Source organism: Rhinolophus ferrumequinum, chromosome 13 (assembly GCF_004115265.2).
Source record: "Rhinolophus ferrumequinum isolate MPI-CBG mRhiFer1 chromosome 13, mRhiFer1_v1.p, whole genome shotgun sequence".
Classification (NCBI taxonomy): domain Eukaryota; kingdom Metazoa; phylum Chordata; class Mammalia; order Chiroptera; family Rhinolophidae; genus Rhinolophus; species Rhinolophus ferrumequinum.
Genome location: NC_046296.1, coordinates 32,270,792 through 32,489,527, shown reverse-complemented (window position 1 = coordinate 32,489,527; position 218,736 = coordinate 32,270,792). Strand labels below are relative to the sequence as shown.

Genomic DNA, 218,736 nt, shown 5'->3' with positions numbered 1-218,736 from the left:
AGGTGAGAATGTGGTCAGTTCAAAATGTCGTCCTTGGACAAGGCTCATTTGCCTTGACGCTGATATTAAAAGTCGAGGTGCTGTCCCTTTGGGCAGGATAGTTCACCACTTAATGTAGTATACCCCGACTCTGTCGCTCTTGCATAGGAACTGTTGAATCCCTTATTATAACACATCTACCCCTAACTAGAACCTAGTACAGTATTATATAAATAGCAGGTTTTCCATTGGGAGGAAGGAAGAAAAGGAAAGAAGGAAGAAAGATGACAAGTGAATTGTCAGCCCACTCCCCTCCGCCAGTTCAGAAGGCCAAAACGAGCCCAGGTAAACTGCCGTTGTGACACCCACCCACTCACACACCCACTTGTCATAATTACCACATCTTTTATGCTTTGGGGAGTGCTTTAATCTCTCTGGTAGGTCTTGAGTTCCTCAAGCACAAGGACTTTATCTGCTTTTTTTCATTTTTGTATCTACCACTGAGGAACAGGCACTGACTGGTTCTAGCCTCCAAGGTGGGCATGGAGGTTGTCGTAGGGGGCTCTGGCGAAGACTCTGCTTCCAGGTAAGCAAGAGTGGCTGGGACACCACTGTGGGTTCAGCCATTCCACAGTTATGCTTTCTCCACTCCCACCCAAAACACACAAAGCACCCATGCCAAGAGGGGAGCAAAGTCCCCTCAAAATTTCTTCCCCTGGCCTCTGCCTACAGTGGAGGGGGACAACTGTGCCCTCATGATTCTTCCCATAGCCGTCTGCAGAAGGATGGGGCCTAACATAGGTCCACGTTGATGGCCCTTTTCGGGTCTTGCCCAACTCACCACATTCAAGTGCACCACGCATGGGCATGGTATGAGCACAGCTTGGACTTGGGACTGGGTCTGTCCTGTCTCCCTCCTGACTCATTTTCAAGGCAGAATCACACCCAGGAAAGTTACTATCGTACTGTTGCTCTTACAATGGCCTCTCTGTCTAATCACATGCAAAGTTGGAAAGCTAAGTAAGTACGTCAGGGGAATTCTGAGCAGTCAAAACAAAGCCCACACTCCTCATAAACAAAAGAATGGGAAATTCTGCTCTATTAGGTGAAATCTCATTTCAGATCAACTGAGTGCAGAAGGATAAAAAAGCCCATGTGACAGGTGAATCGAAGTAGCCAAGCAAAATCCAAACAGCAAAATGGAGGTGGTACATGGCTATTTTTATAATCAATGTGAAAGAGAGGCAAAGCTGACCCAGCCATGGTGGCAGAGAAGCAGCTCTGCATAGGCTCAAAGGCCAGGGCTCACCTTTCCTATCCCAGGCTCTGCTGTTATCTCCGATCAAACAAATGCTTGTCTCTTATCAGCTGGAATGAACTGACAGTGGTAACCCAGTGCTTAATGCACACAAAGCCCCCAAACCCCCACCTAGACCACAACCCTACAGCAAGGCAGGACAGGGGCTGTTACATCCATTATACAGATGAGAAAACCAAGTCCCAGAAAGACTTGTTCCAGGTCTTCTAATTACAAAAAGAAAATCACCAGAACTTGAATTTGGTGCTCTAATGCCAAGCTTAGAGCTTCCTGCACTGTCGCACAGGACCTTGGGCTTCTGCAGGAAGGGAAGGAACTCAGCTGGGTAGTCAGTAAGGTCCCATGGGCTTCTTTCATGCCTTTTAAACAGGAAGTGAGAGCAGACTCCTGTCCAACCACCAAACTGCCCTACTACTCCTGTTAACCCCCAGGGCTCAACAGACTTGATTGATGGCTGTGAACTGGCCCTGGAACCAAAGGTGATCACTCAGCCACACTCTTTTACGCCAAAGCTTCTTTTGGTAAACCGAATCTAGAAAGAGAGATTTCTATTAAGGAGGCCCCACCCAGCTCAGCCAAAGGGAGATAATGGGTGGGTGACACGCTTCCTGTTTTAGGAAATCTGTCAGTTCTCTATCAGTAGAGGCTGGGCCTCTGGGCAAAAAGTCCCTGGAGAGAGGAGGAGTGAGGAGTTGGGGCAGCAGTGGAGAACTCGTGTCCCCACCCCAGAGGCTCAAGGGCTCCAGGAGGGGGTGACTCAGCCCTCTGAGCTCACTCTAGAGCAAGGTCACAGTGGCCTGGCTCCCCTTCCGCCTCTGTCAGAAGAGACCCATCTTCCCACAGCTTGGCCCTGAGCCCACGGTAGAGGGGGCAAAGTTGAAGTGTACGCTGCGCAGCCCTCAACAAAGAGTTCCCAGGAGAACAAGCCCAAATCCCTCCTCGACTCCCATTTCCTTCTCCGAAAGAAGTGGCCCCCTGCAGTAGCTGCGTGACCCTTGGGCCATCTCTTCATCTGTAAAATGTGACAGCAACACGTACTTCATAGAATACTGTGGGGACTAAGTGAGAGAATGTATGTGAGGCACCTAACATAGTGGGCACACAAGTAAAAGGCGTCTAACACGCAGTGGGCTCTCAGCTAAAAGGCATTCGGTCCCTCGTGCCCAGCAGCAGCTCAGAATTCTCCTGCAGCCTCGGCCCCCCATTGCTCTTGTTCTGTGTCATCCGTTGCAACTTTCCCTAAACCCCAAACACATTTCTCTCTACCCCAGCAGCAGATTCCTATCTGTAGCTCCTTCGGTCCCGTTTCTGGCCCTCAGTTGTGCCGTATAGTTTATTTATTTAGCGCTTATATAGCATTTACTACATACCCAGCCTCTTCTAAGATCCTTACAAATCCAAGTTTCTCAAGCGTGCCTACACACCAGGGGGAGTACAATTGGGAAGATTCACACAGCATTTTGGGTCAGTGTGTGTGGTGGGGGGCAAGGCAGCTCCCAGGTGCCTCCCCTTTCACTTAATCACCACAGCTTGCGTCCAAGGCTCCCAACAGCAGGCAGGAGGAACAAATTTTACAAAGACAAATTTGGCTACTAACCCTTATTTCTATTTTCAAATAGAGTATATTTCTTCGTACAGGGTGTTTTCAAAGTCTAACCCTGCAGATTTCTGATATTAATGTGTTATCTTTCATTAAGAACTTCCCTTGGCGCGGCCCCTCCCACCGTACGTTCCAAGACTGAAGCAACCTCACCAGCTGAATGAAGCCAAACTGCTGTGCCTGCCAATTGCAAATTATGAGTGTGGATACCCTCTCTTCTCAGATCTTTTCCAACTCAATGGTAAGAAGGATGTCAGCGACAAGCAGGGGTCGGGGGGCACAAACCTGGTAGGGGCAGCCAAAGGAGGCAGTGTCAGCAGCTTCCAGAGAATGAACCAAGACATTTCCAGTTAAAATCTCCGCCCAGGCCCCAGGCCAGTGCAGCATAGTGTGGTGCGATTGCAGGGAGCAATCTGAAAAATCAATATTGAACCAATGCAGAACCTATGAAAATAGCCAGCCCCTGGGCCCTCTCCTCTGAGAATCTGGCAGCCACCACCCGCTGCAGCACACACAAACTTTCTAAACCAAAATAGTATCTGAGGGTCTGAGAGACAAAGAAAGCCGAATCACCAGAGCTCGGGGAAGGGATTTTATAAAGTCCTAAAACACCTCTGCAAAGAGGAGCTAAAATAAGATAAATCTCCTGAAGGGCTGTTAACCGTCATCACAGCCCCTATTAACTAGTGATAGTGACGAAGAGGAGGAGTCTCTTGTGCCCTCATCATCACTTTCATCAGCCAACAATGGTCCACCTACACTGGACACAGCTCCTACTCAGCCTCTGGGCCTGCCTGCATGTGAATGAGGCAAATAAGGAGCCTAGATTTGTGTAAGGATGTTGGTTTGGGGATGACAGGGAAAGGAGAGAGATGCAGAAGCCCAGATTCCTAGCAGACAGGGCCTCCTACCAAGTATGTGAGTCTCCACGGATTCCACCGGAAACGGGAGGTGGTGGGTGGCCCTCCGCAGGGGCTTTGCTTGCGCCTGCTCCCCTACCAGCACGCCCTTCCCTGGTATCCTTGCATTGGGGCATATTTGGAAAGTACCAAGGGACGCCAGTACCCAAGACCCTGCCCCACACCTTTTCCTATTTCAGCAAGGGCACTACTTTGTGCTTTTTTGGGTGATACTTTGCAAACAATTTTCTTCGGACCGGGGCTGTTGTGCACCAACACGTCCCACTAGGAAATGAATGCTGTAGGAGGGCTGACTTATTAACTAAAGAAAGGAACAAGAAAAGATTACACACCCGGAGGCGATGGATCCAGGACATGGGAGGGCAGCGTGTGGTTTATCTTGGACCAGCTCAGGAGGGGTCCCCTTTGACACAGGCAGGGGATCCTGAACTGCCCACCGTGTGGGAGCCCCTCTACTCCTGTGCTTCTTGCTCTGAGGCTAATATCCTAAGAGGACGTTCCAGTTGATAACTCAAGGCACCATCTATGCCTTTCTCCATGCTCGGGCTCATTCTCCCCAGTCCCCAGCAAGCAGAGTTTCCACTGAAAGTGAGAAGTCCCCTCGGATGCAGGCAGCCCTGCCGATTGTGCCCTGCCTGAGCTGCACCCACCACACCTGCCTCTCTTCCCCTTTTCTCCAGCTCACAGAATGGGAAAGGGTTGCTTTTCTGCTGAGCCCACAGCTGAGGAGTTTTAAAGCGCAACCTGAGATGAACTCCCTGGTGTGGTTGCCATGGCACCCTGCAGGGCCACTCAGCTCCCTACTGGTCACAGCCCACAGCTCTTTAGGAAAAAAGACAGAACATCATTAAGCCTAGAGGTAATGAGCAGGGGCGCTGAAATCTCCTTTCAACCCATATATTTCTCATCAACCCCAACAAGCATTTGACTTCCTGCTGTCGTGCGGGCTATCAGACGGGGTCTCAGCTCCCGCTCCCCACATAAGAACGCAGGATGTGGTGAGGCCAAAGAGGAACACCCACGGAGCCATAGGTAGGGGAGTCATACCACTAGAGTCTCACTGGAGGCTGGATTCACACAACGTGCGACCTGCTGTCCACTTTTCTGCCTGCGGACCGACCCCTTGCTAGCTGCAATCCGCTCTTGCTAGCTCAGACTCCATCTTCTTCCTAGCCCCCATTTTTCTTGCTAGCCCCATTTGCTGCTAGCATAGCCACGGCAGTTATATTAGTGGCCAATGGCTCACTGGTTACAGCTGATGGCCATCCAATCACAGTTGATGGCCATTTACTACCTGAGCCAGCACCTTTCCACGTGAGGCCGAGAGCCTGGAAACTACACTCCTGGCTCTGTCCCCACAGTTACACTCGCTGTCAACCCTAGAGAGCAAAGATTAAAATAAAACCTCTAACAGGCAGAACTGGTGAGTGGAGAATATACAGAGAACACTGCCAATCCATAAGACAGAAAATAAGCCCCCAGCACATGGCAGGTGTTCAATATTCTGTTAAATTAATAAACGAATGAATAAAAGCAGCTCAAGTATGGTTTAGGCCTCTTCAGGGACATTTTCTGAAAAAAACATAGTTGGTATTAGTAATTGGTACAGTTGGTTTATCATTTTCTGCCTTCCAAAATGCTTTCATGTGTTATTGAATTTGATCTTTGCAGCAAGAAAGGGTACTAGAGCTGAGCTGGGAACTCACCTCCATTTTGCAGCTGAGAACACTAAGCTGCAGAGATATGATCTAGCTGACTGACTCAGCACGTCAGTGGAGGTCCTGTGAGAGGTACCCCTCTCCTACATCCTCTAATGGCTCAGCCACAGGCCCTCGCCGTCCCCTTCCCTGGGCACTGGCCCCCTGAGAGGGAGCAGGGGACTTAGGCGTGCACTGAAGCCTTGTCCATGCCTTGGCTCCTTGGGGCCTCGAATGATAAAATATTTATTTGGTGATAAGACCTTGCTCTTCAGATCAAATTGCTGCCCTTGCCTGGATTACCTTACAACAAAGTAGACCCAATGTCAGTGTCTGCTGCCTGCTGCCCCAGGTGACTGGAGGGTCACTCACTCCAACCTGCACAGGAGCCAGAATTGCTCTCCACCTACCCCCAAGACAGGGAAGCTGAAGAACCAGGAGGAGAGTCATACCTCTGAGGAGGTAGAGACACAGAGGACCGGCCACGCGGCCTTCATCCCCAGCCGTCCCCGCTGCTCAGGCCTGTCTTGCTGCTGGCCTCCTGCTTCCCTTCCTCCCCCAGTGACGGCACCAGAGAAGCGGCCTGCATAACACTTTCCCGGCCCTGCAGCATCCCACAGGACTCTCTCCCCGCAGGACTGCCTGTGGGCCAGGAGGCAACCACACAACTTTCCTACTCTTGGGCAATATGGAGGATAAAAAGCACAAACGTGGGGAAACTGCAAAGGCTGAAGAAAATGGACAAAGTGCTACAGTCACTGTCCCAGGGACTTCCCTTCTAGTTGGTGGTTAGAGCCCCTCTGGCCTCTAGCTCGTGATGGCTGGTTTTAGCACACTTCCCCTCTTCTCAGCTCATTAGTCTGAACACGCCGTCTGCTGTGCCCACCAGCCTCTGGTATTCTGAAGGGTCCCAGCTCAGCCTGCTTTAGAGTAATTTCGAATATTAAATGAGGTAGCATATAAGAGCTATATGAAATGTTTTAAGATATATATGGCATATGGTTATCAATCAGGTTAGTTGTCAGGGTGCTGCTTATTCTCCATTTGACTCACCTCCTTACGTTCTCACCCCCAGGCAGCGAGCCCTGAGGAAGGCATCCTCCTGGGCACCCACGCCCACTGGCTTCGGGAGGCATCCAGCAGGAAAGTCAGAGGATTTCTCCCCTTCCCTCCTTGCTTTGGTGCAGTGGGGACAGAGCCAGGAGTGCAGTTTCCAGGCTCTTGGCCTCACATGGAAAGGTGCTGGCTCAGGTAGTAAATGGCCATCAACTGTGATTGGATGGCCATCAGCAGTAACCAGTGAGCCACTGGCCACTAATATAACTGCCGTGGCTATGCTAGCAGAAAATGGGGGCTAGCAAGAAGATGGTGGCTGGCAAGCGCGGATTGCAGTTAGCAAGGCAGAGTGCAGTTAACAAGGGGTTGGTTGGGTGGCACAGAAGCGGACGGCAGGTTGCGGATTGTGTGGCTCCTGCTTCCTGTGTCTCCAACCCAGCCGCCAGCAAGACTATAGTGGTATGATTCCCCTATCCATGGCTCCATGGGTGTTCCTTTTTGGCCTCACCATATCCTGCGTTCTTATGTGGGGAGCGGGACCAGAGACCCCGCAGGCTGCCCCGCATGACAAATGGGGCAGCGAGCAGTGTCTCCCGCATGACAGGTGCCTTGTCTCCGTAGGCCCTTCTGCCACAGCTGCGGTGCTCACTGGTTCAGGCACCATGATTTCCTTCTTCCCTCTGCCCTTTAGCCCTAGAGAGGTAATGGCTCCCCGCTGATGTACGTCTTTGGGCACCTCAATATTCCGTGTTTGTTCCCTTAACCCTGCCTGCATCTCTGGGAATCCCTTTATTAGTATTTTTACTTAACCCATCTGGGATAAATTCTGTTTTCTTCTTAGTCCCGACTGACAAAATGCACACACACACACATCTGTCTCTAATCAGTTGCAAGGGCCAGCCTGTCATTCATCACTAGGAGCAGAGAAACGATGCTGGCTAATGCTGGCTAACTTTTCTTCAGCATAGAACTTCCAAATTCCAAGCAAGGCAAGCTTGACCTTCCTTTCTCCCTCATCTTCTTGGAGGCAGCGGCCTAGCTGCACATTCTTACAAGGCAGCTCAGTGTGGGCTGCCAGCAATCTGACATCAGGGTGGAAGAATACAGAGGACTCAGAGGTTCTGCATTTTCTGGAATCTAATGATTCTGCTGATCCTTTGGTGTTTGGCAATAGCTATTTCAATCTCAAGATGCTTAAATCACCTCTTTGTTCTTTCTGCTGTGTAACTAGGGCACCACTAAAAGTCTGGAGGAATTGCTGTTTGGGGTAAACGGGGTTTTTTTTGTTTTGTTTTTTTTGTGGGTTTTTTTTTTTGGTGGGGGGAGGTTGTTTGGGTTTTGTTTTGTTTTGTTTTCCTTCTTCTGGAGGATCACCATGCATTTGGAAGAAGGTCAAGTATGTTTGGGATTTTCTCCTGCAGTAGGTCCACAGCTGACCCCTCTTCAAATGATACTCCCTTTATCCCTCGGCCTCTAACGTTATTTCCTCCTTTGCTTCAGGGTAGGTGTCTAGTTGGGGAGATCCAAGTCCTCTCCTCCTCATTTGTATTTACCTCCCTCCAACTTCCAGGTAGCTGCAAGCTTCACTGCCAAGTGCCATTCATTACACATTTATTTATTCAAGGCCTGCCATGTGCCCGGTGAGATGCTGGTCACGGGGGAAAATGGTGACAAAACACTACCCCTGCCCTCCAGGACCTGACATTGCAGCGAGAAGGGAAGCAGCTCAGGGAATTAACAGGAGCGCCTGGGGTGGGGGAGTCCCCACTGGGCCCGCCTCCTGACCAGGAGCATTCTAGGGCAGGGATCAGGTTCACAGCTAGCCTATTTTCCACACCTCAGAGGAAATGTGCTTCATGAAAAAGTAACCACACCTGTGTTACTATGCAAATAAGCTCAGCTCTGTGCTCTGAACAGCCCGGTTCACTTTTCCACTAGTCTCTTCTCTCCTGCTTCCACTGTTGGTGCTTTATATATACTCCATGCAAGTCATTTATCATAGTCTGTCATTACCTAATGAGACAACCAGCCTGGGAAAGAAAGGACAATTGGGAGGGTCTTCACCAGGTCTCCCAGAGCCTGAGTTCCTTTCAAGAGCCAGCATTTACCCTGGCCAAGTCTCCTGCAAAAAAACAAACAGAAGACAACTGCTATAGTGATAGCGAAATCCCTTCAGGTTAAGAAATGAGGGAGGCCAGCAGAATGAAACCAGCAGGAAACCTCTCTCGCTGCACTGGACTCCCCTGAGTATTTCAAATGCAGCTCAACCCAGGTACTGAGTCATCTTCATTTATCTCTCGGGGAGCCTCCCAGACAGAGGCTAAATCAGCTGCAAGGTGGGTCGCGAGGAACTTCTTTACTTCAGTTCAGACTGGTTTCCACAATGTTGTGGGGATTCTAAACCTTCACTCCCCCAAACACATCAGACTGTGCCATAACTAATCCCACATCTTGCATTTATTTGGGAAAGGAGGCTCAAATATTCTACGAGGGTGAGGTGGAAAGCAAAGACTAAGTAGGGAGCCTGGCATCCTTTTTTGTTCCCATTTCCTTTTGTGGAACTCCTTCAAATCAAAAAGTCATTGAATGTTGGGGTTAGAAAAGATGTTGGGGATCACTCATTCCAGTGGCCTCTCTTCATTTTAGGGAGCTAATCGAGAAGACAGGCGGTGATCAAAGTCCCACAAGCTAGTGGCTGAGCTAACCCAGCTCCACTCCAGTGTTCTGTCGGCTGCACTGCTGCCCTGGGAATTCATGCATAAGCTATTGGCTGAGGGCAGAGGGCAGATTGGTGGCTACTAAGGGCATGGAAAAACCCCAAAGAGGAAGAAATCAACTGACATTTAGCTTGCCACCTAGGCTGGTTGTCACACAGCTCAAATTGGAAGCAGGTGAATCTGTCTGATGAAAGTCAAAGGAGGGAAGTGAGGAAGAAAGAGAAGGAGGGAGGGAGGAAAGAATACATTTCCGAACAAATAGAACCTGTGACTCTGCTTTTACTCTGTGTACTGGGGTGGCAAGGGCTAGACGGGAATGAGGGCACAGGAAATATATTCCTGAAGGAAGGAAAATGCTTCTTGTATAAAGATGGTAAGTAAAGGGTAAAGGCAAGTCTCAGATGTGAGTAGAAGACAGGGAAAGCAGCTTGTGGTGAATGCAGTGATGTGCCCTCCAGGACCCCTTTCCTGAATGAAGGGTTTATTCCCCCATGTGGTGGGAGTGCTGCTGGAAGAAGACCCTCAGTTGTCAGCCCTCTTTGGGGAGTGCCTGGGCTAAGGGAAGCTGCCCTGCCCAAGGTCATGTCTTCTTCAGGTGGCAGTCTCCATTCAGTTACTCATCCACAGGCATGTAAAGGCCTGGCCCTCCTTCCCCTCTGGGCACCCTTCAGAGGGACCATTCCAGCTTCAGAGCTTTCCATGCGGTCAGTTGAGTTCTTTATTGGGATTGCTTCAGAGTTTAACTTCTCCCTCTGTCCAATCCTGCTCTCTTCCCCTCCTGTCTACAGTGTTGACACCAAGAGCACTCCCCAGTGAACAACCTCCACATAAATCTTCATCTCAGAGTCATTTGGGGGAACCCAAATATTAATACCACGTTTCCCTGAAAATAAGACGTAGCCGGACCATCAGCTCTAACGTGTCTTTTGGAGCAAAAATTAATATAAGACCCGGTCTTATATTGTATTATATTATATTATATAAGACCGGGTCTTATATTAATTTTTGTTCCAAAAGACACTTAGAGATGATGGTCTGGCTAGGTCTTATCTTTGGGGAAACATGGTAGTAACACTGCTTATCTAAGTAAATATACAGAGCCCCACTGAAGGGTGGAGAAAACCTCCATCTGTTGAATCTGGTCAAGTAACTTATACCTATGAAAGAACATTGCTCAAATCCTGATTTAAAGAAAGAAGTTAAACTCTGTTTAGGTGACAGGTTATGACCTCATTGCCAACTACAGAGTGTGTAGTGAACCATCCAAGTACCAGAGTAGTGAGACTGAAAAGGCTATACCTTCTCTTGAAGGGCCACACCCTACCTGAGTCAGCCAGCCAGAAATAAGTTCAGGCAATTCTTAAAGACCTTTAAAGAAGATTCTAACCACTCTTGGTACTGGCAGCCCTTGTAAAGTTGGTATCAGAAATGTTTCCCTGCAATAAATTTAAATTCCTCACACCCTGTATTAATTTCTTTTTGTTATCTTAGGTAGAGGTGAAAAAAACAAAAAAACAATGACAAAAAAACATGTATAAACTTCTCTGTTTAGGAACCATTTACGATTCATCTTCAATCTTTCTTCAAGGTGAGTGATCTCCTAGTTTTTCTGCAAAGGGTCATGCTTTTAATGCTATCATCACCTCTGTGGCTTTCTGTAAAGGCCACAAAAGAACGCCTTTCAAATCTTGGTTTAACTGTTGGTCAATTTAATGGCTATGCCAATTTCTCACATTCTAGAGCCAACTTTATCATCCCGTGTGGCAAATGGCACTCCAGCACAATAATAAGTCAGCATCTACAAGACAGCAAGGGCACTTGCGTTGATTTCCACTCTTCAAAGCAAGTATTCCCACAGCCTGGAGATACTACCAGGGCTTCTAATTGAAGAGGTAAAGAGGGATCCAGAGGTGAGAAGAAGAAAGCTTAAACCTAAGGCTGCATGGTTCCTAGGAACAGAGTAGCCACTGTGCCCTCAGAGAACAGGGGGGAAAGGAAGATTCTGCAGAACGTGCCAGAGGCGGGCAGCTGCTTATGGGGCAAATCCGAGCACATTAGTTACTTCTTTCTTGCCAAGAATCTTGAGATATTTAGATTTCTCAGTTATGAATTGAAAGTAAGATAAGCCATATTTTATTGGTTTGTTTTCCTGCACTTACCTCAGGACGCTTTCTAAATCTGCATGGAAAATAATTTATGTAGGAGAAAGAAATAAAGGAGGTACATTCACTTATTTTGCTATCTTTGATACTCTTTGCAGAAGAACCTCCCAGTAATTATAATGTTTAACTGTGGATTGGTAGTTTTTATACTCATTAGAAAAACTTACACCAGTGGTTTTCAACCATTTGTTTTGGCAAGGCCTGGAGACATTTCTGCTGGTCTTGCCTGGTTGGAGGTGGGAGGACAGAGAGCGCTACCGACATCTAGTGGATAGAGGCCAGAATGCCACTCAACATCGTACAGTGCAAAGGGCAACCTCAAACAACAAAGTATTTATCTGGTCCAAAATGTTTATAGTGCTGAGATTGAGAAACTCTGACTTACAAATAGTTCCATATCCTCCTAAATGTATTCACCTCTTCAGGAGACTCGGGCATTGTTTCTCCTCTCCACCCTCAACGGGCCTGGAGAAATGATAAGCTGCTTGACCAACAAGCTCACTGTCTTGCTTTTGATGGAAGCAAGGAACAAAGACAAGTGAAACCCCAACTGTAAGGTGAAAGCAAGCTTGACCGTGGCTCATGGGCTCCCTTCAAAAGCCAAGCATTATGTGGGAATATGTGAGTAGGTATGCTGAGTCATAAAATAACAAGGAATTCTCAGAATTACTTCCTAGGTATGGGTCTTGTTCAGAGGTACAAAAAAGATGTCTCTTGCTTTCAACTCTGTGATAATTTCATCTCCCCACCTAAATCAAAGATTGAAAACTGTGTAAGCAGAAGAACCGGGATATCATGCTCAATTGGTTTTGAACCCATCAACGATTTTGAGAAAGCAGACTCCACACAATCTGGCAGTAAATTGATCAGCCTGAGATATTTTCATGTATATATTTCATACTTTTCTGGAGAATAGACTGAGCAAACCAACATTTCTCAGAGCTAAAATTATGGCATCAGCAACAACTTTGCAGCTAGATTGTGCTCCAACCTAGAATAGCACAAACAGAAAGGTGAGCCAAGCCAGAAGGGCCAGCTCAAACATGTAACAGTGTGGGACTGCTGCATAACGGGCAAGATCCTACTACAATGCGGTCTTTGAAATGTCTTGAAAAGAAACCTATGTCTACAAAACAAAGCCCTCATCCTCAGGCCCCAACTCACCCTACCCTCATCCCTGCTTCAACTGAAAAACTCAAAAAGGCTGGAATTTTAAAACATTTGAATGTAGAGTAACTATATTTCTTTAAAGTGCCATGTTTCTAAGATTACAAATATAGACTACAAGACTACAAATACAAGACTACAAGAATAGTCCTTTATGAGGATTCTGGGAATATGGAGTAGGAAGCTCCAGGAATCTATCTTCCCACCTAGAAAACAATTGCACTGGCAGAATCTGTCTGAAATAACTATTTTGGAATTCTGAAGTCTACTGAAGGCTTGCAACTTCCAGGGGAAGGCTAAGACAGTAAAATGCGGTTAATTTCAGCTCTTACTAAGGTACAGTTACCCATCCCACACTCCCAGCTCCATGGCAGGCTAGCTATACACCTATTCCTGGAGCAGCTTGCACGCAGCTTGCAGGAGCCAGGGTGGGCAAAAAGGACCCTGTATTTCAAATATAGAGCAATCAGTGCTCTGATCACGAATTGCTGCTCCTGAACTCAGAGATGCCAACAAAGAGGCAGTTGGCCATTGCTGTCGCACCTCCCTCCATTTTTACAAGCCCCTCCCCTTCCAGCTGAAGTGACTTCCAGGGGATTTAAAGGACCAGTACTATTTTTTTCCCTCCATTTTTCTCTTTTTCCCTTTTTGGGAGCCAGAAATGAAAGAGTAGGGCATTCAAAAACAACTCGACATACAAGGGAAATTAGAAAGTTATTGTGCACGCCCAGGGAAAGATGCAGGCTCAAAAAAATAACTCGAGAAGATCTTGTTTACACCACAGGCAGATTGCCAGCACAGAGACAGCTGACAACAATCAAAAACACTAAACAATACAAAAAACAGCAAGCCCTGGGGAAGGGGAAGAATCTGATTTCCAGAGTTTCTTCATTATTAGATTCAAATGTCCAGTTTTCAACAAAAAAAAATCACAAGGCATATAAAGAAACAGGAAAGTATGGTTTACTCAAAGGAAAAAAACAAATAAACAGAAACTGTCCCTGAAAAAGAACTGATAGCAGACCTATTAGTTCTTTTGTGGGCTCAGATGGCATTTCAGCCAAAGACCAAGAAAAGGAAGGAGATTCCACTGTGTTGTCCCCACCACGATCAGCCAGTCATGAAAAGAGAAATACTGCATGTCCATTTCCATGAGATATTTAGTCAAAATCATAAGACAGAAAGTAGAACGGTGGTTGCCAGGGGTTGGAGAGAGGAGAGAGTGAGGAGTTATTTTTAATGGGTATAGAGTTTCATTTTTACAAGACAAAAACGAGTTATGGAGATGGATGATGGTGAGGGCAGCACACTATGAATGTATTTAATATCACTAAACTTTACACTTAAAATGGCTGATGATAAATTTAATGTCTATTTTGCCACAAATTTAAGAATTAGAGAAAAAAAGAATGGTCTTCAAATGACCCAAGCTTGCCAACAGAATGCTGTATTTTAAAATACGACTAGCAACAATAGGAGCAGCCCCACTCCCCCATAAAAACCATTCCATTCACTGCGGCGGAGGCGGTCTTGCCAGTATCTCTACTGCCATCTACTGAATGAAATTATACCATATGCTAATAAATCCTAACCAAAGAAAGGTCCTTACACTGTATATGCTTCCGTTTTAACTCTAACCACTGGAGTCTGTCAATCATTTTCCCACCCTCATTATTGATCCTAGTCATTAGGACAAATCTGTTTCTGGATGTTGTGTTCAGGAACTTAGCAATGTAAGTGCTCACCCCAGACAAGCTGGAAAACCAGCATGCAAACTTGACACTCAGACGGTTCGCCCTTTGGATTGGTCAAGGCCTGCAATGCAACACCCGTGATTGCTCACCCATAAATTCCTAGATCTTTAAGCAATTTGGCAGGGATCTTTGATATGGCATTGGTGGGGGCTGCTTCCAAAATGTACATTCTCACATCGATTCTGCTTTTTCAAAGTGTGTGAGCATGTGTGTAGTGAGGAAAAAGAAAAGAGTTTCAAGAGGAAACGAATGGGGGTTTGTGATTAGACATCTCGATCGGTGTCCAATCAAAGAATCCGGGGTGACATGTACTTCATGTTGAGCATGTAGCCAACCAAAGCTGGCCCTACTTATCGTAGTGTTGCATAAAGAGAGCAAACGGTTTTAAAGTGCTCTCTAGGTGTCAGACGCTGTGCTAGCTGTTTGAATGTACATTCCTATTAAATTCTCACCACAATTTTGTGAAATATATTATCCCCGTTTTTATAGGTGAAGAAAAAGGAATTCACAGGGCAAAGTAATATGATCCAAAGACCCAAGAAAACAAGATTACAGAATATAACAGAATCCTCCTCAGTGGCCTTAACCATCAACATACATGGAGCTTGAAGGCAGAGTTTGCACTCAACGGAAGACTGAAAACATTTAGAACTGATTATTCTTGCAGGCAGTTTGATAATACAACATGATAATGGAGGCCCCCAGGACCACAGTGGGATTTCCACTAAATTGCAAAACGAATTGGAACAAGGATCTATTTAGGAAAATCTTCATAATGTATATTAGTAGCCTCTTTTTAAAAAGTGTAATACTGTTTCTTTACCATCCTTATGGCAATACAGTTGTGGAAGTATATGGATAAATTCTCTAGTGTGAGAAATAAAGGTATCAAAATTACTTAAGGAGCATTTATCTTTTCCTCTTCCTACACACAAATTACATCTGTGCTACTTTCCAAGTTCCTCTGCATTAGCTATCGTGGCCTCTATTCTGGACTGGCAAAACTTATAACAGCTCTATCCTTTAGGTTAAAGAATCCTGCCTTTTATTATTAGGGCATCAGCTTTTCTGCAGCAGCTTTTTCTGAATGAGAAAATACAGTAGCTCTTTACTTCCTTTATCCACTGAAAAGCTTCAATTAAAGTTAATGGAAACAAAAAATTAAATCTAGCCTCCTGAGTTTAGGAAAGAGGTTTTAAATTGATGGCCTATAGGTTAAGTTTGGTCTGTAAATGTGTTTTGTTTGGCTTTACACGGTACTCTGAAAATCAGGACTGCTCACATCAAATTTATATTTCCAGCTTCTGATAGGGTGATTCTTAGTCTATAATCCTACATGACAAAAATTGGCTGGAACTTTCAAAAAGTCCCCCTATGCTTGACTGTGAAACATCTCAACTCAGCTACAGTAGTATCAGGCCTCTATAGATAATTCAGGATGACCTTTTGTTTGGAGTCGAAGATAAGAACATTAAGGAGAGAGTGACACAGATTCCCAAGATATGGAGCGTTCTTGATAATGAGAAAGGAAATAGCTATATAAATGATAGTATCTTGATTATGTATTTAATTTTTTTTATTCAAGAACACAAGTTAAAACTACGAGCAAGCTGACAACTTCGTATGTTCAATAGTGCTACACTGGTTTAACTTTGTTAAAATGCTATTTTTTTCCCAAGAAGGACTGGAAGAAATTTATGATCTTTCCATGAAATGGAGAAAGTTAAAAAATGAATAAAGAACCAGTGAGACCTATACTTTAATTTTTAACTTATGTTTTAGCAATCTAACAGAATTAAAGGCAACTAAAAAGCAACATTTTCATCTGACAAGATTAAAAAGTGATAGAATATAATGGTTATTTCATAAGTAATCCTGGATTTAGAAAAAGTCCTAAATGTTAAGAAAAGTTTTCATTGGTTTAAATTTCTGTTTCACAAAATCTCCAAATCTTTCCAAACGAATGAAATTTAATAGAAATTTATTTTGATAAATGGTTGACTACAATAAGTAAACAAAAATGTAACTAGTACAATTAAACATTTCAGACTCTGGAAGAAACATTTACCTCTCTTCCATTAGTATGATGGAAAGAACACCTAATTTGAAGTCAGAAAAACTTAGTTCATCATGGTCCTTGCAATGTGATCTTCAGCATGTTACTTTGCCTTCTTAATTCTCTTTTCTTAACCTATAAAAATGGGGATAATACCTATTTCACAAAATTGTTGTGAGGATTTAATAGGAATATGTATTAAAACAGCTAGCACGGTGTCTGGTATATAGACAGCACTTTAAAAATATTTGTTCTCTTCATACATGGGAGGCAAAGAGGTGCCTCATATAAAAATGAGACAAGCTATGGAGGGTGAATAGGTGGAGCTCAGAGGATTTTTAGGACTGCGAAACTATTGTGTCTGATGCTGTAATGACAGATACGTGTCGTCATAAATTTGTCCAAACCCAAGAATGCACACCACCACAAGTGAACCTTAATGTTAACTATGGAATTTGAGTGATAAGTAAGAGTCACTGTAGGTTCATCCACTGTAACAAATGTACTACTCTAGTAGGGAATGTTGATAATGGGGGAGGCTGTGCATACGTGAGGGCAGTAGGTACTATATAGGAAATCTCCATAACTCAGTATTTCTGTGAACCTAAAACTGCTCCCCAAAATCTATTTTTTGTTAAAAACCATGGGTTTAGAAAAATATGACTAATGGCTATTTCTAACCCAAAGCAGAATTTCTATTATGCTATTTCATCATAGCTGTCAGTGGAGAAAAACATTATAAATGAAACAGTAATGCAATGCTGACCCTAAAAATTATAGTATGACCTAATGCACACCAATCAATATACAACGTTAAAAAAAAGCAGGAGCCCAACAGAAATGCACACATATGTTCATGTATAAGACATGTACAAGAATGTTCATGGAAGCACTGTGTGTATTAGCCCCACCCTGGAAACAAACGTCTATGTACTGTAGAACTGTGGTATACCTAAACAGGAATAATAAATGGTGATGAGAATGAGCAAGTACACATAACATGGAAGAGTCTTACAAAAACAGTTAAGAGGAAAAGAACCAAATACACACAAATAAATATATCATAATTTCATTCATATAAAATTCAAAATTGGGCAAAACTCATCTATGGTATGAGAAATCAGGACAGTGGCTGTCTTTGGGAGGGGAATAATAGTGGCTGGAAGTGGGATTCCAGGATTCCAGGGGTGTTGTTTCTTCACCTGGCAGTTGGTTACACAAATGTATTCATTTCGTGAAAAATTATTGAGCTCTACAGTTATAATTTATGCATTTTTCAGACTGTATTATTGTGTATATGTATGTTTACATACCAATAAAATCTACCAAAAAGAAAAGCAAGAGTAAAGTTCATTCACAAGATTGGCATTAAATATGAAAGATACCAGGTCCAACCTACATATTTATTCATTTGAATACTTATTGAAATTTACTTTGTACCCAGTACTGTGTTTGATGTTGATAAGATAATGGAAACTGTTATGGGTTGAGTTGTGTCCTCCCAAAATCCATATGTGCAGTCCTAACCCCCAGTACCTCAAAATGTGACCTTATTTGGAGATAGGGTCTTTACAGAGGTAATCAAGTTAAAATGAGGTGATTAGGGCGGGCCCTAATTCAATATGACCGGTACTTAGAAGAGGTAACTTGGACACTGACATGCATGGAAGGAAGATGACATAAGAGACATAGAGAAAATAGCCACCTATAGGCCAAGGAGGGAGGCAGAGACCCGGAACAGATTCTTCCCTTACAGTCCTCTGAAGTAAGCAACCCTGCCAACACCTTGATCTCAGACTGCTAGCCTCAAAAACTGTGAGACATATATAATAAATTTCTGTTGGTTACGCCACTCAGTTTCTGGTACTTAGTTCAGCAGCCCAAGAAAACTAAAACAGTAACCCTCCCCCCATTCCCCACACGCTCAAAAGGTATTCTCCTTGCCCTCAATAAAAAGTATTGTCCCTGACTACAGCCGTGACAATGGCAATAAAAGGCAGCCTATAAAAGGGAAAACTGGCATAATTAAGGAAGTCATGAAAGGCTTCCGTGAGGAAGTTTTCAGTAAGCTAAAATCTGAAGTAAAAGAAATTATTAACTAGTAAAAAGAGACGAACCTTCCAGGTAGAAGAAATAATGTATTTTAAAGCCCTTTATAACAGGGACAGACAGAAAGCAAGAGTCTGGCTCAAAGAAAGTGAGGAGGATGGTAGGAAAAAAGGCTGGAGAGGCAGCGGAATGCTGATCATGCAGGGTGTTTTAGGTCATGTCAAGGATTTGGGGCTTTAGCTCAAAAAGCAATGAGATGAGGTAACTGAACATTCAGTGAATCAGAATATGATGAAATGTGAAGTACTCAGTATCCCTTATGATGTATCTTGACAAAATAGTTGAACCTAAATTTAGTCAAGTCTTTAGATCTAACTTTCATTTATAGGAAATACGGGAAATAGAAGAACAAGTTAAATGACACCATAGGGAAGCAATGAGACAAATCTAGGATATGGAACATTTCCAGTAACAACAAAGCCAGTCCAGTAAGGAGGGAAAAAAGAGGAGAGGAGCCACACTCTAGATCCAGAGATACAACCAAATAGAACACACAGACCTTGCTTAGATCTTAATCAGAATAACTCAACTGTAAAAAGGCATTTTTAAGCAATTGGTGAAATTTGAATATAGACTGGACATTATTGTTAATGCTCATTTTGAATCTTGGTATTTAAAATTTAGGCAGAAGGTCAAAAAGCACTGAAAAACCAGAGGTACTTTTGAGGAATTACTGAAGTTTTGAATCGTAAATGACAAGAGTAATTATCCAGTCAAAATAAACTCCTGAGGCGCAGGACACAAAGCAGGATGGTGACAGAGCTGGTCTAGAACGCAGGCTCTAATGCCGTGAACTCACGTAGTACCTCTCAGTGCAGCTTACCGGGAGGTTCTTATGCTCCCAAGGCCTGTGTAGCTCACTTTCATCTCAACTTTCTCCTTCCTCCACTTGACTTTATATTCTTGCTCTTCCTCCCAACCCACCTCCAGGCATTTTAATTTATAGTCACTTCACAAGCTTCACTTTCCTTGGGAAAACTGCCAAAGGTAATGCTAACAGAGAAGGAAGAATGAGTGAAAGAAAAACATTTTAAAACCAAAGCAAAACTAACAGTAACAACAACAGCTACTATTTCAAGCTTTTTCCAGATTTATGTATGTACTTCATCCTACTGGGTTTTATGGACACTTTTTTTTCTAAGTTCTGTCAATAGGCATATGATAGAGTTCTATCAATCATACTAGTTTCAAAGGGAAAAAAAAAAGGTTTTAAGCCATTGGCACATAAAGAATCAATGCTGCTGAAATATCCTCTTTTTCCCATTCTTCATCTTTTCTCAAAAATCACAGCGAATCGGAAGGCCAGACATCAAAATATTATTGTTATAAGCCTTGTAGTAATATATTGCTTTTGAAACTGTACACATGTAGTACTTTAAAAAATGTTATGTTTTAGAAAACTGAATTATAATTATCCACTACTGTGTTTAGCAATATATGGAAAAATTAAGAATTCAGCGAGTACTCTTCTGGATTTATAAGATAAGCCAAGCACCCCTAATATTAGTGTAGAGAGAGAGCTTAATACAGGCAATAAGGTATGTTCTATCAAATAACAAATTGATAGATGAGCGGGATTTAGTAAGAATAAACCAAGTAAGGAATATGTGTTCCTGGGAGCTAGTACATAAAAATGACATTATCTTCCACTAAGTTCCTCCATTATGCTACATACTGATATTACACACACGTCACTCTCTTTACAACAAAACTTTGGGGGAGGTATTACTGCCCATATTATACAAAGAGTAAAATGTGGGACTAGAACCTGTACAGGGCTCTCTGATTACAAGTTCATGTTCTTTCCACTATAAAACGTATACATTCAATTTAAATTTAGGAGAGGAAAAGTTATGCTGTTTACTGTTTATCTAATAGCAGCTCATTTTTACCATGTTTCATGATCGAGGCTGATATTAAGTTGGTGTGGCATCAGGGCTGAAAGCTGTTCTGACTAGTTGGGTATCTGCTCTGTTGATCGGTGCTCATGCCATACTTACCATTAAACTCTTGCGTTTTTAATTAAATACTTTTTCAGATGACAAAACTTCTTCCTATGATATGTTTCCTGAGCATGTAGGTATCCCAGGTCTACTTCTATGCAAAATTTGGCTGGTCTTCTCTCTAGGTAAGAACATGCTAAGATTCCAAACTGTTATAGTAAAAGCCTAACATTTGTCATTTATATATATATATATATCAAAATATGGGCACATCTTTAAATTAGTAGTACAAAATTACTACACTTTAGGTTCTCACTAGTGAGTCCAACCTTGACATGACATCCTCCTATTCTTGTTAAAAGTCAGGTTTGTAGCATTTGATATTTGGGAAATCAGACTAAAAGACAGGATACCACTCATAGCTCTCTCAGTTCTTGCTATCAAATTAGATTACCAGAAAGGGGCATATCTAGACATTAGATAGAAATGCCTAAACTGAGTTTCATACAGCTATATTTTGGGATTTTATCAAGATTCAATACAAGAAATGACAACATGGGGAACAAAAGAAGCAATGGTATAAATGCTTCAAAAACAAATCTAAATGTCATCATAATAAAAGAAGCATGATTTATTTTTGAGAGCTTCATACTCTAGATTTATTTATAAGTTAGTTATTCCAAAATCAGTTTGCCCAACCAACATATATAAAACGTTGTACAAGCTCCCTCAACTGGCTAAGACACAGAACTACCAAAACACATGTTGCATTAAGTTGACTGTATCATCCTCTTCAGGAATTTCTGTAACTCCAGCCTGAGATCGAAGAATGGACATGATGTCATTAGATAACCTGCCAAAGCCATTCTGTAAACATACATTTGCCACTTCTTGCCACTTTTCTAGGGAGCAAAATGGATCATTTATCATAAGATGTTCGATTGCATCTAAAAAAAAAAAATACAGTATCATATAGTATGGCACTTATTCTTCCTTGATAACCTACACTTAGCAATTTTTTAAAAATATAAAGAAAAAATATATAAAAGGATATCATTTCAACTCAATCTGAGTCGCATAAGGTTGAGTCCTATATGTTCAATGTACAGTGCTTAGTCCGGCTCATGATAATTCCTTCTCCTTTTTCATTAACCTTTTCAGTCCTCAACTCAATCCTCTACCATTTCTCGCGTACACCTCTTCTCCCCTCATCTCCTTCTTGATAAGGTTAGCATATGTTGAAGGCTACAAGAAAGGGAGCTCAGAAGGTGAAGAACATGGGTTCAGCCTTTTTCAGAGTCTACATGGTACCACTAGAAACTATAAAATAACTGAGAGCTTATATGTCTACTTTTCATGACCTTTAAAACACTTTTGTAAATGCCCTGGTAGTGCTGACCCAAAGGTTTAAAAAACTCTTTGGCAAACTCTCCATCTTATCTCTAGACAGAGACGTCTTAATGATGGGGTTTCTATAACAAATATTTTTCCAAAGGAAATAAAAGAAGCATTTTGTTTATTCAAGAAAATGAATGGTATTATTTACTTTTGAAAATCAATTCTAGTGACCCTCTTTGGGAGATATCTATTTATGAAACTCATCTCTTACCTACTACTTGCATGACTTATGATACTTAATTAAAGAGGATATCATTTTAGAATACTGTCATCACTATTATTTTATTTCTCCCATGATCATTATTTTTCTATCAAGTAAAATATTTTAGTTGATATCTATAATAATAATTTCAAAATGTTTTCCCAAATGTTTTCATGTAATTTACTATTTTTTCTTTGACCCCCATATAATAATTTAAAATCAAGTTGTCTGCTCAATTTCCTATATTAGAGTAAGAAAAGAAAAAAGTGAGATCTAGTTAGTTATTTTTCATCCCACTACAGAGTAGGTTTGGAGTAAATATCATGTGTAAATGATATTTACATATATAATTTAAAAATAAAAAATATAAAGTTTATGTCTATACACATTTAAAATATATATAAAAATTACTAAATATATACATACATTAATATAAAGTTTTTATAGTGTTAGCTATTATAATTATTATGATGTTCTCCTCAAGCTTTATAAAGAATCTCTCTTCATCCTAATTCCTTCAAGAAATATATACTATTGCCAACAGACTACAATTGACATTGTAATTTTTACATTTATAAACTTCTAAAGTTAATAATTCTTGCCAAGCAAGAACTCTTAGAAGACTGAATTAACTCCAACATAGTAATCTTGAAGCTTTCCCTAAATAATCCACTACTATTTCTTCTACAACATTTTACTCTACTTACCTTTATTTATTTCTTGAAGTAGCTTAATGCCAACTTTTTTCATATCTACAGAGAACAGATGAAGTATAACAAGACCAAAAGATAAAAATGGTGGTTTCCCATCCCTTTCTCTAGTGAGATACTGAATTAATTCAATGTGGGGAAATAACTTTATTAGCTGCATCAGGTCATCTGAAAGCAAAAATGAAAACTATGTGTCAACATCCTAATATGATACTAGAAACTGAAGCCAGCTAATCAATGCTTCTTTTTCCAATCCTTCCAAAGCTCCCAATGAACTCAACAGAACTATCCTTAATCAAAAAAAAAAAAAAAATCATGTTCAACAAAGCAAAAAGAGAATACAAAAAACAAAGAAAAACTACCTATAACAAAGAGTACCAAAAAAGAAATTTATCAAATAACTGTCATGAAAAGTAATGTGGTATAATAAAAAGGATTAGCTTGCCAACCAGGGAACCTGCATTCTAATCAGAGCTCCCTCAGTCACTTAATTTCTTGGAGCTCAGTGTTTGCATGTTAAAAGTGCTCTAGAATTGGTTACCTCCAATTTCTAAGGTTACATCTAACACTATGTTACATTGTCTATATCTCGTTAGGGCCAACATCTAGTGAGTAAAATGTTTTTTTTTTTTTCTGTGCTTTGCGCAGAAAAGACGCCTCAGCAATTTTTTTTTCCTAAAAATATTAAATATTTAGAAACTCACAAATGAAAAATTGAACAAGCCATTAGCTAGTTCGAGTAGCTAGAGGTTGAGCCATATGAAGTTACCTACATTTGACCATTTTTGACTCCAAAAAAAGCAATTTCATGTGGTTTAATCTACTAGTTAACCACTTAGGTGATCTAAGCTACAATCATGATTTATATTGTTCAAATTATGAACTTTGTATTAACTTCCTAAATTTTTTAAAGTCAATATATTCTTCTTGGGCCACAACACAGGTCATTTTCAGAATAATTTCTGAGAGCTTTTCAAGAATTACCATACACATAATTTGCGCTCTGAAAGGCAATACAAAGTAATCGAGTGTTTATTAAATACATATTTACTGTACGGGGAACTTACACATATTAAGTCACTGCATTTAATATTCAGTATAAGTGAGATATTCTTATTCTCACATTACAAATGAGGAAACAGGCTTAGAGAAGTTAATTTTCCCAGAATTATACACGTGGCATAAAGTAGAACAATTCATATGATCCCCAGAGTCCATGACCTTCAAATCTATAGTACTGCTCCTCCAAAACAATAAATACCTGTGTGTGTACATTGTATGTGTATGTATATATACACATGCAATGCACATACACATACATACAGAGAGAGAGAAAGACAGATAAAGAGATGGTAAAAGAGGACACAGGGTATAGCAGAGTGTAATTCTATTATATATCAATAAAGTCAAACAATTAAAAATAATTTCCCTAGGGACGAGATAGAAGTTTGTGATTTGGGTCACTCAAACTAACCTCTACTAAGGTGAAGCTATTTATATAGCACCCCCTCCCTCCCCCAGGCTCCAACATTTCATAACTCACTTATCTCTCTCTGTTTCATTCAATCAGATATTCAAATCCCCTTCTCCATGAATTGATTAATTAACCAATATTTACTCAATTATGTGCAAGATGGTCTCTGATTAATCAGAAAGGACACAAATTCAAATCCTATGACCTCCCCCCACTGCTTATGACACTTCAGAATCCACTTCCTTCTTCCTTGGTTTAACATGTTATTAATCAGAATTTATCTCAAGTATGTTCTGTTTTAATATTATAAGGGCCTACATACCAAGAATGGTGTTTGTTTAACTCACAAATACTTAGAACAGTGGTTCTCAAAATGTAGTCTAAGGTCTATAAAGTCAAAACTACTTTCACGAAAATACTAACTTGTTACTTGCCTTTTTAATTCTTTTTCTCAGAGGTATACAGTGGTGTTTTCCAGAGCCTATGTGACATGTGATATTACAGGAGACTGAATATGGCAGCAAATATGGGAAGCCAGCTATCTTTTATTAAGCCAGATATTACAGAGATTTGTAAAAATATAAAACAATGCCACTCTTTTCATGAAATTGTTTGATTTTGGAAAGTTGTTTTTCATAAAAAAAATTTCATTTATGATAACATGGAAAAGGTTTATTGTTTTTTTAAAATAAATATTTAAAATTTTTCTGTTTTAATTTCTAATAGGATAAATATCAATAGATATAATCAGTATAAATAAAAGCTCTTTGGGATCTTCAATGGTTTTAAAAATGTACAGGAGACTTGAGACCAGAAAGTTTGAGAGCCTCAGATCTACAATAACCTCAGTTTCCATATAGGCACATTTACTTTTTAATGATAAAGGAGAAGGTGAACAAACAAATCATTTCAGACTTTATTCTGGAAATTATTAGGAGAAAAAAATGAAAAGAATCTTTACTTCTAAAACAGATGCTCTATTAGTCAGATTTATACTTTTGGAACAAAAGACTTTTTTAGGACTTTTCTGTTTCTGTTTTGTTTTGATTTATTTTTTTTAATCTGTCAATATAAAGCTGATCATCTAAATCTGAGCGAGAATATTTTTTTCTGAAACCAGACAGTTATTAGCAAACTTTATCTGTCTCCTGAGGCCAAAGATGATACCTTGGAAAGCTGTGGCTGTTTCTCATTAAAAAGTAAAATAAGCAAAGTAATTTTTCATTGTTTCTCTTTTAAGCTTAATTTTTCTCCGGTTATTATTATTTTCATCTTATGATGTTATGCTAAATAAATTCTGCAGACAAATATCAAGGTTCTAATTATATAGGAGCTTTATTGCTTCTTAATTATTACATATATGTTCAATCATTTTGGAGTGTAATGCACTACTAAAGGAACACAGAATAATATGATAATGAGTCAATCATGTTCCAAGAATAATTAAAACCTATACTCCATGTGTAAACCCTGACTAACTAAAATAATTCTTACCTATGGAAAAGCAATAATACAGAAACTGAATCTGTATACTTTGATAATAACAATAAAATATATAAGTTAATTCAACAAATATTTAGTACTTACTATGCCAGATTCTGTTCTGTTGTTGTGTGCATATAGGCAAATTACCTACCTCTCTGTGCCTTAGCCTTTCTGTGGAAACATATATTTCATCTATAAAATAAGGATAATAACAAAACCTACTTCACAGAGTTAATGTAAGGATAAAGTGAGACAATGCACATAAAAGCCAAATTATTAGCTATCATACAGTGATAGCATCAGGCATGCTGTTATATAATGCATGAAGAAATCAGTAATTTAGAAAAAAAGATTCTAAGTAAAAGTCAATTTATTGTTTGAAAGTGATCATATTCAACAGTTATAAAGATTCTTTTTCCTGGAAAAACGTCACTTAAAAGTGCTATGTTTTGTTTCATTTTGCAACTTCTTAGAATTGGGGTACATATCCTGCAAATCAGGATTGACACAGGTCTGAGACATGAGAGCTGTCAAGACTGCCTGTACACTGACGTTGCTGCTGAACTATGTTAACAATAACAGATTGGCTCATTCAACTAGGGTCACCCTAGAAGGTCCACAATTCTCTCAGATCACTGCCCAGTTGCAACCTAGGTGTTTCAAAATTTTGAAATGAACTTTAGTTCACTAATTCTTCATTTCTACGGCTTAAATCATAGTTTAGAACATGATATCTGACAAAAAAAGTTATTTTGTTAAAAATCCTTTAAGTAGCATGGTCCAACATATTTGAAAAATTTATCTTTAAAATTGTGTATTTCAGGACCATCCAGTTTATTGTTTATGTATTGAGGAAACACATAATGTATTCGAATATCAAGCATGTAAATCAATCAGCTTCAGCGTAACTGCTTTACTGAAAATTACAAAAGAAACCTACTTATCAATATACGTAAAACAAACTTTATAACGTAAAACCAAAATACTGCCGACTATCATGGGTGATCTCACAATTAAAGTCCAGGATTCAAATGTATATAAATAAGTAGTCTTTTGTACTTACTGGCAGGAAAGGCAGTAAACTGTTGTATGTATTCCATGGCCGCATGAATCTGACCCTGTTTACACAGGCAAAGAAGAGCTTTGTTGTGCAGGCCACATTCACTGTAGATAGTTTGAGCTAAAGCCAGGCACTTGGCCTTGTAATAAGTCTTCTTCTCCCCATAATCACAAATCACATCCCCAGCCTCCTCAGAAAATGTGAGCCTAGAGCAAGCAGATCAATAAGGCACACATTAGAGAGTTCTTGACGAGAATGAAATATTTGAAAATTCGGTACAGTAAAACTGGATCTTCTGTGATCTGTAAGAATTCCAAGTTAATAGGAAATTGACGGAGAAGAAATTAAACACATCTGAAATTTAATAAGAACCAAAACAATCAGCACATATTCTCTTGGGGGAAGACCTTTTGGCAACACTGAACTCAAGTTGTTAAAAAAATCTACGAAGAGTTTAAAATTCTTCTGAAAAGACTGGTAGGATTTCAAATTACAAGATAAAAAAAAATTGTCTGTACCTGAGGGTCTCAATGATCTCAGCAGTTATCTAGATTCTAAACCCTGCAGAATAAAAGAACTTATGAAGTGTTGGTTAAAGATAATGAAAACAAATTTTAGCTCAAAATTAGTGACAGATCTTGCAAGCATGTGTGCTAAAAGGGACAGAGAAAGTGTAACACCAATGGTATTTTTAAAATTGTTATAGATTTATAAGAAACAACAGGGAAAAAAGACATAACTGTGTCTATTAGGAGACTGAAGAAGTTCTTTTGAGATGGCTCAATTAAATAGATTTCACTTATATTTTAATGCACCATCTTCATACACAATTACAGTGAACCATCTATGCTATCAAAGTAACTTCACCTAGAAACTATCAACATAAGCAAAAAAAAAAAAGACATTTGAGTATAATTAAAGATATCACTTCTAATTACTGGTTATATGAAAATTGTGCTTTAGTCATATTTTAATTAATAGCTACAGAATAACAGTAATCACATAATATTGGTATCTGTATATATGTAACAAAATGCCAATAATATTAAAATGAAATCCTGGAAACCCTACAAATATCTCTTTACTGAAAATTCAGGAAATAAAGCCCTGTGTTTGTTGGGGTGGGCAGCAGAGAGGTAGGTCCAAAATCAAAAAACAGCTTCAGAGTACAAAATCACTTAGCAAGCAGTTCTCTGACTTCCACATTTTAATACTAAAATTGCAGGTTTGGGGAGCTACAGCCACATTTCCTGAGGCTGAACAAGTAATTATTTTGGTCTTTCTAGGGACTGCATTACTGGACCAACATGATAATGCCAGTATTATAGTATTTATTTCTCTTCTTAATACCATTATTATTTTCTTTTTAAAGTGGTCACCATCGTGATACTGTTCCACTTGAAAGAAAGCCAGCGTTAAGAACTGAGGTTGCTCTGTCTTGGCTTGTCACTTTCCAAAAGGATAATCAGGAAAGAAGAGTATGATTAAAGAGAAAAATTAACCAAAGGAAGAAGGAGACTCAAGCCCTAAAAGAATGGAATTGACCCTGAAGGAAAAAGGAGAAAGAAATACAGGCTGGGAAACGAGCCTGCGAATGTCCTTGCCCTTTTTCCTGCCTCAATCACCTCATCACACCTTCTGTTTTCCTAAAGCGCTCTTCTTGGCTCTCACCACCTTTACTTCCAGCTCTAAGACTCTTTCAGGGACTTCTGAAAATGGATCTGAGACCAGACTGGCTCGGGAGAATACAGATGACTAATAAATAAAAGAAAATTTGTTCAACTCCACTAGTAAACTTAGGCATGTTTCATTATAAACTAGATTACTGATTTTTAAAAGTCAAAGTAAAGGTAAGGTATAATCACTAAATCTATGCATGATATTCATTTAGTTATTTAATAGGATTGGATTTATACAATTACTGTTCCAGAGGATATTTTTCCTCTTCCATGAGCAATGTCTGCAATTTTGAGAGCTAACACTAGTAAAGCATCATTTCTTTTTTTTTTTCTTTTTTTTTTTTTTCAGAGTATTTCTTTTTTTATTCTAATTGTTTTCCATGAGTACCTTGGTAACAAGTTATTTCTCTTTTTATACAGTGTGCTTCATGAATTTAAAATATACCCCAATTTTATGAAATTTGAGATTGAGCTCTTAGTGAAGTATATTCTGGTTTCAGATGCTTTCTCTATGTCTTACAATAGCTATTCATTTGTAATACGTATATTGTTTTAAGATAGATACTGACAACATTGTGTCTGTGTGATATTTAATTTAACCTCTTCTCATGTTTTCTCCCTAGATGTACAACGCTGACTCATCAAAAATGTGCGGCTGCTATTCGACAAACCAGTTTTAGCAGGGATAGCAGCATTCTTATAGCTGTTTGTGATGAAAGCATCATTTCTTAAATTTAGTGTTTTTAGGTGAAGTGATTAGATTTCTCTTAGGTAAAAAATGACTAGAAGAGCCAAGATCAGCCTATAATCCAGGCTGCTTTAGGGCTGCCTCTGTGCTAAGCTTCAGGAAAAGAACTGGTTAACAGTTTTAGGTAGCCATGTGGTAAAGGCCAGAGTATCAGAGTCAAAGACCAAGGAGGGACAGAGGCTAAGAAGAAAGAATGTGAATTGCCTTGAGTATTCTATTATGTCATCTCAGGATCCTTAAAAGTATTAGTATTGTTCCAATGTATGCAGTAAAGGACCTGCATAAGAACTTAAGTTCTTACAACTAAGAGGTAGAGTTGGCCAAGAACCATCGGGATATGTAAGGAAATTAAACTTATCTGAAGTCTTTCTGCACGAGGTAACAGCTGTTGATAATGAGCATGAACTTTCTCATGATACCCTCACATGTGCGCCATTTCCAGTGACCCCTGACAAGTACTTTTAATGGAGGGTACAGGCAGAGAAAGCAAGGAGGTAAAGAGTGAAAAGAAGTTTATACGTATGAAGAAGTTTCCTAAATTCTAATTCTGTTTTATTAACTATTATGTGAACAGTAAGTGAAGGCTATATAGCAAGAGGTGATGGGAGAAAGTTATATACTTCACCCTGGTAAACAATAGTGCCACCGGTCCCCAACAGCTTTGATTCTCCAGAGTCGTCCAGGGGAAATGGGGAGTTTGGAATGGATGGCAGTAGGTACCGTGTTTCCCCCAAAATAAGACCTAACAGGAAAATAAGCCCTGGCATGATTTTTCAGAATGACATCCCCTGAACATAAGCCCTAATGCGTCTTTTGGAGCAAAAATTAATATAAGACTGGGTCTTATTTTCGGGGAAACACGGTAGTAGTATGCAAACTTGCATTTTTATGTTTGAGACATTTCTAAGTCATGGATTTGTTATTTAGGGAGTGCTTACATTAGTCCGTCTATCTTCCTTACGGTACACTTCTTAAAGATAAGAAACATAACTACTCTCTATGTATTCTATGTCCCTATGCATTCAGAGCCAAGGAAGCATAGCCCTTAGGCTACAAAATAAGCAGGGCCATGGCTACTCTGCCTTCCAATACTCACAGCCCAACCCATGTCCACACAGACCCAGCAAAAGCTGGTATCTAGCTCCATGTCGATCTTTGTAAGCTGCCTCACCCAGGACCCCTGTACTGGACCAGTGCCCCTTCTCCAGCTGACTACTAACAGCTCACAGCTGCCTCCATCTCCAAAGACCTGTCCTCAGCCGACTGGAGCCATCTCACCCAGAAGATTATGCCTATCTTTCAACTTCCCAGGAGTCAAGGGCTGACGACTAATAAGAGATACAAAAGGCCAGTCCCACAACCAAGAGGAAATAACTCGGTGGTATGGTTTATGCTGTATATCCCTCTTCCTGTAATACTGGCCAATACTAGACTTCACCTGAGTTCACATCCTTGCTTGGTTCTTTCCCCTTCCCTATCCTATCTACTCCTTCCCTTAAAACACTTCCCAAGGAGTAGTCTATCAGTAAATGACATACACTTAAATCCAAGTATCAGGCTCTCTTCAAGGGAATAGGGAATCTGAATGCCGAACATATTCCTCTCTGCCCTGTGATGTAGCAGCAGTCCTACCTTCTCATGATAATCAAAGTCAGTCAGGCCCTCCAGACTCAGAGCCTAAATTTGTAGGCATGGGAAGCACAAACTCCCCGTGATGGTTAATTTTGTGTGTCAACTTGACTGGGCTGTGGAGTGTGCCCAGATATTTGGTCAAATATATTTTGGGTGTCTGCAATGGTGTATTTGGATGAGAGTAACATCTGAATCAACATACCAAGTAAAGCAGAGTGCTTTCCTGAATGTGGGTAGCAATCAGCTGCAAGCCTGAAGAGCACAAAAAGGCTGACCTTCCCTCAAGTAAGGGGGACTCCTCCTGACTACTTTAGCTGGAACATCAGTCTTTTCCTGCCTTTGGACTCAGACAGAAGCATCTCGGCCCTTCCTGGGTCCTGTGCCTGCTGGCTTTGGAGCTGGAACTTACACCACCAGCTCTCTTAGGTCTTCAGCTTGCTGACTACAGATCTTGGGACTTCTTGGCCTCCATAATTACAATTCCTTACAATACATATACAGAAGACCTGTACATACTCGTATATCTCCTATTGATTCTGTTTAGTTGGAGAACCCTAATACTCTCCCTAAGTGGGCTACTGGCAGTCATAGTTAAGCAGAGACTCTTTATTTCCCAGACCCAAGTATTCTACCTGTTGGGGATACAGCATCATATAATTGTCATTGGTTTAAGGAGTACACTTCATCCTGAAGTTACTCCATTTTCAAAGGATGGAGTGACAAACTGGCATCACTTAGCCGCCTGAACCATCCATGAACCAAGTTTTGGTTTTTTCTTCCTCTGTCTGCTGGTCTTAGGTGACCCCACCGCCGCACGAGGCCTTGGGTGAGAGCTGTGGAAGTAGTATCAGTCAGTCAGTGGTAGCTGACATGGGTTCTGGGCCACCTATTCATGCAGTTTCCTTGTGTGCTCTGGACCTGCTTGAACATGATCTTGGGTGTACCTGATTTGGGATGGGCTTTTCTGAGCCCACCTGACCTTATGACTTGATGAATCTGTCAGAATCCAGTTCATGATGAGCAGTTCTAGCTGCACAGTCACTGATGTTCCATGGATAAATGCTCCTACTTTAGCGAGATCCAGAAATTGTTTTCCGAATGGTGTATAATTGTCTGTTACAGAGAGCAGATGATCTACTGGGATATCTCTGAGTAGTCCTACACCAGCTGAAAACTGTTAGTGGGTAAATCAGTAAAAATGGTTTGATAAAGGCATGGTAACTACAGTCATCCTACCAGACAAACCATCAAAATCAACAGAAATGTAAGAGTGAGAAGAATCTAAGATGGGTAATAGACGAGAAAAATGATGAATATTAACTAATATGGATGAATCTCAAAATAATTATAAGTGAAAGAAGCCAGACCAAGAAGAAAAAGTATGTAACATATGATTTCATTTATATAATATTCTAGAAAATGCAAACTAATAATCTATAGTGACAGAAAGCAGATCAGTGCTTACCTAGAGAGGGAGGTGGAATGAGCAGGTGGAAGATAGAAGGAGGCATTATAAAAGGACATAAAGAAACCTTTGAAGGCCATGGATATGTTTATTATCTTGATTGTGGTGATTTCATGGGTTTATACATATGCAAAACTTGTCAAATTGTATACTTTAAATTCATGCAGTTTATTATGTCAATTGTATCTCCATAATGCTCTTTTTTAAAAAACTCATCAAATTGTATGCTTTAAATATGTATAGGTTATCATATGTAAATTTTATTTCAATAACGTTGTAAAAAACAAACTATAGCCCTAGGACCAACTGTAATGACAAGGGCTATAGTTCATTCCACTAACCCTCCTCTTACAAGTTTCCCCTGGAAGTATGACCACAGAATCCTGGAGAAGTTGTGCCTGATTGGAGTGAACTTAATGTGAGAAGCAAATAGATCTATATTGTACCAACGGATGACTAAGACTGATGCTGCTTTGCTGTCCTGCCCAAATCCTGCTTAATGGGCCAGTACACCCTGCTCTGTATATCGGTTGTCAGTGTCTCACAGGCCTCTCCCTTCTATAGTGAATTGCCCTTGGTTGGGAGCCACCATACCCAGGAAGTTATATACTCTCAATACCCAAGAAGTTATGTATTCTCACCCTATCCACAGCCCTAGAGTGACTGACAGAGAGGTATAAAAGTCCGGCCCCATGCCTCAAAGGGAAACAGCTTTGTGGTGTGGTTTATGTTCCAGAGCCATCCCTCTAGAAATAAGGCCAACGTTAGAACTTGCCTGAGGTCTCATCCTTGCTGGGCTCTTTCCCCTTCCCTGTTCTGCTTCATTCACTCCCTTATAGGTTTTTCTTCAGAAAGCATCCCTCTATCACTCATATGCACCCAAACTCCCGTCCCAGGCATAGGTACTAGGGAAGCCAACCAAAGTGAGGACTGGTACAAATATACCAATCTGTGCTGAGATTCAACTCCAAGAAGCCACCTCATGCCCGTCCTTTCTGGTTTGTATGTTCTCCTAAATGCTACCTTGGCTCATGTTCCTCCTGCTTATAAGTTTTCTCCTGGATGTATCCTTTACATGTACCCACAGCCTGTCTGGAACCAGATTCCTGCCTTATCCCTCTGAGTAGCGTGATACTAATCAAACCTTTTCTATCGTCAATGATCAATTTCCATCCACCATTAAGTGATTATGAATCATCTTGTGAACTGCTATGAGTCAACTCCTGATCAATTGTGACTAGGCCTGTTACTACATGAATGCTTAGTACATAGTTTCTGACACATTAATTGCAATAGCGACCTGAAATAAATGCTCAAATAAAGTATTGATAAGAAAATATTAAAATTTTGAGAACAAACAACTTCATTAACCAAATATCAAAATTAAAAGTTTAATTTTGCTTACCTTTCCTGGGTGATCCAATTGATAACTAAATCTAAACGTTTTTCAGATAATCCACATTTGATTCCTTCCAGGGTTAGTTCTGCATTAATAGGACGTTTATGAGCACGACTTGTGCTAAAGATAGCCTCAAAAAATAAGAGTAATGGAGAAGGCTTTCCTCTAATTTTTCCAACAGCTACAGAGAGAAGAAAAGTTTTTAAGTCAAATACTGTAAGTAGTAGTTTTTTTAAATTCTTCATATTATTTTCATCTCTGCATTTTCTAAAAAATTTTAATCTAAAATCACATATTTGTAATTTTTAACTAATGCACATGGATTAAACTTTATATTTTGGATGACTAAATATTACACGCTATGTGAAAACTGAGATTAGAGTGATGTGTCTATAAGCCAAAGAATGCCAAAAATTGCTGACAGCCACATAGAAGCTAAGAGAGAAGCATGGAATCTCCCTCAGAACTTCCGAAAAGAACTTTAAAAAGCTAAAAGAATGTACCACCAGCAGACTGCACTATAAGAAATGTTAAATGTAGTCTTTCAAGCAGAAAGAAAATGATAACAGATAGAAATATAAATCTACACAAGAAATGAAGACGAGGAATGGTATATGCTATCAATAAAGGAATTCAGAAGTATACTGTTTTTATATAAAGCATCAAGTGGTATATCACCTGAGGGTAAAATATGACAACTTCAAGATATAAGCTATAAACCCTAAAGCAACAACCAAAATAAATGAACAAAGAGTTATAGCTCATAAATCAACAAAGGAGAAAAATGGAATCATAAAAAATTAAATTAAAAGAAAATTAAATCCAAAAGAAGGCAGAAAAAGAGAAAAAAGGTAACAAAGAAAAGTTGAGGAAAATAGAACAAATAAAACTCAACCATGTCAACAATCAAATTAAATATAAATGATCTAAACACCCCAATAAAAAGGCAAAGATTGTCAGATTATATTGAAAAGTAGGATCCAAGTATATGTTATCTAGAAGACACTGACTTTAAACAAAGACACAAATAGAGTAAAAATATGAAAAAAATATACCATGCTAATATTAATCAAAAGAAAGATAGATTCACACTTCCAATCTCAAAACTTACTAGAAAGCTATAGCAATCAAGATAGTATGATACTGGCATAGGATGAACATCTAGAGCAATAGAATAGAATAAAAAATTCAGAAATAAATCTTGGTCAATTAATTTCTGACAAAGGGGCCAAAAAATTCAACGGGTAAAGTCAAGTCTTTTCAACAAATGGTGCTAGGAAAACTGGATACCCACATGCAAAAGAATGAATTTGGATCTCTACATCTCACACCATACACAAAAATTAACTCAAAATAGCTCATAGACCTAAATATATAAAACTTTCAGAAGAAAACAGGGATTTCCAGTCAAGATGGCAGAGTAGATAAATACTGCGCTTACCTCCTCTCACAAACACATCAGAATTACATCTATAAGGGCAACCATCATTGGGAATCACCTGAAGTCTAGCTGAACCGAAGCCCTACAACTAAGGACATACAGAAGAAGCCCCTCAAGACTGTTAGGAGGGGGCAGAGATGAGGAATGGGCTGGTCCCACACCCATGTGTGACCTGGCTCCCTAGCCCAGGGTTCCAGTGCCAGAGAGAGAAGTCCCCATAACTTCTGGATGTGAAAAGCGGAGGAGATTGTGGTTGAGTGAGATAAAGGCAGCTGGATTCCCAGGCATTCCTCTTAAAGCGCCCATGCACAAACTTACTTGCTGATGGACTCACTCACTCTGAGCTCCTGTGCTGGGGCAGCAGATTGAAAGGCACCAGTGACATACTGGGGGAAGAAAATGAATTGTCTAGCTTCAGTGTGAGGCCTGGAGAGGCAGTTTTCTCCTGGATGGAGGAGCCAGCAGTGGAAGCCATTGTTCCTTTGTTGAGCCCTACACCCTCCTAGCATGCAAACACAGGTGGCCACTTTATCTGAGTTTCCTAGCTAACACCGTTGTTCACCTTGCCCTAGTGATTCACTGAAACCACACCCCACCCAACTTTCAGGTACACCCAAGCCACTTCCAGTAGTTTTTCTGTACAAACAGCCTGTCTTCGTTCATGCTGCAGACTTTCCTAAAATCTTTCAAAGGTTCACAAAACCCAAACAAGCAACATCTAGCTTTGGCATGTCCTGTACCTCGGGCTGAGCAGCTCTAAGCCCAGCATTAGTGAGAGCCAGCCTTAGTTTATGGCTTGGTCTCTCAAGGCACCTCCAGGCCCAGTGCAGGTGGCGGCCATCTGTGGATTGCTTTGTGGCTCATGCCAGGTGGCCTGGGAATGGCACAGACTGTGGCTAAACTTGGCCTGCAGCAGGTCCCTTCCCAAGAGACCCCAGAGTGGCATGCCTAGTGGCCAACTTCGGACCTAGCCAGAGTATTACCCAGCCACCTCCAAGGACAACACATCAAAGGGCAGACTGGTCAGGCACCTACGAAAGTGAATCCTATTCTGTAGGGTCAGCCCCTGCACCACAGCTCCTCCACAGTAACCATGGCCAGTTCTCACAAACAATTAGCCTGAGTGTCAATCCTACCATTGATGGGCAAACAGCAACCAAGGCTCATCTACAATAGGAGGGCACACACAACCCACACAAGGGACACATCTGGAGTACACAGCTCTGGTGACCAGGAAGACTAAACCTCTGTGCCCCACAGGACACCTACTACATAAGACCACTCTACGAAGACCGAGAGATACAGCAGCCCTACCCAACACATAGAAACCAACACAGGGAGGCACCCAAATGGAGAGATAAATAAACATATCCCAATAAAAGAGCAGAACAAAGCTCCAGAAAAAGAACTAAACAAAACAGAGACACAAGCAATCTACCAGATGCAGAGTTCAAAACACTGGTTATAAGGCTGCTCAATCATTTCAGGAAGAACTTCAACAAAGAGATAAAAAAAAAAAAAATGGAGATAGATAACATAAAAAAGACTAGTCAGAAATAAAGAATACAATAACTGAAATGAAAAATACATCAGAGAGAATCAAAAATAGATTAGATGAAGCAGAGGATTGAATCAGTGATTTAGAAGACAAGGTAGCGTAAAACACCAATCAAAAAGGCAATAAGAAAAAAGAATCCAAAAAAAAATGAGGATGGTTTAAGGGGCCTCTGGGACATCACCAAGCATAACATTTCAGGCATCATCAAGCATAACAAGCATCATAGGGGTACCAGAAGGAGAAGAGAGAGAACAAGGAACTGAAAACCTATTTGGAGAAATAATGTCAGAAAACTTCCCTAACCTGATGAAGGAAATAGATATATAATCCAGGAAGCACAGAGAGTCCCAAACAAAATGAACCCAAAGATGCCCACACCAAGACACGTTATTATTAAAACACCAAAGGTTAAAGACAAAGAGAGACTCTTAAGAACAGCAAGAGAAAAGCAGTTACCTTCAAGGGAACTTCCATAAGACTATCAGCTTTCTCAACAGAAACTTTGCAGATCAGAAGGGATTAGCAGGAAAAATTCAGTGATGGAAAGAAAGGACCTACAACCAAGATTATTCTACCCAGCAAGGCTATCATTTAGAATCAAAGGACAGATAAAGAGCTTCCCAGACAAGAAAAAGCTACAGGAGTTCATCACCATCAAACCAGTATCACAAAGAATCTTAGAGGGACTTCTTTAAGATGAAAAAAAAAGATAAAAAACATGAATAACAAAATGGCAATAACTATATACCTATCAGCAATTACTTTAAATGTAAATGGATTAAATGCTCCAATCAAAAGATAGGGCAGCTGAATGGATAAGAAACAAGATCCTTACATATGTTGCATACAAAAGACTCACTTTAGATTGAAAGACACAGACTGAAAGTAAAGGGATGGGAAAAATGTATTTCATGAAAAAGAAGAAAAAAAACAAAACTGCAGTAGCAATACTTATAGCAGATAAAATAGTCTTTAAAACAAAGCCTGTAACAAGAGACAAAGAAGAACCCAGTAATCCCACTTTTGGGTATTTAGCCAAAGAAATGAGATTATTATGCTAAGCGAACTAAGTCAGACAGAAAGAGTCGAGAACCATATGATTCACTGATATGTAGGATATAAAACTGAAGACAACAAAGGAACAAGACAAACAAATGAAGAAACAAAAACTCATAGACATACACAATAGTTTAGTGGTTACCAGAAGGGGAGGAGAGAGGGGAGTGGTAGATGAGGGTAAAAGGGATCAAATGTATGGTGATAGAAGGAGAACTGACTCTGGGTGGTGAACACACAATGTGATATATAGACGATGTATTACAGAATTGTAGTCCTGAAACCTATGTAACTTTACTAACATTTGTCACTCCAATAAACTTTAATGAAAAAAAAAAAAAGAAACCCAAAACACTCCCTCGAAGGAATATGTGCATCCATATGTTCATTGCAGCGTTGTTTACAGCGGCCAAGATGTGGAGGCAGCCTGAGTGTCTGTCAATAGATGAATGGATAAAAAGTAGGTGGTACACACAGAGGGTACCAAAAAAATGTACACACATTTTAAGAAAGGAAAAACTATTAAAATTGTAATACTCAATATAAACTGGTAACAAAACATGAATACAAGTCACATTTGACTTCTGCAATTACAAGAGGTGCTCAAAGTGGTTACCATCAGCATCCAGACACTTCCGATTACAGCGAACTACTGCTTGAGCAACGTTGACCAAAGTGTTCACTTGTATACATTTTTTTGGCACCCCCCTTCTCCCCCGTATATACAGTGGAATATTGCTTGGCCAGGGAAGGGACTGGGTTCTTGCCATCTGTGGCGGCATGGATGGACCTGGAGAGTAATGTGCTGAGTCGAGTATGTCATATGCAAATTGATTTTGCTTATATGTGGAATCTAAAGAAAAAATAAACAAACAGACAAAACCATAGATAGAACATTTTGATGATTGTCAGATGGGAGGGGGTTTGGGGGTGGGTGAAAAAGGGGAAGGAATTAACAAGTACCAATTGGTTGTTACACAGTAGTCATGGGGATGTAAAGTAAAGCATAGGCAATAGAGTCAATAATATGGTAATTACTATGTATAGTGCCAGGCAGGTACTAGATTAGTCAGGGAGAGATCACTTCTTAAATTATATAAATGTCTAACCATTATGCTGTACACCTGAAATTAATGTAAAATAAAACTGACTGTCAACTGTAATTGAAAAATTAAAAAAGGGGAATAAGAGGTTCAAATTTTCAGGTATAAAACAAATGAGTCAAGGGGATGTAATGTACAGCATGGGGAATATAGTCAATAGTATTGTGATAGTGTGGCACAATGTCAGATGGTTGCTGGACTTATCATGGTGATCACTTCTTTAGGTATATAAATGCTGAATAACTATGGTCTACACCTGAAACTAATATTGTATGCTAGCTATATGTTAATAAAAATCTTTTTAAAAAAGAAGAAAACATAGGATCTTAAGTTAGGCAAAGATTTCTTAGATACAATAACAAAAGCACAGCCATAAAAGAAAAGACTGGTAAACTGAACTTCATCAAAATGAAAAACTTTTGTGCAACAAAAAACAACATCCAGAAAGTGAAAGAATAATCCCCAGATTGGAAGAAAATATTTGCACATCATTTATCTGATAAGGGATTTTTATCCAGAATATAGAAAGAACTTTTGCAACTCATTAATAAAAGCACAAATAATATAATTTTTAAATGGGCAAAGTATAGACATTTCTCCAAAAAAGACATACAGATGTAGACACATGAAAAGATGTTCAACTTTGTTAGTCATTAGGGACATGCAAATCAAAACCACAAGAGATCAAATATTAACATACTGTTACCATATAACCTAGCAACTCCATTCCCAAGTATTTAACCAAGAGAAATGAAAACATGTTCACTCAAAAATTTGTGCACATATGTTCATAGCTGCATTATTCATAACAGCCAAGAAGTGGGAACATTCCAAATGACCATTAACTGATGAATGGATAAACTTTGACATATACCTTGCACCATATATAAAAATTAACTCAAAGTGGCTCACAGAGCTAAATGTAAACCTAAAACTATAAAATCCTTAGGAAAAAAATTAGGAGAAAAATCTCTGCAGATTAGGCACAGATTTCTCAGGTACGATACTAACAAACGTCAAGATCCATAACAGAAAAAAAATCTCAAATTGGACTTCAACAAAATTAAAAAAAACGTATACCCTTAGAAAGATATGGTTAAGAGAATTAAAAGACAAGCCACAGACTATGAGAAAATATTTGCAAGTCATTTATCTGATAAAGGACTTGTATTCGTACAATGGAATACTATTCATAAGTAAAAAGAATGAATTATAAATACAACAACATGGATGAATTTCAAAATAATTATGCTGAGTGGAAGAAGTCAGTCAAAAAAGAATACCTACTATAGAATCTATTTACATAAAATTTTAGAAAATGCAAAGCAGTCTGAAAGCAAACTAGTGATTGCCTAAGGACTGTTTGGTGGGGGTGAGAGGGGGGGGGGAACTGTGGGAGGGAGAGAGAAAGGTGAGGGGAGGAGTAGAGACAGAGCGACCATTAAGGGGAATGAGGGAACTTTTGGATGATACACATGTCAAAACTTATCAAATTGTGTACTTCAAATATGTATGATTTGTTGTATGTATGTCAACTTACAACAACAAAGCTATTTTTAGAAGGGAGTAGAAAAAATTGACAAAATATTAACATTTATTAAATCTTGATAGAAAATGGCTGTTACATGTTTCTCTATACTTTTCTATATACTTGAAATATTTCATAATTTAATTTAGAAAACCTAATCAAACTCTTTAAAGTTACAGCTTAGGAAACTGAGCAAATAGTACAGATATGGCTGGAGCCTAGATCTTTAGTCTCCCAGTTCAATACTTTTTCCATTCTATCAGGGGTGAAAATATAATTTGCATACATATATAAGGGTCAGACAGAAATGCTTACCCTTAAATTTATTCATTGTCCCAATGTTTTGAAGAATTCTTCTAGGACTGTTCGCTGCAAAACAAGCTGCCTTTTCATATTCACCAAGTGAGATTAATTCATTGAACCTACAACCATTGCACATTTCATTATACAAAATAAATAGTACACAAAAAAAGAAAACTAATTAGAAATGTCTAATACAGACTAAACACAGTGGCACAATAATATAGAAAAGCAATTCTAATAAACTACAACAAGATTTATTAACGCTGTAGGATGTTCTTTCACTTCTTTCCCTCATATTCTGTCATTTTTATAGCCTCAGAATAAAACTCTTACCTGCCAGCTGACTTTGAACCTGATCCTGTAATACTTACAGCAAGCCACAGAAAATGGAAAAAACTTGAAGTGGCTTTACAATGAGCTCAGATTTTTTTCTCTCTCATATCATCTCCAGATTAGGATGTCAGGGGAAAGAAGGGCAATCTGCTTAGAGGCTCAGCCTAGGGGAAATGTTAATTGAACACAAAGGCTGCCAAGTTGAAGATCAAGAAGTGTCCTTGGTATTCAGAAGCCTATGTTGCTCTGCCAGGCATTAGAGTCCCAATTAAATATGAGACTAACACAAGAAAAAAAGATAATAGTTCAAATAACTTAAGCCTCTATTGCTCTTTCTAGGGTAGGATGTCTTCAAATCAGCCCTTACTTCACAATTAATAAAACTATGGCAAACTGCATTTACACAGCATTGCAAATGAATGTGGAACCCCGGAGGAAAAAACACACTAAAGTGATATTAAGCAAAATACATAAAACTTTTAACCTCGACAAAGGGTTTTTCTCTCATATCTAAAGCTGGCAGACTTAGAGAAGCATACAGTGTAAGAAAATAACACAAGGTTTGGTGACTCCCAAAATGATCTTTACTCCTTCTTTGTACCATATCAAAAAGCAAATCAACAGTTGAAAATTGTTTAACATGTAAGACTAAGAATATTACATGTGTTCATTACATATTGGCCTTATAGGCTATGAATTAACCTCTTAAAGAATAAATTCTTAAGTCTCTTTAAACCTCTATTGTACACCATATGTAATAACTTAATAAGAATTAGGCAGACAAATACCTTCTTAATATGTCACAGGATGGAAATAATAAGAAAAAAAGTCTGAATTGGCTAGGATAATCTGACTCAAGAAAACATTGTCAAAAACATTTTGTAACATCAGGCTGATGGTTGGGGAATACAAAAAAAATATAAATAAAACTTAACACTACAATCCACCTATATCCTCTGAAATATTTCCTACACTATCAATCTAATACTTTTTTCACTGGAGTCTTTTATTTTAAATTCTAGCTTATTTTCTAATTTGTCTACTAGAATAGAATTTTAAAGATACAAAAGCTAGAAATTACAACTCATCAACATGCTAAATAAATGCTAAACATTTAATAAATATTAAATATGTATTTAATAACTATTTAAATACATATTAAATAAATACAATATTCTGTTAACAAGAAAAATCAAATCTTTCCAAATATTTGCCTTTCAATGTAGTGAAGAAAAATTTCAGCTTCTTTTGCCTTGCCTGGATCATCTTCATATAGTTCTTCAACAATGCCTTGGTCACCTGTCAATACTGAAAGACCCACTGGATGATACTGAAGGTTATAAATCAATAGAAAATAATAAATGTATAGATGTTTAATACCAACAACTTAATGCTATGGTTTCGAACAGCACCAAAACCTCTTCTAAACTGAGTGGCCTCCCTTTCCCTTTCTTCCTTATTTTCAAGTACATTTTCAAGTATTGTCTCTTTGGGGCACCAAGTCTACTCTTTACCAATATCTGTCAGTTGTTGAAGGAAGAAGCCCATAGGGTAACAGAGACCTGATAGAAATAAGTATATTTTTGCTTTCTTTTAAATTCAGCCTAGGAAAATCCTCACTGTTTAGCTTTTTTGGGGAAAAAAAAAAGTAGTGTTTTCCATTATTTGTGTTAATCAAATATATAGATAAACTACCGTGTAAATCTTTAGTTTTCTCAATTTGCTTCACGAAGTCTTGAAATGAGCAGCTCCTATCAGATTTTACCCATGAAGTAAGTGCATACAAAATAATCTGCAGTCTTTGAAAACTATAAAGATAAAAAACATCAGCAATATACTCAACCTAAAATCAAATAATGAAATGTTAGAATAAATACAAACATAAGCTTTAGACTTTAAAAAACATAATCAACTTGCATACCGAAACTGTAATTCTTTGTTCAGAGTTTCAGCTACATCTCGCCGTTTTAATATCACAACCATTTCCTCATCTAAATCAGCCTTCCTCTGAGCTGGTACATATTTTTCTGACATAACTTGTTTAATTTCAGCATATTTATCTTCGAGATGTTTCAGGTATTTCGTGAGATCATCTAAATTGACGGATTCTTGGAGAGTCATGCCTATGAGGAAAAGGAACAAATTAAACAAGCCAAGCCGTGTGTGGGACTCTTGCACTCAAACAGCAAGTCTTAGCAAAATAGATCAGGGAGTTGGGAAATAATTAAGAAATGGTAGCATGAACTTGTAGTTTACTAAACATGAAGAGAATTAACATACAATTTTAAATGGCTAGCAGCTTTAAACACATCATCAATGAAGAAAGATTCAAGGGAAGAATCTTGATTGTCCAAACCTTAGCATCGTAAAGAAAATTTTAATAACCTCATAACTACATCTTGCAAACCCCTAAATATCACTGTTAATGACACCAAGACCTTCTGCCTAACAATTCAGGATTTCTGCCCAGTGATTCCTAAGCAAATCTTCCTTTAATCTACTATAGCTAACCCCAGGATAATCTGTTCATTCTCTCCAATGCAAAGCTTATAAATGCCAACCATATCTTTACTTCTCTCTCCCTAATTGTCCCTGCTATTCATTATTCATCACACAAACACACACTTCAAACGATTTCCCTTCTCATTCAGGCTAATTGTTGCCTTTAAAGGCAGACCTCAACATTCTCTTCCAGGAACTCCCCTGGATTAATCCTACTCGATTTTAATCATTCCCTTACCCTGAATCCTCTCAGCATTTAATCAATTTGTCAGTTATTTTGTACTTACTCATATGTTTCTTATTTATAGTTTGCAAGTCATTATTTTATATTTGAAAGAGAATCTAGTCCCTGTTTCCACCAGACAGGCTGATCTTTCCCCCTCAGTTGAAATCCTCTGGTATGGAAGTAGCTCATTATTTCAAGACATAGCTTCTTCCACTGAAACCGAATCTGACTTCATAAAATGTCCACCTATTGATTCTGCCTCTGGATAAATGCTAGTTGAATTTCATAAAAGTTTTGAATACAGTTACCTATTCTCAAAGACTTTCTTTTCTCCAGGAGGAATATTTGTAATTCCTCTATCTATTCGTTATACAAACCTTTCAACATCCTTGGATGTATTTCAAATACATTCCAGTTTCTTCAAATGTGTGTAGCTCAGCTAAACATGAGGAACCAGTGAATGCTGCCATCACTATGAATGAACATATTCACCAGAACTTAATACACTACAGTTTTTTCGTATATTATACCATGGGTTCTCAAACTTGAGAGTACATCAGAATAACCTGGAGAACTTGTTAAAACACTGCCTGTTGGGTTCCACGCCCACCCTCACCCCACTCCCATCTCTGGAGTTTCTGACACAGTAAGTCTGCAGTGGGGCCAAAGAATTTGCGTTTCTGTTTCCCAATTAATGTTGACACAGGAATCACACTTTAAGAACCACTGATTATACTTTATATAATCTAGTCAGACTGTAACTCTTCTAATCTTATAAGGTTAAATTTTCTCATCCCCTTGTTTCTACCTAGAGTCCTGGCTAGTTGTAAAGTTTGGCTTAAATCCTGGTACACTTGGCACATATATATTAATTTGTATAATACGCAATAACTGGGAACAGTTAGAATTTCTTTCAAATATTTGAAACAAAATAGAGTACCTGGAATAGGTTTCGAAGGATCTTTGGAGAAAGTACAATATTTTACTTCTTTCGTGTCATACTCTGCCCTAAGTTGTTTCATTTTCTCTATTTGCAGTTGAATTTTTGAAGAATCATTTTCAAAAACCCTTATTCTGAAAAACATAAAGGCTTTCTTATGTTTCTTTCAATTAACTTAATTATTTAATTATCATATTTAAAGAGGTTAAATCATTACTTTATTTTGGCTAATTATCATTTTGAACCATTATGGACACAGGTGGAAGTTTATAATAAACAGTGCCCCCAAAAGTTTACTAGCTTCACAAGTGAGGACCAATTTTCTTTCAGAGCATCAATAAAATCTTATACTATGATTCGTAACCTTACTGGAAATTTATAAGCATTGAGCATAAAAATCTTTTGGCCACAAGTACTGTATCTATTCCCTTTACTTAAAAATTACATTTGCAATTTAAAAATTATTTTCGTAAGTAATTGTATTAGTTTCCTATGGCTACATAACAAATTACCACCAACTTGGTGGCTTAAAATAACAGAAATTTATTCTCTCACAGTTCTGGAGACCAGACGTCCAAAATCAGTATCACTGGGCCAAAATCAAAGTGCTATCAGGGCTGTGCTTCCTCTAGAAACTGTGGGGAGAATCTGTTCCTTGCTGTCTCTTCTGTGGCCGCATCACTTCAATCTCTGCTTCTGTGGTCCCATTGCCTTCCCTCTTGGTGCCTGTGTCAAGGCTTCCTCTGCCTCTCTAAGGACACTTGTGACTGAGGTTAGTAAACTTGTGACACTTGTGACAGCCCACATGGATAATCCAGGATAATCTCCCTATCTGAAGATCTTTAATGTAATCACTTCTGCAAAAATCCTTTTTTCCAAATAAGGTAGCATTTCTGGGTTCCCAGGATTAGGCCCTGGTACCTTTGGAGCTATTAAGCAGCCACTATAGTAATTTTGATCCTAGAGCTAGAGGAATGATAGCACTTCTTGGAGATAAAAGTGAGTTCATCTAGAAATAGGGATCTTAAAGACCAAGAAGTAGATAATAAACTTTTAAGCATTATTTGAAGTTTACTTCTTAGCTTATCAGTGATATGTTGGCCCAGGGAAAAAAATAACAAATTAAAATAAATTGGATACATAAATGTCACAGGGTTTTTGGCACATTAAAAACAAGTTTGACAGTGGATAATTGCTGTCTGCATCTGATTACTATATAGAGTTCTTGGTAATTACAGATGGCTCAGAACAAGAGTTTACAGTATTAATGAAAGAAGGACTCTGGAAATAAAATACCTTTTGGCTTTCATCCAAATAAACTTATGCTTGTGGAAGGAAGCCATTAAAAATAAACAGACTTTCCAAAGAATTGAAAGCAGGGACTCACATAGACATTTGTACATGACTGTTGATAGTGGCATTATTCACAACAGCCAATGGTGGAAACAACCCAACTATTTATCAATGGATAAGTAAACAAAATATGGCATATACATACAATGGATTATTATTCAGCCAAAAAAAGGAATGAAGTCCCAATATGTGCTACAACATGGTTGAGAAGGTATCTAATTGTTGCCCTTTCCAGAAGCTTTTATGGTCTCTTTGACAATTTCACTAAAATAAATCTAGTTATTAATATTCTTTGGGCCTCTTAAATCTGTGACTTGCTATCTTTCACCAGTTCTAGAAATTCTCAGCCATTACCCTGTCAAATATTGTCCCTGTCCCATAGCCTCTTCCCTTTCTGAGTTGTCATTAAACATGACCTTTTCACTCTATCCTCTTTTTTTTTAATAATAGCTTTACTGATATAGTCCATATACCTTCAATTTCACCGTTGTGAAGTATACAATTCAGTGAAATTTGGTATATTCAGAATTGTGCAACCACTATCATTTCTAGTCCCAGAATATTTCATCATCTCAAAAATAAGCCATTACCTGTTAGCAGTCTGAGCAGGAGGTAATTTTCTATGCAGTCTCCAAGTTTACCCTTGGTTCACTCTACAAGGGTATAGCCCTTTATCATTCCAGCTTTATATGGGGAGGATTCCCCAGTAGACTACAGCCCTTGGGCAGATACTGGGTTCTGTCTTTTGTCCCTCTATGCCACAGTGAAAACTGAAACTTATGGGCACTAATTTTAATAAATGCTCAGGCCCAAAGAAGCTTTAATGTTCCTCTGATCTTTTGTCTTCTGTTGTGACTTTGCCCTGATACTCTCTCACTATCTTGTCAACTTCCTGTTGTTTTTGGATTTTTAAAACATGTTTTATGTGGCATTTTTCCTCAATAGAAAGATCCAACATTTAGCCAGCCATATAACGAAAAATGAAGGTCAAACTTTGCATAATTTTTCAAGTTGATTTGAAATTATCTATAAAAATAACGTGTCCATCACTTACCGAATGAAACACTACTGGAAATATGAGACTACTCAACAAGAGTGAGCACTTTCTCCTCTCCTAATAGGTTACTTACTTTTTTGTATCACAGGATTAAGTGTTCTAATTCAGGCGGTAATCATGAAATTGTACTATCAAATCTTTCATGCAAGAAATTACCTGGAGCGATTACCCGCATCCTCATTTTATGATACTATAATGTGTCTCCGATTATCCTAAGAGATATAAAACTCTCAAAGAGAATTTTACATGTAAAATATAGTAATTTCAAGTTGTAGGAAGGGTAACATGGAAACATGGCTTTAAAAGAAAATTGAAATTCAAAAAGACTGAGAACGATTGGCTATAGTTACATTAGCTAGTTAATACAACCAAGTAACAATTATCCCTTTTTTTGTGCAACTTACTAATATACTTACTTTGCTTCAAGTTGGGAGATTCTTTTCCTGTGATATACCAACGCTGTGGGCTCTGCTGCCAAAACTTTAAGTTTTCCATGAAGATGAAATGCTGTTCTTTGGCTTTTCTTTATTGTCTCAATAAAGGCATCATATTCTTTTTTGATTGAAGTAAGAATGGATTTGTATGCAGTGACATATTCTATTACCTGAAATATGATTTTTCTGCCTATGGTACTGAATTTTTTTCTAGCAGACTATGGATCAAAAGCCTTGCAAATAGCATTATAGATTATTTTTTAAATGAAACATGACGCACAATTAGAAGACTAAAATTTGAGCTTGCACTTAGCAATCTCAACTATGACTGAGTATTAAAGACAATTACTATTTACTGAACATGTGCTTTGTAAATTATAATACTGGGAGCTTAAATGTGAGAAAAAGATCACATTTTTGCTCTACTTGGTATGAACACACATATTGTATGATGTCAGCGAAAAACAATACAAGGTCTAATTATGCCAATTCTGGATCTTTTAAATATAATTACATATCGTCCCTTATGACCTTCGAATCTAGTCTCTGACTTCACTCAGACCTTAAACTCCTGGATTCCCTTCATCTCCCTGTTTTTCTAACCCATCAGCTCCTACTGGCTGATCAATACTCTCAATTCTCAAACTGTATTTCTATTCCCAAGATATCAAGTAAAACTCTAGAAAATCCTTCATCACTATACATTGATGGTTTACAATGTTGTTTAAGTACAGAATATCGCTGGAAGGATGATGCAAGAAAATAGAAAGAGTGAATGCCTGTAAAGGAGGAAAGGGGGAGCAGGGTCTGACGTGAGAACCTGACTTTTAATTGTATACTGTTCTTTATTGGTTCTTTTTCTTTTCTTTTTTTTCCAGTTAATCTTGTGTATGCATTACCCATGTAAAAATAAATAAGAAACATTTTAAATAAGTAAAAAAACCCAAAAAATATAAATAATTTATGGTTTTCAAATTCTGCTCACAAGGATTTTAGAAGGGATTGATGTACAAAGGGAATAGATGTAATCAATTCATAATGTTTCTGAAGCTACAATTATGCTTTTTACCTCTGCTACATCACTAGTCCCTGGTATCCCCCACTGGTTTTCTGTTCGCTAGACAATATCTGGAAAAAACTATCCAGGAAGACATCTGGTCTATCAAGAAATGGTATAAGGAAATTATTGATCAATGGCAAGTATCAGGAGAGGATATTTGGGTGGGAGACACTTGTTGCCTTTTCGACATGACCATACTATTAGGTTGGTGCAAAAGTAATTGCGGTTTAAAAGGTTAAAAGTAATTGCAAAAACCGCAATTACTTTATTTTTAATAAAGATTTTATTGGGGAAAATGAACAGGACTATATTGGGGAACAGTGTGTACTTCCAGGCCTTTTTTCCAATTCAAGTTGTTGTCCTTTCAGTCTTAGTTGTGGAGGGTGCAGCTCAGCTCCAGGTCCAGTTGCCATTTCTAGTTGCAACTCCTTGTGGGAGTCGAACTGGCAACCTTGTGGTTGAGAGGATGCGCTCCGACCAACTGAGCCATCTGGGAGGCAGCTCAGCTCAAGGTGCTGTGTTCAACCTTAGCTGCAGGAGGCGGAGCCCACCATCCCTTGCAGGACTCAAGGAGATGAACCGGCAACCTTATGGTTGAGAGCCCACTGGTCCATGTGGGAATCGAACTGGCAGCCTTCGGAGTTAGGAGCATGGAGCTCTAACCGCCTGAGCCACCGGGCCGGCCCCCGCAATTACTTTTGCACCAACTTAATACCTATTTACCCAAATCAGGAGGACTGCCACCCAGGAAACTTAAATAAAATAGAAGCCATAAATCTGTGGTCTTTGAAATTAAGCACTGCACTGTTCCTAGCCATCCTCCACTCCACATACCTCTGAGATGCGCTACAACAATCCAAGACAACTCATTAATGGATAGAAAAGAGACTTGTAGTGATATAATGATCAGCTCCCATATCTGTATATCTGTCTGCTAGAAGAAATAGATTTCAGAACCTTTGAGAATGCACAGATAACGCATTAAAATAAAGGAGACCGACTGGGCTGCCACAGGTAGAATACAGTTTTGCTTGACACACAAAATATTTTAAAATTTAGGAAATTTCACCTGAAAAACCATTATTTCCAGCTTTTCTTGAAAAACTATGAAATACCTACCACCACTGAACTAACCACTATTCCTTAATGACAATAACCAGCTGGAGCTTTAGATAGAATTGGTTCTTCATACTCCCAGTCATCCATGATTCGTTCTTCTCTTATAGCAACCCCACTTAATTCTTATATATGACTGACTTGGCCTCTGCAGGCATTCAAGTTTGAGGCTCCTGTATTAAGGCTTCCATTAAATGCCAGAAAACCAGAGTTATACTTACCAGGTACAGGGGTCTGGGGGAGCATTGGAATGGTTTCATTCCACCTCAGCTCCTATATATGGATCTAGACTATTTGTACAACAGGCCACCGGAAACACAAAAGGCCAGCCACATTCAAGAGTCTAGTTGACTCAATAATTCATCCACTGCCACAGAAGCTCACTCTTCAAGTTTTGGTTTTCTTTGCTTACTAAGTTCTCATCTCTTTCTACAAACTACAGTCAACTCTGGTTATGATTCTCATGCAGTCCTCGCTTTCATTCCGGTATGATTCTCCAGTTAAAACAGAATTTGGCATTTGTTCTCTGGTTTCAAGTACTCAGAGATGCAAGTTGGTATTTTCATCTTCTGACCAACTAGATCCTTCCAAGAGGGAAGGAAGATTAGAGAAGGCAGTCATTAACAGTTTATCAACAATGAAATGTGCTGGAACAATGTGAAAATGGAAAGACAAATTATCTTATTGAGAAGCTAGAAGAAAAGCTTCTGTAAGTATCCAATGATTTCTATTTCAGATCCCCTCTCAGCCCTGAAGAACAGGATTCTTCACAATATACAATTTATAATTATATAATGTACAAATAGTCCAAACGGAAAGACTGGGGGGTAGGGAGAAAAGGACTATAGATGCAGACATTATCTTTTATTTAATCCAATGTCTTTTCTCTAAGAATTAGGTTTACTGACACGACCTCCAAAATGACTTCACTATAACCATACTAATTTAAAGCAGACAGCTCTTAATGTAAGAAAACTGACAAATGTAAGCATTTGGACATGCAAAGATAAGCATGTCACAGTACCGATTTCACAGAAGTAGAATCTTAGCATGATTCTTGATATTTATTAAACATATTCAAAATACATTTAGACATTTATCTAATATATTCCTTAATGACTAAAACACCAAAAGCAATATCTTTGATCATAACAACATATAAAATAGAGCTAATATGCCAATGTACCATTCTAAAGGATTTTTCTAGATGACTTAAAAGGAAGAAAAGATTGTTTCTCTATTTTATACTCTTACGGATATGCATCAATTTTCTTAATTCCACTGGTATTAATCACTACTTTCTACTCACTTTTCCTTATAGCGAGGCACTATATTTTTATTTAGAGAACAAAGAAGACTCAGTGTGTAATGTTCAAGAATTAAACAAAAGACTGAGTTCCTATTTTGCCTGTGGCTGTTTTGCTCAGAGACCAATAGTTTATAAGTAATTATTTCTTCTAGGTAAGGAGGAAAGGATGCTGATTTCAGTTATTTTACTGACAGGGTATCTTCCAAGGATGGGGGGCGGGCGGTAAAAGAAAAGCAATGTAAAAAAATTAGGATTGGTGGACAAACTGCAATTGTTCATAAGGAAAAAGAGGTATTTCTAAAACCTTGAAAAGCAAAATCAAAGGTTATATAAAGCCATAGCATTTTTCCGATCTGATCTCCATATTTCCAATGTATAGTCTAGTCAAATCCCTTGTTTACCATGCCTATCTAGACTTCTAATCTACAAGGGGGTCTCAGTTTAATATGCTAGATCACATCTAAACCAAGACTTTAATGATACCACAGACAAATCCTAAACAACAAGGAACTACCACTTTCAGATGGAAGGTCAAAATAATGTTACAGGGCACAGGTAGGCGCTGCTCAAAAACTGAGAGCCGGCCCTTAAGCTAAAGTAGTTAAAACTACTCATTAACTGTCTAGTAATAAATGCAGCGTTGCATTTTCCCCAGGCATCCCTTCCTGACAAATTGGATGAACTTCTCAAAATTGACAAATGTAGTCAAACAAGCAGTGGTGTTACTAAGACGGGAATATTAGTTGTCAAGATAGACCATTTCTTCCCCAGGAAAACTCCATTGTCGTAAAAGCATGAAGATACCTTATCAAAAACGTTTCGGTATATGATGTAATATTCATCGGCAGGTCCTTTCTCATTACAGCCCACTCTTTCAGTTTCTGTCATGATGTATCTTTGCATACTTTCCAAAAATTCCTTGTCACTTCTACTAATGATAGGAGGGAGAACTGCATGTTTATTTATTTCTTGGACCGACATATGTCACAATCTGCATACTTGTTTACCAGAGAAAAGTTAAGTCTTGACTTGCTTTTGCAACAAAGCCAAAACTTTGATGAGCCTGAAAGAAAAAAAGATCATCAATTTATCTAAAGCTTAAAATAAAGTCAACCAATGATATAAAATAAATGTATATTTGCTCCAGAAAAAGAATGTCCCGTGGACCTGAGATAAATATTTCAACCTATGAATTAAACGGTCTAATCTATTCTACTGTCATGTGCTATCCCTTTGGTATACCAATATACCAAACACCAGTCCATAAAGAGCTCTTTTTTTACTAATCAAGCATATACATCATATGATTAATGGCTTCTCAATACTCAACACTTCCTCACAAAAGGTTTAGCATTTTATTTGGTTCATGTGGGTAAACCGGTTTGGAAACTTGACACAAATAAGGTTAAATACTTCTCTACTTGCATGTTTCCCTGGCCATAGCACAATCATCCAGTGCACAATAGCTCTAAATAGTTCATACATTTATTTTTAGAATACACTATTATAATTCTTATCTGTAATATGAATGTACTAACTAAAAAGAAATCAGGACTTCTTTTAAAATCCATCCATCAATGATGTCAAAGATAACAATACTTTTCTGAGTAGTTTTCAAACAGTTACATTCCGCTGCTCTCTTAGTAAAGAATCATTACTAGAGTTGAATATTGAAGTGGGCACTGAGACTGATTCATATTAACATCAAACAGAACCCGTGGCTTCTTTAAAAATGTCTAGCAAGGAAAAACTTTTTAACTTTTCCCCTCCCCCTCTGATTATAGAAATATATCATCATGGTATACATTTTGGAAAATATAAACCAAAGAAAATGAATGAAAAACCAAAAATCATCCAGAATCCCAACACGCAAAGATAATGATTATTCAATATTTTGGTGTATTTTCTCTGAAATTTTATCAGGATCACTCTACATTCAGTTTTGTATCCTAATTGTTTTCACTTAATATTAAAAATACTTTTCCATGTTGTTAGTTTTCAAAAACCTAACTTATAATGATTGCATAGTATTTCACGGTATGATACACTACAACCATTTGTTTAACCATTCCCCCACTATGGGACATTTTCACTATAAATAATGCTGTGATGACTAAATGTCTACATCAATTTTACCATGTTTTGGCAATCTAATTGATATCTGGTTATCTGAAATAACATTTATGGCCTATAAATACTGCCGATAGGCCGTACATAGGAGGAGGGAGATAAAATAATTTCAAAGTTTAAAAGACCTAATTTATCTTTATTTCAATGAACTGGATAATAAAAAATCAATTTATAAATGAACATAAAGTAGTTCCAACAAGGTAATAACCCGTAAATTGATCAACGGTTTTCCCACACGAGACATAAATTTCTTGATTCATTCATTCAACCAGTATTTATTGAGTGTCTACTAAGTACCAGGCATTGTTTTATAGCTAGAGATTGAGCAATAAATAAGATAAAGTCCCTGGCTCCTTGGAGCTTACAGTCTAATAGGGGAGACAGACTATAAATAAATAAACAATGTCATTTCATGTAGTAAAATGTAAAGTGAAAGGACGAAGAAATAGGTGTGATCATTTGGGAGTGGATGGTCACATCTGAACACCAGTGGCTTCCTCTTACTTTTAGGATAAAATCTAAGTTCCTTTCCTTAGCCTAAGAAATGCTCTGACCAAACTTAGTCCTTTTGTGGCGCTGTCGTCCTCATACCCCACCCCCCTCCCACGAACTTGCTTTCTTACCGAGGGTCTTGCACAATTCTCTCCCATGCCTGCTTTCCCTCTCTCATCCTCACTGCTCCCCTCCCCTCCCCTGTCAAGGTACACAAGTACTACCACTCTCATTCACTTGATTTTTACTGGTTTTTCAGATCTCCGCCCTTACACTTGGTCAAGTGCCGCTGCTGTTACCCCAGGGTGCTGTGCACTTCCTCTATCACAGTATTATCACTGGGGCCACACCGTGTTACAGACTTCCTGTTTATATTCTGTCTCTCCCAAAAGGCTCCAAGGTGGACAAGATTAAGAACCAAAATGTTATTCCCCATCATCCTTCCCCACACATATGCATTCCAGGGCATGATACAGTTTCTATCAGAGTACAAACTGAAAAACTATTTGCTTAATAATCAATAACTACTGAGCAATTATCTGATCTGCTCAGAAGACATGATTGGCAGTGCCCCCAAACCAGAACACAGCTGAAGCGATTGCTCTCAGCATCTACAAAATGCCACTGCGTTATTTAAACCAACTCAAGATGACTTTTCACTCATTCATTCATATTAGACACTTCGGGATACAGAGAAAACAAGTCACAAGGGTTCCCAGTCAAGTCTACTGGCCGGACTTAAAAGAGCCATTGCTACAGAGCAGAAAAGACAGTGTGACAGAGGTGGGCACATGGGCCACAAAGGCCCAGAGGGGCATCTCACTACTGTGTGTAAGACGGCAGGGAAACATCAGGGAAACACCTAAAAGAACGACATCTAGAGCAGTGTTTAAATTGTGCTGTATTTATTTATTCAATAAATATTTTGGGGGCACCTTCTATGTGTCTGCCACTATCTGAGACGCTAGAGATGTAGCACTGAGCAAAAAAAAGTCCTTAACCTCCCAGAGGTTACATTCAAGTAAAGAGACAAACACACAGTAAAAATATAGTATGTCAGATAGGGGAAAATAAAATAAAACAGGAATGAGCACTAGAGAGTAAGGAAGGGGGAAGGGTGCTATTTTCTACAAGGCATTGAGTCAGCAGTGGAAAGCCCTCGCTGATAAAGTGACATTTCAGAAAACTGAAAAAAGTGAAGTCATTGTAGATGCCGGGGAGAAGAGTGGTTGAGACAGAAAGAGCAGCAAGTCCGAAGGCCTCAAGGCAGCGACAGTATATCACAAGAACAGCAAGAAGGCCACTGGGGGTAGAAGAGAATGAGAAAGGAAGAGAAGAAAGAGACGAGGTCAGAGGCCACGGAGGACACAGGGCCTTGAAGGCAAGACCACTACTAGCCCATGGGGCACCTTTATGCGGTCAGAAAAAGGTGCCCTTTCTCTGGGCAGACTTGACAGAAGGAGCAATGGATCATGGCCTCCAGTCACTACAGTGCTAGAATGACGGCCTCACTCAGGAATTTAGGCTTAACTCAGAGTGAGATGGGAAGACACTGGAGGGCTGTGGGCAGAAGAGTGAAAGCTGACTTCCATTTTCAAAGAATTGCTCATGTTGCTCTGTGAAGACAAGGGTCTCTGAAGAACTGTTAGGAGGCTACTGCAATGATCTGAGTGACAGATAATGGTGGCCTGAATCAGGGTGGTAACAGCAGAGGTGGTGAGAAGTGTTCTGCATATATTTGAAAACAAAGCCAAGATTTGCTGAGGGATTAGATGTGGGTATGAGAGAACAGTCAAAGATGACCATACGCTTTTGGTCTTAAAGATTACAAAGATGTGAATTGACATTTATGGACATAGGAAGAGAAATGTCATGAGATCAGGAGTTTTGGGCTTGCCTATTAGAGATGTTGAGTAGGCAGCAGGATATGTGAAGCGGCAGTTCAGATGAGTGGTCTCAGTGAGAGATAAATTTGTAAGTCATCTGCATATAAATGGTATTTAAAAGTTATGAGAGAGAATGAAAATGACCCGGGAAATATAAACAAAGCAGAGGTCCAAGGACTGGGCCTTGGGAAGTACTCCAAAGTCAAGAGGAAGCACTGAACGAGCCAGTAAGTATGTCCAGGGAGGTAGAAAGAGAAGTGAGGGAGGTATCCTGAAAGTGAGGTGAAGAAGTGTTTCCAAGAGGGAGGGAGTGATCAACTGTTTCAACTGCTGCTGACAGACAGATCAAATATGATTAAATGAGCATTAAATTTAGCAACATGGAGGTGATTCGTGACCACAAGAGAAATTCCACTCGACTGGTGGGGACAAAAGCTTGACAGGAGTGGGTTCCGTCGATGGAGAGGGTACAATGGGAGACAATGAGTATGGACATCTCTTTCAAGTTTTGTTTGAAAGGTGCAGACTCAGCAGGATAAGGGAAAAATAATGTTCCAGGAAGAAGAAACGGATTCTTCAGAAGTGCCAAAGCAGGAGAGAGTTTAAGTCAGTAACTTCAATGAGTTCAATGTGATAATATAAAGCGAAAAACAGCTTTGGCAGATTAGGCTGTAAGGGAGGCAGAGACCGCATATCACACTAAGGAATCTGGATTTTATACTGAAGGAGAAGTAGAATAATGACAGCATCACTTTTACTTTTTAGAATATTTTGGAGGGAAGGTGAGGGTGGGTTAGAAAAGGAGAAAGACTAGAGACAGGTTAGAAGTTAGATACTGAACTCTTCCAGGAGAAAATCAAGGAAGGCCTGAATCTGGGGCTGGAGATGCTGCAGGGAAGGCACAGAGATCAAAAGAGAAGACATTAGTAGGATACATTAGAAAGGATTCCGTGGTTTGTGCAGCAGAGAAAAGCCAAGGTAAGGATGTAACTCGCTTCTAATTGGCCCGCCCTTGCCAGGAGAGAACCTTACACATACGCCAAAATCTTTCTCTTAGGATTCGCCACCACTCCCAACGTCCAAATTTGGAAATTCTACAACTAAATAAACTTTCCGCAGGTTTCTTTCCTGTATGGCTTCATTTTAAAATTTGAGAACTCCTAAGATTTCTCCAACATATTAAACCATTTCACACCAAAGGGTGACACACCAAGCCCAGAACCTTCCTTAGACTACTTAGACTAGCAGAGACTTGGGGATTGAAGGCGGGGAGGGGCTATAGAGCGAGAAAAGGATGAACCCGAGCTTTTGAAGATATCACTTATTTCTCAGGCGGCCTGGAGCTGGCCGCAGGAATTCCCTTTCCTTGCAGGCCGAGGGAGCGGCTGCTGGTACATGGCTGATGCTCCGCACCTAAGCGCCTCCGTAAGTGGGTGAACGATGCTTTCGTTTCACTATCCTTCCCCAGCCTCTTACCCTCTGCTCTTAGTCACTTCCGACCCGTTTCCACCTTCCCCAGCACCATTACTCCGCTTCACCCTTCCTCCCTCCTCACCTTAATCCCTTCCTGCAAACCCCAACTCCAGTGCTTGGAGACAGTAACTAGGGAACTCGGGAGTGTGGAACTGCATCTTGGAACAAGTAGTCCGAGCCAAAAGAAAGCAGTGGAAAACTACAATTCCCAAAAGACACTTCCATTTCTTCCTTTTTATCGATGAGGACCCCCTCAACTCCACCCCCTTTTAAAGACCCTCTTAACCATGTCCACTGTGTGGGAAAAGCCTTTTAAAGATATTTTTAAGGTGTGTGAATCTACTATCTCCAGGTCATTCTGAAGGTTTAAGTGAGAGAGAAGCCCAGGCAAGAGAAAGAAGAAATGAGGTTCACGCGCTAGTCCGGCGTGTGGTTAGACAGCCGCTGTGACAGCAGTCAGGCATTTGGTGTGGCCGCCTAAGGGGTGGGGCCTCCGCCGGGGGCGCCGGGAAACCTTGTGGGCCGGCGCGGAGCTCTTCCTTTCCGATCCGCCATCTGCGGTGAGTGTGTGCTGCTCCGGGTCTCTTCTGCTAGCGGCCTACCCGTCACCCTGTCCTCTGTCCCCAGGTCTAACCCGTCTCTTCTTTTACCTCCACCTCAGGTGGAATCGCCGTCAAGATGCAGATTTTCGTGAAAACCCTTACTGGGAAGACCATCACCCTCGAGGTACGGGCCAAGTGGTGTAAGAAAGCCAAGGCCTGAATAAGGACTGAGGTGGATTTCGGGACCGGCGCTGCTTTCTGTCTTAGAACATGTTTGTTTCTGAGTCTGGGGTCTGAAACCGGGCCCTGAATTGAGGGTTGTTTGCCGAGCAGGGATCTGGGGCTGGTTTTCGATGCCTCAAGTTTGGGCCGATCACCTCCCTAGTGGTGCCGGCCTGCTGGCCAAAGCGGGGTTCGGCGGTGGGGAGGGAGGCGCGAGCACGTGTGGGCCGAGCGTCACCCGCCGGACCTGGCTGGTCTGAGGAAGTGTACTGGCGGGTGGCAGCCCTGGGAGGTAGCCTGCCCGCCGGGTGAGTGATCAGCTCTAGGGGGAGGCTTCCGCCCCTCGCCCGGCACGGGTCTGCGATCTTCGAATTGAGCTGAGCGTGTATTGTAGTTTATTACTGTGTTACCAATACATTTGCATTTTTAAACTCATAGGTTGAACCCTCGGATACAATAGAAAATGTAAAGGCCAAGATCCAGGATAAGGAAGGCAAGTAATATTTTCTAGTTCAGGAATATTAACCTCCATGAGGCTCCTACCTGTAGGCGCTAAACATACCTGCTCTTTGTGGGGTGGGAAGAGGTGTGATTGTTAATAAAGTGAAATGCTTTTGGAATAACACTGTAAAACGTTTGTGAGCATGGAGTCAAGCTGCAGTGTATTTCACAGGTGTCAATCTAGACGAGCTGTTTAATTCTCTACAGTTTCCTCATCTGCAAAGTGAAGATTATATTGACATGTATTAAGTATTGTTATGATTACGTGAGGTTGAATTTATAAACAGTTAAAACCATGCCTAACCTGTAGTAAGAACTCGGTGGCAGTTATTAGTACCATTTATTTGATTCAGGATTATTACTTTGTAAAACTGTAGCAGATGTGCTTGTTTTGTTGTGACTTAATTTGTTGGTTTTTTGGTTTTGTTTTGGTGTTTTTTTGCATTAGGAATTCCTCCTGATCAGCAAAGACTGATCTTTGCTGGCAAGCAACTGGAAGATGGGCGCACTTTGTCTGACTACAACATTCAAAAGGTCTGTTTGGAGGAAAGAGCAGTCGTGTAAAATTGTCACCAATACTTAAAAGTGGGGAGATGAGCAATAGATTCCTAGGTGACTCCCACACTAACATTTGAGAAGCACTGCTGTAGTTTCTCATGTTCTGGATTTTGAAGATTGTATCCCATGATGTAATTTAATCTCCTTATAAGCTAGTTAAGAATCAGAGACCTTTTCCCGGACTCCCTCATCTATGGTATTGTGTACTTCCTACCACATCCAGTTGGAAGATGCATGATGCTAGTTGAATAGGGCATTAATATAATCATTTTTAAAGACTGTTTCATTAACAGGAGTCCACTCTTCATCTTGTGTTGAGACTTCGTGGTGGTGCTAAGAAAAGGAAGAAGAAGTCTTACACCACTCCTAAGAAGAATAAGCATAAGAGAAAGAAGGTTAAGCTGGCTGTCCTGAAATACTATAAGGTGGGCCAGTTTGTAAAAAATAAGTTTTTACCTATAGATTAATAAATTTTGTTGGCATCTCTGGTTTCAGACTAATATAAAAGTTTGGTTTTTTTCCTGGTTGGTATTTGAATGAGCTTTTTATAATGGGGTTCACCTTTAGTTGCTTCTTCCAAATCTGGGTTAGGGTCTTAGCTCTGTCCACTCTGGCAAAGCTGGACTTTAATGAACTCCGAACTTTGTTGTAGTAATTACTGGTGAAAATTTGGTGTGTTTGTAAGTACTGAAAATTACCATTACTGTGTGATTCAAAGGTTAAAAATTTTAAGTCACTTAGACTTTGGAATATGTTGTAAAATTATGTTAACAGCAGCTTTGTACTTTTTAGGTGGATGAGAATGGCAAAATCAGTCGCCTTCGTCGGGAGTGCCCTTCAGATGAATGTGGTGCTGGAGTTTTTATGGCCAGCCACTTTGACAGACATTATTGTGGCAAATGTTGTCTGACCTATTGCTTCAACAAACCAGAAGACAAGTAATTGTATATGGGTTAATAAAAGACATGAACTAACATTAAATTGTTGAGTTTTATTCCAGGGAAGCATCAAATCATACCATTTTCTTTGATAAACTACCTGTACTTTGGCAGAAGAGTTCTGTTGTATTTAATTTCAGCTGTCTAGATAGAAGCCAGTTTGTGGGTTTTTTTTTTTTTTTTTTTTAACTTGAGCACTACTGACATTTTAGTCCAGATAATTCTTTGTTATGGGGTTGTCTTGTGCATCACAGGATGAACAGCATCCCTGGTCTCTACGCACTTGATGCCAGTAGCACCCCACCCCCACTACCATGACCAAAAGTATATGCAGACATTCTTAGAAATTTAGATTCATGTTTGCTCACTAGTACTGTTGACACTGAAAAATACGGTTTCAAGCAGTTACTTGGTACCATATTTTGTCCATGGAGCTCAATTCAGGGAGAAGTACTTCTCTTTAATCTTAAAACATTTAATTGAAGTTTAACTCTGACCATTAAATTCAATGATACGCCAATAACTAATTTACCATTTTTTTCTTAATACCAGGATTTCTAGTTGGAGGCATCCTTAAATATTTAAGTTTCCCTATTTCTGTAGCATTTTAACTGTTAATGCAAGTTAACGTTTAGAACTACTTGGGTACATTTTGAATTTTTCAATAAAGCAGAACTAGTTCTGTAATAAAGCAAGAAAGACATTTAATCTTTTACATTTTTAATTTTAAAATCCTGGATCCCAGGAGGTCTTGGCTAGAATTTCCTTTTCTTCATAACAAACAATTTCATCTCCAACTATAAATTCTATCTTTTCGTCATCCAAACTGAGACCACAATCCATTCCAGTTTTGATGATTGAAATGTCATCTTTATGGTGTTTCAGTGAGGTTAATGAGCCTTAAAAAAAAAACAACTTAAGGTTTATATATTGAACAAATAATAAGCACCTACTAAGTGCTATGTAGTCTGGCGTTAAGAGGAAAATTACACTGAAACTTAAAAATTTTATACTCCTGTCATGTTAAATGATAGGACTAAATACCAGAGAGAAATGAAGTTGGAAAAATTTGATTTGTAGTGAAAGATACTAAATCTTCCATTTTAAAGACGGACTAACTGCAGAGGATGGGATTTGTACTCTGGACTTGAATGAGATAAGCGAGGATAAAAGACATTGCAGGCAAAAGGTCAAGAAAGGATGGAAGTAAGCAAGTAGATGAAGTGTAGGAGACATGGTTGGAAAGGTAGTTTGGGGCCAATTTTTAGAAGCTGAGAAAATCAGATTAGGGGACTAACCGGTGGAGTCATAAGAATTAGTAAGGGAGGGAATCCGTCAAGATTGTGAGTTAGCAAAAAGGAATGGCCTGAACTAGGATTATGAGTGAAAGATGAACAGATTTCACGTGGTTACACAGAATCACCAGGTTTTGGTGACTGGATGATACAATAGAAACATTTTGATGTTGCTTACCTTTCCAAATAACATGTCCATTACGGATTAATTTAAATTTTCTTGGTTTTTCTAACTGTCCCTTTTGGACTCTGCAGCCAGCCACAGGAACTTTTTTCTTCCCTTCTGTTACAGAGAAGGTAGCTAGTATAGAAGCCTCACCTTTAGGAAGAAGAGAATATTAAATACAGTAAACAAAAGGTTCTGAGAAATACATAATTTCTGACATACAAGGCAGAATTAAAAGTGTGAGAAAAATACAAACTCATTCATAGAAAGAAGTCCTAGTTTTCTGACTCCCAACTTTATTTTCCTGACCAGTATTAGAAATAACAGGAAAATCCTTGGATATCCTTGGAAAAGAAAACCATAAAAATACATGTGCTTACCAAAAGAATGAATGAAGGAAAAATGGAACTCTGGCTGAATAAAGTGTACTAGATGATAATAGTACAATTCCTGTCTGCTCTATGGAAGTTTTCAACAGTGCCTCAATATATTTTCTTGAATAGATCATCTGTTATTACCTGATTGAATTTTACCACTGGCAACTTAAATCCATTTAAGATTACTTATTTTGTGACTCAGCTTAATTTTTTCAGACTAAAAGTTAAACTCCAATAATGACATGGTATCACACATTGCAATGTGCCAACTCTCTAGGGTTAGTGTCATTTGTATGCTTGCTCCTCGAAACATATCACTCATAGTTTTCCACATTGCTCTTAGCATAAGAACACAAACTTCTGTATGAACATGTTAAGTAGATCAGAAAATCTTAAATGTTTTGTAAACCAAAAACGCAAATACTGAATCTTATGAGGAAACAGCAGATAAATCCAAATTCAAGTATGTTCTACAAAGTCATTGGACTATACACTTCAAAAAATCAAGGTCAAAAAAACCTGAAGAATTAAATGTAATCCATGATCCTGGGCTGGGGTAAAACACATACTTACAAAGTCCATTATTGGAACAATGGACAAAATTTGAATATGGACTGTGGCTTAGATAATAGTACTAACATTAAATTTCCTGAGTTTGATATCGGTTCTGTGGTTTTATAAGAGAACATCCTTGTGCTTAGGAAATGCAAGTATTTATTGGCAAATAGACATAGTATCTCAAATTTACTCTCAAATGGTACAGAAAAAATATCCTCTGTGTGTACGGTGGGGGAATAAAGCAAATGGGGCAAAATGTAAACGATTGGTAAAGTGGGTAAAGGGCACATGGGAGGGAGTTCCTTATACTTTTCTTGTAATTGTTCTGGAAATTTAAACCTATCATCAAAATGAAAAGTTAATATATATATATATATATATATATATGAAAAAATTCAGTCATCTTAAGTAAATTTAGCCTTTAATTTGGCCAATGGATATGCTTGAAAGAACATTTTTAAATACTTAAAAGTAAAATAAATTTTCTTCTCGTGGCGGATTTCTCCGCCAGCTCCATGACAAAATCAATGGCTCCTTCCACAACACATTGATAATCTATGCCTCCCACCCTAGTCTAATTTATATTACAATTGTTCATATCTAAACTTGAGGACGAGTTCTTACTGCCTTACTTGCCTTGTATCCTCAGGGCCTAAGCACAACGTGTTGCAGAGAGCAGTGTTCATAATACAGATGAAGTTACACTGAATGTTTATATAGTAATTTTTTTCTAGAACACAGGATATGTATTGGAAGAGTAAATTTATTTCAACAGTGAAATACATTTCCCCTAAACTTCGCTTTCAGTTGTTATTTACAGCACCTAAGATATGAATGTTTAAAAGTTACATGCAGTTAACACTCACCTATTACGTGCTCTTCCACAGTGCAGGGCAATCTGCTGCTCAATTCTCCCTGCAAATCTTCAATAAGACGGTAAATGATTTTGTGAAGTTTAATTTTTACTCCTTTTTTTGCAGCCGATTGCTGGATAACATTGCCTGCATTCACATTGAAGCCATATATAACACCTGGCAAGCAAAAATACAATCAGTGAAGTAGCACAAATACTGCATTAAACAATTTGTCTTTCAAGCAGAAACTCAAATCTACATTGTTTTATTTCCTCTACATAAATTAAAAGCAAGCAGGGGAGAAGAGAAATTCTGTAATTTTTTCTCATGGAAACTAGTAAATTTTCAAATTAATAAAAGGATTTTATAAATTTTATTGTGGCTGGTTTAATAAGAAAAATTTCTATGATTTTTAAATCCACTCATTTAAGAAATATTAAGAGCCCATAAATGTGCATGACAGTATGCTAAACAAAGCTTTGATTTTTATACCAGAGAAACAAGAAAACAAATGACTAGGACTGAAATACTACATTATTATTTTACTAATAATTCTATTAAATTATAATCTTATTATCTACAACTTTTGTGATTTACTCCTACGTATTCAGCTGCCCAAAAGGTGCTCAAAAATAGTTACTTAATTGGTAAAGTTCAAGAGTCATTTAAGAAATTATAGAAGTTCCATGAAGCTATTTTACCAAAGAACAAATAATGTATTTAAATGCAAATACCTTGGGGAGAAAAAGCAAAATACTCTTGGCTTAAACAAGTGAAAAAAATTAATGCAATCAGCTTAATCAAGAGAAAAACAACCATCTTGAAAGTCTTATCATTAAGAAATCATTCAATACACTATCTATATTACACAGAACAGTGCTAGGCCAGTTAGTTCCTATAACATACTTTGAATTAACCAGCAATACCAAAAATCCCTTTTCAGTAGTAAAGGTAACATTTAATTCTAATCAACTCAGATCATGAAGTACCTCCTTCCTAAATGATTAATCACTCAACAGTTTTGATACTTTACTAGGTGTCAGACCTAGTTAAAGAGACAGTCAAGAATCCCCTTTTTGTGTATCATAAATCCGACTAGTAAACAATCCCTCCTTGCCTTCTAGGCATTTAAAGCTAAAAGGAGCTTTAAGAAAGAGATGATTTGTAAAATTATCAATAAACAAAACAGGTAGCCAAAAGAAAAAGATGAAGAAAAGTGCTGAACAGGCTGATTAGAATGTTAGGAGCATTCAAAAATCTAAATGAAAGATACAGACAACCAACCTTGGGTTGAGTGGGGAACTGGGAGGAGCACAGAGAGGAGGAAGTGATGGCACCTTTAAAAAAATAATAATCTAGAAACACTACTGGGGCTTGAAATAGTTCCCCAAGGATGTCGTACAAGTGGAGCTATGGCTGAAATACTGCACATCCCATTCACCCTCAGTCAGTAGCTGGGACTTGACTGCAACGGCAAGGGTGATGCTGATGGGGTAAATGTTGGGTGTAACTAGGCAAGGATCAAAAGACAGAAGCAAATCATTCACAGTATTTACTAGGGAACACAGTTAAACAAACAGGAAATGGAATCCTTACCATGAAAGGTTTCAGCGAGATTAACATCATTTTCACTAATATCACCCACACCGAAATGTACTAATTCTAGTTCACACTCATGTGAAGCATCATAGGTATCCATAATGTTCAAAATGGCTTCAACGGAACCATCAACATCACCTAAATGCAGCAAAAGTTTCAAATTATTGGTGTTAAGTTAGCATTAAGACAAAATGACAATAATCTATTTACAACTATAGTAGGAATGGCATTTACCACTAAATCCACTTTTACTTAGGTTTAGCATTGTAAATGTCTACTTAATTTAATAAAGTATAATGGATCAAATGTATATTAACAACAAAATCAGCAAGAAAAATGTTTACTAAGAAAATCTCCCCCAGTGGGAAGTGGATGAAAAAGGTGAAGGGGGACAAAAGATAAAAACTTCTAGTTATAAAATAAATATGTCACAGAGATGTAATGTATAGCATGGTAACTATAGTTAATAATATTGTATTGTATATTTGAAAGTTGCTAAGAGAGTAGATCTTAAAAGTTCTCATCACAAGAAAATATTTTCTAGCTATTTATGGAGATGGATGTTCACTACTTATTGTAGTGACCATTTTACAATACATGCAAATATCAAAATATGTTATATACCTGAAACTAATAAAATGTTATATGTCACTTACACCTCAATAAAAAAAAAGTATCCCCCAAAATACTGAAATAATTTTGGCTTAAAATTTAATGGCACTAATTGTAAGAATTAAGAAATACATATATTCCAAAAGTGAGTTATAAAGTAAAATCTTTTAAAAGTCACCTTTAATAATTATAGGAAGTACATTTGAATCTCTTTCAGCTTTCTCTTTTGGCTTTAAGAGTTTTTGTTTTTTCTTTTCTTTGTACTTCATAAATGATCTCTCCTTCCAGTGCAAAGTGCCATACTTCTCACGGGCTTTCCGATGTGCTTCTTGGTGTTCCTTTCGCTTTTCTTCTATCATTTTCAGATCCTCCTTATTTTTCTCCTGTTCTTGCTCATACTTCCTCCAGTCAACAACTTCACGTGCCCTTGGCTTTGCAGGTTAAAAAAATAGGCATTATTTAACTAAACAGAAACCAGTAACTGCTGGGTTAAAAGCTTTGTGTTTTTCCTCCACTATGAAATTAGCTTAACTCATATATAAAACCGCTAATTTTATAACTTTCAAGAAACTTATAAAACTTTAATTTGGGGTGTTTGTGTATAATTGAAATTATCTAATTAAAAAATCCTATCTCAAATGTTTAAGAAATCTATAGCCAAATTCTAAAATGGCACCCCTAGCCCTCTCATAGCCCCTTATAGTCTAGAATTATTTGTTAACATTAACATACTTACTTTGTATGACACCAGAGACTAATATTTAAAATTGTTATATCATATCTAATGTATGGGAATTAAGCTTAATATACCTCAGATTCTACTTCAAGAATTTCATCTCCTGCAGAAGGGAGGTCTCTCCAGCCTATAATTCCCACTGGCATGCTGGGACAGGCCTCATTAATTGTTTTTCCATTTTCATCAAACATTAAGCGTACTTTTGCCCAACTTTTTCCAGCAACCAGAATTGAGCCTTTTCTCAGAGTTCCTCTTTGAATTATTGCTGTAGTAACAGGACTAAAATAAAAATAAAAGGATGTATTCTTAATGCCAAAACCAGGATGTAACAGCATTTTCTTAAGCAAAGCAAATATATCTTTATGAGAATTAAATATATATATAGCAAGTAACCACAGGGTTAATTCCACCACTTCTCAACTTCTCAAGCAGTTTTTCGTACTATAAAAACATTGCACAAGTGTTAAAAGGTGGAAGCAACCCAAATGTCCATCAACAGAAGAATGGATAAAGAAAATGCAATATATACATACAATGGAATATTATGTACCCCTCAAAAAGGAAATTTTGTCACATGCTACAACATGGATGAACCTCAAGGTCATTATTCTAGGTGAAATAAGCCAGTCAAAAAGGACAACGACTGTATGTTTCCACTCATATGAAGTATCTAAAGTAGTCAAAATCATAGAAACTGAAAATGGAAAGGTAGCTACCAAAGGTAGCTACAAAGGGCTGCAGGGTAGAGAGGGAAATTTAATTAGTGTTTCACAGGTATAGAGTTTGCTTTGCAACATAAAAAAATTCTCTAGCAATCTGTTACATAGCAATGTGAATATACTTAATACTACTGAATTGTACACTTAAGGATGGTTAAGATGGTAAATTTAATGTAATGCATCTTTACTACAATAAAAAAAAATTTTTAAAGACAAAACACAAAAAGCATTTCTTACAAGGTTATGGTACTAATGGATGCAGATAGCTGAGTGTTTGGACAGAATCCTAATCCCTTCTCTGTAATTAATTTGTTAAGCAGTGAGAAGACCTCTTCTGTTGCTACAGAGGGAAATTAACGAAGAGAACACCATTCGAAAGACTTTCCTATATGTTAACGGGTAAAGACATAAAGAATTTAGAAACCCTAAAATAATAATTACTATTTCATTCCAATTTATGTTAGTCCATGAGGCTTTACCAATTCAGTTAAGTCAGTGGGGGGAAAAAATTGAACTACTTAAGTCACCTAAGTATGACTACTAGATGTATAAAGATAGTTGCTGTGGTCTACTAATAACTACATTTTTGTGTTCTGTGTGCTAGTGCAATAAAATAGTTTTCAAAACTATTGAAAATGTTGTTCATGGACTAACAGTAACAGGCAATAAAAATACATTGTTACATAATCAAGTCACAAGACAATGGAATGAAATTATTAAAAAGCAGGCATTTTAACAGTCTTACCCTCTTCCTTTGTCTGTGAAAGATTCTATTACTGTTCCTTCCACTAGACCAGTGGGGTCTGCTTTCAATTCTAACATTTCTGCAAGAGTAATTGTTGCCTCTGCCAAAGCCATCAGATTATCACCCTTTAACAACAACAAAAAAAATGTAATATACATTAATAAATATTATCTATAAATGTACGTACCAGGGTCAGAAAGCCAAATAATCTTCACAATTATATTGTACTTTTCTCTTTAAGCATGAAAAGCATGAATTACCCAAGTAGAGGGAAGGAAGAAAGGGAGGGAAGCAGGGAAGGATAAGCAAAAAAATCTGATCCAGGGACAGGTCTTGCAAGCAACACTGGATATGTTTATTTAAAAAAAATGTGGTCACCAGAGGTGCTTGTTAATATCCTTTGAAAACACATGCTTCATTCATTCTCTCTCTCCTCCATCTATCTCTATAATTTGCTTCCTCTCACTTTCTTTACAATGCTACTTTACATTGAAGTTCTATCCAATTGAACAAGCTTTCACATCTATTTTCTCATCTGATCCATTTGAACAACCCAAATGTGCAACCCTGAAAAATCACTTCATCTCCCTGGATCTCCTTTCCTTAATTATAAAATAAAGGACTAGATTAGATGATTCTTTCACCTTTAATGATCTGTTTACTATGCTTTCTAGGGCTCCAAGATCATGCAGTTGATTAACTGGTGATGGAAGTGGAAATGATGGGCAAGGGATTTTTCCATGCTCTCTGTCAGCTAAGAGATTGCTCGCATTTGTTACAGTGTAAAAGCGACAACTGCAAACAAAACTGAATGACTACTTTGCTTACCTACCTACTCAGTCCTAGTATTTATTCCAATTTACAAAATGCTGCTCTGAAAAGCAGAACTGGGGTTGTTTCTCTGCATGACCTAGTCTTCTGTATCTACTTTGGAAAAGTAGGCCTTATCTTACTTCCCTGCCCCTCTCTCCCAACTCCCTCCATTCCCCAGGAATCATCTCCGCCACGCCTACAAATTTGCCTAAGCAGCTTACATGTACCTACTCATCTGATGGTATCCAGGCAAAAAAGGTAGCCATGCCTTCAAATGTTTTAACCTTGCCTTCAGAGTGCAATTGCAGGTATATTAGAAAGAGAACAAAGGTGGCATTTGATGAGTTTCAGAGAAAAAGAGGCATGGTTTTACGATTAATGGAGGCATAATTTCTAAACATTTTGGAGTTAACAAATTTATGAAAAATAAAGATAAAATGAAACTGAACTGGAGGAAGGTGGCAAAATATAGTACCATCCTCCAGTGAATGATCAGGGGAAGAAAGTCTGGAATATGCGTAAACCAGGGAATATGATAAGAGTGGACAAAAAAGGAAAGTGTTACTCAGCAGCAACCTGTATACAATAAGAGAATTGGAAACTGCTGTCACAAAGCAGGTACTGAGCTTTCTTGATGTTTTTCAACCAGAAAAAAAAAAATTGGTAAAGGGAAATTTAAATAACATTACAAAACTTATAATTTAATTCATTGAAACATTCAGTCAATCGTTACAAAGTGAACCCAAATGTTTCATGCTTGTATTAGTGCAATTTTCATTTCTTTAAATCTCTCTTAAATGCCCTACGACCATTCCATGGTTTTTGCTATAAAAATAAGCATTTTATTACCAACTGGATTTCATTTCTGCTTAAAACAGTCTTTAGCTTACTATTACCCCATCCTCACATCATTTACCATTTATTCTTCTAAGTATCTCATAATAAGAAAAGCATTAATTTTAGACCCGATTTTAGACTGATCAGCTATGTAACCATGGATTGGTGACTGACTTTTCTGAGCTGAATTTCTAATCTCCCAAACCAGGATAATGATACCAGTTTTACCTACAGAACTTTTAAACAACAGAAATTACGTATGTCGAAATGTTCTTTAGGTACAATGTACTATGTACATTCGCATGTGAACACGTCGTCTATGAGGTGCCTGCGTTTACCGTAAGTGCAGAGACATGCACTGCTTGGACGTCGCCTCCGTAATCCTCACACACCACATCATAAGCCAGCAGTTCTTTCTTCACTTTTTCAGGATCAGCCTCAGCTTTGTCACATTTGTTTATGGCAAGGACAATGGGCACTGAAAGAGACAGAGTTAAGAAGAGGGCAAATGATGATACCTTCAATTCCAGGTATTCACAATGAAAACACCAACCTTTTCTGGCTTTCTCTTACCTAGTGAATGCATCATACTTATCTAATACAAGACCTAAAAAGATCCACATACTTACGATGTACTTATATTCTACTTGTCATTACTAAACATTCCCTCTCATTACAGAAATGACACAAAGTTCCAGGAGATAATGCTTGGAGATAGTTGGGTTTCACCAACTCTGCAATTTTTTCAGGTATCAAAGGAACAGAAATTGAAAACAGACACAAAGAAAGCTATGCAACCCACAATCTACAATTATTAAAAAGTACATTTCATATCGATGAGGTGGAACTTAACAGGGACCAAGAGAACAGGTATAGAAAGCATGATGCAAAGAATTTATCCTACCTCAACCAACTAACTGCTTTGTTATGGAATCCCTGGCAAATTTATCATTCTCTTCTTTTTGTTATATTCCCTAGAATCATTAAAAGCACAGTCTATTCCACAAAGGCAATTTTGAGGAATTAAAAAGGAAAGAGAGTAACACTGAAAGCTAGAAGATCAGATTCCAAATGTGGATATGTTGCATATTAACTGCAATGAGGGGAGTTCCTGCCACTCTCTGGGTCTTAATTTTCATGTCGTGAGATGAAAGAATTTGACTAGATCAGTGATTCTCAACCTTTTCTTTTCTCCTTGCCAACAAATCGAGGGGAATATGATACTCTCCATCAGGTACAATTTCTCAAGGCAACAGTATTTTCTCAGGGGGTACAGGGTCATATCAGAATAAGAATAAATGTGCAGAACATGTGTGTGTATTATAATTTTTAAATAGAGACAAATAAGGAAGAAAATAGCCAAGTAATTTTCCAAAAGTTTCAACTTTATACATTTGACCAAATAAGTATTTAAAGCAGATGAGGGGGAAGTTTCTCTTTAGAGAAGTCCAGATGATGAATGAACAAGGAATAACAAAATTAGAATATCACCACTTTGCAACTTCTAATGAAGTTAGGTGATGGGGACATAGAAGTTCATTATTCTATTCTTACTGTTATATCTGTTTAAAATTTCCATGATAAAAAGGTTTAGAAAAAGTTATTTGTGACTGCTATATTCTCATACTATACCAAGTAAGTAAACAGTAGAAGAAGGACTATATTTGTGATCACAAGTCCCAAACTGAATCCTGTCTACACTCTTCTTAGTAGTTATGTCTGTGGGAAAACAAGTCAGCTGTCTTGGAGCCATCATCTGAGGTATAATAATCCTCAGATCGCCATGAAGATTAAATGAGCTCCATGCACATGGCCCCAGAACAGTGACTCTCGTCAGCCCGCCACAGCCACACAGTACCTTGAGCATCCTTGGCATGCTGAATAGATTCTACAGTTTGTTTCATTACTCCATCATCTGCAGCTACAACCAATATGACAATGTCAGTGACCTGAGCACCTCTGGCTCTCATTGCTGAGAAAGCAGCATGTCCTGGAGTATCAAGAAAGGTTATCTTTTCCCCAGAAGGCAGAGAGACTGTGGAAACAGAAATCCAAAAAGACTGAAAACTCAAATATGCACTTCCCTAATATGTAGGAATACATGTGACATTATCAAACACAATAATTCTTTAAAATAATTTTATTCCTTCCATTAATCTTAATCAGAACTATACAGATCACATTTCATAACAAAAAGTGCTAACACACCAGTGAGACCTGTAGTTTTCTTTTCATGTAAAAATTCAAACAAAAATACTTCGTTTTTACAGAATGTAGCCACTTGCCTAAGGGTACCAACTGATATATATACTGGAGAGAGAATACACTGATAACTACATAGGCAGCCACTCCTACATTAGCAAACATTGGCTGCACAACTGCCTTGAACAACAAAGACAATTTAGTATATGTTTAGTAGCCCAGGATGTGAGTCTGAATGTAGCAATATTAATACCTACCTCATGATGCTGCTTGGAAGATAGAAAATAAAGCGTATGAGGGGCTCAGAATAGTGCTGGCTGCACAGTGTATGGTAGCTATTAATTATTATTAGCAACATTATCACAACCAAGCATTGAAGAATTTAAGTTCACTAAACCAAACTAAGAATGGGCTAGTATAAAAAGGTAATACAATTTTCTTCTTGTAGAATGTATAAAATAACCTTTGTTAACCACCTGCTCTACATTTCATTAAACCAATGGCTTTAGCCTTTAGCAGTCCCTTTTACTTTGGATATGTATATTTCATACAATGACACCTGGTTTACAAAAACAATATTGGGGTTCCCAAGCACATTGTAAGGTAATTTGCATTCATACCAAGAAAGGCACCAATGTGCTGAGTGATGCCTCCAGCTTCCATTGCTGCCACTTGAGTTTTTCGCAGTTTGTCAAGTAACGTCGTTTTCCCATGATCAACATGGCCCATTATAGTAACAACTGGGGACCTTGGGGTTAATAAAGCTGGATCTGCCTGGGGCCTACAATTAACAGCAAAGGAGTTTCATTTCTTAAACATCAGAAACATGTTATAGCTGGTGAATTGGTTTGCAGTTATCTCTCTGAACTACCATTAACCATAAAACCCAACATTCAGCTTTGATTAGTATAACTATTTTCCTCTTCTATACATACAATGACTATGACAAAAATATATGACTGCCAACCTACAGTTGGCATCTTCGTAACAATGAGCAGAACTGGGTAACTGTTTAAAATTCAGTATCAATATACATACTTGGAAAACTAAGAAAAATGACTCTTAGAGTTTTATAACCTGACTATACATCCTGATGCTTTAAGCATTTTGAAGAAAAGTTTAACCTATACTCACATATCATTTTAATTGCAAAATAAATTTTCAGAAAAATCTTTCCATTAAAAAGTGTAAATAAAACGATGTGGTCTCCTTCCCACAATATATATGGTGATGTTTTACCTTCTCACAGCGTCTTTATTTTCTCTGACTTTGTCCTGTTTTAATTTGCTCCATTTTAACTTCATCCCTGCCTTCTTTATCACTTCTTTGATCCAGACTTCGTCTAAGTGTGAGTCAGCTTCTAGTGAATCTATGTTGATAGTAGTATTCATTAAAGCTTCATACACATAATCTGGGTGGAATAAGATAAAACCTTTTAGGGTCATAAAATTAAATGTTTAAGAAAGCGACTTCTATTACTAAATATCAATATAAACAGTACACTCAGTGAAAGGAACAACATATCAAATCACAAAGAAGCTAAGAAGAAAATGATCTTTAAAATACGACGCATATATACGAACTGGAATTTCTGCATATTCATAAATGTTTGGAACCCTGACATACCTTATGAACCATCTGAGCCATCAATAAAACATTAAATTGCATGTTGTATACATTTAATATTGAGTAGTTTATCACAGTCTAGTTCTAGTTAGATTATGTCATGCACATACAAACGTGTGTGTATACAGTCAATTCTTGTTATTCCCCGTACTCATGCTCTATAAAACCATCATGAATACTGAATTTGCAAATACTGAACGGTTGTTCTGAGGTGAAATACAGGGTTAGGTTCCTTTAGCCTCTGGTCACATTTTCATCAGCTGATCAATACGTACCTTGTTTTATGTGTTTCTGTTTAAAGACACCGTATTTACTATACTGTTGATTCATTAACAATGAACTCACAGCCAGTAGCACTAAGTAATGCCCAAACAAAGCTTATCGAACACATGTATTCGATAAGTATTCTGTAAGGCACATTATAGCTTCAGCACTATGCTGAGGGGACATTTTAAACAGTGAAATCACCAACAAAAAGCACCAAAATGCAAAACGCGTGGCATTAAATAAACCACAAAAGTGACACTTGTTTACAGTATGAGAGTTGAAACAAAATTGCAGTGTTGCCTCCTTGAACCTCAGCTAGAAATGTGAGATTGGGCAACTCAAATTTTTCACCATTCTGCATATGTCTGGGAGTGAATGCATAGATAGCACTGGGAGTATTGATTTGGGGGCTACAAATACACTTTAGAGAATTCACCAATACAGAATCCCCAAACCAACTATATGAACACACATACGGTATCTAACTAAGTAAATAAGCTTCAAATAGATAACTTTTATTTAAATCATTGCAAAACAATTTCGGATTTAGAGCACTGATCTGTGCAATTAAATTTATATTTTAATTATTCTATTTATTTGATGATACAAAGGAATTATTATGATTATTATGATTATGGGTGTGTGTGTGGTAATGTTTAAAAAAGAATCCTCACCTTTTAGCAATAGATACAGAAGTATTTAGGATTAAATGATTTATTAATAATTGTAGTCACTGGCTTATGTATATATTATGCTTATTCTATCATTTCTGGTTTCATACATGTATGAAAATTGCCAAAAATAAAGTTTTAAAATCAAGCCTACTATCAATATTATTTATAATCATATCAATACAGTTTTCCTTGTAAAAATTCTGAATGACTATATCCATTTGTTCTCTTAAAGTTTTCTGGTTATAAAATAACTACATAATACAACTGCAAAGTTATAAAAATAAGACAATGTCCTAATTTTCTGTTCTTTGTAAGGATGTATATGCACAAAGAGCAGTAACACTTTTGGGCAGGAAATATGAAAATTCTAACTCTGATATAATTTACAAAATAGTAATTCTTGATAAATAATTTGGTCTGTAGATAAGAGCATGCGCTCTGGAGCCATACTCCCTGGGTTTAAATGCTGGCTGTATCACATATTAGCTGTGTAATCCTGGGCAATTATTTATCCTCTCTATGTCTCAGTTTCTCAACCTATAAATGGGGATAATAATCATACCTACTTCTCCTGCATTGTGAGAATTACAGAGTTAATAAATATAAAGTACTACTACATAGTAACAGCTCAATAATTATGAGTGATTATTAATTCTTTCTTTTCCCCAAGGGTCTGCTTTACTTGTTACTTAGTTTGCTACAATTGTAGGTTATTCCTTGTTTACTGAGTTTTAATGTCAGTTTATGATGAAAACTCAAATTTTGTTCCAATAATCCTAAACTGGTAATAAATATACATCAGTGGTGTAATGAAAGAATAAAAATATGATGCTATACATTTATAAATAAAAATAATATTATTAAAAGTTATAGTTATTACTATAACTTTTTCTGCTGGCACTACAGATATTGTCAAAATTAGTGAAAAAAGGAAATCAGAAAATTATAGAAAAACAAAGGGAAAGTAAATGAATATAAATATGGTCCCTCAGTCCAAAAAACATTCTTTGCACTTAGTCTAATAGCCCACAGAATTTCTGAGAAAGAAAAGTTAATTCAGATAAGAAAATCATTTCCACTTTTATTAGAAGCAAAATCTTAGAAAACTATATTTGGCAAAAAGCCAAGAAATGAATTAAGAGTGTGTGACCTAAAGTGAAAAACATTGGAATGACTTAACATCTTTTTAAACCACCAGTCTAATTTTTATCTTTGAATGGCTTCGTCTTACAGCAAATAAAATACCAAGTAATCCATGTTTCCTTATTTTGCCTTATAAAATTATCTGGCTCACCTATATCTTTTTCCATTGCGCTAGCCAGTTCCTCAACAGTCATTCCAATCCATACCTCCACTTCCTTTTTAGATTTTGTTGAAGATAACTGAGATTTCCGTGATCTTTCTTCCTATGAAAAATTCAGAATGTATGAAGAAGAAAAAACTTCTAAGTGACAATTTATTCTGGAATATCTACCATAATCACAGATCCTATTTCTACCAATTAACATTCCCATAAGTAGTTAAACCTCAAACTAAATTTAAAATCTTACATCCTTAAGTCACTACTATATACCAATTTCCAAATAATCAACTTAATTAGCATTATTGAACAACCAGAACTTCCCTTCTTCACAAAAATTTATTGCCTGGAGTATAGCATTACAGAATAAAGATTCTGTAAATGACAAAATACTCAAAATGGATTTCTACTCATGGCTCTAGGCACTTTCATCTCAGACCAAATTAATACAGTAACTGATAGAAATCTGTAACTACCTTTTTTGTTACTAGAAGCCTATATTGAGATAAAGCAGCCCCAAAGAGTGCATCTGTTTGCCAGGGCCGGGTATAAGGCTGAGCCGTCCACATGGGGCAAGCAGATGAAAACACATGTCTCCACTGTGATAATGTTTTTCTTTGACCCAGGCTGTGCAGCTGCCGACAAATAGTGTGAAATCGTAGCAAGTTCTCCACTTTCAGTATCTTCTGGTTCATGTTTCTCCTAGAAAAAAGTATTAAAATAATATTTTGGTTAATATTGAAATCAAGTTAGCAAATATTAGTTAGTTATGTACTACATGCAAAGCAGTGTGCTAGTTAAAACAATGAATAAAACTGGGTTCTGCCCTGAAAGAGCTCACAATCTAGTCAGAGACTTGGGATTTCATACTAACTGCTCTCTAGATATTAAGTTTTATTATTGTTAATGGCCCTACTATGTTAGAACTGAAATACAAGAACAAACTTATAAAGGGTTCTTTTTTTCACTCTTGAAATATCAACTGACCAAATCACAATAGAGTAATTTTTCTAAAATGCAAATTTGAACTCATTAACTCTCCCTAAACACCCACCAGTGGCCCCCCATTAATCACCCGTTTAATGTACAACTTCAAAACATGATATATAAGGACTCATGATCTGACCTCTGTTAACTTCTCACTTCTCTTACACTCTTATAGTCCCCTCACTTCTACCTCCCAAGCTTTTATTTTGACGCACCTGTAATTTCCAATGGTTTGTCATCTAATTTTTAAAACTGTATAAGCTCCCTCTACGTGGAATTGTCTTTCCACCTTCAACATTTTCCCAACTTCTCATCACCGCCACCCCATAAAAAAAGATGCTTTAGAGCGGGAAAAAGGCACCCAATAAATAACTATTAAATATGCCTTTTGAATACCTTTCTTGGAATGAAAGAAGAGTTTATTGAGCCAATACTGAGAAAGAACTCAACAGTGTTGTTTAGAACTCAGTAGTATAGTTCTTTTCCTCCTGAATCTTCTATTTCACTGTGCTCTCAAGACTGCATTGCTACAACTTTGTTTTTTCAGTTTTTAAGGGAAGGAGCAACAAAAATAATGTAAGAAATACATGTTTTCTTTTCAGCAAGCTTTTCCTGAGCACCAGCTTTCAGGTAGTGCGTGTGAGGTGGTTGATGCAAAGTTTAATAAGCCCAAGTCCTTTCCTTCAGAGGTCACTGTCTTTTAAAGTGTTCCAATATGATTCTCAGGCACAATAAATACCTCAAAAATGGCACATTTTAAAAAATCTTGTTTAGGTACATGTCCCTGGACTAAGAAGTAGAGTATTCACAAAGCACAGGGTTCCTTAGGAATTTTTTTTTTATGAGTCAAACTAGAATTGACAAGGTCAAAGATTAATGGAGAGGGAAGAAAGGCCCCACACAGAGATTAACCAAAGCACAGATATGTAATTGAGGCAGGAATTAGAAAAACACATTGGGGGCAATGATCCAAATGTCAAAACTTTAAGGAACCTTACTTGCTACTTATTCCAAGCCCCTCATTTTATAGAAAAGGAAAATGCGAGTCCAGAGGTCTAAAAAAAAAACAAAAAAAACTTCTCCAATGTCAAACCTCTAGTGAATGACAGTTAGGACTAGTACCAAGGCTCTGTGACTCCCAAATCGGTGTTCTTTCGCCACTAGGATACTCATGCAATCTGAAAACGGATGTTGGAAATACGTAGTTGCCTTGGTGTCTGAATGTAAGAGTTGGAAGCCTTGGAAATTATCTGAAAGGTAAGAAGACATTGTAGAACAAGTACGATCCGGGCTGGCTTCGCCTCGAACCCCAGCCCAAAAAGCCTTGGGCACAGGTGAGGCTGGAACGTGGGGGCCGCACCTGCCGCGGCGCCGGGAGAGCAAGCCAGCCCGCTGCGTCTGGTTGCATACCGCTTTCATATGCCTAAAAATGGTACACGCAAGGAATACATGCATTATGGAAAAGCTTCCGAAAGCGCAATATTTATGGTTTGTGCCACTGACACTTTAGGCCAAACAATATACGCCACCCAGGACGACCCGGCTAAGGGACCCCACTCACTTAGCTCCTACATAACGCCCGGAGCGTCTGGAGTCTGAAACCGAGAGATCACCTCTACGCCCGGGAGAACCGACTGTCGGTCAGTCCGGCTCCGAAACGATCCCCACCGGGCTTCCGGTGCCGCCGGAAGCAGTTCTTCCCGGAAGTTGGAAGTCCGAATTCGTTCTAGTCGCTGCGGCCGCCAGGATTAGGGCTGTGTGAGGTCCTTCTGGTGGGCACCTAGCCGGGGTGGGGGTGGAGGGCTAGTTCAATCTGTAGCCTCTCCCTGGGGGCAGCCGCGCGTCGGGCTATCGCATCTGCAGGTCCCTTACTTTTCTAGAAGTAAATTACTGCTATTCTGGGGCTGTAAGTGGCTTCGGGTGTCTACCCTCGAGGGAAAGTTAAACAGGGAAATGTGGGAACATGATAGGACCCTACAAGACACATACCTAACGAGAAGGGAAAAACACAAGGCAACGTGGCGGTAGAACCAGTTAGTGTTGGGTAAGGAGCGCTTTCTCTTTCAAAAGTCGCCTCGTGTAAGTAGCATTTGAAGTAGTAAAGCCAGAGTGCGTTCCAATCCCAACTCATTCCCAGTTGTGTATACTTCGGGACGTTATGTAAACCCTCTGTGCCTCAGTTCTGCAATATGGTAATGATAGTGGCTACTTCATAGACTAGGTTTGGAAGAGCACCTGGTTCGTACTGAGTTTGATGTGACTATTACAGCCTCCTCCCAGAGCATTTCTGCACCTTGACTGGACATGTCTTTTGGCTCATCCCCTTAACCACAACCACCTCCACTTCTCGAGAGTGTAACTATTGTTTGTATCTGTTCTCAAGGACTCACACTACCCAAGGCTAATGACATGGTTATAAGTTTCTTACCCAAAAGCATACTTAAGTGTTACCTCCCTCCCATAATCTGACCTCCTAACTCGTGCTGCCTCCTCTTTATTGTCTCCCCAGTGCCCACCACAAAGGTGTGCGATCAGTATTCCTGAATGATCAAATAGAATCCTCTGTCCTGGAAATCTTTTTTATGAATCTAACACCCACACACTTGAAAACTATTGAAGTTCATTCCAATAGTGTAGTTTTATTTAATCACAAACACCCACTGAAGTACAATTTCTGCAAGAATTTGTTCTTTGCTCTCTTATTTACCTTGCCAAGCAGTTGAGAAACAAGCAGAAAATTGGTTGGTTACAACATCCAAGTAGTGGTCCCATCTTTCCGCAATATTAAAGTGAAAATAACTGATACTTTTCTAATCATGAAGATAATGCAGGCTAATACAGAAAATTGAAGCAATACAGAAAGAATGGGCTAAAAAAAAAAAAAAGGATAAGGGCAATTAAAGGAACAGAGGAGCAAACTTGAAAGAGCTCCGAATGGCCAAAGATGGAAATATTTGAGTAACAAAATAACATAGTATTGGATTATAACCCAAAGTGTCAAATAAGTATACATGTGTACATACTAATATAAATGATTGAATAAATAAAGTGGGAGAAGAGAAAAATCCTTCTTATAGAAGAATTCCATATAATATATGAATGTACCTTCTAGGAGATAATGCTTAATTCCCCTCTCCTTGAGTGTGGGCTGGGCTTAGTGACTTGCTTCCAAAGAATAGAGCTTGGAAAGGGGAAAATAGTAACTTCACAGCAGAGAATGCACCAACTAATCAAGGTGAATATCACCAGTGAAGTCATGTTGATATCATGTACCTCCTGAAATGCTGTTATGAGGAACAGTCCATCTCTAACCAGAAGAGATCCTTCCCAGAAGCCTATAACCCTGCTATATGGGAAAACAGCAGACAGCCCAGATTGAAGAGCATTCTACAAAATACCTGAGCAGGACTCCTTAAAACTGTCAAGGTCATGAAAAGCAATAAAAGACTGTGAAACTATCACAGATCAGAAGAGACTAAGGAGGCACGATAACCAAATACAATGTGGTAGCATGGATAGAATCCTGGAACAGAAAACACATTAGTGGAAAAACTGGTGAAATGTGAATGAAATCTGTAGTTTAGTTAATTGTAATCCCACAACATAACATGTTTACAGAGGAAACTGGGTGAAGGACATTTGGGAACTCCACTATCTTTGCAACTTTTCTGTAATCTAAATTTATTCCAAAATTAAAAGTTTATTTTTTAAAAGAGAAAGTGAATCAAACTCTAAATCCCACTTCTCTTGAGATAACTACTTTTATTATTTTAGTGAATATCATTCCATTTATCTCTATGTATAAATACATGTACATGTACAATTTTATATAAATGAAATTCATACTATAAATGCTGCTTTTTATCTTTACTACTTAACCACAATATTATATCACACTGCCATCTTCTTGGTGAGACCCATTTCTCAGAACTATGAAATGATAGGTCATCACACACTCAATGAGCAAACTTGAATCCAAACAACAGTCTGAATGAATGAATGAATGAATGAATGAATGAAAAGAGAGAAGCAGCTGTATTACAGCTTCCCTAGCAAATGGCTTGAACTTTTGTTAATTCTGCCTTTCAACTTACCCCCTTTACCAACTTTTTCTTGCCTTTCAAGTTCTTGAATGAGTGCTCCCTGAAGGAGCTAGGTCACTTTAATATCTAGACCAACTATAGTTCTTGGTGATAATTAGGGGTAAAATGCCTTCTTCAAGAAGAGCAAGGGATGAATTTCTGCCCTGTGCACTTTGGCACAACAATATTAGAAGGAGCTATCGTCACCTCACTGGGCTTGTTCTAGGAAGAGGATATCACAATGAACACAAGAACTAAGTATCTTCCAAAGAAAAGCCGATCAAGGCTGTAATAAGGCAGTTCAATATTACAGGATTAAAATCTGTTTTGTTTTGTCTCAACTGCCATATGTTGGCTCCACAAAATAAAGCAAGAAACCCTGCAATATATTATAAATTGCTAGAGAAATAGTGCCAGGATTTTTAAAACTAGAAAATATTTGAGAACCTGAATCATGGCAATCTAAAATTATCAGTAATGGTAATAATCATAACTATCTTTTTTTTAACTGCCAATTATGTACTAGTCACATAAATATTTTACTGTACTTAATATTTTATACAGCAGTTGTTCTTGGCACATTAGCAGGTTTGAGGCCCACTGATGATTCAGTTTTCCTTGATGTTGATTTGACAAACACTCCCATATCACATTTTGGTAAGGTCAATTATTTTAAATGTGTGGCTTTGAGGAAAATGACTAAACCTTAATAATAACATAAATGATAGCTATCATTCATTTGATGTACTAAGAATGAAGCATTGTGCTTAATGCTTTATAGTCATCGTCAGATTGAATACTGTAAAACAATGTCTTATTTTTGTACATCAGTTTTAACAAACCAAAGGGATTGCTTATCATTGGGAAAGATGAGTAACTTGCCCAGGTCATATCCTTAGTGATGGGTGAGAACGACCTAAATTCATGTCTTTTTTATTCTGAGGCTGTTTCTTAACCACTTCCATATTTGAAGAAGTGGAATGAAAGACCTTTAGGGTCTCAACCAGCTTTGAGATTTTACCTTTTGGACATAGGAATATTAGCATTTTTTAGCTTAAATTTGATATCAACCTATACTCCATGAAATATGGTAAATCTTTGTGTTTCCATTAGTATTGCAGCTTCCATTAAAGTAACAATTATCTTTATGTAAAACAATAAGAGTAACAACTTTGTATAGTACTTATGGAAAGCATTACATTAATCTCAAGGAACCTCTAATATAAGCCATACTAATACTCATTAAAGATATCTGAATTGGATTTTGATCAGCAATGAGATAGTTGTGTCTTTACCACTGATATCCAAATAATACAAAGTTTTTTTTGTGTGGTTCCTCTTTAGTCTTATCAAGTTATATTTCACTGATTTCTTACACAATTACATCTCTTAAAAAATGTTTTTTATTATAAAATGTTTGGTTTCATTTTTCCAGCTTTATTGAGGTGTAATTGACAAAATTATAAGATATTTAAAATGTACAATCTGATTTGATATACCTATACATTTGTGAAAAGATTCCCCCTGAGTTAACATATCCATCACCTCACATACTTACCTTTCTTTTTTTTGGTGAGAACATTTAAGTTCTACTTTCTTAGCAGATTTCAATTACACGATACAGTTTTATCAACTATAGTCACCATGTTATACATTAGACCTTCAGACCTCATTAATCTTAAAACTGAAAGTTTGTACTCTTACCAACCTACATTCCTTATTCCTACATTCTTGTCCCATCTCCTCCACTAACTAGTATTAAGACTTTGCATAAGACACTTAACCTTTCTGGTTAATATCTTTATTAAAAAATTAAGGTTAAATTCAGAGTATTATTTTTGAAAAGTTAAAAAATATGACTATTAAATAAATATTAAATGAGCATATGTCTAAAGATGTATTTAATTCATTGACGAGGGAACCAGCAGGATGGTAAGACTCATTCAATGAGAACTAGGAAGTGCCAAGTATTTAGAGTGGCTAAAATAATGAATGCTTGCTAATAAATATACAAAATTTTATAAGACTTAATAAGCAATTTAATAAGATTGCTAATAAATATACAAAATTTGTTAATATCCTGCAGCACAATAAAGCTATAAGTGTTGGGGTTATCTTTTCTATGAGACAAAAATCAGGATAATCCCTTTGCCTATTTCCAAACTTTTGGATAGTTTTTCTTAACAGAACTAAGAGTCCCTTGAGATTTAATTTTCTCTTTTAGGAACCAGAACCAAAAATGTAATGCAATGAAGAATTCCAACCCCAGTACACCACACATTCATTGATTAAGTTTATTCTAATTAGGATTATCAATTGCCATTTTAAACCACCCAGACTAATTGAAAGGCTAACTATAGTTTTCTGATATTTATTGTTTTAAGGAAAGCTTTATAAAGGATGTATCTCATCTTACATCAAAATTAAGTAGTTAATTCAATAATAAATATGTTTTAAGAACCCATAATGTACCAATCACAGAGAAATAAAATAGATGAAGACTCTCATCCTCATGGAGATTATATTCTTTTGGTGGGAAATTTCATATTAAATATTTAAATGATAAAAATTAGAAGATAATGTAAATGATATCATTTCTAAACTTAGGTGGGGAAAACCTTTCTACTCATAATTCCAAAAACAGACAATATAGGGAAAAACTGTTAGATTAGCCCAGTGCTTCCCAAATTTAAGTTGGCATCAGAATCCCCTGGAGGGCTGGTTAAAGCACAGACACTGGCCCACTGCCCAGAGTTTCTGATTCCATAGGGGTGAGAAAGGGCTTTGAGAATTTGTTTCTAACAAAGTGATGACAATGATGTTGGTTTGGGGACAACACTTTGAGAACCTGGACTAGACTACATAAATATTGTAAGTGTCTGTACTGTCAAGATGTTAAAAACAAAATTAAAAGAAAAGTTACAACTAGGAAAGCATTCATAATATATGATCAATTAGGGGTGTAAATTGGGAACATTTCCTCCCTACTGCTTTTCTGTGAAAGGCGCTCATTTCATGCAATTTTGAGCCTTTCTTCTGCCCCGTTACTTATTCAGATTCTGAGGACATGGATTTGGTTACTAAATTTGAGACTAATTGAGCATACCTCAACTCAACTTTCTTTCCCTCAGGAACAGAGCAAACAAAAATCACTGCATTCCCCTGCACTTTTCCTTACATGCTGGTGGAGAAGCTGGTATTTAAGCTTTAAGGTATTAAGTTAGTATTTAACGTGTATAGATATATCATCCTCCATCAGTAAACTTAAGTGATACTGGTATTTTTTCATAAATCTTAAAAACAATGCAAAAGCACGTTAGCTTATTTAATAGCCTTGACTCTGGTAATCATATAATTGCTAATTAAGATGTGGAAAAGACAATGTTCTCATACTGTAAATTGATGAAACCATTCTGGAGGGCAATTGGCAATAGCTATCAATTTAAACGTATAAACTGTGTAACTTTGCAGACTGGAAATTTATTCTAAGCAATAAATGAAATAATTATGCAAAGATATACAGATATAGAAAAGTAGATATTTATCATAGCTTTATGTACAATATGAAAAAATTGGAAATTATTTACATGTGAGACTTTTTACTTAAGTCTTACCCTGTTTGTAAAATAACTTGGTAACCTGCATTTATCACTCCTCTCCTAGAATCATGAGATTTCATATTCAAGTTCTGTGACCAAATATCTAGTTCGTCAAGTTCATACTGATAATTTGAACTTAATCTGTTTCATTGTTGTTTCCAATGTAAATCTGATATTGTGTTTACTTTGAGGACAAAGCCAGGATAGCATTTCTTTTGTATCTAATACAATGTTGACATATATGTGTGATAAATAAATATTGCATTGAACCTGGGTTACGGTAGTTTTCTTTAACAGTAACATGAGGTTCTTCTTACCATAGACAGATTTAGATGTATTTTATGATAAAAATCTTTGGAAGGCTAGCTTGGAGCAGAATACTTGGTCATTCAACTACACGTAGACTAAAAATTAAGAGAATATTTGTCTAGACCAGGGGGAAAAACAATAGTAGTTTGGGCTGGGGTGATGGAGGTGGTGAGAAGAGAAAGGATTTGAGAAACTGAACTGTTATGGATTAGCTATGGGGTAGCAGGGTGGTAGTGGGGAGTAAGGGGGTCATGTGGTGGGGCAGATTCATGTCTTATATAACTGATGGATGACAGTTCAATTCCAAAGGGAGTTCTAGGTCAGAACACCCCATTGCCTAGATAATGTGCTGGATGCCACTGCCGATTTTTCCTCTTTTTGTAGCTGTTATGGAGATCCCACACTTCGTTAATGTTTTCCTACTTTTGGACATAATTTGCATTTCTTAGTTACAATCAGATTCCAATTCTTCTTTCCCCAGTTTACTCTCAGGTCACCATGACTAGATTTGGATATTCAAATATTTGAATATTTGAAAGTCTTCCAGTATTTAAGGATGATAATTTGGGATACGCCTTATCTTCAAATGGGTGATCTTTGCTATTCTATTGCTTTCTAATTTCATATGCTAGAGATACCTAATGAAAAAAGTGAATGACGCCACACTTTACATGCCAAAGTAAAATTTAAATTAATTGAGTGTTCTTAAGACAATACAAAAGAAAATATTGAATATTTATCTATTGCCAGATGTTAGCTTTCTAAACTTAGATCAGTATAATTTAAAACAAAAGAATGACATTTATTTACACAAAAATTAGTAACTTCTGTTGATAAAACCAGACTTTAAAAAAAAATCTCTCCTTAAATGGGAAAAGTGAAAAATATTTGGCTATATGACAAAAGGCACATAACTTGATTATATAAAGACCTCATGTAAATAAATGTGAAATCCATTAACATTCATTCCGCAGTTCAATGAGCCAAGACATGAACAAAGCTAATTCCCCAATGGGGAATAATAAACATGGAAAAAATGTTCCGAGTGATCCTTTCCCCCTTGTCTATGTTTTCTAAACACTCTGCAATGTGGTATGTTTGCTTTTGTTGTTGACCTAAAGTTAGGTGGCCATGTGTAGTACCTGTTGTTGGTTCTATAATCAGAAATCAAAGAATTGGATGGAGTGTTTGAAGGGAAATATAGCTTAACAGTTTTAAGAGGTGGGTTAAGCTGAGAAATTTTATAATTGTTCTATGGCCTTGGATAGAAATTGTTCTATGGCTGGGTGAAATTGTCAAGTTGGCCCTGATTTCCTCCTCTTTCAGAACTTCCTCCAAGGATGTTGTCATGCCGGTAAAGACGACTCAGATACTTTGCTGTGTCTTCCTTCTTTCATTCATAAATGAAACCCAAACGTGAAATTTCGGGCCTCATTCAAGAAGTGAAGGTTTTGCAAGATAGCAAAAAACAATGAATAATAACAAAAACTAACTTTCAGAAAAGGTAAAATGTAAAATTATAATTTATAAATTTAAAGTTGAGAAGGCCTAAAATTATGGGATTTTGACCCCCGCCCCCGCCCACTCCCCTCTTCCCCGTTGGTTCACAACCTCTGGGAGTGTGTAGCGCGCCCCTGGAAGCTGTTAGAATGAGTTTGTGTGAGCAAAAGTGACTCCATATTGAATGAGCAAGAGTAACTCCATTTTGGACATGCACAGAGAAGTTAGCAGACAACCTCCAGGGAGCTGTCCGGTTGCCCTGGTAATTGGGTGTAACCAGCTATACTTCCAAGGTCTGCTATTGAAGATAAGAGGATGTCAGGGTCGCTGGCTGGCTGCCCTGATAAGGTGATGTCAGGAAGGCACACAAAACTGCGTAAGAACTGAGTACTTTTGTAGCTCAGAGAGCTCGTCTCCACTGAGAGGTGAGCATGCTGCCACTCTACTCCGAAAACCCTCCACCCCGCTCTGCTCCACTCGGGACGAACCTCTGCTGGACCGACCTGCCAGACCAGCCACCCTTCCTAGCCCCACCAGTACTCTGATTGACTTTGGGACTGGTTCATTACTCTATTTTACCCAATTACTGTATTACTCTGTGCGCTTTACTGTTTGGTGTATTGATGACTGGTGCTTCACTGTTTCGTGTATTGATGATTGATGTTTGAGTAGAGAGCATATTGAAAGGCATTTAAGATCTTACATGCTCTGTTCTTCCTGTGTGTCACGGCTACGGCAGAAACCTCAGTCAGTGCCAGGTAGATCCTGGGGGTCTGAGAGTCTCTCGGGGGGTTCAGTCCCCCTGACTTGCAGGAAGAGACTGCAGCACGGACTGTGAGCCTAGCAGTCGCTCGTGACATTGAGTTTCCCTGATGAAATCCAAAACTAGTTCCCCTACACAGAGGAAAAGCAGAAACCCGAAGAGGCAGGTCATTCCAGATTGGTAGGTGACAGGTTTAATTAGCAAGGGAACTTACCCAGGCGGATGCAAGATGAGATCTCCATCCAGATTCTTGAAGACTATACTATATAGAGGCCTTAACAATGTTCTGTCACCTATACTGTCCAGATGGTCTCAGCAACACATTACTCTGTCAAGGATGCTTCCTCCAGGTGGCTCCCAGTACCGAAACAGTGCGAGAAATGTAGTTCCAAGTACAGGGAAAGGGTTGAGGAGCCTGATTGCCTTCTTCAGCTCACGGGTCTCCCGGAGGTCAGGTACTCTGCATGACCTCTTTCAACATTCCCTAAATTGAACGATGCTGACAGCTCTGATTCTACTTTAATGGCAGACATGCTGGACCCAGGAACCAGAGACGGGGTTAGGGAAGGCTATGAGAATGAAGGCGGCGCCCTCGTGTGGGACACCCGGTAAGGAACCCCGCAGGTCCTGCAAAGTTGTCTCCGCGGACGACTTTCAGAGACGCGCAAGGAGAGGCGCGCGAAAACAGCGCCGCCACCTGCGGAAGGTACCGGCACTGAACTTCCGGCGGCGGTCTAGTCCCTCCAGGCACTTCCGTCTCAGGAAGCCAGGCACTTCCTTCTCGTCTCTCCCGTGGCCACGACAGCGGTATGGCGGGCTCCAAATTGCGCGCGGAGCTTGAGCAGCGGCTCGGCGCACTCGCCATCCGCACCGAGGTCGTGGAGCACCCGGAGGTGAGGCGCTCCCACCGGGACAGCCCGGCCGAAAGGGGTGGGCTCCGCTGCAGCGTCTGTTGGGCGAGACTGCTAAAACCATGTGTCCCAGGGGTAATGGGCCGCAGAAACGTCCGTTCTAGGGCATTCCCCCGGGATCCAGAGTACGAAAGGGACCCGAGAGGCATATCGAAGGGTTCTCCATTTGGAATTATGTTATTGTGAGGAAACTTACGTTTTCCTCTTGGAGTGGTTTTAACACATTTCACGTTGAGAACTACTGCAACTTACTCAGAAGTTGTGCATCTTAAACTGATGTCGGATGTTCATTAGTGTGTCCACTTTATGTGTAGATAAGTTACCAAGCAGTAAACCGCCTCTCCAGTGGCTACGATGTATCAGGTATCACATGCATACAGCAGGATACCAAGGTTAGAGCGTTTGGAGTTTTTAACATGATTTAATGTATTGATGTGAAAATTTATTTGCAATTATTCCACAGAACCAATGTGTAACTTGCGTGTTGCAGGGACACAAAGTTTTTATCCAAGACTTGAGTAACAGCTAATGATAATAGTGAAATGTGGCGATTTTCAAAGGGTAGAGAAATACATTAAAAGTCTTACTCGACTTTACAAATTTAACATCAAAACTATCATTTTTCTCTGACTTCCTTCCCTCCCATAGAGTCTACACACACTTCCCCCTTGTGCATATTTGCCAGCTTTTCTGATGTTCTCTTCGTCCATGGTCTCATGCCCTGCCCTCTTAACCTCATTGTGGCTATATATTTGTAGATTGGAGGTTGTCACCTGATCTGGATGTAACGGAATGCTAAGGAATAGGAGTCTGGGCTGCTATAAAGTTTTAGTACTAAAAGTTTAAAGAAAAAAAAAGCATTTTAGGAATGTGAGGGCTTGGCCCGCCACTGGAATAGAGACCTGATCTAAGAAACTGAGGTCCCGATATGAGGAAGTGAGATGGCTTATAATTATTTGGTAATGGGTGGGTCTCTGCCAGTGAAACCCAGCGCATTACTTCTTAACCTTGCTGTTTTCACCTAGCAAGCAAAATACGTATAACTGTGTGCAGTGTGTGTATATGTGCATATTAGTTTTAAATTTATCATGTGATGTTTTACAGGTGTTTACAGTTGAAGAAATGATGCCTCATATCCAACATTTGAAAGGAGCACATAGTAAGAACTTATTTCTTAAAGACAAGAAGAAAAAAGGCTATTGGTTGGTGACAGTTCTTCATGATAGACAAATTAATTTAAATGAGCTTGCCAAGCAGTTAGGTGTTGGCAGTGGAAATCTGCGGTTTGCTGATGAAACAGCCATGCTAGAAAAACTAAAAGTTGGCCAAGGCTGTGCCACACCTTTGGCACTCTTCTGTGATGATGGAGATGTGAAATTTGTTCTGGATTCTGCTTTTTTGCAAGGTGGACATGAAAAGGTGTACTTTCATCCAATGACCAATACTGCAACTATGGGATTGAGCCCTGAAGACTTCCTTACATTTGTGAAGAAGACAGGACATGACCCCATAATACTAAACTTTGATAAAAACAACTAATTGGGATATTTAGAATACATTTATTTCTGAAAGCTGTTTTTCTTACTTGTAATTTGTAAAAAGCATTTAAAATAAGAATATTTAGCACCTTGATTTGGTGATTACCTGAATCATTTTAGGAGGAATATTTCATCTTAAGCTGTTTTTAAAAAGATGTATTAAGGTAGCATTAGCTCAGATCCTACCTTCCATGACTCATTACAGGAATGCTTTCAGAAATTAAGAATAAGTTAACATCAAAACTAAGTTTAGTCAGGGGCTGCCAGATGGCTCAGTGGGTTAAGCGCAAAGTCTTAACAAGGTTGCCAGTTCAATTCCCATATGGGATGGTTGGCTGCGCCCCCTGTAACTAAGATGGAAAATGGCGCCTGGACTTGGAGCTGAGCTGCGCCCTCCACAATTAGATTGAAGGACGACTTGGAGCTGACGGGCCCTGGAGAAACATCCTGTTCCCCAATATTCCCCAATAAAAGCAAAACAAAACAAAAACTAAGGTTAGTTTACCAAGATTAACTATCTTACATCTTCATTAGGGTGTTATTGTACTTGAAAAAAACAAGTGGCAAAACAGCATATATATAATCATGCATTTGACAGTGTACATATAGGGAAAAAATCAAAAGGAACATATTAAATTGTTGATAGTAGTTATCTTTGGGAAATGAGGATTAGATGAATAACTCCCCAGCAAGAAAATTAAATATTGGGCAAGGGCTAAAACTTTACATTTCTGGGTGTTTGTTTTTAAGCTGTTGATTTTTTTTCCAGTGAAAATATAAGCTAATTAACTTTTTATAAAGTTTTATTCTTAGATAATTTTAATTTAGAAAAACTCAAAGTAGGGATGGAAAATGTAATCATTATACTAATGAAATTACATTTTAAAACTCAGTAATACACAGGCCATTAAGGATTGGTTTAGAAATGTGAACATGAATAAGTTATGTATTAAATTTTACTCATCCCCTTTCATTTATGGCACATGAGAAATATAAGATCCCAAGATTATGTATTGTCAGTTGTCACATAGAAGCTAGTTCAAAAATAGAGAAAAATGGACATTTTTTTCACTTCACTTAAATTCAAACAAAACCCTTCATCAGTTGAGGGCCTGGTGCAGACAAGACTACAAAAATAGCCTATAGGTCTTGTCATGAAAATTGTCATGTTTTCCTCTAGTATAATCAAATGGGAGTCATAAGATAACCATATTTTCCTAAGTTTGATCAGTCAAAAACTAATTCCCATCTAGTAGAGATACTGTACTTAATTTATACCAATTTATGTTACTATGGCAAAATCAAAGTAAAAACTTGTCATTTCTTGATATATATATGTTTAGAATCTACAAGTCTACCCATGGCAGAATTTTTATAAAACACAGAACGGATTTAAGTGGAGTTAACTAAAACATTCTATAAATGATAACCTTATTCTGAGTTGCCATGTTAGTTTTTAACCCACGCTGCACTATATCTCTAAATTTTAGGTTGCTTTGTATATAAAATGAAGGTTTAATGAATAGAATCAAAGACATTGAGGACCTTAGATAACTGGTCTAACGGCGCTTCCCCCCTTTTGGCGGAAATAGACCCAGAAAGATTGACCTACCCAAGGACACAAGGCTGGTTGCCATTCTGTCTCTAAAGGCTAAAGGTGACAAAGAGATACTGATTCGTTCAATCTATTAATGTATTTAAACCTATTTCGGAATTGACAGAACTGATAGACTCTCCTGAAACCTCCAATACACATCTCAAAATGATTAGGACAATCATCAAACAAGGTTATGTGTTATGTCTGAAAGTAGGTTTTCCTAGGCAAAGGAAAAGGAAAGAATAATACTTGGCTAAATTTTATAATTTTTAAATGATTACTAACCACTTGTTATAAAAATCACCTGTTTTATTTTTATATCAGTTTGATAAGTGAATGTTAAACCAACCTGATTAAAAAAGTGAAAAATAATGAATGCTTTTAAAAAGATAAACCAAACAATGGTGTCTTTTGTTATAAATTGGATTTCTGTGGCTGTACTAGGTATTGCCAAGTAATAAACATTTTGCTATTCAACTCCAAATCTGTCAGTAGCATTACTTTTAAAGGAAATGTTACAGCTTTTATATTATTTGATTTGGTATTTAATAACAGTTTTAAGTACAATAGCAAACATTGAAAGAGAACCCTTAGTAGAAAAGAAAAAGACAATTTAAAATCAGGTTTTGTTAAAGGGTGTTGTAAGTGCAACTTCATCCATAAGCATTCCTTTTAAGGCATTTTCATTGTCCAAATATTTCAACATGTACATCAAGGTTTATATTATAAAATGGGTTCCTTTTGTATTCAATCAAGGCTTAAAGAAAAAAATACATCTCAGGACTAAGTGTAGCAGAAAAGAAAAACAAATCACCACTTTTCTCATAAGTAACTTAAAATACAAAAGTCTTTTAGCATACATTACTCCTCACTGTAATTACAGATTTGGTACAATATCCTTTTCACTTTCTGACATAAACTGTTAAGAAAATACAGGCTGTAGTATTTCATTTGTGAGGTGGCTGCAATTCTGTAATATGCACAGTGATTTTTAAAATAGGCTGTTACTATGCATTGCATGAAAGGTGCTACATATAAACCTGTTTCATGAACTCTTCGGTAACCACCAGTTCAAAAACTTGGACCAAACATTTCCACATGGCCAGATCTGAAGCACTTACTGGAGCTCTGGACCGAAGCTCTTACCCTGTATATTGAATTCTTCAGTTTTCTAGGGGGGTCGGGTGTAGATTCACAATAGAAACAAATAATGAATAGCATGTCAGGCCCCAGTCAGAAAAGTGGTCCCGGTTACTTTCTAGTTGGCCATACTGTTTTGTTTGGCAGAAGTAGTTTAAGGGAAAAGTGACTTCCTACTAAGTTTGCTTCTGATGGTACCTTTTGGAGAAAGTAAAATATTCATGTGGTTATTATCTAGTCCTTTACTTGCAATGGTATGAAAAAGGTGATGAATATATTCCCACTTTTGCAGTTTCAGGTGTTCCCTTGGTTGTTTCTAACTGGGCTTTCTCAGGGTAAGCCTACTCAGATTTAGTACTTTATAGGCTGCTCTTAAGCATTTTCTACTTGAAGCAATAATGCGCTGCTTAAGTTAGCAGATTCCTTGTTTTAGAATATTAGTGTCCTGGAGAGGCCAAGCTGTGATAATTCACCTTCAATGGGCCACCTCCTACTCATTAAATGTCAGCTTTCAGAAACTGTCCTGGGATGTGTCCTAGTTGTGCAAATTAGAAGCTACTTAATACAAATGTAAGTTACCCACTTTTAGCTAAAACATAATTTCTATATTTACTTTCCACTTACCACCTAAAAATGAATTTACATTTTTTTACATGTAAATGTCGCTACACTGCCACAATGCCCATTATCAATTTGATATTTGAATCTAGGGAGTCATGATGGAGAAAGATTTTTCCAAGTCTAGAGAACAGATTTTAAATATGTCTGTTGTGCAATATTTGTATTTTAGTAAGAATCCTTTGTATTTACATTACATAGCACCTTTGATCCAAGAGTTTAAAAGTGGTTTAACTTTACAGCATTATTTGGTGGCAAAATCTAGTTAATGGTGGCATTAAGTTGGTAAGTCCAAGTTCGTTAACTTCCACTTGAATTTCTGGTAAACTATACGTTCTGCTTTTAATGTTTTTTTTTTGAAAGTAGACCATGAACACAACACTGCTACTGGCCTACCAAAAAAGTGTGTGTGTGTGTGTTGTGTGTGTGTGTGTGAGAGAGAGAGAGAGAGAAAGAGAGAGAGAGAGAGAGAGAGAGAGAGAGAGCAGAAGAGACACACTTCTCATAGGAGCTAGGTTAGTGATGAAACACATAGTTCATAAGCCACACACTGTGGAATATGGAATTATTCCAAAAAGATTTTTACGGGTGGTAATGAGAGCCTAAGAAGTACACTGTTAAAATAAAAAAGTCAGTATCTTTCTCATTTCAAACTTCAAGATTATTTTGATATTTATGTTAAATAATGAATTTGCATTCAGAGGTATCAATGCATTTTTGGATTTCATAAGAAAATAAAACTGTGATATAAAATTGGAACTACAAAAAAATTGATGTTTCCCTGGGTTAACTAAATCTACTTTTTGTGCTTCTTTTAAATGTTAAAGATAACAAATGCATACAAATGTTTCAAAAGTACCAATAATAGTTACCAACTTTAATGTAATATTATAAAGGACAAAAACAGAAAAATTCTTATTAATAAGTGATAACCTTAATAATAAGTGAGTTCCTGGCAAAATGTAGATCACAGTAAATTATTTACATTATTTTTTGCCATAAGAAAACTTCTTAAGCAACAGTTAGCTCTCAAGTTAAAAAAAACAAACACAAGTATATAACCTAATACTAAAGAAGGGAAATGAGTCAAAATACAACAGCTTTTTCTTGGGAATGCCAGTTGCTGGAAAATCACCTTATTAAAAAAAAGTTTCAGAAAACCTCTTAACTTGGATCCACATGTGAATGCTTAAGTGTTGCTTAATGGGGAATATGGAAAGATTAATATTACTGAAAATTTTTTGTAACTCCTATCATGGATTTTTCAGATTTATCTAATAAACTGAATTTCTTTTGCAGTGCATCAAAACAATTGGCTTAAAAAAAAAAAAAAAAAAGAATACCAACACATGCAGTCTGCTAACCAAATAAGGCTCTGGCATGCCAAAACAACGTTCTCTGTATCTTGATATATAATACATTCCACAACATACTACAGCATTTAATTTAGATTTATACAACTAAATATAAATGTCTAGATTTTGGCTAATACTTAGCAGAAGCATTAAGCAAACATGGATAAATTCATAAACAAATGATAGAAGAAGATTTTTCTTGGAGTACTCCTTGAAACTTTAAAACACTTGGTCCTTAGTGGGAGAAGATCCTTTATTCAGTAGATCTTAACAGTACAATGTATAGAGTAAGTCCTAAAACCTAAAAATTTTGGCAGTTGACTCCAGTAGTGCTCCTTGATTCAAGGAAGGAATGAAGGTTTGTATTTCTTGCCTGCTTTAGTCACACAGGATTGTATAAAGTCTCCTTAAAGATTTTTTAAAATGATTTCTATAGTTGGGTGTCTTGTTACTTCAGAAATAAAGGCTTCATACTGAGAAACTGAAGGACACTTTTCTCTCTGTATTTAGTTAAAAGGTAGAAAGAAGAAAGAAAATATAAGAAAAGCTTGAAGATGCGAGACATAAAATACAGAACAGCTACTGTTAAGAACAGCATGCACCGGATATTTCTATAGGAATGAGGGTGACAGGAAGAGACACGTCTTCGAGTGGCCTTTCATAAGAAAGGCATTTAGTTTATCTTCCTCAATTATCAAGAACATTGTGGAAAAGTCATATTCCTACCAACAAAAAAAAGAAAGACTTCAAACAAAAAAAGTTCCTAAAACATTATTCAATACTAAAATCAAATTTAAATTGAGGGGAAAAAAAGGAAAATAATTTTTAAAGGTTTGTTTCCTGTCTGACAGGCAAAAACTTATGGCAATCAAATAATCTTGCTTCACTAGTAAGTAGGACAGAAGTCATGAATTAAGCAAGCAATATTTACATCTGTTAATGCAATATGCACTTGTTCTTAATGCGGTTAGTTTGTATAAATGAGACTAATCTCATTTACATTTTAAGCAAGAAACTCACCACTTGGCCCACATGTCATGTAGTGGGTAATAGAATTAGGGGCTTTGTTGCTCCCTAGACCTGCTTTTTGAATTTCTGTTTTCTTGTACTTTGTCCACATCTGCAGGAAAAAAGCATTTCATGTTATTTAATCAAAGGTTAAACATAATACAATTCATGAAGATAAGAAACTAAAGAGCTCTCATTGAGTAGGGCAAGGGGAAGGGATCTAACCTAATACACCTCTCGTTACTTAAAGACTGATTTGTTTATATTTTAAAAGCTGTAAATAGCGGTGGCCAGTTAGTTCTGTGGTTAGAGCATGGTGCTAATAACACCATGGTTGCCGGTTTGTTCCTGGCCTGGGCAATTGTGAGCAGCACCCTCCTTAAAAAAACAACAACAACAAAACAAAAGAAACAAACTTACAAAAGCTATAAATATGCCTTCTTAGAGTCAGATAGGCTTACTTATTATGTTTATTATGTGACCATTTAGTAAATAAACATAATAGTTGGTAAAGTAAAAAATAATCTTGCATGCAGTGGCAGAAACATCCACAATGAAATACTTGTATTATTTACTTAGAAAACCTGGGCTTGAGGCATATTTCATAGGCAAATAATATACCTACTTATATGGTCACAGCTAAAATTGCTTTGGTCAAAGGGGACCCAAGGCTTAACAGTGTAAGTTTACAATGTCACACAAATAATAAGGGTGTAATTTCTAGAAACCTAGGCCAGGAATATGAAAACTATTCAGTTTCATCTAAAATTAGGGTACTGAATCTCCATATAGTTTTTCAAGTAATCCTTTGTTAAGCCATAGGGTATTTATGGAGATGTCTTAGAGGGAAAAAGTACAGCTGTTCAATTGAGTCAGAGTTGCTTCACTTTTATCTTAATTTTTTTTTTTTTAATTGGGGGCATCTTTGTAAGATTTCATTTATAGAAACTATTATGTTGATACTTTAAAGTTTGGGAAACACTGTCTCAATATGATTTCCAAGATTCTTACCACTACTAAAAATTTGATTTTAAGTACTATGAAGAAACATATGTAAGAAACTAGTGTTTTGGGGGAGTTTTATGACTCCACAGCTGGTGACAGTTTCTAGAGTAAGTCTAGTTTGTATTCTCAGACAATTATCAAGACTCATGGACATGGTATGTATCTTAAATGCACAGTGTGTATGTTCTTTTTTGAAAACATGCTGTATATATAATTATAGCCATTTGGGTTGCAAATAGTTTCCTGTCAGTGTAATTTTATAAAATAATCAAACAGTTTTTAATATAATAGCACATGATTTCCCAATGTATTTTGCATAAATACAGTATTTTAAATTTAAAGTGTATGGTTAGATTTTGAAATTTAAAAAGCTGTAATAGTTGTGAAATTAAACTTGACTCAAGGTGTAAAAGAAATAACAATAATTATTACATTTGCATGATATACTCGTATGGCCTCATCTAATCTCACCCATATTTACCATTAAGTTTTATTACTAGGTTATGAAACAAAAAGGGACACCAAAAATATTGAAATGTTAGGACTGACTGTGAAGCAAATGACAAAAAATAGATTGATGTATTCACATAACAAATATATTAGCTGGTACTAAAAAATATGAAAATTTTCTGATTGTGTTCATTTGACTATCTGCTCTAGCACTATTTTTCATAATAGCTAGTTATGACAAAAGACGTATGGTCAAGATATAAATGGAAGGGACCTAGCCCCTGAATGATCTTGTGTAAGTACAAGAGGATGGCTTAATTTACAAAGGATACAAATTTCACTAAGTAAGGATTTTCCATAGATTGTTTTCTTTGGCCCAATTAACAACAATAATTAATATAACAACATGTAGTTCATAATAATTTCCTCCCCCTATAGAAAATTACATTCCAAAGCATTTCTTCTAGATGCCAGGCTGTTACTATCAGTAATATTTAGGCTGAATCAAAATGGCAAAAACATTCCAGAGACAAAGATACACTCCTCCAGGAGTAAGTGAATCAGGGTTATAAGTTTTTTGTTTTATTTTATTCTGGGAGATAGAGATTCAAGTTTAGCTGATTATGTTTTAAAAGTGCTATGACCACAGAAAGATACTTTTAAAGTTTATGACACTGGAGTCAAAGTTAGAAATATTTCTCTGTCTTATATGGTTATTTTTTAGCTAAGAGTTTGTATTTATTCTTTGTTCTAAAATTTGTTCTACTAAAAACATACCTGTTTGCTTAAATGGTTACAAATCCTAATATTATTTTAGCACAATGTACTCATTTTAGAAAATTCTGTTTTAAGGTCAGACATACATAATTTAATAAGTATAGAATTACAGAAATAACCATCTTCCCCACTTTGTAAACTTGCTACCCTTTTGAACAAAAGTCAGAATGCAAATTTCCAACACATTGAGTATGCTTGGTTTATTTCTCTTTGACTCTATATAAAAAAAATAACTGGAAAAACTACTGTTAACTGATTCCAAGTAAAAAAGTAAACTTGAAAGAAGTTGAAGAAAAGTGCAAAGAAAAAAACAATTAATACAAATGCTCCTAGTCAGTGCATAAGTCATATTTAAACTTGATGAGGTTTTTTGAAAATTACACTAAATTTGTGAGTATTAACAATGTTTTAAATCTGAACAATTTTATAAATATGGGCAGTAGTTAATATTTACTACATAGAATATTGAGTTGTTAACTATTTCTTTGAAAATAAAATAGGACGGAAGGCACAATTAAATGGCAAAAGAAAATGACACCTTTTTACATTATTTTCCTATTCATGTGCAATATGAAATGCACATTCTGGGGAAAAAAAAGAAAGGAGTGAGAAGAGAGGAAGGAGGAAAGGGACGGGAAGCGCAAGGGAGGAACAGAAAAAGTGAGCATTCTCTTTTGGAAGCAACAAAGTAAATATGACTTGGAAATGCTTTCTTGGTAATTAAAGCATGCAACTATTTTAACACGCTTCTAAATAATCTCTTAACAGGCGACAGGGAATGTGAAAGAGGAACATGTATTGTTAAGGTTTTTGAAGTCATGCAGAAAATGTACAATGCAATTAATATTTCATGCAGACTTTGGTGTGGTTACACATTCACATTTATATACAAGCCATCATGTACAGCCAAACACTAAGCCACAATTTAAAAAATAAAAATATGAACCTAGACAAATGATACTTTTTCAATAGCGGCTCTTGAAATCAGATTAGAGAAGCATAGGGCATATCAAATGACATCAATATTATACTGCGTGGTTTTGATCATACACAACCATATTCATACCAAACAGTTTGATTATCCTCAGAAACCAACAATGCAGCTTCTGTGTCATCAGGATAGAGGCATGCAGGCGTGATCAGATTATTGCTATCTACAGAAGACTGTGGGTTACTGTTGCTAGGGTTCTGATTATCAGAAAACTGCTCATTATCTTTCTGTGCAGCTTTGTCCAAAGAGGCAGAAGCCTGGTCAGTTACTCTGGTGACTGGCCTGGGAGGTAACCCACTTATGTTACTAACTAACTCTGTGTTCAGGGATAAAAATGGCTGAGATGGATGAGCCACAGTAAATGACTCGATGCTATCTTTAGCTGATATTCCAAATGCATCATTAGGCATACTAATAGTGGCCAAAGTCTGGTTTAGAAAATGTGACCTTTCTATTGTTGAGTTTCTAGCCTGGGCATATAGAGACTCAGGCTTATCTGTAGCTAACTCATTTTGTGCACAAGCACCTATAGCATGTATTGGGCTGTGAAATGTATGAGAGGACCACTGGTGTAAACAGTACTCACTAGATGCTGCAGTGATGTCGCTATCAGCAGTAGCTGGTGACGAATCAACTGACATAGGTAGTCTACTGTCCTTGGTCAAAAAATCATGGATGCTTGTCCTTCGAGTAGTTCCTTCGGCAGTAGAGATTACACTGCTTGCACGAGGTAAAGTGGCATAAGGATTACTATCTTTTGATTGTCGTGATAAAGAAGTTTCTTTTACTAATTTTATCTTTCCTTGAGTGCTTGGTACAGGTTTTCCTGGAGAACTAATGAAGTAGGTATCTTCAGTCTTTCGAGGACCAGGTCTCACAAATTGTTCAGGCTTAGTTGTCCGTCTGTCATAGTAGTCTCCTGGCGCTTTTCCACTTACTGATCTGGCCAGACCACAGCTAATTGGTTGATTTTTTCCCAAAAAGTCAGAAGACACAGACAAACTTTTCATTACTTCATCTAAAAGATTCTCTTGACTTGAGGACTTTATCTGTTAAGAAAAAAAAAATCAAAGCAGATTAGTAAGTAGCAGCCATGCTTTTTACTTTGATACATTAGACCGTGTGACACAAAATTGCTAGTATCTCTAAATACTCCTTAAACAAAAAAAAAGCTCTAAAGTTCAATCATAGAAATTTAATTTGTAATGTCCATCTAAATTAAGGTCACCTGTAAAACTAACCTGTATTGAGGTAAGCTTGTTGCTTTCTTCCAAAAACTGCTGTAAAGTAACAACTTCACTTCCAGGGGAACTAGTTTTGATCTTGTGATGTGCTCGACTCTCTAGTGTTTCAGGCATTTTGTGCTGGAGCACTGGACTTGATCTGGTTTGTCTTCTCAAGTATTGGATTGGACTGCTACCACTGCTGGACCAAGCCTCATGGTCATGGAGCAGGCTAAATTCTCCACTGCTATGGCTTTGTGGCCTGCTTTGGATATTAACTGCACCTGCTTTTGGGGTAAATGGGGCGTTCAAAGTTCAATAATAGAAATGAGATTAAAACTATGCAAGTGATAACATTTGTTGACTGGATTCTTATGAAGAGCCAAACTGACTTTCAAGCTTTATTTAGAAATGCTCAGTAAACTATGTTAAACTTTCATAGGTCTAACAATTGCCTGCTTATTTTGTCCACCACAGACTTCCTTATCAGTCTACCATAGCCTGTTTCCTTAGTTAGTCAATTTGACAATTAGTATAAGCTGCACAAGGGCAAAGACTTGCTTTCATCACCATACCCAGAGCCTAAACATACAAAGCAGGCATTTAATACATTTGATCAGTAAATGAATGAATAAATAAGTGAATAATACACTTTTAAAGATTCAGGTTCAAATACAAGTTGACCCTTGAACAACATGAGAGTTAGGGGAGCTGACCTCTCACTCCCTCTGCATATGTTCAAGGGTCAACTGTAATTGAAAACACCTCACAATTTAGAACAAAACATGAACTGTAAATTATTACAGAATATTAAAACCAAAAACTGTTCTAAACGCTAAAAATTCTAATTCTTTGCCTTTCTATGAAGTCTTTACTCCTTTCTTGAAGGCTTCACTGTTCATCCTCAATGAATAATAAAGAAACAATTTTTTAATTTAAATAGCAGGCATACAAGGAAAGTGAAAAGGAGACATGATGTAATTACTTATCAAATATATAGTATTTTATTCTTCATTTAATGTTTGAATCATCTGATTGCTCCTGCTTTCCGCTGTTGGTATGGTGGCTACATAACCTTAAGCTTCTGTTGAGGTTAAGCAACTATATAGAATTACTAGTTCTGGAAAAAAGCTTCCTAAAGTTTATGCTATTTCTTAAGAGTGCAGATTCATTTTCATCAATAGCGAATTGTATATAGTACCGAGATAGAAAATGCAACTTTCCTTGGTTTACTAATCACAGAGAGTAAAGGAGGCCATGAAAGAATTTGGCTCAAGTTATGTAACAATTTTATAGGAGTAAAATTTTCCTAAATTTTCAAATCAGAAAAGAAATACCACATTTTCAGACTACATTTTTTTACTAGATATACAAACATGATTACAAAAATGAAAATATAACCCCTCCTTGAAATCAGATTTTTCAGATCATAGCATTAATGATAAAATAAACCTAAAACTGAGACAAAAGGATTGTATAATACAAAAAGCAACAGAACAATTGCATTCATTATAACTTGAGAATTCTGGATTGTAGAGAATAATTATTTTAACCAACTTTTATAATCTATTAAACAATTCCAGATCTGCATAGGCAGTATACGAAGTATCTTTAAGGAAAAAAGTATTAGTCAAGGCTTCCAGACATTACATAAAAACCTCACTTTAGAACGCGTATTAAAAAATTAAGGGAAAAAATCTTGAAATAATTCTTTACATGAGTTATATGCATCCACTTAGCTCTTGTTACACACATACACACACACAACTGCCTTCTCAAATTAAAAAAAATATTTCCCCTTATTTCATGGATAAATTAAGTACTTCCAAAATACTTTCTGTAATGAGAATTCAATGTACATTCATTATGAGAAAATTAAGGGCCATTTTGAAGACAAAGACTAAACATAACTAAAATAAGGACCTACAGATATTTTTGAAGAATTAAGATTACAATAAAGTATTTTATCTGTGAAGATGAAAAATGGAAATAAGAATGCTCCTGTTTTTACATTTGTATACATTGAAATACATTTGTATTACAATGTGAAAAATATAAAATGTTCAAAGGAACTATGCTCCAAACATAGATGATTTGAATTTCATACTTTACTCCAGAAACTTCACCAATCTCCCATTTAAATTTGGAAACAGATGGAACATATTAATAAATTTACATACAGCATACCTTTGACTTCATGGAGTGAAGCATTATTATTGCTATTGCTAGTGGATGTTCTGCCACTATCAAGGCTTGCTGGTCTTGAAGCTAAATGAAAAAATCAGGAGACAGTGTGATAAAACTTCCAACTGGTGACACTGAACTTTACATTCTGATCACAGAATGCTTTGAGGAAGCAATCATGCATACTCTCACAGGCTGAACATGCCCACAGACAGTTGCATTTTATAGATTAGAGAGCAAAGGAATTTCCACATAGTTCAGTAAGGCACTTAAGAACAGAGGAAACGTCTGAAACAACAGTTGAGATCCAAAGATAAGAAGACAAAGTGTATATTTAGATTTGAATATGATTTGTAGATGGATACTAGGAGTGTATTAGTTGAATAGAGTGAAATTCCAAAAAAAAAAAAAAAGTGCTGGTGATTTGGTCACTTACAACAGATCAGACAAGGAACCCTGCACATTGCGGAGATGCCACGAACAGGAGGCATATGAGCACCTGCACAGTTCATGTCTGGTGTTCCTATCCGTGCAAGGGAAACAACTGCATAGTGAACACGGACCCATTCTACTTCTTAAAGTTCTGCTTATAGATGAAATTCCTTTAGCATGTTATCCATTTATTGTTAATAATTTAGTTTGGTAAGACATGATTTTCCAGGTAGAAATTTAAAAATCTGAAATGTTCAACATTGCTGAAAATGTGGTTTCTTAGAGGTTCATCCTTCACCAAAGTAAACATTTTTTAAACCAATGATAAAAAGTAACTCTTATAACTTTAAACTTATACCAAAATGGCTACAAAATTAGCATTAAGCATTGTGCAGGCATACTTTATAAATGACCTTGACTAAAACAGAGACTATTTAGATGAAGCAGTAACCTTAAGGGGGGCAAAAGGGCATATTAGGCTTGAAAAAAATGACAGAGGTAGCTATGAGATGCAAGTTAGATAAAACATGCTTGCTGGCAATGCCACATTCATGTGTTCAGTGCAAAGAGCCTTAGCATTCCCATTCTGCAGTAATATGTACTCTCCAAATAAAGTTCGTAGCTTACCATGAACTCTTGATCCCGTACTAGAATCATCACTAATACCTTGTGGACTTATGTCTTCAAACGATGTAGCATCTACATAAAATAGCAAAATGGATATAGAAATAATTTTTAGCCAAAAAAAACCCATTATAACATTTTATTTACGCAGAATATGGAAAGTCTTTTTCAATCATGTATAATACATCTTGATTTAACATATTTCATAGACTCAATCAGAAACTGAAACTAGGAGTAAAAAACAGAACAGTGCTGATGAGAGTTGGCTCGTTTAGGGAAAACACCAGAAGCAATGAAACAATCTCCCCTGTGACCCTGCAAAGCAAAGCAAGAGCCTGGGTTGTTCTACATGGTTTTTTCTCTGTTTGAAGTCGTAATGTTTTTAGTTTTTTAAAAAAAGTTTCTATCACTCTCTCCTTTTCTCATACTTTACTTGGTTAACTTTTCCTTTTCTTGTTAGTTCATTAGCTGTTTATTATGAAAGGCGTAGGAAAGATTTTACTTATTTGTATGTTTTAAAAATTTTTGAAATGATTTGAAAATTCTCTCAAATCAAAGCCAGACTGTTTTGATAATTATTTCAGGTTGTTGCTGTCAAAAAAGTACACATGGGAAAGTCACATTAAAATTCCTGTTGCCAACAGTTACACAACAGTGCAAATAGCAGACGGCCTATACCTTTATTATTAACCAACTGCTTGGATCTGAAGCCTGTAGAAGAGTTGACAGTTGAAAAGTTGATGGCTGTAGTAGAGAAGGCCATAGCTCCCAATTCTTTTCTCCTTTTACCCGTTGAAATATCATCAGGAACCTCCAAATTCTCAGTACTACCTGTCCACTGTCCTCCTGCTAGGACCATGGACTGCACCAGGTCATTCATGGCTGGGATGCAAATGAAAGCAAATGAATCAGCATGGTTAATGTATGTGCTTTTATTCCTGTTTTGTATTATACATGATCTGGTTTTTGTCTATGGATTAATGCAAGTGGAAATCAAAAACTATAACCACAAGGTCATTCGAATTATGACATGCATTCAGCTGAATGAAATGAGTAGGCCAAAGGCTGACACATTTCAGTAAATATTTTTATCCCACATCCACCCTTTTTAAAGATACCAAAAGGAATTTTACTCTGTATAACTGCCATGCTTTTGTGGAGTGATATGCATAATAATTAGAAGCCTTCATAATGTGGTTTTGTGGTGATAAAAATGGAATGAACAAAATAAGATGTACAGCAGTTCTTATACAGCATTATTATTGAAAATGATAGAGTCCTTGGTCAGAGCAGGTTACTGAAGAAAATATTCACTTTATGAATCAAATAAGTATACCATTCAATAAAAACCTGAAAGAGATGATAGCCAAAGCAACAGACACTTAATGTGATTACATAATTACTCATTCCACTTAAAAAAAGGAAAACCAGAGTATTATTATATAAAGAATGACAAACATTTTAAAGGGTTACAGGCCATTTTATTTATTTATTTAATCTAGTTCATTAAGGAAATAAATTCCTAATGCTAAAGGTTTTGTTATATTTTCTTTAAATTTCTTCGGGAAAAAATCTCTATGGCATATAAAATTAAAGGGTTTTTTTTTTTCTGCCAACTTTAGAAAGCACTGGAAATTTACGAATATATTATTACATGTATGACTAAACATATGCATGTATATGTATCAGTGAACATACATATAATGCAATTTCAGTGCCACTTTTGGAAAAAAAAAAAATTCTTCCAGCTCCTTGTATTAGAGGAAGACTGTACTTTGCCAAATAAGAAAATTGGCACAGTCCAGAGAAAGGTTAGTGAAAAAATTAGTAATGGAAGCCAGTGTAGTCATTTGAAAGAAGCTGAACTGTCATAAAGTCTTACACATGGAACGACGGTAGCAGGCCTTCATTTTGTCTTTATCCTTCGGTCTGTTCCTCAAAAAGGGCAGTCTTTTCAGTGCAACCACTTTAATGTCAGAGCATGAGGAAAAACAGAAACAGAAAAATGAAAGAAAAAAGGGAGAAGAACAGATGGGAGTTAAATGTTGAAATTAAGGACAGAAATGAATGTCTGAGTTTCAGCTTATGTATGCTATATTAAGGCTATTATTTTCGTGCTGCTGAGTGATAATGAAATATGGAATACGCACTTTGATATTTTAAAATACTTGGAAAAGCACTGAAGACAATGATGAGGAACACATACTTCGAAAGCTTGGATTGGCTAAAGTCCTATAAATACAGGAACTGGTTAGAATTACTAATGGAAGGAACAATTTTTCTAGTTAAGTTGTAAATGTATACCTTTAAAATTAGGGCTACTGGTGGGCCAGAGTATACATGATGAAAATGTACAAGGCTTTTCAATCCTTTATTTTCCGTAACTTTTTAAATTATAAGGCTTTATGGAAAAAATAATTTAGGAAAATGCTAATTCTGTAGGAGTATTTTAGTAATATATATCAACAACAACTATGGTGCCCAGGGGATGTTTATAAGAATCTAAAGAAACTTTAAAATCTTTAGTTATTTTCTTAAGCTTTAATAAAGAAATAGGAATTACTTCTTGGTTTAAACTGAATTCTAGTGCATTATTTAGTAGCACCAATTTAGTAGCACACAATTAGAATGGAAATACGCATTTTTTTGAACGAAGTCAAAAGATAACGAGCAATTATATGACTTTCATTTTACAAAAGATTGGGGAAAAGAGAAAAAAAGTATTTTGACAGTAGTAATAAGTACTAGCACTAAGTTCTGATAAGGCTAAAAGTTAACGAGCAAAATAGACAAGCAAAATAGACAAAAAAATATATATGTATGTGTATCACATTTGTACATATTTGGAAGGGCTTTTTAGGTGAGGCCATTAAAAAGTCAAAGATAGCACTGTAAAAAAAAAATTGTGAATGAAAATTAGGGATATAACTACAGTAGGAGTCATTAGCACAAAAATGAAAATGTTCACTAGAGTCATTAACATTATTAAGCTGCATTTTAATAAGATTTGAAAACAAAAAATTGTTGTATCTTTTTGGAACTGCAATTGAGGGGTTAGGGACCCCAACTTGCCTAATGACTTACAAACATATTGGACACAGCCTTAATAACTATGCTCTTTCTCGGGGTTTGCCATTCTCTTGTAAATAATCAAAGCTCTTTTGACAAACTAACAAGTATCGTTCATTAAGGAGAATGCAATGGACATGCAGCTTTTTAACATATGTGATTGTTATTAGGAATAGTCATGATTCATTTAAGCTTTTGACTTATCATTTCTTTTCTAGCTTGGGAAAACAATGCTATTTTCAATGATTAAAAAAGAAATGAACTGAAAGCAATGTAAAAATGGACACTTAGCTAAAACAAAGCTGAGTGGTTGCAGCATGCACATGTTGTCTAGTTCAGATACTTCCTCTTTCTGTTTTCAACTGTTTCCCAAAGACTGCTTTACTGTCAGACAGATACTCTTCCAAAAGAGACAGGGTAAAAGGAGTTTTAAATTTGCCAGTGGTGGAATGTGACCTTTTTACGGCAATTAGTTTTCAGACAGACAATGTTCTTTTTCCAAACTACACTGAAATTAAGGGGACATTAGCATTGCTGGGTTTTGTGTTTATTTTAAAAATTCTAAATTTGAACAAATTGAAGTAAAGGAAAATATTACTTCCTTTTGATTCTTATTCTGGATGTTTCAGCAAACAGTATGAAGGAATACAGGTTTATATTTAAAACAAACAAGGTGACCTCAAAAAAGACTGTCATGACTTTATGTATACTCTCATATCTGAATTGAAATATCTTCCTTTAATGAAAAAAATTAAGTAGACCCATTACCATTTTTGATTTAATAAAATGTCAGATATTTTAAATCTAAAGATAGTAAATAAAATTAACTCATCTGGCACTCTTTTAAGGAAAATTTGATGATCTCTCTCTACAACAATACTCAGAGGTTTCATGTAGATTTGGCTCACAAGACTAGATAGCAAAAGACACATGTAACAATAATCTTATGTGGGAATATACTATTAAACACCTTTTTTGAGCTTAATATATATACACACACACATATGTATATGTACATATGAAAATATATGTGTATGATTTTTTTGTTTGCGTACTTATGGATTCTAGTTGTTAGGGTGTTAAAGTTGCATTCTGAAATACACTCTATAGTTAATGTCTAATATTCTACACCCAAAACTACTGCCTTTTCAGAGATAATTGCCCTAATGCCAAAACACTATCTATAGTTTTTTGAGTGTTTTGAGAATTATCCATCAAATGACTAGTCTACCCCTGAGTGAAGCAGTAACTGTTTTTGCCTGCTATTTACTTCAAAAGAACACTAGTGAAATTTATATACACGTACATGTATATATGTATAATATGAACATGTAAATTATTCGTATATATAAGATATTTATACATATAAGTCCATTTTTTAAATTTGATGACTCTGGTGACAGAGTGAGTGGATTCAAAATATCCTGTTTACATATTTTATAAGAACATTGATAGTCATCAACTTGACATCTTCAAAGGGCCTATCACTGCTCTCTTTTCTCTTTCTCTTAAAATATATTTCTTTATGCTTTTACTTTGCTCTTGCTGTTTAGCTAAGCACACAAGTAATGAAATAAAAAGATTATAAACTGTATAGGGCACATTATGATGTGATACTTCTATATTAGTAATTTAAAAAATTAGATCACAGGTTTATACAAATTTACATCTCCCCATCTATTTTAACCGATCCTTTATCAAGCAATCTCTCAGTAATGTTCCTAACCTTCAATTATTTCTAAATCTAACATTCTCTTCAAATTCATACCTATTTTTCTTTGCTTCTCCTCAATGTAACTTTACTCCAGTTTGATATCATTAAAGTATATGAGTAAAACCTCATTATAAAATGCCTTATTATTCTATTTTGTTATGATTATGAAAATAAGCTCTGTAAATACTTCTCACTTGCCCCTCATAATCACTCTGTTAGGTATGATGCAAAGATAAAACGCTTGCCCATGTTACTAGAATCAGCAAGTGATGGGTATTCTGGCTCTTATTCCAATGTTCTTTCTACGCCCTTTTACCTCCCTGGTCAAATGATGGTATCTCTGTGTATGGGATATCTCTAAACACACAATAAAGAAACCATGTGTTTATGCATTATTGCAGGATGCAATGACTTTTATCATTCTATGGAGTTAAAAAGAAATGAATTCATTAGACTACCCACAGGGCTGTTGAGATTATTTTAAAGAAATCTTTAGAAAGGATTCTAAACCAATACTAGAGATCACAAGTATTTCAAGAGTTTAAGCACTCACTGCTGCTTTTCTTGGTTCCCAAAGTTTGGCCATCTTCTAAAGAGTTTGAACCTACTGAAGAACTATCTTGACTATCTTGATGGGGTAGTTGAAGAAATCCTTCACTGGAGTCTGAGCGGGTAGGTGTTAAAGTTAGAGATTTCTGACGTTCCCGATTAATATCTTTCTTAGACTTTATCAATTTCCTCATTTTTAGAGTAATCCAGTTGCCTCTCCTGATAGAATAATTTTTAAAAAATTCTTGTCAGTCTAAAATTCAACATATAAGTCCTTCACAAAATTAGATATTTAAAATACGTTTTTTTCCCAGAATAAAAATGAATAAAATTAGGCTAATAGTACCTTCTAGGAGGAGATGGCTCATAAAATTTGTATTGATCCATAATTTTCTCTTCTAATTTCTCCTTTTGTCGTCTTAATTCATTTAACTTATCACTATAAAAATAAAAATTACATTTTAGGACATGCACATTTTGTACAGTTATGAATGATATTAAGTTATTCCGAGAAATGATCTAACTTCTCAAAACATAAAATACAGATACCATAGTTGACAACTGAAAATTTATTAGGTGGTAACAATGGGATTTTTTCCAAGTTTCTTCTTTTCTTTAAATTTACAACTTACTTAAATAAAAGGATATAGGATTTAAAGTTTCAATTCTTCAGTAGGATTTGTTTGAAGATAATGTTCCATATTACAATTTCACCATGACAAAAGAATTCTTTTAACATCTTTTTTACAGCTATTAACATAATATCAACACTGACTTTTCCCCTATTCTCGGATCTTTAGTATCTCATCATTGGAATGAAGGATGATTTAGTATAATTTACACAGGCAAAAAATTAAAATGGATAGTTTGCTTATAATTACAAATATAGTAAATAATCTGGCAACTGCATCTCTATGCAAACGTATTTTTTTCCTTTATGGCAGAATTATTTAGGCTAATTTACTTGCAGAGAATTATTTCCTGCCTTCAGCAAGCATGAGTATACTACACTTTCGCCATCTCTGTTTCATTTTTATGTTCTTATTGGATATATTATATAGAGAAAAATCACAGATCACAGTCCAAAGTAAAATGAACTCTTTAAAAAGAAATGCGATGCCAAAGAATACTATTTGCTCAACATTTAGTGATCATTTATAATGAGGAAGGCATGAGGTGTATATAAAGATGAATAATAAGTAGCCCCGCTCTGATTATAATATAGGAGACAAAAGATATATACATAAATGACTATTAATCCAAGGCAGTAGCAGTGCCCAAACAAAGTACGGTGGAAGTACAATAGGAACTTATAAAAGGGAGAATATTTTTATCTTGGATGACCAAAGAAAAAGGCCACATTAGATAGACTGAAAAAGAAAGGCAAGGATGCTAAATTAATCATTCTTGAGGGGAAGTAGTGATGGAGTTTTGGGTTAAGATTTTGCTCAACAGAAAATCAGAAATATAGAAAGTTTCATTACAAAGTGACATGAAATCTTTGTTTTAGGAACCTTAAACTGAACAATAGAATGGATATATCAGAAAGGATGGAGGTAAAGAATGCATTCAGGAAGCTAATGGGATAGTCTAGTTGAGAGGTAAGGTTGAATTAAAGTAGTGGGGACCACAAGGAACTAAGTTGAGAGATTCTATGGAAGGAGATGCTTTGTGAGCACAAGTTGCCAACAGTTATACCACAGTGCAAACAGCAGATAGCCTAAACCTCCCAATTCTTTTCTCCTTTTTCCTATTGAAATATATCAGGAACCTCCAAATTTTCAGTACTACCTGTTCACTGTCCCTCCTACTAGGACCATGTGACAGAGGCATTCACATAGAAATGCCTGACATGTAAATGCCTGATATTTTAAATTTAAATTTAAAAAGGCAGAATAGATACTAATACTTATAAGTCAATATATAGATACAATCACTGAAACCTTGGAAATGATTAGTCACCAAGGGTCAGAATATTAAGAAGATAAAGCATTGGATAATGCCTCTGCTTAAGGGACTGGAAACTCAAATGCCAAGAGCTTCAGACACACTCACTGCCTCTTAAGCTAAAATACCTCTTATGGCAGAGAGTAAAGGCATACATACCCCTGAAAGGACTGAAGGTGTAGTCCAAAGTGGGCAGCTAAAAATGTGAAATTTCTTTGAAGTTCAGCATTTATCTTAAAAGTTCATGCAAAACTCTAGCTTTTGCTCCATGATATATCTGTGTAGTAATATAAAAATAATGTTCCCTACCCCAAATTTCATAATAAAATTGATGCTTAAAAAAAATGTATAAGGTATCCTGGTTTCCTATGTGCCCTGGCTCACCATCATGTACATTATGTCTGAAAGGCACAGACATATTATGACATTTACTCCTGAGGATAATTCTGGAAGTAGGTGTTATACCTCTATTTTGGAGAAAAAGAAACCAATGATCAAAGAAATGAAGTAACTAGCCTATAATCACAGAGCTTGTGATTAGAAGAATTGGGTTTGGACTTTAGAGGTTTGATTTTAACATCTGGAATTTCTATTACACTATGGTGCTTCTCATTTAGGGACAAGGGAAAGAGAAGACTTTGGTAAAGGTGCATCATGGTGTAATACACAGACTACCCACTGAGCTGCCCAGGCACGAATCCCTGATTTTACCAGATTCCTCTCTTCTCAACGGAAACACAATTTACCAACAATTAAACCCAGTCAATTCTACCTCTTGTATTTGATCTCAAATACCACTGCTTGTGAATTATTTTTCACTAGATTATTACAACAGCCTTCTTAAAACTTACTTCTTGTCTCTATTCTCAGAACCTCCAATCCATACTCTAAAATGTCATCAATGTTTTCAAAATATGCAAATCTGATCATATTACTCCCTTGCTCAAAATTTTCAGCAACTTCTTTGTGTGGCATAGAAAAACCTTTGCGAAGTGACTCCTGAGTATTTATTCACAACTCTGCTGCTCCTACTTCCCAAATTTTGCTCCAGCAAGAATAATTAATTTTTAGATTCTGTACTATATCATAATACACTTTCATCACACCACAGTGTTTTTTCATTTGCTGCTGTCTTGGCCAGTTATGCTCCTCAGGTGAACTCCTATTCAACCTTTAAGTCATAGCTCAAGCAATCATCTTTGGAAAGTTCGCCCTGCCTCTCCCAGACTAAGGTTGCTATATTTCTGTGGTCTCCTACACATACCTCCATTATGGCAATTATTTGTATTTCTTGCTTTATATTACAAGGTCCTCAAGAGCAGGACCCATGTTGTCATGTTAGTATTTTTGATTATTAGCATTGAGCCAGAAACATAAGCATTCAAAAATATATGTTGAAATAATAATGTTGAAAATCAAAAAATATTATTTAGCATTGAGTTTTCTTTGCTATCTGATATAGCAATGATAAAATGATGAGCAATATTTTGGAGTGCAGAATTATTTGGTACCTACATGTACTGTCGTTGTTCAACATGAAAAAGATCCTTGCTTTCCATATTCTGTTCCAACAGTGTTCTGTTCTGTAGCATTAATGTCTGAATTTGATCCAGTAGATGTCGATTTTCTTCTTCTAAATTTCCTTTAAGTTGGCTTAGCAACTGTTTGAACATAAACATTCAATTTTTAAAATACCAACATTTACATTTAACATAAATCACCCAAAACATCTGAAAAACATAAACAAAATTTAACTGTACATAAAACTTCAGACTTAAGTCTCCTGCTATTTGAACAATTAAGTGGTTGCACTTTGATCTGAAGATGAGTGATTAGTAATAAGGACAGCTAAAGCACTGGCTTATGTGCTGTACAGATATATTTTCATAATTCTCATGAACACTGGGTTTAACATGTAATAAATTATCTAGTTCCAAAACCACTGCTTTCTTCAAAACTGTTTAACTTTTAGTCTGAAAGCTAGATTCAAATCCCTGGCCGTCTATTTCAGTAGCTATGAAACACTGGACAAGTTAGTTAATTCTCTGAGCTTCAATGACCTCATCTATAAAGTAAGAATAATAATTCCCATCCCCCAAGACTTTTGCAAAGATTAAATAATATATATAAAGTACCTGGTGTCGTGCCTACGGCATGCAGTAGGTACTTAAGATACTTCATTCTTCCCCCAAACACTGTGTTCAAGGAACCTTAAAAGTCTGTATATAGTTTTTGTGGCTTGAACAAAGGAGTTAGACAATCTTGCCAATGGTTGATATTACTATTAATAGCTCATATTACTGATAGTTGGGTTACTAGCAACATTGAGCTGCTTTTCCTCCGTAGTTAATAGAAACTGGAAATATGCTTAGGTAGGCCAGGGATTCCAACAGAAGTCTCAGAAAACCCAAACTAGTGATTCTCAAAATTTTGCATCACTTTTAAGTATATTTTTAAAAAAATGTACATTTCTGGGTGTTAGCATTCAAATTCAGCGGTCTGGAGTAGAGCCAGAGATCTATATTAAAAAAAAAATTACCAAAAATAACCCTTACTTAAAAAAAAAAAAATCTAAACAAACATTTAAAAAAGCCTCAAAAAGTACAGAAAAGCTGTTTATGAATATCCATAAACAGCCATCTAGAGATAACTGTCAATATTGTGCTGTTTGTTTTATCTATATATCACTAAATTGAAACATAACATGTGGCAGATTCATTGCAAAATTGAATCCAGTTCTCCTCCCTGTACCTAATCCTCTTACAATGTGACTCTCACTCTTCCCATCAAGTAGTGAAATCTATTTTCTCTCTTCTTGAATTTGGAATGCCTTTGGCCAAGAGGAGATGGAAGTGATGGTGTGACAGTTCCAAGCCTAGGCCTCAAGAGGCCTTACGTGCCTTCACTCAGTCTCTTGGACTCCTGCTGGAGGATGAGAGACCACGTAAACAGTGAAGAGTTGTGCTAGCTGGGGCCACTCTAGACCAGCCAGCCCTCAGCGTACATGCCAGCTAACTGCAGGAGGAAGACCTACTAAGTAAGATCAACTATCTTGGTCCACACATTAGATTAGCATAACTGCCTAATTGACCAACAGGCTCATAAGCAAAAATAAATGTTCACTGTCCATTATGGTTGTTATATAGAATTATCATGTCAACAGACAGTGATAAGACATTGATAAAAATTTGTTCCTTTTTCTGTATATAAGAAAAAGGAACAAATTTTAAGTGTATGTACAGCTCAATGAATCATCCCAAAGTGAACACACGTGTGAAACCAGCACCCAAATCAAGAAACAGTACATTAATTATATTCCAGAAGTACTCATTGTGGTCTCTTCCAATCACCATCCCTTCCCACAAAGATATAGATTAATATTTTCACTCCTTCCAAACTATGTTATATGACTTAGACCGTAGCCAAGAGTTAACATTTGACTCAAGTTGGGACAATCAGCCAGTTAAGTAGGTACTAGGGCCCTTTCTGATCTCTCCTGAGCAGCTTTCCAGTCCACTAGTGACCTGTGGGACCTTATCAAGACCTGCTATGACTGGCTGCCTCATTGCTTGGATCTCCCAGTTAAATTTCTGATAGGTTTGTTGATCTGTTGCTTGTCCCAACCAATATTCCAACCTCAGGCTATCTGATAATTGGCCTTTGACAACTCTCCAGGACACAGGGGGAGGGAATGGGAAAGGGAGAAGTCACAACACCTCAGACAACCATAGTTCCTACCCAAAGTTGATTAGTTTTTAATAAATGCTTCTCAATTTGTTATATGCTTTTGCTTGAGTTCCAGAGTCCTAAAATGATTGTTTTTGACAGTTTTGTCCAATTTTATTGTTCCTTGGGGAGTTGATTCTTCATGTTCCTCACTTTACCATTTTGTAGGTTCATTAACCCAATTATATTTTTTCAAGACTTTTGTAAATCACAGGCAGAATCAATGTCTTATGCTTTCTGAGCCTTGTTTAATAATTATATGTATATGCTTTCAAACTCATTTTTCTTTTTATTGGTTTATAATTTCAGACAAAAAGTTATAAGGTATTACTTTTCTTATATAATCTATTCTAATTCTGTTTAAGGGTTTGTTTCAGTGTTGGTTCCCTAAAAGTTCCATGAATTCAGGTGTTAAGCTATATTCAAACTCTAATTATTTAGATACCAATCATAAAATTTAAAGATTACGTAAGGCTTTCAATATCCTTTTTATATTTCAAAACATTTATCACTTTATCAAACCTTTGTAGGAAGAGGCATGTAATTATGTTAAGAATGGAACTGTGTACAGAAGGCATATCATTTCTATAGAAAACCCTCCAATGGCTCCCTATTTTACCCAGAATAAAAGTCAAAGTTTTTTTACAATGGCTTATAAGGTAACATGCCCGACCCAGGCACATCTCTGATCTCATCTCCTACTGCTCTCCCCTTTGCTCATTCCATTCCCACCACACTGGCCTCCTTGAGTGTTCCTGAAACACACCAGGATCCCCCGGCCTTAGGGTCAACGCATTGGCTGTTTGCCTGGAATATTCTTTCCCCAGATATCCACACAATACCCCAATGTCCTTCAAATTTTTGTTCAACGATGCCTAGTTAAAATTTCAATCTACACTACTCCCCCATCCACCCTGGAAATCCCCTTTACCCTACTCTATTTTCACTTGCACATAACTTATCCTGTAACATACCATATGTTGCAGACTAATTTTCAAAATAGTTACAGCAGTATTGCCTGTCCATGTAAGCTTCCAGAATCTTGCCATTCTCCATTAAGAGGCTGAGTCTATTTCTCTTCCCCTTGAACCTGGATGGGACTTTGACTGCCCCAATGAACACAATGCAGGGGGAATGATGCTGCATGACTTCTGAGGCTTGATCATTAAAGCAGAGATGGTTTTTTCTGGTTCTGAAAAACCAGTCCAAACCAGTCCATGGGGAGAGACCACAGGGAGAGGAAATTGATACCTCCAGCTGATAGCCAGCATCAACCACCAAACATGCATCAGCCTCTCAATCTTCCAGCTGAGGGCCTAGCTGCAAGTGGAGCAGAGACAAACTGGCCCCTCTGTTCCTGTCCAAATTCCAACTCACATAATCTGTGCATAATAAATTGTTGTTTTGTACCACTAAGCTTTGGGGTAATTTGCTACATAGCCATATGTAACGAAGCACTAAACACTACGTATTTCACCTATTTATTATATTTATTGTCTGTTTCCTTCAACCAAAATGTAAACTCTACAAGGGGAGAGATTTTTACCTTTTTGGTTTATTACTATGTGCCAGGTGGTCAACAAGGACATGATTATACAATTTTCAAAGTATCTGAAAATGTAAGTTTAATAATAAAAAAAAATTGAAATTAATGATTTAGGAGGTCTTACTGAATTACTTCTGAATTTCAATTATCCCTTACCAACTCTTTTAGAAATACCCTACTAAATATATAGTGCCATTGTCATAACATTATTTAGTTTTTAGTTGTGTCTTGATGCTTAAAGGAAGGAACCAGTGATTACACATGTTAGAGCTCACCTCACACTGGTTATTTAGCTTGGTGGACGTGATGTCCAACTGTTGATATTGTTCCTTTAGCTTTGAAAATTCAGCTTCTAATCTTGTTTGTTCCAGTTTGGAATTATTTAGAAGACTTTTCAAATTTTTATGGTCGGTTTGTAAAACTTCAGTCTCTTTTAAAAGCTGATTATATGTATGATTCAACCTACAATTAGAAATCATGATAGAAATAGAATTAGATTCTCTTAAAATAATTTTCACATTTCACATTTACACAATGTGAAAATGCTGTAAATCACATTTAGACATATTTAGGAAATATAAAGAATCCTTTTGCCAGTTACTAAACTGATCAAGAATCAGTTTCTAGTCTGTAAAAACTAGATTTTTTAAAAAATGAGTTCTTTTTTCCCTTGAAAAGAAATATTTCAGCATTTAAATATGTTGAAAATGTAAAGATATGCAAAATTTTACCATATAAAATTTAAAGTATTAATAGGAAAAAAGACAAAAGAGAACATGACCAATCCAGATTTGATTTCATGGAAAATTCAAACATTCTAAAATTCAACATGGAAATTCAAGAAAGATCAGACCAAGAGAATTAATCCAGTATGGGACGTGATAGTCTATCACTTCGTTGCCAGATCACTGAGAAGTACAGGCTTAAACCAAAATTTCAGTTACTGAGATTGCTCAGTAACTGAATTTCAGTTGTGGCAAATTATTTATATTTATGCAGTCACCAATAATTAGGAGTAAATTTTAGATTATTTGTAAAAATCAAACTATAGCCTTTTTGGTTTCTTACCACTATTCTACTTTCAGAACAAGGTCCACTGATCTCTAAGAGCAATGATCAAAAAACTTTTTCTGTAAAGGACTAGAGAGTAAATAGCTCTTATGGGCCACATGTAGTCTATTGCATGCTCTTCTTTTCTGTTTTCCCCACAGCCTTTTAAAATGTAAAAATTGTTTAGTTTGGGGGCTGTACTCAAACAGTCTGCATGCTGGATATGGCCTACTACTTGGCTGTAGTTTACCGACTTTATCTTATGGAATTAAGATCAGGAAGCCACAAGAGGAGGAGGTAGCCAAAAAAAAAAAAACTTTTGCTTGGGATGGTACTTCTTCAGAACATCTAATAATTTACTTCAACTCATTCCCCAAAGAATTTGAGTCAGCTTACAAGAATTACAAATAAAAATAATAAATTTAAAAAATCAAGACTGGGTAAAAAAATAAAACGGCAAGACCAGAAACATAGAAACAAGTATATGCTCCACATATAGGATGAATCCATGAATGAATGCATGTCATGAGTATAACACCTGGTCAAACCTAACTGAGACATACGGACAGTTACATAGTATATCAGTAGCTACGGAAATCAAAGATTTTCCTACTGATACTTCATGGAGGTGGGGGTAGGATATGAAGAGATATACAGTGTCCTCAATCTCATCTATGGCAAATGCTAAAATGAGCTCTTCAAGAGAGTTTATTACTTGTCCCTCAAAGCTGAGAACATTGACACCAAAATGCAATTCAGTGAGCACAATTCTAAAGAGGCCAAGACAACCTAGTCCACGTAAGAAACTTTCTTGGTTTGGCATTAAGATTAAAATTTAGGCTACTTAGAGGAATGGATAAATTATTGCTCTTCAGACAAACCTTCATAAATATTGTTTTGGTGAAACAGCTCTTTCAGGTTTTATTTAAAGCCTTTTCTTCCTTTTGAACACAGACATGAGTGCATAAAAGCTGGGCAAGAACAGATTTGAGAGACAGAAATTGCTCACTTGTAGCAAGTTCAACAGACAAAAATTGGTATAGCAGACTAGCAAAAAAAAAAGGAAGACATAAAGAATCAGGTTTCATTCCATCTGTCTCAATAAAGAATCAGGTTTCATTACATCTGTCTCAATAAACGCTGTCAAGGTACAAAAATGTCATTATATAATGTGGCTTAAAAACGTAATTAGTTGACTAAATCAAGAGAGAAACAATGAAAGAAAACAGGAGATGTAAGTTTTTGTCTATGCCATTCTATAGCTAGCTGCATGATTTTGTTGGGTAATTTACTTATTGACCTGGGGTCTTTTTTCAAAATTGTAAGTTATAGAGGGTACTGCAAAGGTACAGTATACACTTTGGATGTAATGAATAATATGAAAACTAAAATACATAAATATTTATTACCTATCATTTTCACCACAAAGTTTCTTGTATTCTGCAGCTATAGTCTCATGGTTTTTGTTTTCAAGCAGCATTTTTTCCTGTTCTACTTTCAGTGTTTTTTCCAAATCTTCCAACTGTCCTTTCTGTTTTAGTAACTGATTGTAACTGGAAAAAAAGTTAGGTATTTGGGTTATAATATTTTTTTAGGAAAAAAGAAATTTTAGAATGAACAAAACAAAAACAAAACAAGTAACTTATTAGTATCACATAAAACACATGTAAATTTATATAAATTTCCTATATACATTAGACCTGTTTAACACGTACCATTATATTACCCAAAGAAAATTGGTTTTAAATTAAAAACACAAAAAATATAATAAATTACCGGTCTTCGAGGTCTTTATGTTCCACCTCAAGATTTTTGTGGGCAGACTTTAGAGTTCCATGTTTAGCAATGAGAGATTCATACTCTGAAGCCTGCCGTTCATGAAGAAGTTCTAGCTTCTCATGATCTCTGATCAGAGAATCATAGAGAGATTTCAGATCTTCTCGCTCTTTGATTACAGATTCATTTTCATTTTCTAAGGAAGACTGCTGGATTAGGAGTTGTGCATTCTGGTTCATAAGTGAGGTACTTTGGGAATTAAGTGTGGAATTTTCAACCTGTAAAAATGCATATTGTTATCAAATATAAGAAAAATAGCTTATGTTTTTCTTTTTTTTTAAATAAAGGATTACATCAACTTTAGGAAGCTCTAAATAAATCAAAGCAGATATATGCACATTATACTGATAAAATTTGGATTTTAATGTCCCTAAGAACAAGGCTACCATTTAATTTTGATTTTTACTAGTTGGTATACTCCATATATTATGAGATCTATATGAGCTATATATCATATATATGTTTTGGGTTGAATTATTTTAAATGAAGGTGATTAGCAACAAATTGTATTCCACTCATGAAAAAGTACAGAATTTGAAATGCTAGTTTATCATTTGCTAAAAGTTGAGAGTTCATAGAACCGAAAAATTTCTTGTGATAATTCAATTGGAATTTTTCTTGAGTCTAAATTATATTAGCATCTACTTTACCATTTGGAAAAGAGTTACAGAAAGACTAACTTTAATGTTCAGAGTGAGAACTTCTTTTTCTTCTGCTATTTAAGAGATTTTAGAGAGTTGTACCTCTCCCACCTGATTGCTCTATTTGAAAAAGACACTGGTAATGTTAAGTGTAAGATGGATCCTTTGAATTAAGGACTTATCTGAAGACAAAATCCTCATGCTGTGTTCTTTTCCAATAACTTAACCAATAAGAAAGCTGTAAAAATCAAACAAGGAATCGTATACTGCAACCATACTCTAAAGTAAAGGTTTCTACCTGATTAATTATAATCAAATTGTTTATGATGAAATTATTTTCATTTTATTTATATTTCTTGAGTGAATTCATTAATAAATATTTAGAGGCTCTGACATTTAAAAATGCTGATGTCTGAAAGCTTGGAGTAGCAGTAATAGAAATATTTTAATTTATCTTCAATTAACTGTTGAATTCATTCACTAAGAAACAATGTTACTATGTCTGGTCACTCTTATTTTAGTAGCATAATTCAAGACTTTGGTTGCATATACCCCAAATATTACATTACAACCTGAAGCTTGGCATTCTGTGTTTGAAGAGTAGTATTCTGCTCCTGTAATGACACTGTCTGCCTCTGAAGTGCAAGAATCTGAGCCTGCAAATTATTGTTCTGTGTCTCAAGCTGTTTCAGTTGAGTTTTCAATGCTTGCTTCTCTGCTTGCAGTGTAGCATTCTTAATAAAGAAAACATACATATTAAAAGCAACATCAAACATATTTCTCTTTAACACATACTGGAATTTTGTATGAATATTTAGTACCATTATAATCCAAAAAAATCCTAACAATCTTAAAATTTTCCCTCTATCCTAAATTGTAAACATATTTAATCTAAGAAAAAGAAAGCGATAATCATAAAACCCTAATATACTATCATGTCTGTTATCTGTATGCTTCATAATGTCTGAAAAATAAAATACTCCATTTTAAATATATTGACTAATATAAGAAACTAGAATGGGATTGTCAGTTAAATGGTTTTTACACTGCTCAAAAGTGCCCAGAGTGTCCAGAATGAGTGGGACTGTGTCTAATCTCATTAGTGGAGTTCTCCTTTTCTAACTGCCCGAAGGGCAATATTTATATATATGGTGGTCCCAGAGAGAGCAGCAAAAACTAAGTATTTTATAAACACAAATATTTGGAAGAGAAGCAAAAACAATCTTAACCATCTGTTTAAAAAATTTAGTGCATAATAGACTTAACAGATGTTACATATTTTCTTTAGTGATTTTTTTTTTCATGGTATAAAACATTCACTAATACTCTATTTCATCCAGAGGACTTCTGGAGCAAATTCAAACACAACATACCATTTTCAATTTTTCCAGTACATGAGGCCATATTTCAATTTTATTGTTAAATGGTTGAATTACTGTACAAATCATAGGTCTTTACATTTAATGTGCTAGATATTAAAATACTTGTCATGAATGTTATATTTTTCAGGATTATTTCTAAATAACATTTCATAAAAAAGTTCGCATCAGAAAGTAGAAACAAAGAACCCTTTAGAAAACTGAAATAATACTTTACTACACAAAAAGGCCAAAATTTGTATGTAACTGCGATATGCATAAAAAGTTACAACTGAATCCCAACAAATCATTTTTATCATATCTACATTAAGGGGCAAATATAACAATTCACTTTATAGGGTTTCATGTTATGTATACTACATGTCACCGTATAACAAGGAAGTCATGATTTAATCCACGTATTACACCATCAAATCAAAGCTGAGGAAGCAAAATGCTTCAAGATGGCTTTTGATATTGTACATCTTTTGTTCATTTAATCAAATAAAAAGGATGAAAAAAATTTATACTGAAATAATAATATAGAATACTGATATATTTATATACCATCTTGACACACCAAAGAGATAAACCATTTTTCACCTACATATGTTAAGTGCTATTGTAGTTCAGCTCTTTGGAAACCACAATGTAAAAGTCTACTGATCACTAGGAATAAGGAAAATGCCTGTAGTCTGTAATGAATAGAAGAAATAGCTGAAAGTAGAAAGGATATATCAGAACAGGAAAAATTTACAACGGGAAAATAAGAGGTTAGCAAATATACTGGTAAATACACAAAAAATTACCAGTCTAATAATATAGGGCTAGCCATCTTTATAAAACCATTACCTAAATTGGCTAAAATATGACGACCGATTAATTTTTTTTTCCAATGGAAATTTATAAAGTAAATGGGAAAAGAGATTTAGCTTGTAGGACTTTACATGCCAGCCAAATTGTCTGAAATGTAATTGTTAATTCAAATGACTGATATACAGAGGGTGCCAAAAAAAGGGAAACATTTTAAGAAAGAAAAAACTGTATTAAAATTACGCTGATGGTCACTTTTAATACCTCTTATAATTGCAGAAGTCAAATGTGATTTGTATTCATCTTTTGTTATTGGTATATATTGAGTATTACAATTTTAATAGTATTTTTCCTTTCTCAAAATGTATATACATATTTTTGGCACCCTCTGTGTATTTGTGTGTGTGTGTGCGTATCACTGAATAATTAAAAATAGGCACTCATACGGGTCCTATAAATACATGAAAAGTTATGAAATAGTTTGTTAATAATGTAAAACATGCAAATTAAAATATCTCCTATCACTTTAACAAAAATTAAAAGGCTGGTAATACCCAATGTTAATCGAGAAAAATAGGTACTCTTAGTGAGATTTAAAATTGATGTGACTTTGAAAGGCTAATACAATGATATTAAAATTAACCATTAAAATTAAACATATACACAAACACACACTCTGATATGTATATATACCCTTGGGCCTACAAACTGCACTGTCAGGAATTTACCACCTTATGAACATGTTTAAACATGTATTTCCATTGCAGCAAAATCTGAAAATAACCTAAATGTCCATCAATGTGGTATTTATTTTAATAAATTATGCTAACATCCACACTATGGAATAACATGTACTCATTAAACATGACAGATCTATATCTGCTAAAATAGAAAGATCTCCAAGATAAATGCGAATAAAAATATTGTACAGTATGACCCACAGGTATAAATTTGTAAAGGCGATATACTTCTATGCATAGATAAATTACAAACATTTTTCTGGGAAGATAGACTGTTTATAGTGATTATTTCTTGGATGAGAAAGTAGGAATAAATGGTATGAGACATTAATTTTTGGCTTTATGGCTTAAAATTTTTAAAGTTAAATTAAAAAACAGTAACAACCACAATTATTTTATTTGTTAGCATGTAAGTTCCTAAAGCTCATTCATCTTTGAAGGATAAATGGTTGTTTAAATTGTTTAATTAATATTTATTGTTAAATATTTACTGGACTTGTTGGCAAATATTTATCAGATATCTGCTATCTACCAGGCATTATTCTATACACTGAAGGCACAGTGGTGGGAAGAAAAAGACAAGCTACCTGCTTACAAGGAGCTTTCTTTTACAGTAGTTAAACCACATATAAGTTAATAAAAAATTTAATTTCACAAGTGAAAGATGCTATGAAAAAGCTAAGTACAGCAGTGGTGTGATGGTGACTGGTTTAGGTGGGGGATACCTACTGTATTAGGAAAAGGGGTGAGGGGAGACCTCTTGCAGGAGGTATGTGACATGAGACCTGAATGCTGTGGGAAGCCAGCCATGTGTTCCCAGTAGAGGAAGCAAACAGAAAGGATTGCGGTAGGAAAAGCAGAAAATGCCAATATGACTAGAACTAATTTACTTATTATGTGACAGGCACTGTTTTGTGTTTCCCAGATATTAACAGATAATATTATCCCCAGATTGATAAACAGAGTGGGTAGAAAAGTGTATGGTACAAGGTCAGTCATATAGGCAGGGCTACGTCAGGAAGGATCTTATAGGACACAGTAAAGAATATGGATTTTATTCTTATTGAATAGAAAGCCATTGAAGATTTTAAGTAGGAAAGTGACATGATTTGGATTATGCTTTAAAAAAATAACTTTGGCTACTGCATTGAGAATGGGTTAGATTGGGCTAGGAGTGGAAGGGGGAAGGTGAGTGAGGAGGATATTCTAATAGACAGGATGAGAGATGAGAGATGATGGTACCTTGACTAGAGTGGTAGTAGCAGAGAAGGAAGGAAGCAAATATTTTCAAGATAGAGTTGACAAAGTTTGTTGATGAACTTACGCGAGGGTGACAGAGAAGAGCATATTAAGAGTTCTGCAGTCTTTTTTAATATTATAAAATAAATCAGCCAAGAAAGTATAAAATGAACAAATCTATAAAACCAGATTACATAAATTTTCTGAGTTATATATTCTTTATTTCTAAAAAACCTATTCCTACAAAAAATTTAAAAATACTTACATTTCTTTCTACTTCAATTAATCTGTCTTTAACTTTCAGAAGCTCTCTGGTCGTTTCTTGACTTTCTCTCTCCCATTTATCTTCACCAGAAGTTAAAGGAGAACTCTGTACCATCCTTTCCTCATCTTGTCTCTGTTTAAGAGCTTCATAATTCTTTTTCACCTAAAATTTTATTTAAAATATTTTAATGGGGGGAAAAATCACCAAAGTTCTAATTTTTACAATTAATTTGACTCTGTACTGGTCTGGTAAATGTGAGAGACACTTTATTTTAAAAATGTGATAAATAGTATGTACAATCATTATTATCATAATCACAATTTATGCTTTGTAAAATACAAATCCTTTCCTCTCAGAACTACTAAATATACTCTGCTTATGTGTCATACTCCTACAATATATTCGGTAATCTCATATCCTCATATCCTATTGTTTATGCTGAAAATGTTGCTGAAGAATACTTGGACCTAAACATGTTGCTATATAGTACCAGTTTTTTTTAGAGTTACATCTATAGCTGATTTTGAGATTTCAGAGATCCCTATGTGAAGAACAAATAAAGACTTGACACAGGTGACGATTCCTCTTAAAAAGATTTCTAAATTAAAATTGAGGAAGTATCTATATATGTTTGTTCTTTTATGAAGGATATGTTGCCAGAATGAGACGGTTAATAAATAAGTTAATGGCTTCTTTATTCAGATCTTGATCCACATATAATTACTGTAATTTATTTTATAAAGAGTAAGCAATAGAAGAATATATCTTATCCAAGGTTTTCTGGTGTGATCACAGCCAAACATTAAGAGAGCCAACTCAAAATTAATAATTTAGTCATCTTACATTACCAAAATTACTGAACCACTTAAATAGCTCTCTTCAGTTTGAAATGAATTGTTATACTTATGTTGAATCACTAGTTTATCATAGAAGATATTTATCAGAAATTTCTAAATTAATCCAAACTTTATATTAAGGCAAGGATAAACATTTAAAATAATTCAATGTTTAATGCAAACCTTAAGAAAGCTTGTGACTCAGTAATAAACTTTGTTACTATTGAATTAGAAAATAATGATGTGAGACTAAAGGAAAAAGATGCCAAGATAGAATGCAATTTAAAGCTCAGCAAGTGATCTAATAGGTGTTCTGGGATCATAATTTTTTCAGTTTTTTTTTTCCTTTTTCACTTTTAATACCCTAATAACATAGTTGGGTGACATCATTTCAAGTATCCTATTTTACATTAATTTCCCACAGGATCTTTTTTTCTAGGCTTAGGAAGATTATAGACGTAGGTCATTATTACTAAGGAGAACTGAGAATAAAACTCAAAGCTTCTCATTTTTAGGCCATTATTCCTTACAACTAAGTTTCAAAAATGGTTCCTTTACCTTACATATCATTAATCAGAATCTCCAATCTATGTTCACACAGAAAATAACATGGTTTCCCATCAATGTTTCTTAGAGGCAGCATATAGGAAGGTCTTGCCTTTTTATCTAATCCATTAATCTCTGCTTTTTAACTGGGTTTTAGATTTTTTACATTTAATGTGATTATTGATATGATTTGGTTTAAAACTGCCATCTTGCTATTTGTTTTCTATTTGCCTAATCTGTACTTGATCCCTCTTTTTTTAATTTTTGTTCCTTCTTTTTATTTTTTTATGATTCTATCTTATCTTTTTTGCTGGCATATTAGCCATACCTCTTTGTCATGCTATTTTAGTAGTTACTTTAGGCCTTATACTGTTCATATTTAACTTTCATAGTCTATCTTCAAGTGATATACATCTTCATGTACAGTACTAAAAGTCAGAACAGTATAACTCCAGTTGAATACATGTTTATGGCAGGAAGCTAGTCCAACACTAGTTATGCCAAAATGGCTGGACGTGAAAGACAATGAAATTTTAATCTCCACTTTTTAGGCTAGAAATACAGAGTATATACCAACCACATCCAAACCTACTTATTTTCTAGATGAGTAGCTTCATGAGTTGACTTTACTTGCAACTTAGTTACAATGCTTAACAGGGTAAAAAATTCAGGAAATACAGATTAATGAAATCCAGCACCAAATTTTACTTTATTTTTTAGATAATCCTTTATGTTAACTAATAAAAGTTCTAGAATTTCTTTTGTAACGATATATGTTCTACGGTAATGTCTGGGACAAATACCAGCAATGATGGTAAAGGAAAACGGTGAACAAAACCTTTTTCTTTCCTGCACGAGAAACTTACCTTCAGGCAACCTTTTCCTCTGGAAACCTGATAAAGTTGGAATGTTCCGTGTTACCAGGCAGGACTGTTTATGGGAAATATGACCCTGATTGGTAACTTGTATTTGGACTGGGAAAACTATAAATACCTAACAGGAAGCCATATCTTTGAACTTCTCTGAGTGCAGCAGCTCTTAAAACTGGTAATAACTATTGCGGAGACCTTAAGTCTATGCCTTTGGAGTTGTTGCAAGAGATGATGATGCTGTAGAGCATAAAGTCTTAAAGTGAGGGCAGCTTCCACACAAACCCAATGTGAATCTCATCTTTTTGCACCTGAACTGTCATATGCAAGACATGGCAGTGGAAAGATGACTCTCAGACAACTATGTGAAGAAGGACACGTGACAGTACCCTGCTTGCTATATACTTGTATCTTCCATAGAGTTCTGAATCAAATGGTTCTAAATGTGGCCCACAGTATAATCTTGTAAATTTGAATATTTAATTGACTGCAAAAACAATTCCGGGAGCCCTGCAGAGATGATAAAAAGGAGAATAAACTAGAACATGATTTTCACAATCTACTATTAAATTAACACGATGGAATGGGCAAGCCCCTTCAATTTCAATTTATTCATGTAGGGAAAACATGAATAAATGTCCTTGCCTTGTTTACTTAAATGAGTAATTCCAAATATCACAAGAAAACAGGACTAGGAAAAAACCTCAAATTTATGAGATCAGATGCTTTCTTATACCACACATATGATTTCCCTTGATTTGGTATTCTCATATCCATATCTTTACTTATCAAACTTTTACCTAGATTTTCCATAGGAAGATAGTGTCAGAGTCGTGTCACACTATCGCACTGAGACCTTTCCTCAATGAAATAAGCCTGCCTTTTGCCCGTCCCTCTCTCACTGTTCTGACATGTTCCTAATTGCATGGGGACATACGCACATGAAATAGGATTGAATAAATTATAGTGTATAGACAAAATACAGTTTATCATAAACTATATGACAAACATCTGTTTAAGAATACTCTCAAATTTAAGAAAAAACTAAATAAAATGCTGTTACATTTTTATTTTCTACTTTACAATTTTGTCTCCAAATATTTGACAATTAAAACTCTTTCCAAGGAAATCACTTACTGTTTTAAGTTCTTGGCGCAATTGCTGGTTATAATTTGTGGATTCTTCTAATCGAGCTTCTAAAGCAGCAATTTTTTCCTCTTTTATTTCAAGAGATTTCTTTAGCGTAGATTCTAATTTAGATTCCAAAAGTTTGTACCTACTATCCAAGTATAAAAATAATAAAAGTTCATCAGTGGAAGTCGGAAAATTATTTTTAAAGATAATTTATGACCACAGATATTGATGCCATAAACAGGTTTTATAATACAGCATTTTAAAAAAATGTCAAATCATCCTCCTCTTACTGCCCTATTCTCCCTTTTAAACTATTCCTGGTCATGAAGAAACAAAAATCACTGAGTAAATAGAGCTCCTGATTACACCTTAGGTTGTCAAAAGCAAAAATTAATGCCCAAAAGAGGCATCCGAAAGATCTATCTCAAAATATACCTTTTAGCTTTATAAGAATAGAATCTATAGAAAGAAATGAATGCATTTATTATATTGTCAAGTATTTGTCTATAATATTAAGTGTAAAGTATTTATACAAGACCATATGAATAGTTACGACTTAAAACTCACTGAAGACTTTGTCTTCAGGTTATAGAGTACTTGCAGAATATTTTATAAAGGGAATGATATACTAAAGACACAGGATACTGGTGCCAGAGTCAGATAGATGTGAATGTCAATATTTTACAGAATGTCAATATTTTAGTTATCTTTTTGAATGCTGGGTTCATGAATAATTATATTATTCTTAATTAAGATTTTTTTTACAAAAGGGACAGTGCATGATCAGTTTGAGAGTGAATCATAAACTAGGGATTCTGACTAATCTATTTCTTACAACTGAGAATCCTGATAATTAAACAAAATATAAACCTAAAGTATGTAATGAGAAATTTTATATTCTGCCTGTACTATAATTAATTTGTTTGTATATATTTTCTACTCAACCAGATTTTAAGTTCATTGAGACTAGAGAACAAATCTGACTCATTATGGTATCGGCTTGATACCAAAAATCAATAAACATTTTTAAAGCATTTAATGAGTGTGTCTTTGGATATGCTGAATTTGTGATGCCTGAGTTGCTTCTGGACTGTCCAGATAGAGATGTCCAGTAAACAGAGAATAATATGGACATCAGGTAAAATGATGACTGGGAATACTCAGCATATAGAATGAATGAATAAGAGGCCTGAGAATATAACCCTAGGAAATTATACTAAAAGACACAAGAAAAGATTTGTTAAAAGAGAAAGACAAGAGTGAGCACACAGCACTCTTGAGTTTACAACTCTACCACTAAATTTACTTTGTTGCCTTTTAGTTAATCTATTTATACAGTCAGTTCCACAACTAGACTATTCCTTTATGACAAGAATAACTATCTTAATAATAATTATATCTTCAAAGGAGATCAGATGGAATGATATCAAATGGAAAGATAAAAAGGTTAACTAACAAAAGAAGTAGGGACAACATCTGAAATAAAAGGTAGAGACAGATGCAGATATAAATAAATTCCAAGATGGAGTGGATGAATGTCAAAGGAATTTATGGCTGTGAGCCTCTACTTTCTTTGTGACGGTAAAGCTACCTTACTGACTGAGAAAGAAGCTGGTTTAGTGGCTTAAAGACACTTATTTTCCTGATCTCCCAGGTTCTACCGTGGTTATTAACTGCTCTCAATTCCATTTCCTAAAAATTTTAGTTCAATATATGCTTTTATCTCCATGTCTAATATGTTTTCATTATATAAATAAATATGTGTGGATTAATAAATACATCACATCTTGCCTAGACTATTACAATAGCTTTCTAACTGGTCTCTGTGCTTCCAAATTGCCTCTTTTCTAACCCATCTTTCATATCACACTAAGAATTGCTCAACACATCTTTGTGCTTTATTTGCATGGAATACCCTTCCCCACAGTTGCCACTTTGCAAATTTCTATCATTCTTCACGGTTCAGCTGAAACATTATCATTTTTTTTGACGCTTGATAAACAGCAGGTAATGAGAGCTCAATCAACATTACCTAATTGTATGAATTAAGGTTTGACAAAAGGTACAGGTACCAAACAGTATGAATGACCCATCTAGAGGTGGGTTCATAAATTTATAACACAGGGTCCATCAGGGCAACTACAGTTTACCCTAGCTTTTTTTTTTTTGGGGGGGGGGCAATTTTTCAAATGTCTTACATGCAGGTAACACATCTGTTCAAATAAAGTGATGCATATTCAGTATCTATTAGGTTGGTACAAAAGTAATTTCAGTTAAAAGGTTAAAAGGTTAAAAATAACTGCAAAAACCACAATTACTTTTGCACCAACCTAATATATTAAAAGATAGTGAATTAAGTTGTCCTTAATTATCTGTTTAACTCAAAAATATTTTTTCTCATGAAATATCTGTATAATTAATTCAATTGATTGCTTGAATTGATTGCTAGAATAAATGCCTCACATTATTTCTGTTTGTTATTACAGAATTAACCTTTAAAAGTATCAATCTGTTCTATAAACTTTAAATTTCTCAAGATTACATAAACAAATCCCATATAATCATTAGCATTATTTTTTCCTATATATATTTACTTGATGTAAATACTTACTAGAATAAAGGATAGATGATAAAATATAAATGTCTAATTATAAAAGTTCCAATGAATTAAAATCTAGCCTACATAAAACAATATTCTTAACAATACACATTTCTATTCTAGCTGGAATCACGTGGCTGACTAGGTGGTAAATAGTAGACTACTTGAAAATCTGAGTAACTGTTTGATAGATTATAATTATAGGAGAATAGAAATTTTCTTTAAACCTGTGCTGATAATTCACAAAATTAAATGGTATATAAGTTAATTTTTTCTTCTGTTTGTCAAACCTTAGTTTTCCACATTATTTTTACATCTTATTTGCTTCTCAAAATATTTCCCTTTGTTTCATACTTTTCTTCCATTTCTCTTTAAGTCCACATTTGGCACACAAAATAAATGAAAGAATTGAGGCATTTAAGCACATGATTCAAATAAAAAATAACTTGCTTAAATTGACTGCATGTTTCACCAGAGAGGGGTTTGTTGTTAATGTCTCATTCTACTTTCACAAAAAATTATATTCTCTGATCTTATGCTACCCAGGTGGCATCTTATTTTCTTATTATGTAACTGAATTTATATAATAACTTTTTGGATTTTTTTCTTATTCCAATATTAGGTGGTCTTTATCTGATTTTTTTTTACTTTTTTTTGTTATAGAACTTTTTCTAAAGGAAGAAGGAACCAGAAATGGTGACATACATAAATGTATTCTGTAGCTATAGCACAGGCAAGAACCAATGTTTGAACAACAAAATAATAATAATAATAATGATTTGAACTGTTTGCCAAATAGACTTAATACTCACCTGTCATCAGTACTTTGTTCATCATGTAAGAGTCGCTCTTTATTTAATCCTATCTTCTCAAGCTCATGAGTTAATTTTTCAAGATCATTATTCATTTGCTGAGTCTTCAATTTTTCACTCACCAAATCCTTATTTTAAAAGTAATGCAAAATTCATGTAAGTGTCAAGAACATAAACATCTAAGAAATTCACCATCCAGAAATACATATAATTTGAAGAAAGAAAGACTGAAGTGTGGCTGAACTTTTCCTACATCATTAAAAAGTGTTAAGCAATATAATGTAGTCCAAACAGAATTGTTTTGGCTTTTTTTGGCTAATATTCCCTTTTAACTTTATTATATATATATAATATATATATATATATATAATATATATATATAATATATATATATTATATATGTATACACATATATAAATAAAATACATATATATATAATATTCCCTTTTAACTTTATATATATATATATATATATTTTTTTTACATATATATATATATATTCCATTGGGGAACAGTATGTTTTTCCAGGACCCATCAGCTCCAAGTCAAGTCGTTATTTTCAATCTAGTTGTGGAGGCCACAGCTCTCTGGCCCATGTGGGAATCGAACCGGCAACCTTGGTGTTATGAGCACTGCACTCCAACCAACTGAGCCAACTGGACTTCCTCCCTTAACTTTTTAGTGTTAAAAACTAAATGGAGAAACTATTCATTCTTTACTTGTGACTACTCATCTTACATTTGAGAACTGTGGGGGGAAAACACATACCCAGTAATTTTAAAATAACGAGCTAGAACTTTAGTGCATGTTTCTAGTGCATGTTTAGTACATGTCTCTTTCTATAAATATACAGTGGATGCTTCTCCCACTACCATCCCTCTCCTGGTAGAAGAGGATATGGATCTGAAGAACTAGGGGGCATTCTTACAAGTTCAGGCACAAGGAACCCATTGTTCCTGTTGGTAAGACTGCAGAGCAACAGAAAGGAAAAAATGAAAGGCTCATACTGGACCCTTTCAATGCCTTTTTAGCAGAACTGCAGACTTCCAAGTGTGACTTTCTACCAGAAAGCTAAATAAGATACTTTTAAATTGAACTTCAAGGGTTATCATATATAGTACAACAAAGGGATAGCAAAAAAGAGTCAAACTCTCTTTTGGTGCAAGCATGCTATCTGCTGATTTGCACCAACCACGTTTCACAGGACCTGCTGCCAATACACTATAAATTTTACAATTCTTGTCAACACATAGATCCAAGCAACTACCAATTGTTCAGTGTTGACCTTTAAGTTCAACCTGATTTGAATTGTCCAGCTTAGAGGTAAAAAATGGGGCTTTAGAGTCTGAAAAGATCTGGATTTGAATCCAGCAAACCATTTATTAACTGTGTCATCCTAATTAAGTTACATAATGTCTCTGAACCTCAGTTTTCTAATCTAATGGAAAAAATACCTATAAAGAATTGGTCATACAAATTATATAAATAATATATTTCATATATATAAATTATATATAAACACAACTTATGAGGTCCTTAACCCAGTACCTGGCACATAGTTGGCATTCAATAAATAGTAGCTATTATGCTTTCTATTATACTTAGCATTCAGTAAGACTCTTGATCAAATATTTCCACATTATTTTGAAATAAAATTATAATGTAACAAGTCAGATACTACTTGGAAAACTTAGTATTACAATTTCTTTAAAAACTCCAATGTTTAACAAAAGTAGGAAACTTGGAAACTGTTTCTAGTTCTAATTCTAAATTTCTACTTTAGAATCGTAAGAAGTGATGCAAATTACTGATGGGTTCCAATAAATCTTTAAAAAAACTTGGGAGTTAAAAATATGAAAAACATTTGCCTTAAATTAGGTAACTATATTTACCTCACGTAACGTAACCAAAGTTTTTACATCAATAGTTGCTCTTTTCACAAGCTCCTTATTTTCTTTCTCTAATTCTTTCAAACGAATGCAGGATTCTTTATAAATACCAATCTCTTTGAATAGAGTTTTGTTTTCTTTTTCCAAATTTCCAATTTTCACATTATTTTCTTCTAATGTGGTATCTTTTATTTCTGCTTGTTGTCGGAGTCTCTTATTTTCTTTCTCCAGTTGTTTCTTATCCTTTTCCAGTTGAGAAGTCTCTTGCTCTAATGATTTATTTTCTTTTTCTAACTGTTCTAGTCTTTTGCTAGATATTTTTAACTCTTCTAGGTTTTTTTGCAATGTTTGGTTTTCCATCTCTAAGTCTTGTAGTTCACTCTCCAATTGTTGAATTTTTTTATTGCTGTTTTCAAGAGCCTTCTGTAGCCTTTGATTTTCTGTATCTAAACCCTGGTAGCTAACTTCTAAGCGTTCTGTTTTCTTGAAAGATGCTTTCATGAGCTCCAAACCTTTCTTAAGTTGCTCTTTTTCACTTTCTAGTTCTTTATTTTCTAGTTGTAGCTGAGCCATTTTCATGCTTGCACACTTTAAAGATTCCACATTCCTTCGCAATTCTAAGTTTTCCTCATCAAGTTGGGAATTTTCTTTCTCTAGGGATTCTAACTGAAAACTAAGGTTTTTAAAGCTATCCAATCTTTTTTTTAATTTCCTATTTTCTCTTTCTAACTCTGAATTTTCTTGTTCAAGGGCCTCAATTTTTTCACAAGTAATCTTTAAATTGGTTATCTTTTTCTGTAACAATTCATTTTCTTTTTCAAGATGATGCAACTCATTTTCAAGTTCTTCTGCTCGCTCTCCTTTCTCTTTATAATGTTCCAGTTCTTTTCTAATTTGTCGTTTTTCAAATTCAATCTTGCTTAGCTTGCTACTTGTTTCTTTGATAGATTCATGAAGAATTTTATTTTCTTTTTCAATGTCCTTCACCCTTGCTTCAGCACTTATCTGGGAACGCTGCCTTAAGGATAACACGGTTTGATTCAGATGTTCATTTTCCTGTTCCAATATTTTAACCTAATTTAAAAAGAGAAAGGAGAAAATTATAAACTTAAGCAAGAACTAAACATGTTAAATTACACAGTTACTCCTGTCCAAAAACTAACAGGGAAATTAGAACATAAAAGGGTGTTAGCATGTCTATCTTACTTTTAATTCTGCCAAATATTTACTGAGATCACTGTGTTTATTTCTTTAGGGAGCTCATAATGTAAAGGAATGGTTCAGAGAGATGTGTTTAATATCAATCAAAATGATCTTCAGATTATTTATAATTGCATGTTTCAAATTCAAATATGAATACAGGTGAAACGTATACACATATCTATCTTCTCAGTATATAAGCTTTTAGTTTCATAAATACATTTTGCAATACCTAACACAGAGGGTCCTCAGTAAATATCTGCTCTACAAAATGTGTGTATATATATTACATATGGCTGTATATTCATTCCCCAAAAGAATTCTCACTTGTAAACAAAACATAACAAAATCCCCGGTACATCCATCCAGTTTATGGCATGGTATAATAGTTCAAGATTTAGTGTGTTAAACAATCCCCTGAGAATCTTGTAAAAGTACAGATTCATGCTTAGCTCTAGAATTTTTATTCTGTAGCTCTATAGAAATTTGTTTTATAGGTAGTTTGAAGACTACACCTAGATAATATAAAACAAATAATTTTACATCTAAGAAACAAATAGGACATTTAAAATAGCAAGTCATTCAATCTATCCTGTTTCCTCAAGCATAAAATAAAAATGATCGATTAGAACTTGAAAATATATCTGAAAGTATCCAAGATGGTTGCTGCCACAACTTCTCCCTTTTTTTAAGGGTCAGAGTACAGCTGCATTACTCCCCAACTCCACTCCCATTTCTCCCCAACTCCACTCCACAGTCATTTTCCAAAGACACTTGAAAGCACAGGTACTGCAGAATTGTGTATGAGATAATTATTAATCATACTGGCAATTAAAAAATGTCTAAGCTTTCTCTTTAACTTTACTAAAATAGAAAGTGAAGTAAAATCATAGTTATTTTAAAATCTAAAAAATTTTAAAGTATTTATGAACACTTAATGCTATATGAACACTTTATTTGCATAAAGTCTAAAATAACTTGTTAATAAATTTTAAAATACAACACTTAATAGGAAATTTATGAACCTGTCTCTCTGAATTTTCTCTAAGTGTTTCAATTGTTTTTTCAAGCTGAGCTTTCTCCTTCATTAGATCTTTGCTTAAATTCTGACAATTCTGAAGACTTTGCTTTTCTTGAATAATCTCATTCTCAAGAATTTCAACCTGGAAAAATGAAACCACAAAACAATACATCATTAAGTATTTTACCACAGTGGAAACATGTCAAAACAAAAGATAATCACTGAATTAAAAATAAAATACAGTTTTAATACCCAAATGGTGAAATTTAAGAATTTAGTAGAGCAAGTCAAATAATAATCCATGCTAGTATTAGCAGTTATATAAAATAAGCAGACGTGATTATTTTTCTTATCTTCTGAGTCTCTGAGGGCAAATTTCTACTTGTAAACACAAAGACAAATCCAAGTGAATATATTATAATTACGTGTTATATAAAGATTGTACAAGTCTTACTGAAAGGTTCTCTTGGCTTGAGTGGATTTGTAGAGTAAAATTTTAATTATAGTCTAGGAATTTCTTTGTACAAGAAGGAAGAGGAGAATATAAAAAGTGTGAAGGAAAAGATGAGAACTGGTGGTATAAATTTTAAAAATGTGAGGAAACAAAAAGGGATTTGGTTTAAAATAAAAAGGAGAAAAGAGAATACTGGAGAAAAACAGGCTGAACAAAACTCCAGCAAACATTTACATTCTAGGTTTAAAATTTTCAATTATACACTTTAAAGATATAATAAAGTATGCGGTTAATAAGTATGAAAAAGCAAAATTAAGTTTAAAATATGCTAGATCACTGACTTTCCCATTATATAACATATTCAAATCAGGTAATTAAAAAAAATAAAAGATTTAGCTATATAAAGTATTCCACTCCAAGTTTAAATATGACTTAAATCTATATTGATAGTAAAGAATTCTAAGGATTTTAATAGTCTTATAAAAAGCAAGTTGAATTTTTCTGTTTTAATATCAATGAAAGATAACTGCACATGGAAAACAATCTTCCAGTAATATCTCAAAAGCATCAAGTCACAAATCTAATCCAGTAACTCAATTCAACATTAATTTACATGCTTAGAAAGCTCTTAATTATTAATAACTAATTCATTTGGTTCTCCATTATAGATTAAAATATATGGATAATAGTTATTTAAATTTGTTGTTTTACATCATTGGAATTTAAATGAAGCGTTTGGTTTACAAAAGACATCTTTTATACAATGAATTTATCAAAAATTGCTAGAATCACTAAGAATTTACTAATTGTACTTCAAAGCTAATTTCAAAATCAAGTAATAATTTACAGATCCAATTACAATGACAACCAAAATAAAACTGTTCTAAATGGCCACTCCTACTTTAACACTGTATCGATTGTCAAATGCTTACTAAGATTATTTGGTTAATGGTCTATAGTTGATACCAAAATGTTTTAAAAGAGAAAAAAATCTTGCAAGAGAAATCAAGGAATCTAGTTGCATTATCTAAGGCAGTGGTCCTCAAAGCATGGTTCTAAAACAGCAGGATGAACATCACCAAGGAACTTCTTGGAAATGATAATTCTTAGTCCCCACCCCAAAACTACCAAAAATCAGAAACTGTAAGCATGGGGCTCAGCAATCTATGTTTTAACAAGCCCTACAGGTGATTCTGATGCTTATTTTATTTCAAAGATTACTGGTCTAAAGGTTAGGGAGATTTTTATTACTGAGTCTATTAATAGATACCTAGAACCTATCAAAGGAAAAACTAGACATGGCTAGGAGCCTAGAACATCCTGTCATGGCAGAAAGCAAGGAAGCTTTCAAGGAGTGGTAAGGTTGTGTCATAAGGATTCAGAAAGCAGCTTCATTGGGATAGTAAGAAAAATAAATGCAGGGGGGCCAGATAGCTCAGTTGGTTAGAGCGTGAGCTCTGAACAAGAGAGTTGTCGGTTGGATTCTAACATGGGCCAGTGAGCTGCACCCTCCACAACTAGACTGAAGACAGCGAGCTACCACTGAGCCACTGGAGGGGCGGCCGGATGGCTCAGTTGCTTAGAGCATGGGCTCTCAACAACAGGTTGCCGGTTCAATTCCCCGCATGGGATGGTTGGCTGTGCCCCCTGCAACTAAAGATTGAAAATGGTGACTGGACTTGGAGCCGAGTTGCACCCTCCACAACTAGACTGAAGGACGACTTGGAGCTGATGGGCCCTAGAGTAACACACTGTTCCCCAATATACCCAATTAAAAAAAAAAAAAAGAAGAAAAAGAAATGCAGTGGATGAAAACACTTCAAATATTTTTAAAACTATGAGTTCATAATGACACTAAAACAAACAACAAAGTCACTCAATTATCTCAGGAGGATATGAGAGAATGAATTCATTATTAGGAAAATGGTAAATAAAGGGACAAAATCAAACATTCATCCTGCTTTTCCCAAAGATCTGTTCCTCACCACTGTTTCTTTCACCACTGTTCCTGTGGTGTTTGTTTTCTTTAAACCAGTAGTTTTTAAAAGAAAGCTTTTCTTTGTGGAACTCTACCAAATTAAGAAGGGATGATATAATTAGAATATCAGAATTTTGCAATCTGATTAATTAAGGAATCCAAGCAAATGATTTTCTATGACAACTAATATCACACACACACACACACAAAAGACAACCAAACACGTGCCTCCTAATTGAAATATACACACTATTTATGAACATTCATACTAAAAACTCAATTTGAACCTGATTAAGCCTATAGATAAAGCAGTCAATATAGGGGACAAAAGAACTTGCTAAGTGACAAAAAGAATGAAATCAGCAAAATCTAGATTTTGGGAAAACTCTTTTAGACAAATAACCTGGTTTCTTCAACAGAAAAACTGCTAGGGAAAAAAGAATAAACTTGTAGACTAAAAAAGACTTAAGGGACACATCAACTGTTTGAACGTATTAATCTCATATGGGTTCAAATTTGAACAAAATGTAAAAAAATAGAATTGGAGAAATTGAAATGGTAACAAAAATTATTAAACTTTGAAGTGTGATTTTTCTCACTGTCCTTTTATAAAAATTTGCCTTACTTTTTAGAGATAAATACTGAGGTATTTGTTGGTGAAATGATACTCTTTCTAGGATTCATTTCAAAATCATCTAGTAGTTGTGGGGACAATAGGCAGGGGTAGAAAGACTGGCTGTAAGTTAATAATGGTTGAAGATGAATAATGAATAAGGGAGTTCATTTACTTCACATTTATGGATGTTTGAAAATTTCCATAAGTTAAAATATTGAGGGCACATTAAAAACTGGAAAATGTTTTATTACAGTGCTATTTATACTTTTACATACTTTTTGTATTAGTTTCAGGTGTACAAAGAAATGTAATAGTTAGACATTTAAACCCCTCATAAAATGATAACCCTCCCCCATTTTATACACATTTTTTAACATTACATTAAACATTAATTTTCATTTACCTTTTTACTTAGTCTTTGATTTTCTTTTTCAATTTTCAGGATTTTGGAAGTGTTACCTTCTGCAGAATCCATAGTACTCCGAAGCTCTTCTACGGTTTTTGTCAAACTCTGGTTTTCCATCTCCAACTTCAATAACCTACTTGATGTCAACTCATTCACCTCATGGCCCAAGGATTTTTGTGGTGCTATAATATTGAAAAATATAAAATCGGTAAAATTAGGTTTACTCTTTACTATTTAAAATATTGAGTGCAAATTCACTAAATCACTTGGTCCTTAACTACATAAAAAAAATTTATAAAGGTATACAAAATAGACACAATGAGGAAAAAAAAAAAAACCCAGACAGATAAAAGACAGATAAATCTTGAATTTTTAATATATCCATAGCATTCCAGTGGGGGAAAAAGTACAAAATTTAGACTGAAGAGACTAGAATTCCAGTTTTAGTTCCATGAGAAATTAACTACTTGACAATACCCAAGTTACTTTAACCTCAATGAGCCTTGGTTACTTGTACATGGGCAAAATATAGTTATTGGTCCATGTATCTCATAGAGTCACTGTGTGACTCAAATAAGAAGTATAAAGCACGTCCTATGACACACTTTCAAAAATTAAAGGAAGACAGTTTGAAGGAAGAAAATCCTAATCCGATTCTGAAAAAGACAAGACCAGTATACACTGGTCACCCTGAAAAAGCCTTTCTCTAAATGAAGAATCCCTGCTCTACTAAGTGTAAGGAGCAACACTAACTCCATTTTGTCAAGGGAAATCATCTTTCTAAGTAGGTTACAGCATTACATTTTTAAACATAAGAATACTCAGTTTCTACCATGTTTCCCCGAAAATAAGACCCAGCCGGACAATCAGCTCTAATGCGTCGTTTGGACCAAAAATTAATATAAGACAAGGTCTTATGTTGTATTATATAAGATCCGGTCTTATAGTAAAATTTTGGGGGAAACATGGTAGTTCTGTAAATGATGCTCTCCAGTAAGCCAAAAATAATTGTTTTTAAAACCCTATAGCAAACTCACTGAATATTTTAATGATATAAAAATACTAGGGTTTATAAATGACATATGATGCCTAGAATTTATTTTGAAATCCTAGATTTCAGGAAGGGAAACAAATAGAAGCGTGGAAGGGGAACATTTCTAGGTTTGTCTACTTTTGTGTATGTTTAAAATTCACTATCACAAAAAGCAAAGAAATACACACACACACCAGATCCCACAAGCATATAATTTTTATAAAATTAGGTATGGTAAAATATCCCCCAAATTTTAAGTAAAGAAAGCCTCAATTCTTATTTCCAGCTTTTGTTCTAGTAAGCATGTTACTAATGTTTTATTAGAAACTGGTATACTAGATTGTCACTGACTTTAAAAATTCCATTAGTTGTCCAAGTGTTCTTTAGTAAAATTCATGATTTATACTCGTGTATTTTATACTCTAATTCATGATTTATACTCGTATATTTCAAATTAACAAGATTAGGCTAAATACATGACATACCTTAATAATACTTTCAACACTATGACTGTGCTTCAAAGAAGCTTCAAGTCAAACTATGAAAAATTAAAAAGGATGCTTATAACACATTTTTATCAACATGAAAGAATGCCTATATTGTAATCTTATGTGATAAAAGGAACCTGAATTGTATATACACATTGATCTGATAAAGTCTAAAATACCTATGAATGGTGTAGAAAAATTCTAGAAGCAAATTTTTTGAAATGTAAAATTAATTTGAGAAATTATTAGTGACTTTAATTTCCTTTTATATTTTTCCACATTTTGCAAACTTTCTAGAAAGTCCCTTATATAATTTTAAAAACTGACACATTAAAATGAATATTCAAGTCTATGACAACAGCGAATAAAAACTACCAAACTGTGATATGATAATGATGATGATAACAATTATTATTATTCTTAACATTCAAATGCTTACTATTTACCAGGCACTGTTCTAGGGGCTTCGTAAGTATTAAGAAATTCATTCCTAACAAACCTACAAGGTAATTACTATTATTGTCCTTACTTAATACATGATTAAACTTTTAAAAAAAATTTTTTTTAATTGGGCAATATATTGAGCGACAGTGTGTTTCTCCAGGGCCCATCAGCTCCAAGTTGTTGTCCTCCAATCTAGTTGTGGAGGGTGCAGCTCAGGTCCAAGTCCAGTCACCGTTTTCAATCTTTAGTTGCAGGGGACACATCCCACCATCCCATGCGGGAATTGAACCAGCAACCTTGTTGTTGAGAGATCACGCTCTAACAAACTGAGCCATCCGGTCACCCTTCTGGAAGCTCAGCAGCAGCTCGCTGTCTTCAGTCTAGGTGTGGAGGGTGCAGCTCATTGGTCCATGTGGGAATCGAACCGGCAACCCTGTTGTTCAGAGCTCGAGCTCTAACTACCCGAACCATCTAGCTGCCCCGATGATGAAACTTTTAACAGTGTGATTTTAACTACTTTAGAAGTAGACAGCATTTAAGTCTGAATTGCTTTCTTTATAACTCATTTCATAAGGAATACAATAAAAAAACGTTCCACAAATATTTTAAGTAACACATCTCAGCAACTTCAATGGCTGAATATCATCATTTATATATAGTGAATTTACATGGGGTCCTAGAATTTGGAATTAGGTTCTCAAGTGTAAAACTAGAAGAAGCCTAATGGTAATAAACATGAATCATCTGTAAAAATAATTATTCTGCAGGAACCAGACTATAAGCTCTCAGACTTTATGTCTACCACACCACTATAACCTCAGGGCCTGGCATAATATTTTACACATGGTAGGTGCTTAATAAACACATGCTGAAGGAAGGAAAGCAGGCGGAATAATGTAATGCTGGGTAACAGAGGAACCAGTCTAATTAAAATAAATGTAACCTGAGTGTAATTTCAATAAAAATATCAGTATTAGCATAATCAAAGCCACAACCCAAACAACTGTACTGTATGTATACGATCAGCGTTAAGATAGAGGACAAGTCAATAAAAGGAGCCAAGATTTAAAAATTTATCTGGGGGTCTTTCATTATTTCCAGGGTATAACTGGGCTGGACTAGTTGGTAGGTGTAATCCGACAAGAGAGATTACATATATCGATGAAAGTAGCCATGAAGATTCTTAACTTGCTTTATTCCTGCTATGTATTTACCTCAGAATCTTCCCACTACATTTTGACTTCCTATTTAGATTTGCCTGTATTAAAAACACATGCTAATATGACCAGCTAATATGACTTTTCTGTTCTATTTAGCAGATGGCTGTATTTCTCAAAATAAATGAATAAACTAGTATTCCAGTTTCTTGTGACAATAACAGAAACAACTGATCAAATCTGTTATTTCACTCAAAAAAGTTGAGTTGTTAAGACATGCAAAGATAACCAGACCCAGGAATGTGGAAATAACATATTACTTCATGAAATCATATCTAGAGACACAGCTCCCCTTCTTAGACATCTACAGCTAGGGAAAAAAAGAACTGCAATAAAATATCCAGAAATGTAAGCAAAAATATTTCATTTATTCATCAATCCATTCAAATGAAACAATATTGGAAATACCTTCAGAAAGTTCACTAGTTCTGGATATTTGTTCCAGCTCCCAGCCAAGATGTAATGATTCATCCATACTTTGTTTCTGTGCCATTTCCAAAGTCATATTTTCTTCCATTAATTCTTCAATCTTTTTTCTATCCATATCGCGTTCCTTTTTTATTGGCAAGGAATAGGGAGAGAAAAGAAAGCTATGAAACAGTACAATTTCAAGCTAATACTGCATTATTGCATTACTATAACTAGTGTTTATCAGAAACTGAATAATGTGACAATAAATCTTGGGTTCCTTAAATTTTCAGTTTGAAGGCAATAGTCAGTTATTATAATTTTTACTACTGGTCTTTATACTGACATCCTTTAAAAATGACCTTTGGGGACACTGAAAACTCGTCTTCATTGTCAATATGTTGTTTTAGTGATATAACAAATGGTTCTGACCCAATGCTAAATAGTTTTGTGTATTTTAAAGGCTTGTTTACACAATAACTTATTAGAGTTTTCTGAAAAATACAAGACAAAATGAATAATACCCCTCTGTAACAAAAGCAGAAACTTCTACTACTCTTGTATTTATATAAAATTGGAAGCATAGAATTTACTTAGTCATCTCTTCTTTGTTAAAATATCAAGGACACTAGCCATCCTGTCATTACAGGGAATCAGATGAATCTTAGAATTCTTCCTTAGAGACCATGTTTGATATACTTTTCAATACTTACCATTTCCATATCATGCAATTTAGCCTTTAGTTGCAAATTCTCTTTTTCTAATTCATGTAATTTATCAGAACGAGCTCGAGTTCCTTCTAGTTGGTCTTCCAACATGGTTTTTGTTTCTAATAACACTTGATTATCTTCTTTTAATTCCTATAAACATTTCAAAAGGGCTTTATTTATCACAAACATGTTAATATTGGTTAATTTTTTAAAGTTCTAAACCAAAAATTGTTTATATGCAAGACTAAATCTACTGAGTAACAGAAATACAGTTGGTGTTTTCTTGGTTCCACTTTTCTCTCCAGAATTTAAGCTATTATGCAAACAAAATAGTACTTAATATTAAGTAACAGTACTATATTTTTACATAGAATTGTTGGGGTACATAGAAATTCCTTACACACAAGGATAAGGAACTAAGTATAAGCAGTCTTGCAGATATTTAACACACACATCTCCACAGAACCAGGGTTTAATTTGTTGAAACAGATTTAAAGATTTCTCTCCAATTAAACTATAACTTGAAAGTGAAAAGTTTGGGGTTTTTGAGTAAAATTCCAAGGCTCACATAAATCATAAACCAATACTCTATCAATACTTTACATAAGCATCATGAGAAAATGTTTAATTTCCCCAAATCCCTTTTTAAAATTCTAAGCAATACGCTGATCTATCATAAAATAAACACCTGAAGGTATTTAGTTTGCTCAACATTTCAAGAGTTCCACACATTTATTAAGTGTATTTTCAATGAATTTAGAAAAACACTTTTAAAGAAAAAAAACGTTGTGAATGGTTTAAAAAATGCAACATACCTCAACTCTTGCCTTATAAAATTCAATATCATGTAGCCTCTCTTTGTATCTGCTGACTTCACTTTCAAGCTTATCAACTCTGATTGCCTTTTCTCGAAGTGCATCTAATTCATCTCGATACATTCTTGCAGAACGAGCATCCGAAATCAAATTCATGTTCTAAACATAAATAAATATTAATATTTTAAGTATTATTTTCTATTTTCAAATAGGTAATCCTTGGTTGTACAACTTGATGAATCTAAAAATCAATGAATTGTATACTTTAAAAGTGAATTTTATAGGTTGTAAATTATACCTTAAATAAGTTGTTTTTTAAAATGGGGAGACATACAGCCTTTTTCGTTTAACCAAGAATAAAAAGTATTTTAAACAGACATGTTCATACACAAATATACAAATTGTGTTTATATACAAATTTTGATATAATGTTCTATATCAGGAATGTAAAACATATCTAGGATATTTTAAAATACGTTAACCTCTACTTAACATAATCATTTAGAATTAATTTAAGGTAAAAAAGTTAACTTTAAACTACAGGACAGCAAAACCATAGAAGAGGCAAACTATTACTAAAATCGATCATTTAGTTACTTTAGAGAAATAATGTTTCTATCCAGATATGTTGTAACATACCAAATTCCTGTTAATTTTTTTTAATGCTTTCAAGTAAAATGATAGTGCATATGATTAATGCCATTTGAGACAGATGTTAAAATTCAACCTTTTAAAAGCCTTCCTGTAATCCTTTTGAACAGTAGATCAAAGTACAATTCAGGGACATCTGTGGTTTCCTGAAACGCTTTCTGGGAGTTCATGAGGTCAAAACTGTTTTCATGTTAATTCTAAGACATTATTTGCCTTTTTCACTCTCATTCTCTCATGAGGGCACAGTAGAGTTTTCCAGAGGCTACATGGGATGTGATATCTTAACAGAATAAACACAGACATAGATATGGGACTCTAGTACTCTTCAATTAAGCCTGGCATTAAAGAGATTTGTAAAAATTTAAGAGTACCATTCTATTTTTTGTTTGTTTTGGAAAATAATGATTATTTAGTTAAAATATATTTTTTATGTTAACACGATGGGTTGAGTATTATTTTTAAATGAATTAAAATTTTTAAATTCTTAGTTTTAATTTCTAATATACTAAATGCCAGTAGATATAATCCATATTAATTTTTAAAAGTAGAAAAGTCTTGAGACTAAAAAGATAGAGAACGACTGTTTTAGAAGGAACACACATACAAAAACCCTGTTACCAAGAACTAGAAGAACAGTCACAGCATATCTAGAAATAAAGATTATGATTTCCCATCTCATACATCTAGAAAGGTCCCAGCTTATGATCCTGCAAGTACAGTATTCCCTTAAGTTAAAATGACAGATTAGGGGAAAGTAAGGGAAAGAAAACTATTCAGGCTTACCCCGATTCATACCATTTATGGGTTAAAGGAGACCTCATGTACTACCTCCAAATGAAAACAAAACATTATGGAGTGATTAAAAGAAGTAAATTTGCTTTTTAAAATATTTTTTATTTTTCAATTACAAGTGACATACGATATTAGTTCAAGTGCAGAGCACAGTGATTAGACATTTATGTAACTTACGAAGTGATCACCCCATAAATCCAGTACCTATCTGACACCATACTATTACAACTGACTACATTCCCCATTCTATACTTTACACTCCCATAACTATTTTGTAACTACCAATTTGTACCTCTTAATCCCCTACCCCCTTCACCCAGCCCTCCCAACCCTCCCATCCGGTTACCACCAAAATGCTTTCTGTATCTATGAGCTTCTTTCTGTGTTGATTGTACCTTTATCCTGTTTTCTAGATTCCACATATAAGTAAAATCATATGACATTTGTCTTTCTCTGTCTGACTTACTCCACTTACCACAATACCCTCTATGTCCAACCATGTTGTTGCAGATGGCAAGATTTAATATTTTTTACTGCTGGGCAATATTCTGTAGTACATATGTACCATTTCTTCAGCCATTCATTTGTTGATGGACACCCAGGTTGTCTCGGTATCTTGGCTATTTATTGTAAGTAATGCTGCAATGTCCCTTCAAAGTAGTGTTTTGGGTTTCTTTGGATAAACACCCAGAAGTGGAATTACTGGGTCCGGTCCTTCTGAGTTTCTTGTTACAGCCTTCGTTTTAGATTTTCCAGTTCTTTGTGATTCAGTCTAGCAAGGCTACACATTTGTAAGAACATGTCCTTTTCTTCTAGTTTATTGAACTCGGTAGCATACTCATATAGTCTTTCATAGCATTCTTGTATGCTCCTTTGTATTTCTGTAGTTATCTGTTGTAAATTCTCTTGTATTTCTGATTTTATTTGTGTCTTTTCTCTTTTTCCTTTACTGAATCCAGCAGGGGTTTGTCAATTTTATTACTCTTTTCAAAGAACCAGCTCTTTCTTGCATTAATTTTTTCTATTGTCTTTTTGTTCTCTATTTTATTTAGTTCTGCTGTAATTTTTATTATTTGCTTCCTTCTGCTGACTTTGGGATTCATTTGTTCTTTTTTCAGTTCTTTAAGATGTAACATTGGGTTGCTTATTTGTGATTTTTCTTGTTTTGTGAGATAGGCCTATAATGATATAAATGATATAAATGTCCCTCATATTACTGCTTTTGCTGTTTTCCAAAAGTTTTGATGTGTTTTTTATTTTCATTCTCATCTATTTCTATGTATCCTTTGATCTTTTATTTCTTCTTTGACCCATTTATTTTTTAGTAGCATGTTGCTTAATCTCCATATATTTGTGGTTTTTCCTGATTTCTTTTTGCAGTTGATGTCCAATTTCAAAGCATTATGGTCAGAGCATATGCTTGGTATAATTTCAGTCTACTTAAACTTGTTGAGGCTAGTTTTGTGTCCCAAGATGGTCTATCCTTGAGAGTGTTCCATATGCACTAGAGAAGAATGTATGGTCTGGTGTTCTGGGATGAAAGGCTCTGTAAATGTGAATTATGTCTATTTGATCTAATGTGCAACTTAAGGCTGATATTTCCTTATTGATTTTCTGTTTGGATGATCTACCGATAGCTGTCAATGGGCTACTTAGGCGCCCTACTATCAGTGTGTTTTTGTCGTTTCTCCCTTTAGTTCAGTTACTAGTTGCTTTATATATTTTGGTGTCCCCTGTTTGGGAGCAAATATATGGTAGAGTGATACCTCGGTTTTCTAACGCAATCCGTCCCGGAAGATGGTTCGAGTTCTGAAATGTTCAAAAACCGAGGCACGATTTCCCCCATAGAAAGTAATGCAAAATGGAATAATCCGTTCCAGATCTTTAAAATCAACCCCTAAAACTGCAAACTTAGCATGAATTTTATTATCTAATGATCAAATAAAATTTACAGCGTTCGTAAACTGAAATGTTCGTCAACAGAGACGTTCGAAAACCGAGGTACCACTGTGTTATGTCTTTATGATGTATTGTCCCCTTTATCATTATGAAATATCTATCTTTGTCTCTTGTTACCTTTTTGATCTTCAAGTCTATTTCGTCAGATGTAAATACGGGTACACCTGATTTTCTCAGTATGCCATTTGTTTGGAATATCATTTTCCACCCTTTCAGTTTGAGTCTATATTTGTTTTTGCAGCTGTGATGCATCTCTTGAAAGCAGCATACAAGTATGATTGGGTTTTGTTTTTTGATCCAATCTGCTACTTTGTGAATTTTTATTGGTGAAATCAGACTATGTACATTTTAGGTGATTGTTGATATATGAGAATTTTCAATAGCCATTTTATCTTTTGTTTTCCAGTAGCTCAGTGTCTGCATTGTTTGTTTGCCCCTGTGTTTCTGTGTTATTTTAGTTTGGTGATGTTCTATGATTTTTTCATGTTTCCTTTTTTTTTATATTATATTTCTCAGTTGTGGATATTTTTGTGCACTTAGCATTAAGTTTATGTAAAAGAGTTTCATATAGAGAGCAGACTTTTCTTCTGCATGCACCTTATCTCCATTCCTCTTTGTAAATTCAGACCTTTATCCCCTCTTTGATGTTTTAATCACAAACTATTCCTATTTATGTTGTGAGTTCATTTGCAAGCTACAGTAGTAATTGTCTTCTCTTTTTTTTGTTTTTACCTCCTTTAATCTTTATGTTATATTTAATTGTACAGTGCTCTATTCTGAATATTTCCTGTCTGTTAGTCATCTTACTCATAGTTTTGTAACTTTTTGTCTTTTTCTTCCAGGTAGAATAACCTCTTAAGTATTTACTGTAATGCAGGCCATATGGTGGAAAATTCCCTCAGCTTCTGTACAGCTGGAAAGGATTTTATTACTCCTCCATATTTAAAGGATAACTTTGCTGGATACATTATTCTTGGCTGGCAATTTCTGCCTTTTAGTAATTTGAACATTTGATTCTACTCCCTCCTAGTTTGTAGAGTTTCTGCTGAAAAATCTGATAATCTAATGGGCTTTCCTTTTCAGGTTACTGTCTTCTTTTATCTAGCTTCCTTGTGATTTTTTTTTTTTTGGCATTAATTTTTGACAGTTTCAATATAATGTGCCTTGGAGAAGGCATTTTCAGACTGAAATAATTAGGTTCTGTTTGTTTCTTGGATTCAAGGATCCAGTTCTTTCCATACGTTTGTGATGCTCTCGTCCACTATTTGTTTGAATAGGCTCTCTGTTCCCTTCTCCCTCTCCTCCCCTTCTGGTATACCCGTTATTCTTATATTGCTCCTTCTGATGGAGTCAGATAGCTCATGTAGAGTTCTTTCATTTAACTCTCAAGTCTCTCTCTTCTTCGATCTGTCATTTCCAGATTTATATCTTCGATATCACGACTTCCTTCCTCCACCAACTCAGCTCTATTTCCTAAGCTTGCTATTTCATTCATCTTTTTTTTTTTTTTTGAGTTCTTCACCTCCAGAATTTGTATTTACTTCTTTTTAAAAGTTCAGTCTCTGGTAAAGTATTCATTTTGTTTGTTGATTTTATTTCTGAGTTCATTAAACTGCCTGAATTATTCTGCATCTCATTTTTTTCAGACCTGCAATCTTGAATTCTCTGCCATTTAAGTCACATATTTCTATGTCCTTAAATTTCTTTTCTGGATATTTTTCATTTTATTTCTGAGTTGCCTTGTTATCTTGGTTGTTCATGGTATCTGATGGATTATTTCTCTGCCTAAAGAATCTATGAGAGTGAATTCTGCAACAGGTTGTAAGAAGAGGTCTTTCTTTGGTTTTCCAGTAGGTGGTGCTGAAGTATTTTATTCTGTCTTGGACTGTTCCAGCTGACTTTTCAGATATCTGCTGGGCAGTGGGAGATACCTTGTATTCCCTGGTCATGGAATACAGGTCACCTTGGTCTCAGCACCACCCCTGTGGGAGAATTTGGTTGGCAATGGGGTTGTGAGTCCCTGAAATCCCAATGAGGCTCCTGCAGCCAGATGCAGAGTTGCACTACCTGACCTGTCTGAAGTGCCCCAGCTGGGATCAGCTACTAAGGGTGGGGGTGGGGTGAGCTGGGAGAGGCCGTTGGTGTTTTTAGCTTTGTTCTCCTCCCAGTAATGGTGACTGCCAGACCTCAGCTGCCTCCTCTGTATCTCCAACCTTTTCACTGGGATTAGCCACAGTGTGCAACTACCGCTCAGGAACTGTCTCTCCAGTTCTCAGAGCTGTAGATATTCTGGTTTGTAACCTGACCCTCACTGCTACTGTTTCTTCTGAGGTCCACTGCTAGCTCTGAGACAGTGCGAGGAGGCGAATTCTGGGACAGTGAAGGGAGGTGGCCAGGCTCCGTAGCTTTGTTTTTCTGCCTTGCCTGGCAATGTCGGCTGCTAATACACAGCTGTCACACTTCTGTATTCTGTCTCTGCCCCAAGAGCTGGGTTCAGCTGTGTTATATGCTGATCACTCATGCAGGAATGCTCAGGGACTCAGAGAGTATACCTGAAGTCTGAATCCTTCCCTCTCCCAAGACTCGCAGAGCTCTGGGTTATGTCTCTGGCACCAGTCTCTGCTCTTCTCCCTTTTCTCCTCCCATATGCCCCAATTCACCCACCTTCATATGTTTCATTGTACGGATATCTCAGATGTGTTTGTGTGTTGTGCAGGGAATCCTTTGTTGAATTACAGCTGTTTAACTTGTATCTTCAAGGGGAAAGATCAAGGGGACCCCTCACGCCACCATGCTTCTCTGACCTTATTACTTCCATTTTTGATCTTCTCCCCCCGGCCCCCCTTCTTCTCCTTAAAGAAGGTCCTTTAACATTTCTTGTAATACTGGTTTGGTGGTGATGAACTCCTTTAGCTTTTTTGGATGCTCTTTACCTCTCCTTTGTTTCTAAATGATAGCTCTGCTAGACAAAGTATTCTTGGTTGTTGGACCTTGCTTTTCATCACTTTGAATATTTCATGCCAATACCCTCTGGCCTGCAAAGTTTCTGTTGAGAAAACAGCTGAGAGTCTTATGGGAGCTCCCCTGTAGGTAACTGTTTTTCTCTTGCTGCTTTTAAGAGTCTTTCTTTGTCTTTAATCTTTGGCATTTTAATTATGATGTATGGTGTGGGTCTCTTTGGGTTCATCTTCTTTGGGACTCTCTGTGCTTTCTGGGTTTGTATGTCTATTTCCTTCACCAGGATAGGAAAGTTTTCTATCATTATTTCTTCAAACAGGTTTTCAATTCCTCACTCTTGATCTTCTTCTTCTTGTACCCCTATCATGCAAATTTTGTTATGCTTGATGTCCCAGCAGCCCCTTAAACTATCCTCATTTTTTTAGATTCTTTTTTCTTTTCGCTTTTCTGACTGGGTGTTTTCTGCTACCTTATCTTCCAAATAGCTGACTCGATCTTCTGCTTAACCTAATCTACTGCTGATTCCTTCTAATGTATTCTTCATATCAGTTATTGTCTTCTTTTTTTCTGACTGGTTCTTTTTTATATTTTCTATCTGCATTTTTTTGGTTTGTTTCCTATCTCTGTTGAAATTCTCCCTGAGATCAATGAGCATCCTTATAAACAGTGTTTTGAATGCTGCATGTGGTAGACTGCTTGTCTCCATTTTGTTTAGCTCTTTTTTTGGACCTTTGTTCTGCTCTTTTATTTGGGACACATTCTGCTCTTTTATTTGGGACACCTGTGTCCCAAAATTTTGGCTGCTTCCCTGTGTTTGTTTCTATGTATTAAGTAGAGCTTCTATATCTCCCAGTCTTAGTAGAGTGGCTCTATTTAGTAGGTGTCCTGCGGGGCCCAGTGGAACAGTCTCTCTGGTCACCTGAGCTGGGTGCTCCAGGTGTCTCCCTTGTGTGGGTCGTGTGTGCCCTCCTGTTGTAGCTGAGCCTTGCTTACTGTTTGCACATCATTGTTGACCCTCAGGCTCACTAGTTGTAAGAAGTGGCTGTAACTACAGTAGAGGAGCTGTTGTTAAGAGGCTGACCCTGTGGAGATGGACTCAATTTAGTAGTGCTCTGGTGCCTGCTGAGTTCGTCTTTGGGTGTGTCGTTTGTGGAGGTGTAGCATGGTGCTCTGTGTGGTCTGAAGGTGGCCAGCAGATGTGCTGGTTTGGAGGCCTCTTAGAAGGGGCTCTGGTGCAGGCAAATGTCAGCCACTGCCTGTGCACTGCCTGCTGCCATTTGGTATAAGCTACAAAGTGATCTGCAGACGGCTGCCACGTGTGCTAGGTTTGGAGGTGCCTGGGAGAGGAAAAGCTACAAATAGAGGCCAGCCGCCAACAGTGCCAGGCTTGGGGCATGCCAAGGCCAGATGCTGCTTGTTTGGGGTTTGTGAACCTTTGACAGATTTTAGGAAAGTCTGCGGCATGAGGTGAGACATGTTAAAGCCACTGGAAATGGCTGGGTGGTCCTGCAAGTTGGGTTGGGGTAGGGTTTCAGAGAATCAACAGGGTGGGGAGAAAGATGTTAGCCAGGTTGATGGAGACTCAGATATGGCACCTGCCTGCACCTGCTCAATGGGTAAGGGGAGGGCTCAACAAAAGAACAATGGCTCTGCTAACACTTAAAAGAAGTGAATTCTTAAACAATCTTGGTTCAAGATAAAAAAAGACAAAGCTTTAGTAAAACAAAAATTTTAAAAAGTAAAAGGGTTTGATCTTATTTAATAAGAAAGAATGGAAAATTAAAAAGCATTCTCTCATATACAAGTTAACACAAAGCACTATCAGAAAGTAGAAACCTAGGGAGATACACATATGCAGTACAATTTACAGTAGAGTTGTTCCAGCTTCCAAGTCCACAGAAGCCAATTATATAAAAAAAGAGAAACTTATAACTGCCCCAGTTCTAAGAGCCTCCTCTGAATCTTAGCAAAGTTTAAATAGCACTGATGTAGAATAAAGAAAAGTCCAAAGACCTTGATTTCTACTTTGGCTCTGACATTGCTGAAGACAAAAACTGAAAAGGCATAAGATCTCTTTAGGTCTCAGTTAAATGCATAAAGCATTAAGGCAAAGGTTATAAATTATACGGAGAAAAACCAATTCCCAATTACTTATTAGTCCTATATAATTTCCAGGTACAAACCTCTTGCTGCAGCCTTTTTAGTTCTATTTCCATTTGCTCAAGTTCTTGTTTACAGTCCAGCAACTGTTCAGTCTTTTCCTCCCTTAAATGCAAATATATTTATTAAAGCATAAGCTTACTGCTTTCAAAAACGATGATCATTATCTGCATTAATACAAATGTATTATCAATACTAAATATCTAGTTGAACACAGTATTAGCCATGACTCCAACCCAGGGGAAAAGGACAAAGAAATGGATATTAGGAATTTATATGAGTAGTTACCATCAAGCAAAGTCCCCCTAAAGTTCTGCAAAGGTGAACCTTAATGATTAACATCCTCAGCGTTCATAAAATAGTTTCTCTCTCTTCATTTTTCCTGACATCCCCCATTCCCACTCTCTCTTTCTCCATCTCTCCCTCACTGCATAGTCAAAGACAAATAAGCTAGAGCGTTTTTAGGCATGGAAGTACTATCTGTGTCTGAAACTTATAAGGGTCTCCTAACTATTTTCAACATTTACAATGGCTGATAGGAAATTATACACTGCCAGATGCCTAAAATCTTTACAACTCTATTGGTTTCTTCCCTGAAGTCTATAAACATCTTTAAATTTCTATCTTTGTCTTTACACTGCTTTACTTCTAACTCCCATTTTCTATCTCCCCTTCAGAGTCAAGCTCCTCCAAGTAAAGTTTCCACTCACTATCTCTACTTTTCCACCCCGTTCTTTAATAAAAAAAGGTAAATGTTCATCGTAGAAACCTATCTGCTGTTGACCTCTACTCATACCCATACATTTTTCAAAATCGTAATTTTTAATGGAGAAATATTCCCTTTGGTAGAGGAACCATAATGAATTTACTTAAGTGGATTCATTTTTCACTATAATAAACATTGTTTTGGTAAATGAATTCATTATACGTAAAACCATGTGTATTTCAGAACATATTTCTAAAAGTACATTACAGGTTTAAAGGTACTAGACATATACTGTCAAACTGCCCTCCAGAAAGGTCATTATCAATTTATAATGCAACAGCAGAGGTTAAAAGTGCCTATATTTGTAACAATTTAACAACTGAAAAGTGCTATCACTGTTCTAATTTGCATTTATTTGAATACCAGGAAAGGATAGTTTTGTTTTCTTATGCTTGTGCCAGATATTTCTAACAAGTATTTCTTTATAGATACTTCAATGTTCTTTAAAAAGTTATACACAAATTCTATTTTTTACTGTGATAACATTATGTAACATAAAAGTGCAATGTTAACCATTTTTAAGTGTACAATTCAGTGGCATTAATTACATTTACAATGTTGTTAAACTATCATGTCTATCATTCCCAAAACTTTTCATCACTCCAAACACAAACTCTGTATCCAGTAAGCAACAACTGTCCAATTCCTCCAGCCCCTACCTCTAATTTACTTTCTTTCTCTCTGAATTTGCCTATTAAAGATATTTTATTTAAGTAGAATCATATAATATTTGTTCTTTTGTATTTGGTTTCTCACTTAGCAAATTGTTTTCCATCTATTTTGTAGCAGGTTTCAAAATTTTATCCCTTTTTTGGCTGAATAATATTCCATCCTATGCCTATATCACATTTTGTTTACTCATTCATGGACACTTGCGTTGTTTTCACCTTTTGGCTATTGTGAATAACACTGCTATGAACAATGGCATACAAGAATCTGAGTCCCTGTTTTAAATTTTGGGGGGCTATAACTAGGAATGGAATTGCAGGGTTATAGGAAAATTCTATGTTTCACTTTCTAAGGAATATTGTCAATGCTTTTAATTTTACTTATTTTTTTCTGGTTGTTCATATACTTAACATTTTTTATACAACTAGAGCAACTAACTACCTTTTACAAATACTTTTTTTGCTTTTGTGTAAAGCTCTTCCCTACCTAGAGAACTATATACTCATCTAAATATTTTTGGTTCTTTCAGCATTCTTTCTTTCTTTTTTAACTTCTATGTATTTTAAGTGTGTTTTTCCAGGACCCATCAGCTCCAAGTATTTCATTTTTTATATTTAGCTCTTTAACCCATCTGAAAGTCACTTGGTGGAAGTGAGGTGTAAATTTAAACAATTTTTCTAAAAGGAGTTACCCAGAAGTTCAAGCTTCATTAATAAAGTAATTCCCTTTGTGCATCCACTTGACATTTTATCTACAGCAATAAAGCTTCCATCCACACCTCCCAGATGACACTGTTTTTCATAGTCAATTACCTTCTTATTGCCAAATACAGTGGATTATTTTCTGGTCTTTCTAGAGAATTTAATTCAGTTAACTTCATTCTTCTTCTTGACACTCTCCTTTAGCTTCTATGATTTCACACTCTTAGGTTTCCTACTTCTTCACATATTAATTTTCAGACCCTTTTGCTGATTTCATGTTTTGGGCCCATCTTCTGGCTAACAATTATCAAGCTCTCATTATCTGTGCTAAGTAATTTTGCTAGGCACTTTACACTTTCCCAAGCACAGAATCCTTACAAGAGACCTCTACAGAAATAATAACAGTGATAGCAGCTTACATTTATTGAGTATTTATGTACTAGACATTGTTCACTTTACATATTTACCTCACACAACAATCCTACAGTAGACACAACTATTATTCCTCCTTAATAGGCTAGGAAACCAAGCAGCCTTATAGAGATTAAGTAACTTAGCCACAATCACTCAGTTAAGAAGTGTTGAGCCAGGATCCACACTCAGGCAGTATACATCTGAAACTAATGAGCTTGATCATATGCTATATCTCTTTACAGTACATATTATAAGTCTCATTTTATGGATGAAGAAACAGTAACATGGCTAATAAAAGGTAAAGTCTGCCCATAACTACTTAAATACCTTTTTAATGTTTGTGTTCTTCAAATTACATCCTTCTCATTCTTCACCTTCTCCTGGGCAGTCTTATACACTCCCAAGGCTGCAACTACTTACCTACTGCATATTATTCTGCATCAGTATTCTAGTGACCCCAAATTTTTATTATGTGTTACAGACCAGAGAGTCAATTATCCAATGATCATCTCCAGAGAGATATTTCTAGGGTACCTCAAACTAAAGATATCAAAAGCTAAATTTGTCTTTTAGCTTAATCTTATTCCTCTCTCTTATATTACAAGTGACCAGCATCACTATTCAAATAGACAATGACTAGAGCAAACTAGGAATTTTATCCAAGACCCTGCCTTCTCCCTTATCTCCTTTCCAACTTCATTGTTACAATCTTAAATCAGGCCCACACCACTTCTTGCCTGGACTGTCCTTCACTCCACTTTCACAATGCCACCAGAATTTATTTTTTCTATTTGGACACTTACTAAGAGCCAGCCACTAGGCTAGTATCTCTTTATTAAAATATAAAGCTGACCTTGTAACTATGCAAAAAAATCTTCATTTGTTCTCCACTGTTTAAGGTCCAAATTTCTGAGTATTGCATATATGACCATCAACATAGCCTCTTCATTTTCAACTTCATTACCCCTCCTTATATCCTATTGAACTTGTTGAACTTCCCTCTACTTAGAATACGCAATTGAGCATTTTCAACCTAGTTAATGTCTAACATCAATGGAAATGCGACCATCTATATTCCTGATACTACTCCCTTTTGTCTCCTAACTCAGAAGCGACAAAAACTCCTTTGGGTTTCAACTTCAGGCTACACAGACTTCGAATACACTTTGTTTCATATTACTTCACTGATCTGCTTAAAAATGTACCTCATAAGTCAATTTAAAAATGGGCAAAGGATCTGAATAGATATTTCTCCAAAGAAAATATTTAAATGGCCAATAAGCACAGAAAAAGATGTTCAACATCATTAGTCATCGGTGAAATGCAAGTCAAAACGACAATGAGATATCACTTCCCACTAGGATGGCTATAACCAAGACGGTGGATAATAATAGATATTGGTGAAGGTATGGAGAAACTGGTGCCCTCATACGTTGCTGGTGGAAATGTAAAATGGTGCAACCAAAGAGTGACAGTTCCCCAAAAGATTAAACAGAACTACCTCATGACCCAGCATTTCTACTCTTTGGTATACACCCTAGAGAACTGAAAACATGTCCACACAAACATGTGCACATGAATGTTCAAGAGCCAAAAAAGTAAACAATCCAAATGTCCCATCAACTGATAAGTCAGCAACCAAATGTGGTCTATCCATATAATGGAATCTTTTTCAACCATAGAAAAGGAATGAAGTACTGATAAACACTATAACTTGGATGAACCTTAATAAACAGTATGCTAAGTGAAAGAAGCCAATCACAAAAGACCACATCATGCATGATTCCATTTATATGAAATGTCCAGAATAGGCAAACCCATGAAAAAAGAAAGTATATTAGTGTTTGCCAGTAGTCAGGGCAAAGATGGATAGGGAGTGACTGCTAATAGGTATGGGGTTTCTTTTTGGGGTGAAGAAAATGTGTTAGAAAATTAGATAGTGTATGATGGTTGCTCAACTCTACATATTAAAAATTACTAAATTGTACACTTTAAAAGGTTAAATTTCCTGATATGTGAATTATATCTCAACAAAGCTGTTGTTTAAAAAAAGAATAATTTCTTTAAAAAAAACACCTCTTTGAAAACTTAGTACCAATGGAGACAGAAAATTAATAAAGTTTTTGATAGTGTTATCTACTGCATAAAAATGAAATTTATAAGGAATTACTACGTCCAAATTGCCAATATTTTTACTCTGTATGTTAATAAATCAAAAACAATTATATTATGTTATACCACGCATAAGTATGTAATTAGTTAATTTGTATGTTCTCATCATAATTATTTATTTCCATTAAGTCTACAGCAACCTGAACTATTTTTATCCATCCTGACTTCCATACTTCATCACTTTAGTAAAGATCTATCCCAGCAAAAAGACTTAAAACAAATGTTAATAGAAGAAATCCAACAAGGAAACACATTTTCAAAGGACAACAAAGACATTACATGGTATCTGATGATAGTTAATAGGAATAGTTGCTATATTTGGGATATTTATTAATTTAAAATATTCATTTTTTCCAATCAGCATATGAAACCAAACTTTATCAATCTCTTTAAGTTGTCTGGAATTTTATTTTAATACACTCCATGGCCAAGTAAATTTTATTTAAAATCAAATTCTAATATAGTGCAAAATGTTAAATGAATTCACAACCATTATTGCAGCTCTAATTGCATGCTTTATCTAAAGACTGGAGAAGATTGTGCTAAATTATATGGAATGAACTAGTGTTCACTGTTTAGGCTATCCATTAACTGCCAGTCAAACTAATAACAGCAATCTTTTCTCTAATTTTCCTGGTGCAGCTGTTTATAGAATATCCTGGGCGTGTTCACTTCAATAGATACATAATAATGCAGACATCCACAATGAAAGCTGTATTTTTTTGTTTTCAAATTTTTCTATAGACTATATTTTTTTCTACCTTGCATATTTAATCACTTTCTTAAACCAACGACTTTAAATAATCAGTAAATAAACTTAATTGCTAGATTGTGGCTTTAAATTTAAAATCTACACTGTAAAACTCAAATTCTAGGAAAACAAACCAAAAGAAAATAAAAAGGAAAAAGTCAAAAACACAAAAATCCTTTGTTCTTTTTAAAGTGCAAAATAAGTCTCCAGCAGAGATTGGTCATATCTTCACCTGTGATTCACCAAGGAATGCCTATGTGACATTTATACTGACTTTTCTGCAGTGATCTTTGAAAGTTAAATAAATTTCACCAGGACTAACCAATCTGAATATTTACCATCTCCAAGTACATGAATCAGACATTTCAATTACTCAATGCAGGAGACACACACACAAAATTAATTTTTTGTAACACCAAATGCCAACAATTCGATCTTTTATAACATTAATTTTAAAAGAGCTAACTAAACTTACTGATCTGCATCAGTGGTTGCCAGGATTTCGATTTTAAGAATGTAAAATAAAAAAAATTAAGCAAATCCCAATTTGCCAAGGAAGAACATCATTTTATAAAAGAAAGACATTTTAACACTAGACACATAGGACGAATATAAAACCAGAATAAAGGGCATCCTTTAAACTGGTAAGATTAAGCATTTGAAAAACTTTATGCCTTTATGCCAGTCTCTTAATTTTTCTCATTTTGGCAAAAACTAGTAAAAACTTGATATAGGTTAGCAAATGGGAACTACTATCCATCCATATACCATATGACTAAAAATATAGTTTAGGTAAACTTTGTGACCATATAAATGAAATCAGCCTTGAAAATAAGCAACTTACAATTCCTGCCGAAGCCTTCTTATCTTGGCCTTAGCATCTGCCAGTTCCACTGACAGATGTTGTCGACTTTCTGTTCGTTTCATGCCTGGAGAACCACAGGGTGATTGTGCAGATGAAGAGGCATGGGGTAGAAAATGAAGACCATCTCGTTCTTCAGAGAGCTCTATAATAGTCTGAGGAAATGTGGAAATAAGCACAGAATCACTTTTAGTATTCTACATATCAAAGAACTAAATACATCAACACTATTCACTGAGTCTAAGTACTATACAATATCGAAAATGATTCATCAAAATATCTTAACTTCATCATATTTAGCTGTCATTTTTAAGAGTTTGGTTCAACAGTTCATGGATAAGCTGTTTAGTAGATAACACTAGAAGACTTAATACTTTTTTCTTAGTTGTTTTTTTTTTAACTTTTATTTTACGTGTGGTTTCCCAGGACCCATCAGCTCCAAGTCAAGTAGTTGTTTCAATCTAGTTGTGGAGGGCACAGCTCACAGTGGCCCATGCAGGGATCGAACTGGCAATGTTGTTAAATGCACCACGCTCTAACCAACTGAGCTAACCAGCCGCCCTTTCTTAGTTTTTAACAAAAGTCAATAGTGGTAAAATAAGTAGACCAGATGGCAATGGTTGGAAAGTCATAGAAGACTTGTTGACATAGAAAAGAAATTAATCCAAGAGTGATATATCTACAACTATGCTGTCCAATATGGTAGCCAGTAGACAAGTGGCTATTTAAGTACAAATTTAAAAAGTTAGCAAGACAGTTCCTTAATCACACTAGCCACATTTCGAGTGCATAACAGCCACATGTAGCTAGTGGTTACTTTTTGGATAGTGCAGCAATACAATCTTGCCATCATGGCAGAATTGGACAACAATGCACTGGAATTGTAAAGAGGGACTCAGAGGGACGAAACAGAATCTCAGAAGTTTAGTTCGATCTCTTAATTCTGTAGGTAAGGTAACGGAGGCACAGACACTGATTTGTCCATGATCAGACAATTAGCTGGTAGGAATGTCAAGACTCCAGGCCAGTCTCTTGACTCCATATCCTATACACTCTCTCTCTCTGCTATAGTAGTTCCAATCTGCCTCCCATCTCAACGCTTCTTTTACTCTTTTCTCTAGAGACCCTCCATGGGACACAAATCTCCCTCTATTTATCCTAAATCTAAACTTTAAGGGCTTTTTAACCTACATGTACCTCACTCAATCATATTTCCTCTATTCCCGTAATTTTTCTTTTCTTGGAAAATTCTCTTATTCTAAACCAATTTCTCAGCTTTTTCCCCAAACTTCTCAGGCAAACAGAAATCGTCTTCTACAGCAATTTCAACTGTCCTTCTATTCCAGATAAAATGGGTGGGATTACCACCATGGGACCATGAAATCACCATCCTTGTTTTTCATCACCAAGTCTTATATCACCCGCAATGAATCATTAATTTTCCTCTTCTTTTATTTTTTTAAACCTCCCATCAGAATTCATTTCTTTATCCTTGGAATATATTTCAGCACCTGAATGAGAAGGTCTATCCAACTATTGCTTGCACAGATTCCTGTATGTTTATTGATAAATCACAGAATGTGATTTCCAAATTCCTTTTCTCTCTACAACTCCACCTCCACTCCATATTTGATGTGTACAGGCTTAATCACTGAGGGAACCATTCCTCTTTTGTGCAATACCTCCTTTATTAGCATTATTCCCATGTCACTAAACCTATGCCTGAACCTTTAATCATTCAACTCCCCCTTTTCGCCCAGCCAAACAGATTTTTCCTGGCTACTACTGAGTTCCTCCTCAGCCTGAAACTACAATTAGGACCTTAAATGTCACCCTTACTTTCTAATTTAACACTACCTAGCTATCTTTGGCTATGGCTCACTCTTTGGGGAAGAAAAGGGAGGACTAATATTTATAGAACTTCTGGCTAGGAAATTTTCCAACAAGATTTCATCTAATACTATAATCTGCAATAGAGGTATTAGGTCTATTTTAGACATAAGGAAACTGAGGTTCACATAGATTAAATAACTTAACCAAAGTCACACAACTAATAGTACAACAGGAATTCAAATTTGACTCTAAGATAATATCATTTTTCCTTACCTACCATCAGTTTTTTGTTTTGTTTTGTTTTGTTTTCCCATTCCGGCTCCAAGGTGATAAAGAACTCTTACGGAAAAACAAACAAAACAAAATACACAGCCCTTACTCAGATCTTGCATTCATTTTTTTTCTTTCTTTTTTTTTAAGGAGGGTGCAGCTCACAGTGGTCCATACAGGGACTGAACCAGCAATCTTGGTGTTATTAGCACCATGCTCTAACCAACTGAACTAACCAGCCACCCCACTGCCATCCATTTTCAATTAAGCTCTTTCCAATGCCCATCAATCCTTTTATTGAAAATTTTGCTGATTTCCAGGCAAATTCCCCCACAATTGCTACTGTAAATATGTTCCCTTTTCTTTACTAAGCCACCAATTGCAAATAGCAATCATCATTTCCAACAAATGACCTCTCCTCCAAATTGTCAAAGAAACAAAACCTCCTGAGAGTCCTAACTCCTCCATTTTTATTTATCTCTTGCTCTCAACACATATTCCTTAGTTCTATAACATTTTCAATTGGCTTTTTTCCTCCTTGTTTTTCAAAGATATACAAGTTTCTTCCATATAGGGGGAAAAAAAATCACATTTCCCTCTTGCTACCCTTCTATTTCTCTTGCAATGCTACTTTTTGAAAAGTAGTTTATGTGTTCACTCACACAACTTTATCCTATCCACTGTGAAAAGTATCACTACTCTTCATAGTAGCTCAGGCTCAATCTTCATGGAGTCAACTTTTATTTGTATATTTTCTTACTATCTCAATTATCTTTCATCTTGCCTTCAACATCTCTTAACTCTAACAATAGTACCACATATACTAAGTGTTTAATAAATATTTCTTTCATGTACAAATAAATTACAATTTAATTATGCTGCCTTTTGTTTTTCATTTGCGATGTAGTTTTTTTCAGTAAACCAGATACAATCTCTTACACCTCCCTTGTATCTATCATCTTATCCAGCATAGTACTGAACACAAAAAGAACTGCTCAAAATTATTTAACTGATTCACAAAATGGAGAACTCAAGAATACGTATTGTAGACATATACTACATTTGAACTGGGTAGGTGGTAAAATGGAGATATCAAGAGCTTCCAGAAGCCAATGAAAAGAGTACAAAAGAACTATGGCCTGAAAATCTTTTCAAAGAAGAAAAATAGGAAAGAAACCTTTTACTAAGAATAAAGAGTATCCAAAGGTGTTTTCTATTAAATATTATGTCAACACTTTGATTGTTCTCTAACAGTGGTAGTTTCTTAAGCTGAAGGCCTCTGAACATTTTCCAAATAATCTGACAGGAAATATCATTAAAGTATAACTTTAATTAAATAAAGACTTCTCTGAACCTTCCAAGTCTGGACATTCCACTAGTAGTTGCAAGTAACATCTTCCTTCAGTAAATTCCTATAGTATTTAGATGTATGTCTTTTTGGTACTTATCATTTTGAAAATTTTATTACAGTTAGTAATTTTATTAAAATAACTTCCTTATTAGATTGTCACAATCTTTGGTTCTTTTCTGAACGTTTGTCAGTTTGTTGCTCCCAAGTACTCAAGATCTTGCTAAAAAGAAGGTTTTTATTAATAGATATTGAAGAATGAATATACAAAGATACATCAGCGCTAAGAAAAAAATTCAGGTGATCTAATAATTCTACTTATAGAACTCACTGAGGAAAAGAATCAGAGATATACACAGCACACTCATGAATTTAGGCAAAGGCATTATAATGGTTAGGAACACAAGCATTGGAGTTATTTAACTTCTTTGATTTCAAGTATCTTCACCTATAAAATGGGGTGATTGTGCAGAATAAGAGAATATGATAATCTTATAATACAAAGGTTTGCATAAAATAGTGACAGTAAAGATATTTTAAATTCATTACAATCTCCTACTTTGTGTTTAGTAAAAGGAGAGGACTGAAGAGATCATTATTCCACAACATAAATAAAAAAGTGAAGAGTAATTAAAAACAGGGTGACCAAATTATACTTTCTAGATTGAAGTGAAACAATTATGACAAAAGAGCAACCAAAATTTAAAAAGTTAAAAAGAAAATCTAAATAAGAATTTGTTTTAATCAAATTAAATGATACAGAATTATTATACTTACATACTGTTACATTTGTTTAGTATTTCATAATTATTTTAAATTATCTTTTCTAATTAGTCCACTGGTGACCCAACTTGAAATTTTTCCCCAGAGAACTGGTTTTAAACCAGCTAGCAACTTGTTTCCTGAATACCTTACACAGGAGAATGTAACCACTTTTTTTTCCATGTTAGAAGAACAAATTCAACCAAAATGGCTAATCAGGCAGGATTTTAAAAGGTTTTTCAAACAATCACTCTATTTAGTGTTTATTATTCCTTTTAGTTTTAACACAGATCATGTAATAACAAGTATTCTGTTCACATTTCTCCAATGTACTCCATCCCAAATTAATCAGTTCATGTGAGATCAATTTTACATGTCTATCAATCATACAAAATCAAAGTATAGATTTTCAGAAGTAATTCCTCAGAAGTTAGAGGACACCTTATCAAAATACTTTTAATATCTTGAAATGCAGAGGAATTTTCTAGAAAATGAGTAAAGTAGTGAAAAGAAACTAAAATAAAAATACAGCACATGGTTCAAAAATCAGATTGAAAAATGAAACAGAACTCTGTAAGTTTGGTAATATATAGTAGGGATTTTTTTCAATTCACTCTTTCCTTCCTTTGAGCTATCTTAGCTTTTTAAAAAATGTAACTGTTGCTCTAAAATATTTCTTTATTTCCTAAATATTTTCTTCTCTTTAAATGCCTGAAGAGAAACTGAAAATTCTCATCAGAATTGAATATACGCTAAAGAGACATGAAAGTTTTGTTCAGAAAAATAAATCTTTTGGAATTTCTTCTATGTGATCTTTCATTTGTCCCAAGAGTAATCAAATTCTCTATAAATAAGCTCAAATCTGTCTCCATGTAAATGGAACAAATGATGAAAGCTATACATTCCCCTGAATGGCAGAGTACTTTAGGCTGCTATTAAGAAAATATTACTCATCACCACATGCACTGAAGTCTAGACTCCTCTAAAAATTATAAGCTGCTTTCAGTGAGTGCAGGCAAAAAATCTGGAGCAATTTTACTCTTTTTAAAAAGCAAAGTTCTCCCTTAAAAGAGCTCATAATAATTCTCTTTTTAAAAATCACACCTCATTATACTGACTACAAAAATTTAAGAACTTTTGTGGGACATTTTATTCAGAACACCTGTTATTCTTCTTTTATTAACACTTATTTTTCAACCTCACATGGCAATAAAACTAAGAAATTAACCTTAAGCAAATTCTTATGCATCAAGGCAATGATTTTTCCACTTACATCAACGATATTTTCAGTTTCACACTTTTGTACTGTTGCCAGAGCTACGGGGATGACTTAAAACACACATAGGAATAAAACTAGAATAATAATTTAAAAGGAAAAAAGAAAAGAAAACCTAATTGCAATCTGTTTACTAGCAATTTGGGGCTCTTACATGTCCGTTCTGGTTCCGTGTTGCACACAAAAAAGGACATATGGTACTTTATTACCTGCCCTAAGAAACAGAATATCAATTCTGAAGTATCTCTGAATGCTACCGTTTTTTTTGGAAAGCAAACTCAGGTAATATACTGAAACAAATTTACAAACCTCTGAATGTTCATCTCTCTCATCTATAAGTCTTTTTAGATGCAATGCCATATTTTTCAAGAGTGGTTCTATTTCCTCCTGAGACATATCAGTCACTTCCATCCACTGCAGATCAAACACATTTTCCTGATTGTGGGTTACCTTTAGAAAAGCAACCAAAACAAACAATTAAAAAATGACTAATACTTTCATTTTAAGATGCACAATATTAGCTCAAATACTACATATTCCATATAATAAAAATATAAAAAGCAAATGTAATGTTAAAAAAAGCATTTAAAATTACTGAATAATAAAAAGTCTACAAAAATTATTTTTTAATTCAGCTTCAAATGAATTTATATTTATTTTCCAGTCAATTCAAAAGATATTTAATTCAGGGCATTTCTAAAGGAAGGTAATATTGATATGTCTGACAACTGCTTTAACAAAATCAACTAAAATTTTTCTTTAGATAATAGTAAATTTATTGTACTTGAATTCAAAAGTGAAAGTTTTTTAATCCTGTAGGATATATGTTATTGCCCTTCTATTGCCCTTGAAAAGCTAAGTCTTTATAGATTCTGAAGATGACACCATCATGGACCCTCAAGAGAAAAGGACTCCCAATATAAAGATTTTTTAAAGAATGGAAAAGTTATATAAGTGAAATACTTATTTCTTGCTTTCCGTTTCTCACAGAGATTCTGATATTTTGCTGTAACTTTCACAACAAGCAGCAAAAAATAACATCCTCAAGAATGGTAGCAAATTTAGTAACTTGCAAAACTTAGAATTTATTCAAAATACAATACAGGCCACAAAGCTAGCATAAACAAATACATGTAAAGGGAAACTATCAATAAAACTATATCTTGTAGAGTACTAGTGCGCTTGCTGTTGACAATATTACTGACAAGAAAGCTGGGCGCTATAAATGTTAACTAAAACAAAATATGATCCATAGAAAACAAAGTCATTTAAGTAAGAGAGTATTTTCAATACTACCAATTTTCACTGTTTAAAGTCTCTCCTTCTCATTAGTTCTATTTCTAACCAACGTGCAAAATTTAACATGCTCTATTTCTAAAAAGTCTTGTTACGTACGCAAGATTAAAAGCCCAAGACTGGATAAAAGCACAGACAGTAGCTATCAAAAGGAATCTAAATAAATTATTTAAATTCAGTTTTTTGACAATGCATAATATGTCTTAGATTTAAGTTTGTATATGGATGTTACAAATCTCTAATGTGTTTATAATTCAGGTAAATATCTTCAATAAAAATTATGCTTGTGTCCATTCATTCAAAAGAAATATCACTGCAATGACAAAATACTAAGGTTATCTATCATCTTACCTCGCTTTAGTTTTAAATTATACACAATGATTCACTTTCTGCTGCTTCCATTTGCTATACTATTCATTTCGTGCTGTCTAACAAAGACGTACAAGTGTACTTCATTCCTCACATAACACTTTTTGCGTATGTCCCTCTGGATAAAGGCAACGGTACTTCTGTAGTTAGCACTGTGCCATGTATAAGAGGATTCATTTAAGAAACTATTTCTAAAGAGCAGAAGACAATGTGTCTAAAAGCAGGGTTCATCTATATTTGAGCTTGATTTGTTCTTGCTTATCCCATGACTGTAATTATTTTGGGAGACATACAAATAAATACACCACAAGCTTCATAAAAACTGTATACAGGTTATTACCTCTTGAATATGTGCGGCAACTGCTGCTTTTGTATCAAAATCTAAACTTTGAATTCTTTCAATAAATTCTTCTTTTTTCTGACACTAAAAGAAATGAATAAAACAATCATTCATACTTCATAGGGTATAGTTCTTAATATGTTGTAAATAACTAAAAACTCATCAGAGTAAAAAGCTTGGCTATGTTTTGAACAGTACAAAGAGGGTTTTGTTTTTCGGGGTTTTTTGTTTTGTTTTGTTTTTGTTTTTTTTTGGGTTTTTTCGCATTTAAATGGTATCTCTAATATCCTTACCTAATAAAAAGATACCAATTTAGCAATATTTATTTTAAAAACAAGGCATTGAAAATCCATATTATTTTGATGCTGTAAAGTTCTAAAGCGGGAAACCATTACACAATCCATCTGAGGTCAGTACAATATTATTATGCTAACTTTACAGAGAAGTAAAGAATCAAGAACTTGTTTCAGGGAGGATAAGTTACTTGCCAAAAAACACAGTGAGTCAGTGGCAGAATTCGGAATACAGCCAAAATGCTCAGTCAGTCTTTGGCTATCATCAAACAACACAGCCTTTCTTCTTGGAAAAAAAATTTTAAGCAATTTTTACTTCAAGCTTACCATTCATTCTCACATCTAAATCCTATCAATCTAATAGAAAAAAATGCTACTTTTGTGCACCGGTTCAACATTTATAAGGTAACACAGTAAATATTTGATTTATTTATAACATAACATAAAGTTACCAGGGGCAAAATTTAACAATGTATATACAAGTACAGATGTATCAAATGGAATAAAGGCAGCATTTATGTAACTTTTAAAAAGGTTTATATAATTAAAAATATTAAAATGATGCAAACCCAATCTTTTTCTTTCCATTCAGTACTGAATAACAGTTTAACATGCACCTTAATCTCTGACTTCCCTCTACATCTCTTATACTGCAATCCAACTGAAAGTATAACCATATTCTTGCAGCTACCAAATGAGAAGTGCATACAAAATAGACAGCACTGCCTTGTCTAGCTTAGTGGCATCTCCTGGGCCAATTACTGAACACTAGTGAAGACAACATAACAAAAAGAAAAACTGGCTCTCTAATCATGAAGAAACGTAGCAAGGTTCTGATTTATACTCTACACGTTTATTATATCAAATCATGACACCCTATTTCTACTGCCATACAATTTAACTTAAACACATTCCCATCAGTACAGAAAGGTCTATCTATAGCCTGTAAAAACAAAATTACTGGGATGATACAGTAACATTTAAAATTAAATTACCAGGAATATATAACTCCTAGCTGTGAATCGGAAGTCAAACTAGGGGGGATGAAATGAAAATTAATTTAAAAACAAGAAATTTTAGGTTTATGAATAATATTTGACAGGCAAAGTAAGAACAATTAAGAATGACTTTATGGATAAATGTTTTCAGATTTTTTGGGGAGATATCCAGAACAGGGATTGATGGGTCATATGGAAATTCTATTCTTAATTTTTTGAGGAACCTCCACACTGCCTTCCATAGCGGCTGCACCAATCTGCATTCCCACCAACAGTGTATGAAGGTTCCTTTTTCTCCACAGCCTCTCCACACTCATTATTATTTGTCTTGTTGATGATAGCCATTCTAACTGATATACAACTGAAAACAACAAAGGAACAAGACAAACAAACAAAACCTCATAGACATAGACAAAAGCTGAGTGGTTACCAAAGGGTACAGGGGAAGGATGTGGTAAATGAGGGTAAAGGGGATCAAATATATGGTGATAGAAGGAGAACTGACTCTGAGTGGTGAACCCGCAATGTGATATAAAGGTGCTGTATTACAGAATTGTACACCTGAAACCTATGTAATTTTACTAACCATTGTCACCCCAATAAAATAAAATAATGACTTTATGACAGTACATTTGTAGCATATATAAAATAACTTTTTAGGTATGGTGTCCCCAATTTTTAAATTCAATGCTTCCAAAAATGTTAACCTATGCATAGTTTCTGAGCTAATGAGCATATAAAAAGGCTGGGATGTGATGACTATGACTCACTGAAAGGGTCCGCCAATTGTGTACCCTTTGCCGTATCTGTCTGTCTTCCGTTTAAATTAAACACACACTTTCCTTCCCTAAGCCCTAGGGCCACAGTTTCTTTATTTATGCTACCTTTAGGAGCTCACTTTTGAACAGTCTCAACACATATCAATGAGAATTCTTCCTTTACCCTTAAAATACCCACAATTTCTACTAAACCTCTTCTTTATTCAAACTCTAAAAGTCTTAAGAATTCTGAAAATGCTTTATAAATAGGTTAGATTTTCTTAATACAAAATTTCATAGGATCTTGAAGGACAGAAGAAAAAAAGACTATCAAGATGGAAAACAGAATGAGCGAAGATTCAAACTTTGAAGTTGAATAATCAGACAAAATGTTTCCATCAGTGGTTGTTCAATAGGGGAATCACTAGCTACATGTGGTTACTAAGTATGGAAATGCAGCTACTCCAGTTGTAATTTAAACAGACACACCTGGCTAGTGGCTGCTGTATTGACAGCCCAGCTCCAGAGCACAAAAAAGTCTGGTGTTAAAAAATAGATATATAAACAGTTTTGCTTCCAGCCAACAGAGACTCTTATGAAGGCTAAATAATCACCAGCAAATTATTTTTGCCACTTAAAATTAAGGTCTCTTTTATATTTATATAAAGTTCATGAGCATCAAGTTACTTCTAATTCTATTATAGTAATTGATTCCTAAACCAGCAGATTACCATAAATATGATATGGAAGCTGAGAAAAAGGAAAAGAACAAAAAAAGTTATAGAACTGCATTAACCCTAAAGTTGTATTTGTTACATCAGAGAGTTTACGCTCTGAATCACATTCCTCAATTTCCTCATATTTTCACTTGGTACTCTCACTGCCTTCTTTTCTTAAAGAAAAAAGACTTATGTGGAAAAAATTATACTAAAATAGAGGAAAGAGCACCCCAAACAAGCTAGTAAACAAGAAAATAATAAAATAAAAAATACATGATAGAATTTTCAACAAGAATAAGGACACTAATGACTGAACAGCCCATAGTTCTACCAAAGTTAAGACCAAAATGAGCCACACAAAAAAAAAATAAAAAGTAGAAAAATTAAAATTTCCTCTTTAAAGGATGGCTATTACCAAAAAACCAGAAAATAATAAATGTTGGCAAGGATGTGGGGAAACTGAAAGCCATGTATACTGCTAGTTGGAATGTAAAATGGCATAGATACTATGGAAAACAGCATGGCAGTACCTAAAAAAATTGAAAATATAATTACCAGATGATCCAGCAGTTCCACTTCTGCATATACACCAAAAGAACTGAAAGCTGGGACTCAAACAGCTATTAATGCACCCACATTCTTAGAAGCATTATTCACAACAGCCAAAAAGTGGAAGCAACCCAAGTGTCCATCAATGGATGAATAAACAAAATATGTTACACACATACGATGGGTTATTATTCAGTGTTAGAAGAAGAAAATTTTGACATGTGCAACAACATAGGTGAACCTTAAAGACATTATGCTAAGTGAAATAAGTCAGTTACAAAAGGACAAATACTGTATGATTCCACTATGTGAGTTCCTAGAATAGTCAAATTCATAGACACAGAAAGTGGAATGGTTGGTTGCCAAGGGCTGGGTGCAAAAGGGACAGGAGTTATTATTTAAGCAATAAGAGTTTCAGTTTTGGAAGATGAGAAAAGATCTGGAGATGGATAATGGTGATGGTTGCAGACCAATGTGAATATATTTTATGCTAGCGAACTGTACATTTAAAAATTGGTTGAACGGTAAATTTTATGTTATGCATATTTTTCTACAATAAAAATTTTTTATTATTAATAAAAAACAATATTAGCAAAAAAAATTCCCTCTTTAAATCAAGCTACGTTTGCTATTTTCAGGTACTCTCAGAAAAAGAAACACATTGGTTAAAATTATGTATTGGTTTATTTCCCAAAAATGCAATACAATAATTAATGTTGTAAAATGCTAATTTTTAAGATGCTTTACAGGTAGCTGGTAGGAAAACAACAGATTGTAGCTCTCAAGTCAACCAAGTTCAAAACCGTTTTTTGGAACCAAATAATAACGTTAGAATTGCTTGTGAGGGTACACATAAAAGATCAAAATTTTATTTCCAACCACACTTGACACTCATTTACTTTCAGCACTATGCAACCTGGCTAAAGTCCAAAAAAAAGTAAAGGTTTTGGATATGAAATAGCCAGTATTGATGTAAAACCTAAGTTCTGCTGAAAAAAAGGTGAATTTTACATGGTCCTTAAATAAAGAAATTTTCAAACAACATACACAGCAAAAAATTTTTCCTTCTAAGTAGAATGAGTTGGCTTGGAAATCTCTCAACTATCTCAGGGCCAGGATGCACAACCATACATCTGTGAAAATTCTAGCTGAGGCTCAGAAGTGGTTTACCAGGCTTGTGTTACTCATTTTAAAAGATTTTGCAGGAACTGGACTGGCTTAGTCAGTAATGAATACACCCAAACCCTGGCCTTGAATAATTTTCTTCATATCCAAAATTATTGTTGCGGCTTATATTTATATCTAATTGAAGATTTAAAAAAGTCTTAGTTAAAAATTATTCTGTGACTTAAGATCTTTGGACAGTGGCTAATTTTACTGTTTTCGAATACTGTTTCCCCTTAAAGAATTTCATAGTATTTTCTTCAAAAGAAAAAAAAAAATCAATTTCCTAATGCTTGTTTCCTTTTCTACTTCTTTTTATGACTACAACATCTTTTCAAAACCCGTGGCCCGTGGAATTATTGAACTCTCAAATCATACCAGCAAATTTAATTTGCTGTTTCTACCTACAAATCACAAGTATAACAGATAAAACTGATCCTGATGTGGAAAAACGTATTTATGCCACTGATGAGGTGTAATCAAACAATATGGTGCATGTTTAAATAAAAAGAAATTATTACAGTAAAAGACACATTGCCATTAATCCCCCTCAAAAAAACTTCCCCTCACTTCAAACACACTTATCCCATTATTCTTGCCACTTTCTGAGGCAGTTCTGTAAGTCCTCTTTCATGAGTGTCTTTAGTTGCGCTGTTGTGGCTGCCTAGATATCCTGAATCATTTTGACTTTGGGGAAGAGTCAGAAGTTACATGGTGCCAGATCTGGTGAATGAGGTGGATGAGGACACACCATAATGTTTTTATTTGACAGAAATTGCCACATACCAGAAGCAATGTGTGACACGGAACATTGTCATGATGGAGGATGATTTACGACACACTTTAAAACACACCTCCTCTCAACTGTAGCTCACACCCGAATGACTGCACCAAACAAGTTGAAACTTGTCACACAGTGTTACCAAGGTTTGCCGCTTCCCGTATTGAAGATCCTGCCTTTCTGTTGGCTGCCACTCAGCAGCAGCATGCACCGTAGTTTCTGATTACAACAGAAAGGCTCCATGTCACATATCGCTTCTGGTACGGCAATTTCTGTCAAATAAAAATATTACAGTGTGTCCTCATCCACCTTATTCACCAGGTATGGCACCATGTGACTTCTGGCTCTTCCCCAAAGTCAAAATGACCATGAAAGGTAAACATTTTGAATCGATTTAGGACATCGAGGCAGCCAAGACAGCACAACTAAAGACACTCACGAAAGAGGACTTCTAGAACTGCTTCATATTACGTTCTGGAAAGTGATCAAACAACACTTATTGCCTGATTGGTTTCGTCAAAGTTACTGGTCCTGAAGTACATTTTGTCTCTTCAGTATCAACAAAGATTTCTAGTTGTTCCTATAGTCACAATTCAAGGCTCTGACAGGAAATTTTGATTGTTACACACTTGATGTCGTTAGCAGTAGTGGCTCCCAAATACCTGCAGGATGAAATCTAAACCCAATCTTAATATGGCAAATCCAGTCCTTTTTGACCCAATCCCCGCAACTCTCCAGTCTTAGTCTCTTGCCGTTCTCCCCCCCATGCACGTAATGTTCCACCCATTTTTGCTATTTCCTGACAAGTGGTTATCTCAATATCTTTGCTCTCATTTCATATATTACCTCCTCAGAGAGACATTCCCTGACACTACAAGCAGACTTAAAAAAATATTTCTTCTGTGCACCAATGTATCTTGCATTATGGTAATTATGACCTCATACTATTAATGCTTAGTCTGTCTGCTTCTATAATTTAAACTCTTTCAGCTTTGTCTTTAAAAAAAAACAAAAACAAAAATGCATTCCTGTCCTTTACTACAGCACCTGGTAAATAGTGAACATTTAAAAAAAATCAGGTCATTAACATTTTAAAAATACAGAATGAACACCAATATTTTTCAAAATTGGATCCTTTCTCCTTTCTTACTAGATTTGCCATTCTGGCATCACAACAGATACAAGTCCCAAGGGCTTTTAAGTAAAGAAAAAAACGTGCTGACTAAAAAGACATAACGTATATACAAAGACTGGTTTACAATTCTGTTGATAAATCAATCTCACATCAAAGATCAAGGTCTGACAACCTTGCCACCTCCTCACGTCTATAAAAACTCTGAATGATGTCGACTCAAGTTAGGTTTAGGATGATGGATGATCTCCTTGAGTCTTTGTTTTGTTTTATACAATTGATGAAACCTACACTCTCTTACTATGAAAAAAATAAACTTGCTTGTATTTATTCTTTCTTTATTCTCAAGTAAGTTTGCTACTTTGTGTCTCAGACAGCTTCCAAACATACTGCTACAGATTACTCTTCACTGAGTCAAGTCACACTTCTCCAGTCACTCTTTCACATTGCTAATACATTTCATTTACTGACTCAGAACTTTTCCCCTTAAGTTAAAAAAATTATAAAGTTAATAAATTTCTCCCTTCAACTTTAAAACTTACCTTCACATTGCCCCGTTCTCCCTAAATATCTTGAAATCGTCTCTATTTTCTAGTTTACTTTACAATGTCACACTGATGCATATTTATATAATTATTCTTTTACACAATTTTTCCACTCTGTGCCTTCTCTTATGCCTTAATCCACCCATATATTTGTCCTCCTTTTTCCAATGACCATTTGAAATGCTATCTACCTTACAAATCTTTCCCAGATTATGTGAATCTAAAGTACAGGTAATCATAACCAGCTAACATATTAATAGGACAAATTAAGAATACTTAACATTGCTAGAAAAACTTGTTTTAATTACATGCTGACATTAATGTAAACTATTTTAAGAGGCACGATACTTACAAGGGTAGGTCTATGTATATATTATTTACTTTATGCAGCATTTAGTTCTGTGCATCACTAAGAAGGAACATACATATCTGACGTTATAATTGGTGATTTTTAGCATGGCTTCATTAAGTAGTTGTTTTTTTGTTTTTTTAAATAGGCCTATTACATAGCTCTGCTTTCCTTGAGTTGGTAAAGTAAAATGACAGAAGTTGTTTTAAAACATGAATATCAACAGTCATTCAAATGTAAAAAATCATTGGTAAATTTCTTTAGGAAACACCCACTGGCAGAACTAGAAGACCCTGGGTTGGTTAACCTATCAAAAACTTTATTTAGCTTATTAGAAAAAGGAACATAATTTCCATGTCATCCTTTCCATTTTCCAGTACCTGGATGAGTTATTAAAAAAAGTAAGGTACAGGGAAACAGCTTAGATTTTATAATCTTCTTTTGTTGCCTTTACAGATGGTAACAATGGTGGTTTCTTTAATATTTTAGGCTTTCCCTAAACTGCTCATAAAAAAAAAGTCATTGGTTTTGTTCTATTCCCACTATCAGTTTTAGTAACCAGCAATAACAACCAAATAGTAACCAGAAGTAACAACCAAATTTATGTTGTTACTAAGTTATCTAAATTTACATAACATTCACCAATAGAGGGTATGTTTTTAAAGTGGATACAGTACAAAAGGCTGTAAATAATTAACGACTGTTTCTAACTCAAAATCTGATGACCAAATTAAAACAGCAATGTCTACAAACATTATATTTAAGTTAGTATTTAAATAATTACGAACTAAACACAGTACATTATACTGCATGAAACTTTAATAGCATACATGCAGTTCCACTGGAATTGTCAATAGTACCCTTTTGACTTTCACAACAAGTGTCTTAATTTGAGTAACTTGGTATCACCCTACCTAAACACCAATCTCCTTATCTGAAGAGGTATTATGAGAAAACCTATATAAGGTATCATATCTGACACAAAGTAGGCATTCCATAAATCATAGCTATTATTATTATAATCGTTGATCAAAAAAGGGCAATATAATAACCCAGACTCCTAAAACACTTTTCATAATTTCTGCCTCTTTTATATTTATTGTTAATCCCACTTTTACTTAATTAAAATTTATTGGAGTGACAATGGTTAGTAAAATTACATAGGTTCAAGTGTACAATTCTGTAATACATCATCTATATATCACATTGTGTGTTCACCACACAGAGTCAGTTCTCCTTCTATCACCATATATTTGACCCCCACTTCTCTTCAATAACACACACTCATGCACACATTCATCATAAGAAAGTCTTGAAAGAGGTTTTTAAAGGTACCTCTAAGGAAACTTGAAAAACCTGGGGCCATTAGAAGACTCAGAGTAAAAAAAGAATAATTAAAGATTTTAAATGATATGAGTATCTGATAACTTAAGTTCGAAATAAAATAACAGAGTATGTTTTTTTCTTCAAAATCTCTTTAGGAGGTTATACAGCTATTTATAATCTCTAATACAGACTTTAAAAACCAATGGCTCATCCTTAAGTCTCTCAGAAACTAGAGTCCGAAATAAAGTAACAAAGTTATTAAAATAAAATATAAATATTTTAGCTTACCTGAACTGCACAACCCAGTAAAAGTAACAGCAACTTTTTAACTTCTTCTGTGCCTTGTTCTGAAATAAAAACAATTACTAAGTACAACATTTTACTTTAGTTCAACTCTCCTTCTTACACTGATAGAATCACTTCTTAGAGGTAGTATTAACAATTTGACCAAAGGATTAAGTCTGTCAGTACAGTGGAGAATTCGAAATAATAGCTCTGTCTGTGCATAATGTGGTAATAGCATAAGAAATGGGCACGGATCTGAACTTTGAAGGGCTGCAGTATAGATAACATAGGATTTAATGCTCTGTGCAGTGAATAGGTCCACTACTTTCCCATACATAATTATACTACACAAGCGTACTGAATTAAGAACTGCTATAATAGCATAGGGACATGCCACAAAGTCAGCCAAAATGGTTCCTAACAGGTCTGACTTCTTTAAGGCCTATTAGTGTTTTGTTTCTAAAACACCTATCTTACATGATTCGTCTCCCTATACAATTCAAATGACTTTCCATTGCATAGATTCATGAGGATCAAAACCTTAAATGTCAGTTACAGCAAAGCTGGTAAAATAAATATATATAACAAGCTGCATGAAAGTAATAGTCTGTAACAGAACTAGAGAGCACATTTGCTATCCAATTAAATTCAGATTTTCTTAAATCATTCAGCTGACCAAAAAAAAAAAAAAAAAAAAAAGTCAATTCTTTGAGACCGAATTTCACCACCAGGTCAATCTGTCCACAACGAAGTACAAAACTTCTTTTTAAATATTTCCTCCTACTCTCCATGAAACAACCTACCTTCTTAGCCATACTAATCACCCTTCCCTACATATTATACATACACACACACTCTGCTTTAACTTCTGTTACTCCCTCTGCCTGCCTTTCTTCCTTTGCCCCTCATCCCTCTAGTGAACTACTTACTAATAACAATCCTAGGCACCGCTCTAACATCTCTGTGTAGTCTTCTCTGACCTAACCACCAATGGTCCCCAACCCTCACTAACCTGCCAACTTTCAGAATTGATAGCTCCATATTATATATGCCTTAACATTTTTATAAACATATCTCTATTTCATACTAATAATTACATGATTTGCCAGTAATCTGTATCTGTCACCAAAACACAGGATCTTCCAGAGCATAGACCTTTTTTATTCCTGGTCCCTATAACTTGGTAGGTAATCACTAAATGCATGTGGAAATGAAAATAATTCCATTCTACACACAAAATATTTTTTTCATCTATATAATCAAATACCCCAGAATATCTCAAAAGATTGTCTAACCTCCTAATTCATCCCATCTAATTGGTATATTCTTCAATAAAAACAGCTGCTTGGTTTTATTTCTATTTTAGTTTTATTTTTGTTTGTTCTGACTGAGGGAGGAGGAGGAGTTTGGAGAAGATATACTTTATTTGGATTACACATAGCCTGTTAGAATTAAGTCATCCTAAAAGTGTTAGTTGCTAATTTCCCCAATTATTCAAAAATTAAAACTCTGAACATAACGCATTTAAAATGTAGTAAAGGGCAGAAACTTTTTTAAAAAATAAATAATCTAAGAAATGGCTTCTTATTTTCCCATTCAGAAATAGTTCAATATAAATTACAACATATCAATCGGTAAAACCTTAGATTCAAACAACTTTGGCAAAGGTAGATGGAATATATAAAAAGAAACCTAGAAATTATTTCAAAATCACTTCTTTTCTAAGATTATGTTCCTTTAAGACTATAGCTACAGTATCTTCTACCTTGTTTATAATGAGACACTAAAAAAAGTCATCACACAAAAGTATCAATTTGGTAGTCGAAAAAACACTGGACTTAATGTAAAATGTATGTCTGGTCCCATCTACAACTTACAAATATTCTAAGTTTATTTTCTCTCTATAAATTGGAATATCACCTCCAAATTTCCCTGTAGAGTCATGAAAAACCTAGTCTGTTGATGTAAATAAGCAAGATCTTGGTAAGCATTATAAGACTTTATTATCACGTTATACTAATTTTAATACTTACCAGAAAAGGGATTTTTGCCAATGATTAAGACATTTGGCAATGACATCATGATCAATTGCTGCAAAGTCTCCTGTAAAAAGATACCCAAAGGTTGTTATAATGGGTAATGCTGACTAGGTAATTACTCAACTAACTTATCATTTGTGCACTTCTCTTCAGGTATGCTATACTGCAATTAAAAAGCTTTAAAGATAAATAAATGTCAAAATAGACATCTAATATTATAAATCTTCTGTAATTTTAAGTTAATGATTTAAATAACTAAAATTATGATAGTAAATAGACTTAAGTTCATAACATATCAAATGCCCACAAAATAAAAGTGTCCAAGTTAAACTGGTCTAATATTTATTTGGAAATCCGAGTTTTAGGTGTGTTAGATAATTAAACAGCATTCCTCAATAAAAGATTAAGCATGTATACTCTTTTTGTATACTCTGAGGGAGCTAAAAATATCAACTCATTTTAAAATTAAGAAAGTTAGTTATTTTCTTAAAAATTCTGCCTAATGATCATTTCATGAAACTAAGCTCTTCCTCAGTGATCACTATTTCTCTCCTCTCTCTAAAACAGATGTTTTATTTCCTTTGACTTCTGTCAAAATTTTAGTGACGAGAATATATATATACAAATTCTGATGGTTCAGGATGATTCAGAAAGAACTGGATGCTTTCAAATTACTCATTTGAGTAATACATGGAGTATACACCATCTGTTTATACCACCTCTTCTTTGAGGAATGAAGAAACACATGTGTCTTGTCATTTCAATTCTAACAATGACATGCTACAAAGGGTCTGGGATGAATTAGACTACAGGATTGACGGGTGTCATGTGATATTACTGAATCTTTGCAAGATTACAGAAATAACTGTGTCTACAATTTGGCTTTCACTACATATTGAGACATAACTAGTTATCGAGGAATAAGTTTTTGTAAGTATTCAATTCTTTTTGAATCATTCTTAAAATAGTATGATGAGGAAGCAAATAACTGAAAAGTTAACTTATACTGCTCTTTAAAGACATGTAATTTTAGATCCACTAAAGCATTTTCCCATAGCCAGTGTGTGGCATGACACCAGAAGCTAACTAAAATTAATCTTTTATCTATAATTCTTTATAAATATGTATTAAAGAGTTTCAAAACATTTGTTATATTTTTTATATTTGTTATATTTGTTAGCTCTTTAAAAAACTATCACCAAAAGTATGCATACATTTAAAGAAATGCCATACTCAGTATGTGCATCATTTTAGATAAATACAAGTATGAATATTAAGAATGCATCAAAAATTGCTAAAATCACTTACTCCAAGGACTGATACTAAGTTTGAATATTTAATAAATAAATTTTCCAGTTAAATAAGTTATATCAAGATAGACTAGGCTATAGTCTTATAACAGCTAAATGGACTTAGAGGGATACATTTCTAATTCATTCTAATTTTTAGTTTCCTTGCCTTGAAGCAAAATTATCAGGACTATTATACATATTAAAAGAAATCATAAATAAGATGTATAAAAAGAGCAACCATTGGGGATCTGGTTAAGATGGCAGAGTAAGTAAATGCTGTGCTTGCCACCTCTCCTAAGCACATCAAAATTACAGCTAAACTATACAACAACCATCCTTGAGAATCACCTGAAGTCTAGCTGAACAGAAGTCCTATAACTAATGATATACAGAAGAAGTCATGCTGAGACTGTCTTGTATGTCAACTGTCATTGAAAAAAAAAAATTAAAAAAAAAAAAAAACAATCACTGTTTTGTCTATATCCTATTTAGTGAAGTTAACCTAAGTCAGAACAAAGAAAATTTACTCTCCTATAAAGGCTTTAAATTTTAACATATAATGAATTATTAGAAAAAAAGCTTTATCTCAATTTCAATATAAAAGATAATTCTCATTTGCACCACTTATTTTGGGGTAACATGGTTCAAAACTGATGAATCAACTAGAAAACATCAATTTATATTACCAAAGCCATTTATTTTATTGATTTACCATGTTAACATTTCATGCTGATACACTGTTATAAGGAAACTATTCAAGTGGATAGTAATCTTTAATATGGTCTGCTATCTCTTTTCCTCCACCCTATTCCTCAGCTGGCTCCCCATTCCTGCCTACTCTGTTACTCCAAGCTCTTATGCTAACTCAGTATTTCCACAAAGATGAAAACAATCTCATTTCCTTTCACCATATGGAATCATCAATAATCTCATGTGTTAATACAGTTTGACCTTTACATTCTGAAGTTTACCTCCATGTATCTCAAAATATACTCTAGTATAGCAGATTCTGAATGCTTAGTATATTGTACTCTGGTAGAGTCAATACACCTTAGCTTAAATTTCAGCTCCATGATTTACCATGTATGTGACTTTTGCTGGGAAGGGTAGGAAGTGAAACAAAAGCATAAAGTTTTAAAAAACGATAAAGGTTATTAAATGTTGGAGTTAACGGGAAAAATCTGCCGTTTTACTTTATTTCCAGGATTAATTTTAAATTATGTCTGAAAGTACTAATATTAGATAAGGAAGCTAAAAATTATACAAATTTAAAAAACCCAAATTCTGTAACCTCTTTTTAGTTCTAATGGTTCTCCAGAGGACTCTAGCTACATTTTTATAAAAAGTCTTACTTCCCTATCTGAATCTTACAATTACATTAATTAAAATATATACAAGACATAAAAGAGACCAGAGGCTAAAAAAACTGATTGCTATTGTTAAAGTTCTATTATATCATCCCCAGACTTTCCAGACTTCACCAAACTCTAAAGGTGTTCATCATTAAGGCGCTAAAAAAAAAAAAAGGAAAAGTGATACATAAATGATTATCAAAATGAGAAAAATGAGTCCAAAATAAGTGTGATTTTATTAAATAGGAGAAACAAATTAATTGTGGGTTAAGGATGATACGTATATGAACTCACTTAGTGAAGATACTTCAATTATTACTAAAACGATAAGAAACCTATAAAAATGCATGGAGAATGATGTTACTAATGCAACTAAAGAGGTCAAGTTTTTTGAAAATCAGGACAGTCATTCATTCAACACATATTTATTGCATGTTTATTATCTGCCAGACATTACAGCAACGAATAAACAAAAATCCTTACTGTCATGGAATTTACATTTTAGTAGAGGAGGACAGAAAATAAGTTTTTTGGTGATAAATGCTAATGATAGTAATAAAGCAGGGAATGAGAAGGAGTATATTGGTGGAGATGGAGATAAAAAGAGGTGGAAATTTTTTAGAGGCATGCAAGTATTCAAATATAAAGAATTTGAGAGTTTTCAGGACCATTAAAGCAGTTTACCTGAATAGGTACAAATTTCATCCTGGTATAAAGACAGTCCATACAGATTTGGAGAATGGCAATACTTAATAAAACAGAACAAGACAGAACTAGCAGAGATTATGTTAACAGGAAAATACCAGAGATTATGTTAACAGGAAAAAGTAATATTTTAATATAATATAGGACGGGTTTCATATACTATAAGACCAGGTCTTATATTAATTTTTGCTCCAAAAGACGCATTAAAGCTGATGGTCCGGCTAGGTCTTATTTTTTGGGAAACAGGGTAATAATAGAGATGCTTTGAAAGGTAGTACAAGTAATTTCATTCTTATTAGTTTTAATTGGATTTGTGTAATTTTTCTATAAAAAATGGTACATTAACTATATTTTTTAGTTGACCATCGAAAAACTTTTTTATTGATACACAAGGTTTCTGTGAATTAAAGTTATGTTGCTAAAGCATTGTAAGAAAGACTATTTCAAATGTGTGCCAGACATAGACATTATTTAGTTACTATTCAAAGATAAACTAGGCTTCTCCTTCTTTCTATAAGCTATGCATAATACCTCCTTTACAGTAACAAGTTAAACAACACTTCCAGCAAAGGTCTGGCCTCATTTTCCTTCCCTGAATCACACACTGAGCAAAATGCTCCTTTGGAACTCTTATAATTTATTTTAAAAATTCAAACATAATTACATTTATCATACTATTTGTATTTGTCCTTTTATCTGCATTACTAGTGAAAAGAATTAAGACTATTTTACCATATTTTAGTAGGCTATAGAAGAAAAAAACAAACCATGGCATTAAGAGGAAAGAACTACTGACCAAAGTGTCCAAAACATGATGGAATATAAAGCATCTGTTGTATAATAAACTGTCTCTTTCCTTGGCTACTGAGTTTTATTTATACTCCAAATATTGCTTATTATAACAGATGTTAAAGAAAAATCTTAAAAAGTACCTGCTTTCTCTGGCAACTACATTAACAGTACTAGACCTGTTTTTTTTTTTTTGTTTGTTTGTTTGTTTGTTTTAGTATTAGTGCAAAAACTTCCTAATAAATTTAAATTTCCGAATTGTAAAGAGTTCTTGCCTTTTTGGACCTCAAAAAAATTCAGATCATTATTTTAATGGTGGTTGAACAATCACCTTGCTTCTTTTAGTACTTATTTAAACTGCAGCCAGTGCAGTCATACCAAACACTGATGCTAACAGTTCTAAAAATGTACTAAGATTGTTACTTGTAAAGTGTTTCTATGATAATTAAATTCACTCTCTCTCCCTCATTCACAGAAATAAAAATAACTTAAAAAAAAAAATCAAAGAGCCTAGGTAATTTTACATGACAGTTATAATAATTTTCTGATTCAAAGACTTTTAAATACTTATTTGGAAGACAAGAAGAGATGCTTGCTATGGATCAAATGCTTATTTGAAAAGATCTGAATTTCCACTCAAACATTATAAAGTGTAAGTTTAATAAACATTCTGATAATCTAATGTTACCAGATCTCACATTACTACTTCATTGTCCTTATTTATCATCATCAAAATTGTTTTATTTATTTACTTTCCTATTATCCCTCTACTAGAACCATAAATTCCACGAGTATAAGGACATGGCCTGACCTGTTCACTGTAGCCCCAATGCCTTGGCAGTCAATAAAAGGTAGTGGAACAGAGGAGAAATCTCAATGACATTATAATTTTTACTGAGCTTTTACATATTCCAAACCATTAAAATAAAATTAAAACAAAAGAATACTGACACTTAAATTTACTTATCATTACTGAATTCCACCCACTAACAATCATCTCAGGATATTCTGTCAATTGTCCTTTCTCCCTACGAACCATTTTTGCTAGAGACCTGGATGCTTACTGACCTATTTTTAAAAAAAAAAAAAAAAAAAAAGAGACAGACATAGACTTGTGAATTTTAACTTGCCCCAATTTACTTTCCTTTTGTGAGTCAGAACACTTCAAACATTTTACCTTAAATACTTTTTCTGAGAGGTGTATGAGATGTAAAAAAAAAAATTAAAAAATTAATAGCTCTATTAGAAAGACTTTAGGGAAAAAAATCTGATTTTTTCCAATACAAAGGTAATGTAACAGATGACAAGAATTGCATGATTTGGACTTTGTTAACCTGAATCCTGTCATATTAAAGCAGGCCATGTCTACCTTGGTTACATACATGAGAATAAGAAATAAATTTAGTAAGTCAATTAATCATGTAAATAAGATGGTTGACCCATTTCTGAAGATATTTTACAAGTGCAATAGAAACTTTTTAGACAAAAATTTTATCTCAAAATTTGAAGCATGGGGGGCAGGTTGAGATAGTCTGGTAAACTGGTTCTAAAGAAAGGGCATAGGAGAGTGGTACAAGGGGAATATCAACTCTTAGTAATGTTTTGTTTTAAATATCTAAAACAATATTGACATAATGTTAGGATATGCCATCACTTCTAGCCCTAAGTTAGTTCATTAGTATTCAAATTTAGATTAATAAAAAGAAAAGGGTATAACTGGTCATCCAGCAAATGTTAATGAAATATTTACAGATGTGTCTAAAAAAAAAACAGTGACACTGGTGGCCAGATGGCTCAGTTGGTTAGAGCACAGGCTCTCAACAAGGTTGTCAGTTCAATTCCCGCATGGGATGGTGGGCTGTGCCTCTTACAACTAAAGACTAAAAATGGCGACTGGGCTTGGAGCGGAGCTGCGCCCTCCACAACTAGATTGAATGATAATGACTTGGAGCTGATGGGCCCTGGAGAAACACACTGTTCCCCAATAAAAAAATTTTAAAAAAAGTCAAGAAAAATCAAATTATTAATAATATCATCTTGGCACTATTAACATTTGAGCTTAAAAAAATGTTTATAAAAAATCTAACATAGACTTTTATTTTTGGCAACACGGAATGCTAGATATTAGAAAGGAAGGAAGGAATCCAAAATGCTGAATAATTTTTTTTTAAAAAATGTATGACTGAGCCCAAAATATACTAAAAAGATAATTCTCAGTTAAAAGACAGAAAAAAAAAATGAATCTGTAGAAGAAGGCAAGGAAAAAGCTGTTTTTCTTAGCCTTTGGTAGAGATTGAAGAAGGTTATTTCCCCAAGGATCTGCAATAATGTAGTCCCAGTTTAAAAATATATATGTAAACACATAAATACATAATACAAATGCAGAAAGAGAGATCCACAAGTACATGTATTCAGGTGCTAATAGTGGTAATCTCTATAAGAAACTGGAACTATTTGTATTTTTTTAATTTTTTCTAGTTTGCTACAGCATACAGGTATTGCTTCTAAAATAATATAAAGCTGCTTAAAAAAATTAAAAGTGGTTCTGGGTTGGTTGCACAAAAGAAAACAAATGCTCTCTGAAGCAATGCATCCTTGGCCCACAAAATTTTATCCCACAGATATTTCCCCCCAAAATGAGCTCACAATTAAAACACATGTGCAAGCACATGCACGTGCATGCGTGTGCATGCGTGCGTGCACACACACACACACACACTCACACACATCACTGCCACCACTGCTAGCACCCATCATCATGAAACATAGTAAGCAGAAAACAAAGGGTAGATTCAGATCCCCACAGATCTGTTTTCAGATTTTGGAATTTTCAGATATGAAATTTATAATAGAAATATTTGTTTTAATTTCTGAAGGAAAAAAGACAGGAATTTAAAAAAATGATTAATAAACAAAATGAAAAAACAAATATAAAAAGAATCAAACAGAACTGCTAAAAATGAAAGATATATATTGAGAGTCAAAAATTAATATGTTAAATAAAGATTTGACAAATATGAAGGGCAAATTAGCAAACTGAAAAGGTTGTCTAGGAAAAAATACTCTGAATGCAGGACAAGATTGATACTATAAAAGAAAGTTTACACACACACACACACACACACACACACACACAAACACACATTTTAAATTATAGTTGACATTCAATATTATTCAGCTTCAGGTGTAAAGCATAGTGGTCAGGCATCCACACAATTAAGTGATCCCCTGATAAGTCCAGTACCCATCTGGCACCCTACATGATCTTTACAACATTACTGATTATATTCCCCGTACTGTATTTCACAACCCTGTGACTATTGTGACTACCAATCTGTACTTTCTAATCCCTTCACCTTTGCCTCCATTCCCCAATTCCCTTTCCCAACTAGCACCCATCATTTTTACCCTCTGTATCTCTGAGTCTATTTCTGTTTTGTTTGCTCGTTTATTCTGTTCTTCAGATTCCACATATAAGTGAGATAATATGGTATTTGTCTTTCTCAGTCTCACTTATTTCACTTAGCATAATTTTCTCTCGGTCCATCCATGTTGTTGCAAATGTTAAGATTTCATTCTTTTTTATGGCAGAGTACTACTCCATTGTATAAATGTAAAGTACAGCACAGGGAATATAGTCAATGGAATTGTGACAACTATTTGGGGGGAGGGTTATCATTTTGTAAGGGGTGTAAATGTCTAATCATTATGTTGTTTCATACACCTGAAACTAATATAAAACATAAAGTAAATAAAAAAGAGAGTTTAATAAACGTGGAGGTTAGAGTAAGAATGCCTAATATACATGTAATAGAAATATTTAAAGGCCATTAGGTTATAGAATAGAAAAAAGCCAGTATTAGAAGAGACAAAATTAGGAGCCAGGAAAAAAAAGGGCAGTTTAACCTAAGAATGAAAATCAGACTGGTAGCTGAGTTTCCAGAACAATAAAGTATCCAGACATAGGAGAGTAAAATCTGCAAAACACTGAGGAAAAAGTAATTGTTAATCTAGAACTGCATACCTAACAAAACTGTCTTTCAAGAACAAGAGTGAAATAAAGGCATTTTTCTGACAAATAAACATTGAGAAACTTTATTATCAACAAGTCCTCTCTGAACATTTAAAGGACATATTTCAGCAAGAAAATGATCCCAAAGGCAGGTCTGAGATAGAAAAACGATGAGAAGGAAAAAAAGGAAAACACACAGCTTGAGCTAAAGGAACATTGATTTTATTTATCTGACAGTACTTTCAATACCTAATTTATGGGTTTTTTTAAAAAAAGAACTAAAATACAAGATAAGAACAGTTTAAAAGTCACAGGGGGAATGACTGAAGTTAAAGCACTTTAATGTCATAGTACTATTCCTTAAAAGAGTAAAAATACTGATTAATTTAGGCCTTTGTTATGCGAAGTATGAAAGGTATAATTTTCAGAGTGGCCTCTCAACAGATGTAAAGTGAAAAACTTTTAAACTGGAAGAAAAATATGTAGAAACAATTACTGGTAAATAGTATAATTCTCCTAAGAATTAAACAATTTTAAACTCATTTGCATACAGTAACATAGCTTTAAAGTGTGTAAAGGAAAACTTAACCAATCTACTATCATACTGGGAGATTTCAATTCATTTTTCTCAATAACTGCTCAAGAGACAAAATTAATGAGACTGCAAAAAGTTTGAAAAATACAATTGACAAACAAGCTTGCTGACTCTGCACCCAAACAACTGGAGAATATACATCTTTTGCAAACACGCATGGAACTTTTATAAAAACTGACAAATACTAGGCCAAGCGAAGTAATTATTAACAAATGTCAAAGAATCAGTATCATACAAACCACATTCTGTGACCAAAAGTCAACAAATTGCTTGAAAAATATGTTTCAAAATCTAAAAGCATACTTCTAAATAACTCATAAATGAAATAAGAAATCATAACAATTAGAAAATGCATAGAATAAATATTTTTAAAACTACAACATATTAAAATTTGTGATGCAGCTATAGCGATTTTTTAGAAGTATATTGATAGCCTTGAGAATGCTCATACTTAAACTGTGAAATATGCATTCAACTTAAGTTTTAAAAAGAACAGTAAAAAGTACATTCTTCAAAAGTATAACTCAAGTAGGCTAACTAAATATTGCACTATTCAAGTTCTCAGGAAACTGCTAACTGCTTTTAAAAATTCCTAAAATATAATCATTATTTGTAAAATCAGATAATTATGAAGTGTACAAGAAATAAGCTATGTTATTACTGCTCTATCTCCAACAAACAGATCAGTACCTGGAATATAATAAGAATTTAGTATATGTTAGGTGATTGATACTAAATCAAAAATGTGAATATGCAAGCAGTTATTAAAATACTAGATGAAATAAAAAGCACTTACCTGATAATAAAATTTTATCTGTCTCACCAAAATGGATAGATTATGAATTCTAAGTGAGGCATCATTGTTGACTTTTTTATTTACTCTCTGACTCTCCGATTTAGGATTACTGTAAGAAATAATAAAAAAAAAACTTTAAACTAAAATCATACTGAAACATATGTATCAACCTATAGATGACTAAAAAAAAAAATCATAATACATTTTTTCTTCCAATAAATTGTACATTCATCTGCATTAAGAGAGATGATCCCAAAAGATAATTATTTTGACACTTGTTTGTGCTTTTCTAATTAATAAAAATGTATCTGCTAATTCTAAGACAGTGGCAAAATAAATTTGAAACATAAGTCAGATATTGTCCTTCATTCTCATTGTTTTTCCTAGTTCCAGGGATGAATAATTTCATATCCTTGAATACGAGTACATGCATATTTCCACCACCCAAAATAAACCTATTTCAATCAAGAATGTAAACTATGAGCTAATAACCAATAAATGTTATGTCTTCTCACTGGATAATGAGGACTATATTTGAACAGGCAATATCTCAGAGAAATTAAAGAATGAAGTGAATGACACAGGTTAATATTTTATCTAGGGTAATTTCTGTATATTTAATGAAAGCAAAGGGTTCAGTGATTCTGAGGTAGCAGAAACTGAAAAAGAAAAACTGTTAGGTCATGGCTAAGAATGAGAAATTCAATGACACCAAAAGCAAAGGTGAAAAAAGCAAAAATAAAGAAGTGTGACTGCATCAAACTTAAAAACTTCTGCACAGCGAAGGACCATCAAGAAAATGAAAAGGCAACCTATGAAATGAAAGAAAATATCTGCAAATCATATATATAATAAGGATTTAATATCCAAAATATATAAAGAACTTATACAACTCAATAGCAAAAGAAAAAAAATTCAATTTTAAAATGGGCAGAGAAACTAGACAGACATTTTTCCAAAGAAGACATACAAATGGTTAACAGGTACAAGAAAAGGTGCTCAACATCACTAATCATCAGGAAAATGCAAATCAAAACTACAATGAGGTATCACCTCACACCTGTCAGAATGGCTATTATTAAAAAGACAACAAACGAGTGTCGGTGAGGATGTGGAGAAGAGGGAATCCTTGTGCACTGTTGGTGAGAATTGGTGCAATCACAATGGAGATTCTTCAAATAATTAAAAATAGAACTACAATATGATCCAGCAATCCCGCTTCTGGAATGTAAGGCAAAGGAAAAGATATCAGGAACTCAAAATGCTATGTGCACTCCTCTGTTCACTGCAGCATTATTTACAATAGCCAAGATACAGAAGTAACAACCTAAGTGTACATCAACAGATAAATGGATAAAGATTAGATACACATACACACACACACACACACACACACACACACACAGAGGAATATTATTCAGCCATGAGAAAAAAGGAAATCCTGACAATTGCAACAGCATAGATGGACCTTGATAGCATTATGCTAAATGAAACAAGCCAGAGTCAGAAAAAATACTGTCTGTTCTCACTTATATGTGGAATCTAAAGAAAAAGTCAAACTAGTAATAACAGAGAACAGAAAAGTAGTTGCCAATTTTCTAAAAAGAGGTTGGTAAAATGGTAAAGACTCTGTTATGAGATAAGTATGGTCTGAATATCTAATGCAAAATATAACTGGTTGATAATTCTGTATTATATAATTGAAATTTGCTAATAGGGGAATGTTCTCACACACACACTTGATAAAAATGTGAGGTAATAGATATGTTAACTAACCAAGTGGTGGGAATCCTTTCACAATGTATACATATATAATAAATCACCACTATGTGTATTTTAAATATCTTAAAAAGTAAAAAATGTAAATTAAACAAAATTTAGTGAGGAGAGTGGCATTGTTTTACTATTTTTACAAATTTCTTTAACATCTGGTTTAATTCTTAAGAACAGAATGATGGGGCCGGCCCGGGGGCTCAGGCGGTTGGAGCTCCGTGCTCCTAACTCTGTAGGCTGCCGGTTCGATTCCCACATGGGCCAGTGGGCTCTCAACCACAAGGTCACTGGTTCAACTCCTCGAGTCCCACAAGGGATGGTGGGCTCCGCGCCCCCTGCAACTAAGATTGAACACGGCACCTTGAGCTGAGCTGCTGCTGAGCAGCCAAATGGCTCAGTTGGTTGCAGTGCGGGACTCTCAACCATAAGGTTATCAGTTCAATTCCTCTACTCCCGCAAGGGATGGTGGGCTGCACCCCCTGCAACTAGCAACAGGCAACTGGACCTGGGGCAGGGTTGCACCCTCCACAACTAAGATTGAAAGGACAACAACTTGAATTGGAAAAAGTCCTGGAAGTACACACTGTTCCCCAATAAATAAAGTCCTGTTCCCCTTCCCCAAAAAAACCTTAAAAAAAAACAGGCTGATGCTCATCTTTGCTTCTGCATTCCATATTTTGTTTTTGTGTTATTTTGGTTCATGTGTATAAAGAAAACTCAACCTCACACAGATATGTAGGAGGAAGACCTTATGCACCCTCTGAAAGGAGCATCAAATCATATAATGAGAAGTATTGCTTTATTTCTATTATTCTCTCCCCAGCACTCCAAACATATTGATCCTTTTGTCCTTTGACCATATTCACACTGTCAATCCCCAATGTTGGATCATTTCAACCATCTACACTGAGATTGCTCATACCAATAGATGAAAAAATAATACAACCAAACTAAGCTAAAATATCAAATAGGAAGGAATAGCTAGTACCAAACTTGCCCTCTTGCCATTAAGAATTAGAAAACTGTACAAAACAATATAATTGGTTTCAGACTTTGGACAGCAGTTAATGCAAGGCTCTCTCTAGTGAAGTAGTGAGGCGCTTTACAGAATGAGGTCTGGGCGGGGTGAGTAGCCCAAGTCTCACAGAACTTGAGGCAACAAAGCTTTGAGTTCAAGGAGGGTGAAATAACTGAAATTCTCAGAAAAGACAAGAAAGCTACACTAACAAAGAGCTCCCAAAATATGCCTTTAAGATTTTGGTTAAATAGTAAGTTGTGCATATATACCCTTAAACTCCACAAGACTGAGCAGAGGAAAAGTACAGGAAAGCTCCATGATGAATAACACCCAAAGGTCACAAAGTAAAGAGTGAAATTCAAGTTCTGACCAGCCAAAGTGAAGAGAGACCTTGATAAACACCCAGAGCATTTAGTAGAGACCTCAGAAGAGTCATGTCTTAGAAGTAATAAGAAACTAGTAGTTGAGAAAAGCTATGCCAGAATCTCCCAAACAGCTTAAAAACAAGCCTTGGAGGTCTTCTTGAATATAATTTTAGTATTTCCATATTGTTAATCAATTATCCCAATACCAATTACTAAAGAGTTTATCATTTCCCAATGATCTCTATGATATACTAGATTCCCGTATCGTGTGATCTACTTTTGGAGCCTATTCTATTTACCTATATGTATGTTATTAAAACCTTTTTTATATTACTATAGCTTTATTATTCTTTTAATTCTACTAGAACATGCCCCTCTCTTTTGCTTTTGTTTTCTAAAGTCGTCCTGGTTAATATGTACTGCTCTTTTCTATGAGTTTTGGGTATTTATAAGGTTCTATGACAAACTTCATTGAGATGTATTAGTTTTTTGTTAATATTAATTTGATAAAAATTGACATTTGCATCAATAAAACTTTAAAATTTTCCCACAAAGTTCTTATACATTAAAATTCTTTTTTCTTACTTGGGTTTTTCTTTGTGAAATCGATTTGTTTTTCATTACACTGTCTACTTATCATTACTAGCATATAATAGGAAAACTAATTTTTGTATACTGCATTTCTGATTAACCACTTTCCAAATGTACTCAGTTCATTTTCTTGGGTTTTCTAGGTTAAAAAAAAAATCATATCATCAGCCAATGGCAGTTGACCTCCTCCTTTCCAATCTTGTATCTCATTTCTATTTCTTTACTTACTGCATTAACAAATAATGTTGGAGATAAGAGCTACCCTTATGTTCTCAAACTTAACGGGACTGCTTTAATTGTTTTACCATTAATGCATAATGTCTGCCGTAATTTTCTGGTGGATACCTTCTTTCAAGTTAAATTTCCTCCTATTCCTATTCAGTGTCTGAATGGGTGCTGAATTTTATCCAATTTTTCCTGTATCTACTCACATTGGATTCTTCTCCTTTAATACACTAATGTAGTGGATTACACTGTTACAACTATTAATACTCAGTCTTCTTCACAATCCTAGACTATTAACTCCAGCAGCTCTACCACACAGTATAACACTATTCCCTTTTGGGGTACATAATTCTATCATAGGTCTTCTAATACTTACCTGCCTTTATGCCTCTCACTTCTCACTAGAATGTAAGCTTATTACCACAGCCGTATCTCATTCATATTTTTTTCTGTAAAAAATAGCATGTATCCTAACACAAATGTTGTTTGAATAAATCAAAATAAGAATAAATGATTTAAGACTAAGCATAGTGTTTTAAAAACTATTGCTTTCTAATGAGAGTTGAAATGACATTCTCCAAGCTAACAACTCACTTGGCAGTCTGGAATAGATACTCTCTACTAAGGTTTGTGTCCCAAAGATCAATAGAATAATAGAATCCGAAACTAGAATTTGAAATCCACAGATCAAGGGCATAGTAAGGCAGGCTAAACCTAACCTGTGACTGATTTATGGTTAGTGTCAGGGAAATAATGAACAGCCCAAGGCAAATGAGAATATAACTGGAAAAATAGGTCTCTGAGGTAAAAGCATCAACCAGAACTAGTTACTTTCAAAAACAAGGAGATTATAACACAGAAGTCAGATCATGTGTCATGGCAGACAAAGAGAAACAGCCACATGGTCAGGAAGTAATGATTACAAACCCAGAGAGCTGAAGGGAAATCTTGTTTTATATAATCAACTCTGGTACACTTTTAGTCAGTAAGTTAAATACTCATAGAGTACCTAATGTGTCCATATTACTTTATGTATAAAAGCTTAGTTTAAGTCAAGCTGTCACTGTGAAGAAAAATGTATGTGTAATTGGAAGAAGAGAGTAGGAAAAACCCTAGTAACAAAAATGTTAGGTATATTACCCAAAGTTGAGGAAATTTCATTTGCAATCATAGACATTCTGTAAATATCTTTCCTCTCTAGCTTCTTCCATCATTTTATTTCTATTTTCTTAACTCTGTTTGAATCCCCTTACATAGTTGTCACCCACATCTCCTATCCATACACTGACAACATTTAGACCTAAAAAATACATTAGGGGTTACCTAGTTTCATGAGAAATCAGGGAATTGAAGTCCAAAGTAGTTAATCTGCCTAAAATCGTACCTTTTTTTCTTTTATTCTTTTTCAGTCTTTTCTTTTATTGGATCATTCAGGAAAACAAAGAAAACACTGGTAGTTTGATTTCCGCAATGTTATCCATAAATCGCATGTATAAATTGTTTTTATTGTATTATTTGAGCAGATTCTTAATTCTTTTTTCACAGTAATCAAACTAAAGATTCATTTCTTTTCCCCTCTCAGTTTATCACAGTGATATTTTATTATAAATCTGGGTATTTAATTCTGACAACAAATATTTAAGAAAGACTTCAATATTACAACTGAAAATGTACAGAAAAAAACTGTAGTATAGTGCAAATTGTTTATGACATGACGATATGTAATGTGGGTTATACTTTGGGATGGATGTCTAATATTCTAATAAACAGGTGTGATTTCATTCCCACTTTTAAAAATTTTATAAAGTAAATATTATCTTTGTCCGACAGAGTTACCAAGTTTCTCTGTGTTCTTTAAAGTAATTATTTAAAACTAAAGTTTTTGCATTTTATGGCCAATATTCCTCACATGCGATTTTGAAGTTTACTTAGTTATCTGAAAAGCCTTGTAATCTCCTTTGCCTAAAGCTCTTCTAAGAATCAGCAAATTTTAAGAATTTAGAATTTTGGATTGCTCAAATTCTTTTAAGAATTGTTTGTAAAAAAATTTTATTTGTAAGCTTTATATTAAGTTTTTTCAGGCTTTGGAAAAAAGATTGCTTGTAACAAATTAAGACGATTCTGAATATAAAAAGAGGAAACAGTTTGATTTTATATACTAAGGAAATCAGATGAAATTATTTTAGGAATATGGAAAAAAGTGAAAAATACAGCTTAGGTAAGATAAAGTATTCTGAAAAATTTATGAAAAAGTACTTCAACACCTCAAATTAACCTCACATTCAACTCGGATCTCAAAGATAGGAGAATGAAAGTTTTCTGCATCCTTTCATAAAACGGTGATGCTTTGTGTTTACAAATCTTTGTTATAATTACATGGGATTTGAGGGGATTACTATTATCTAGTAGACTCCTAAGGAAATCAAATAAAAGAGTGTAGTTCTTTGGTAGAACAGGCTGATACCTACATCCTTGGAGCTTCAGTTTCAGTTTCCAGTCTACACTGTACCAGTTGCTAGTTATTTTAGCATGCAAACAGAACTGCAAAGTTCCTACTTCTTTAGAATCACTAGATATCACATCACAGTCTTATCTATAAACTTTCTGGACGTGGATACCAACACAACTGCTAAGCACTCTAGGCATGGACTAGAGAGCAATAAACTTTCAATTACAAGGCTTGGGTTTCCCATTTGATGCATGCCTAATTCGAGTTAGGGTCAAACTGACATATGTCAGGATCACGGAAAACAGGCTCTTTCATCCCAAGAATGTGATCCGCTCTCTGTGAGAGGGACTAACCTCATGTGAAACTGCCTTCAAAGTCTTAATCTCCATTCTTATGAAAAATACTTGAATATTTAAGGATAGATTTACTGGAAATTATGCAAATCAAGAAAATTAGTAACTTCAGGAAAAATAGTATTTTTTTAAAACAGAAAAGTCTAATAATGATACACTACCTGGTTCTGCAGGAAACATTATATAGTTATACTAATGTAATTACTGATTACTGATTTAGCCAAACTTGTAATAAATATATTAGAAAAACAAAGTAAGAAGAAATAGAGATGGGGCTAAAAACTCAGCTACCATTATTAGGAAGTCAATAGATACTGTCTAAAGGGATAAATCAAGAAATACTAGGATAGGCATTTTATCACTATAGTATCTGGGGCCAAATGACAGAAGAAATCGCTAAAAAGAAAAAAAGTTAAAAGTTTTTACTCTGGGCAACAGAACGGACATATGAATAAGGTTAGAACAGGAGACTATTGTTCTTCACTATGAACCTTTTGGTATTAAACAATCCTTTTAACCATGTGAAATATTTTTTAAAGAGGGAAAAAATATCCACAAAAAAAAACATTGTTTTATGAAGCCTGGCCATTTAATTTACTTCTAGGGAAAAAATAAGTAATTGTATCTGACTGTTACTTAGCTGAAGCACATTTAATGAGGTTATATATGTAGGATTCAATGCTAGAGGTTCAGAGTCATAAAAAGTGTGTGAGACTACGCATAAACATAAGAAAATAAAATATAAAGTTACTTCTATAAAAGGTATACATTCTATGTAAAGAGAGAAAGCACTCCATTTCCACGTGTAATTTAAGGTTTATTTCTTTATACAATAAAAATCACAGTACATTCAGTAATTTAAACAAACTAGATACAGTATGACTCCAGAATTCTCTAAAAAGAAATTGTAGTCTATTAAATATTCGAAATATTCTGTCTTTCCTTCATGTTTAATACTTAAAATGCTAAAAAAAAGATTAATTCAGAACAGACAGAGACATAATTAATGAAGTTTTGATCAAGCTCCCTTTGAAAATATACCTTTAAAAAAAAAAAGAATTCATCTTTGGAAAGGCCTTTGTTTAAATAAATGATGAGCTATTGAATGATACAAATGTGATATATGAGCAAGTACCTTTTTAATCACACACAGCTATTTCCAAACCAACATAATCTCAAATCAACCATTTTCTTTTATAAGATAAAAATTGAAAATGCTCTAGAGGCAAACAGCCTAACAATATAGCTCAAATCTCTCCAGCCAGAAGTTAAATGCAACATGGCAGCGAAAGAGGGCCTCAAGCAATTTCACATTTATCAATGACCTACTTATGACAAGATGCATTAATTTCGATAAACAGGCAATAATATTATCTACCACTGTATAATTTTTAAATCAGGGTAAAAGATGAAGAGAAAATTAGCAATTCTATAACACTAATATTCTAAAATTTGGTCCCTGTATAACCAAGGATTATGTCTTTACTTATTCATTGACTAATATCTATGAGAAACAGAAATCTGATAGTTTTAATGGCTTTCTGGTCTTCTACCCCGACTGTAAAGCTGTTATGTAGCCTCTTGGACCATCTGTTTAGTGTTGGTGCTTAACAACTACATGTGTTCATGTTTTTGATCACGCTACTCTAATTTAAAACTAGTTGTTATGCAGGATTTTTTAATTTTTGAGATAGTTTATATGGCAAAACATAACTACATAACATTTGCATGTCACTGTGAAACACTGGAAATAACTAAGTTATTTGCATATCTAACTTCAAATGTGCATATACCAGAATGACTGCTTTATGGAAAATAATTAACTGGGTAAATATCATCACCATTTAGGGTTATCCAACTAGTACGGTAACTATCTTAGCCTTAACAATAACAGGGAAATAAGTGTGTTGTTTTTTTTTTAAAAAAAAGAAAGTATCCCTTTACCTTAATTTCTGCTCTTTCTCACAAACTCAATCATTGTGCATGATGGCCAAACAATAAAACCGAATATTAATATAATCTTATGTATCTACAGGATATTTTCACATATATTAACGAATTTGATCTTCTCAATGACTGAACAATCATTCTTGGATAGGTATGTGACACATAATGACCACACAGAGATTATGGACACAGTTCCCTTCATGTACTTTTTCACCATTTAAGATACATTAAGTTACCTCTTCAAAAGTTGAAGAAATATCTACGACACCAGTTAGTTAGCTGAAGACTGAGCTAGCAGTACAGCATGATATTCACTGATTTAACAAACAAAACTAATGTTTTGATTTAACAGAACTAATGTTTTGATTTAAAAGTTGCAAATGGACACAAAAAGAATAAAAATCCAACACCATACATATACTTAACTTTGATGTTATCCGAATTAGATAAAATGACTAAAGATCTACTCTTTACTTTTTACAATGAGCCAACATGAAGCCTTCAAACATTAGGCTAACAGTTTTCTACATTTTTGGTCTGAGAACCCATTCTTAAACTTAAAAATTACAGGACTCGAAATAGCTTTTGTTTATGTGAGTTATATCTATATATACTTAACTATATTAGAAATTAAAATTAAGAATTAAAAAATAATTTATTCATCCATCTAAAAAAACAAATTCATTGCATGTTAATGTGAAGAGCATTTTTATGATAAATAAGCATTTTTTCCAAAAACAAAAAAATTTAGTGGGGAGTGACATTCTTTTACAACTGAATAAATCTCTCTAATGTTTGGCTTAATAAAGGACATCTGGATTCTTAAATCAGCTTCTGCATTCAACGTGCAGTGATACACTATTTTGCTCGGAGTACATGAAGAAAATTGACAAGTATACAATCAGAAAAAGAGTATTTTAATAGTCTCGTCAGAGAAGTTTTTAAATACTGAGAAAAGCTACTAAGCTCATGTTTTCTATAATTCAAATTTTATCACTGACAACACATATCATCAATTGAGTGACAGGCTCACGTTGTTCATTTTTGAGAAAATGTCTGCCCAATACTTGAAGTCTGAATAACTATAGTTTGTCAGTCGTTTTTTCAAATAAAAATAGAGTTCCACAAAATAGAGACTTAACTCGCAACTCAAAAAATCATGAGTACTTTTCCTTGAGATAATCATCATACTTCATTATGCAACAGAAGTGCTTAATGCATACTTCCCATTTTGTCCTACAGAATGTTAAAAGATATGTACTCAAATGGTCAAGACTCAATAAAGTAACTTTTACTTCTTCATCAAGAATCTTTTTAAGTGAAACTGGATTTCTTTTTAACTGCAAGTACATAGAGTGAAGAATACAATGACTACCAGTACCATTTGGAACCACAATTTGGGGTCAGCAGTTTTACCCACCTTTGCTTTTGCACCATCAATGCTTTTACAACACAGGCCAAAAAAAGGCAAATGAAATCTTACTATTACTATGAAAATAATTTTGACCAGATAGACAACCAGACCCCCAGTGGTCTGGTCATATCACTTGGAGAACCACTGTATTAGGCAAATCAATTGCTGTTCTTGGTATGGAGACCTGAGTACTTAATAGTATGCTAATCAGTACCTTCATAAAGTAACAAAACCTTCATTCATACGCAGGTCAACAACATGGCCAGTAACTGAATCAAAAATTGTTTATAGCACCAAAGGGCAACACTGATCTGTAATAGAACTTTCACCCATTGTCCTTAATCCTTAAAATAGGGTCACAGGTTTGTTTTAGTCAGTATTGTAGGGCAATATTAGCTCCAGACTCAGTCAGTCCCAGAGACACAAACTGAGATGATATGTATGTAACTAGATATTTTCCATGATCCAAGACTGATTTATGGCTTTCAGCCCCATACTATCAATTCAATAGAGTAAGGAGTCCTAACCTGAAGTCCATCAACACTCCTAGGGTAATTTAAATAGTTCACTTAAGTAATTATCAGTGCCAAGTACCATTGACATTTTTGAGAAACAATGAAGACTTCTAAAATGACGAACTTTAAAAATTATTTTCCAAAGTATAATCTCTTCTAACTAATGAACTATCATACACAGTCATAGAAACTTACCTCAAGAAATTTTTAAATTCAATAGGAAAAACCTTTTTCATCATCAGTCTCTCTCATATTAAGAAAAAAGTCTCCATACAGCATATCTCTAAAGATATGAATTCGATGAAGAGAAGAATAAGATTACCACAATACTGGTTTAATTTGCCCTTTTTAATGCCATAAAAAGTGATCCAAGAGGATCACAAGCTAACTTCATTTTATGCCCGCCAATTAAAGGCAAAATAATAGATACCTATTTTAAAAAACACTAAGTACAGGTGGAAATGAAAGAAATACATGCAACAAAAAGAAGTACAATAAAAGGAAAAAAAATAGCACACACACAAACAAGTGTAGTACTAAAAAAGATGTGATGAACTGAAAACCAAGATACAGGAAAGGCATACAGGGAGGTAAAGAATCATTAATAGACAAGTTACAGAATTTGCAGCATGATCTACAAATGGTCCGAGTGAAATAAACAGTTTGGGGGACCTCCGATTTAATAAAATGGGTCACTAGTTTTTAAAAGACAGAGGAATAAATGACCTAAGATTTAGAATATTTTGAAAATAGCTGTGAACAGCAAAGTTGATGGATAATGGGACGTTCAGAAGAAATGTGTAATATTCAAAGAATACTGGACTACATTTCTACATTGTAGAATTTAAAACAAACAATAACAAAATATCTGGAGAAGTATTCAAAGAAGACTGGGATTTTCTTCTGGGGTAAATAACTCAAGTAATTGTATGAATAGTCCCAGAAAAAGAGAAAAATTCATTGAGCACAACACTGACCAAACTCTGTAACACTGCTTTGAGCTCTTTCTATTACTACAGATGAAACTCTGAACCCTAATAATAGAAGTGTGACACAAAGATGTCTAAATTTTAACAATTGATTAGTTAAAATGCAACTTAGTTTTCAGGGAATTGTTAAATCTCTTATATAAATTATACTCTATAAATGTAGACTTTGAAACATTCCAATAACCCAAAAGAATTGTAATAATATCCTCAAAACTATTTTACTAAATAAATTTGATAAAGAAATATACACTAATAGAAATCAGAATTTAAACAAGAGCACAAATACATAGCAACTGAAATGTTTCTCATACAAAATTTGGCATCATTGTCAAAAACTGCTATCTTATTATTTAAATGTATAATGTTTTCTTGAACTTACAACCAACTTGCAATGACGAGTTCCTGGCCTTCTATCATGAGTAAGTATCATAAATTTGTTACCAGTATATAAAATTTCTTGTACCTTATATCTGTTTTTGTGATTTGTAATTATTATATAAAATTTCTTGTACCAAAATATGTTAAAAAATAAATGCTAAAATTCCTTTATAATACAAAAAAAAGGAACCTAAATGTAAACTAATAACAATTTGAATTAAAAAATTAAAACCAAAGTTTTTTTTTCCCCCTGAAAGTTTGGGCCAAAAATGTGGGTGCATATTATACACGAGACCATGTTATACACGGCAAAATATGGTATATCTAGAATTCCATCAATTCTTTTGCAATAGTTCTTCAATTTGCTCCTTCTCCAATCATAGAGCCCACCCTAATCTAAAACCTCACCACAGTAAGCAAAGATGACTATCCATCACTTATTTATCTATCTTCCTTACTTGTCTCTGACTATTCCTCACCTTTGCTCCAAACACTAATACCAGTTTCACCGACTCACTGATATATTCTCAGTACTTAAAATAGTGAACATAGTATATGCTCAATAAATATTAGCTGACAAATGAATTCCATACTCAATCTATTCTGCAAACTAATACCAAAATAATTTTCTTAGAATAATACTTTTAATTCTCTAATAAGGAATTTTAAATGGTTCCCCAGTGCCCGCCATATGCAGCCTACATTATACTAGCTAATCTCCAAATTTCTCCTAATCTGGCCTACTGTGCTTACATAACTTTATGTTCTATTATTTCCCAACCTAGATCCTCTACTAAGGATAGTCCCCTCATCATCTCCCAAATCATAAATGCAATTTTTCCTCAAGCTGCTTCCCTAACTTAAAATACCCTACTCTCCTCATTTTTGGCCATCCAAGTCCAGTCACTCTTCAAGGTTTAAATCAAATCTAACTTCCTCCCGATTTAGGTTTCCTTGACAATCCACACCTTTAGAAGGCCAAATCTAACTTCTAACTAACTTCTAAACAGTAGCGCTCCCTAATCTAGCTCTTTCTCTCTCCTTCCCTCCCTCAACCCCTCCCTCCCTCAAAAGGAACATATAAAATTCATACAAATTAAAGAAAGGAAAAACAACAAGCCGATAACCAGAGGATTTGTTTCCAAAAACATGCTGGGGATCATTTGCCATTTACTACAGATTCATCTTAGTTAGTTACATACATTCAATACTTAACACAAATACTTAAGTTTAAAATAATAAAATGAGACACTACAAGATTCTGAATCATCACATGTATATTCTATTTATAAAAGTGGAAATGTAATTTAATGCATTTGCAAAGATTTTAAAGAGTTGGAAAAAAGTTAGCCTTGAATTATGAGAAAACACTCCATTTTCCCTCAACATTCAAATTAACTGAAATTTTACTGTGATTTATTGTAAATTTCAACTTTACTGAAATTTTACTGTGTTTTTTTTTTTTTAACCAGTTTTGGCAAAAACGGATTGGAATATTGCCTCCATTGGTCATTCTCCACAACTTTTCATCCTCCACAACTTTGGACCAGGACCCAACACCTAAAACTAAACCATTTCCCTTGGTCCTTTACCACCCAGGCAAAGGACAGTCATGCTGTCATTATTAATGTAAAGTTCAATTTTTTTTTCCAGCGATCACTAGGAAAGTAATCACATAAAGAATATACCATTTAAAAACTTTCCTAAAACACTACTGAGATCTTCCCAGAGTTTGATTTTTAATACAAGGATTATGCTAAAACAAGGAATTACAATTACTAGTCCTCTTCCTTCCCCATTACTTGAGTCTCAAGGACTCAACCTGCCCACGGGCATCCCCATCTTGTTTGAGCTGCAGGAGGGATTCAAGCCCACCAAGCCTATGCAGTTCCTGGGTGACGAGGGGACCGTCCGGAAGGCCACGGAGGCTGTGGCTGCCCAGGGCAAGGCCAAGTGAAGGGTGGGCTCTGCCATTAAAGCGCCTCCTCCCAAGGCCTGAGTCCTGTGGCCCTGCATGCCTGGCTCCCCATAGCCCAGAGCCTGAAGTTCCACCAACTGCGCTGGGAGGGCTGGTCCTCATGTGTGGGGACCCTGGGGCCCAGGGGCAGGATCCTGGCCCCCATCTCTGGCTATCAGGTGACTCCTAACAGCCCCTATGGTGGCCCTCAAAGCTGATAAACTTGCTCTAGAATCAGGGTGTCTGGGGTCACTTAGAGAGTCCAAGGGACCCAGCCATCCCCACAGTGAGCAAGGACAGTGGCCAGGACACTACTTTGTGGCCATCTTCCTCTAGATGGGTTGTTTTCCACTATCCCCACAGCCTCAGGATAGGCAGGGCGAGGTGGCACTGAGCCCCTCACCTCCTGGGTGTCCCCTAGTTTGGAGATAGACAAGCCCCCAACCTCAAACCTGGGGACACCAGACTCACACGGCTGGCAGGGGTGGGGTGGGGGCTGTCACCCCATCTTATGGAAAAGAAACCAGGACAGTGAGGCCTGATGCAGTGAGGCCAGTGCAGCTTGGCCAGTCCAAGGGGCACATAGGATGGGCCACCTGTCACCAGGCAGGTGAGGGGCACTGGGCTTGGCCACCACCTGGGGCCTCCTCAGGGCAGCCTTCACTCCAGGCTTCTTCCGCCTAGCAGCTCCCAGGGCACTGAAGATCAACTGGTATCTCCCTCTTCTAGTGATACTTCAATTACTGAGAACTCTGGAATTTCTTGCCCAAATACCTCTAACCCAATTTCAGGGGCTGCACAGGCCTCTTTCCCAGGCCTGTTGTCCTGAGGATAGACTATGCTACAGATGTGTACACCGCTGGACTAAGCAGCAGCTGTTTGGAGGAGGGGTACAAGAGCTTGGCCCAGGGGCACGCACACAGGATGTCCACATGGAACCTCTCTGTGGCACCAACAGAGCCAGGGCTGACGAGGAGGTGGGCTCCACCACACTCTGACATGAAACTAGGACTTATGAATTCTAAATTCCACCAATTCTAAATTTGAATCTGTCCTTCAAGCCATTATGAAGCTATATTTATCAAGATAAAAGACCAGAACATATTTAACAATTTGTTAGCCTGGTTTAGAGAGAATCTTTAAATTTTAGGCCTATTGTAATAAATAAAAGCTTGCCCTGGGTCTCACCAATACTAGAGGCAGGGCTCTTCTCACTCAGAATAAAGTTTATGACTTTTCAGCCTAGTTTTATTAATTACTTAACTAGCAAAAACGAGCTAAAGTAATACAGGAATAAAATCAGGAATAAAGAGAATATTAAGGTTGTTTTCTAATTTCAATAATTAGTTAAATAATACAGTAAGTGACTGATCCAGGATTCAAGTCCATCTGTTTTTCCTCTATACCAAAATAAGCTAGTTTACTAATGACTAAATTGAAATATTAGACAGCCATTTCAATGTCAATTAAATTCTCAAATAGTTATTTTGAAATATTTAAACTTTATACTTAAGAGTGGTACCAATGCATTTCGTAAGTCCTAAAAGAAGGTCAGCTGGTGTTCTTCTGAAATAGTTAAGAATTGGTCTTTCCATCTATCCTGTGATGACTAGTTTCCCATAATTAATACACATTACAGAAAGAAATTTCAGTTAAAAATTTTAGAAATACTCCCATATATAGCAAAGTTCACCTGTTCTTCTCTAGATTCTCATCATTTTCTATAGCTTAACTATAGATTCTCATCATTTTTCTATAGCTTATAGATGTGTGTCATACTGTGAATCAGACAATCAGTAGGTTCTTGAAGACATCAGTCCAATACAAGGCTGTGAACAAAAAATATCAATATGCTGGACATCATCAGGAAAATTACTGGAAACCAAACTGAAGGCACTGTGTATTCAAATACCAGACAAAACCATGGACTATGATTTGTTCTTACCATCTCACCTCAAGTAAGACATTATCCAATAAAGGTAATTAAAACAAATAAGGGGACAGACAGAACAAAAGAAAAGAAATAGAAAACAAACTAAAAAGCAAAACAAACTAAATTCTACAATACTGAAACTAGAGAAGTGTCCTTAAATTTCTGAAAATGAATAAAATTATAAAATGTCTTCATCCATTCCTTTGACATTTACCGGAAACTTAAGACATACCAAATCTATGCTGGGTGGTGGTAATACATGCCAGGTTCTGCGCTAGGTGCTGGTGACACGTAACACAAAATCTCTACCCTCTAAATGTTCACCGGCTAGTAGTCACATCGCTTTAACAATGAGGTAAAGTTAGATATGGGATCTTAGGGAAGAGAGCAATTAACTCTGCCAAGGGACTTCATAGGGTGTGAAAGGATGAGTAGGAATTTGCTTGGCAAAAAAGGGGAAAGGGCAGTCTAGGGAAAAATGATTCTTATAATAACAGAAATAAAACAATAAAGATGGGGATACCTTGGTCAACAAAACAGAAAACAGATACCAGCCCTCCCTTAGTACAGATTACGTCTATGTCTACTCCAAGAAGAAAACATCATCTCCCATCTTAGAGATGTAGGAACTGAGACTTGGAGTTATTAAGTAAATTAAGGTCATACTAATAAGTAGCACAGCGAGAACTGACTCCAAAGTCTGTCTGACTCACAGCCCAAATTCATTCCACTTTACCACAGTCTTTCTATGATTCATTCATACAAGAGAAGTATATCAAGAACCTACTGTATGTCAAGCACTATGCTAGGAATAGAGAGATGCAAAGAGAAGTCCCTGGCTTCAAGAAATTCACAGGTTAGTCAGTAGAGTCAAGCATACCAAGAACTACAGTACAGTGAGATAAATGCTACCACCCAGATACCTATATAGTCCTACAGAAACACGAGGAGCAGGAGTACTAAGCCTAGGACGAGCCAGGGAACGGCAGAGAAGGAGTGATGGTAAGTAAGCAGGCGTCAGTTAAGAAGCAATAGTGAAGAGGTGGAAGAGTGTTCTAGGGAAGGGGAAAATATATAAAAAGGTACAGAGACCTATCAGAATACAGCTTATCTTTGGGAACTAAGTTTACTTAATCTTAGGCTATGCATTGAGGAGTGAGTGGTACCAGAGAATCAGGTAGCTGCCGGATCTCAAAGGAGTGTGGATGCTCAAGTAATGTAGTTACTCTCAAGGCAGACGCTACTGAACCACTTTAAAGACAGGAGTGGTCTAGAAAGTTTCATATGATCACAGATGAGAAGACAGTTGAAGGGGGCAAGCCCGAAAGTAAGAAGACCATTCCGGAGCTACTGCATTAATCCAAGAGTCAGGGACATATTTGAGAAATATTTGGGAGGTAAATTACAAAACTTGGTAATAAGATAGCAACTCTGACTGCATTATGAGTGTATTTTTAAAGAATCAACAAACAAAAATAAATCTGAACAAAAACTATAAGGTCCAATGAGAAAACCTGAGAGTTAACCAAAGCAAAATTTAGTCAATGCTACACTTCCTAAGATAACATTTATATTTTATAAGTTACTTTAGGATTATTACAGTAATAAAGCTAGTAAATCTACTTTTTAAACTTAAGCATTAAACATTTCTCGCCAACTTCCTCTATTAGATAAATGGCTTCTTTGGGTATACTTTATGAAGCTGCTTCTCAGGAAATACTTAAACAGAAGTTGGATGACCATGTGTCAGGGGTTTAATTAAAAATGATTTTCATAGATCATTTCTAAAGTCCCTCCAAACTCAAGATTCTATAAGAAAAGCCATTAACAAGTACATCACAATTACTGTTTCACGTATAGATCTCTATAGCCATCTAATGAGGCTGAATCATAGAATAATTTCAAATATTGTTCTGATGCTAATCGTTTTCTCAGTACTTAAAATCCTAACATATCCATATTTTCAACTGCTTAGGTAATATGAATAGCAAACCTTAAAAATTTTAAGATTATGAAATTAACTACTATCATAAATTCCTTAAAAATTCACAGCAAGTAATATTCAAAATTGGTTAGCAAACTGTATGACATCTCAAACAGAAAATGATTATTTCTGCTTCACTATCACCAAGCCCTATGTCTATAACTAGCACTGAGGAAAAAAGATTTCATTTGGTAAGTAGGAAAATGCCCTGCAGCATGCAGAAGGGCTGGCCATCATTCCAGATCTCTAAATAGCTTCCTCTTCTCAATAGTTAAAGAGGACTGACACCATGTCACAAGCTCTTACAGAGATTCTTTGATTCAAGGAGCTACTTAATGAAATCCAAGATTTATCGCTGAATATAGTGAATACCGTGTCAGTGAATAGACACTGAAATTATAAGGCACAGACGGTAAACTGGCATGAAGAAATCAACTTTTTACTTTCAGATTCTAGGCCCAAAATGGCAAATCTAGTCATTAAATTAATCAATATTCACACTCTCAATAAACACTTTAGATAAAAATAACATTCTACCATAAGGCTCCTTATAACCAAATTCTCTGCCACATCTGAAAGCAGGAATACAAAACTGGCAGGGCAAATGTAAACATATTTTCACTTCTGGCCAAGATGGAATAACAGGAACCAAATTTACCCTCCTGCCTGAAAACAACTGGGGGGAAAAAAAAAAGACAAAATATAGAAAGGGTTTTTTTCAAGACAATGGACATCAGGCAACAAAGAACAATAGATTCCTGATAGACAGGAAACACAAAAGATGAGCCGTACAATTGCCCTACCTTATTGCCTTGAAGCGCTTCTAGGCCATAGAACAGGGATGGGAACCCAGGCAGAGCACACTGGTCTCCCAGAGTTGAGCGGACACAACTTAGTCTGGAGATAGCAAGGTGACTATCATATACAAGGCAGAGTACTTACGAGGAGACAGCTGCACAGACAGATCCGGAGAGCTGCAGAGGGTATTCCTCAAGTCTTCCGCTGAGTACTTATCAATATATTTGTGTGAGGAAACTACCCAAGGACAGTGAAAGAACCACCAAAAAGGATTAGAGAGAACACCACCCAAAGCTCACACAGTCCCGGAATAGTTCCTGTTCCCACCAGCCAGACTATCAGAAGGGTTTTGCCTCAATAGTGCAACAAAGTGGTACTTCCTCACACAACTTAAAAATAAAATCCGAAAAGATCAGACTGTTTACAATTTAACTGCATCCCAGAACAAAGCTCAAGAATATTTAATGACATACAAAAATATCCAGCACCAACAAGGTAAAATTCCAAATGTCTGGTATCCAATCAAAAATTATCAGGCCTGCAACAGCAAGAAAACACAATCCAGAGTAAGAAGAAAAATCAATCAAAACCAACCCAGTAATGACACAGATAGAATTATAGACCTGAATAATCAGCCAGTTGTATCTGAATTCCACATGTTCAAGAAGCTAGAGAAAAGACAGAGCATGAAAGCAATTCACATAAAAAATATTAACATTTCTAGAGATAAAACTATAATGTCTGAAATAAAAATTATGCTGGATGGTTTAACAGCAGATTACACATTACAGAGAAAATGATTAATGAACTTGGAGACATGGCAAGGTCATCCAAATGAAACAGAAAAGACAAAAAAATTGAACAGAACATCAGTGAACATCAAGCAGCCTGATATACACGTAATTGGACTTCTAAAAGCGGGAAGAGCGCAAAAAATAAATAAATTGTGTGTGTGTATGTGTGTGTGTGAACAATGGCCACAATTTTTTCAAATTTGATAAAAACTACAAACTCACAGATCCAAGAAGCTCAATGACTTCAAACCACAAGAAACACGAAGAAAAATCGTTTCATTTACAAGGATTCTCACTCACAAATTCTATAACCTAGAAAATGTAACCTAGAAAAATTACTTAGGCTAAGGCTAACTTTTAGATTAACTTTCTGGGTATAATTTCAACTGATAATTTAATAGAGCACATTACATCAAACATTAATTTAAGTAAAGTGCTTAACAGAAATCTTAATGCTTTCAAAAGTAGCAAAATATAGCTTTTAAAACAATGCATGCTTTGTTACCCTATCGGGTAAATAATTCATTAAAACTAATTTGTGTTGATCTTATTTTAGCAAATTATTTTTTAAAAAGCTAAAGCATACTTCTTCCTTTCTTTCTTAATTTTCTTTTCCTTTAATTTATGTAAGTCATTCAGAGCAGAATTGGGACACTGAAAAAACTTTTAAAGAAACTGAGGGGTGGAACTGAAAACAGAAGCAGATCTGAGGTTTGGAATGTAGTCCTCCCCAAAAAACAGCCGGGCAACCACTATTTTGGAACACCATAACTTTCAAAATATACATAGATATTTTTAAGTATACACTGTACTTAAAGTGGAAACAAGCTAAAGTGTTTTTAGCACCTCGGTTAGCTATTCAGGATTCAAAAAACAATCTAAATATTTTTTGGAAAAAGAATCATTCAAATAAAAACCATTAAAGTGGAAACTAAAGTAATGCATTTTCCTATTTTTGTGAACACACCTATATTTTTAGAGCTCAGCATACAAATTCAAATTTTTCTGTCTAAAAACAAACAAGAAAAGAAACTTAGGGGAACAAGCTCTGAGTATCTACTATAATGGCTACCCTTCCTGTCATGTGTGTTCCCTAAAATAGAAGTCAATTTAATTATCCTACCATTTTGCTTAGGAAATAGTGGGATAGTTCAAAGATAAAAAATAGTTCCATAAGAGAGCTGCCCAAGATATATTTACTATCCCTGGAAATAACTGTCTACATTCCTTTCATCTTTCTTAAGGAAAAAATATATATATACACATATTTAGATAACATACGTTATTTCTTTGGGTGCCTCCACAAATGAAACACTTCTGGAAAACTTACAGCAGAATAATACTTCCCTATGGGATCAACATACACATGAAAAACAGCACACAAATCTCTCTGAGCACACAAACTGAGAAGTTACCACAGGAACATTACTCATGGATTTGACTTCTACCCTGAGTTTTAAATAGAAAACTCTAAAACGAAAAATAATTTCCAATGTATAATACAAAAATTGATAGTTTATTTAGGTTATTAGTCTATGAGAGTAGACTTATTCTCTAGTAACATTTATTAATAATGCACTAAATTCCCGCATATGTAAAAGATGAGAATGTCTTGCAATTGAAAGATCCAAACTACGCTTGTAATCAGATTCTATTCAAGAGAAATAAGGCTAGCTACACATTATTTTAAGCACAACGGTAATATTCAGAGTTTGATAACCTATCCTGATGTACTTGGAATGTATGTATACAATACTTACAATGATAAATATGGAGTTTTTAATTTCACTGATCCAGCTACCAATATGATTTCAATGTTCAATTCCCATCTCAAAAACCTTCCTGTTAATACAAACCCAATATCATAAACATAAAAGACAAAGATTTGCCTACTAAATCATTACCTAGTTGTCATCAAGATTTCAGTTACCTGCATTTCAAAACTAGCTCTAATACCTTAAAATGATCCTCAAATATTAATCTAATAATTCACACAATAAATCATCTACTCAGGTTTATATCATAAGCATTTAAGTTACTTGCTACAGCAACAGTTTCTCACCAGTCAAAACTATTGTTTGAAATCCTCTCTTCTGAAATCTGTTATTACTTCACCAGTTTCAAATTTTGAGCCATTTATTTTTAGACACAAAGGTTAATAAGAAACATTTCTACATCAAATGCACATAACTTCACAGTAAAGGCTTCTCCCCCCCATAGGAAACTATTCTCATTCTCTCATTTTACCAAATTATCAAAGAGAATACAATGTGGTTCGAATTTCAGCACTTAAGACAATGAGTGACACCACCTGGTTTGTGGAATGAAAAATTAAAGTTTCACAATTTTAACAGGTACAATCACTGGCTTGTGATAAACAGGCTGGGCATGTAAGATTTCCACTCTTTGCAAGATCCAATTGTTAAACCACCTGAATTTTTCTGGCCAAAGAACCAAATGAGGAGCTTACAACATAACATCTGTTAAGTTCACGGTATGTAATTTTTCACAGAACACAAGATACCTAGCAAAGAAGAAAAGAACACTTACATTTGGAGCATGACCTGGTTCAAGAATACCCCATCCACCAAAGCCACATATTCATCCAGGTTGGTTCCATTTCCTGCAGCCAGAGGTCCAAACGTTTTAACCTAGAACAGAACGATCATCACGACACGAACGTCCACCTTCATCTCGGCAGGCACAAATAATGCAGCAAAATATACAATAAATAACACCCCACTTACCCAAGTGACCAAGGGGCTGGTCATGAACTGCTCCAGAAGGGGAGTAAAGATCTCGTTCTCCATTTTACAGATAATTTATGTGAAAAAAAGGAACAACCACAAAAATACGCCTAGGGACTTGGTCACTAAACGTTGAAGAAGTAGAAATCAGTGGAAGTCCATTTCGGCACGGGGAGAAAATCCCATCGTGGAGGGGAGAAAAACTCTCCCTCCTCAAAAAACACCCCTGAGGGAAACGAGCCGAAATCCCGAGAAGTGGCTCCGACAGCAGCCACGAGCCGCAGCCTGCGCTAGAAATGTCTGTACCGGGCAGAGAAAAGGCATCTGGAGGAGGAGGAAGGGAAAGGGGGCAGGAGCAGCAAGACAAAAAGCCCGTCAAGGTTGCCCAGCTCCTGGAGGAGCCAGACCAGCAAAGCTGCCTCCAATGAATTAATCCCAACTTGGACCAAATGAAATACCACGTTAGACAGGGTTCCGAGCAGCCACCAAGCTCGACCTCCGCGTTCCGCTCAACACGTTCCACCCACCAGTGGGCATGGAGCCGCTTCAACCCGCGGAGCCTCCCCTGCCCGCAGCCCCTCACTAACGACAGGCAGGGCTTGCCCCTTCCCCCCAAGCAGACACCATCCCTCCGCCGCCCTCAAGCCTCGCCTCCAGCCCCCTTCCCCTCCCGGGGGGTGGGGGCTTGAATGTGTGTCCCTAACCCCCCAGTTTTCTGAGCCCCGCCAGCCTTTTCAGTGCGCCTCTGGGAAGCCCTAGCACAAAACCACCGCCGCGCTACACCTTAGTCCTCTGCCCTCTCCGGAGGAGCCGGAGTAACGGCCTCAGAACCGCAGTGCCGCATCACACCCCTCGCCTCGCTGTCCAACCAACGCTGCGAGCCCGCCGTCAAAAAGAGAGCGCTGCTCCCTCCGCACCCAGATCCTTCCGCCGACTCCCCGCCCCTCCCGCGCCGCAGCCTCTGGATTGTGGGAGAAGAAAACCGCTGCATGAGCGCGCTCCCGAGCAAGCGCGCCCCCGGACCGGCCCCGCCGCCGCCCAGATCTTGGCGACTAGCGCGGGCGTGGACGTTCTCTCGCTGCAGCTGCTGCAGTGGCCCGCGCCTCGGTAGCGCCTAGGGTCTTGGGGGCGGGAATGGAGAAAGCAGAGGAAGGGGTCTGTCTGCTCGATCGCTCAAGACTAATTATGGTTTATTTCCTCCCCGAGTGACTTCTTTGATGTGTGAAGGAAAGCGAACGAAATCCTTCTTTTAAACATGAGGAAGGCAGACACAGCCTTTTCGGACAGTTTTGATTTGATCTGTTAAGCGTGCTTTCGCCAGAAAAAGGGAATAGGCAAACTCACTGCAGCAAATAGCAAAGGAGGGACTTGAGCCGCAAACTTGTTTTTTTTTTTCTTTTTCCTGTTTTCTTCTTCTCCTTTTTAAAATCCAGTCCATTAAAGCATGAATGCTCTTCAAAGATGCAAGTGAATGTAGTAGGATTTTAAATAACCAAAGCTGTCTTTCAACATGTTGGTATTCCCTGACTGGAGCAAACGTGACTCAGATGTTGTTTGACTATTTGGCCATTGAAAAAATCCAAACAAAATCAAGAGCTACTAAGAAGAAACATTTGGAATTCATCCAAGTTGGGTGACAAATAAACAGATTACATATTGTCATAAATCTCCATGCTATGCACGACTGGAACCATCAAAGTAATTTTAGCAGTTCTCCAGCAAAATCAAATGTTACTCCTCTTTATTTCAAGGGAAAATAAAGACCATTTCCCTGGGACAAAATGGGCATGTAAAACAATTTTTTTTGAGAGAGAGAATAAATATAGTATAGTTTTGCAATGTGTGCTGTTTACATTTACACAAACATCTACTCTGATTACTTACACGATATTTTAAATTAGTAGCAAAAATGTTTTTGTTGTAACACTGAATTGAAAAAGCAGCACCATTTCTTAATTAGGTAGTTGAGATCCTGAGCTCAGTCTTTCTGCCTGATTCAAATCCAGGCTCCCTACTTACCAGCTGTGTGAGACTAGGCAAGTCACTGAACCTGTCTGTTTCACTTTCTTTTGTAAAACAGGGATAATAAGAGAGTTAAATTAAATGGCAACTCATAGTAAGTGCTCTGTAAAAGTTATTGGTGTTGATTTCATCATTATTCCCCCCAAATGAAGAATCTTTAGGAACACACTTGAAATGTATCTTCTACTTTACTTCAGTTACAGGAGAAAGGATCTTGCTTGGGAGAGCTGAGAAATGCCCTTCCAAAATCATCTTAATTAATATGCATTCATATCACGCTTTGCTAACCAGTGTACAGAGTAGAATCTTGCATTGCCTTGGCCAGTACACAAGCCTTGGGTCATTCTAGCTGCTAGCAATCCTTTCCTTCTGCTCTTTATGACTCTTTCTTAATCACAATCCTTTATTTGGAAATGCAGGCCGAGAGAGAGCAGGCACCAAGAAGGAAGCATTGCTTTCAGCAGCAGCCCAGTGCCTGACAGGTCCACTTTTCTTTGTAATCCCTCAGAAGCTTAACTAAACAACATGGAAGTGTTCACGCCTATACTGGGGTTTATCTTAAGACAGACCAACCTGCTTCATTCATAGATGAAAAATCCATAAAGTATTAACATCAATCAAGTACAAGGAGTTAGGGGCATTTTGGACAGTGATGACTGAAGCTTTGGCACAGGAGTTGTATATTACAATAGCATTGTTTATCCAGTTTACGTTTAGTAGCTAGCCTTCACAGAAATCTGGATTCCTCTCTAAAGCCAGATGGCCTCACATGCTTCATGCTTCCTGGTCTATCTTTAGGTTTTACACACACACACACACACACACACACACACACACACCACACACTCAACAAAGAAACATGAGGAGTTAATTGTAAAAACAGGAAGCTGTAGACCAGACTGAGGTCTGGAGTAACTTATTTGAAAACCTACCAATTCACAATTCTCTAGTTTAACAGCAGCCTTAGAAATGCTTTATAATATCTCAAGAGTACAATCAGGAAACTTCTCTGTCTGGCAAAGGAGGGATTGTACATTTACACAATTTAATGGTCTTTGAATTGCAACATCCTGTAAGACTAAATCCAAAAGTTTGCTCCAAATCCTCCTCTCAACTGGGAAGAGATTTCTCAAGATTTCTTTAAGTTACTTTGTTTTGTACTTTGTAGTCATTTATTTGTACTGAATTCATCCTTTCCTAGAATGTTAAATCCAACAGGAAAGGACTTTGGAAAAATCATACCCATCTGGTTAGGGTCTAAGTCTTTTGCTCTGCTCTCTTCTGACTAGAAGTTACATGGTTGGAATGGACCATGACCCCATTTAGGAATCACATAAGATTCTCCCCATCCCACATATTATAATAGAGGCTCCCCTTCACATTACACATGCATAACACTATCCCTGCTCCAAAAAAACACATGTGTATCTCCATCTTGAACTACACTATAGGAAGTGATAGAGATAGATTTACCTTAAACCAGCCTCCTTGGTGATAAATATTTTTATTTGCAAATAAATATTTGCAAAGCTAATCATATCCATAAGCTAGTATACTACAAATAACAAATACAGCAGCAGAATGGTACCATTGTTTATGATAGCTGAAAAATGGAAACAAGACAAATGACCATCAACTGATAAATAAATAAAATGTGGTATAGCCATACAATGGAATATTATTTGGCAATAAAAAAGAATGATGAAAATGATGTACTGATACATGCTACAACATGGATGAACCTTGAAAACGTTATGCTAAGTTAAAAAAGCCAGTCACAAAGGATCACATATTATATGATTCCATTTATATGAAATGTCCCAAAGAGACAAATCTATAGAGACAGAAAGTAGATTATTGGTTGCCTAGACCTGAGAGGGTTGGGAGGAAATGGGGTTCATGGCTAAGGGTTTCTTTTTGAGAAAATTAAAATATTCTAAAATGTATTGTGGTGATAAATGCACAATTATGTGAATATACTAAAAATCATTAAATTGGACACCTTAAATGGCTGAATTATTCATTATTTATATTTTTAAAAAGCTGTTTTAAAAAAGAATGACACGAGCATTTGTGACAACATGGATGGATCTTGAGAGTATAATGCTAAGCGAAATAAGTCAGATAGAAAAAGCAGAGAACCATATGATTTCACTGATATGTGGTATATAAACCAAAAAGAACAAAAGAACAAGACAAACAAATGAGAAACAAAAACTCATAGACACAGACATTAGTTTAGTGGTTACCAGAGGGTAAGGGGGGTGGGGGGTGGGAGATGAGGGTAAGGGGGATCAAATATATGGTGACGGAAGGAGAACTGACTCTGGGTGGTGAACACACAATGGGATTTATAGATGATGTAATACAGAATTGTACACCTGAAATCTATGTAATTTTACTAACAGTTGTTACCTCAATAAATTAAAAAAAAAATTGTAATACTCAATATATTTACCAATAACAAAAGATGAATACAAGTCACATTTGACGTCTGCAATTACAAGAGGTGCTCAAAGTGGTTCCCATCAGTATCCAGACACTTCTGATTACAGCGAACTACTGCTTGAGCAAGGTTGACCAAAGTGTTAACATCTCCTAAAACTTGCACACATTTTTTTTTTTGCGCCCCCGGTATTTCAATAAAGCTGTTTTATTAGAATGTAAAAAAGAAAAAAGAAAAGAAAAAGAATGACATCATTGCCTTGTCAATACTTAAAAAGAAATGCCATCAAGAAATCCAATCTTGGGCCGGCCCGGTGGCTCAGGCAGTTATAGCTCCACGCTCTTAACTCCGAAGGCTGCCGGTTAGATTCCCACATGGGCCAGTGGGCTCTCAACCACAAGTGTGCCAGTTCGATTCCTCGACTCCCGCAAGGGATGGTGGGCAGTGCCTCCTGCAACTAAAATTGAACACGGCATCTTGAGCTGAGTTGCCGCTGAGCTCCCGGATGGCTCGGTTGGTTGGAGCGTCCTCTCAACCACAAAGTTGCTGGTTTCGACTCCTGTAAGGGATGGTGGGCTGTGCCCCCTGCAACTAGCAACGGCAACTGGACCTGGAGCTGAGTTGTGCCCTCCACAACTAAGACTGAAAGGATAACAACTTGAAGCTGAATGACACCCTCCACAACTAAGATTGAAAGGACAACAACTTGACTTGGAAAAGAGTCCTGGAAGTACACACTGTTCCCCAATAAAGTCCTGTTCCCCTTCCCCAATAAAAAAAAGAAAAAGAAAAGAAATGACAGCCAGATAATAGCAATAAGAAAATATATATATATAAAAGAAATCCAATCTCTCATAGACTTTTCAAAGGGGTCTCTAAGTTCTTTTGATCTAATGAATAAGATTTTAAACTCACCTGAGAACACAGAAGGCATGTCTTTTAATTATCCAACATGGTTTTAAGATGAATTATAATACAATGAGAGAGAGAGAGAGAGAAGAGAGAAAGAAGGGAGGAAGGAAGGAAGGGAGGGAGGGAGGGAGGAAGGAAGGAAGGAATGAAGGAAGGAAAGAAGGAAAGGGAAAGGAAGGGAAAGGAAGGGAAGGGAAGGGAAGGGAAGGGAAGGGAAGGAAAGAAAAGAAAAGAAAAGAAAAAAAGAAAAAAGAAAAAAGAAAAGAAAAGAAAAAGAAAGAAAGATTAGTTATGTTGCTTAACTTCTCTGAGTTTCAGCAATGGGCATACTGATTTCATTCCCTACTGGACAACTGCTTAGATAGTGGACTTGTTGCTCTGTCTTGTATCTCAACTGGGCAGAGGAAAAGAAAGTTGGAAAAAGATGACAGGACAGAGAGAGGGATCCCCTCTCAAGCCAATCTTCAGTTGTTCCTCTCAAATACATTGGTGCTGTGTTCCAAAGTGAACCATCACAAATTCACCATTATATTCCATGCTACCATCCCATCTGAAATGCCCTTTCCTGCTTCCTATCCAGATTAAAGCTCACTCCTTCTGAATTCAAGTGTCACACTATGTTAAGCATTCCTCTTCCTGGGTTGAGTTGACCGCTTCCTCTATTGTGCCTGCATGGTGGCTAGTCTACCTTTATTTCTGTAACTTGCTCTGAATGGCATGTATTTGCTCACATGTTCTTCTCAGTAGATGGGGAACTCCTGGAAGGCAACCTGCTTTATTCCTATTTGTATCCCTGGCATTTAAGACAGCTTCTTGCTATTATGGGCACTCTCAGTCAATATGTCAAAGAGTCATCCTTCAACCAATTTAAATTCCTAACAATTGCCAAGATTTAATACCAGAGAAACTTCCAAGGACTATTCTAATTAACTAATAACCTAGAGGAGGCATTAGCTGGCAATTATTGTTTGCCAGTAAATTAGAAGAACTAAAAAGACACGGAGACCATAAAATAAATGGCTTTCAAGATAGATTTTTTCCAACCCTATGTAATTCTTCTTCTCAGAGAAATGCTGAGAGGAATACATAAACATCATGTAATCTTTTATTTCTCAGGCAGCATATAATGATATTTGTCCTTTTCAACACCCAAATTGTATTTCATTTTTTTGTCATTTTTGAAGGAAATCTTCTTGAAAGGTATGATTGTCTAAGCTTTATTGGACAGCATATTCTGAGCAGACATTGACCTTTTATTAGGAAATATGTCATCACAATTGACCTACATGATTGTTTTGTGCTTTTAATATAATGATGTATTTAGAGGCTCTTAAGAAGTACAAGGGTATTTGACCTACACTTACAGGTCCCAGACAACTATGTTTTGAGCTTTTATTTCACTTTGAGTAGTTTTTCTATGCTCTCTCTTGGCTCTTGGTTTTTGCTGCTGACAATATCTGTATTGGTAGTCTCCATTCTAATTTAATTGAATTTACTGTATATAGGAAATTCACAGATTGTTAAAACAATAAGAATTAATAATTTTTGAGTGAGGACCTGATGGGCTAAAATCCTCGACTAAAGTCTGTGAATTGGTGATAGGCTTAAAAGTATCTCTCTATGTAATATGTTTGCTTACTTTCAGATTCTTGGTCTTACTCAGGAAAGGTTGGTGCCATCTATTTCTTTAACTAATTTGTGTGGTGTGACATGAAATAATCTTGTAAATTAATGGTCCCTTACCAGGTATTTCCAGGGTATGACTACCCCATCTTGTAATCAGTTCCTTGTGTTTGCAAGGCTCCTTTTTTAACTCCTTAAATCTATGCAATAGGTCTATGCAATTCATTCCTATTTACAATGCTGCTGATGGAAAGATATTAAGCAAATGGAAACCTGATACACAGAGAAGAAAATAAAAACATGTACAGAAAAAGACAAATGTTATTAAATGGCCTTTTAGATGGTGAAAAACATCTCACTCCTATTCTGACTATAAGCCTATTCCCAGGCTCTACTATACATGTATACCCATTTCCATCCTGGAGACAGACATTAGGAATACCTAGTTAAAACAAAACCTAGTCAGAACAAATGATGGCTCATTATAAAATGGACAAAAATTTCATGTGACAGGCACTATTCTCACAGTAGAGACCACAGAAATATAATTGATAAATGATATACCATGACACAAAAGCTTAAGACCTTCCAATGAAAGAAACACAAACTGGTTATTCTTGGGTATACTGATACCATTTTTAAGTCATCACTTGAATTTGCCACACAGCATTCCTTTTAAAAATATATCAGCAAGTAGATTTCCACACGAAGCACCACTGGTGCTTTTAGGCTACTGAAAATAAATGTGGGCTAAAATAATTAAATCCTTCTAATCAAAGAAAAAAACTTCTATATAAAAAATCACAAAATGCAAATAATAACAAACATTACAGGTGAGGAAATGTGAAGACATTTTAATTCCCTCAGTTGAACAGAAGCAGGAAGTAAAAATTGCATATACTGGTATAAGAGACTATGTGTTTGATGTTCTGTTGTTGAATGTTATAATTTACATGAAACTTTAAAACAATATAAATATAAATGTTTTTATTTCCTAATCTTCAATAAATGTGCCAGTAGAATCTTTTCTTAATATATTAGCTTGAGAAGAGTTCTCAGACTCAATTTATTACATGAATTTTTGTAAACTGAAGATCTGTTTTTGGTTTCTTAAACTAAAATTGCAACATAAAATATTCAGTACATGGAGCTAAACATGTTTTATATTTTAAAAATTATTTTATTTTCTCATTGTAAAAATAATACATTTTATTGTCATATTTGGAAAAATCAACAACACATAAAGAAGAAACAAAAAAATCAAACCTATAATTCTACCACTCAGAAGTTAATATATTGCTCCATTTATTGTATTTTTTTTAAACTATACTACTGTCATAACACCATTAGAAAATATAACAATAATCAAAATTTGGACATGCCTGTCAGTTTAAATTAATCAATAAATGGAATTTAATGGAGGGATGACTTAGAGAAGTGTGGGGACCTAATGAACCAACAGAAGGTGGTAAATGATGCAGGGAGTAGCAAAAACAGGGAGTGCTTTCACCCCTAGGCATGAAGGGACAAATGGTGGAAATTTTGTTACCAGAACCCTGAAAGACAGTAGTCTTGGAAGAAGAGCCAGTGGATTAAAAACTGTGTCCATAGAGAACGGGGCCACTGTTGTCATCATGATGCAGAAGAAAAAATTGGAACAGAATACCCAATCTCTCTGTCCTTCCCTCTTATGTTGCTGCCCAGTGCTCTCCATTGCTGTACCCCATGAGAAGCAGAGAGCCAGAGAACCCAGATGATGCAGTCCATAAAGTTCAGACCCAAGCACAGAGAAAGGCAGATAGATCGGAACTAAGCTCCCCAAAAGAAGGGGAGCTTCCAGCAGGGAGCATGTGAAAACTATCTAGCAGGGAGCTGCATGTGAAAACTGGATAACACCTACAACCATTGCTATAGATTCTTTGATAGCCATACAAGATGGCAATTCTTTCCAAATTAACAGAAGCTTAAATTGTTGGTGGAATACCATGACGAAACAGAGGGAACTGATATACGTTAACAATAAAATGCCATAAAATTTGTGACATATATATAGTTTGACATATATGATCTGTTAATGCAAGGTATAAACCAAACATTTGTTTTGACTGACAAATATAAAATATCAGTGCCCTGAAATGTCTTGTACATAGTATGTGCTCTATGTTAGTTGAAAGAATACATTTGTTAAAAAATATTTTTTTTAAATAATTTTAATGGAAAGAACTTGATTGTTAAGTTGCAGGAAATGTAATTCATTAAAAGATATTTAAAAAAAAACAAAATTATGTTAATGTGACTTTGGGGCACTTGTGATTCTCTTAACTGTGTCCTGCCATCACAGCAAACCTGGAAGCTCTACACCCAAACCAACTTTCACTAAAACCCATTCATTCAACATTTGGAATGTCTCTGAATTTGAAAACACTTAGTCATCATTTTGTTTAATAAGAGCCAAATGGATAAGAAATCAGGTTTATGCCCATTATTTATATTTGAAAAAGTTTAGCCTCTTCCAAAATCATTGTGAAATCAATGTAATAGACAGCCATAGTAGTGAAGTGACAGCCGTAGTGAATGAAATAATGTTAGTAGGTAATACCAACTAGATTTCCTCTATTGCACAATACATTCGTCATGAGAAGACTTTGACTCTAAACTAGGAAGAAATCCTTTATGTGTAAATGTTACCTTTCACAAACTCATCACACTCTCTGTGGAAATTTACTAGCATAAATTTAAAAAGACAGGTTTCCAAGTTCTGGATTGGGCATGTTTTTATCCCAGAAGGCTTTAGATCTCATTCCCCTTCTTTTTAGTTTAAGATGTGGCAATAGCATTATCAATTATATTGCGGCTACAATTTTCAACTTTTGGAAATTCCAAATTAGTTACCCAGCTGTCTTCGTCTCCTTTGTTTTCTCTTTTATTTATTACGGCCCTATCTAACTCAGACTTGAATTTTATTTTTAACAAGGGTCATAAGAACAATGGCCATATTTTTCCTGTAGCTCAATGTGAAAGCACTTTTCTCTTATTCGTTTTGCAGTGGCATATCAAATTACATGGAATTGGCAAAAATCAACATGATTTTGTGAAGAGCAAATCCTGCCAAACTAATTTCTTTTCTTTTTTTTCCCCACCAACTACAGACCCTGGCAGATGGTATAGCAATGATCACCTCTACAAAACATCATCTGTGTCTACTTACTGGTACATATATCATGTGTTTTTAAACAAAGTATGGTGCTCAAGTCTGAGGTGGAATCACGAGAGGAATGCTTCCTCTCCCCTCGTTGCACTCCTGAATGCTGATCTCAGCAGAAAAGTGTAAATGAGACTGGAACTGGTTATTGAATGTACCGAGTACACACAGATTGTACATCATACCTGTCTCCAGAGCAACAGGAAAATGAAATTCCACCTGGTCTAGAAATCAAGTGACCTGGTGCTACCAGGATTTCTCCAAATTGTAAAAAATGATATCCCTGTACTTCTACATTAAAGGACCCCCCCATCATTTAAAAAAAAATATTTATTCTAAGTTTTTCCAAGACCCATCAGCTCCAAGTCAAGAAGTTGTTTCAATCTAGTTGTGGAGGGCACAGCTCACACTGGTGTATGCGGGGATCGAACCGGCAACCCTGGTGTTATGAGCATCACACTCTAACCAACTGAGCTAACTAGCCGTGCCCATAGGCCCCCCATCTTGACAAATACTACAAAAATTCTGGCTGCTAAGAAGTGATGAAGACATTGAAATTCACCAAACAATTCCTGTGTATTTCGAAGACAATCTTTTAGTAACATCTGATGTTTCCCGAACTTGTGAGAAGCACAAACCACATGCCTGTGCTGCAAATGTCAGTCCAAAATTTTACCTAAGGTGTTTTGTCCAATATGAGAACTTCCTGCTTAGTTCCTTTTCTTTTGTCCATTCAGCGAATACACATTTTGAGTATTTTGGGGATACAAAGATAAATGTTTCCTTTTGACCTATGAACCCTCAGGGAACTTATGGTCAGGTAGGAAATACAGATCCACTGATTATTCTAAAACAGTGCAATGACTGATATGTGATATTTGCAGGAGAAACAAAGTTCAGTTTTAATGGAACTTCAAGAAAGTCTTGACAGAAAGTTACTTTTGACCCAGGCCTTGAACGAAAAGTAGATGTTCAATGGGGAGACGTACAGGGAATTTCAGGTGGAAGGACAACAGACGCAACACATCAAAGTATAGAAGAGTATGATGTGTTTGGGGAGTAACGAATAGCTTTGTGTGGCTAAAGAACAGTTTCTGCCAGGTGGATAATGTTGAGAAACGAAAGTTAAAGTTATGTTGGGAAGAAACTCAAATATCGTACTAAAGAACTAGCCTCTATCCTACAGGCAATAGAATTCAATTGAACCTAAAAAAGAAAAGAAAAGAAAAGAAAAGAAAAGA

At 35.7% G+C, this 218,736-nt stretch overlaps 5 protein-coding genes across 16 annotated transcripts; 2 read left to right on the top strand and 3 right to left on the bottom strand.

Moving 5' to 3' along the window:
- Positions 1-21,207: 21,207 nt before the first annotated feature.
- CLHC1 (clathrin heavy chain linker domain containing 1) lies at positions 21,208-57,200 on the bottom strand. Of its 2 annotated transcripts, XM_033125389.1 has the most exons (12): positions 57,113-57,200; positions 51,854-52,112; positions 47,547-47,734; positions 44,721-44,854; positions 42,974-43,175; positions 42,748-42,860; positions 42,267-42,351; positions 40,732-40,838; positions 33,737-33,911; positions 26,811-27,013; positions 22,786-22,956; positions 21,208-21,425 (listed from the first exon to the last, which is right to left on the bottom strand). In XM_033125389.1, the coding sequence occupies exons 2-12, from the start codon at positions 52,028-52,030 to the stop codon at positions 21,229-21,231; spliced, it is 1,752 nt and encodes a 583-aa protein (XP_032981280.1). In that variant the 5' UTR covers positions 52,031-52,112; positions 57,113-57,200; the 3' UTR covers positions 21,208-21,228. The 2 variants fall into 2 exon arrangements, with proteins under 2 accessions (XP_032981280.1, XP_032981279.1); XM_033125388.1 differs by lacking the exons at positions 42,267-42,351; positions 42,748-42,860.
- A 298-nt stretch (positions 57,201-57,498) lies between these two features.
- On the top strand, positions 57,499-59,834 carry RPS27A (ribosomal protein S27a). Its single transcript, XM_033125391.1, has 6 exons — positions 57,499-57,590; positions 57,692-57,756; positions 58,233-58,287; positions 58,744-58,829; positions 59,147-59,278; positions 59,646-59,834. The coding sequence occupies exons 2-6, from the start codon at positions 57,709-57,711 to the stop codon at positions 59,793-59,795; spliced, it is 471 nt and encodes a 156-aa protein (XP_032981282.1). The 5' UTR covers positions 57,499-57,590; positions 57,692-57,708; the 3' UTR covers positions 59,796-59,834.
- A 660-nt stretch (positions 59,835-60,494) lies between these two features.
- Positions 60,495-86,761, bottom strand: MTIF2 (mitochondrial translational initiation factor 2). Of its 6 annotated transcripts, XM_033125383.1 has the most exons (15): positions 77,720-77,801; positions 77,281-77,408; positions 75,648-75,873; positions 75,166-75,277; positions 72,544-72,715; positions 71,925-72,085; positions 70,961-71,137; positions 69,441-69,580; positions 67,453-67,577; positions 66,063-66,267; positions 65,431-65,683; positions 64,638-64,778; positions 63,054-63,218; positions 61,265-61,405; positions 60,495-60,690 (listed from the first exon to the last, which is right to left on the bottom strand). In XM_033125383.1, exons 3-15 carry the CDS (start codon positions 75,864-75,866, stop codon positions 60,518-60,520), a joined length of 2,184 nt encoding a protein of 727 aa, XP_032981274.1. In that variant the 5' UTR covers positions 75,867-75,873; positions 77,281-77,408; positions 77,720-77,801; the 3' UTR covers positions 60,495-60,517. The 6 variants fall into 6 exon arrangements, with proteins under 6 accessions (XP_032981274.1, XP_032981275.1, XP_032981273.1 ...); XM_033125384.1 differs by lacking the exons at positions 77,281-77,408; positions 77,720-77,801 and adding an exon at positions 86,626-86,761; XM_033125382.1 differs by lacking the exon at positions 77,281-77,408 and having other exon boundaries at positions 77,720-77,863.
- A 323-nt stretch (positions 86,762-87,084) lies between these two features.
- LOC117033304 (prolyl-tRNA synthetase associated domain-containing protein 1) lies at positions 87,085-93,552 on the top strand. Its single transcript, XM_033125390.1, has 2 exons — positions 87,085-87,304; positions 88,427-93,552. Exons 1-2 carry the CDS (start codon positions 87,221-87,223, stop codon positions 88,859-88,861), a joined length of 519 nt encoding a protein of 172 aa, XP_032981281.1. The 5' UTR covers positions 87,085-87,220; the 3' UTR covers positions 88,862-93,552.
- On the bottom strand, positions 93,322-208,105 carry CCDC88A (coiled-coil domain containing 88A). 6 transcript variants are annotated; one of them, XM_033125380.1, is made up of 33 exons: positions 207,291-208,105; positions 207,094-207,194; positions 185,061-185,169; positions 175,514-175,583; positions 173,484-173,542; positions 164,582-164,665; positions 162,886-163,026; positions 157,070-157,242; positions 150,776-150,857; positions 142,233-142,391; positions 141,421-141,567; positions 140,708-140,852; positions 137,115-137,299; positions 133,668-133,805; positions 131,446-132,516; positions 129,554-129,681; positions 126,146-126,287; positions 122,758-122,919; positions 118,915-119,076; positions 117,642-117,919; positions 117,275-117,418; positions 115,091-115,277; positions 111,059-111,204; positions 107,943-108,035; positions 107,601-107,815; positions 104,147-104,230; positions 102,943-103,146; positions 102,268-102,339; positions 101,212-101,292; positions 99,043-99,311; positions 98,388-98,850; positions 94,591-94,690; positions 93,701-94,070 (listed from the first exon to the last, which is right to left on the bottom strand). In XM_033125380.1, the coding sequence occupies exons 1-32, from the start codon at positions 207,351-207,353 to the stop codon at positions 94,626-94,628; spliced, it is 5,622 nt and encodes a 1,873-aa protein (XP_032981271.1). In that variant the 5' UTR covers positions 207,354-208,105; the 3' UTR covers positions 93,701-94,070; positions 94,591-94,625. The 6 variants fall into 6 exon arrangements, with proteins under 6 accessions (XP_032981272.1, XP_032981271.1, XP_032981266.1 ...); XM_033125381.1 differs by lacking the exon at positions 104,147-104,230 and having other exon boundaries at positions 93,322-94,070; XM_033125375.1 differs by lacking the exons at positions 93,701-94,070; positions 94,591-94,690 and having other exon boundaries at positions 97,120-98,850.
- Between the last annotated feature and the right edge of the window lie 10,631 nt (positions 208,106-218,736).

What these genes read in the sequence shown, in the direction of transcription:
- LOC117033304 (XM_033125390.1), top strand. Translation starts at nt 87,221, where the DNA reads ATGGCGGGCTCCAAATTGCGCGCGGAGCTTGAGCAGCGGCTCGGCGCA. An exon ending in AGGTCGTGGAGCACCCGGAG is followed by an intron (nt 87,305 to 88,426) that starts GTGAGGCGCTCC and finishes GATGTTTTACAG; the next exon opens with GTGTTTACAGTTGAAGAAAT.
- CCDC88A (XM_033125375.1), bottom strand. Translation starts at nt 207,353, where the DNA reads ATGGAGAACGAGATCTTTACTCCCCTTCTGGAGCAGTTCATGACCAGC. An exon ending in CTTTGGTTACGTTACGTGAG is followed by an intron (nt 129,682 to 131,445) that starts GTAAATATAGTT and finishes TTTTAAAATAAG; the next exon opens with GATTTGGTGAGTGAAAAATT. An exon ending in TACGGGATCAAGAGTTCATG is followed by an intron (nt 101,293 to 102,267) that starts GTAAGCTACGAA and finishes TTTTTCATTTAG; the next exon opens with CTTCAAGACCAGCAAGCCTT.
- MTIF2 (XM_033125384.1), bottom strand. Translation starts at nt 75,866, where the DNA reads ATGAACCAGAAGATACTGAAAGTGGAGAACTTGCTACGATTTCACACT. An exon ending in CGCAATGGAAAAAGATATAG is followed by an intron (nt 72,716 to 75,165) that starts GTGAGCCAGATA and finishes TATTCCACCCAG; the next exon opens with ATTATGTGTATGAAGCTTTA. An exon ending in AATAAAGACGCTGTGAGAAG is followed by an intron (nt 72,086 to 72,543) that starts GTAAAACATCAC and finishes TGTTAATTGTAG; the next exon opens with GCCCCAGGCAGATCCAGCTT.
- CLHC1 (XM_033125389.1), bottom strand. Translation starts at nt 52,030, where the DNA reads ATGTCGGTCCAAGAAATAAATAAACATGCAGTTCTCCCTCCTATCATT. An exon ending in AACAAAGAATTACAGTTTCG is followed by an intron (nt 42,861 to 42,973) that starts GTATGCAAGTTG and finishes TTATCTTTATAG; the next exon opens with TTTTCAAAGACTGCAGATTA. An exon ending in GTTTACTGCCTTTCCTGCCA is followed by an intron (nt 22,957 to 26,810) that starts GTAAGTACAAAA and finishes TTTTGCTTTCAG; the next exon opens with ATGACCTGATGCAGCTAATA.
- RPS27A (XM_033125391.1), top strand. Translation starts at nt 57,709, where the DNA reads ATGCAGATTTTCGTGAAAACCCTTACTGGGAAGACCATCACCCTCGAG. An exon ending in CTGACTACAACATTCAAAAG is followed by an intron (nt 58,830 to 59,146) that starts GTCTGTTTGGAG and finishes TTTCATTAACAG; the next exon opens with GAGTCCACTCTTCATCTTGT. An exon ending in CTGTCCTGAAATACTATAAG is followed by an intron (nt 59,279 to 59,645) that starts GTGGGCCAGTTT and finishes TGTACTTTTTAG; the next exon opens with GTGGATGAGAATGGCAAAAT.